The sequence below is a fragment of the Homo sapiens genome, chromosome 5 (genome assembly GCF_000001405.40).
Source record: "Homo sapiens chromosome 5, GRCh38.p14 Primary Assembly".
In the NCBI taxonomy this organism is placed as follows: domain Eukaryota; kingdom Metazoa; phylum Chordata; class Mammalia; order Primates; family Hominidae; genus Homo; species Homo sapiens.
The window spans coordinates 41,900,385-42,188,742 of record NC_000005.10 but is presented as its reverse complement, the minus strand read 5'-3'; the positions used below and the strand labels follow the sequence as shown (position 1 = coordinate 42,188,742).

The window sequence follows — 288,358 nt, the reverse complement described above, 5'->3', positions numbered from 1 at the left end:
CAAAAGTTCTCATATCAATTTGTAAATAAATACTAGAGCAGTCACAAGAACCAGGAAGGAAATTTCCATTTGTGCTGAAGTGGAACACCTATTGAACATTAAAGGCTATTTCGAAATCCACTTTTCTACCCCTTCTTATTAGCTTCCTTAGTCAATTTTGGGATGGGAAAATGGTTACTAAGCATCTATATTAGTTACTATATTATTTCCTATTGTTACCATAACAAACTACCACAAACTGGGTGATTTAAGGCAATACAAAGATGTTCTTTCACAGTTCAGGAGTCTAGAAGTCTAAAGTCAGGAGGATAGCAGGGTTGATTCCTTCTTGGGCATCCAGAGTGGGAATCTGCTCCATGCCTGTCTCCCAGCTTCTGGTTATTAACAGCCATCCTTAGCATTTCCCGGCATGGAAATGCATCACTACAATATCTGCCTCTGCCACCACATAACAATCTTTCTGTGTGTCTGAATCTCTGTGTCTGAATTTTTCTTACAAATACACAGGTCATAATGGATTTAGGGCCTGCCTGAATCCAGTGTAACCTCTTCTTAACTTGATGACATCTCAAAGATTCTGTTTCCAAATAAGGCCACATTCATAGATTCTGGGAAGACATGAATTTGTGGCTGTACTATTCAACCCACTATAGCAACTAAGTTTGTCAAATTGGAGTAAGAACCTGTCACCTTTATAATGGCTAAAGGTAAGTCTTTCCAAGGCTGTGAGGAGTTCTCTTTTCTGGACTGGAAAAATTTGAGCCTAGAAAAAGACTAACCTTCAGAAAAGTTGGGTATTATTGTAGATTGGGTCCCTTTCACCTGACTATTTACCAATAGATCAATTGATCAACCAAATGAGAGAGCTAGTAGTCCTATCTAGTCACAGTACTGAAAAAAGACATAAGGCTTATTGATCACATAGTTGATATTTTGGGGGAAATGACCTGGTTGGCGCACAGAATGCAAAAGATACTAAGTCACACAGCCTTCTTCCTGTTGTATTCACTATTGTGTCATGCAACCTTCCCTCTGAGGGGAGCTTTTTCCTTTTTAAATTTACTTTTTCCTTTTTAAATTTACTTTTTCAATGTCTTTCTACTACAACTAAGAAACCTGTTAGTCAAAATATGGATGTTAACTTCCAAATTTTCTTATATGGAGTGCATATATTTATAGAATATTTTGCTTGCAAGACTGAGCACTCATATTAGACATTTTAAGCAAACAAATGGATTTAATATTTTCCTTGAACTTCACTAAATGGGCACAAGGGAGCCAGCACTAATATGGAAACTGGAATAATAACATTGCATTTTTATTTCCACAGCCAACCTATGTTGTTATCTGGATTAAGCACATAACTTGTAAAATGTATTTTGTTTATTTGTATCATCTAACTCTATTATCCAGTAGCTGAAGAGCATCTAAAATTTACCATTTAGTGTGAAATTATCATCTGTCTTAATATACCCAAAAATACTAATTATGTGAAACAAAGAGTTATCCTAATGGTTGAATAGGGTATTGGATTAACTGAGTTTAATTAATATAAAAGCTGCATGAATGGTTGGTTTATAAGGAAATAGAATACAATAAGGTACAGAGTATACTACAGGCACAAAATGAGGCAAATAAATTCTTTCAGCTATGATTATAACTATCACTTAGTGCTCTTTTAATCATTCAGAAAGCTGATTACCTGTTTTAGTATCTTATGGTCAGCATTATGAACTTATTACTGTTAAATAATATTAGCAATGAACTACATATAGTACTTACTACATTATATGCAATAATGTAAGCATTTTATGTGTATTAACTCATTTGTTTCTTTCAATAATTCTATTAACATAGCTACAATTATTTCTATTTTGGAAATAAAAAATCTAAGGCACAGAGGTGCTAAATGACTTGCTGAAGTAATAGGCTGGCAAGTGGCAAAGACAGAATTTGAACCCAGGTAGGCTGGTTCTGAGGTCATGCTCCCACTGCCATACTACGTCACCATTTTAAGGTGTGGGGCAAGGGAGTTCTGCATATTGGAAATCACACCCTACAGAATTTGAACCATGTGCTCTATCTGTCCGTGAAGACCTCTTTCCTTGATTATATGTCCTTGGAAGCCTCTATCATATTGGCAAAGTCAGTATAAAAAAAAACAGCATCCTGGAAATTATCTAGGGAGTATTAAAATACTATAACTGGAATCGGTCTTTTATAATCTTAGTAAATCAGCATTTATGAAGCACATTCTCTGTCCTAGCAGAGATATGCGCACAGCACTCTCAGAAGAAATACACCTTGCCACGATGCCTCTGAACTGACCAAAATTTGGTTTAAATAATTGGTCTCCTTGGATGGCAAGCAATGTAAGCTAAGTGCAGTTCTCAGACTGCATTGTAGGACATTTTGTACATCAACTCATTTGTCTAAATATTTGTTTTGAAAAACCTGCTATCCCGTCGGGGAATCTGAAGACAGTGCAGGATATTACTCTTAGCTGGAGAGATGCTCATACTTATGGACCTCTCTTCAATTCAGTGGAGGTAGACAATCTAGTGCTTGGTTGATCTCAATGGCAGGAGCTTAACATTTCATAGAAGCCATGCCTTTAAAGTCTGAGGAAAGAATTACTGTAGGATAATGAAATGGGTCCTTTTCTGTAGCCACAATGATTTGATTATTATTAATTAGTGCTTACTGGGAATAGGTCAGTGCACTAAGCATCTTACATGCATCATTTCATTTATTCTTCACAGCTTCCCTAAGAGGCAAGGACTCTTAATTATCTTCATTTTACAAATGATAAAATGGAAGCTTAAAGTTTGCTCAAGGAATTGCCAACAGGAAGTGAAAAAGCCAGGACTAAATCCAGATCTATCAGAGTGCAAGGTTCGTATCCTTAACTACCGTGCTGCTCTACTGCCTTCTGGTTTTTTCAAGAGGCAGTATTAAAGTGTAATCATAACTTCCACCGACAAAATGAAACCCTCATGGTACAGTGTATAGAAAGATCGTACCATAGTGCTGTATTATAAGGAGCAAGGCCCTCCATATTCCAATGGCTGTCCTACCTTCCACCTGTAACATTTAAATCTGTGAACAGTGTTGATGGTGTTAATGAGTACAATTATAGTAATCCCATCAATCTAACAAATGTCTTGTCTCAAATGAAAGGTAAAACCTCAACATGGAATACATCTGGGCCTCCTAGACTGCCAGGAAGTCAGCAAGAATCAATGACTTTATTATCTAGGACACTTGGTAGCTATTGTTTCATTTGAAGGTAACCATCACCAAGCTGGAAGTAAAAGTAAGAAAGGGGAAAACATAAATGACAGGGTAGTTGGATATTTACTTAGAAAAAGAACCGTTGTGTTAGGTTTGAAGAACTTGAAGTTGTTAGTGAAATCATAATTTTTGAACTTATCTAAAATTTGTTGTTTCCTGAGAAATGCAAATATAATAAGGCATTTTAAAGAATATTAAGTTTTCATTAAATGTATAGTGTACACATTATACATATAACATTTGGAGTAAAAAGTGGTTTATGCAGAGATTATATTTATAAGGACACACATTGAAAGAAAATAGTTATTAAAAGTCTCAAGATGATCACATACCTTCACGAAGTACGTGGAGTTTCTGCACTCATATATTCATCTGTGCATTAACTCATCTGGTTATTCTTTTGACAAACATTAGCTATTAGGCAGTCCATTCATGCAGTACCAATACAAAATAGTAAACAATATTAAAATCTTTTTTAAATGTAAGATGGTTTGTGGATTTTAAGGTAAATAGATTTCAAGGTATTTCTTTTACTTAAAATTAAAAGAATTTAGGGTCTGGATCCCAAGTTTATTACTATGATAAAAATTATCTATGCAAACCTGAATAAATCAATTAACATCGTTAAGCCTCATTTCCTCATCCATAAAATGAAGATATTGGACAAAATAATTTCTAAGGTCTTTTTGGCTCCAAAATCCTGTAATTCTTTTATAGACATTCCATTTATTTGTATTAAAACAAAAGTGAATCTTAAACATTTTAAGAAGTCAAGTAGTCAGAAAATTTTTATGAGCAATAAATATGAATAGATATCTGAATTGAAAGATAAATATACTGAACATTTTGAGAGGAGAGGGAAAAATGGAGTTTCCAGTCTGGAGAAAGAACATGGGCAAAGGTTTTCCGGTGAAATTGTGTGGGGTGTGTTTAGGATAACTGAGGAGACTCTGACAGAAAGAAATCTTCATATTAAAGAATAATGAGAAATGATATTGGCTGGAGGATGATGCCTTAAGTTTGGAGATTGAGCTGTGGACAATGGAAAATAAGTAGAGATTTGTGGGCAGCTGAGTATGGCACTACCTGGATTTCATGTAAAAATACAAGGGCTGCTGATAAGTTGATTAATTTGAAGTGTTTGAAGGACTGTTCACAGTCTTTTGACCACAAAGAGAAAAAGAAAGAGGGAAGGAGAATTTCAATGAGAATAATATAGAGATATATGAAATAACCCTCCTACATATAGGTCAACAGACCTTATTTCCATATATAATTACATAGAAGCCAGTAGCATTGTGGCTAGGAATACACACATGCATACTTGAATTCCAGCTCCAACACTTTCTAGCAGATGCCTTTATAAAATGTATTTACACTCTCTGAATCACAATTTTCTCTTCTGTAAAGTGGTAACTATACTTTTGGAGTTATCATGAATATTAAATGAAATAATACTTGTAAAATATACAGCCGGTTCTTGACATGTAGCAAGTGCTCAATAAATGAAGTCTATCATAATAAATTTTATTAATATCATCACTCCTTAAGTAAATGTCAAACAAATGGGAGAAATAATCAGGGTATCCAAGAGCCAAACATGGGCAAGAAGGCAGTTGGGTTTGAGTAAGTTTTTTTTTTTTTTAATGATTGATCAGAGTTGTAAAAGATTTACTTGAAATGCATGTCATTTTATAGGTCTGGTTTGGTTTGGATTCAGACAGGTAAGTCTGGTTTGGATTCAGATAGATGATGTTAGGCACAGGAAAATTAAGGCTCAGGGATTGAATTGATCAACACATCACCTGAGAACAATGTCTTCTTTTAGACAAGCAAAATTTTGTACAATTCACCTCTCAGCATGTTGAGATAGTGTCACAATGTTAAGAAAGTGTCACAGCTGGAGACATCAAAATTAAACAACTGATGGCAGGACTTAATCCAATGAAGTATAGACCTAACCTAAAGGGAAAATTGTATTACAGTCAGCAGACATAGTATTTGTTTCAGCTCAGCCATCCAGAGTAGTGTGACATTTGCTTTCTTGGGCTTGAGTTTTTTAAAACGTTAGCTCTATAGGTCTTTTGAGTTCCAAAGATGCATGGGTTTCTGACATAGATAATTGTGATGTATCTTTCTAAAACTAAAATTGTCTGGAAGAATTGACCCATATTATATCAAAGCAAATCAAAGTTTTGACAGGGCTATTTAATTTACATATGAATAACTTGAAAAAGAAACAGCATGACCGTATGCAAAATATTACAGCAAAAACCAAAAAAAAGAAACAAAGAATGAAAGAAAATCAATTCTGCAAAAACAAAGGAAAGGAAAGTACAGCAAAGCAAAACAAGACAATTTAATCTCAGAGAAAGAAAAACCATCCCTATAGTTATTTTTCTAAAGAAAACTGATAGAAAATGTGAATTTAATAAAGTGTACATCAAAAATGAGATGATAAAACAACAAAATACAATAAAAAGGGAGAATAAAAAGCCAAGAAAACAAAGAGCAAAAATATGTCAGGACTGGTCTAAAAGCTCCCTCCATGGGCACTGGATGAGTTCCACAAGTGCTGGTTTCCGCTGTAACAGGGCAGCACTGAGTTACAATGCAAAGTTGTACAATCACTGTGCTCTGCCTCCTTCACATTCACGGATTCTCTCTCCATGCCACATGGCTGCTGCCAGGGGATGAGGGAGGGTTGATGTTGGCAATCCAAGACTTTCTTTCCTACTCTCTCTAGTGCCTCTTTCAGTGCTATGAAATTAAAAACAGGCACTGTGATCACTCACCTGATTTTTGGTTCTCGTGAAGTTGTTTTTTTTGTTGTTGTTGTTTTGTTTTTTTTGTGGATTGTTGTTAAATGTGGTGTTCCTGCAGGGAGGACGATCAGTGGAGGCTTCCATATGGTCATCTTACCTTGCGTCCTCTCCAAAATCTATATTCTGATAACAGTGAACATTTTAAGTGGCCTTTCCCCACAAAATAGAAATTATATGAAACATTTTTTCAGTGTATTATGCATCAAAAGTAGAAAATAACATAGAGACCAGAATGTTACTGAGGAAATTAACCACAAAAATGTTTTTAAATAACTTCTAAATCAAATAAAAAATAAAACAGAATTTATAGTATAACTAGAAAATATTGGCAAAAGAAAATAATAAATATCACACTCCTTGAGCTCAAAAGAAAATATTTAGTATTAGACATGTATATTACCAAAGAAAAAATAATATTCAATGATTTAAATATTAAACTCACGTGTATTAAGAAAAGCATAGGAGAGCAAATAATAAAAGAAAACATGGATTAAATTTAAAAAGAAAATAGTAAAATAAATAAACCCAAGGTATTATATTGCTTTAAAAGGAAAATAAAATGGCTTCTCTATTCCAGAAAAAAGAGAAAGTATACATTTACACAATTATAAATAAAAAGTGGAAATAACCAATAATATATTAAAAAATAAATGAATCAGAAAGAGTACTTTTAAAATACTATAAAAATACATATGAAAACCCCAATGTCCAAGAATAAATGACAAAAGGGATGGAAAATCTAAACTCATCGGTAGTAGGTATGAATGTATCATAAACTCAAAAGAGTTTACATGTCTTTTCTTTCTGCACAGTTGAATCTGGTAAAGCCTTTATTGTGAGAGATGTGTAAGAAAGTGAATGTTTATTGTTGCTGGGCCCCTTCCCTTTCCACTAGCATCTGGAACATTTATGTGATCCTCAAAAGTGGGAGGAGAAGTCTCCTAATTATGCCCCATTATAATTTTTCAAGCCCTGGTCTTTTAAAAAATCTGTTATTAATAGACTTTATTTTTAGAACAGTTTCAGGCTTACAAAAAAAATGAGTGGAAAATACAGATAGTTCCCATTTACTCCCAACCCTCCAATACTAACACTAGTTTTCTCTATTTTTAGCATCTTGCATTAGTGTGGTGCATTTCTTACAACTGATGAACCAATGTTAATATATTATTATTAAAGAATATAGTTTACATTAGGGTTCATTTTTTGTGTTTTATCATTTTATACATTTTGACAAATGCATAATGTCATGTATCCACCATTAAAATAGGATACAGAATATTTTCATTGCCTTAAAAATCCCCTGTACTCCACCTATTCACCCTGCCCCATCTCCTCCAACCCCTAGTCCCTGGTAACTACTAATTTTTTACTGTCTGTATAGTTTTGCTTTTTCCAGAATGTCATGTAATTGAAGTCAGATTGATTTCTTTACTTTGTAATATGCATTTTACTTTATTCCATTTTTTGTGTGTGTATGGCTTGATAGCTCATTTTATTTCAGCATTGAATAATATTTCATTGTTAGAATGTACCACACTATTCACTTACTTGTTGAAGGACGTCTTGATTTCTTTTAATTACTGGCAGTTATAAATAAAGCTTCTATAAACATTGGTGTGTAGGTTCTGTGAGGACATAAGTTTTCAGCTAATCTGGATAAATACCAAGAAGCACTATTGCTGGATCATATGGTAATAGTATTTTAGTTTTGTAAGAAACCACAAAACTGTCTTCCAAAGCAGTTGTATCATTTTGCATTCCTATTAGCAATCAATGAGAGTTCTTGTTGCTCCACATCCTCACCAGTATTTGGCGTTGTCAGTGTTTCGGAGTTTGACCATTCTAATAAGTGTGTAGTGGTATCTCATTGTCATTTTAATTTGCACTTCCCTAATGACACATGAGGTTGAGCATCTTTTCATATCATGTTTGACATCTTTATATTAGGTTGGTGCGAAAATAATTGAGGTTTTTGCCATTAAAAGTAATTGCAAAAACCACAATTATTTTTGCACCAACCTAGTATCTTCTTCATGACATATCTCTTCAGGCATTTTGCCTACTTTTAATTGGATAGTTTTTTTTTTTATTGTTGCATTGATGGCCTCTTGCTATCAGTAGTTTGCTGTTATGGTGTCACATATGGTGCATTGAACCTTTACCAAGACTGGGCTCCTGGAACAGAGAATTTTTTTTTTGCTTTTTCACAATCATATTTTAAAAAATATTTTATTTTACTTTAAGTTCTGGGACAAATGTGCAGAATATGCAGGTTTGTTAAATAGGTATGCATGTGCCATGGTGGTTTGCTGTACTATCAACCCATGATCTAGGTTTTAAGCCCCACATACATTAGGTATTTGTCCTAATGCTCTTCCTCCCCTTGACCCCCGCCCCCTACAGGCCACAGTGTGTGATGTTCCCCACCCTGTGTCCATGTGTTCTTATTGTTCAACTCCCACCTATGAGTGAGAAAATGCAGTGTTTGGTTTCTGTTCCTGTGTTAGTTTATTGAGGATGATGGTTTCTAGCTTCATCCATGTCCCTGCAAAAGACATGAACTCATTCTTTTTCATGACTGCATAGTATTCCATGGTGTATATATGCCACATTTTCTTTATCCAGACTGTCATTGATGGGCATTTGGGTTGATTCCAAGTCTTTGCTATTGTAAATAGTGACATAATTTTTTCCCTAGGAAGGTGCACCTGCAGCCACCCAGTTACCTCCATGCCCCTCTTTCCTCTCTACCCTCAAAGATCTCCTTGCATTTCAACCAAATCTTCCAAGTTTTCTGTGTGATGGTTCCTGGGATAATTATCCATTATTCACACTGCCTTCATTTTGCTGCTTTCAATGATTTTCCTTCTCTTTCAATTGTCTCTCAAAGATAATAATTATTCTCAAAGAGAATAATCTCTTCAACTGTTTGTCTTTTAAGAAAACAAAAGCCAGAAACAATTTTATCTTTGAAATCAGAAACCCAGGTAGAGGAATGCAACAGAAAGACTTCATTTTATAACTTTCTATACTAAGTAAATTTTTTTCCATGTGCACACAATCACTTTTAGCTTTCAAATAGGTTAAAAAACAAAACTGCCAGCCAGGCGCAGTGGCTCACACCTGTAATCCCAGCACTTTGGGAGGCCAAGGAGGGCAGATCACAAGGTCAGGAGATCGAGACCATCCTGGCTAACCCAGTGAGACCCCGTCTCTACTAAAAATGCAAAAAATTAACCGGGCATGTTGGTGGGAGCCTGTAGTCCCAGCTACTCAGGAGGCTGATCAGGAGAATGGCATGAACCCGAGAGGCGGAGCTTGCAGTGAGCAGAGATCATGCCACTGCACTCCAGCCTGGGGGACAGAGCGAGACTCCATCTCAAAAAAAAAAAAAAAAACAAAAACAAAAAAACAAAAAAAAAAACCAACAAAAAAACTGCCATAATGACAAGAGAAGAAACATGCATTACAAGAAACCAATAGCAGAAAACCTTATTCTTGTCAAATGTGACTTCTTATTTGCTTCTTACTTTGGTTGTCAGGTATTGTCAAAATGAGGACATCACAAAAAAAGAAAGTAAACAGCGAGAAAACCAAATCACATTAGCAAGATTTAGAAGAGGAAATAATAATTTAAAAATAGATTCCAGAAAAAGATTTATGTATTATACAGTGAGTCTCCTACTCAGCTTATCACCTGAGCCCTCAACCAACCAAACCGACTTCTCATAGCTGAAGCATGGGAAATCTTTTGATGCCCCACTGAGTATAGAAAAACATGGCAGAGGAAATCAAATAAAAGGTTTTACTAGTTCCTGCTTAGTCCTAACCAATTATTGACTAAAGAAACAATAACACAGTTTTATTCATATTGAACTAAATACTTGAATACTCTTGTATACTTCACAGAATATAATCTAAAAAAATTTTAACCTAACTATGAGCTCACACAGATATCCAATGTTGCAATGTGGTTTAGCTTTTCCTAGAATAAAGAGTGATATGGTTTGTCTCTGTGTCCCCACCCAAATCTTACCTTGAATTGTAATTCCCATAATCCCCACATGTTGTGGGAAGGAGCTGGTGAAAGGTAATTTAATCATGGAGGCAATTACCTTCATGTTGTTCTCCTGATAGCGAGTGAGTTCCAAGAGATCTGATGTTTTTATAAGGGGCTTTTCTCCCTTTTGCTTGGCACTTCCACTTCCTGCCACCATGAGAAGAAGGTTGTGTTTGCCTCTCCTTTCACCATGAATGTAAGTTTCTTCAGGCTTCCCCAGCCCTGCAGAACTGTGTCAATTAAACCTCTTTCCTTTATAAATTACTCAGTCTCAGGCAGTTCTTTATAGCAGTGTGAGTATGGACTAATACAGTAAATTGGTACCAGGTAGTGGAGTGCTGCTGTAAAGATACCCAAAAATGTGGAAGCAACTGTGAAACCGGGTAATAGGCAGAGGTTATAACAGTTTGGAGGGCTCAGAAGACAGGAAGACATGGGAAAGTTTGGAACTTCCTAGAGACTTGTTGAATCGTTTTAACTGAAATGCTAATAGTGATATGGGCAATGAAGTCCAGGCTGAGATGGTCTCTGAGGAAGACGAGGAACTTGTCGGGAACTGGAGCAAAGTTGACTCTTGCTGTGCTTTAGCAAGGTGACTGGTGGCATTTTGCCTGTGCCCTAGAGATCTGTGAAACTTTGAACTTGAGAGAGATGATTTGGGGTATGTGGCGGAAGAAATTTCTAAGCAGAAAACCATTCAAGAGGAAGCAAAGCATAAAAGTTTGGAAAATTTGCTGCCTGACAATGCAGTACAAAAGAAAATTTTATTTTTTGAGGAGAAATTCAAGCCAGCTGCAGAAATTTGCATAAATAGTGAGGAGCCAAATGTTAATTGCCAAGGCAATGGGTAAAATATCTCCAGGGCATGTCAGAGACCTCCATGGTAGCCCCTCCTATCACAGGGCCATAGGCCTAGGAGAGAAAAATGATTTCTTGGGCCAGGGCCAGGGCTCCCTTGTTGTGTACAGCCTAGGGACTTGGTGCCTTGCATCCCAACCACTGCTCCAGCTGTAGCTAAAAGGGGCCAAGTTACAGCTCAGCCCATGGCTTCAGAGGGTGCAAGCCCCAAGCCTTGGCAGCTTACCTGTGGTGTTCGGCCTCTGGGTGCACATAAGTCAATAATTGAGGTTGGGGAACATCTGCCTAGATTTCAGAGGATGTAGAGAAATGCCTGGATGTCCAGGCAGAAGTCTGCTGCAGGGACGGAGCTCTCATGGAGAACCTCTGCTAGGGCAGTGCAGAAGGGAAATACAGGGTTGGAGCCCCCACACAGAGTCCCCACTGGGGCACTGCCTAGTGGAGCTGTGAGAAGAGGGCCACACTCAACTCCAGCCTTTGAAAGCAGCTGGAAGGGGGCTGTACCCTGCAAAGCCACAGTGGCAGGGCTGCCCAAAGCCATGAGAGACCATCTCTTGCATCAGCATGACCTGAATGTGAATCCTTTCACATGGAGTCAAAGATTGTTTTGGAACTTTAATAATTGCCCTATTGGATTTCGGACTTGTATGGGGCCTGTAGCCTATTTGTTTTGGCCAATTTCTCCCATTTGTAATGGGTATATTTACTCAAGGCCTGTATGCCCCTTGTATCAAGGAAGTAACTAACTTGCTTTTGATTTTGCAGGCTCAGAGGTGGACAGGACTTGCCTTGTCTCAGATGAGACTTTAGACTGGGACTTTTGGGTTAATGCTGGAATGAATTAAAACTTTGGGGGGCTATTGGAAGGGCATGATTGTGTTTTGAAATATGGGGGCATGAGATTTGGGAGGGTCTAGGGGTGGAATTGTATGGTTTGGCTCTGTGTCCCCATTGAAATCTCACCTTGAATTATAGTTCCCATAGTCCCCACATATCACGTGAGGGACCTGATAGAAGGTAATTTAACCATGGAAGCAATTACCCTCATGCTCATTTGTGACAGGGAGTAAGTTCTCATGAGATCTGATGGTTTTTAAAGGGGCTTTTCCCTCTTTTGCTTGGCACTCCCCTTTTCTGCTGCCATGAGAAGGACATGTTTGCTTTTCTTTCTGCCATGAAGGTAAGTTTCCTGAGGCTTCCCCAGCCCTGTGAAACTGTGAGTCAATTAAACTCTTTCCTTTATAAATTACCCAGTCTCAGGCAGGATTTTTTTTTTTGATGGCGTCTCACTTTGTCACCCAGGCTGGAGTGCAGTGGTGCAATCTCAGCTCACTGCAACCTCTGCCTCCCGCCAAATTCAAGTGATTCTGCTGTGTCAGCCTCCCAAGTAGTTGGGATTACAGGCATGTGGCACCATGCCTGGCTAATTTTTTTTTGGATTTTCAGTACAGACAGGGTTTCATCATGTTGGCCAGGCTGGTCCCGAACTCCTGACCTCATGTGTTCTGCCTGCCTCAGCCTCCCAAAGTGCTGGGATTAGAGGTGTGAGCCACTGCACTGGCCTCAGGCAGTTCCTTATAGCAGCGTGAAAATGGACTAATACAGAGTCAGCATAGAAATGAAAATTTCTCTCACCTGGGGTCTGCAGCAGCTGCTGCTATGAATGGAATTGAGTGTCAAGTCCTTCTGGCTAGCTGCTTTTGCCTTTCCCAAATCATAAGCCAAAGAATGGGAAGAAGGCACAACACTAAACCACTGCTGAGAAAAGTGCCAAATTTCTCTCTTCTTTCCCCTTCTATCTCTCATTTTAAAAAACAAACAAACAGAAACAACCACATCAAATCTCAAAACCTGCCTATGGCTTGTATATATCTGTTAACACTTTTATCTTGGAAGAAGAAAAGAGGAAAGTTTAGAGCTCTACTATTTTTAGAAGTAGTGGAAGAAAACATTATGTCCCTTTTGGTAAGTTTCTTTCCGAATATTTTCTTGAAAGTAAGTCCAAATGAAGTGCATGTGTTTTGTTTTTAAGCAGACAATCTCTACCAAAATATTGCATGTAGTGGTAGAATTGATTTTCCCTCATCTTTAATTAAACAAATAACTATACATAATGTTCTGGGTAAGTTATGTCAGGGCCCTTATTATTTTCCAGATTAGGGAGAAAATCCTAATAAAGAAGCAATTTTAGTGATACAGTTTGGCCACTGGTATTATCTCTTTAAGATTCAACTCAGTTTCTCTGAAAGTATCACTATTCCCTGTATGCCCTCTGCTCTGAGACCCAAATCCAGCTGGATTTTGGTGCTGCTTTCATTTAAAAAACTTCCTAAAGTTCATGGGATGATTTGATAATGACTCTTTGCGTCAGAGCTCTGTGTTACAAAAAAAGGTGAAGTCTTACTCAATTCAACAGTTTTTATGCAAAGTCCTCACGGGGAAGAGACTGATGCCCTGCAATGCCTCAGGACTCTCCAGAATGTTTTCACCAGCAAAAAGGCCCTCAGCAGATGCAGCCTCTCGACCTTGAACTTTCTAGCCTCCAAAATGGTAAAGAAATAACTTTATTTTCTTTATAAATTATCCAGTCTCAAGTATTCAGTTACAGCAACAGAAAATGAGCTAAGAGAATTACTGACTATTTGAAGAGCATTTCACAGTTGATGAAGCTCTATACAGACATGATCTCATGCTCTTCTTGCATCCACTCTGTTACATACCATAAAGCTGAGGATTACAGAAGTTAAATAATTTGCCCAAGGTCCCAAAGCTTAGTATTTTTCCTCAGATCTCTTGATTCTCAATTCTAGCTCTTTCTTCTCCAATGTTGTCACATAATGAATATATTACATGTTTGCAAGATATTCTCCATCTATAAGAGTCACTGCCAGATATTACAGAGAAAGCAAATGTATCAGAAACATGGTTTCATTGGTTTTCATGAGGTTATGATCTAACAGAAAAAACAGGACACAGAAAAGATATCTAAGAGTTCAAGGTTATACTTAAATATCAAGCCAGTAGCATAAACAGAAAATTGTATAAATGTTGAGAAGAAGGAAAGTTAGCTGTGAAAAAAGGTGGTCATGAAATGATGATCTGATTATCAGAGAAAGAATCAGGGAAAAAAGGACAGTGACATGGCTGCCGTGTAGAGAAGAGGAGGGTGAATCAAGGAACCAAAGTAATATCAAACCAGCTTCAGTTCTTTTCTATGATCTGCATAGAGATTTTCTCATCTTATTTCTACTATAAGCTGTGTAATAAGTAAGTAATCACATAATGTTTTGTTTTTTGTTCTTGTGGCTTATCACCATGAATTAGTTATAGTGTACTTTTCACCTTCATTATCTGAGATGATGACTTTTCTCTATTCAATACTTTATTCAACCAGCTAACATTTCCTGTTAGCTCTGATGAGCCAAACACTGGCAATGATATGGCACTGAGTATGCAAAGAGTAACAATACACTGCTCACTACCTTGAGAAGTGCCTATGTTGCAGAGAGAGAGATTCATATATAAAATACTTACACTTATCTGCATAGTGATAAAGATAGAAACTCAGCAATGACATAAAGAAGGAGTACCTACCATGCATGATTGGAGATGTGGTATTAGGAGGGGCTGATTAAGGATACATTGAAATTATCAGGCAAAGAAGGGAGAAGGAGCCATTCTAAGCAGAGAGGGGCACATGGCCAAAGTTAAGAAAGAAAGGAATGGCTGATGAGCTGAGAATTACTAGCAATTTGGTATTTTTTGTGATTATGATGCAAGGCAAAGGAGATATGAAGTTAGGGAGGTAGAAATTAGCAGGTGAAAATAGGTCTTGTAAACCATTTTGAGGAACTTGATTGAGCTTTAATCTTACAGACAATGGGATAGCACCAACAAGTTTAAAGCAGAGGCATTGTATGTAATTAGTAATTAATGAATTAACTAATTAGTCAATTAATAAGTGAATTAACTAAATTTGTACACAACTAATTAATCCTGATAAGCCACAAGAACAAAAACCAAAAACTTAGTTAATTACTAATTACATACAATGTAACTAGTAACATCATTGCTGCAATATACTATACATTATCTAGTACACCCAAAATATTTTTTCAGATTTTATGGAAAAATCATTTTCATTTTTTAGAAATAAACAATATGAAACTGATGAAATTTATGTAAATTCCTTTGTCAATGCCTCAACTTATATCTTATTAGCAGAAAATTAATATTTAGGAGAGCCTGATTAAATGTACTCAGTATGACAGGTGATTCCTGTTTGCCCTGCACTAAGATTTAGAGCCTGTTCATGTCACATGAGGACTGTAACCCAGCACAGGTTTATATGGAATGTTGTTCAGCTGTTTATCTAAAAAAGGAAGGATGAATATATCTCAGCAGCAAGAACCAATTAAGGAGGATAAACTGTTTTTTAACTTATATGAAACACTCCTTTAAAGAAAAACTCCCATTCTGTAGGTTGCCTGTTCACTCTGATGGTGGTTTCTTTCGCTGTGCAGAAGCTCTTTAGTTTAATTAGATCCCATTTGTCAATTTTGGCTTTTGTTGCCATTGCTTTTAGTGTTTTAGACATGAATTCCTTGCCCATGCCTATGTCCTGAATGGTATTGCCTAGGTTTTCTTCTAGGGTTTTTATGGTTTTAGGTCTAACATGTAAGTCTTTAATCCAAAGGGCTAATATCCAGAATCTACAATGAACTCAAACAAATTTACAAGAAAAAAACAGAGAACCCCATCAAAAAGTGGGTGAAGGATATGAACAGACACTTCGCAAAAGAAGACATTTATGCAGCCAAAAAAACACATGAGAAAATGCTCATCATCACTGGCCATCAGAGAAATGCAAATCAAAACCACAATGAGATACCATCTCACACCAGTTAGAATGGTGGCCATTAAAAAGTCAAGAAACAACAGGTGCTGGAGAGGATGTGGAGAAATAGGAACACTTTTACACTGTTGGTGGGACTGTAAACTAGTTCAACCATTGTGGAAGTCGGTTTGGTGAGTCCTCAGGGATCTAGAACTAGCAATACCATTTGACCCAGCCATCCCATTACTGTGTATATACCCAAAGGATTATAAATCATGCTGCTATAAAGACACATGCACACGTATGTTTATAGCAGCACTATTCACAATAGCAAAGACTTGGAACCAACCCAAATGTCCAACAACGATAGACTGGATTAAGAAAATGTGGCACATATACACCATGGAATACTATGCAGCCATAAAAAATGATGAGTTCATGTCCTTTGTAGGGACATGGATGAAACTGGAAACCACCATCCTCAGCAAACTATCACAAGGACAAAAACCCAAACACCGCATGTTCTCACTCATAGGTGGAAATTGAACAATGAGAACACATGGACACAGGAAGGGGAACATCACACACCGGGGACTGTTGTGGGGTGGGGGGAGGGGGGAGGCATAGCATTAGGAGATATACCTAATGCTAAATGACGAGTTAATGGGTGCAGCACACCAACATGGCACATGTATACATATGTAACAAACCTGCACGTTGTGCACATGTACCCTAAAACTTAAATTATAATAATAATAAAATTAAAAAAGAAAAACTATGAAAGAAGACAAACACAAACATACAAAGTTTTTGCGTTTTTATTGCTTTATTATTAGTTATTTAAAAATTATTTATAAGTCAAAAACATATTTTCCTAAAAAACATGAATGGTCCAGTTACCTGGACTCAGGACTAGGAATTATGAACTTAGCGCTGTTCTTGAAGCCAATTTTTCACTAAGTGTTCTGAAAAGCAGTAGCCTGTCTATGACTCAGCTTCTGTTAAAATTGGATTTTGGAGTTGTCGTGTTTTCTTGAGTAAAAAAAATGGAAAGAGTCCCACATTTCCTAAATGCAATCATGAGAGATACCAGTAATCAAAGAATTTAGATTCTGAGGATAGGACTATATAGGTTATCTAAGTCAATATTCTCTTTTGACCATTGCATTTGAGGCCCAGAGCAATGATATTCCACGTACGAGTACACTAGGAATTTGCAGAAGACCTACAATAATCTAGTTGGTCTAGGTGGGGGGCAAGGATCACACAGATGAAAGGCAGCACCAAAAAGAGAAAAGGAAGCATTCTGAGTGAATGAAGTGAGTTCTTTATGTGATAGGAAAAATGGGATAGGGAAAAAATAATGATTATGTTAACAGTAGACTCTGCCTGCATGGTGATACTTCCCCACTTAAGTTGGCCCTCATGGTACCAGCAGGTAAGTCTAATTTGAAACCTCTATTTTTACAACCATCTGTTTTTTAGTTTTACTGGTAATAGCAACAGTGTGGTATGAATATTTTAATTCCCTGCTCTCTGTCCATTAGTCTTCAATAACTGGTCCTGGCTCATTTCCTCCTTGAGTCCAGGACTCACCTTTAGAATTTCTTACAGTCTAGCTCTTTGGGAAGCCATGGCCAATGGGTCAGACTTAGCCCACCAAATAAAATTTCTTTGCTGTCCCTGGATTAGAATTGGGCATATTTGTTCCAAAATTTCCCTGTTACACTGAAAAGATAGTGAGATATTTTTGTTTAATACATATATTTTCATTGAATACTCAATTTTCAGTTGAGACTACTTACTCAGGCAAGTATTTCCCCACTTAGCTGAGAGAAGGTGTCAAGATGCCTTCCTCTGTGCCTTAACTCTGGAAGCTCTTATCCCAGTAAGCTGACTTTCTTTGGTATTACTTTGCTCTCTACTGGTTACTTTCATCATCCCACTCACAGGGAGGAAGATATTAATACCAGCATATAAGAACCTCACTTTTTTAAAACCTCAGTTTGTAAAAAATGAGCAATAAAAGTCCTGCCCTTTCCCCTGGTTTTATACCAGGTGCCTTGGTAAATGTGGCTTGTGTGAGGTTTTGTTTTCTTTAGTTGGTTGCCAAAGTTAACCATGCTTTTCACTGTTTGCCCTGTATATTTGTGACCTTTTCCATGGGGTGCTATTATAAGTCTTCCACATAGGTTTGAATAAGATGAATTTGCCTTCTCCTCTGTCTGGCTGTTGAAGCTGTCTCCGCATGGCTACCATACCCCCTGTGGGGGTGCAGGTAGAGAAAAGGTGATTCATTCATTCAGCAAACAAGTATTTACTGAATGCCCACTATGGGCCAGTATCTATACTAGAAATCATAGATGCTGTGGTTTGTCAAACAGAAATAGTTCCTAGCTTCATAGAGAGACAAGCAATAAGCAAATAAACAAACAAAAATGACATATTTGCATAGTGTGACAAATGTTTTGTAGGACAAGAACACAGGGCTATGAGAGAATATATCTGGAGGATCCATTTGAATTGGGGTGATTTAGGGAGGCACCTATGAGGAGGTAGCCTTTAAATGGAGACCTGAGGATGTGAGCCATAAGGAGTAAGGAAGACAAGTGTCTCAGGCAGTGGGAAAAGCATGAGAGTAGGTCCTAAGGTGGTGTCTCTATGTGAACAACGATCCCAACTCCCCTGTGAGGACTATCTCTGACTCTCAAAAAGGCATATTAGCTTTGGCAGGCATATAAAAATTCCAGTCCAAGAAAGAAGACCACCTCTAGAGCAGGTCTTCCATAAGAAATATTTTCCATCTCACTTAGGGTAACAATATGCCCATTAATTAATTTATAAATGTCTCACAGCTATATGCATGGACCAGGAATGAGGCTTTATGGTCACAGTAAAAACTTACTTTTGGGACTGCCATCTGTAGACATCTGCACTGCAAAGGCCAAAGTCGAGGCTGGAATGTCCCCTTACATTTTGGTGTCCTTGCTGCTATAGATAAAATGATTTTTTATCACTTTGTTCTTTGGGAACTAACATGCTATATATTCTGAAGGGAGTATTGTCCTGATACAGAAAAAGCATGCAAACACTGGGTGTTTTAACTGTAGAACATAAGAGAGAATGGTGGCAATGTTTTGGTTTGGTCTGGTTTTCCCTCAACTTATTCTACTTTTTAGACCAGATCATCTGGGTATTGACAGTCATGTTTTCACACTTCTCTTGGGGCATTTTGATTGCAATTCCAGAGCTAGAAAAAAAAGTAACATTAAAAAAAATCCAGGCAGGCTCTTATAAATAGTTGAATTAGTCCTATATTCAAAAAACTTTTTTTTTCCTAAGTAACCACTACTTGAACTATAACTTGGATGACCAGATCTGTCTAGTTTGGAAGTTTTTAAAAAGAAACAAAAAAAAAATGACAAGGTTTTATCCTGTATTGAAATTAGTCACATAATATGAGGAATAGGAAGAATTTTTCCAAGTCTCCAAAGGACGAGGTAAAGCATAAAAAGGAGTTGATTGCCTATGTTTTTACCAAAAAGAAGTTGCTACTAATTGTTCTACATTTTTTCAAAAAAATATTACAGGTGGTTGTTTTCACTGTTTTCAAATAGACTTAAAAAGAAGCAGGGGAAGGGGACAATACAAATAATTTATTTTATTTTGTAGAAGAAAAACAAATGATAAAGAAGGAATATTTCCTTTGCAACTACCACTCCAGTTTTTACTTCATCCATTGCACTTGAAAATTAAATAAATATCTATTAAGCATTTAGAATAATGTCAGGTCCATGCTATGTGCTGCACAAGTATTTGTTAACTAAAAAGACAAGGAAAACATGAAGGTAAAAAAGAAAGTAAAGAAGGCAAAAGAAGATAAGCAATGCTAGAGAAACTGTGGAGAAAATTCTAAAATGCTCAGAATTTGAAAAATAAAATTCGTTCAGAATGTTTCAAGAACCTCTATGATCTTCTTAAATTCAAGTTGCATCAATAGGGACTCTTAGATGAGTCCTATAGAAAGCAAAGTGGAATTAAACTACAAATTTCTAACTTAAATATGTCGTGAGCCTGTTCTCCTAAAGCGTATTACATTCATTACAAAAAAGTGCCCAACACCTCTTGGTTTTGATTAATATGTTGTAATGGGTACTGGACTAGCCCATCTACATTATACACATGTAAAACTAGACAACAGGCTATACATGACTGAAGTCTTTGAAAGAATGGAAACTACCAAAGGGAATCTGACATTTGTCTCATCTCCCTGCCTAGGACTATCGGTACTGAAACCCAGCAAGCTGAAATCAGCAAAACAAGATGGTCTTGCTAACTTGAGGAAGCTGTAGCAGCTGGAAGCTCCAGAGAGGAGGGGGCTCAGAGTCTGCACATCAATGGGGGTAGGAGGAGTTCTGCATAAGTTTTTGACCAAGGATAGGGCTTCACGTGAGCAAGATGAATTGTGTGAGGCTTACCAAAGAGTGGAGAATGGAACAGAGATGCTAGTGATCCAGAAGTGCCAAGAACATTGAAGTGCTGGCCCAGCCAGACTAGAAAGACAGGTTCAACACCTTAGTAACACGTCAGGCATTCAACTGAGACACCAGAAAAACCATGGTAGAGTATTGTAAGGTTATTCCATGTCTGAACTGGAAAGTGTGAAGTGTAAAATGGCATAATATTCACTGTTAATAGACTTGAATAAGTTAAGAAATATATTATTAAACCTAGAGAAACCACTAAAAATAATAAAAATATGTATAAATAATAACAGCAAAAAACAAAATAATAAAAAACTGATAAAAGCAAAAGAAGACAGAAAAGGAACAAGAGAGAGAGACACAGATAGGACAAATTTAAAATAAATAGCTAGATGGTACATATAAACCAAATCATATCAATAATTATAGCAAATATTAGTGGCCTAAGCACTCCAATTCAAAGGCAGAGATTGTCAGGCTGGATGAAAAAGTAAAACCAAACTACATTCTGCCTAAAAGAGACACACTCAAAATTTAAAGACATGAATAGATTGAAAACATAAGGAAGTTGGGCAATTGTATTAATATCAGACAAACTAAACATCAAGACCAAAAGTTTTAAAAATGATAAAGGGTCATTTAATAATGTAAAATAAAATCATCAGGAAGATTCAACAATCTTAAATATGGATGCTCCAATCAACAAAGTTTTAATTTGCATTTCTCTGATGGCCAGTGATGATGAGCATTTTTTCATGTGTTTTTTGGCTGCATAAATGTCTTCTTTTGAGAAGTGTCTGTTCATGTCCTTCGCCCACTTTTTGATGGGGTTGTTTGTTTTTTTCTTGTAAATTTGTTTGAGTTCATTGTAGATTCTGGATATTAGCCTTTTGTCAGATGAGTAGGTTGCGAAAATTTTCTCCCATGTTGTAGGTTGCCTGTTCACTCTGATGGTAGTTTCTTTTGCTGTGCAGAAGCTCTTTAGTTTAATTAGATCCCATTTGTCAATTTTGGCTTTTGTTGCCATTGCTTTTGGTGTTTTGGACATGAAGTCCTTGCCCACGCCTATGTCCTGAATGGTAATGCCTAGGTTTTCTTCTAGGGTTTTTATGGTTTTAGGTCTAACGTTTAAATCTTTAATCCATCTTGAATTGATTTTTGTATAAGGTGTAAGGAAGGGATCCAGTTTCAGCTTTCTACATATGGCTAGCCAGTTTTCCCAGCACCATTTATTAAATAGGGAATCCTTTCCCCATTGCTTGTTTTTCTCAGGTTTGTCAAAGATCAGATAGTTGTAGATATGTGGCATTATTTCTGAGGGCTCTGTTCTGTTCCATTGATCTATATCTCTGTTTTGGTACCAGTACCATGCTGTTTTGGTTACTGTAGCCTTGTAGTATAGTTTGAAGTCAGGTAGTGTGATGCCTCCAGCTTTGTTCTTTTGGCTTAGGATTGACTTGGCGATGCGGGCTCTTTTTTGGTTCCATATGAACTTTAAAGTAGTTTTTTCCAATTCTGTGAAGAAAGTCATTGGTAGCTTGATGGGGATGGCATTGAATCTGTAAATTACCTTGGGCAGTATGGCCATTTTCACGATATTGATTCTTCCTACCCATGAGCATGGAATGTTCTTCCATTTGTTTGTGTCCTCTTTTATTTCCTTGAGCAGTGGTTTGTAGTTCTCCTTGAAGAGGTCCTTCACATCCCTTGTAAGTTGGATTCCTAGGTATTTTATTCTCTTTGAAGCAATTGTGAATGGGAGTTCACTCACAAATGCAAATCAAAACCACTATGAGATATCATCTCACACCAGTTAGAATGGCAATCATTAAAAAGTCAGGAAACAACAGGTGCTGGAGAGGATGTGGAGAAATAGGAACACTTTTACACTGTTGGTGGGACTGTAAACTAGTTCAACCATTGTGGAAGTCAGTGTGGCGATTCCTCAGGGATCTAGAACTAGAAATACCATTTGACCCAGCCATCCCATTACTGGGTATATACCCAAATGACTATAAATCATGCTGCTATAAAGACACATGCACACGTATGTTTATTGCGGCATTATTCACAATAGCACAGACTTGGAACCAACCCAAATGTCCAACAATGATAGACTGGATTAAGAAAATGTGGCACATATACACCATGGAATACTATGCAGCCATAAAAAATGATGAGTTCATGTCCTTTGTAGGGACATGGATGAAATTGGAAACCATCATTCTCAGTAAACTATCGCAAGAACAAAAAACCAAACACCGCATATTCTCACTCATAGGTGGGAATTGAACAATGAGATCACATGGACACAGGAAGGGGAATATCACACTCTGGGGACTGTGGTGGGGTCGGGGGAGGGGGGAGGGATAGCATTGGGAGATATACCTAATGCTAGATGACACGTTAGTGGGTGCAGCGCACCAGCATGGCACATGTATACATATGTAACTAACCTGCACAATGTGCACATGTACCCTAAAACTTAAAGTATAATAATAATAATAAAAAAAGAAAAAAAAAAAAAGAAAAGAAAAAAAAAAACAAAGTTTTAAAACTTATGAATAAAAAATTTATAGATCTTAAGAGAGAAATAGAAAAATCTACTGCCATAATTGGGAATTTTAATAAGCCCCTCTCAATAACAGATAAAATGACTAGACCAAAGACATGATTATGGATACAGTAGATCTGAATAACACTATGAGACAATTTCACTTAATTGATGTTTATAGAACATACACCTAACAGCTCCAGAACACAGTCTTTTAAAGTACGCATACAATGTTAACCAAGAAAGACAATATCTTGGATGAAAAACATATCTGAATAAATTTTAAAAGATTGATATTCTCTGACTACATCATAATTAAATAAGAAATAAAGTCTTATTAAATATATTTTCTTTAAATTCCCAAATATTTTCAAATAAAATGATATACATCTATGGGTCAAAGAAAAAATCATAAGGAATTATGATTTCTAACTGAATGATTATGAAAATACAATATGTCAAAATTTGTAGGATGCAGCTAAAGCTCCAGTACAATCTGGAGTCCATCAAGAGAAATCAGAAGCCACATCTACCTCTGCCTATAAGCTCGTTGACACTGATGACCTGCTGAGGAAGCTGAACAGGCTTCTTCATGAAGCTGCACAGGCATCTGACTCAAGAGTCAGAGAAACTGCCTAATCAAGAAAATAAGAGAGAAGATAAAATATAGGAAATTAGAAATGAAAAAAGCAACATGACAACTGATACCACAGAAATAAGAAAGATCAGCAGATACTATTCTGAACAATTACATGACAACAAACTGGAAAACATAGGAAATGGATAAATACCTGGAAACATACAACCTGCCAAGATTGAATCAGGAAGTGATAGAAAACTTGAATAAATTTATCACAAGTAGTAAGAATGAACTGGCAATTAAAAGTCTCCAACAAAGAAAAGCCCAGGACCAGATGGATTCACTAGTAAATTCTACCAAACTTACGGAGAAAAACTAATACTAGTCCTCCCCAAATTATTCCCAAAAGTTAAATAGGAGGGAATTCTCCTTAACTTATTTTATGAGGTCAGCATTACCCTGATTCCAAATCAGACAAGGATGCAAGGAAAAAAAAAAGAAACCTATGGGCTAATATCCCTAATGAACATAAATGCAAAAAATTCTCAACAAAATAGTAGTGAACCAAATCCAATAGCACATCAGAAGACTAATACACCACAATGTAGTAGGGTTTATCCCAGGGATGCAAAGATAGTTCAGCATGTACAAATCCAAAATGTCTCAACAACTAGGCATATAAGGAATATACCTCAACATAATAAAGGCTATATATGTTAAGCCCACAGTCAGCATTTAACTGAACAGGGAAAAGCTTAAAGCTGTTTCCCTAAGAATTGGAACAAGACAAGGATGCCTGATTCACCGCTCCTGTTCAACCTAGTACTGGAAGTCCTAGCCAGAGAAATCAGGCAAGAAAAATAAAAGGCATCCAAATTGCAAAAGAAGTCAAATTGTCCCTCTTTGTTGTTGATATGATCTTATATCTAGAAAAAACAAAAGACTCCACCAAAAAACTCTTATATCTAACATATAAATTTAGTAAACTCTTATAACTAATAAATAAATTTAGTAAAGTTGCAAGGTACAATATCAACATACAAAAATGAATGGTCTTTCAATGTGGAAATAATGAAGTAGCTGGGAAGGAAATTAAGAGGGAAATCTCATTTATAATCTAATTTATAATAGATAAATAAAATAAAATAGGTAGGAATAAATTTAACCAAGGAAGTGAAAGACCTATACAAGGAAAACTACAAAACACTGAAGAAAGAAATTGAATAGTACACAAATAATTGAAAAGACATCTTATGCTCATGAATCAGAAAAATTAGAATCATTAAAATGACTGTATTACCCAAAGCAATGTACATATTCCGTGCAATTGCTATCAAAATATCAATGTTATATTTTACAGAAATTTTTAAAAATCCTAAAATTTGTATGAAACAAAAAAGAACTCAACTATCTAAAGCAAAAAGAATAAAGCTGGGGGCATCACACTACCTGACTTCAAAATATATTGCAATGCTATAGTAACTGGATATCTACATGCAGAAGAAAGAAACTAGACCCCTACCTTTCACCACGTACAAAAGCAACTAAAGATAGATAAAGACTTAAGCAAAAAAACTCAAAACCGTTAAACTACTGGAAGAAAACATAGGGAAACACTTCAGTACATTGGTCTAGGCAAAAATATTATGATTAAGACCTCAAAAACACAGGCCACAAAAACAATTGTAGACAAATTGAACTGTATTAAACTAAAAAGCTTCTTCACAATGGAAACAGTTAATGGAATAGAGAGAAAACCTATTGTTGAATGGGAGAAAATACTTGCAAAGTATTCATCTGACAAGGGACTAGTAAAAAGAATATGCAAGAAACTCAACAGTAAAAACAAAACCTATTAAAAAGTGGACAAAGAACATGAATAGACATTTCTTAAAAGAAGAGATACAAATGGCCCACAGATATATGTAAAAATGATCAGCATAGCTAGTCATCATGAAAATGCAAATCAAAACCACAAAGAGATATTATCTTATTCCAGTTAGCATAACTATAATCAGAAAGATTTTAAAAAACATGCTGGTGATGATGCGATGAAAAGGGAACTCATACACTTTGGTGGGAATGTAAATTAGTACAGCCAGAATACAAAACAATACAGATTTTTCTTAAAAAAACTAAAAATAGAACTACTATATGGTCCAGCAGTCCCTCTACTGTTTACTTATCCAAAGGAAAATAGTATATCAAAGGGATACCTGCATCTTCATGATTTCTGCAGCACTATTGACAAAAGCAAAAATGTGGAATCAAGTGAGCGAAATGTTCATCAACAGATGAATGGATAAAGGAAATGGGATATATATATACACAATAGAATACTATGTTATCATTATAAAGAATAATATGGAGAATGAAATCATGTCATAGAAAAGAAAGAAATTATGTCACTTGCAGCAACTGAGAGGAGTGTGTCAGTAGGAGAGAGAGTGTTAAGAGACATTGGTTAACAGGTACAAACATAGAGTCGGATAGAAGAAATAAGTTTTAATGTTTGATAGCAGAGTAAGGTGACTTTAGTTAACAACAATGTGTTGTATATTTCAAAATAGGTGGAAGAGAGGACTTGAAATATTCTCAATACATAGATATGATAAATATTCAAGGTGAAGGGTATTTCAAATACCCTGACTTGATCATTATACATTTTATGCCTGTAATAAAATATCACAGGTAACCCATAAATAAGTATAATATTATGTACCAAGAAAAAATAGTGTACAAGACTTCCACATTAAATCTATAAAATATTACTGAATTATTGAATATCTATCTAGATAAATGAAATGATATATCTTATTGATAGACTAGATCCCTTAACACTGTTAAGATACACATTTCCCCAAATTGATTTATAGATTTCTATAATACCAATAAAAATTTAAGAGGCTTTTGAGGTAGAAACTGACATGCTCATCCTAAAATGTGTGTGAAAATGCAAAAGACCTTAAATAGTCAAAACAATGTTGAAAAAAAAGAAAAAAGTTGAAGAATTTATCCAACTGGATTTCAATAATTAACTATAAAGCTTAAAAGAACAGTATGGTATTGGACTATATTAAACTAAAAAGCTTCTGTTCAGAGTAGAAATATAATTCAATGGAATAGAATATAATTTAGAAATCGACAAACCCGCATATAATCATTTGGTTTTTGATGAAGGCACACACAATACAATAAATAGCACTAGAAAAACTGAATATGCATGTGGAAATAATAAATCTTTACTCTTGGCCAGGTGTGGTGTCTCATGCCTGTAATCCCAGCACTTTGGGAGGCCAAGATGGTTGGATCACCTGAGGTCAGGAGTTCGAGACCAGCCTGGCCAACATGGTGAAGCCCCATCTCTACTAAAAATAATAATTAAAAAATTAGCTGGGCATGGTGGTGGGTGCCTGTAGTCCGAGCTACTTGGGAGGCTGAGGCTGGAGAATTGCTTGAACTTGGGAGGCGGAGGTTGGAGTGAGCCGAGTTCATGCTATTGCACTCCAGCCTGGGCCACAACAGTGAAACTCCATCTCAAAAAAAAATATTAAAAAAATAAAAAAATCATTACTTTTTTCTCATGCCACACATAAAAGTAATTTGATAAATATCATATACCTAAAAATGAAAGCTAGAATTATGAAAATTCTGAAAAAAAGGTTCAGAGAAAATATTTCTAACCTTTGAGTAGAAAAATATTCTTAGGACACAAAAAAGCATGAACCTTTTTTAAAAAGCATTGATAAATTGGACTTATTTAAAATTAAAACCTTATCCTCTTCCAGACACCGTAAAAAAAAAAAAATGAAGAATGAAAAGGCAAGCCTTCAACTGAGGAAAAACATTTAAGTAACTCTCTTTCTCAACTCAATAATTAGACAAAAAACAATCTCAAAATGTGCAAAGGCATGAATAGACGTTTCACAAATTAAGATACTTGGATTGGTAATAAGCACATAAAAACGTACTCAGCATCATTAATAATCTGGGCCAGGTGTGCTGGCTTACTCCTGCAATCCCAGCACTTTGGGAGGCCGAGGCGAGTGGATCACGAGGTCAGGAGATTGAGGCCATCCTGGCCAACATGGTGAAACCCCGTCTCTACTAAAAATACAAAAAAATTTAGCTGGGCATGGTGGTGCATGCCTGTAGTCCCAGCTACTTGGGAGGCTGAGGCAGGAGAATCGCTTGAACCTGGGAGACAGAGGTTGCAGTGAGCCAAGATCAAGCCAGTGCACTCCAGCCTGGTGACAGAGTGAGACTCCGTCTCAAATAATAATCATCATCATCATCATCATCATCATCATCTAAGAAATGAAAATTAAAACCATAGTGAGATACCATTTCATGCCCATTAGAATACATAAAATTTAAAAGACTGAAAATATCAAATGTTTGTGAGGATGTGGAGTAATTAGAAATCAAAAGAAATAAAAATACATCCTTACAAAACAATTGGTACCTAAATGTTCATAGCAGCTTTATTCATAATAGCTAAAATTTGGAAACCACTCAAATGTTTATTAGTAGGAGAATGGAAAACAAAACATGACGTATCCATTCAACAACATTTTATTCAGCAATTTAAAGGAACAAACTAGTGATAAATGCAACAACATGGGTGATTCTCAAAAATTTTATTGTGTGAAAAAAATATACAAGAGTACACTCCCTGTTTTCCACCTATATTATATTCAAGAATGTGCAAAATCAATCTCTAGTGATAAAAATAATATCAGTGGTTACCAAAAGTGGGGGCAGGAAGGGTGAATTTATTGCAGAGGAGCATAAGGGAATTATCTGTAGTGATAGACATGTTCTGGAAAGACAGATAGATGATAGAAAGATAGATTAGATAGATAGATAGATAGATAGATAGATAGACAGACAGACAGACAGACAGATCTAGATATACATATTAGAGACAAGGTCTTGCTCTGTCACCCAGGCTGGAGCACAGTGGTGCCATCATAGCTCACTGCAGCCTCAAACTCTTGGGCTTAAGGAATCGTCTCTCCTCAGCCTCCTGAGTAGTTTGAATTACAGGTGCACACGACCACAACCAGCTATTTTTTTTAAGTGTCTGTACAGATGGGGTCTCACTATGTTGCCCAGACTGGTCTTGAACTCCTGGCCTCAAGCCATACCTCCCATCTCAGCCCCCAAAGTTCTGGGATTACAGGATGAGCCACTATGCCCAGCCCTGAGTCTATATATTTTTAAACGCTCATTGAACTGCACACATAAAATGTGCATTGTTGTGTAAATTGTACTTTGTTCATGTTATCTTAAAATGGTGACTTTGGGCCATTATTCATGCAAAATCTCCAGGCATTGTTCATTTACTTATTTATTCCCATAATTATTTCATATTTGTTATAAACAAGACAGATACAGGCTCTTTCCAAAGCTTTCAGTCCGGCAAAGACAACAATTGAAGTTCTCTGATCACAAATAGAAGTGATGAGTATTTAATAAGGAAATTCAGAGCACCTAACTCAGTCTAGAATCAGAAAATGATGCCCAGGTGAGGTGAAGTTTTAGCTGAGACTGAGAGAATGATTAAGATGTAGCTTAAGACAAACAAGGGCAAGTCAAATCCTGGATGTGAGAGAGTGTGGGATGTGATAAAGGAACATGAAGAGCACAGTACATGTGCAAATAGTGGCCATATAGGACCACGATGTAGATATAGGAGAGAATCATTAGAGATGCTAAGGCATTTTAGAGTTCATTCACTGAATGATTGGAAGTATTAAAAGATTTTAAAAGAGAAATGTGATCATACTTTATTTTAGAGACATCATTCTGGCTGCATTATGAATGGATGGTTTGGAGGAAGAATGTGGATAGCTAAACAAGAAGGAGAATAGAAAGAAACTACTCTTAAGACTATTGCAATATCCAGGTAAGACATGATGGTGGCTTCCATAAGGGATATAGCAAAGAACGATGAAGAGCAGGGAATGAATATGAGAGATTCTAAGAAAGTCAATTAATTGAGATTATACATCGGGATGAGAGAAGGAAGTGATGGTGCCCGGGTTCTGGCTTCAGCAAACTGAGTAAATGATAGTGCTGTTTCTTGAGCTAGGAACCTGGGAGGTGGAAAAGGTCATATGGCAAAAATGATGAGTTTGGTTTGGAGATTACAGAGTTTGAAGTATCATGTTTCTTTTTATTTTCCTTAGTGTTATCTCAGGACCAAGGAATTAATGGTAAGCTCTATCTATTTCACTTAACTGACTTCAAGCTATTCAAGCAATATGTTCAGTATTAAATGATTTATCAGATTATACCCCCAAATTAATTGACTCTGGTTAATTCAGTGTCTAATTAGGCCACATATTCCCACTGGGAAGAATTTTCTTTCTTCCCTTTTTTTCTGTTAAGACTGAACCTATAAAGCAAAGCACTGACTTCCCCATTGATTCCAATGGTCTTCACACAAATGCAAGAGCAGATGGCTTGTAAAAGTAAAATATAAAATTGTCATGTTCATTCTGTGCTCCCAAGGAGCTCTCTCAGGCTGGGAGAATGTGGCCAGGCATGGCAGAAACTAACAGTCTAGACAACTGTTTTTAGAACATGGAAAAAATAATGAGAGGTGATGAAACACAATCTCATTCTCACACATCACCAGTTCCTTAGGAAGGCCAGCAAAGAGCAACACTCAGCAGAAAGACAGTCTGCACTGCTCAGGAAACCTTCTGTTTCAATAACTGTTTACAGCTAGAGCAGAACAACGGGGCTGAGGCCTTACTATATTCACTGGGAAAACTACTGGGGCCTAGATCATGCCTTTCATTGTTGCAGTTCTTCAATCAATTGATTGGGTGCTTTAGCTTCCTTTTTACTTCAAAATCCCAGAATAACTCCATGGTGTCAGAGTTGGAAAACCTACCAGCAAAAGGGCCTTCTAACCCACCATGCACATTGTCAGATTCAGTTGGTACAGACACCAAGTCTTGCAAAATTGGAAGATATGTGATGTTGTGCCCCCAGTTTCCCTTGTCCCTGTTTTCCTAGCTACCTAGGGCTCTTATGCTGTCCCTTCCATAATGGAAGGAGAATTTGGTCAAACAGAAATGTTTCATTCACTCAATTTGTTTTCAGGCCCAGTTTATTTTAAAAGAGAAGTTTGGAGAAAAAAAATATTTATCTAAAATGAATTAGCCACTAACATACTATGAAGAAATTTCTATAGGAATAGAAAAGTGAGAAATATTAAAAAGCAAATGGACCTTCTCTTCACCCTCATAAAGGTTCTAAGCGGGATTTGGTGCTGGGACTCTTACAGTTTATGGCCAGCAGCTCATACAAGGTAGTGAATCAAAGGAGATAAGGTATCAACTTTATCATTAGTCAAGTTTGTTTGGGTAGCCTTGCAGAGTCTCTAACTGTGCAGAGACTTTTATTACCCTGCCCACCCTGAATCGTGAATGTAGAACCTGGAAATTTGCAACTTGAGGCATTTACTGCAAGGGAGAAGTAGGCCATATGAAAAGACAAGTAAAACATTATTTTACAAATAAAATTTTACAAGAGACTTCAGATGTTGGAAGAATTGACTTATCAAATAAAAAAATAAGATGTTTAAGTTATAAAACCACCAATTTCCCAAGGTTATAATAATATGTCGATGGTGAAGAAAATGGTATATAATCAAATAATTACTAAATCTGCAAAGTTGTTACGTATCAGTACTGCAAATGACAGGGATAGAGTTATTTGTGTTAGAAAATCAGCACCTTGAAAAACAGGAATCAAGGTTTCATCTATGGGGGACCTGTGCCAGACAGAATGACTCATTTTGATTTTTGTTCTTTCCAGGTGCAATGTGCTTTGTTTCTGACTGCAGACTATAATGTTTATTCCTATTGGGGGCAGAGCAAGATTTCAGTTTCTTTTCTCAGCAACAAGAAAATACTCTGTCTGAAATCAAGCAACTTCTGGGAAGACCAAGAGTGATGGAAACTAGAGTTACAAAGCAAAAACCCTACATCCTGAATGCCCAGCCCGGTCAATGAAATTTTTCTGTCTCATTTATCAGCTAACTTGGTCCTCTTCCCCTGGGAACAAAACTGAGAAGGGTTAAGAGATAATGTGGAAACAAACTCCCCAGCACTTGCCTAAGAGGGCAGCTGTGTACCCAGACCTTCTTTCCTCTATGTCATTGTACTAGAAAGAGAGAGTTCCATACTCTTTAATCTGAATAGTTGGCACTCACTTAAAAAAGAATGCAGCCTGATTCCTCTCTGCCCCTCTAGCTATTTCCAGAAAGTTGTTCATGGGATGAATTGGTAAGTAAAGAATTCAGACACTGGTTCTGATTAAGGGATCTTATAAATGATTTATAACCTTTGGGAACATCAAAGACAGCACTCATAAGCCAGGCAAGCTAAGGGGTGCTCAGGAGTAAAATGCACCTCCCCATCTCACAAATCCATTGTTTTGATGAAAGGATAAGAGGCAGTTGGCCTGGGAAGGTGAAAAGGCAGGAAAAGAGTGGGAAGTCAGCTCCTAGGATAATAACCACATCCACAGGCATTGTCTCCTTTCACATATTTACAGCTTTTCTTTCTTATCTTTCCACACCTCTATATTCAGTTATGTATGACCTACTAGCAATTTACAGCTGCTTTAAATGCATACATTTCAGGTAGGGTGTGTTGACTTATGCCTGTAATCCCAGCGCTTCGGGAGGCTGAGGTGGGTGGATCACTTGAGGTCAGGAGTTCAAGATCAGCCTGGCCAACATGGCAAAACCCCATCTCTACTAAAAATACAAAAATTAGCCAGTCTTGGTGGTGCACAGCTGTAATCCCAGCTACTCGGGGGGCTGAGGCAGGAGAATGGCTTGAACCCAGGAGGCAGAGGTTGCAGTGAGGTGAGATCACACCACTGTACTCCAGTCTGGGCAACAGAAAGAGACTCCATCTCAAACAAACAAACAAACAAATAAATAAATAAATGCATACATTGTATCAGAAATTATCTCCCATATTGATGAGTCTTCCATGGGCATCTAATTTAAATATTTTTTTCTGAAAAGCAAAAGGTGCTCTATTATGTTGCTGGTGAGAGTGCAAAATGGTATAGCCTCTAAAGAGATTAATGTAACAATAACTGTTAGAACCATATATGCAATCACCCTTTGACCTAGCAACCTCACTTCTAGGAATTCATCTTGAAGACATATCTCTCTATATGTAGGCAAAATGGAAGCTATTCAATGTTACATTGTTAGTAATAGCAAGTTACTGTCTATTTTTGTATCTTTCAAATACATGTCTATTTATGTGAAAGGATAAACTGTGGTTTATCCACAAAATGAATTTTTATGAAGTTGTAAAAAAGAATGAGTGACATGTCCATGAACTGTCATGGAGTGATTTCCAGAACGTATTTTTAACTGAAAAAAAAAAAAAATCAAAGTGCAGAAGGGTGTATATGCTATGCTACATGTGCATAAGAAAGAAGGAGGAATGAGAATAGATATCACAAATTTGCTTACTTTTGTGAAAACAAAAAACAAATACGAAAGTAGAAAGGACATATAGAAACTAATGAAAATGGTTATCCATTGGGTAGAAATGGGAATGGGTGAAAAGCTAAAATGTTTCACATATTATTTGTAATTTGAGTTATGCAAATGCTGTACATATTGAAACAATAAAACTGAATTATTAAAAATAAAACTAAGGTTAGAAAAGCAAACTCTAAAATTGAATATGAAGATAAAAAATGAATCTGACTTCATATTAAATTGAATATAAATTCATATTAAATTGAATATTAAATTGAATATTAAATTCATTAAATTGAATATTAAACTGAATATTAAATTCATTAAATTGAATATTCATATTAAATTGAATATTAAATATAGCTATGCAAGGAGAGGAATTAATTCACATACTTTTGAAAACATTTGTTTTATCTTAATAGGGTCCATTATAAAAGAAAAAAGAACTGTAAAGAAATATTAAGCTGTACATAACAGTTTATTGCAGGCTGTAATATTGTTTTAATTCTGAAACTGTTTGATTTATAGTATGTGAAATAAGTATATTACTAAGAGGAACCAAGGGTTTCACTGTGAGAGATAAAGAAATATAAATATAACATTTGAATAGCTAAAGAAGAAACCATGTAATATCAAATTTGAATTAAAAATATCAGTGTGAGTTCTTTTTAATGTCCTTTGTTGTTGTGCATTGAGTACAAAACTTCTGTAAATTAATCTTGCCAGAAATGTTTAACCTGAACCTAAGCATGAGAAACCAGTTAGACACATCCAACTTGTTGGATATTATACAAGACAAGTGGTCTGTTCACTTCTAAAAAAAAGTCAATATCATAAAAAGCAAAACTAAAAACCAAGGAGACTACTATAAATTAAAGGAAATTAAAGAAAAATATACAAAAATTTACTCAAATGCATCATAGAACTAAACATAAAACTTAAAATTATAAGACTTTTATAAAAATACAGGAGAAATTATTTGTAACCTTTGGCTAGGATTTCTTAGATATGACATTGAAAGCATAACCTTTAAAAGAAAATGTTTGTAAATTCTACTTTATTGAAATTAAAAATTTCTACTATTCAAAAGACAATATTACAAAAATGAAAATGAAAACACGAGCCATAGAAGGGAGGAAATATTTACAAAACACATATTTGATAAGACTTGTGTCTATAATAAGACGTCAATAATAAGAAAACAATTTTTTTTTTTTTTGGAAGAGGTCTCTCACTTTGTGGCCCAGGCTGGAGTGCACTGGCGTTATCATGGCTCACTGCTGTCTTGACCTCCTCGGCTCAAGCAATCCTCCCACTTCAGCCTCCCAAGTAGTTGGGACTACATCACCATGCCTGGCTAATTTTGTTGTTGTTGTCGTTGTTTTTGTAGAGATGGAGTTTTACCATATTGCCCAGGCTAGTCTTAAACTCCTGGACTCAAGTGATCTGCCTGCCTCGGCCTCCCAAAATGCTGGGATTACAGGCATGAGCAACCACACCTGGCCAACAGTATTTTTAAGTGAGGAAAAAATAGAAGATTCCTATTGTCAAACATTTGGAAATCACAGACATAATTCACCCATAATACAGTTAATTACTTTTAAATAAAAATGTAAAGGGCGAGTCTTCCAGATTTTCAATGAATACATATATTATTTATATTTTAATTTATATTATCTTACAATTTGCTTTCTATTTATTCAACAGTAATATACAATATTGAACATTTTTCTATATCCTTTGATATCTGCAAGCCTGATTTTCAGTAGCTGGAAATGGAAAGGCCAAATTTATTATCTAATTTTATACATTAGGACATGTGTATAATGTCCAATTTTATACTGTTATAAGTCACACTATGATGAACATTTTTGTACATAACTAACCATATTTCAGTTCATTTCTTTAGGTTATTATATATCCACAGATATGACATTCAATTCTATAAAAATTATGTACATTTTAATTTATTTTATTTTTGTACATGGGAAGCTCCTATCTTAACTCATTAAATTCAATAAATTTTGTATTTCTACAACAGAAAGCCAACAAAGGGAGTTGTTAGTACATATTTCCAGGAATGAAGTTGTCTGGATGCAGCTAATGCCTCCATAGAACTGACAGTGCTGAATTTACGAAATGGAAAGAGTTCTGGAAAAGCAAGAAAAAAAGTCTTGTTTGAAACCCCACGTCTACTGTAGGCACAGAAGGGAATGGAGGCATCTGAGCATTTTATTTTCCATCTCTACAGCACCTCAGAACACCTACATTTTATTTTTTTTCTTCTCAGAAATGTCTTAATAAGAGGACTGCAGTGTACTCAAGTTTCCCAATGACAGGGTAGGGATGCCAACCTTCTCTTTCATTGGCAGCTCATAGTATCCAAGTTTCTCAAAACCCTAAGCCATCTTATTTGTTCTTTGGAACTTTGTGGCCTACCACAGTGCAATTCTCATTCGGTGTTTAATAAAATATTTGTTAGCTCTTTTCTAATTGAGAAGGTTCTGTTCTTTTCGCCTCAAGAAATCACTTAGAATACAAATAGCAGTGCACAATAATTAGATTTCATTGAATGTAATTGATTTGAATGTTCATGAAACAGTGCCTCCAGTATGTTTTGTTTCACTTAAACTTTGATGACACTTGAGAAGTTGCCTTGCCTTACCTATCTGCCACCCCACCACTCCTCAGCATCCGATAGGCTGCTGTTCCTGTGCCATCACTGTTGTTTGTCTGAAAGCCTTTTAATTCGCTGTGGGTGAAGTTGAATAGGAGTGCTCAGATCTTCTAGCTCTACCACCTCACATGTTAGTAGTTAAGGGAACCATCTCCTTAGGTCAACAATAAAGAATAATTAAATTCAATTTTTTTCCCTTGATGAGAACCACTAAAATGTCCTTTTGCATCAGAGCCCTAGCACTACCCTTTTCTCCCATTTCTTCTCAAGCAATCTGAAAGCAATCTTTATTTATAGTAAGAAATGAAAGAGGAGAGTTTAACAAGCCAGAGTTGGGAAAGTTTGCTGAGGTCAATGCCACTGAAGCAATGTGCATTTGCTCTTTGAAACAAAAAATTTTAATTTGATATTGAAATATGTTCATAGAATTCTTTGGCCACATGTCTGATTTGATCGAGGTAGAGTAAATGGGTTTGTATTGTATTCTAACTAGTATCTTGATATATCAATGAAGCAAATTATGAGCCTGCCTCTCAGGCAGGTTGGACTCCAAATTTCCTTTGTATCTTTCTATACTATTCTCATCCACTGGCACAAGCATAACTCTCAAAAACTGTAGAGAATTGCTTACCCATGGCTACTGCCAACCTATGGAAAAATCCTCTGCGCTGTTTCAAAATATCCCAGCAACTTGCTGTCTGGAAACAATTAGAGGCTGGTGAGGAGGAGTATCTGCAGCCCTTCTTTTCAACACTCTCTCCCTTTATCTCTTTTGAGTTAGAGGCAGTACAGTCCATGAACACACGGAGGAAAAGAAGGTCCTTTGCAGAAAAACAATAGGCCCAAGGCCCACTTTGTGAGAGTTTGGGGTGAAAAAGAAACTTCTCTGTCTACCCAACATCATCCTTAACCTTTTACATGGAAAATTTGTAAAATGAGCACTGGGGACAATTATAATTGAGAAACATAAAAATGGTGTCCCAGGATGGCAAAGCTGAACAGAAGAACAGATAGAGCAAGGTCTGGAATGAAAAAACCAGCCTTGCTTTTCATGCCTGAGTTTCCACCTGGTGAAGGAAAATGGGTTGATTGCATCAACTATTTTTTTTAATTTTTAATTTTTGTAGGTACATATTAGGTGGGAATTCACTAAATGTTTATATCAGTGAGCTACCTCCTCTCTGTGTCACTGCCTTGTTTCTCAAATTATGATCATGCATCACCTGCATTAGCATTACCTGAGGATCCTAAAATAATTGCAGCGATCTAGGTGGAGGCCAGGGATCTACATAGTTAATTATCCTCAGATGATTTTGTTTTTACAATGTGTAAGGTCTAATGTAAGAGTGCCTGTGGTAGCAAAAAAAAAAAACCCTGAAGAGAGGTGTATTAGTCCATTCTCACACTGCTATAACAAACTACCTGAGACTGGGCAATTTATGAAGAAAATAGGTTTAATTCATCAAAAGCAATTGCAACAAAAGCAAAAATTGACAAATGAGATCGAATTAAACTAAAGAGCTTCTCCACAGCGAAAGAAACTATCATCAGAGTGAATAGACAACCTTCAGAATGGGAGAAAATTTTTGCAATCTATCCATCTGACAAAGGCCTAATATTCAGAATCTACAAGGAACTTAAACGGATTTACAAGAAAAAAACAAACAACCTTATCAAAAAGTGGGCAAAGGATATGAACAGATACTTCTCAAAAGAAGACATTTGTGTGGCCAACAAACTTATGAAAAAAAGCTCAACATCATTGATCATTAGAGAAATGCAAATCAAAACCACAATGTGATACCATCTCACACCAGTCAGAAAGGCGATTATTAAACAGTCATGAATCAATAGATGCTGGCGAGGCTGTGGAGAAATAGAAACACTTTTACACTGTTGGTGGGAGTGTAAATTAATTCAACCATTATGTAAGACAGTGTGGTGATTCCTCAAAGACCTAAAGACCTAATACCATTCCACCCAGCAATCTTATTACTGGGTATATACCCAAAGGAATGTAAATCATTCTATTATAAAGATACATGCATGTGTATATTTATTGCAGCTATATTCACAATAGCAAATACATGGAATCAACTCAAATGCCCATCAGTGATAGACTGGATAAAGAAAATGTGGTACATATACACCATGGAATACTATGCAGCCAAAAAAAATGAGATCATGTCTTTTTCAGGGACATGGATGAAGCCTGAAGCCATTATTCTCAGCAGACTAACACAGGAACAGAAAACCAAACATTGCATTTTCTCACTTATAAATGGGAGCTGAACAATGAGAACACATGGACACAGGGAGGGGAACAACACACACTGGGGGCTGTCAGGGGGGTAGAGGGAGGAAAAGCATCACAATAAATAGCTAATGCTTGTAGGGCTTAATACCTAGGTGATGGGTTGATAGGTGCAGGAAACCACCATGGCAAACATTTACCTATGCATCTTGCACATGTATCCCAGAACTTAAAATAAAATAAAATAAAATAAAATAATTTTAAAACAAAAATAGGTTTAATTGACTCAAATTGCACAGGCTTAATAAAAAGCATGACTGGGAGGACTCAGAAAACTTACAATCATGGTGGAAGATGAAGGGGAAGTAAGCATATCTTACTATGGTGGAGCAGAAGAGAGAGAATGAAGCAGAATTGCCACACACTTTCAAACAACCAGATCTCATGAGAACCCACTCATTATTATGAGAAGAGCAAGGGGGAAGTCCACCCCCACGATTCAATCACCTCCCACCAGGCCCCTCCTCCACATGTGGGGATTACAATTCAAGATGAGATTTGTGTGGGGACACACAGCCAAATCATATCATTCCCCCACTCCCCGGGCCCTCCCAAATCTCATGTCCTTTTCACATTTCCAAACCAATCATGACTCCACAGTAGTCTCCAAAAGTCTTAACTCATGCCAGCATTAACTCAAAAGTCCAAATCCAAAGTCTCATCTGAGACAAGGTAAGCTCCTTCCACCTATGAGCCTGTAAAAATCAAAAACAAGTTATTTACTTCCAAGATACAATGGGGGTAGAGGCATTGGGTAAATGCTCCTATTCAGAAAAGGAGAAATTTCCCAAAACAAAGGGAATAGAGGCCCCATACACATCTGAAACCCAGCAGGGCAATCATTAAATCTTAAAGCTCAAAAATAATCTCCTTTGACTCCATGTCTCACAAACATACTGATGAAAGGGGTGGTCTCCCAAGGCCTTGGGCAGCTCTTCCCCTGTGGCTCTGCTCGGCATAACCCCACCATCTGCTTTCACAGGCTGGTGTTGAGTGCTTGCAGCTTTTCCAGGTATAAGTTGCAAGCTTACAGTAGATCTACCATTCTGGTGTCTGGAGAACCAGGCCCTCTTCTCACTACTCAACTAGGGCAGTACCCCACTGGGCATCTGCGTGGGGACTCCAAACCCACATTTCCCCTCTGCACTGCCCTAGTAGAGGTTCACCATGAGGGCTCCGCCCCAGCAGCAGACTTCTGTCTGGACATCCAGGCATTTCCATACATCCTCTGAAGTCCAGGTGAAGACTCCCAAACTCTTGCCTTCTGCACACCCACAGGCCCAACACCACATGAAAGCTGCTGAGGTTTGGGGCTTTTACTTTCTGAAGCCATGGCCTGAGATGTATCTTGGGCCCTTTTAGCCACAGCTGGAAGTGGAGCAGCTGGGACACAGGGCACCATGTCCTGAGGCTGCACAGAGTAGCAGAGCCCTGGGCCTGGACCATGAAACCATTTTTCCCTCCTAGACCTCTGGGTCTGTGATGGGAGGGGCTGTTGTGAAGGTCTCTGATATGACCTGGAGACATTTTCCCCATGGTCTCAGCTATTAACACTCAGTTCCTGTTTACTTATGCAAATTTCTGCAGCTGGCTTGAATTTCTCCCCAGAAAATGGCTTGTTCTTTTCTATCACATGTTCAGGCTGCAAATTTTCCAAGCTTTTATGTTTTGCTTCCCTCTTAAACATAATTTCCAATTTCAGACCATCTCTTTGTGAATTCATAAGACTGTATGCTGTTAGGAGCAGCCAGGTCACATCTTAAATGCTTTGCTGCTTAGAAATTTCTTCCACCAGATATCCTAAATAATTTATCTCGAGTTCAAATTTCCACAGATCCTTATAGTAGGGGCACAATGACACCAGCCTCTTTACTAAAGCATAGCAAGGGTGATCTTTGCTTCAGTTCCTAATAAGTTCCTCATCTCTGTCTGAGACCACCTCAGCCTGGACTTCACTTTCCATATCACTATCAGCATTTTGGTCACAACCATTCAACAAGTCTCTAGGAAATTCCAAACTTTCCCTCATCTCCCTATCTTCTTCTGAGCACTCCAAACTGTTCCAACTTCTGCCCATTATACAGTTCCAAAGTTGCTTCCACATTTTCAGGTATCTTTATAGCAGTATTCCACTCTACTGGTACGAATTTTCTGTATTAGTCCATTCTTACACTGCTATAAAGAACTACCTGAGACTGGGTAATTTATGAAGCAAATAAGTTTAATTGACTCACAGTTCCACACTTAAGAAACATGACTAGGAGGCCTCAGAAAACTTACTATCATGGCAGAAGGTGATGGGGAAACAAGCACATCTTACCATGGCAGAGCAGGAAAGAGAGAGTGAAGTGGAAGCGTCACACACTTTCAAACAACCAGATCTCCTGAGAACTCACTCACTATCACGAGAATAGCAAGGGGGAAGTCAACCCCCATGATTCATTCACCTCCCACAAGACCCCTTCCCCGACATGTGGGATTACAATTTGAGATGGGATTTGGTGGGGGACCCAAAGCCAAACCATATGAGAAGGCATACATTCTAAATTTAGAAGAGCTTTTGGGTGGCCTATGATGGACTGAAGTTTCTGGAAAATCTTTGTTTGTATGTGTGCCTACATTCATTTTTCCAGTAACCTAGTTTAAATCTTTAATCAGATCCCTAAATGAATTCTTTTTTTTTTTTTTTTTTTTTTTTTTTTTGAGAAGAGTCTTGCTGTGTTACCCAGGCTGCAGTGCAGTGGCACAATCTTGGCTCACTACAAACTCCAAATCCTGGGATCAAGTGATTCTCCTGCGTCAGCCTCCCAAGCAGCTGGGACTACAGGCACCCTCCACAATGTCCAGCTAAATTTTTTTGTATTTTTACTGGAGACGGGGTTTCGCTATGTTGAGCAGGCTGGTCTTGAACTCCTGACCTCGTGATCCACCTGCTTCGGCCTCCCAAAGTCCTGGGATTACAGGCTTGAGCCACCATGTCTGGCTCCTAAATGAAATCTTGACTCCCCACAGAATGTTAAGAACCATTTGTTCTTGGAATGCTCAAGTTGATATCAGGAATAGAGGCAGCTTTCCTAAAATAAAATGTCTTGAAAAACCTCCTCACCTACTCTTATTCCATTTCTTCTCCCCTGCAGCAACCATCCAACCTCCGAACTAGACATGAAAAATGTCAAGACTCATGAAAATCTGAATTACTAAATCTATTTAGTTTGTAAGCAATCCAAATGATTCAGTGTATATATTAATGACTTTCCTTTTTGAGGTAAATGATTGCCTCAAACCAGAAAACAAAAGGTTAATTTTATCCTCTGCTCACATTACAAAAGCAAAATCAGTGTTGAGGCAGTCATTCTGCTTCTGCAAAAACCAAAGTGGTTTCTGAGAAATCTCTTGCCACTTTGAAGAGTGAACAATTATAACACTCATGATTAGAGAAATGAGATTAATTGGCTCAGAGTGTGATGTGAGAGTGTGTTCTTTAATGAAGATGGCTGCACAAAGTGGATGCACACAAACGCATATCCAGAATGGTTCAGAGGGCATGGGTTGTACTTCTCAAAAAAAGTGTGCTTAGAAAACTCTATGACTAGAATATCTTGGGAAATCTGTTAAAAATGCCAATTCCTTATACCCAACCAGTCCTTAAGAATCAGAATTGCTGGTGATGGTGTCAGAGATTCAGCAAGTTAGAACAAACACCCAGAAAATTAATTTCTGTGAAACATTCTGGAGTTTGCCAGTTTTGAGGACAACACTTCTTCTGAGGCATCATTATATAATGATTAAGGTTATGCAATAGAGAAGGCAATGCTATTGAGCCCAGAACCTAGCTTAAAGATAACTAACAATAGAAGACCTAGTCTTACCCATGGGGAATTTATAGTCATATTCAGATGTTTATTTCAGAAGGTTGAGAATTGAAGAATGACTCTGTAATCATAAAAATTCCATTTTGGACACAATTAGGAAACATATTACACCTTTACAAGTAGTGGATATTTTTAAACTTCATTATCCTACATTTGAGACATCGCAATTAATTTCTCATTCTTGCAAACGAAGAGCCCAACCTAGGTGTGAATGAATAAATCTCAAAATTATATGGCAGTTTAAATTCCATCTCTAAGGCTTTCTGATTGATGAGGGATATTCAGAAGTGAATCAGTTCATCCCCTGGTCTGTAGACAGGCTTTGGGAGGGGTGAAAACTCCATGAATTATGGTTTACTATTCTCAGAATGATGTGTCTGTGAAACCAGAGAATCCATTCTGAGTTGGTCAGTCTTAAGGGAAACAAAACATTTCTGTTTTTCATTCCTTTCCTTTTATTAGTCTCTGATATTGTCAGTGCCCAGAGCTCAGGTTCAGATGTTTCTCAGATGGTCAATGTTTTCACACCAAAGCATTTTTAAGGAAGTTGCGAATATATCCACACCCATAAATAACATAATTCACTTGTCATCAGATGATTCGTTGAGATTGTTTGCTATGACTTCTTGTCTATTTTCACTCCCTCCAAATGGCTATGCAAAGCAGAGACCTGCCTCCTGGAAATAAACTTGTTGTTTAACATTTGCTTCATTTAAAAAAAATAAAAAAGATTGTCAAAGCAAGGCAGTATATCCACCAGAACACGTAAACAGATTCAATAGCTATAAACTGATGTCAAAGAGTCACGTGCACCTGCCTGCAGCCACAAACTTCTGTGGCAACAGTTTCAGAGCAGTATGTGCTGAAAGACCTTTTACTAGTCTCTCCATCAAGTTAATGGGCTTATTTATTCTTCTCCCCAAAAGACTGAGGTATTAGAGTATAATACATGTGCTAACTCATCTCTGATAATATAGGCAGCAACCCCTAACTTGTCATTACTGTGGTAGGCAGAATAGTAGTCCCCAAAAGACACCCATCTCCTAATCTCAAGAACCTGTGAATATGTTATTTTACATATCAAAGAGTAAAGATAGCAGGTTTACTCCAATTAAGATTGCTAATCGGCTGACCTAAAGAAAGGATTATTCTGAATTAGCCAAGCAAGACCAATGTGATCAGAAAGGAACTTAAAAGAGGAAGATGGAGGCCAAAGAGTCAGTGTCAGTGATGTCATATGAAAAGAACTCAGCTTTCCATTGCTATGAGCCATGCAATATCATCAGTCTCTAGAGGCTGGAAAAAGCAAGGAAACAAATTCATCTTTAGTGCCTCCAGAATGCAACACCCTGCCAATACCTTGATTTTAACCAGTGTGACCTATTTAGACTTCTGATCTACAGAACTTTAAAATAACAAATTTGCATTGTATTAACCAATTATGTGGTAATGTGTTGTTACAGCAGCGATAGGAAACTAATACATTCATCTAGATATTTACATCTTTTTTGCCATTTCCCTTTCAGAAAAAATAATTATTTAATTAAAAAATTAACCTGAGTTTTTCTCAAATGGAGAGGAGCTTTCAGATTTTTTTCCTTGTTTCTTTTTAATTGCTCCTAATATCTAAAGATTGCTTTACATAACTCTCTTGGAGTAGATAGACAATGACAATAATGATGAGATAAAAAGAAAGAAATCTGGAGCATTTAAAGGGATTCAGCTTTTTGGCAGGGAGTAATGCTCAAATCTGGGCTTGTAACATTAGGTGCTCTGGATATCTGAGAGGAAAGCAGGATATAGAATAAAAAAGATGCCCAATCAGGAGAAAGTTCAGCTTCCAGCATTGGCTATGAAGAGAACCTGTTTTGACTGTGTTCATGGCATTCAAAATCTCTTAGCAATAGTTGAGTTTTGACGAAGTCTCCTGAGGCTTTATATAAAGGAAGATAGCATTTATAGATTTAACTTCTTATTCTGTTGCTTATTTCTACGTGAAGAACTAGCTGAGATTCTATTCTCTCCCTTGCCTACCAGCTTCACTGTGTTCAGAGGTGCTGGCTTAATAACTCTCCTTTTCTTACCACTTTCTCCTGCTGGCTATAAAAGTCACCATACTCTCCACCCTGAAATTGTCAATTCCTGTTGCTTTGAAAATGAAGGTTCTTTTAATTTCATTCATTCCACAAAAATATAACATTTTAAATTAATTAAGTGCTTTTTTTGCCTTTGTCAACTTTGAAAAATTGTCAAAGCAACCTTCTGTAGGACATAAAATCTTAGGACAGGTCCTGAAACAATTTAACCTAGATAAAAGCGTTAATGTTGGCCAGGCATGGTGGTTAAGCCTGTAATATAAACACTTTGGGAGGCCGAGGTGGGCCGATTGTCTGAGGTTCGGAGATCAAGATCAGCCTGGCCAACGTGGTGAAGCCCCATCTCTACTAAAAATACAAAAAAAAATTAGCCGGGCGTGGTGGTGGGTGCCTATAATCCCAGCTACTCAGGAGGCTGAGGCAGGAGAATCACTTGAACCCAGGAGGCGGAGGTTGCAGTGAGCCAAAATTGCGCCAGTGCACTCCAGCCTGGGCAGCAGAGCAAGACTCCGTCTCAAACAACAACAACAACATCAACAAACAACAACAGAGCTAATGTTTATGGAGTAACTAATAATATGTGTCATGTTCTTTACTAGGTACTTAAATATTATCCCATATAATATCTAAAATAATTCTATAAGTTATACATGTATACAATGTTTATTTTTCACATGAAGAAACATTGGCTCAGATAAGTCATATAATTTTCCCAATATCACCTGAACAGTAAGCAGCATAGCTGGAATTGAAAAACAGGTCTGTCTGATTATCTTTCCTTCTCTTTCCTCAGCAGTATATTGTTTTAGTGCTAAGCAAGTGATAAATATGATAGTGAAGCTGATACCTTCATTGTAGGGGCTGGTGCAACATATATTTTTTAAATATAATTTTTAAATAGACTTTTTTTTTACAGCCATTTTAGGCTTCCAGAAAAATGAGTGTAAAATACAGAGTTCCCATATGCCACTCTTCTGCCTCCGCCATCTTCCCATGGTTTTTTCTATTATTAGCATCTTGCATTAGTGTGCTACATTTTTTACGGTTGATGAGACAATGTGAATACTTTAATGTTAACTAATGTCCATAGTATCATGATTCACTCTGTCTTATGTAGTTCTTTGGGTTCTAGCAAATTAGTAATGTTCTACAAATCATTACAATATCATATACAATAGTTTAACTGCCCCAAGTGCCCTTTGTTCAATCTATTCATCCCTCCTTCCTTACCCCGAGGCCCTTAGCTAGCACCAATCATTCACTGCCTCTATTGTTTTGCCCTTTTCATAAGGTAATATTGCTGGAATAATGTTGTATGTAGCTTGCTCAGACTGGCTTTTTTCACTTAGCAGTATGCAGTTAAAGTTCCTATGTGTCTTTTCATGGCTTGATAGATCATTTCCTTTTCTCTGAATAATACTCCATTGTCTGGATGTACTACAGATTGTTTATGCATTCATTTATTGAAGGACATCTTGGTTGCACCTAATTTTTGGTATTGATGTATAAAGCTGCTATGAACATTTATGTGCAGGTTTTTGTGTAGGTATGTTTTCAATTCATTTGGATAAATGCCAAGGAGCATGATTGCTGGATTATATGGTAAGCCTAAGTTGAGCTTTTCAGAAACTGCCAAATTGTTTCTCAAGCAATTATACCATGTTGCCTTCCAACTAGCAGTACATAAGTGTTGTTGTGCTCTGCATTCCTCATCAGTATTTGATGTTGTCAATGTTTGGAATTTTAGCCATTCTAATTGATATTTAGTGGTATCTCATTGTCAATGTAATTTGCAATTCCCTAATGACATATGGAGTTGAGCATATTCTTCTTTGCTAGCTATATATCTTCTTTGATAAGGTGTCCATTCAGGTCTTTTATCCATTTTGTAATTAGATTATTTGCTTTACTATTGAGTTTTAAGAATCCCTGGCATATTTTGGATAATAGTCCTTTATCAAATATCTTCTGAAGGTATTTTCTTCCAATTTATTGTTTGTCTTTTCATTTTCATAACAGTATCCTCTCAGGGCGGTAGTCTTTAATTTTAATAAAATCCTACTTGTTAATTTGTTCATGGATTGGCTTTTAATATTAAATCTAAAAAGTTATCACCAAACCCAAGCCACCTAGATTTTCTCCTATGTTATCTTCTAGAAGTTTTATAGTTTTTACAATGTCCTTTGCAGCAGGGAATGAGAATACCTTTTTATACTGAGCAGATATTATTTGTTTACAAGGTGATTATTCTTCTTATATAACATTTTATGTACTGCAGAAGGCAATTGTTTCTACTTAGTGTTGGTCTCTTGGGTACCTTTAGGTATTTCTTTCCTCTTTCTCTTTCTGTATCCAGAAGGAATGAACTATGATTGTTTTGGATTAAAAACAATTAATTAGTCATCAAGTAGGTTGAGATACAGGTCAAGCCAAAAACAGAGAATTAAAAAGTGTGATGTGTCATTTGTACTCTCTTTTCTCCAATACTGAGATACCTTCTTCTCATATTCATTAGAGGCAGACCAAATGAATGTTATTCTCATTTTGGATACATACTTCCACACCACCCAAGCATTCAGACAAACTCTTAGGCTCTTTTTTTTTTTTTCAGACGGAGTCACGCTCTGTCGCCCAGGCTGAAGTGCAGTGGTGCGATCTCGGCTCACTACAAGCTCCGCCTCCTGGGTTCATGCCATTCTCCTGCCTCAGCCTCCCGAGTAGCTGGGACTACAGGCGCCCACCACCACGCCTGGCTAATTTTTTGTACTTTTTAGTAGAGACGGGGTTTCACCGTGTTAGCCAGGATGGTCTCGATCTCCTGATTTCGTGATCCACCCTCCTCTGCCTCCCAAAGTGCTGAGATTACAGGCGTGAGCCACCGTGCCATGCCTCTCTTAGGCTCTTGAACTCTTTTCTGCTTATTTAAGAAATTTCAAGTAGTAACATCAGAGACTTTGCTTAGAGTTTCAAAAAGCTAAGCAGGACCCCCTCTACTTTCACTCTCAGCATTTGAAGCCAGTCAAGACTCATAAAACATTTCTTTACAAAAATTAATATAATTTTCCAGAGCTCTCTGCTGGCATTTAGAACTAAGGCCCTGGTAGCAATAAAACATAACATTTTTCTTGCTTCTTCTTTTCACCTTGAGGTGAGGCACTGGTGGTTGAAAGTATGATTCAGAAATTTATGGCACACTTGGACAAATTTCCTAATACCTTCTACATTGCACACGTCTAACTGCTAACATATTCATAGCTCTTCATGTTGATGCAACTTAACCATGAAATTAAAACTTTGGCCGTTTGGCCCATGTTAGTTGGATGCTCCATAAATTAAATTATTTTTTTTATTTGCATAAATAGCCAAATAGATATTTATATTCATATAGATAGGATTGACTCATCAAGATATTTATAACCTATCTATATAATACATTATATTCACAGTGGCTTTTCACCATTTCAAAGGAGAATGTATAATTTTGACTTTAAAACACATAGCAATCAAAGTTCTGCATGTGAGCTTGCTGATTTTAGAACACCTCTACTATATCAGCAGCTTTGCATATAGTTTTATTAATTCCAAAAGGGCACTTCATATATGTTTGGATCCCTTTTCTTCTATAAGAAAAAAGTTCAGGTTATACACAGATTCCCTTCTAGCTAACTCATTCATTCCTCAAACGCTTCTTGAAGATTTATTTTGTTTCTGGTTGTTGTTGTTGTTGTTGTTGTTTGAGATGGAGTTTCGCTCTTGTTGTCCAGGCTGGAATGCAATGGCACAGTCTTGGCTCACCAAACCTCCACCTCCCAGGTTCCAGTGATCCTCCTGCCTCAGCCTCCCGAGTAACTGGGATTACAGGCATGCGTCACCACACCCAGCTAATTTTGTGTTTTTCGTAGAGACAGAATTTCTCCATGTTGGTCAGGCTGGTCTCGAACTCTTGACCTTAGGTGATCCGCCCACCTCAGCCTCCCAAAGTGCTGGGATTGATGAGAGAGCCCAGATAAGTGAGAATAGTTCCTTTCCCTACTTGTAAATAGAATTTATAGCTTATAGAGAAGATAACTTTTTAGTATGATGCCAAAGAAGACCTGTCTTCAATACATAAAGCATATGTAACTTAATTGCCAAGCATGGTCAATTTTATATGCAACTTGAAAAAATGTTTAATCCAACACATCTAATATGGTTTACAGTCTCTCCTAGTTTCAATAATAAGCCTTTCAAAAATAAATCGTAGCAGTTCTCTATTTACATGTCTGCATGATCAGCGATGGACTCTTTGGTCTGTTTTTTTTGTTTGTTTTTTGTTTTTTTTTTTGAGACGGAGTTGCTCTGTAGCTCAGGCTGTAGCGCAGTGGTGCGATATCGGCTCACTGCAAGCTCCGCCTCCTGGGTTCACGCCATTCTCCTGCCTCAGCCTCCCGAGTAGCTGGGACTACAGGCGCCTGCCGCTACGCCCGGCTAATTTTTTGTATTTTTAGCAGAGACAGGGTTTCACCGTGTTAGCCAGGATGGTCTCCATCTCCTGACCTTGTGATCCGCCCGCCTCAGCCTCCCAAAGTGCTGGGATTACAGGCGTGAGCCACTGTGCCCGGCTCTTGGGTCTTTCTTTGAAACTGGTGTTGTTATCAAAGGGCTGTGACCCGTGTGTCAACTGGGGTTTGAATTTGGTAGAAATGGTCTGGTGAAAGTTGTAACTTCTCTTAGTATAGAAAGAATCTTAGGCTCTAAGGAAAACGGGAGGAGATCATTAATATGTGGATGGGATGGAGACCAGTAAGTATATACCTCAATTGATTAGTTTCTAAACCCTTGTATGATTAATTAATAATGGCTTTTCTTCAAATTAACACAATAGTAAATTTACCCTAATCTACAATTCAAATAGCTAAAAATAAAAAGGACTCTACATCTTTTATGTGTTGATAATTTACAACACGCATGACAGCGCTGATAGGGAAGAGGAAGAGGTATTTCCTGCAGGCATAAATATAATCTAATGTAGGAAAAGAAGAAATAAAGTAAACAATTCCCTTGAAGAACACTGTGTTGTTGACATGAAAAGAACACAAATTAAAAAGAAAATTTGGAATATATCATCTCAGAACTTATTACATAGAATATTTCACATTGTTCATAACGGCAAGAGTATAATTAGGAAGTGCATCTGCTGTTTGCTTTATGAACTCTTTACTCACCTTTGACCAGTTGTACAAGCCAGTGCAGCTAATACTAAATACAAATGAAAAAGAGCATGAAATAATTTGAATAGAAGAGCCAGGAAAGTGTAGACAATTAGAAGAGCCAAGGAAAATTACTGACAATTGTATAAAAACAGGAACAAACATAAGTAAATGAAGCATCACTCAAGAGAGGAACCATGCAGACACCCAACACTCCTGTGCAGCTGGTCTGGTCTCTTTTCGAAATATGAGACAAGAAAATAACTTGGCAGCTATTCTTGCCTTCAAATGGGGAATACAACCCTGGCAATTTGTGGGGATGCTCAGTGTTGATTACTACTGGCTGGGCAATGTCAAATAAGCTAGAGCCTGCCTGAAAATTCCAGATACTAACATTGGTTTTCACATGTTTCCATATGGTTACATATATTACCGTATCAGAAGTTTACATATAGTTACATATGTTTTCATATGTGTCCTCTATATAAAATGCAAACATACATAATTTAATTTTATGTTAATCTTTGTGTAATTCATAATTTTAAGTTCTATGCTCAGCTACTGAATTATTTTATCTTAGGTACATGGCTATTTATTCCCAGTTTTTATTTTCATTTTTTGTTTAAAATATGAATCTAGTTTATAGATAGACTCCATTTGAGCTGAGTGCTTATTATTGGCACATCCTGTAATATACATAGAAGATGAAGTAAAATATAGGACTTCTGGGCCCTTACAGTGTTTTGGGAAACAGTATTGCAATGTAATGGACTCAGAGCTGAAGCTGTGGTCATGTTCCTTTTTCTCACAAGGAATATTTTCTTTTCCCTTCTCCCTAAAGTCTAAAATACAAAAAAGAGAGACCTATGGTTGGAATAAATAAAAAGGTGAGCACATTTTACTACGAAGGTTATCAAGTGGAAATAAAACAACATGATTATCACCTAGGTTCTATGTCCCAAACAAAATGTTTATATTGTGAAACTTTCAGAAATCTGCAGCACAACACTTAAGCTCCTGCATTATAAACACATTTAGGAAGTTGTTTCGAAAAGTAGCATATTCTCTAACAGGTGCATATTCTCTTTACCTTTTTTCTTCCCTGCTTCCTAAAAAGAACAGTGGCTTTGGTTAACTTTTTCTGGTTTTGATATGGGAAGGGGGCAAGGAAGTGCTGGGTAGAGAAGGGCAGTGTCCCTGGCAAGGGCTCCACCCTTGGGCCTGTGCCCAAGGACCTAAGTGAGAACAGGCACTCCTGTTTTTCACACCCCAAAAGTTGCCTTTTGGCCTGCCATGCCCCCCATCCTGTGCCCACCAAAACCCTGAGACCCTAGTGGGCACACACACACACAAGTGACTGGATGTGGAGAGGAGCACACCAGCAGAAGAACACACTGACAGATGCCAGTAGGCCATCAATGGTGGAACGATGCAGATGCTGACAGAAATTCGATCAGGGGTGGTCAGAGAAAAGTCCGGCATTCTGGACTCTTCCATACTGCTATACTGTCTTCCATACTGCTATACTAATTTACATTTTTTACCAACAGTGTATAAGAATTCCCCCTTCTCTGCACCTTCATCAGCAGCTGTTTTTTTTTTTTTTGTCCTTTTGATGATAATCACTCCATCTAAGGTAAGATAATATCTCATTGTGGTTTTAATTTGCATTTTTCTGATGATTGGGGATGTTGAGCATTTTTCATATACCTGTGAGCCATTTGCATGTCTTCTTTTGAGGAACGTCTATTTTGTGTCCTTTGACAAATTTTTAATGATTAAAAAATTTTGCTTTTTTACTGTTGAGTTGTTTGAGTTCTGTGTATATTCTGGGTATGCTTCCTTTGTTGAATAAATAGCTTGGAAATATTTTCTCCCATTCAACAGCTTGTCTCTGCTGTGTTGGTTGTTTCCTGTGCTGTGCAGAAGCTTGGTTTAATAGAGTCACATTTGTCTATTTTTGGTTTTGTTGCCTATGTTTTTGAATTCTTAGCCATAAAGTATTTGCATAGAACAATATCCTGAAGTGTTTCCCTATGTTTTTATCTAGAATAGATTGGGGGCTTACATTTAAGACTTTAATCCATCTTGAGTTGATTTTTGTATATGGTGAGAGATAAGAGTCTAGGTTCACTCATCTGCATGTGGATATCCAGTTTTACCAGCATCATTTATTGAAGATGTTGTTCTTTCCTAAATGTAAGTTCTTGGTGACTTTATCTAATGTCAGTTGGTGGTAAATATGTGGATTTATGTCTGGGTTCTCTGTTCTGTTCCATTGGTCTATGTGTCTGTTTTTATGCCAATTCCATGCTTCTTGGTTATAACAGCCTCGTAATATATTTTGAAGTCAGGTTGTGTAATGCCTCCAGTTTTGTTCTTTTTGCTCTGGATTGCTTTGGTTATTTGAGCTCTTTTTGATTCCATACAAACTTTAGGAGGTTTTTTTTTTCATTTCAGTGAAGAATGACATCAGTATTTTGATAGAGATTACATTAAATCTGTAGGTTGTTTTGAGTTGCGTGGTCATTTTAATAATTTTAATTCTGCTCCGTGAGCCCAGAATGTTATTCCACTTGTTTGTGTCCTCTTCAATTTCTTTCTTCAGTGTTTTGTAGTTTTCTTGTACAGCCCTTTTACGTCCTGGTTAAATTTATTCCTAGTTATTTTGGGGGTTTTTTTGTAGCTATTATAAATGGAACTGCTTTCTTGATTTTCTTTTCAGCTAGTTCATTTTTGGTGTATAGAAACACTACTTATTGTTGCATGTTGATTTTGTAGCCAGCAGCTTTACTGAATTTACTTATCAGCTCTAAGAGGCTTTTGGTGGACTCTTGGATTCTCTAAATATAAGATCTTATCATGCCGGGCGCGGTGGCTCACACCTGTAATCCCAGCACTTTGGAAGGCCGAGGCGGGTGGATCATAAGGTCAGGAGATTGAGACCATCCTGGCTAACACGGTGAAACCCCGTCTCTACTGAAAATACAAAAAATTAGCTGGGCATGGTGGCACATGCCTGTAGTTCCAGCTACTCGGTAGGCTGAGGCAGGAGAACGGCGTGAACCCGGGAGGCGGAGCTTGCAGTGAGCCTATATCGAGCCACTGCACTCCAGCCTGGGGGACAGAGCAAGACTCCCTCTCAAAAAAAAAAAAAAAAATCTTATCATCTGCAAAGAGAGATGATTTGACTTACTTAATTTAGATTCCTTTTACCTCTTTCTCTTACCTAATTACTCAGGCTAGAACTTCCAGTACTATGTTGAATAGACATGTTAAAAGTGGAATCCTTGTCTTGTTCCAGTTCTTAGAGAAAAGACTTTCAGTTTTTCTTCATTCAGTATAATGTTAGCTCTGTGTTGGTCATATTTGGCCTTTGCTATGTTGAGGTACATTTTTTCTATGCCTAGTTTGATGAGAGATTTATCATGAAGGAATGTTGAATTTTATCAAATGCTTTGTCTGTGTCTATTGAGATAATCATATGGTTTTATCCTTCATTCTGTTGATGTGATGTATCATGTTTATTGATTTTCACATTTTGAGTCATCCTTGCATCTCCAGGATATATACCACTTGGTCAGAGGGTATGTTTTTTGACATGCTGTTGGATTCAGTTTGCTAGTATTTTGTTGAGAATTTTGAGTCCATGATCATCAGGAATATCGACCCTAGTTTTCTTTGTTGTTGTTGCATTTTTTTGTCAGCTTTTGGTATCAGGGTAATGTTTGGCTCATAGAAGAAGTTAGGGAGAATTCCTTACTCTTCATTTTTTTAGGAATAGCTTGATGAGAATTGATGTTTATTCTTCTTTGAAAGTTTGATAGAATTTGGCACTAAAGTTATCAAGTCCTGGACTTTTGTTTGTTGGGAGACTTTATTCCTGACTGAATCCCGTTACTCATTACTAATCTGTGCAGGATTTCTGTTTAAGATTCAATCTAGGTAGGTTGTATGTGGCCAGGAATTTATTTATTTCCCCTGGGTTTTCCAGTTTGTTGGCATATAGTTGTTCATAATAATCTATAATGATCTCTTGAATTTCTGTAGTATTAGTTGTAATGTCACCTTTTTCGTTTCTGATTTTATTTGGGTTGCATTTTTTCGTGATTAATCTAGCCAGTGGTTTATCAGTTTTGCTTATCTTTTTAAAAATAGCAACTTTTTGTTTCACTGATCCTTTGTATTGTTTCCTTATATGCTATTTCATTCAGTTCTACTCGATTTGTATCTTTTCTTTTCTGCTGCTAATTTTGAGTTTGATTAGTTCTTGCTTTTCTAGTTCCTTGAGGTGTACCATTAGATTGCTTATTTGAAATCTTTCTACTTTTTAATGTAGGTGTTTATTGCTATAAACTTTCCTCTTAGCACTGTTTCTGCTGTGGTATTCCACAAATTTTGTTATATTGTGCTTTCATTTTCGTTTGTTTCAAGCAAATTTTTAAAATTTTCATCCTAACTTCTTCATTAACCCATTGGTCATTCAGGAGCATGTTTAATTTTAATGCTTTTGAATAGTTTCTATATTTCCCTTTGGTAATAATTTCTACTTTTATTCCATTGTGGTCTGAGAAAGTACTTGACCTGACTTCAACTGTTTTTCAAGAGAAACAATTCTTTTGATTCCCAGTGAATAATCAGGGCCCTTCAGATACTCACTTTAAGTCCGAACATGATTTTTGTTTAATTTGGTTGAGGTTATTGCCACACTCACTTGCATAAGTTTTTAGAGAACAACATTTTATAAGAAAAGAAGTATGGACAACTTTCTTCTAATCTTTCAAATTATTCATAATTCTTCAGTTATCACCAAAAATGGGTCTGGAATAAACATTTCAATTTATTTGCTTCTTTCTTTTTTAATAATTTCAACTTTTATTTTAAATTCAGGGGATACATGTGAAGATTTGTTACATGGGTACATTACATGACATTGAAGTTTGGGGTACAAATTATTCCATCACCCAAGCAGTGAGCATAGTACCCAATAGGTAGTTTTTCAGCCCTTGCTCCTCCCAATCTCCTCCCTCTAGTTAGTCCCCAGTGTCTAACCAAATACTGCTTATTCTCATTTATAAGTGGGAGCTAAACATTGGGAAATATAATTTAAATGTTTTACAAATTTGAAACTTGTTTTGTAGCTAAAATGTGGTGGTCTATCTTGCAGAATGTTTCACGTGCTGATGAGAAGAATGTATATTCTGTAGCTGTTGGATAAAGTGTTCTGTAGATGTCTGTTAATGTCCTCTGTTCTAAAGTCCAGTTTTAATCCAACGTTTCTTTGGTTTTCTGTCTAAATTATCTATCTAGTGCTGAGAGGGGGTGTTGAAGCCCTCAACTGTTATTGTATTACAGTTTAATCTCTCTCTCTTTAAATCTAGTAATATTTGCTTTGTGTATTTGGGTTCTCCAGTTGTAGGCGCATGTATATTTAGAATTGTTCTATCCTCTTGCTAAATAGATTATTTAGATTACTTTACCATTATATAACAACCCTCTTTGTCTCCTTTCACTGTTTGTTGACTTAGACTCTGTTGTACCTCACATAAATATAACAACTCCTGCTCACGTTTGGTTTCCATTTGCATGGAATATCTTTTTCTATTCCTTAACTTTCAATCTATATATGTCTTCACAGGTGAAGGGAGTTTCTCTCAAGCAGCATACAGGTGAATCATTTTTGAAAATCCATTTAGACATTCTATATTTTAATTGAAAAATTTAACTTATTTACATTCAAGGTTGTTTATATGTGAGGATTAGTTCCTGTCATATCGTTCATTGTTTTCTGAATTTTTTTTTAATATCCTTTGGGGTTTTTTTTCTCTCTCTCTCTTTTATTGTTATCATTGCAGTTTGGTGGTTTTCTATTTTAATAACATTTGAGTCCTTTCTCTTCCTCATTTGTGTGTTTGCTTTACCAATTAGTTTTATTCTTTTGTGTGTTTTCATGGTGGAAAATATTACCCTTTCACTTCCAGGTTTAGGGCTGCCTTAAGCATTTTTTATAGGGTTGGTCTAGTGGTAGTGATGAATTCCTTCAGTTTTTGCTTATCTGAGAAATATTTTATTTCTCTCAACTTATGTAGAATAACTTTGCTGGCTATAGAATTCTTGCCTTCCAGTTTGTTTGTTTGTTTGTTTGTTTGTTTGTTTTTTAGTACTTTGAATACATCTTCCCACTCTCTTCTGGTCTGTAAAGTTTCTGCTGAGAAATCTATTCTTATTCTGATAGGAGTTTTCTTATATGTAACTACATGTTCTCCTCATTCTGTTTTTAGAATTCTATGACTTTGATTTTTGATAGTTTGACTGTGATATGCCAAGAAGATCTTTTTGGGTTGTATCTATTTGGGGATCTCTGAGCTTCCTGTATTAAATGTGTAAATCTCACTTGACTTGGGAAGACTTCAGCTATTATTTTGTTAAATAAGTTTTCTATGTTGTTGGCCTTCTCTTCATTTACTAGAACACCCAAAATTCAAATATTTGATTGCTTTCTGGTGTCTTATATGTCATGTAGAATTTGTTCTTTTTTTTTCTTTTTTCTTTGTCTGCCTGGCTTGTTTCAAAAGACTTCTCTTCAAGTTATGAAATTCTTTCTTCTTCTTGATCTAGTCTATTGTAGAAGCCCTCAAATATATTTTTACTTTACATATTGAATTCTTCAGTTCCAGGATTTATGTTTGGTTCTTTTTCATTATATCCCATCATTTTGGTGAATTTCTCATTCATATCCTGAATTACCTTTCTAATTTCTTTGTATTGCTTATCTTTGTTGTCTTATATCTTACTGAACTTCACTATCATTATTTCAAAATTTTTGCAGCATTTTATAACTTTTTTTTCCAATTAGAATCTGTTATTGAAGAATTGTTGTGATGCTATGGAGCTGTCCTTGCTTTGTGTTTCTGGTGTCCTTACATTGGTATCTGTACATCTGGTGTAACAGTTGCCTCTTCCAATTTTTGGACTAACTTTTGTAGGGGAAGACTTTTTCCTGAAGATGTGTCTATGGCAATGATTCAGAAGGATACTTTCACTTTGATTCTGGGTGCATGCAATAGTGTAGGCTCCATATGATTTCTTCAGCTGTGAACAGCATCAGTGGTGCCTGATTTCCTCAGTGGCTTGACTATAGTTGTAAGTGGAGGCTGAGATGAGGCTTTGGCGTAGACAGGGATGCCTCATCAGCCAGTCCTGGGCCCTGGTGGTGACAGTAGTAGATGGGCTAAGTGTTCTTGTCCTTGGACCCCCAAGCAGTATATGTGGGCACCCATGATAGCAGGTCCAGGTGGGCTGATTCATGGTCCCCTACATGGCTTGCTCAGGTGCCAGTAGTGGCAGTGGTTGACCAGATGAGTGAGCAGCTCCTCAGAGCCCTGGCAGTACATGTGGTAGAGACAATGGGAATAGTGGTGGCAGGACAATCCTTGGGCTCCCAGGTAGCACTGCTTAATGTTAACAGTGGCCAAAATGGGCTAGGTGAGCCAGGCTTCAGGCACCTGGGTGGCATGTGCAGGGAGTTCCAGTGGTGCTGTTGGAGTCAGGCTGGATTGACACATCTTCAGGTCTTTCAGAGGAGTGCACAAATGCCAGAGGCAGTAGACTAAGCAGAGTGATTCCCAGTTTCACAAGCAGTGTGCTCAGGCCTGGGGAGGGGAGAGGTAGCGTCAGGCTTTGCATGCCTGGCGTCAGACCTCCCAGTGATCCACACAAGTGCAAGCTGTAGTAGGCGGGGCAGGGTGATCCCTGGTGATATTTGAGAAGAGCCGGTGCTATGGCTTGGATATTTGCCCCCAAAAGCACCTGCTGAAATTTCATCCCAATGTTGGAGGTGGGGCCTACTGGGAGGTGCTTGGGTCATAGGGTTGAACTCATGAAGGGCTTGTTGCCATTCTTGAGGGAGTGAGTAAATTCTTACGTTTAGTTCCTGCAAGAACTGGTTGTTGAAAGGAGTCTGGTGCTTCCTCCTCTCTTTTCTTTGTCCCTCTTATTTTGCCTGCTCCCCTGGAAGCAGTCTGAAGCTCTTACCAGATGCAGATGTCAGCACCATGCTTCTTGTTAAGCCTGTAGAACCATGAGCCAAATAAACTCCATTTCTTTAGAAATTACCCTGTCTCAGGCGTTCCTTTAGAGTACAGCCTGTCTTCAGGGCTTGCGCTAACACAGGGGAAAAGTGGCCCTACTGCTGGTGGAAGTAGGGTTGCTGTCAACTCTCCCAGGCAGGCAGGAAGTTCTCAGGCTCAGGGGATTAAGTGTTTCAGCCCTCAGTGACAGCATCAGTAGCAGCAGCCACAGTATGCAGGGAGAGCCTGAACTCAGGATGCATGCTAGAGCACTGAGGCCATGCTGATGGTGGAGGTGGGGTTGCTATAAGCAGTCTCAGGCAGGCAGCTCTCAGGCTCAGGAGAATGCATGCTTCTCTCCCTGTGGCAGCACTGACCACAATGCATTTTTAGTTTTTTGAAGAACCCTCATATTGTTTCCATAATGACTTTATCAATTTACATTCCTACCAATAGAACACAAGAATTCCAATTTTTCCATGTCCTTGTCAATACTTGTTATCTTTTGTTTTTAGATCATTGCCAGCCTAACACGTGTGAGGTGATATCTTATTGTGGTTGTGATTTACTTTTCTCTGATGATTAGTGATGTTGAACATCTTTTCATACACCTGACATCTCCTTCAAAGAAATGTCTATTTACTTGTTTTGACCAATTTAAAATCAGATTATTTATATTTTGCTATTGAGATATAGTAGTTCCTCATATATTTTGGATACTAACTCCTAACTCCTAATACAATATGTAGTTTTTTTTGTTTTTTGTTTTTTTTTTTTTTTTTTTAGATGGAGCCTCACACTGTCACCTGGGCTAGAGTGCAGTGGCGCAATCTCGGCTCACTGCAACCTTCGCCTCCCAGGTTCAAGTGATTCTCCTGCCTCAGCCTCCCAAGCAGCTGGGACTACAGGTGCCTGCCACCATGCCCAGCTAATGTTTTGTATTTGTAGTAGAGACAGGGTTTCACCATGTTGGCCAGGCTGGTCTCGAACTCCTGACCTCGTGATTCGCTCCCCTCAGCCTCCCAAAGTGCTGGAAATATTTTCTCCTATTCTGTAGATTGCCTTTTCACCTATTGACTGTTTCCTTTGTAATGCAGAGGCTTTATCGTTTCATGAGTCCCCTCTTGTCTATTTTTGCTATGGTTTTCTGCACTTTTGGTGCCATATCCAAGAAATCATTGTCAAGGCCAATGTCATAAAACTTTACCCCTATGTTTTCTTTCAAGAGTTTTACAATTTCAGGTTTTATGTTTACATCTTTAATCCATTTAGAGATTGGCTGTACAACTTTGCGCCTAAACTTAATTTAAAAAAGAATTACTAAATATGTGTATGTGTATATATTTTTATTTATAATATCTAATTTTTATATTGATTACAACTTGAAATACTTTAGATGTATTAGGTTACACAACATATTATTAAGAAAAATAATTGAGTTTTTACCGTGTTCTTCTAGTAGTTCCGCTGCCCTTTTTCACTGAAATTTTTCTTTGCCTTAGAGAAATGGCAGATTGGACCTTAAGAATTTGGGCTTAATATGTTTGCATTATATTTTTGTTTATTTGTGTTGAAGAGTGTGATGCTAGTTCAGGAACAATTTTCAGTCTCAGAGGAAGCATTGCTAACATCACAATGTTTCTCTTTTACAATAGTGAAATTCTTAAACACCAAATACTTTTTACTTCCCTTTAATAACCTATGGGTTTTGTTTTGTTTTTAGCTCAAAGAAAGATGTTTGTTTCATAAGGAGAATCTTCTCTAAAAAGCTAAGAAATACATTCAAGCTTCCTAAATTGTGACAAAATAGGAACACACCCAGAAATCAATTGCTTATCAAATTCATTAAATTAGCACTTTTTAAACAAATGTGGGTGGGTTAGACAAACCTTACTACCAGGAACTGTGTGTTCAGAAGACCACCACATTAACCTAACAGAAATACATGAACATATTCTCAAACATTATTCAAATGTTAAAGACAGCAATAGAAAATTCCATTTTGGCTTGGATTCAAGTTTGTTAATATGCCAGAAGTACCTTATCACTAACTAGCTTTAGCTATTAAGCTTTCTCATAATGTGAATTCAAAAGGATTTTAAAAAGATATAATGAAGTAATAGGGTAAAACCTTCCATGAAAGTGAGAAAATGAAATCATTTAGGATTTCTCTGACCCTAAAACTTAGCTGTGCTTGCAACTATTACCAGGTATCCTTTCTAGACTGGTAAACAGTAAGGGATAATCTGGATTTCAGAAGGATGCCACAGACTTTTCTAAACATTCACACACTAAATAAAAACTATATGGAAGATCTATTATGTTATAAAAGCTAATTTAAAGTCTTGAAATAATGTAACATTCAAACATGCTCCCTCTCTACACACACACACACACACACACACACACACACACACACACACACAGAGATTATTTTTCCTCATCCTCACATCTGACAAGTAAACTTGTCCACCAGGCTAAACACTCTTCCCCTCTTGATCAGTATCATTTCCAGTCTGAATCAAGCCTTCACCTGTTCTTCCTGAATGTGGTATTATCAAATATTTGGCTAAATGTGCTTCTGACCAAATTGATTCATGTTCTTACAGCAATATTTTCACCTAGTGTCCTTTCTTTCCCTCATCCCCCATTTGGTTTTTAAAATCCAACAGTGTCCCTTAATTATATGAAACTACTGTGACACTATTATAAAGTCTATCAGCCTGTGGCATTTGCTGTTTCAAAGCATTATTGGTTACAGAGGCAAATTGTTAGGAAAACTGGGCAGAAGGGAGATGGAGATGAACACTTTTAGCAAGTGAACATGGGCTGAAAATGTAAGTGCAAATAATCCCGATGTTCAGCCCATGAAACAGTGCTATTATCCATTTTCTATTTTGGAGCTCTAAGCTAAGATCACTCAATGATGCCTACAACATAGTCTTTAAATTTAGTTAAAGTTTGAGGTCTTTTTTAGAACAGAGGCTGTGAGGTGTACCTATGTATTCTGAGCACATATCAGTGGCCTCCATCTACTGTATATAGTCTAAGATACCATTGTTTAAAAATGTACTCTTATATACCACTAAGAAAGAAAAAACATACTACCAACTAAACAAATGATTTCATCCTAGTATAAGGGCTGCATGAGACTTAGATTTTTCATTCATTGCTCGTATCAAATGAAGTTGGCTAAATGATTTCTAAAACATCTTAACATCCAGATGACATAAACTGGAAGGTGCATCTTTATTTCAGAAATGCTAAAATCTGGAAAAGATGTACCTTTAGACTCTACAGAAAATGAGAGATTGTGTTTAACACCTCTCATATTTACTGCTTCTCCTAACAATGGTGATGATTATATTCAAAATCATCACCAAAACGATCACTCCAGTTACATTTTCCATTAGGTGGGTGGCTATTCAACTAATGTCCATCTATATAACTTGACTGTAAGCTCCATAAGAACAGTAACTATATCTGCTTTTCATATCATTTTCCTCAGCTTGTAGCTGAGTTAGAGTTCTGTAAATGTTAATTGCCTATTGATGGAAGTGATAAGGGAATGATAATGATGATGAGGTGTAAGAAGTTCCAGCCACATATATAAGAGCAGCCTGGGTAATTTTTAAATGAGACTGTAGCAGGTAGATCTTTTCCTTCGGTCAATTTGTGACATGTATTCTCTAGAATGCCAAGGTTATATCCAATAAAGCCACTGATAATCTGTAATGGTAAAAAAATTTTAAGTAAATTTGAGATAGAAAAATTCATAAACCAGATAAATGTATTAAATACTGTAAAGCTCTAGGTTAAATTTATATCAATGACTTATCAAGGTAAATCTTCTTTAAAATTTGCCCTCACTGGGGATGAAAGCATAAATGAAAAGTAAATAGAAACACGATTTTTAAGTGTGATAGCATCTAAAATAGATTTGAGAGTTTGAGTCATATCCATGAGATTTTTCTTTAAAACAACAATGGTAATTTATTTTATATGAACAACACTTTTACAGTGTATTAAAGGTAAAGTTTACCACTCATTTTGGAAAACACCAATCAATGGGTTCTGATTCAGCATCTATTAAAAGGTATGCTCCATGAGATTAGAGACTTGGTCTCATTGGTGGCCATATCCCCAGCACTTACAACTATATTTAACAAACAGTAAGTGTTCGATATGTATCTGTTGAGTAAGTGAATTAATAAGTTTTAATTATGCTGAAACTCCTTCTGCCATCCACACAGTGGTTAAAAAATTGTAATGGAGGAATCCTGGTGCCTATGATCTGGTGTAAGGAAGATTTAGGGAGCCTGAATTTGAATCTTGGTTCTTCCATTAGTTCATTCTCAGGCTAATCACACGACATCCTTGGGCCTCAGTTTCCTCATCTGCAAAGTAGAGGTGGTTCCAGGGTAATCTTTCTTGAATCTAATTAATAGATAAACCATGTGTTAGACATTATAGGCTGAGTTATAATGCAATAGTAAATTTATTTACAAACTTTAGAACATTAACACAAGATTTTGTTTCTCATTTATGTTTCATGTCCATCGGTGATTTCTATGGGTCTGAGCTCCATATAGTCACTTAAGGACCCAGGATGATGGAGGTTCCTTCACCTCATAGATAAAACTGTAACGTGTACATTCCTAATTATTGCAGCAGAAATAGAAAGATTGGAAATATGTGCATTTCATAGGCTAGAAATAGTCACATATCTCTGTCTAACTAAAGGGAGAAAAAAAATAAGGATAAGTGGTGGAATCTGTTGCTGTCCTAAATTTCACTATGAGGCTGGTGAGCTCATCCCTTGGCTGCTGTAGATGTTGGTTGTAAGAACTCATAGCTGTCCCCCTTTTTTCAGAATTGCCTGCAGCTAAATGGAAACGATTTGCCTGGCAGGTTTTCCCCATTGCCCAGGGACAACACACAATGACTGACTGACATTGGCATACAGAAGTCAGGCCCTTTGATTCAAAGTGAGACCAACTCTATGGTGAAAGTCATGCTCAAGTTCCCCGTGGAATCAAGCTGAAGGTAGACTCCAGCTGAGACTGGATCCCTGATTACCTTTCCCCACCTACCCTTGTCAGCTTTTCTCATTCCAGATTTTCCTGGAAGTACTCCATCAGTAAATCACTTGCACACAAATCTTTACCTCAGGCTCTGCTTCTAGGAAACTCAATCTGGAGAACCCAACCTAAAAGAGTGTGTCGTAATTGGTCCTAGGAATCTTACTTTAAGGATGCGCTTCTGGGGGTGTATTAGTCTGTTCTCACGCTGCTAATAAAGATATACCTGAGACTGGGTAATTATACAGGAAAGAGGTTTAACAGACTCACAGTTCCACATGGCTGGGGAGGCCTCACAATCATGGCAGAATGCAAGGAAGAGCAAGTCACATCTTACATGGATGACGGCAGGCAAAGAGACAGCTTGTGCAGGGAAACTCCTCCTCATGAAACCATCAGATCTCTTGAGACTTATTTACTATCAAGAGAACAGCACAGGAAAAACTCACCCCGTGATGCAATTACCTCCCACTGGGGTTCCCCACCACCCTCCCCCCAACCCTCCACCACAACGTGTGAGAATTGTAAGAGCTGTAATTCAAGATGAGATTTGGGTGGGGACACAGCCAAACCATATCAGGGGATAAGATCATTGACAGCTGTATAGTAATTAACACCCTAGCCTCAATGGCAGGTGGAGAATTGCCAGACCCTGGCATCTGCAGTGATCCAATCACTAAGGCTTCCACCTGTGGTGAATTGGAGTGGAATGCAGGTACAATAGCATTCACCTAAGGGTGTATCTGGCTTTTGAGATATACTGAGGAAATAGTAGCTATAAAGACTTTTGGAAACATTTCAATGCTGCTAAGTGCCGCTGATAGATTAAAGAGAGGAAATGGCCAGCTCAGATCTATTAATTAATTATTTATATAAAATAAAATGTGAGAATTGGAGGCCTCTTTGGCAGCATTTAAAGATAATTCCATCTCTTTCAGCCAAGGGAAGACAGAGCTAAACACTAGGCACAATACTTCTTATAAGAATGTCAGAATATCAAAGATGGCTGAATTCTCAGGCTATGCAAGTCTCCTATGCAGCATTCTGGGCTCTGATAAGGAAGAAGTTGAAACCTGAGGTAGGAATACCTGGATAGACGCACCAAAATCTTGAACCTTCAGATTTTTTGCAACCTCTAGGCTCGTAGAATGTGTGCACTAATTTTTGCTAGAAAATACAAGCCTTCATCTTGTTTGAAGACATTCCAGAGACTTTACCTGAGGTATGTGCCTAATAAGACAACGCTTGCCCTTCTCAACATCTGCTCCCACCTTTCCTAGTGACCACAAGACCCATAAGTAGGATGAAATTTCCACATTATGTGACAAGGCAGAGATTTAAAGGTACCTAAGATCATTTACTTGAATAGTTGTACTAGGAAAGGCAAATACTAAGATCTTTAGAAATCTGTTGAATACAGCATTTACTTTGACATTGAAACCAGAAGGCCCAAGGAACTACTATGGCCCCCACTGTAGTAAGAACATATGTTACTCTGTGATATGGTTTGGCTCTGTACCCAAATTTCATGTTGAATTGTAATTCCCAATATTGGGGGAGGGACTTTGTGGGAGGTGATTGGATGATGGAGGTGGATTTCCCCCTTGCTGTTCCCATGATAGTGAGTGAGTTCTCATGAGATATGGTTGTTTAAAAGTGTGTAGCACTTCCCTCTTGGTTCTCTCTCTCCTGCTCTGCCGTGGTAAGATGTGCTTGTTTCCCCTTTGCCTTCTGCCATGATTGTAATTTTTCTGAGGCCTCCCAGCCATGCTTTCCATATAGCCTGTGGAACTGTAACATCAATTCAACTTCTTTTCTTTATAAATTACCCAGTCTCAGGTAATTCTGTGATAATCAATAGAGCCCTTGTTCAGGTCCATTTCATATTTCTACCCAGCTGTTATTTTTCTGGTTTCTGAACATATAATCAGCATAAATACCCTTAACCATTGGCAGAATTCCCGTATTGGTGCCATAACCTATAGAGTAATCGCATTTATCATGGGTGACATAGTTTTGATGTGTATCCCTACCTAAATCTCATGTTGAAATGTAATTCCCAATGTTGGAGGGGGGCCTGGTGGGAGGTGATTTGATAATGGGGGCAGATTTCTCATGAATGGTTTAGCACTATCTCATTGGTGTTGTCCTCGTGATGGTGAGAGAGGTCTCATGAGATCTGGTTGTTTAAAAGTGAAGCAAAAAGGGTGGTGGGGAGGGGAAAAAGCTAATCATGGATCCAGTCTCAGCTGGTCTACCTTCACCTTCACTTTTAGCACCTCCCCCGGCTTTTTTTCCTGCTCTGGCCATGTGACATGCCTCGTCACTCTTTACCTTCCAACATAATTGCAAGTTTCCTGAGGCCTCCCTAGAAGCTGAGCAGATGCCAGCCTCATGCTTCCTGTACATCCTTCAGAACCTTGAGCCAATTAAAATTCATTTCTTTATAAATTACTCAGTCTCAGATATTTCTTTAAAACAATGCGAGAGTGAACTAATACAGTGGGAAAGGCCAACATGCAGGGGTGATGATCCCCATCATTTCCGTCACTTACTTCACCAGTGTAGTTCCTGCAAAAATTCTATAGATCAAAACGTAACAAAGGACTACTGGAGTTTAACCAACTGTAGCCCCAACTGCAGTTGCTATGCCAGTTGTGATATATTTACCAGACCGCATTAACACAAATTCTTATTATGTAGTATATGCCCGCTGATCTGAGAAAGCATTCTTTTCCATACCTACCAGAATAAAAGAAAAAAGGACCCCAAACAGATTTTATTTAGATCTGGTAGTACAGAAAAAAAGCCTGAGGTTGGTTCAAAGGTGGGTTGTCTTGGTATGTGGGTACAAGCTGAAAATGAACTGCTATTATGCCACATTCCACCCAGGGATGGCGCTGAAGACAGTGATGAGTGAAAAATCTTCCACTGGAAGGAACTCAAGCAGTGCATCTTGTCATTTACTTTGAGAAGACAAAGTATTTTACAGTAAGGGTAAAAATTGACTCATGAACATTATAAATAGTTTGTATGGTTGGTTAGAGACCTGAAAGTAAAAATATTAAGTTAGGGACAAGGACGTCTGAGAAAGAAGCATTGGGATGGAACTGTGAAAGTGAATACAATACATAATGATCTTTGTGTCATAAGTCATTGCTCACAAGAGGGAATTCATCATGGAAGAGAAACTAAATTATAAAGTTGACAAAATGACTTGGCCAGTAGATGGTAGCCAGCATCTGTTCTTGCCAACTCTGCTTGTGCAATGGGCTCTAGAACAGAGAAGCAATTCTAGTTGAGGTAAAAGCCATGTAAGGACCCAAACAGCATGGGTTCCCTCTCATGACAGCTGACCAACTGCTGTCACCATTGAATGTCCAATATGCTAGCAACAGATAGCAACAGTGAGAACACAGTATCATTCTTCAAAGAGACCCATAAGTCATTTGGTGGCAAGTTGATTACCCAGAACCTCTTCTTCATTGCAAGGAGCAATACTTCATCCAGACTGTCAATCAACTGCCAGTCCCTGACCACACTGCCCAACTATCACCACTCCAAGGGCTCAGAGTTTCTGATCTATGATTTCACACAAATAGCATTGCCATAAAGATAAAATTTATGGCAAAAGATGTTCAGTGGCAGCATATAGCCATGGGATCTATTTATTGATCCCACCATATATTAAATCACTCAGCAGCTTATGCCTTGATAGGGTAGTGGGAAGTCTTTAGTGCTTAATTGAAGCTCCATCTCAAAGAAGTCACTTTGCAAGGATGCAGTATATGCCTTATCCTTCAGGATGAAGTATTTACCCTAAACCAAAGACACTAAGTAGTGCTATCTACAGTAAGTAGAATGCAAGAAATCCAAAGGGTGAAAGTAAGAGTGGTTCCACTCATCATTCCTCCCAGACACCCACTCAGGAAATTTTTGTTTCCTTGCTCCTGCTTTCAGGCTCTGCTTGTCCTGGTTTTGTAAGAGTGGATTATTCTATCAGGAGACATGGAAAATCCCAATAAAGCTCTGGCTGATTCCTTATTACTTTGGGCTCCTCAAAACAGTAGGCCATCAGACAAAAAATAGTTTCTCAACTGGCACGGGGTCTCAATTGACCCTGCTCAGTAGGAAGAGGTAGAGCTACTGCCATCTAATGCAAGCAAGGTAATTCGCTGGACTATTCTTTGTAGTTCCATGACCAATTTTACTATAATGAGCAGCTCTAGTAACCATAAACTGGTAAAGGCATGATAACCAGAGCCTCAGATGCCATAAGGGAAACCAATTAGTCCAGCAGCGGTGCTAGCCAAGGGAGAGGGCAGTCGAGAACGGGAGGTAGAGGAGATAGATGATGACTATCTGAGAACCAGTCAATTGCTGCAGCAAGAGATGTAGTTTATCTAAATAATCTCCTTGTAAGTTTTCCCAGAAAATTTACCTTTCATAAACCTGGAAAATCTGTGCCTAGATGGAGTTAACAATTTGAGAGGCAAGTGGATCTGAGAATTGTAAGGTGGATACTACAAGAGGCCTTATTGTTGCTCTGCCCAGATTCACCATACTAAACGGGAACACCTATCCCCAGTTCCCATGCCTTAGCAGCTGTAAGAGGCTCACAGTCATTTCCCTTCTTTTAATGGGAACCTCTATAATCACCCCAGCCTACAACCCCTGCTGACATTGGGAAAACTATGGTGGAATTCATGTTCCATAGCTTCTGGTGGACCAGATTGGTTCCAGCTTGTCTCCAGCTGAGACCACATCCTTGCTTACCTCCCCCTTCCCCGCTCCATCATTCTCTTTTCACTCCCCCTCTCCTGAAATCACTCCCTCACTAAATCATTTGCACAAGAATCCAGTTTTATGTTTCTGTTTGTAGGAAAGCCCTTCTACAACAGGGAGCAAATGAATCGTTGGTAGACAAGCCTTTCTCAGCTACAGATGCCTTTAAAAGGAAAACATTTCTTCCAGACTCTTGCTGTTGACCAAAATCACTTGTATTTTAATATTAATGAAAGATACTCCATTTAAAATTGTTTGTAGATTCGTTATGTGATTAGCTCTAATAAAACTATAAAAGCAAAGCAAACTTATCAACTAAATTAACCAATGCCAAAATAAAATTTAAATTTATAACATTAATGTGATACATTTGTTTTATTTCTGGAGCTAGATGACTGATGTTGAATTCAAAAACAAAAAGATACAGCCCAAGGCTTGTTTCTGTATTTAGTCTGTTACTGTATTTTATCTTCAACTATACAAATTCAGAGCACACTGTTGGAATTGTTTAAGTGTTATATACAAAATGTCATTAACAACTTCAAGGCTTTTTTTGGCTAGTATAGGACTATCAGCTCTCATTCTTAACTAAAACTCAGCTAGCAAACAATTCTCTAATGGCAGTAATAGTAAGTTTTCACTTGATAATATTTTAAATCTTTCTCTGTTACTTGGTAATAAGCATTGTAGATTTATTGAAATATGTATTAAATGGTATCTAGCTGATATTTTACTGAACTCAGAAGTATTTTTCGTCAGAGGTATCTTCCATCTCCATACTTAACTGCTAATTAATTGTTGCAAGTTAATAACGTGCAAAACCAAATTCATGCAAGGTACCTGTTTGCATTGGAAATATGGGCTTAGTGTGGTATATCTGTTTTGTGTGCCTCATGAAGATTCAGTGCTCCTACTAATTTTATCAGTTTAATCTTCCATGCTACATTTATTAATGGCATGCACTGTGATATCATTTAAGATTTCTTGGCTGAGCATACTATCAAAAACAGAAATGCAAATATGACCACTGAAACTAGGGATCTTTATAGAAGGCCCTCTCATAGTCCCCAATATGCTTATATTACACTAGATGTGATCAACAAAATGAAAATAGTTTAAAATTTCTTTTGGAAAATTCATATACCCTATGATGTTTTACTAAACACACTAGCTCCCTCAGTTTATATACTATATTTGGGAGGAGTTGCACTAAAAGGATTCTGAAATTATTTCTATTGTAAAATTATATAAATTTTGTCAGTTTCAGAGATTGCCATAGTTGTGGTGGTTTATCTCAAAAATTTTTAAAAAATTGCTCAACAATTAACTTTTTCCCACTGGAATACACTGCCTTTGCTTAATCAGCAAATTAAAACAATTACTGGTTTTCCCTCATAGTTCAGCCCCTACTTTAGGAGGCTTATTATCCATTGGACTTTAAGGTTTTCTTTTATTTTTTAAGTAGTAAAATTTTATGAATGAAACCTACTCATGATTTAAAGTGATAAAATAACATTTCTTTATTTAAGAAAAAATATCTCTTTTGAGCTAAACATCAATGACACCAATTCATGTTAACTAACAATAAAAAAATAAAGAATAAATCCTCTCCATCTCAAGTGCCTCTTTGAATGGATGACTTGGATACAAATAAAGTGGCTGTTCCAACTTGAGGTTTGTGAAGGATGAATCTTAATCAAATGCCTTAAAGAAAACAGCAACAATTAATTGGCTCAAAGGATAGGATAGCTGCCAACTCACAGGCAATTTCTGTATCTCTGTGTTAATTGCCTTCTCTGAAACATGAAAGCAAATTCAGATAAAGAGAACATTGTGGAAATGAATTATTTTGGTGTTTTTACATAGTCTCATAGTAAACTTGTGCACAGCTGCAAGCCACTGGATTTGCAATCTCTTTAAAAGCTTTTGTTCATCAAATTATCTATGCCTCAAACCTATGTGTTTTAGGCATTGGCTGTATCTAACCTCTCATTTGCGATTTCAGGTGCACAAGTATTATTGAAATTATATCAACTTGCTTTAATCACAGGGAAGGATCACTGCGTAAAGGAATAGCGTAACATGTAAAATACCTAGGATAATGTCAGTTACATAACGGGCTACCTACTTAAAAACAAAAATTATATTTTCTATCTTAAAATAATTCATCCTAGGAGAATTAGGAACCAGTGTTGCCAAACACCATTCCACAACTGGAATAGAAGACTCCTTATTATTTCTCATGGGCAAGTATGTGATTAACCTATCCTCCCTTTGTCTCCAAAGCCAATGACTTAAGCCCTCACCAACTGTTGGGCATTCCAAATGTAAAACAAGGAAAGTGTAATTGCCATGCTGGGCTTTTATGAGGATAAAATAAACCTAACAAGTATATGGAAAAATTTTATAAGAAATAAAATTGTATTATCATTATTCATTAATATTATTTTACTTTGGGACAGAAATTATATGATTATCTTTAAGAAGAAATGGCTTTATGCACATGTCCTGTTCATAACTCATTAGAACATGGAGGATTTTCTGATTGATGGGAATTATGATATCTGCTTCAGTAATTGTGGAACTATAACAGGATTGTCACTCTGTAAGACTATTTTAAGTATCATCCAATCCAAAGGCAGGGGTTATATAATGACTTCTCAGTGTTCCTTAGAACTTACAGTTTGGTAATCTAGAAAATTTTTTCATTTTTTTAAATCACTGTATTTATCTACTTTCAATATATTGAACATGCAATTCATCAAGAGCCTGCTTTCCATGTATACATACGCCAATATATACTTTATCATTAATGAGTAAGGACATTTGATGATTGCCATCATGGATAAAGAGATATTTTCCCTATAAAATACAAGTGCAATGTTAGCAAATTACAACACTGATTTATTTTCAATCAATTACATCATGTATTTTCATCATGCTTTACATTATTTGTTTACATTTCTGATGTTCTCAGGAAATCAAGTTTTTTGAGATCTCAATACATACTTAATATGTATCCTCACTTGCAAAATAAAGAAGGCACTGACATTTTCTTCTCCTATTTATGCTCTATTACTTTTAAACTTATTGGGGACCATATATTAATTTTTCTAAGTCAAATAAATACTATTTATATTCTTCAGCATCTTTCCACCAGGTTTCGTTTTTCCACCAGGCTCCATTAGAGGACATTCTGTTACATAGTAAGAGATGTTTTCTTCTAACACAATTTTAAAGAAAGTCAGAAAAAGAAAAGCAAGACTTGCTCAGCTATGTGTTTTGTAGTTAGACAAAATTTGTGTTTCAAGTTACTAAGAGCAGTAGATATGATGGTGGCACAGATAATCTATTTTGTTTCTGTTCTTTTCACATCTTTGGCCTCTCTGAATATTTAGAATGTCTTTTCAAGATGTGAAAGAGGCATCTTTTTTTGCAAGGACTATGCCCCAGGGGCCACATCTTCAAGCTACATTTACCTGAAGAGTGTGGCACTCTTCCCGTTGCACTAAAGCCTCTCAGCTTTAAAATCTAATACATACTCCAGAAGCTAGAAATATAAATTTTTATATTCCTGTCCTATCCATAAGCTTCAAGTATCTATTTTTCTTAGAAATGGTTCCATGTCAATGACAGAAAAAAATAAATTTCAAGCTAATCCATTCAACCTCTAGGCTTATAAATCTCTATTTCATATTTCAAAGTTATGTGTCCTATTAATGTGACAGGAATTGGTGGGTTCTTAGTCTCACTGACTTCAAGAATGAAGCCACGGACCCTCGTGATGAGTGGTACAGTTCTTAAAGATGGCGTGTGTGGAGTTTGTTCCTTCTGATGTTTGGACGTGTCTGGAGTTTATTCCTTCTGGTGGGTTTGTGGTCTCGGGCTGACTTCAGGAGTGAAGCTGCAGACCTTTGCAGTGAGTGTTACAACTCTTCAAGGTGGCACGTCTGGAGTTGTTCATTCCTCCTGGTGGGTTCATGGTCTCGCTGGCTTCAGGAGTGAAGCTGCAGACCTTCGCAGTGAGTGTTACAGCTCATAAAGGTGGAACGGACCCAAAGAGTGAGCAGCAGCAAGAGTTATTGTGAAGAGTGAAAGAACAACGCTTCCACAGCATGGAAGGGGACCCCAGCGGGTTGCTGCTGCTGGCTTGGGTGGCTTACTTTTATTCCCTTATTTAGCCCCACCCTCATCCTGCTGATTGGTACATTTTACAGAGAGTTGATTGGTCCATTTTACAGAGTGCTGATTGGTTCGTTTTGACAGAGTGCTGATTGGAGTGTTTACAAACCTTTAGCTAGACACAGAGTGCTGATTGGTGCATTTACAATTCTTTAGCTAGACAGAAAAGTTCTCCAAGTCCCCACCTGACCCAGAAGCTCAGCCAGCTTCATGTCTCAGTCACCCCTCTAAACAGGACAACCCAACTGCTGTTGGGAATTTGGCCAATGACCACTTAACTACTTCCTGCTGGATAAGGGCAAAGAAGGGGCCCTGCAGTAGTAATGTCCTCCAGAGGGCAACTCTTTAAGCCAGTGGAAGGGCACGTGGGTTGGTCCAGGGGTCCTCGGTAGAAGTTGTTAGTTGAACTCATTTGGGGTTCCATTTGTAAGACCATCTGTAGCTTGATGGCCTTGATTCTAGAGGAAATGAATTTAACAAGAAGGTTAAAGATACAAGGCCCAAAGGTGAGTAACAGTAACATGGCTGCCACGGGACCTAGAAAGGGGAGAAGCCATGTTGCCCAACTCCAGAGGTTGGTATAAGAGTTTGAAAGGCGTTGTCTGATTTCAGAAGCCTTTTCCTGTAAATGCCGGGCAGCGTCTCATAGTATCCCTGACTGGTCAGTGTAAAAACAACACTCTTCCCCTAAGAAGGTGCAGAGTCCTCCTTTCTCAGCTGTGAGGAAGTCTAGGCCTAGGCGGTTTTGGATAGTTGCTGCTGCCAAAGAATCTATTTGGGATTGTAGAGTAAGGATAGATCTCATTATTTCTTGTAAACTGTCTGAGAGACAGATATCGGTTGAGATTCCATGTAAGAAGAATATGCCTTGGCGAGGTAGACAGAAATTTACCCTGACTTTTAAAGGAATAGGATACACTTTTTTCTTTACTGCTTCTCTTTCTCTCTTTCTTTGACTCCTTGTTTGTCTGTCTCTCTCTTTCTCTCTGACTTTCTCTCTGACTCCCCTTTTTTCTCTTCCTCTCTTTCCTTCTGACTTTCTGTCTCTCTGTCTCTTCCTCTGTCTCCTTCTCTTTGTCTCTGTTTCTTCCTCTCTCTCTCTTTCTCTGACTTTCTGTCTCTTTCTCTCTTTCCTTTCTGCTGATCTTTCCCTGCCTCTGCCAGCCACTTATGCTGCTGTTCTCCCCTCTCGCTCTCCTTTTGATGGCTTCAGCAGTGTAAGACTGCCACCTCCTTGGGTTTTTGCATTGCATGCAATAACTCCATGGTTTCCTTGTGATACTCAATGGGGGTTCCCCAGAGGTTAGGAACTCCCTTTCTTTCCATATTGCAGCATGGGCATGTAGGATTAGATAAGCATACTTGCTATCTGTATACACATTTATTCTTCTTCCATTTCCCAGTTCTAAGGCTCAGCTAAGTGCCACTAGTTCTGCTAACTGGGCACTGGTCCCTGGGGGAAGAAGCTTACTTTCAAGTATGGTTACATCACTAACTATGGCATAACCTGCCCTTTGTATCCCATGTTTCACAAATGAATTTCCATTGGTGAAAGGTCAGGATTAAGGTCAGGATTAGCTAAGGGGACTTCTAAGAGATCATCTTGGGCGGCATAAGTCTGGACTATAATTTATTGGCAGTCATGCTCGATTGGTTCCCCATCCTCTGGGAGAAAAGTGGCAGGGCTGAGGGCCACACATGTGTGTATTTGAAGCACCGGTCCCTCAAGGAGTAGCACCTGGTATCCAAGCAGGTGGTTGTCTGATAGCCATAAACTTCCTTTGGCAGCTAGTAAGCCATTTATAGAGTAGTCCAGACAGTGAGATCCTTTCCTTGTATTATTTTGATAGCCTCTGACACTAAGACGGCCACTGCTGCAACTACCCTTAAACAGTGAGGCCAGCCTTTTGCTACTACATCAATTTACTTACTTAGGTATGCCACTGATTGTGGGGTTGTCCCACGAGTCTGTGTAAGGACTCCAAGAGCTATCCCTGCTCTCTCTGTGATGTATACAGAGAAGTTTTGTCCTGTCGGAAGGCTTAAAGCTGGAGCTTGTACTAGGGCCTGCTTTAATGTTTTGAAGGCTGTTTCCGCCTCTGGTTCCCATTCTACTAGATGAGTATTTGCCCTCTGGGTTTCCTTGATTCAAATATAGAGGGGCCTGACTCTCTTGCTGTATCCAGGGATCCATAGTCGGCAAAAGCCGGTGATTCCAAGGATCCCCTGCAACTGTTTTAATATCTTAGGGTGAGGATAAGCCAGTATAGGCTGTATTCGTTCCTTGCTGAGGGCCCTGGTCCCTCTGGCTAATATTAGGCCTAGATATTTGACCTGCTATAGGCCAAGCTGGGCCTTCAACCTAGACACCTTGTACCCTTGATTAGCTAGAAAGTTCAAGAAATCTAGAGTAGCCTGCTGGCATGAGGCTTCTGAACTGGTAGCCAAAAGTAAATCATCCACATACTGAAGGACCAGAGTGCCTGGACTTGAGAAGTGGCCTAGATCCTGGGCCAGTGCCTGACCAAACAGGTGAGGGCTATCCCTAAACCCTTGGGGTAAGACCATCCATGTAAGTTGGGGCATGCGGTCTGTGGGATCCTCAAAGGCAAAGAGAAACTGGGAGTCAGAGTGCAGGGGAATACAGAAGAAGGCATCCTTGAGGTCCAGAACCATGAACCATTCTACTTTCTCTGGTATTTGACAGAGCAGGGTATAGGGGTTGGGTACAACTGGATTTAGAGGAATTACTGCCTCATTGATGAGTCTAAGATCTTGCACTAGTCTCCACTGACCGCTCAGTTTTTGTACTCCTAGAATTGGGGTGTTGCAGGGACTGCTGCATTTCCTTACTAAGCCTTGAGCTTTTAAATGTTTAAAGTATCCTGCAATCCTTTATGAGCTTTAGGCCTTAAGGGATATTGCCTTTGATAAGGAAAAGCGATAGTGTCTTTTAGCCAGATTTGGACTGGGCAGGCATTTTTTTGCCCTTCCAAATTGTCCTTCCAATTCCCAGACTTCAGGGTTGATTCCCTCTTCAAGTAGGGGACAACAAATGGGTAACTTGTTCCCCATATTCATGTAGATAATAGCTTCAGCTTTGGCCAATATATCCTTACCTAATAAGGGTGTGGGACTTTCAGGCATAACAAGAAAGGCATGTGAAAAGAGAAAAGTCTCCCAATTACAACTGAGGAGGTGGGAGAAATACCTGGTTACAGGCTGTCCCAGGATTCCTTGGATGGTAACGGATCTTGAGGACAGTAGTCCAGGACAGGAGATTAACACTGAGAAGGCCATGCCATTGTCCAGGAGGAAGTCAATTTCCTGGCCCTCAATGGTTAAGCAAACCCAGGACTCAGGGAGGGTGATGACATGAGCTGGCACTTGCCCCTTGAGGGAGTTGGGTCACAGGGAAGTATATTTCCTTAAGGCCTCCCATAGCCGCTCGAGGAAGGTAGAAGGATTTTCTTCCTTTGCCTGAGTTATGGTGGACATCATTGAATAATTCATGGGCTTTTCCCTAATTCTCATTAGTCCTTCTAGAATGCAAATCAACAGATGTTTACAACTACAGTCCCCATGATCTGAGTCAAGGTCCCAGTGGGGATCCATACTGGGGATGGCTTGCTGACTGGTAGGGAATTTGTCCCTTTCTTTGGCTGTCATTCTATCATTTACTTGACTAAGATGCCAGGTATCTCCAAACTCTTGGGCTGCAGCTAAAGCCACATTCTTTTCATTAAAGGCCATGGTTTGATCTAACAGTAGCATGACATCTCTCCAAGTGAGGTTGAAGGTTTGCCCTAGACCCTTTAGGACATCTATGTACCTATCAGGATCATCTGAAAATTTCCCCAGGTCTGCCTTGATCTGCTTTAAATCAGACAGGGAGAAAGGGATGTGTACCCAGATTGGGCCAAATTCCTCTCCCCCTACAGCTTGAAGGGGACATAACCGATAGCCCAGGTGTTTTTGTGGGCCTTTGGAGATTTCTTTGCTTACTTCCTTCTGGGCAGGGGAGATTAGAGGAGGCTTATCATTAATAGGAAGGGGAGCTATAGGGAGGCTAGGATATGGGGGTAAGCTGAGAGGTCCTCCTGTGGGATGTAAATTGCAAGCTTTGCATTATTTGTGTATTCTCCTTCAATGAAAAGAAAGCTTGGACATAAGGTATTTCATTCCATTTGCCTTCCCTCTTACAGAAAAGGTCAAGTGGCAGGATAGTATTGTAATTTATTCTTCCTCAGTTGGCCATTTTTCCCTGTCAGAGAGATAATATTGGGGCCAGGCCATAGTGCAGAAAAAAATGAGCTGTCTCTTTTTCAGGGTTTGTGGGTCAAATTGGTCCCAATGGCTTAGGATGCATTTCAAGGGTGAGCCTGTTGATGCCTGAGTGTTTCTCATCTGAAAGACAAAACTGCCTGTGGTTTTTTTTGTTTTGTTTCTCCCCCACCCAAGAACCTGCAATGGTTCCAGGACCCTGCTGATTGGAATAGTTGTGCTCACCGACACACCAGCAGAAACACTAGTTTTCCTCCCAGACCACAAGGAGGACCAAGGAAGGTCAGATTTAGTGGCCCTTACTGATGCATTCTCAAAAACCTGTACCCTTGCCTGTCCTCCTAGACCACAAAGAGGACCGAGAAAAATTGGATTTAGTGCCCCTTACCAACGCATTCTCGAAAACATGTTAGAGTCCTAAGCATTCTCCTGTTAGTATTGGGACCTTACCTGTGTCTTATAAAGATGTTATGCCCCAAAAAAGTGGAGGGCCATACCTTGAGGGAGGGAAGGGATCTCCAGGGTTGGAAGAGTGACACCTTTTGTCCTCACTTATATGAATAGGAAGGATACAATTTCTGAGGCTCCTCATATCCCAGCTTCAGGAATAGCTTTTGCTAGGCCTGCTAGTCTGAGGAGTTATCCTAAAATTCCAGATAGTCCCCACCATGATGGGGCTTTGGGCAAAAATTATTTATTTCTGATTGGTGAACCCATGTGCCAAAAGAAGGTAACAGAGACCTGAAGTTTATAATAGAAATCATTCTTATAGGAGAAACTAGAAAGGCACCAGAGACAGGGAGTGATCCTTAGAAGTGGGACTAGCCTCGGAGAAGAGAGGCTAGAGGAAGTTTGTCTGGCAGGCATCAGGACCCAGGAGGCAAGGGTCAGAGTAGGTAGAATAGATGCGTGAGTCTCACTTGGGCGACATGCCTTTGAGAGTTCTGCTCATGGCCGCAAGGTCGACCAACTTGTTGTTGGGAACCTGGAGCTGAATGGCTTTACTCTCTGTTGACCCTTGGCCCAGCCCAGAAGTACAGGAAAAGTGGAAGCTGGTTCCAGGCAAACCAATGCTCCCAACTCCGAAGAGTCAGGGGTTGTTAGAGAGCCCTTTCCCAGAAAGCCTGACACCCATGTCTTTATCCGGCTGCCATGCTAGTCACTTTTAACTGGCTAACAGGTGCCCGGTATTTAGCCCCCGAATTCTAAGGAAAAATAGGACAGAATAGCAAGTGAAAGGGGTCCCACGGTACTCACTGCTTGGTGATAGGCAATAGTCTTACCACTTGGCAATAGGTGACGGTCCCTTTGGGGTCATGAAAATGTGTCCAGAATTGGTGGGTTCTCGGCCTCACTGACTTCAAGAATGAAGCCATGGACCCTCGTGGTGAGTGGTACAGTTCTTAAAGATGGTGTGTCTGGAGTGTGTTCTTTCTGATGTTCGGACATGTCTGGAGTTTCTTCTTTCTGGTGGGTTCATGGTCTCCCTGACTTCAGGAGTGAAGCTTCAGACTTTCACAGTGAGTGTTTTACAGCTCTTAAAGGTGGCACATCCAGAGTTGTTCATTCCTCCCGGTGGGTTCATGGTCTCACTGGCTTCAGGAGTGAAGCTGCAGACCTTCACAGTGAGTGTTACGGCTCATAAAGGTAGTGCAGACCCAAGATTTATTGGGTGGTGCAGCAAGATTTATTGCAAAGAGCGAAAGAACAAAGCTTCCATAGCGTGGAAGGGGACATGAGTGGGTTGCTGCTGCTGGCTTGGGTGGCCTGCTTTTATTCCCTTATTTGGCCCCACCCACATCCTGCTCATTGGTCCATTTTACAGAGAGCTGATTGGCTCATTTTACAGAGTGCGGATTGGTCCATTTTACGGAGTGCTAATTGGTCCATTTTGACAGAGTGCTGATTGGTGCATTTACAAATCTTTAGCTAGACACAGAGTGCTGATTGGTGCATTTACAATCCTTTGGCTAGACAGAAAAGTTCTCCAAGTCCCCATCTGGCCCAGAAGCCCAGCTGGCTTCACATCTCATTAATATATGAAATTTGGAGAGTTCTCTATTTCTTATTAGTGAAATTATTCTTAAGAACGTAGATTGGCCATTATTGATTCAACAAATATTTGTTGAATATCTGGTCTGTGCAGGGCCTTTTACTAGGTGCTGGGCTTCCAGAAATCAGAGACCCTTCTGGAGTTTTGTAAGAGGTCGCAGTGAAGGACACAGGTAAGCACATAGACATTACAATACATTGTCATAAATGTTGTGATAGAGATGAGTAAAAGGGAGTTGTGAAGCACACAAAGAAGACACTTGAACAGAGAGGTAAAGAATCTTAAACAGGGTGTCTTGTAATCTGGATTCTTAGAGATGAGTAGCTGTTATGAAATAAGGCAGGCAGAGAGAGTTGCAAGCACAAAAGCACTGAAAGGGGGAAGAAGAGCTTACAAAATTACAGACAGCACCATGCGTCTTGAACATCATGCTCTAAATTTCAAATTGGAAGAAATGAAATGGTAGCAAATGGAGCATTATTTAATCAGAGCAGAGAAAGGTTCACCTGAAAATAATACTACAGCTTAAAAATAATGAATTAGAAATAGACTGCATCAGTTTTTTAGAATTTTTTTTAATCCACCAAGTTGGATACGATTTTGGGCTTTAAAAAGTAAAAGTAAAAATTTAATACTGGTGTCAGAAATAGTACACAAACTTAATCAAGCTTTTATTTTTTAAACAAAGAGGTTTATTTGGCTCATGGTTCTACAGGCTACATGCAAAGCACCCATGTCACGTTTCTGCCTAGGCACACAGACTTTCTGATATATCCTCTGAAATCTAGGTGGAAACTGCCACATTTTCACCATTCTTGCATTTTGCAAGCCTATAGACTTAACACCACTTAACATCACTAAGACTTACTACTTGAGCTCTCCAGTGTGGTGGCCCAAGCAATAGTTGGGGCCTTTTGAGCTGTGGCTGGAGCTGGATCAGCTAGGATGCAAGGAGCAGCATCCCAAGGTGGTACACAACATTCTGAGGTGGTACAGGGAAGTGACACCCTGGGCCTGTCCCCTGAAACCATTCTGTCTTCCTAGGCCTCTGTACCTATGATGGGAGGGGCTGCCTCAAAGATTTCTGAAAAGCTTTCAGGGCTTTTTTTAGTCCATTGTCTTGACTATTAGCACGTGGCTCTATTTTAGCCATGCCAATCTCTAGCAAAAGGTCTCAGCTGCATCCTTGGATTTTTCTCCTGAAATCCTCTTTCATTCTCTACCAGTCTGTGCATTTTCCAAATGTTTACACTCTGCTCCCCTCTTAATTAAAAATTCCACCTTTAGGTCATTTTTTTTTTTTTTTTTTTTTTGCTGCGGTATCTAATTGTAAGCTGTTAGAAGTAGCCATTGCACTTCTTGAAGACTTTGCTGCTTGGAAATTTCTTCCACCAGGTACTATAGGTTATTACTCTTAAGTTTGGCCTTCCACAAAGCCCTAGGGCATGGACACAATGGAGCTAAGTTCTTTGCTGCAGCATAACAAGGGTGACCTTTGCTCCAAGTCCCAGTCAGTTCATTTCTATTTTGTGGGGGTCTGTCCTGTAGAACCTGACCCAACGATGGATGAATAAAGTACACTGACACACAGATACTCTGCTTTGCCAGTCCAGTTGAGTTTCTGGGCCGCTTACAGACTCCACACAGAGTGCTGTAAACAGTTGTGACAGGGCCCTGACCAGCCAGTGAGACTTGCATTTATTCAGTAAAGATTAATTGACAAAGGCTTGAGCCAACACTGCTAGAGGGTAATTGACATTATAGACTTCCCGAGTAGAAAGCAATTAAGCACCCACTGTAGAACAAAGGTTAGTCTTAAGACCACATGTGTAAACAAGTTAGATAAATTCCCCACATTCCTTTGTTTCTACTCTAATTTATTTAACTAAAGGTAAGGGTATCAGGCTGCCTTCAGCCAGATGTATTACAGAAGTTATACAAACTCTCAGGCCTTCCAAGAGGGTTTGTGGCTATCATAACTAAAATTTTTCCCACCAGCCTGACTGAATGCCCACACTATCTGAGACCTCAGTATGACCATTATGGTCTATATTTCTATCAGCATTTTAGTCACAACCACTTAACTAATCTCTAAGAAGTTCCAAAGTTTCCCCATCATTTTATCTTCTTCTGAGCCCTCCAAACTCTTCCTGTTACCTAATTCCATAGTGCTTTAACATTTTTTTTTTACAAAATTCTTCTAAATTTGAAAATAAATTTATTGGTAAGTGGTTTGCATGGTAATTCTTTCACATGATTTTCAGCTTGGCTCCTTAAAGCTAATTAGCACATTTATTTCTAAATTATAAATAAAGCTATTCCTAAGAATTTGGCTTTAATCCTAACCCTTGCTTTAACCCTAATGTTTGTCAAACAGATAAGGATCTGTTTATTTAAGAGATATCAAATAAAAAGCCCTTTGGTAAACAACCATCTGTGTGCTCACTTACTTATTGGATGAGTCATTCATTAAACAAGTACTTAATGGATAGCAACATATAACAGACAGTTTTATAAGTCCTAAGGATACTGCTATGAATGAGTCAAAGTCCCAGTACTTTTCACCATTCTGACTAGCATATGGCAACCAAAAAATGGCCATGTTAGTAAATAAATAAATTAAACAAATTTCCATATTTATGCATATATATTTTATATTAAATTTAAGAAATAATGAATTAATATGTAAATAATTTAAATTCAGCAAGTGATAGAAAATGAAGTATATGGGATAGAGGAGGTTGGTTGCTTGAGCTATTTACAAAGGCCTCACTGAGGAGGTGAATTTTAATCTATAACTTAAAGAATGAGAGAGAATTACATAAGAAACTGGGAGAAAAAATAGCAAACTAGATTTCCTGAAAAAACTCCCAAGAAAAAATACCTAGGAATGCTGAATAAAATGTCAGAAGATTTCTTTTTATTTCTATAACTGAGTTTTTAAAAGTTAAGGAACTCTTCAGAGATTAAAAAAAAGAAGTTCTATACCTGAATCTATGCCTCGAGGACATATCTGATAAGAGGAACCTAGAGACTTGGTTTTGTTGGCTCGAGGAAAAAATTCCCATAAAGGTTGTACAGTTGGAAATGAGTTCTCAACCTAAAGCTGGACACATTGAAAGACCATACCTCAGTGGAAGATTAAAAAAAAAAAAAAAGCTTCCTTCTTAGGGAGATAAAAAGGTAACTTGTCTTTTTTGGTCCTTGTTTGGGCAGAGGAAAATATTTGTGATCATATATAAAATACTGCACATAGGTTACCAAGATGATGGAAGGTAACCTGCTCATATACCCCCATAAGAAAAAAAATTCTGTATACATCCACAGACAAAAGTCTCTCTATCAGGATTCAGATAGAAGTTTGTGAAATCCTACTGGAATCCAAGTCCTTGAAGGATCATTTTGAGAATGCAGACCAATACTTGAGTCACTAATCCTCCAAGCTTGCTCCCAGGCTGAAGCTCAGAAGCAGCCTAGTTCTCTAAGGGGAATGGCTAGAAGCCTGTTTGCCTTGAACCTGCAACCAAAACCATCTGCCAAAGAGTCCAGAAAGAATCACACACACTAGTGCCTTGGCAGAAAGGCTTCTCTGTCCATTGGTAGCAGTCACAGGAAAAAACTTGAAAGTTGCCTTGTGACTCAGCTCCAGTGTGCCCTCAGCTGAGCTCCCTGCTCATAGCTACCTGCACAAGCATCCAAAGGGAGTCTCACCTATATCTTGCAGCCCGGGAATCTGAGCCACCCTGATAGGCTCACCAATCTCCATCCCACAGCAGATTCCAAGAGGCACCAGTCCCAGCTCTGGCCTCCCCTGTTGCAATCAAGAATCTACCTATCCAGCTTTTGCAGGAACCTGCTGGGTGGTACCTAACAATCTGGGCCAATAAAACAGTTCCACCAACCTCATTTCCACAGCATATTCTGAGGGGTCTCAGTCTCAACCCCAACCCGTCTCATTGCAGTCAGGAATCTATCCGACCCATGCAGATACCTGCTGGGAGGTATGCCAGTATGAGCCACTGAGGCAGTCTTCTGGACTCAGGTATTTGTCCAGTGTTTGCTCACAGCCTTGGATCTTTCCCAGGTTCATCTGGCTGGAAAGCCATGTCAACCTCAGGTTTCCCATAAGACACATGGTAAGCGTGGACTTAGAGGGTCCTTCAGTGCTGAGATAGCTGCAGTGTTCATAGGTTCAGAGAACTCAACAGTCAGTCTGCTTAGGATCACTGGAAAGATGTCTGAAGAAGGATAGTCACAAACAAAGCCAGAATGTGAAGACTAAAATAAATATTTAATCCTTCAATACATAAACAATGTCACATGTCCAGAAGCATCAAGAACATTCAGGGAAATATGACTTCAAATGGACCAATAAAGTATGAGAGACTGAACCTAAAGTAATGGAGATATGTGATCTCTGAAAGAAAGAATTCTAAACAGCTGTTTTAAGAAAGTTCAACAAAGTTCAAGAAAATACAAATAACCAATTAAGAGATTTAGGAGAGAGATTGAAATAATTTCAAAACAACAGGCAGAAATCCATGAACTGAAGAAGACAATTAATAAAATAGAAAATGAAACAGAGAATCAGCAGCAAAATTTATCAGACAGAAAAAAGAATTAGTGAGCTCAAAGGCAGACTATTTGAAAATGCAGTCAGAGGAGAGAACAGAAAAATAACACAAAGGAGTAAACAAAGCTTACAAGATCTATGGGACAACATTAAAAGAACAAACATTTGTGTTATTGGAGTGAAATACAGAACTGAGAAAGACAATGTAGTAGAAAGTTTATTTAAAAAAAAATAACAGAAAACTTTTAAACCATACAGAAAGATGTAAGCATCCACATTCAGGAAGGTCAAAAGTTACAATCAGATGCAACCCAAATAAAAATTTCCCAAGATATTTTATAATCAAACTCTCAAAGATCAAAGACAAGGAGATAATCCTGAAAGTAGAAAAAGAAGCAAATAATATATAAAGGAAATCTGATACACCTAGCAGCAGACATCTCAGCAGAAATGTTATGGCCTGGGGGCAGTGGGAAAATATATTGAGTGCTAAAGTAAAAAATTACCAATAAAGAATACTATACTTAGAAAATGGAGGAGAAATTAAAACTCCCAGACAAACAAAATCTGAGGGAATTTATCTCTACCAGACCTGTTCTACAGGAAATGCTAAAGGCAGTTTTTTTAATTAAAAGGAAAGGACACTAAAATGAGGGTGACACTAATATTGTAATTGTGATGTGTTAACCACTTGTATCTTTCCTAAGAAAACTAAAAGGCAAAACGATTAAGAATAAAAATAACTCCAACAATTTATTAACAGATAGGCAATATAAAAAATCACATTGTAAGACCCAATTGCATGTTGTCTTCAAGGTACTCATCTCACGTGCAATGATTCTTACAGGTTAAAGGTAAAGGGATGGAAAAAGATCTATCAAACAAATGGAAAACAAAAAAGAGCAGGGGTTGCTATTCTCATTTCAGACAAAACAAAACTTAAACCAACAATGATCTAAAAGAACAAAGAATACCATTATTTGATAATGACATTACTTGATAAAGCATCCAATTCAAGAAGAATTAACTGTCCTAAATATTTTTGGCCAGGTGTGGTGGCTCATGCCTGTAATCCCAGCACTTTGGGAGGCCAAGGTGGGTGGATCATGAGGTCAGGAGTTCAAGACCAGCCTGGCCAACATGGTGAAACTCCACCTCTACTAAAAAAAAAAAAAAAAATTAGCCAGGCGTGGCGGCCCATGCCTGTAATTCCAGCTACTCAGGAGGCTGAGACAGGAGAATCGCTTGAACCTGGGAGGCGGAGGTTGTGGTGAGCCTAGATTGCACCATTGCACTCCAGCCTGAGCAACAGAATGAGACTTCGTCTCCAAAAAAAAAAAATAAATAATTATGCACCTAATACTGGATCACCCACACAATAATAGTGGGAGACTTCAACATCCCACTACGGTATCAGACAGATCATCTAATGAAGATATTTGGGACCTAAACTTGACATCTGACCAAATGGACCTAACATATATCTACAAAACATTCCACCCAACAACAATAGAATATACATTTTTCTCATCTCCACATGGCACGTACTCTAAAAGTGACCATATATGTGGTCATAAAGCAATTTTCAGAAAATACAAAAAAACTTAAAATTATACCAACCACATTCTCAAACCACAGTATAATAAAAATAAAAATCAATACAAAGAAACTCTCGCAAAACCATAAAATTACATGAAAATTAAACAACCTATTCCTGAATGACTTTTAGCTAAACAATGAAATTAAGGCAGAAATCAAGAATTTATTTGAAACTAATGGAAACAAATATGCAATATACCAGAATCCCTGGAACACAGAGAAGTGTTCAAAGGGAAGTTTGTAGTGCTAAATGGTCACATCAAGAAGTGAGAAACATCTCAAATTAACAACCAAACCTCACACCTAGAGAGATATGAAGAATAAGAGCAAACCAACTCCAATGCTAGCAGAAGAAAATAAATAACCAAAATCAAAGCTGAGCTGACTGAAATGAAGATGAGAAAAGAATCTACAAAAGATCAACCAAACTGAAAAGTGGTTCTCCAAAAGAATGATAGCTTACTAACTAGACTAACAAAGGAAAAAAAAGAAGATAAAAATAAACACAATCATAAATGACAAAGGGGTCATTACCATTAACCCTTCAGAAATACAAAAAACACTCAGATGAACGTAGACTATTAGGAACACTTCTAAGCACATAAACTAGAAAACCCAGAAGAAACAGATAAATTCCTGGAAATATACAACCGTTCAGTATTGAACCAGAAAGAAATTGAAATATGGAACACAATGTGGTCTGAAGTTGAATCAGCAATTTTGAAAACTTACCAACCAGAAAAATCCCTGGACCAAATGGATTCACAGCCAAATTGTACCAGACATATGAAGAAGAAAAAGAACCAAATCTAGTAAAACTGTTTCAAAAAATTGAAGGAGAGGAACTCCTCCATGAGTCATTCTACAAGGAAAGCATCATTCTGATACCAAAACCTGGCAGAGACACAACAAAGGAAGAACATGTCAAGCCAATATCCCTGATGACTATAGATGCAAAAGTACTCCACAAAATACTAGCAAACTGAATCCAGCAGCATATCAAAAAGATAATCCACCACAACCAAGTGGCTTTATTCCTGGGAAGCAAAGTTGGTTCAACATACATAAATCAACAAATATGACTCATCACTTAAACAAAACTAAAAACAAAAGCTACATGATCATCTCAATAGATGCAGAAAGTCCTTTCATAAAATTCAACATCCCTTCATGTCAAAAACCTTCAAAAAACTAGATATTGAAGGAACATTACTCAAAATAATAAGAGCCATATATGACAAACCCACAGCCAATATCAGATTGAATGAGCAAAAGCTGGAAGCATTCCCTTTGAGAACTGTAACAAGAGATGGATACCCACTCCCATTACTTCTATTCAACATAGTACTGAAAGTCCTAGCCAGAGCAATCTGGCAAGAAAAAGAACTTAAAGGGCATCCAAAGAGAAGCCAAGGAAGTCAAATTATCTCTGTTCTCAGATGATGTGATTCTGTACTTAGAAAATGCCATAGCCTCTGCCCAAAGGCTCCTAGAGCTGATAAGCAACCTCAGCACAGTTTCGGGCTACAAAATTAATGTATAAAAATTGTTAGTGTTTCCATACTAATAATATTCAGGCTGACAGTCAAATCAAGAACACAATCTCATTAACAATAGCAACAAATAAAATGAAATCTCTAAGAATACAACAAACCAAGGAGGTGGAAGATCTCTACACAGCGATCTTACAGATTGCTGCTGAGAGAAATCAGAGACAACACAAATGAAAAAATCTTCCATGCTCATGAATAGGAAGAATCAATAATGTTAAAATGGCCATACTGCCTGAAGTAATTTACAGATTCAATGTGATTCTGATTGTATTAGTCCGTCCTTATTGCCGATGAGTGGGTAATTTCTATAAGAAAGAGGTTTAATTGGCTCACAGTTCCACAGGGCTGTGGAGGCCTCAGGAAACCTACAATCATGGCAGAAGGAGTAGCAAACATCCTAATTTACATGATGGGAGGAAGGAGAAGAGTGACCTAGCAAAAGGGAAAACGCTTTTTAAAACCATCAGATCACATGAGAACTTACTCACTATCATGAGAACACCATGGGGGAAAGCACCCCCATGATTCAATTACCTCGCATGACACCTGGAGATTATGGGAACTACAATTCAGAATGAGATTTGGGTGGGGACATATCCAAACCATATCATTCCACTCCTGGCCCCTCCCAAACCTCTTGTCTTTACATTTCAAAACACAACCATGCCTTCCCAGCAGTTCCCCAAAGTCTTAGCTCATTGCAGCATTAACCCAAAGTCCAAAGTCTCATCTGAAACAAGGCAAGTCCCTTCAGCCTATGAGCCTTTAAAGCCAAAAGCAAGTTAGTTACTTCCTAGATACAATGGAGGTACAGGTGTTTGATAAATACACCCATTCCAAATGGGGGAAATTGGCCAAAATGAAGGGGCTACAGGCCCCATGCAAGTCCAAAATCTAAGGAGGCAGTAATTAAATCTTAAAGCTCAAAATAATCTCCTTTAATTCCATGTGTCACTTCCAGGTCACACTGAAGCAAGAGGTGGGCTCCATGGCCTTGGGCAGCTCTGCTCTTGTGGCTTTGTAGGGCACAGCCCACATCCTGGCTGCTTTCATGGACAGGCATTGAGTAGCTGCAGCTTTTTCAGGTGCATAGTAAAAGCTGTAGGTGGATCTACCATTCTTGGATCTGAAAGACAGTGGATCTCTTCTCACAGCTCTACTAGGCAGTGCCACAGTGGGGACTCTGTGTGGGGGCTTTGACCCCACATTTACTTTCTGCACTGCCCTGACAGAGATTCTCCATGAGAGCTCTGCCCCTGCAGCACACTTCTGCCTGGATATCCAGGCATTTGCACACATCCTCTGAAACTAGGTGGAGGTTACCCAACCTCAATTATTGACTTCTGTGCACCCACAGGCCCAACACCACATGTAAGCTGCCAAGGCTTTGGGCTTGTACCCTATGAAGCAATGGCCTGAGCTGTAATTTGGCTCCTTTTAGCCATGGCTGGAGCTGAAGCAGCTGGGACACAGGGCACCATGTCCTGGGGCTGCATAGGGCAGGGGTGCCCTGGGCCCAGACAATGAAACCATTTTTTCCCTCCTAGGGCTCTAAGCCTGTGATGGGAGGGACTGGCATGAAGGTCTCTGACATGCCCTGGTGACATTTTCCTCACTGTCTTGGTAATTAACATTTGGCTCCTTGTTACTTATAGAAATTTCTGCAGCCAGCTAGAATTTCTCCCCAGAAAGATGGGTTTTTCTTTTCTATTTCATAATCAGGCTGCAAATTTTCCAAACTTATGCTCTGCTTCTCCTTGAACACTTTGCTGCTTGCATATTTCTTCTGCCAGATACCCTAAATCATCTCTCTCATATTCAAAGATCCACAGATCTTTAGGGCAGGGGAAAAATGCCACCAATCTGTTTGCATAGCAAGAGTGACCTCTACTCCATTTCATAACAAGTTGCTCATCTCCATCTGAGACCACCTCAGCCTGGACTTTTGTCTGTATCACTATCAGCATTTTGGTCAAAGCCATTCAACAAGTCTCTAGGAGGTTCCAAACTTTCCCACATCTTCTTGTCTTCTAAGCCCTCCAAGTCTCTAGGAAATTCCAAACTTTCCCATATTTTCCTGCCTTCTGAGCCCTCCAAACTGTTCTAACCTCTGCCTGTTACACAGTTCCAAAATCGCTTTCACATTTTGGGGTATCTTTACAGCAGTGCCCCACTCTGTGCAGTACTAATTTACTGGGTTAGTCCATTCTCACACTGTTATAAAGAACTGCCTGAGACTGGGTAATTTATAAAGGAAACAGGTTTAATTGACTCACAGTTCTGCAGGGCTGGACAGGCCTCAGAAAGCTTAAAATCATGGGGGAAAGGAAAATAAACATGTACTTCTTTACATGGCAGCAGGAAGAATGAGAGTCAAACGAAGTGGGAAGCCCCTTATAAAACCATAAGGTCTTGTGAGAACTTACTCACTATCACGAGAATAGCACTGGGGAAACTGCCCCCATGATTCAATTACCTCCCACCAGGTCCCTCCCACCACATGTGGGGATTATGGGAACTACAGTTCAAGATGAGATTTGGGTGGGGACAGAGCCAAATCATATTACGTATCAAACTACCAATAGTTTTTTAAACCAAATTAGAAAAACTATTCTAAAATTCATTTGGAAACAAAAAAAAAAGGCTGAATAGCCAAAACAATTCTAAGAAGAAGGAACAAAGATGGAGGCATCACATTACCCACTACTACAAGGCTACAGTAACTACAACAGTATGGAACTGGTGAAAAAATAGACACATAGACCAGTGGTAAATATTAGAACTCAGAACTAAAGCCACATACCTACAACCATATGATCTTTGATAATGCTGACAAAAAGATTAAAGGACTCTATTTAAAAACTACTGGGATTACTGGCTAGCCATAAGCAGAAGATTGAAACTTGACCCCTTCCTTTCACTGTGTGCAAAAAAAAAAAAAAAAAAAAAAAAACTCAAGATGAATTAAAGACTTAAATGTAAAGTCTAAAACTATAAAAACCCTAGAAGAATGTTGGGGTGATCAGACCCAACACCAGGCCATGGGGGCTATGAAGTCCAGCGGAGTCAAAGGAATGAGAAAAGACAAGGTAAGAGTAAAAGTGGGACCAGGGGGCCAACACTAGTATGGAGGCTGTAAAGACCCCAAGCTCTGGAAGCCACACTATTTATTGGTGATCAAATAAAGAAGCAGGTGGTGAGGATGTGGGGGTTGAAAGAAAGCAGTGTATCAAGCGCATGATCTACAGCTGTGTCATTTCAGCATTTTCTTTGGAGCATAGGGAGCACGTTCTGCTACTTGAGATAATGGGAAACATGTTCTTCTAGTTTAAGATACAATCGTTTTATGAACCTGGGAGTGCTAGAAGCAAGGAGCCAGCAAGTCTATACACATTCCAGAGGCCATGAGGGGTTTTATGCCCTGAGCCCTGGATTCCATCCAAGCCACGAGGGATTTTATGCCCTGGGCTTAGATTGCGGTGTGGCAGGGCAACCTTCCACCCTTTGGCACAGAGCTTGATGTTCCAAAGGCCATGAGGGGTTTTAGACCCTGGACCCCGGACATGTTCCAAGACTCTTTTACATTATGTCAGACATGCAAGCCCTGCCTCAGCCTTTTTCCCAACACTCAGCTTTTCCCCGACAGAATAAACCTAGGAAATATTATTCTGGACATCGGCCCTGGCAAAAACTTTGTGATGAAGACTCCCAAAGCAATTACAATAAAAACAAAAACTGATAAGTGGTACCTAATTAAACTTAAGAGCTTCTGCAGAGCAAAGGAAACTATCAACAGAATAAACAGACAACCTACAAAATGTGAGAAAAAATTTCCAAACTATGCATCCACCAAAGGTCTAATATTGAGTACAAATAAGGAACTTAAACAAATCAACAAGCCCCAAACAAACAATCCTATTGAAAAGCTGAGCAAAGGATATGTACAGACAGCTCACTAAAAAAAAAAAAAAAAAAATGGGTCCAAGAAACATATGAAAAAAAATGCTCAATATCACGAATCATTTAGGTAAATGCTTCAAAACCACAATGAGATACCATCTTATGCCAGTCGGAGTGACTATTAGTAAAAAGTTTAAAAATAACAGATGTTGGCAAGGTTGCAGAAAATAGGGAACATTTATGGACTGCTATTGTGAATATAAATTAGTTCAGCCCCTGTGGAAAGAAATTTGGAGATTTCTTAAAGAACTTAAGAACAGAGCTACATTTTTACCCAGGAATCCCATAAGAAAATCACTTAACCAGAAAGGGAGACAGTAAGAAGTGGAAAAAATGAAAGACAACAGTTACAAAACAACTAAAAAAGAAGGTAACAAAATGGCAATAGTAAGTTCTTACCTATCAATAAAATCACTTAACCAGAAAGGGAGACAGTAAGAAATGGAAAAAACGAAAGAGAACAGTTACAAAACAACTAAAAAAGAAGGCAACAAAATGGCAATAGTAAGTTCTTACCTATCAATAATAATATGTATGTAAATAGACTAAATTCTTCAATTAAAAAAGATGCAGTGGATGAATGGATTAAGAAACAAGACCAAATTAAATGCTCCCTACAAGAAACTCACTTTGCCTATGAAGCTATAGATGGACTGAAACTGAATAGATGGAAAAAGATATTTCATGAAAATGGAAACCAAAAAAGAGTAAGGGTCACTTACTCATATCAGATAAAATACATGTTAAGTCAAAAATTTTAGCAGGAGATGAAGAAGGCCATTATATAATGACAAAGGGGTTCACTCATCGAGAAGATATTATAATATATACATCCAACACCAAAGCACCAAAATATATGAAGCAAATATTAATAGATCTAAGGAGAAAGACTGTGAGATAATAATAATAATAGAGGATATCAATACCTCACTTTCAGAAAATCAGCAAACACTGGAGTTAAAGTTAGTTAAACTAACCTAGACCAAATGGGCCTAACAAACTATTACAGAATATTCCCTCCAACAGCTGCAGAATACAAATTTGCTCATCAACACATAGAATGTTTTTCAGAATAGACCATATGTTAGGCCACAAAACAAATCTCAACAAATTTTTAAAAGTTGAAATTATATCCAGTATCTTTGGTGACTCCAACGGAAAAAAAAAAAAACTAGAAATCAATAAGAAGACAAATTTTGGAAACTACAAATACATGGAAATTGAACAATATGCTTCGGAATAACCAATGAGTCAATGAAGAAATTAAAAAGAAATTTTCAAAATTTCTTGAAACAAATTAAAATGAAAATACAACATACAAGAACCTACAGAATATAGCAAAAGCAGTAAAAAGAAGGAAGTTGGCTGGGCACAGTGGCTCACATCTGCAATCCCAGCACTTTGGGAAGCCAAGGCAGGTGGATCACTTGAGGCCACAAGTTCAAGACCAGCTTGGCCAACATGGGGAAATTCTGTTTCTACTAAAAATACAAAAAAAAAAAAAGAAAAAGATTAGCTGGTTTGGGTGGTGAAAGTCTGTAATCCTAGCTACCCTGGAGGCTAAGGCATGAGAATCGCTTGAGCCCAGGAGATGGAGGTTGCAGTGAGCTGAGATCCAGCCACTGCACTCCAGTCTGGGCAACAGAGTGAGACTCTGTCTCAAAAAAAAAGAAAAAAAAAGGAAAGTTTATAGCAATAAATACCTACTTTAAAAATAGAAAGACTTCAGATAAACAACCAAACAATGTATCTCAAGGAACTAGAGAAGGAAGAACAAACCAAACCCAAATTATTAGAAGAAAATAAATAATAAAGATCAGAGCAGAATAAATAAACTTGAGACTTAAAAAAAGTACCAAGATCAATAAAACAAACAGTTGATTCTTTAAAAATGTAAAAAATATTAGCAAACTTTTGGCTAAATTAACTAAGAAAAAAGAGAGAAAAACCAAATAAATAGAATAAAAGATGAAAAAAATACAACTCATACTACAGAAATACAAGGAATCATTAGCGACTACTGTGAACAATTATACAATAACTAGTTGGAATAACCAGAAAAAGCAAATAAATTCCTGAGTGCATACAACCTACTCAAGATTGAACCATGAAGAAATAGAAAACCTGAACAAACCAATAAGAAGTAATGAGATCAAAGCAGTAAAAAAAAGTCTCCCATCAAAGAAAAGCCCAGGACCTGATAAATTAGCTCCTGAAGTCTGCCAAACATTTAAAAAACAACTGATGCCAATCCTCTTCAACTAGTTCAAAAATTGAAAATGAAGGAATTTTCCCTAACTCATTCTATGCAGCCAGTATTACGCTGAGGCCAAAACTAGACAAGGACACAACAAAAAAAGAAAACTACAGCTTAATATCCCCAATGAACAGAGATGCAAAAATTTACAATAAAATACTAACAAATCAAATTTAACAACACATTAAATAGATGATTCACCATGATCAAGTGAGATTCATCCCAGTGATGGAAGGATGGTTCAATATATGTAAATCAATAAACGTGACACATCAAATCAACAGAATCAAAAACAAAAACAAGAGAATTATTTCAATAGATGCTGAAAAAGCATTTGAAAAAATTTAACATCCCTTCATGATAAAACTTTCAACAAACTGGGGATAGATATTTCAACATGATAAAGGCCATGTATGACAAACCCACAGTTAATATACTAAATGAGGAAAAATTAAAAGCCTTTCTGCTAAGACTGGAAGAAAACACAGATATCCACTTTTACCACTTTTTTTTCAACATAGTACTGAAAGTTCTAGGCAGAGGAATTAGACAAAAGAGAAATGAAAGGTGTCCAAATGGAAAAGAAAGATGGCAAATTATCATTGCTTGCAGGTGACATGGTCCTATATTTAGAAAAACTGAAAGACTTCACAAAAAAAACTCTTAGAACAGATAAACCAATTTATTTAAGTGGCAAGGTACAAAATAAACATGCAAAACTTACTACCCTTTATACACATTAACAGCAATCACTGAAAAAGGAATCAGGAAGGCAATCTTGTTTACCATAGCTACCCCCCAAAATACCTAGAAATAAATTTAACCAAGGTAGTAAAGAGTTCTACAAGGAAAACTATTAACACACTGATGTAAGAAATTTAAGGGAACACAAAAAATGAAAAAATATCTCCTGCTCAAGGATCAGAAAAAATATTATTGTTAAAATGTCTATACTACTCAAAGCAGTCTAAAGATTCAATGCAATTCCTATCAAAATGTCAATAACTTCACAGAAACAGAAAGACAATTCTAACTTTCGTATGGAACCACGAAAGAGCCCAAAGAGTCAAAGCATTCCTGAGCATAAAGAACAAAGCTGAAGGCAGCACACCACCTGATTTTAAAATACACTACAAAGCTATAGTAACCAAAAGAGTGTAGTATTGGCATAAAAACAGACACATAGACCAATGAGACCAGTGAACCCGTTCATTAATGGTTTTTCTATGCTGTTTCATATCTACAGCCAACTGATCTTCAACAAAGGCACTAAGAACATACATTGTGTAAAGGACAGTCTCTTCAATATATGGTGCTGGGAAAAATGGATATCCACATACAGAAGAATGAAACTAGATTCTCGTCATTCGATGTATATAAAAATCAATTTTAAATAGATTAAAGACTTAAATATAAGACCTGAAACTGTGAAACTAATACTTTAAAAAGTATTGGTGAAATGCTTCAGGACATTGGTCTGGGCAAAGGGTTTTAGGTAAGACCTCAAATGCATAAGCAACAAAAGCAAAAATAAATAAACGGGATTATATAAAAATAAAAATCTTCTGCACAGCAAGGAAACAAACTATGAAATGAAGATACAGCCTACGTAATTGTAGAAGATAGTTGAATTTCTCCATCTGACAAGGGATTAATAACCAGAATATATAACTCAAACAACTCAATAGCAAATATATAAATAATCTGATTTAAAATTAGGCAAAATATTTGAATAGACGTTTCTCCAAAGAAGACATATAAATGGCCAATAAGCATAGGGGAAAAAAAATGCTCAACACCACAAATCATCAGGGAAGAGAAAATCAAAACCACAATTAAACATCATCCTACCTTCACTGGAATGGCTGTTATCAAAAATACAAAAAATAATAAATGCTGGTAAGGATGCAGAGAATGGGGAATTCTCATACATTGTTGATGGGAATGTAATCTAGTACAGCCATTAAGAAAAATAGTTGTTGAGGTTCATCAAAAAACCACAGATATGATTCAACAATCCCACTGCTGGATATATAGCCAAAAGAAATGAAATCAGTATATGGAAGAGATATCTGCACACCCATGTTTATTGCAGCACTGTTCACAATACCAAAATATTGAATCAACCTAGGTTTCCATCAACAGATGAATAAAGAAAATGTGGTACATATACAATAATGGAATATTATTTGTAGCCATATCTGATATAAGGACATTTCAGACATTAACAAGTAAAAGAGAAGATGTGTATTTTAAGTTTTCAAAAATTTTGTCAACACCAATAGAAAGAAAGGGGAAGAAAAATCTCGGTAATACATTGAAATAACACCAAAGTTGACCATTGCTGACTGTATCAAACTGTGCTCCATTCCTCTGCATTTAAAATAGATAGGATTATTATTGGATAGAAATCTGGTATTTATTCATTTACTTTTCAAAATTTTTCAAATGTTTAGTATATGTCAGGAACTCTGCTAGGCACTTAGGCTATAATGAAACTATTTGTGCAATACATAACCCATCCATGGAAGTGATATATTTCATTTACTTGTGTATTTTTGCCTTGGGTCATCCTTAAAAGAACTAAAGGCTTTTAGTATGGATACAAAGCTCAGGAGGGCAGAAAAGAAAGCAAATACATAAAACAAAAACCCACAGAAAGAGTTATTAGGTGCTATGGTCTGAATGTTTGTATATCCCCCAAAATTTATATATTGAAATCCTACCCCTCCAGGTGATGTTATTAGGAGCCGAGGCTTTTTGAGAGGTGATTAAATGATGAGGGTGGACTTGTATGATTGAGACTGGTGGTCTTATAAAGACAGACTGCAGAGAGCTAACTAGTCTCTTTCATTGTGTGAGGACACAGCAAGAAGTCACCATCTATGAACCAGGAAACAGGCCTTCACTAGACAGCAAATCTGTTATCATCTTGATCTTGGACTTCCCAGCCTCTAGAACTGTGAGATATAAATTTCTCTTGTTTATGAGCCACCCAGTTTATGGTATTCTGTTATAGCAGCCAGAATGAACTAAGACATTAGGTTATTGGGGCAGGAGGTGCAGTGGTGTGGGGGTGGTGGCAAGAACTTCAGATTGTTGGAAACTTGAGGCAGTCCAGGTCAGAGCTGGGAGTTATAAGCTAATCAAGTGGTTTGAGAGATTCTACGGGAGTTTTTTTTAGGTCTGAAGCTCTAATTAATGATTGAGGGTTGCTGACCTAAAACAGGCAGAGCTTAAGGTATAAAGGTAACACTATAGAATTGCACAGATCCAATTAGACAGTAGACTTGCCTGACGCAGAGAAACAGGACTTGATGCTGAAAAAGCTTAAAGTAGTGCTTCAATATACTGATTCTGGAGAAAATGGCCAACACTTTTTGGGTAGATAGAATGTGTTAGCTCAGGGGCCGGTCAATGGTACAAGGGGAAGGCATACCCTAGTTTCCAATTCCAGGTAACAAAAAACTTAATTGCAGCAAATTCTATGAGGAACGTTTAGATGACAACAGTTGCAATCTAAAGACCTGAGCATATTCTAAGGTAGCGATTAGAGTAACAGACTACAGTTTCAATGTTTATTGTGAGAATGAACCTCCCACAGCAGTTAGAGGGTTTTATAATCTAGTCCAGTTGTATTTCAATTAATTCTCAGTCCTTTGGTAACTGCTTGTACCAGGTATCACGGTAAACACTGACTGGGGATTTATTTGTATATGCACAAGCTGAAATATTCACCTTTGCTATATTCTTTTGAAGAATATGACATTAAGAGAATGGACTTGGTATCAGCCAGATTCCATATTTGAGTCCCACAGCTTCTGGGTAGCCATCGGCATGTTATGTAACGAACTGATCCTTAGTTTCCTTATGTGTCAAATGAGGATAATAATGTCTGGTTCGTAGGGCTGTAGCAGAATTCAAACATGACAATGTAGTACATAGTGCCTTTGTAAGTGCTCAGTAATCGTTAGCTGCTATTATTATCCTTTAATAGTTCACAGATGAGAACACACAATTGTTGAGGACTCCACTGCATGAGAAACTTGTTTCACATTAGTTTATAGCTGATGGTAACTGAAGTTTCCTCCTGATACGTTTCTAAGAAATATTATTACAGCAGAACTTGAGTATGTCATGTTCAGGAACCCATCAGCACATCCCTAATTGGTAAAGTTTTCATCTCAGTTAGAGATTATAAATGTAAAAATCAAGGAAATACAAATGCGTGTTGTATAGAATAGTTAACATACCAAGATGCCTCCTAAAAACTCAGAAGTAAGGCACAAACATGAGTAGTGCAAAGCTTCAAGGTATAGAGACACTGAAGAAAGTCAAAAAGAAGCACAGAAAGTTCCAAGTGGAAGATACTTCAGGTCACTTAGATCCATTGTATGTACATCTTTGTCATTTAACAAGGGTTCAATAGTGGCGGACAAGGCTTCCAGTGAGGGTGTGCCACTGGGATCAAATTAGACTGAAAAATAAACAGCTGGGTGGTAATAAACCTGGGCTACAAATAAAAAGTCTGTTATTGAATGTGGTTAGCAATGAGTGGTTACCACGAACTCACAGACGGAGGGGACTCTCAGCAAGGACTGACAATTCTTATGTGAGAGGTCCAAAGTCTAAATTGGAACAAAATAGAACTTGACATAGTTCTGGTCAAAATAATGTAAATTTCTATGGATGTAAGAGATGAAGCCTTTTTCTGAAAGTCTCAAGTCTTCAGGGAGAGTCTCTCCAAGAAGGAGAATGTCACATCTAAGACAATGCTACCTAAGAACTTTTCTGAGGACAGAAATAACATTGATAATTTATAAAATAAATGTATTAGATCAGTTCAGCTTCAGCTGAAAACAGTAAATGAGGACCTCAGGGGGTAAGATGCTAAACAGTTCTAGATTTAGGTTCCTGAAAAATGTTTCTCTCTTACTCATTATCACAAATTTAAAAGATTGGTCCCAAAAAATTACCTTTTGAAGGCTGAAGTTGATCTGTATGGCAATTGTAAATGAACAGAAATTCATAACAAAAACCTAGAATAAATGCATAGCACTTTGTCTCTCAGAAATACAAGATTTCAACATGGTATACGCAGACCAGTATTAATAAAAGTAAAATATTTTACTATTAACCATATTCTTATCTATTTATCTATCTATCATCTATTGCTTAAAATGGAAACAGATTCATATAAGTTTATATTATTCTAATAATGCAGAAAAGCAATTAGAATTGGAAATAATCCCAGTGAAGTTGATCCTATCATATCAAGAAAAACCTTTCTCAAAAAAGAAATCACTCAACAAATGCAATTTTGGGCTTTTGGGAGCTCCTAGAAGAAGGAACAGAATTAAATTGACATGGAAAAAGGATCAAGTAAATACAGACCATGTAGATATTTCTAAATTTTCCTTCTTGGAAAAACTTTCACAGGCTCCCTTAGTCAACCAAAAGAATTAAAGGGATTAGTTTGGCTTTAAGAAATCCTGTCTGTTGTTCAAACATAGCCCATCAAAAGAATTGCCTTAAAACTACACTTCAGATACACTGAAAGAAAAGGTTTCTGAAACTTGAATTATGTCCCAATTGATTTGCTTTAAATAAAAGAAAGTGGTCCTTATTCTATAAATAGAAAACTGTTCTGCATTGTTATCTTGGTTTGCTCGAATAAGTCTAATCCATTATAACTTACTAGCAGGGTATGAGACTGGGGAAGAGGGGAAGATCTGAATATTTTTTATACTAATGCTGCTGCTGTTGAAGTCACAAACAGAATTTGTTTTGCATCCTTTCATACATTTGATAATAATCAGAATGGAGGTGTAAATATCCTGGAATCCTCCAGAATAATAAAGGTGTATCAAAGAGATGATGGCCCCTGAAAGAGACAAAATGCACAGGACAATTAAATAAATAAATTTGTTTAGGCTGTTGCAATAGTAAGAATGTTCCATAATGAGAAATATCTAAAAAGGTGGTGGTGATGGGTGGCAGGGATTTTATGAAGGCAGATAAACAAGGAAGTCATCAGTTAGTTAATGAGGGTCATGAAGAAGGATGGAGATGAGTCTGACCTCAGTCAACTGAGAAAGAATGGAGATAGGTTATATATCAGTCATTAAAAAGGGATGGAGATGGGTCCTATCTGAGTCACTGAGGAAGGGTTTACATGGGTCCTATCTTATACATGAGAAAGAAAAGTTATTGGTCCTATCTGAGTAAAGAAGGATGAAAACGGGTCCTCTGTGAGTCGTGATTAAGGTTGGAGATTCGTCCTATTGTTGGAGCTACTGAGGAAGAATGAAGATGGGTCCTCTCCAAGATATTGAGGAAGGACAAAGGTGGGTCTCAGGCTGGGTGAGATGGCTTATGCCTGTAATCCCAGCACTTTGGGAGGTCAAAGCAGGAGGATTTCTTGAGCCTAGGAGTTTGAGACCAGCCTGGGTAACATAGCGAGACCTCATCTCTACTAAAAATAAAAATTAAAAAATAGCCAGGTGTGGTGGCACACACCTGTAGTCCCAGCTACTTGAGAGGCTGAGGTGGGAGGATTTCTTGAGCCCATATTGGTTCTATATAAGCCCCTAAGGAAAAATAGGACCATGTCCTATCTGGGTCACTGAAGAAGACTGGAGTAGTGTCTTATATGTCACTGAGGAAGGATGGAAATAGGTCCAATCTGAGTCACTGAGGAAAGACAGAAGGGTCCCATCTGAGTCAATGAGGAAGAGTGAAATTGTTTCTATCTGAGTCACTGAGGAAGGATGGAAATGGATCTCATCTCAGTCATTCAGGTAGGGTGAAGATGATTCCTACCTGAGTCATTGAGGAAGAATAGATATGGGTCTTATCTGAGTTACTGAGGAAAAATGGAAATAGGTCTTATGTGAGCCATAGAGGAAAGGTAGAGATGGATCCTATCTGTTTTATTGAGAAAGAATGGAGATGAGTCCTACTGGAGTGACTGAGGAAGAATGGAGATAGGTTCCATCTGAGTCACTGAGGAAGGGTGAAGATTTGTGCCATATGAGTCTTTGAAATATAATAAAGATGGGTTATATCTGAGCCACTAAGGAAAAAATGAAGATAGATCGTATCTGAGTCATGAAAGAAATGTGAAGATAAGTTCTATCTGAGTCACTGAGAACGAGTGAAAATGGGTCCTATCTGAGTCTTCAAGAAAGGGTGGAGTTGGCTTCTATCTGTGACACTGCAAAAGAATAGAGATGGGTAATATCTTAGTCACTGAGAAATGATGAAGATAGGTCCCAATTGAATCACTGAGGAAGGATTGAGTCTGTTACTTCTGATTCATTGAAGAAGGATGGAGATAGGTTCTATCTTAGTCACTGAGGAACTGTGGAGATGGGCTCTCTCTATGTCATTGAGTAAGGGTGAAGATGAGTCCTATCGGGTCCTAGGGGAAGGGCGGAAATGAATACTATCTCAGTCATGGAGGAACAATAGAAATGGGTCCTATTTGAATCACTGAGGAAACATGGACATGGGTCCTAGCTTAGACGTTGAGGAAGGTTGGAAATGTGTCCTATCTGAGTCATTTAAAAAAGATGGAGTTGTGTTCCATCTGTCGCTGAGGAAGGATGGAAATAGGTCCCATCTGAGTGGTTGATAGTTTGTATCTTTAGTAGAGACAGGGTTTCACCGTGTTGGCCAGCCTGGTCTGAAACTCCTGACCAACCTTGATCCCCCCACCTCGGCCTCCCAAAGTGCTGGGATTACAGGCATGAGCCACCGCGCCTGGCCTTCAGTGACTTTTTATTACGGAAACTTTCAAACGTACACAAGGTCAATATGATAGCATAATTAACAGTCATGTACCACCACTCAACTTCAAGGATCGTCACTACTATACTCTTCACATTTCATCTATTTCCCTGGGGAGATTTGCTGAAGTATTTTAAAGCACAACCTAAGTATCATATTATTTAACTAATGCTTTAGAATGGATATTTAACAAAGATTTATTTTTAAACAAAGCCACAATGCCATTATTACAACCTAATAAAGTCAATAATAATTCTTTTTGTGTTATTTTTATTATTTTTTAGAGACGGAGTCTCACTCTGTTGCCCAGGCTGGAGTGCAGTCACATGATCTCGGCTAACTGCAACCTTCGCCTCCCAGGTTCAAGCAATTCTCCTGCCTCAGCCTCCTCAGGAGCTGGGACTACAGGTGCAGGCCACCACGCCCAGCTAATTTCTTTCGTATTTTTTAGTAGAGACGGGGTTTCACCGTGTTGCCCAGGCTTGTCTCGATCTCCTGAACTCAGGCAACTGCCCGCCTCGGCCTCCCAAAGTGCTATATGTATTATTTATAAAGTAAATTATTTAAATTGCTATTTTAAATCATTTACATACGATTTTTAAAAAAATCCTTCTGAAGCTGGAACTAGTATTATTTGTATTTCACACATAAGGAAACTAGGACATAAAAAGCTGAACTTGCCAAAGTGAAATAACTAATAACTACTCAATATGGGAAGTTAACATATGTTGATCGTTGCTAGGTCCAAACCTCTCAACTGCTAGACTCTGCTTTGTGTCCACACAGTACCAGGTGTGCTCTGCATTATTCATAGAAGGCATTATCTGAATGGTCATTTAATCACTATTCCTATCAGGCATAAGATTTTGTCTTCTATGTTCAAGGTGGGGCCTGTTTCATAGACAGAATAAAAACTCTTTCTTTAAATCTTCTTTCTATAAAATATGGAGTGTAATTTTGGAGGAGAAAGCATTCCTGGTATATTTATTTTCAGCTAAAAACGATAGAGTGGTTCTCAAGAAGTAGAAATGTTCTGCCAAGTTTAGAACCAGAAGACAGAACTTCAAGACCCCAATAGCCTCCAACATCATAGCTCCCTTTTCCACAAATCAGCTCATTTTGGAAATAATTTTGGTGCAACACCAACAGGGAGCAACATTATGCAGAAAGGAAAACCCTGGATGTTATACACAGATTTATTCAGGTAGTGCTGGGGTGTAGAACCATATTCAGTAAACATCTGCTATCATAGGATATATGTAGGTTGCTTATGGGCTTAAAATCAGAAGATAAAGAGGATTTTATTTATTATGTTTACGGTTATGTTAGGAGATTTAGAATACATTAATTTTGTTTCAATGGCAATGTAAGGAGGGATGCTTGGAAGAGTGATTGGGATGTTAACTAAATAACTTGCAATTATTGTTGCATTGCCTCGTTTTATTTTGTCCAACATTAGGATGTTAACTAAATAACATGCAATTGCCACTACATTGCCTCATTTTGTTTTGCCCACATTATTGAAGAGGTAATGTAGAATCCATATATGATAAGGTACCCATCAAAATTGGTTTTCAGTTAATAATCTGGGCAAAAATGAAGATGGAATGCAGAGATACCAATATGGAGGCATGATGGTATGTATGTGCACTGGGTTGAAAACCAGTGGACTTGGATTCCAGCCCTGCTACCACATTCATGTGTGACCCTCAGCAGACAACAGAGAGGCTGAAACATTGGGTTTTAACTTTTGTTTTAAATCAGAAATTGCTCAAATAAAATCTTATTCAAGTTGTGAGTATATTAAATACATTTTTAATTGATCAAATTTCCTGAAGCACAGGTAAACCTTTAAAACCCTCGCCTCACTTACTGGGCCTCTCTGTTTCTCACTACCCAAAGTGAAATCCTAAGAAACAATTCTGAAATTCTATGCCTCTGTCCATAGAGAAAAGTATGAAAATACATGAGACTAGATGATCTCTAAAGTACTTCCTTTAATTTGATGTAATAATGTCTAGGCAGAGAGAGATGCAAAAGCTAAACTTCAAGAGAGTTGATGCCCACATTCACTTCTAGTGTGCTGACTTGAGGTAAAAGTGGGCTTTTGTCTTCCAAGGTAATCATCAGCCCTTTACCCTGTTTCAATTTTTGATGTGAAAATCACTAGATAGTCATCATTTCCTATTGACAATTTATCCTTTTCAAATGTAGGCTCTCTTAGGTATACTCTGAAGCATTGTATCCAAAAATTACTTCCAACTTCCAGATACTGTTAGGCTCTAAAGCGATGTGCATCTTGATGAAGGTAAAGCAATACTTCTGACTGTGATAAGAGCACATTAGAGAGTCTCTAGGACAGATCTTTAGGGCAATGAAAAGGTTTCACCAGAAGACAAGAATAAGAAGGAAGGGGGAGAGGAAAGACAAATCACAAGTTCTTCATAGGGTGGCCAAGGTTTGGCCACACAAATCTTTTATCAACTTGATTTGTGTAGACCCTCAAAGAAGATCACTTTGTTGCAGAGAAATTTAAGATTCATAAGGCAAGAACATCAAACAAGCACCCTATGCTTTTTATGGGATTCACAAATTACATCTGAGTAAAAACGGGAACAAATATTCCTTTTAATTTATCGTTTGTTCACATCACTTCCCTCAGCATCAGCACTTTATTTTCTGAATAAATTTTTATTCCTTTTCTGTGCTTGTATATCAATTTAGATAATACTGACATGACTTTCCATTCTAGCAAGGTCATTACCAGTTCCTGGTTCTATTTGTTTTGCTTTTGTATTTTATCCATTTCCCACAGAAAGACTGTAACATCTATATCTTTCATTGGTTTTGGTAGCAAAATAAACCTTTGCTTTTTATGTAATTTTTTTAGTTGCTTAGATTCTGACCAACTTTATTTATTAAGATGAATAGAATGTGGTAGAAGAGTTTTGTGCTAATAGCTAAGAAAGCTAAATTTTATTTGTGCAAAATGATCCCGGGTAGAACTCAAAATTAAGATCATTATTATTTGTCCTAGATTTTAAAACACAGAACATTGGTAGTTAACTTACCAGGAAACAGAACAAATGACTGGTCAACATCACTCCGATTTTAGACATTTATGGGTTGGTACATCTTGTTTGTTGAACTGAGAGACCACTTAACACTAATGGCTGTTTTCAAGGTTGGATTGTTTTAAACCTTCAGTCACGGAAATGCTGGAAGTAAATTTGTATAGAATGGTGGGCTTTTAAAATGAACATGGTAAGAAAAGAGTTGCCCATTTGACCTAATACACAAGGAAACCATAATGCTGAGCCTACTCTGAAGATAACCTGGCTTACTGTGACTAGGACACAGGTTTAGAGCGTCTTTGCCATTATTTGACTAAACCTACATAAGCAATAGAATTGTGATGTGGATAAGCTTCAATAGTCTTACCATACTGGAATAGCTTGCTTAAGGATGAATTCAATAATAATTAGCATTCTGTTTATGACGTTAAAATAGTCAACTCACAGAATTATTTCTACCCATTGAGAGAGTGAAAATGGCAAGATTTTCAAATAAGAAACAAATTTACTTAAGTTGAGAGCATTTAGTATAATATTTAAAATACAGCTAAGGTATTCTTATATTCACAACAAAATTAAAATGCATAAGGAAGATTTAAAAGGAGTTAAGGTCTTGAGATGACTTCTAATACTAAAATATTTGGCAGGCTATTTTGTAATTAGCATTTGATAGTGTTATCAAGACATAATTCATATAACATAAAATTTATTCATTTAAAATATACAATTCAATGTATTGTATATATACACAAGGTTGTGCAAACATCAACACGATGTTATTTAGAACATTCCATCTCCCCCACGAAAGAAAACTCATACTCATTAGCAATCACTCCCCATTTTCCCCTTCCCTCAGTCCCTAGCAACCACTAATCCTCTTTCCATCTCCACAAATTCTGCCTATTCTGGATAATTCATGTAAATTAAATCACACAATATGTGGTGTTTTGTAACTGGCTTTCATTTAGCATGTTTTCAAGGTCCATCTATGCTGCAGCATGAAGCATTAATTCAATTCTCTTTATTGCTAAATAGTATTCCACTGTAAAGATCGAATACATTTTGTTTACCCATTCATTAGTTGATGGAAACTTGCATTATTTTTATGTTCTGGCTATCATGAATAATACCACTAAGAATAGCTGTAAAAGTTTGTAAATTTTTTTGTGTGGATATTTGTTTTCAAATCTCCTGGTTATATACCTAGGTGTATAATGACTGGGTAATAAGGTATCTCTATATTCCTAACATTTTGGGGAACTGGCAGTTTTCCAATGTGGCTGTGCCATTTTACATTCTCACTGCATTATAAGATAATTCCAGTTTCTCCACATTCTTACCAACACATATTATTATGTATCTTTCAAATTATAGGCATTCCAGTAGTTATGAAGTATTACCACAATGAATTTTTGTTTTGCATTTTCCTAATGACTAAGCATATTATCTTTTCATGTACTTATTAGCCATTTGTGTATCGTCTTAGAATGAGTGTCTATTCAAGTTCTTTGATCATTTGTCTAACTGAGCTGTTTTTCTTTTTGTTGTTGAATTTTAAGAGTTCTCTATATATTCTGGATACAAGGCCTTTATCAAATATATGATGCGTAATATTCTCTCCCATTCTATTTTTTTTATTTTCTTGAGAGTGTCCTTTGATGCACAAAGATTTTTAATTTTGATGCAGTCCAATTTACTAACTTTTCTTTTTTTGCTTGTGCTTCTCATGTCATAGCTAAGAATTCAATATCAAGACTTCTAATCCATGAACACAAACTATATGGAATGTTTTTCCATTTGTTTGTGTTATCTCTGATTTCTTTGAGCAGTGGTCTCTAGTTCCCCTTGAAGAGGTCCTTCACTTCCCTTGTTAGCTGTATTTCTAGGTATTTTATTATCTTTGTGGCAATTGTAAATGGGAGTTCATTCATGCTTTGGCCCTCTGCTTCCCTGTTATTGGAGTATGGGAATGTTAGCAATTTTTGCACGTTGATTTTTATTTATTATTATTATTATACTTTAAGTTATAGGGTACATGTGCACAATGTGCAGGTTAGTTACAAATGTATACATGTGACATGCTGGTGCGCTGCACCCACTAACTCGTCATCTAGCATTAGGCATATCTCCCAATGCTATCCCTCCCCCTTTCCCCCACCCCACAACAGTCCCCAGAGTGTGATATTCCCCTTCCTGTGTCCATGTGTTCCCATTGTTCAATTCCCACCTATGAGTGAGAATATGCAGTGTTTGGTTTTTTTGTTCTTGTGATAGTTGACTGAGAATGATGATTTCCAATTTCATCCATGTCCCTACAAAGGACATGAACTCATTATTTTTAATGGCTGCATAGTATTCCATGGTGTATATGTGCCACATTTTCTTAATCCAGTCTATCATTGTTGGACATTTGGGTTGGTTCCAAGTCTTTGCTATTGTGAATAATGCCACAATAAACATACGTGTGCATGTGTCTTTATAGCACCATGATTTATAGTCCTTTGGGTATATACCCAGTAATGGGATGGCTTGGTCAAATGGTATTTCTAGTTCTAGATCCCTGAGGAATCGCCACACTGACTTCCACAATGGTTGAACTAGTTTACAGTCCCACCAACAGTGTAAAAGTGTTCCTATTTCTCCAAATCCTCTCCAGCACCTGCTGTTTCCTGACTTTTTAATGCTTGCCATTCTAACTGGTGTGAAATGGTATCTCATTGTGGTTTTGATTTGCATTTCTCTGATGGCCAGTGATGGTGAGCATTTTTTCATGTGTTTTTTGGCTGCATAAATGTCTTCTTTTGGGAAGTGTCTGTTCATGTCCTTTGCCCACTTTTTGATGGGGTTGTTTATTTTTTTCTTGTAAATTTGTTGGAGTTCATTGTAGATTCTGGATATTAGCCCTTTGTCAGATGAGTAGGTTGCAAAAATTTTCGCCCATTTTGTAGGTTGCCTGTTCACTCTGATGGTAGTTTCTTTTGCTTTGCAGAAGCTCTTGAGTTTAATTAGATCCCATTTGTCAATTTTGGCTTTTGTTGCCATTGCTTTTGGTGTTTTGGACATGAAGTCCTTGCCCATGCCTATGTCCTGAATGGTGTTGCCTAGGTTTTCTTCTAGGGTTTTTATGGTTTTAGGTCTAACGTTTAAGTCTTTAATCCATCTTGAATTGATTTTTGTATAAGGTGTAAGGAAGGGATCCAGTTTCAGCTTTCTACATATGGCTAGCCAGTTTTCCCAGCACCATTTATTAAATAGGGAATCCTTTCCCCATTGCTTGTTTTTCTCAGGTTTGTCAAAGATCAGATAGTTGTAGACATGCGGCATTATTTCTGAGGGCTCTGTTCTGTTCTGTTGATCTATATATCTGTTTTGGTACCAGTACCATGCTGTTTTGGTTACTGTAGCCTTGTAGTATAGTTTGAAGTCAGGTAGTGTGATGCCTCCAGCTTTGTTCTTTTGGCTCAGGATTGACTTGGCGATGTGGACTCTTTTTTGGTTCCATATGAACTTTAAAGTAGTTTTTTCCAATTCTGTGAGGAAAGTCATTGGTAGCTTGATGGGGATGACATTGAATCTGTAAATTACCTTGGGCAGTATGGCCATTTTCACAATATTGATTCTTCCTACCCATGAGCATGGAATGTTCTTCCATTTGTTTGTATCCTCTTTTATTTCGTTGAGCAGTGTTTTATAGTTCTCCTTGAAGAGGTCCTTCACATCCCTTGTAAGTTGGATTCCTGGGTATTTTATTCTCTTTGAAGCAATTGTGAATGGGAGTTCACTCATGATTTGGTTCTCTGTTTGTCTGTTGTTGGTGTATAAGAATGCTTGTGATTTTTGTACATTGATTTTGTATCCTGAGACTTTGCTGAAGTTGCTTATCAGCTTAAGGAGATTTTGGGCTGAGACGATGGGGTTTTCTAGATATACAATCATGTCGTCTGCAAACAGGGACAATTTGACTTCCTCTTTTCCTAATTGAATACCCTTGATTTCCTTGTCCTGCCTAATTGCCCTGGCCAGAACTTCCAACACTATTTTGAATAGGAGTGGTGAGAGAGGGCATCCCTGTCTTGTGCCAGTTTTCAAAGGGAATGCTTCCAGTTTTTGCCCATTCAGTATGATATTGGCTGTGGGTTTGTCATAGATAGCTCTTATTATTTTGAGATACGTCCCATCAATACCTAATTTATTGAGAGTTTTTAGCATGAAGGGCTGTTGAATTTTGTCAAAGGCCTTTTCTGCATCTATTGAGATAATCATGTGGTCCTTGGTTCTGTTTATATGCTGGATTACATTTATTGATTTGTGTATATTGAACCAGCCTTGCATCCCAGGGATGAAGCCCACTTGATCATGGTGGATAAGCTTTTTGATGTGCTGCTGGATTCGGCTTGCCAGTATTTTATTGAGGATTTTTGCGTCAATGTTCATCAAGGATATTGGTCTAAAATTCTCTTTTTTGGTTGTGTCTCTGCCAGGCTTTGGTATCAGGATGATGCTGGCCTCATAAAATGAGTTAGGGAGGATTCCTTCTTTTTCTATTGATTGGAATAGTTTCAGAAGGAATGGTACCAGTTCCTCCTTGTACCTCTGGTAGAATTCGGCTGTGAATCCATCTGGTCCTGGACTCTTTTTCTTTGGTAAGCTATTGATTATTGCCACAATTTCTGCTCCTGTTATTGGTCTATTCAGAGATTCAACTTCTTCCTGGTTTAGTCCTGGGAGAGTGTATGTGTTGAGGAATTTATCCATTTCTTCTAGATTTTCTAGTTTATTTGTGTAGAGCTGTTTGTAGTATTCTCTGATGGTAGTTTGTATTTCTGTGGGATTGGTGGTGATATCCCCTTTATCATTTTTTATTACATCTATTTGATTCTTATCTCTTTTCTTCTTTATTAGTCTTGCTAGCAGTCTATCAATTTTGTTGATCCTTTCAAAAAACCAGCTCCTGGATTCGTTAATTTTTTGAAGGGTTTTTTGTGTCTCTATTTCCTTCAGTTCTGCTCTGATTTTAGTTATTTCTTGCCTTCTGCTAGCTTTTGAATGTGTTTGCTCTTGTTTTTCTAGTTCTTTTTATTGTGATGTTAGGGTGTCAATTTTAGATCTTTTCTGCTTTCTCTTGTGGGCATTTAGTGCTATAAATTTCCCTCTACACACTGCTTTGAATGTGTCCCAGAGTTTCTGGTAGGTTGTGTCTTTGTTCTCGTTGGTTTCAAAGAACATCTTTATTTCTGCCTTCATTTCGTTATGTACCCAGTAGTCATTCAGGAGCAGGTTGTTCAGTTTCCATGTAGTTGAGCGGTTTTGAGTGACATTCTTAATCCTGAGTTCTAGTTTGATTGCACTGTGGTCTGAGAGATAGTTTGTTATAATTTCTGTTCTTTTACATTTGCTGAGGAGAGCTTTACTTCCAAGTATGTGGTCAATTTTGGAATAGGTGTGGTGTGGTGCTGAAAAGAATGTATATTCTATTGATTTGGGGTGGAAAATTCTGTAGATGTCTATTAGGTCCAATTGGTGCAGAGCTGAGTTCAATTCCTGGGTATCCTTGTTGACTTTCTGTCTCGTTGATCTGTCTAATGTTGACAGTGGGGTGTTAAAGTCTCCCATTATTAATGTGTGGGAGTCTAAGTCTCTTTGTAGGTCACTCAGGACTTGCTTTATGAATGTGCGTGCTCCTGTATTGGGTGCATATATATTTAGGATAGTTAGCTCTTCTTGTTGAATTGATCCCTTTACCATTATGTAATGGCCTTCTTTGTCTCTTTTGATCTTTGTTGGTTTAAAGTCTCTTTTATCAGAGACTAGGATTGCAACCCCTGCCTTTTTTTGTTTTCCATTTGCTTGGTATATCTTCCTCCATCCTTTTATTTTGAGCCTATGTGTGTCTGTGCACGTGAGTTGGGTTTCCTGAATACAGCACACTGATGGGTCTTGAGTCTTTATCCAATTTGCCAGTCTGTGTCTTTTAATTGGAGCATTTTGTCCATTTACATTTAAAGTTAATATTGTTATGTGTGAATTTGATCCTGTCATTATGATGTTAGATGGTTATTTTGCTCGTTAGTTGATGCAGTTTCTTCCTAGTCTTGATGGTCTTTACATTTTGGCATGATTTTGCAGCGGCTGTTACTGGTTGTTCCTTTCCATGTTTAGTGCTTCCTTCAGGAGCTCTTTTAGGGCAGGCCTGGTGGTGACAAAATCTCTCAACATTTGCTTGTCTGTAAAGTGTTTTATTTCTCCTTCACTTATGAAGCTTAGTTTGGCTGGATATGAAATTCTGGGTTGAAAATTCTTTTCTTTAAGAATGTTGAATATTGGCCCCCACTCTCTTCTGGCTTATAGAGTTTCTGCCGAGAGATCCGCTGTTAGTCTGATGGGCTTCCCTTTGAGGGTAACCTGACCTTTCTCTCTGGCTGCCCTTAACATTTTTTCCTTCATTTCAACTTTGGTGAATCTGACAATTATGTGTCTTGGTGTTGCTCTTCTCAAGGAGTATCTTTGTGGCGTTCTCTGTATTTCCTGAATCTGAATGTTGGCCTGCCTTGCTAGATTGGGGAAGTTCTCCTGGATAATATCCTGCAGAGTGTTTTCCAACTTGGTTCCATTCTCCCCTTCACTTTCAGGTACACCAATCCGTCGTAGATTTGGTCTTTTCACATACTCCCATATTTCTTGGAGGCTTTGTTCGTTTCTTTTTATTCTTTTTTCTCTAAACTTCCCTTCTTGCTTCATTTCATTCATTTCATCTTCCATTGCTGATACCCTTTCTTCCAGTTGATTGCATCAGCTCCTGAGGCTTCTGCATTCTTCACGTAGTTCTTGAGCCTTGGTTTTCAGCTCCATCGGCTCCTTTAAGCACTTCTCTGTATTGGTTATTCTAGTTATACATTCTTCTAAACTTTTTTCAAAGTTTTCAACTTCTTTGCCTTTGGTTTGAATGTCCTCCCATAGCTCGGGGTAATTTGATTGTCTGAAGCCTTCTTCTCTCAGCTTGTCAAAGTCATTCTCCATCCAGCTTTGTTCCATTGCTGGTGAGGAACTGTGTTCCTTTGGAGGAGGAGAGGCGCTCTGCTTTTTAGAGTTTCCAGTTTTTCTGCTGTTTTTTCCCCATCTTTGTGGTTTTATCTACTTTTGGTCTTTGATGATGGTGATGTACAGATTGGTTTTTGTTGTGGATGTCCTTTCTGTCTGTTAGTTTTCCTTCTAACAGACAGGACCCTCAGCTGCAGGTCTGTTGGAGTACCCGGCCGTGTGAGATGTCAATCTGCCCCTGCTGGGGGTTGCCTCCCAGTTAGGCTGCTCGGGGGTCAGGGGTCAGGGACCCACTTGAGGAGGCAGTCTGCCTGTTCTCAGATCTCCAGCTGCCTGCTGGGAGAACCACTGCTCTCTTCAAATCTGTCAGACAGGGACATTTAAGACTGCAGAGGTTGCTGCTGTCTTTTTGTTTGTCTGTGCCCTGCCCCCAGAGGTGGAGCCTACAGAGGCAGGCAGGCCTCTTTGAGCTGTGGTGGGCTCCACCCAGTTTGAGCTTCCAGGCTGCTTTGTTTACCTAAGCAAGCCTGGGCAATGGCGGGCGCCCCTCCCCCAGCCTCGCTGCCGCCTTGCAGTTTGATCTCAGACTGCTGTGCTAGCAATCAGCGAGACTCCGTGGGCGTAGGACCCTCTGAGCCAGGTGCAGGATATAATCTCCTGGTGCGCCGTTTTTTTAAGCCTGTGGGAAAAGCGCAGTATTGGGGAGGGAGTGACCCAATTTTCCAGGTGCCATTTGTCACCACTTTCTTTGACTAGGAGAGGGAACTCCCTGACTCCTTGCACTTCCCGAGTGAGGCAATGCCTCGCCCTCTTTCAGCTCATGCACTGTGCGTGCACCCACTGACCTGCGCCCACTGTCTGGCACTCCCTAGTGAGATGAACCCGGTACCTCAGATGGAAATGCGGAAATCACCCGTCTTCTGCGTCGCTCACGCTGGGAGCTGTAGACCAGAGCTGTTCCTATTCCTCCATCTTCAGATCATTTTCCCACTTTGATTTTTTATCCTGAGACTTTACTGAAGTTGCTTATCAGCTTAAGTAGCTTTTGGGTTGGGATGATGGAATATTCTAGATATAATATTATGTCACTGAAACAAAGAGTTTGACTTCCTCTCTTCTTATCTGAAAACTATTTATTTGTTTCTCTTGCCTGATTGCCCTGGCCAGAACTTCCAATACTGTGTTGAATAGGAGTGGTGAGACAGGGTATCCTTCTCTTGTGCTGGTTTTCAAGGGGGAAGCTTCTAGCTTTTTCCCATTCAGTATAATATTGGCTGTGGGTTTGTCATATATGACTCTTATTATTTGAGGTATGTTCCTTTAATACCTAGTTTATTAAGAGTTTTTAACATGAAGGGATGTTGAATTTTATCAAAGGCCTTTTCTGCATCTATTGAGATAATCATGTGTTTTTGTCTTTAGTTCTGATTATGTGATGAATCATATTTATTGATTTGTGTATTTTGAAACAACCTTGCATCCTGGGGATGATACCTACTTGATGGTGATGCATAAGCAGTTTGATGTGCTGCTGGATTCAGTTTGCCAATATTTTACTGAAGATTTTTGCATTGATGCTTATCAAGGATATTGGCCTGAAGTTTTGTTTTTTTGTTGTATCTCTGCCAGGTTTTGGTATAGAATGAGGCCAGCATCATTCAATTTTCAATTTTTTGAAATAATTTCAGTAGAAATGATACCAGCTCTTCTTTGTAACTCTGGCAGAAATCAGCTTGTGAATCCATCTGGTCCTGGGCTTTTTTTTTTTTTTTTTTTTTTTTTTTTTGGTTGGTATTCTATTTATTACTGCCTCAATTTTAGAACTCATTATTGGTCTATTCAAGACTTCAGCTTCTCCTAGTTCAGTCTTGGGATGCTGTATGTGTCCAGGAATTTGTGTATTTCTTCTAGATTTTCTAGTTTATGTGCATAGAGGTAGTTTATAATATTCTCTGGTGGTGGTTTGTATTTCTATGGGCCCACAGGCTGAACTGACTGGGAAACCTGAACAGCCAAAGTGGTGGCCTGCCCCACCCCCAGGCACTTTTTCCCAGGGGGAAATTAGAGCTCTGTTCATGGAAAACTGGCTGGAATGGCTGAAGCCCTGGCTGGGAGGTCTTGTCCAGTGATGAGGAGTGAATCAGTGTCTCACTTAAAGAAGCAGTCTGGCCACGATATGGAAAAGCAACTGTGCTGTGTTGGGGGAGACCCTTCCTCATCTGGGCCATTTGGACTCTTCAAAGCCTGCACGCTGGAATGGCTGAATGGACCAAACCACAGAGATGATGGCCACACCTCCCCTTGGGAGCTCCTACCAGCCTTAGGCAAATTCCACCCTGTTGCCATTGGCTGGCTAGAATTTCAAGCCAGTGAGTGAGTCTTATCTTGTGAGGTGCTACGGAAGTGGGAACCACAGAATGATGTTGCTTGGCTCCCTGAATTCAGCCCCCTTCCTAGGGGTATGCACGGACCTCCTTCCTTGCCTGAGTTGCAGACACCATTGTTGGGGATCCTGGGGATGGAGTGTGTAAAGCTCCTGTGTCTCTGTGTGTGCCTGGTCAGCTGCTCTGCCGAGACTCCACACAGCTCTGTGTGTTAAGACCCAAGGCCCTGGTGGCACAGGATCATGAGGGGATCTCCTGATCCATGGGTTGCAAAGATTCGTGGAAGGAGTGTGGTTTCCCAGGTGGGGTTGCACAATCACTCACCATTTCCCTTGGCTGGGGGTGCCAGTTGCCTTGGCTCTGTGTTGCTCCTGGGTGTGCCACAGACCCACCCTGCTTTTCTTCCTTCTTCATAGGTCATGGGTCAAGTTGTTTGGCTAATCAGTCCCAATGCGAGAACCTCGATATTTCAGTTGAAGGTACTGTATTCTCTTGCCCATTTCTTTCCTCTTCATGAGTACCGTGGACTGCAGCTGCTTCTTATCGGCCATCTTGACCCCCCTCCTATTTCAATGTTTAACATTAGAAGTGTTTTGGGTCTTTATTTAGAAGTTTGGTGATGATTTTTTTTACCAAAAATATGATGTAAGAACTTAAATCTTGTGTACATCAATTGGCCTATGGTAAAATTGATTTTGTTATATGTCATTTCACTTAAACTTACAGCTTCCAAGAACTTATCAATTATGTTAATGAGGACTGACTGTACTTTTCCAAATCTATTGAGATCATCATGAAACATTTTTCTTTTATTAATATGATGGATCACACTAATTAATTTTCAGATTTTAAACCAACTTTGAATTCTGGGGATAAATCTCCTTTGTCATTGTGTAAATCATTTTTATATGTTGCTAGATTCAATTTGCTTATGTTTTGTTGCAGATTTTTGCTTCTATGTTTATAAGAATATCAGTCCATAATATTCTTTGTTGAACTTTGGCCTGAGGGTACTAATGGCCTTGTGGAATGAGTCAAACAGTGTTCTCTCTTCTTGTTTTTTAATAGTTTGTGAGTAATTGATATTAACTCTTCTGTAAATGTCTGATAGAATTCACTATTAAATCTCTCTGGTCCTGGGTTTTGTGTGTGTGTGTTGGGAAGAGAAAATTTGTTTAAAATTACTAACTAAATATCACGTTTTGTATTTCTTATTTTATCAGATTTCTATTCTTTTTGAGTCAGTTTAGTGTTTGTGTCTTTCTAGTAATGTCTCAATTTCATCTGGGTTATCAAATTTGCTGGCATATAATTGTTAACAGTATTTTCCTATAACACATTTTACATCATAAGTATTTTTTTCTAATTTTCTTGGTCTGTTATGCAAAAAGCTTATCAGTTTTGAAGTTTTCCCAAAACACTTTTAATTTTGTTATTTTTTTCTATTGTTTTTCTATTTTATATTTTTACTTATCTCTGCTCTAATTTTTATTATCTTCTTTCTGTTTATCTGCATTGGGTTTGGTTTGCTCTTCTTTTTCTAATTTCTTATGGTAAAAGATTGGCTTATTGATTTGAGATTTGCCCTCTTTTTTGATATAGACATTTCCAAATACAAATTTCTTTCTAAGCAGTGATTGTCTGCATCCCATAGGTTTTTATGGATTGTGTTTTTATTCTTCTGAAGGGACTTCCACTGTGATTTTTTCTTGACCCTTTAGTTGTTTAGAATGTCTTGTTTAATTCTCACATATTTATAGATTTTCTGAATTTTATTCTGTTATTTTTGTCTATTTTAATTGTTACCATGCTCTGAGAACAAATTTTGTATAATTTTAATCCTTTTATATTTGTTGAGGGTTCTTTTACAGCCTCGCATATGATCTATCCTGGAGAATGTGAGAAGAATGTCTACTTTGCTGCTGTTGGATGAAGTATTCTATAGATGTCTGTTAGGTCTAGTTGGTTTATAATGTTCGTGTCTTCTGTTTGCTTGTTGATTTATGCCTAGTTTTATTTTTAAGTAAAAGAAGATAATGAAGTCTTCAACTATTATTGTTGAATTGTATATGGATCACATTTTTCTATTTCCATATGTGTTTTAATTTTTTGTTTAAGACTGGGTATTTAGATAAAATTTAGCAACTCTGAATACAATGTCTCTCTTCAGTAAAGGGGAAGGATACTGTTGTTGATGGTTTGGTCATTTGTTTATTTGCTTAGTGACTGCGCTGAACTCTTGAACTCCTTCTGCAAAGTCTATTTTCTCTGTCATGTGGAGTCTCTGTTGTCCCTACTCAGATATTTTCCCCCTTGTTTTATCCTTTATCTTGGGTATCTAAGAGTTATTTCTAGGTTAAAGGTTGTGTTTAGGCCCCATTACCTAATTGTATTTTTACCCTTTTAACATTGGATATGTGTGTTCCTTTGAGGCTGCTATTGCAGTTGAGTTTACTTTGTTTGCCCAATGTCATCCAGGGACTATTAGTTTGGATGTCCCCTCTCTGATTGCTCCAGAGAGGAAACAGTCTCGGACATGCAAACAGTCTTCCAGACTCTCAGGGATGCAAGAAATTTTAATTTTAGGCCTGGCTTCTTAGGAGTTGTCCCTGCATTTGAGTATCTTATTGTTATTCAGTGTTTTGTCAGAGGTTGTGTTTAACCCCTTTTGTCAGTGAAGTTTTTCCCCTTTGTGGACGGATCTACATGTGGCTTTGGAAATGCTATCTTGGCTGCCCCACATCATGCTGTAATTTCTCCCCAGTGGGTGAAGCCCGGGACATAGTACATAGCCTCTCAAATCCCCAAGGTTAGCAGCTGTCATGGGCAATTATGTCCCCGACAAATTAATATTTGAGGTCCTAATCCCAAGTACCTCAGAATGTGACTATATTTGTAGATATGACCTTTAAAGAGGTAATTAAGTTTAAATGAGATCATTAGGGTTGGCCTTAATACAATATGACTGGTGCCTTTATAAGAACAGGAAATTAGTAAGCAGACAACACAGACAAAGGGATGATCCTTTGAAGACACAGCAAAAAGTTATCTATCTGAAACTCAACCCTAATAAGGAACTAATCCCACCAACACCTTGATCTTGGACTTTTAGCTTCCTAAACTGTGAGAAAATAGTTTTCGTTGTTTAAGCTGCCCAGTCTGTGTATTTTGTAATGGCAGACTAATATAGTAGTGATAGTAGGGGGCTGTATCTTTCTCTGATTCTATTAAACTTCTGGCTGCTGAGCCATTTTGCTCTTATCATGGTGCTGCTAACCTCCTCAACCTCCTCTTAACTGCTCTTCACCAACCTCTTTATTGCTTTTGACAACACTTTTAGGTATTAAGTTCTCTGAGCTCTGTTCCTAATAAAATCATTCTTCTCAGGCAGAGTTACGAAACTTCTTCATCTGTACTTACACCTGCCTTTCCTCTGGGCAGAACTCCTATGTACCAGAGCTGGGGGAAAGACCCACTATTCCCAAAGTGAGAGCCCTTCTCTACAAGAAGGTATTGGGGGTGGTGTCCCTAGTCTTCCTGGATTGACTGTCCTGGCATGGAACCCCTACCCCATGAGTAAATTGGGATAATTGGGACCCCAGTATTTTTGGCCTGTCATGCCTGGGGTAGAGCTTTCACCCTATAAATAGGGGCTGCGTTGGAGGGAGGTGGGATCTTTTTCATCATGCTGACTTGATATAGGGTTTCTGCAACACAGAGCTGCAGGGGTGAAAAACATTTGGAAGACTCCTCCTCCTAGGGTGAAACCATAATCCAAGACTAGGATCTGGGAGAGAAGAGCCCCCATCTTCTTGGCCACAGCTGGAGTACCTCATTGAAGTAGAGCTAACAAAGAGCTGGGGGAAGGTTATAAAGGAGTGGGTCATGGCTCAAGTTCCATAAAATCTTGCTATTCTTACCAAGGGTTAATAAGTTTTCTTGAATGAATATTTTTCCATTTGCTATATGTCCTTCGAATGACTTTCAGAGACTTTAAATAATCATATTTTGTAATTTTCACCAGTTAAATTGTTTTGCTGATTAGAGGGTCAGCCAACCGCCTTATTTTACCATTTCAGAAGCTCCATTCTGTGTAATTCACTTTTGTGCCTTAACTTAATTCACTTTTCTTTCTTTAACTGCTGAAGAGATAATTCATTATAAATTTGTTCCCAAATTATTATAGTGCAATGTGAAAAATGTTTTGTTTCTTACATATCTATGGGAGTTATAGACAACTATCAATTCTAATAAAATTCAGAGAAAAAATGGCTGTGGCTTTCTAGTTCAGAAAATTTGTTCAGAAAGGTTCTTATATGGGTTAATGCTTTGAAGTTGGAGGTCTTATGTTATTTATGGTCACTTTTTTCACAGCCATTCTCCTGTCAGTCATCTTTGAACAAGTGTTTTTGTAGAAGAAAGTGGATGGTCTCAAAGCAAACATAAGTTGTCACTTATCACCCTTAAATTTATTCATCTGTTTGTTTGGGGGTTTTGTTTTTTATTTTTTAAGGATTCTTTTCAAAATCTCTACCTCATAACTTACCCTTCCTACTTCATAGAGAAAACGGATCACATAAGAAAGGAATTCAGTGTATCTTTCGATACCAAACTTTCAGTTACCAGAATAGTCATCTGTCCTTTCTGCTCTCCATTGTTCCTTGCCTTACCTCTTCTTGTGTATGTACAATCTCCCCACTTGTAATGTGGATTTCAGTTCACTCCCAGGGATAGCTATCAATTAATTACCTCTCTCAATTATCTGCAACACTTCCCTGCCCCCCGTATTCTGGCTGTTTCCCATCAGTGTTTACATATGCTCAGAGCAGTAATTGTTAACATTTGGTTATACACCCAAATCACCACATGTTCAGCCATATCCAGGACAGTTTAAATAGAATATCTGAGATTGTTTAAAAAGCTCCTCAAGTGATTATAATATACATCTAGGGTCTAGAATAATTACTGAAGAATTACTCTTTACACACACACACACCCCCACACCACTATTATCAACAAAAGTGACAACAATAGCAAACAAACAAAAATTAGCCCAGATCTCTCTTAAACTACTGATGTATTCCTCTTTTGCCTTTCATAACCAAGGTGAATGCTATTGGCACCCTTGCCTGACCAATGTGCTCTTCCTCTAGATCTTGTGAGTTTTGTCTTATGCTAATTCATAGCATCCACCTACACAGGATAATTGCCCTTTTGCAAACAGGAACCATGTCATTTTCTTACTTCTTGAACATTTCTTATTCTACTGGAATCTTGATGCTACTGACTGACACTCTCAGTGTCATTTAGCACTTAGAGGAATGAATACATTCCAAAGTCACCAATTACCTCCTTGTTTTAATTTCCAGTATTTACCTTATTTTACCAGTGTGCACCATGTGACTCTCAACCTCTCCTCTGTTCTTTATTTGGATTCCCTGAAATCACACTCTTCTGGTTTTCCTCCTACTTATAACTATTTTCAATATTCTTTGAAAATACATGTTTGTTTCTTGACCATGCTTTACCTTTTGGTGTTCCACAGAGTTTTGTGATAATCACTAACTCCCTGGGCAAGCTCATCCATATTTATATCCAGGCATCAGTTACCAACTAAATGCTAGACTCATGAATTTATCTCTTTAATCCAGACTCCTTTCCTGAGTTCCAGACTCATATACATAACTTTATCTTGAACATCACCACATGGATGCCCTAGAGTTAACTCAAACTCAATCTGTTCACAGTTGGTATAACATCTTGCTTCTAAGCCTATTCTTCTCTTGTGTAATTCCCAACTCTCCCTTCTCATGTCAATAATTGTTATTGATGTAATTTCCCTAATAACTCTCCATTCAATCCACTTCTGTCTAGTTTTACATCTACTACCTTAGTTCAGGCTACCGACATTTCTAGCAGAAATGATTGCTATAGACTCTGAAAGGTTTATTCCGTCTCTGGTCTTGAAGTCATCTCTATCCCTGATTTATTTTCTCCACTAAGTAAGGGTAATCTTTCCAAAGTGAAAACCCAATTATATCACACTCCTCTTAAAAACTTTCATGATACCTAATGCCTTTAGAATAAGACCCACAGAAAGCATTCAAGAGCCTTTATGATCTTGCCTCAGGTAACCTATAAAAAATCATTGGACTCAATTTGCACTATAGACCAAAGGTGCCTAACAGACATTTACAAAATGTTTCATCCAACAGCTGCAGAATACACATTACTCTCCTCAGCACAGGAATCATTCTCAGGGATAGACCAAACGTTGAGCCACAATAAAAGGCTTAAAAATTTCAAGAAAATTGAAATCATATTAAGTATCCTTTCTGACCACATTGGAATAAAACTAGAAGCCAATAACACTTTTCAAATCAATTTAAACATTTCTTGAAATAAATGAAAACAAAAATGGAAATATAACATACCAAAACTTATGAGATATGGCAAAAGCCATGCTAAGAGGAACGTGTATAGCAATCAGCACCTACATCAAAAAAGTAGGAAAATGTAAAATAAACAACCTAATGATGTATCTGAAAGAATCAGAAAAACGAGAGCAAAGCAGACCCAAAATTAGTAGAAGAAAAGAAATAATAAAGATGAGAACAGAAATAAGTGGAACTGAAACAAAAAAATACAAAAAGTCAACAAAACAAAAATTTGCCTTCTTGGAGAGAAACAAAACCCACAATTATTTCATCAGACTAATGGGCTAAAAATAAGAGAAGATCCAAATAAACAAAACGATAAATCAAAAGGGAGACATTACAATTGATACCATCAAAATTCAAAGAGTCAGTAGACACTACTAAGAGCAATGATATGTCAATAAATTGGAAAACCTAGAAGAAATAAATAAACCCCTAGACACATCCAACTTACCAAGATCGAACTATGAAGAAATCCAAAACATGAATAGAGCAATAACAAGTAATAAGATTAAAGAAGTAATAAAAAAAAATTCTTCCAGCAAAGGAAAGCCCAGGACCCAATGGCTTCACTGATGAATTTTATCAAGCATTTAAAGAAGAACTAATAATACTCAAACATTTCCAAAAATAGAGGATCAGAGAATACTTCCAAACACAATTTATAAGGCTGGAATTACCCTGATACCAAAACTAGACAGAGACACATTCAGAAAAGAAAACTACAGACCAATATCCCTGCTAAACATTGATGCAAAAATCCTCAACAAAATACTGGCAAACTGAATTCAACAATCCATTAAAAAGATCATCCATCATGATCAAGTGAGATCTATCCTAGGGATGCAAGGATGATTTAACATATGCAAACCAACATGACACATCATATTAACAGAAGGAAGGACAAAAACTATATAATTATTTTGATTGCTGCTGAAAATTATTGGGTGTATTTCTGGGTTTGATAAAATTTAACATTCCTTCATGAGAAAATACTCAAAAAACGGAGTATAGAAGAAGCATACCTAAATACAATAACCATATACAACACAGCTAGTATCATACTGGGGGAAAACTGAAAGCCTTTCATCTAAAATCTGGAAGAAGACAAGGATGCCCACTTTCACTATTGTTATTCAACATAGTACTGGAAGTCCTAACAAGAGCAATCAGACAAAAGAAAGAAAGAAAGAAAAAAGAAAGAAGAAAGAAAGAAAGAAAGAAAGAAAGAAAGAAAGAAAGAAAGAAAGAAAGAAAAGAAAGAAAGCAAGCATAAAAATTGGAAAGGAAGAAGTCAAATTGTCCCTGTGTGGAAAAGGTATGATCTTATGTTTGGGAAAACCTAAAGACTCCTCCAAAACTTACTAAAATTGTTAAACAAATTCAGTAAATTTGCAGAACACAAAATCAACATACAAAAATCAGTAGGATTTCTATATGCCAACAATCACAATCTGAAAAAAGAAATCAAGAAAGTAGTCCCATTTACAACAGCAACAAATAAAATACCTAGAAATAAACTTAACAAAAGAAGTGAAAGACCTTTATAATGAAAACTGTTAAACATTGATGCAAGAAATTGAAGAGGACACAAAAAGTTGATAGATATTTTATATCCATGGATTGGAAGAATTAATATCATTAAATATCCATACTACCCAAAGAAATCTACAGATTCAGTGCAATTCTCATCAAAATACCAATGACATTCTTTATAGAAATAGAAATAGAAAAAAAATCTCTTAAAATTGATATGGACCCAGAAAAGACCCAGAATAGCCAAAGCCATCCTAATCAAAAAGAGCAAAACTGGAGGAATCACATTACCAGACTTCAAATTATACTGCAGAGCTATTATAACCCAAATAACAAAACAGCATGATGCTGTCATAAAAGCAGACACATAGACCAATGAAACAGAATAGAGAACCCAGAAATACATCCATACATCTACAGCAAACTCATTTTTGACAAAGGTGCAAAGAACATACACTGGGGAAAGGACAGTCTCTTCACTAAATGATGCTGAGGAAAATGGATATCCATAAGCAGAAGATTGAAACTATATCCCTATCTCTCTCTCACCATAGACAAAAATCAAATTAAAATGGATTAAATACTTAAGTCTGAGACCTGAAACTATGAAACTTCTAAAATAAAATATTGAGGAAGCTCTCCAGGAAACATGTCTGGGCAAATATTTCTTCAGTAATACCCCAAGACCACAGGCAACCAAAGCAAAAATGGACAAATGGGATCACATCAAGTTAGAAAGTCTCTGCACAGCAAAACAAGCAGTGAGCAAAGTGGAGAGACAACCCACAAAATGGGAGAAAATATTTGCAAGTCATCTAATAATGATATAAAAGGAGCTCAAAAACTCTATAGGAAAAAAATCTAATAATCTGATTAAAAATGGACAAAAGATCTGAATGGGCATTTCTGAAAAAAAAAGACATACAAATGGCAAACAGGTATATTAAAAGGTTCTCAACATCCTTGATCATCAGACACATGCAAGTCTAAACTACAATGAGATATCATCTCACACCTGTTAAAATAGCTTTTAGCCACAAGATAGGTAATACCAAATGCTGGTCATGATGTGGAGAAAAGGCAACCGTGTACACTGTTGCTGGGGATGTAAATTAGTACAGTCATAATAGAGTACAGTATGGAGTTTCCTTAAAAAAACTAAAAATTGAACTATCTTATGATCCAGTCCACTGCCAGCTGCACACCTCTAAGAAAGGAAATCAGTATATTGAAAAGATATCTGTACTCCCTTGTTTATTGTAGCACTATTCACAATAGCCAAAATTTGGAAGCAACGTTAAGTGTCCATCGACAGACAAACGGATAAAGAAAATGTATATATACCCAGTGGAGTACTATTTAGCCATAAAAAAGAATGAGATTTAATCATTTGCAACAACACGAATGGAATTGGAGGACATCATGTTGAGTGAAATAAGCCAGGCACATAAAGATAAATTTTACATGTTCTCATTTATTTGTGTGAGCTAAAAATTATAGCAATTGATTTCATGGAGATAGAGAGTAGAATGATGGTTACCAGAGTCTGAGAAGGGTAGTGAGTGGGGGATAGGGAAAAGTGAGATAGTTAATGGGTACAAAAATGTAATTAAATAGAAGGAATAACATTTAATATTTGATACTGTAACAGGGTGATTACAGTTAATAATAATTTTTTACATGTTAAAAAATCTAAAAGAATATAATTTATATGCTTCCAGCATAAAGAAATAAGTTTGTGATGTGATGGATATCACATTTATCCTGAGGTAATTATCATGTATTATATGCCTGTGTCAAAATATCTCATATATCCTATAAGTATATACACCAACTGTATACCCATAAACATTAAAAAAAAATTTTAATCTAATTATGCTAACCTTTATTCTCAGCATAAAGAATAAATTCTTTGCTATGAGCTACTGGGCCTTATTAATCAACTCTATTCCAAGCCAGCCTCTCAAGACGTATTCAATAATATACTCCTTAAGTAAGCATTCAAGACTAATTTTCTAGTTCCAATGGGTTTTTCCCCTAAAATCAGTATAAATTTAATGAGTCATAAGAAAAAACAAGGCTCAATGGCACTTATGGATCTTTCTAGATTAAGTGATTTTATGTCCCATTTTTCCAGGATAGTATTTGTTTACATCCATTTTATCATGACTTAAAAGAGGATAGTTTGTTTCGAATGTACCTTTTAAGTTCTTATTCCAACTTTGAAAACGGATTTTTTTATGAATTAAAAGAAATATTAAAATATAGATTATAAATATATTACTTGGTTCAAAAGTGGCTACAGAAAGAAACTACATAGGAAATATAGAGCTTGACATTATGAAAAAACAAAAGTGAGATAGAGATCTAAATTTTTTACCAAAGATTCGGAATATCTCAATTGTTTATATCAAAGAATGGGGGAAAATGTAGCTAATGAGAATGAAAGCTAGGATATTAAGCCCTGCCTCCTATTCGTTATGTTGCTACTGAAAATATATCCACCAAAAAAATCATATGATGATAAGAAGACAAAAGATGTTCTATAGCATTTGACACCTAATTAAAGTGCTTAGAAAGCTAAGAATATCAATTTAAATGCAGCAGCTGCATCATGCCTACTAGTAGAATACTGGAGCCAGTCCTATTAATATCGCTTATAAAAGAAGGAGCTTGCAGCCATCATTACTGTTTAACTTAGTATTACATGCTCAGAACTCAAAATAGTCAACTACAAAACTGTTGAAATTTATTTAAAAGTTTAGTGAAGTGTCTACTATCAAGATAAAAGTTTAAAAGTTGATCATTTCCTTCTTTCCCAATAATAACTAGTTATAATAAATGACAGGCAGGATAATATTTCCTTCACAATAGTAACAAAAATACAAATAATATAGGAATACATCTATCAAGACATATGTAGGACTTTATTAAAGAAAAGCTTTCTAACGGTTGTAAATTGTTTTAATACGTGGCAGGTATACTTCCTCATAGGAAGACTAAATATTATAATATATCAGACCTTCTCTAAATAAATTTCTAGCCTTTCCATAGTCCTATCAAGGCCTATAGGCCTTTACAAAATGATTCTAAAGATATTTGGAATAAAAATTCATAAGAATAGCTAAGCATAGTTTCAAGAAGAAGAGAAATATGTGAAGAGTTTCCTCAGTAAAAGCCAAAATATAAAATTATAGTGTTCTTTATCACTGTAGGATGACTACAGTTAATAATAAATTATATTGTTTCAAATAGCTATAAAGAGGATAGCAAATGTCCCCAGCACACAAAAAATGATAAATGTTTGAGATGATGGATATGCCAGCTACTCTGATCTGATCACTATATATTATATGTATTGCAACATCACTGTATACCCTATGAATATGCAAAATTATTATTTATCAATTTAAAATTAAATTGTTTTAAAAAATAAAATAATTGGAAGGTTATAACTTGGCACAAGAATTAATAGTCAAATAAATGGAGCAGAATATCCAATATCCAGCCCTGAAAACAGTCCAACAGTCATATGTATACACACACACACACACACACATACACACACACACACACACACACACACACACACACACAGAGTATTCCCCTTCCAAGACTCCCAGTAGATGCCTGAAACCATAGATTATCCAAACCCTATATGTACTATGTTTTTTCTTAAACATAGATACTTAGGATAAAGTTTAACTTAAATAAATTATCCACAGTAAGAGACTAACAACAATAACTAATAATAAAATAGGACAATATGGCAACATCAGTACTCTTGCATGTTGGCAGCATTAGTGAGTAAAATAAGGTTTATTTGAATACAAGCACTGTGATACCCTGACAACTGAGATGACTAAGTGACTAACCTGCAGGTGGTGTATACAGTATGGATACTGCTGGACAAATGAATGATTCAGGTCCTGAGTGGGATGGCACAATATTTTATCATGTTACTCAGACCAGCAAGCAGTTTAAATCTTATGAATAGTTTATTTCTGGAATTTCCCATTTAATATTTTTGGACCACAGTTGACCACAGGTAACTGAAATTGTGGAAAATGAAACAGTAGATAAGGAATGACTACTATATGTGTTGGTGTACATATACCTATGCACACAGAAGTTACTCTGGTTGGAAAGTGGAAAGTAGCAAAGTAACATATAGATTATTTAATATATAATGCTTAAAAATTGGCTACATGGTGAAAAATTATGCTAGATATTTACTCCACATGATAGATGAAAGTACATTCCAAATGGATTGAAGAGCTAAACAAAAATACCAAAATCATTAAAAAAAATTAGAAGACTGTATTGGTGACCTTTAACCTAATTTTTAAGATGATAGTAGTAATAATTATTGTATCCACAACTGTCATCTATTGAATGATTACCATGTGCCAAAGTATTATGCAAAGCAATTTACAGATATTATAATACCAAATTACATGTGGCAGCAGCAATTAGCATCTATAGGAAGGCCATGTGGGAAGGCCACAGAACCAACTAGATGTTAGTTGCAGTTTGAAATGAGAGCTGTATACCTCTAAATCGAGCCTCATCACCACTTAAGGCTTGTTTGTGTGTTTGTTTTTAACAAGATTAATAGAATTATTAGATGCAAAATGCCTACAGCACTGTCTGGTCCTGTATGAACATAAGCAATTATTCATTTAGCTATAGTAGCTAAGAATGCAAACTATTCACCATGTACTTGACAGTTTGTTCACTTCGCTTTTTCTTGAAAACACTGTACCTTAGTTTATCCCTCTATAAATAGGTATAATAATAGTACTTCTATCATATAATTATTGGAGTATTAAAAAGTTAATATATATATAGAGAGAGTGCTTAATCTGTGTCTGGCATGAAGTAAGTGCTCTGTCAATATGTGGTACTACTAACTGTTGGGCTTTGCTATCTTCCCTCATCAAAACAGTAGAAAAAGAAGGACCATAAATGGCCAACAAAGGGGTAATCATGGATTTAAAAGACTATAACCCAATATTGGAATACTGTTCTACCATTAAGAAGCATGGTTATAAAGATTATGTAGACATAAGACAATTCTCATGATAGAATGTTAAATGAAAAGCAGGATTCAAAAATCTCGGGAATATTTTCAATATCGTTATATGTACATTATTTGTATGGTTGTACATACAAACACATAGACATATATATGTATAGAAAACAAATAATTAAAGAAATATACTTCATGTAAGTGGAATCAAGTAGCATTTGTCTTCTGAAACTGACAATTTACTTAGCATAACGTCTTCCAGGTTCATCCTTGTGGTCACATATTGCAGGATTTCTTTCTTTTAAAGGCTAGATAACATTGCATTGTGTCTGTGTGTGTGAATATATATATATATATATTTTTAAATCTATTTATTGGATGGACATTTTTGTTGCTTTTACATTTTGGCTATTGTAAAGGGTGCCTCAATAAACATGTAAGTGCTAATATCTCTTTCAGATCATGATTTCATTTCTTTCAGATAAATACCCAGAAATGGTATCAGTGGATTATATGGTAGTCCTATTATTCGTTTTCTGATAAACTTCCATACTATTTCCCGTAGTGATTGCACCATAACTGTTGCCCATGAACAGTGTGCAAGGGTTCGAGTTTTTCCACAACCTCAACACTTGTTATCTTTTGACTTTTTGATAATAGCCTCCCTAATAGGTTTGAGATGATACCTCATTGTGGTTTTCATTTGCATTTCCCTGCTGATTAGTCACATTGGACATCTTTTTATATACCTATTGGCCATTTATGTTTTTTGTTGGAGAAATGTCTGTTCGAGTCCTCTGCCCTTTTTTAACCACTTATTTTGAAGAGAGAGCCTGTAAGTTGCCTTTTTATTCTGTTGATTGTTTCCCTTACTGTGCAGAAGCATTTTAGTATAACACAATCACATTTGTCTATTTTTGTTTTTGTTGCCTGTGCTTTTGGTGTCATATTCATGAAATCATTGCCAAAACCGTCAGGAAGCTTTTCCTATTTTCTTCTAAGAGTTTTAGTTTCAAGTCATGACATTTAAGTCTTTAATCCATTTTGGGTTTACTTTTGTGTGTGATGTGTATATAGCATACAGTATAAGAGCCCAATTTTATTATTTTGCACGTGTATATACAATTTTCCCAGCACAATTTCTTGAAAAGGCCATCTTCTCCCTGTTGTATATTCTTGGCACCCTTGTCAAAGACCAGTTGACCATAGGGGTGTGGATTTTATTCTGTTCCATTTGTCTATATGTGTCTCTTTATGCCAGCACCATACTGTTTTAATTACTGTAACTTTGCAAGATATATTGAAATCAGGAAGTATGATGCCTTCAGCTTTGTTCTTTTTCGAGATTGTTTTGGCTAATTGGGGTCTTGTGTGCTTTCATATGAAGTTTAAGATTTTTTTTATTTCTGTTTAAAAGTGCCATTGGTATTTTTTTTCTTTTTTTGAGATGGAGTCTCACTCTGTCACCCAGGCTGGAGTGCAATGGCGTGGTCTCAGCTCACTGCAACCTCCGCCTCCCAGGGTCAAGTGATTCTCCCGCCTCAGCCTCCTGAGTAGATGGTACTACAGGTGCATGCCACCATACCTGGCTAATTTTTGTTTTTTTAATACAGGTGGGGTTTCACTATGTTGGCCAGGCTGGTCTTGAACTCCTGACCTCATGATCCACCTGCCTTGGCCTCCTGAAATGCTAGGATTACAGGCGTGAGCCACTGCACCCAGCCTGCCATTGGTATTTTTATAGGGATTGCATAGAATCTTAGACAACTTGGGGTATTATGGAGATTTTGACAATAATGTTTTACAGTCCAGTACCACAGGGTGCCATTTTGTTTGTGTCTTCTCTAATCTCTCTTACCAATGTTTTAAATAATATCCTTTGAAAATTTGTTATGCCTTCAAGCACCTTTATAAATAGTCTCTAAAATTTCAAAAGTGAAAGTATTTACTTCCTAGTTTGCCACACCAAGACATTTGTATAACGTAAGTAGAAATTTTCTTTGTTATGATCAATATTTTGCCTGACATCAATATAAATAAAAAATTATATGAATGAAACTGTTGAGAGACAAAGAAGTAGCTTTTAAATGTGACAAATAGAGATTAATTTATTAAAATACTAAGGGCTTTTTGACAAGGAATTTCAATATTATTTATATTTTACTATGGTTATAAGTGACTTTTCTAGCTCACTTAAATAGTTATTTCCAGGGTCATTCACTTGAGAGGTATACATTTACAAAAGTCAAGGCACATTTCAAGTTGCCAAAATAAAATTGCTGATGCTGTTTAGCTTGATTCATGTCAAATCAGTGAATTATACCTTTTTTACTCCTCTGTTTTCAGTTTTACACCACCTCAGGAACAGATTCGCAAGCACTTTGCTGCCTCAACATGCCTTCTGTGGCTCAGTGACTTTGTTTTGCTCCAAATTACACAAGGCTTATTTCTGCCACAACTACCAGTGTTCAAATTTATTTGTCTTGCGTCTCCACATCTGAGATATCAACCAGAACATGTGGAAAAGCATGTCTGCATCATTATGGTATCAGTAAAGATGAAAGAATTAGTGGAAAGAATGTTGGACTTGGTTTCCGACAGCTGTGAAAGTGATCATGGGTTCTTCTATGGAAGCTTTCATTTTCTCATTATAAGATAAAAACAACAAAATGTGTTCTATCTTTCAGGGTTAGTTATGAGTATGCAATAATGAAGTATTTGTAAATGCATTTTGTAAGGCTAAGTATTTTTTACAAATATAAGATGTTATAACTTATTTATAATTTTTAAAGCTTTTATTTTAGGTTCGGGGTATATGTGCAGATTTATTACATGGGTACACTTGTGTCACGGGGGTTTGTTGTGCAGATTATTTAATCACCGCTGCTAAGCCTAGTACCTGATGGCTATTTTTCTGCTCCTCTCCTTCCTTCCACCCTCTACGCTCAAGTAGATCCCAGTGTCTGCTGTTCCCTTCTTTGTGTTCATGAGTTCTCATCATTTAGCTCCCACTTATAAGTGAGAACATGCAGTATTTGCTTTTCCATTCCTGCATTAGTTTGCTAAGGATAATGGCCTCCAACTCCACCTACGTTCCAACAAAAGATGTGAACTCATTCTTTTTTATGGGCTCAACAGCGAGCTCTCAGGAGCTTTACAGCCCCAGCAGCAGGGAAAATTGAAATGGAAGAGTTCCCTGATTCCCATTGCAGGATGTGCAACAGGGGTGTGACTCGCCTGCTTGGTCACCCCACAGCTCAAACCCCTAGGGGAAGCATGCAGATGGGCAGGTACAGAGGCCAGGGCGAATGCTTTTGGGCTGCAGCCCCATAGCAGAGTCTAGGGATGGGTGTCTGCAACTCCCACAGCTCAAGTGGGCATGTGTTACCAAGATCTTTCAGTTTTGCCATCTGCTGACGGCTTGTGTATTAATCAGCTCAATTGACCCTCTGCCTTATCGCGAGGGCAGAGGGCCAGTGTGACAGGCTTCTGTATCCCGATCTCTTGCCCAGTGTCCCAAAAGAATTGGAACACACAGGCTTGAAGGATGAGTGCAAGGTTTTGCTGAATGGTGGAGGTAGAGCTCTGCGAGATGGGTGGGAGCCAGAACGGGGGATGGAGTGGGAAGGTGGTCTCCCCCTGGAGTCGAATCGCCCAAAGGCCCCGACCACCCCTGGCCAAACTCCCCTCAATGTCCCAACATCCCTCCTTTTCTCTCTTTCTCTGCCAATTCGTTCTGCTGCCTCTGGTATGCTGGTCTACTGGTCTCGATGTTCAACTGCTTGTGTGTGTGCCTGATAAAGTCTCAGGTTTACATGGGCACTGGATGGGGGGTGTCGCAGGCCAGAGTGGTCTTGGAAAACGCAACATTCGGGTGTGAAAAGAGAAGTGTCTGTTCTCACTTAGGTCTGTGGGCACAGGCCCAAGGGTGGAGCCCTCTCCAGGGATTCGGCCCTTCTGTACCTAGCACTTCCCTGGCCTGCTCTCATATCAAAATGAGTGCCTGAGTTTAGAAAGAAAGCATGGTAGCACAATATAGCAACCCCTCGATTGCTCAACCAATTTTTCAAAGGCTTGTTAAATACTTCTAAATATAAATTATCTTATAAGTAGTCGATCTATAATCTGACTTTAAGTAGTTGATCTATAATCTGACTTTAATATATTAAAGTGAGGTTGTCTGAACTGTTGTGAGGGTTAAATAAAATAATACACATAAAGTTCCTGACATATGTGAAGTACTAATTAAGTTGCAAATATAATTATTTTGTTCACAAATGCAATTTTCTAGGCATGATTTCAACAAAACAAACCCAAACAGGTTTATACTATACTCTTCAGGTTATCTAACCACGTTTTTTGGTTGCTTAGCAATGAAGGACAAAAAAACAAAGCTACCAGTGTGACTAAATACGTAATTCATATGATTGGAATTTCAGACCTTAGAAGTTTTTCAATAGTAGACATTGTCCTAATTGTGAAAATGGTAATAAACATTCCAAATTTGACTTTGCACTCATATTGAAATATGTTCCTAGGTATAAAGGCTACACTATGCTTTCGCAGTATTAAGTTATTTGGAAGGTATTTTCATAAAATAAAATTTTTGCTTATTATTGGATAAATTTAGGCTTTAATTTTCCATTTTAAAACAATAAAATGTATCAGGATCATGTGTTGTTTTTATTTTAATTATCTTGAGTTAATGGGTAAAAAACAGAGGCAACCTTCATGTGTTAATAAATATTTGACAAATGTGAAAACAATGTTTTCAGAGTACTTCAAGGAGACATGAGTAGAACTGAGCAAAGGGGAATTGAGTGATGAGAGGGCACACAGTAGCATAAGCAAGCTCTACTCAGAAAGACTGACATTATGGTAATCAATCCATATATTCATTGAGAACAGATATACCACACTGATTCTAGCTCTGCAGGTACGAACTTGAAGCATTCAGTAGCAGCAAGTGTAGTAATGAGAATATGAAGAATATTTTGTTATAGATTGTTAAATTATTTTGACATTATAATATGGAGTACAGCATTGAATTGACTGGCTCATTGAAATGATGCTAGAGTCATTTTAAAATTGTGTAGTGTTTAAAAGAAAAAAATATCAACGGTGTTAGTGACTCAGATGATGGTCCATAATAATCAAATTTAAGGATTCAAGTTAACCACAAGTAAAATAGAAACTATCCAAGCATATTTTTATAACATTAAACTAAATTTTAGCAATTAATTAAAACATCATTTGTCATGCCAAATTAATTTGAATGTTGTTAATTTTGGAGTTTCCATTGGTATCAATTTACCAAAGTACTTTGTTAAAGACTTTTAGTAAAAATAACTTTAAATTTAACCAGAATATAGAATATTATTATTTATGGCTGGGCATGGTGGCTCACGCCTATAATCCCAGCACTTTGGGAGGCTGAGGCAGGCAGATCACGAGGTCAGGAGTTCGAGACCAGCCTGGCCAACATGGTGAAACTCCGTCTCTAATAAAAATACAAAAAATTAGCCGGGCATGGTGGCTACTAATCTCAGCTGCTCGGGAGGCTGAGGCAGGAGAATTGCTTGAACCCAGGAGGCGGAAGTTGCAGTGAGCAGAGATCGTGCCACTGCACTACAGCCTGGGCCACCGTGTGAGACTCTGTCTCAAAAAAAAAATTATTATTTATTATATCTTAAGGAACTCTCATTAGAACCCCCCAAGTTTGTTAGAAATTTTTGAAAACTTTTTATTAAAGTATGACATGTTAAATTTGCTTCAAATTTAAAGCAATATGTGAGCTATAACCATAATAGATATAAAAAATTAATATATATTTTAGCATTATTACAATAAAAATAATTTAAGTCAAAGCTAGGAGTTCTCATGGATGTTTTCTTTGAAAAATAGTCTATTATCTTACTCAATATAAGAAAATTTTTGGAAACTTAAATGTGTTATATTGCTAATATTAAAGCACATGTCAAACTTAATGCTTGTTTTCCTTAAAAAAAAATGTACAAAACTGCTCACAACCTCAAGATTTAGCTTAAAAACCAGAAACTCTGTGAAGCTTTTCCTGACATCTACACCACCACAGTTAAAAATAATGAGTTCATCACTTCCTGTGATTCCTACTCAAATTTTACATCTCACCCTCGGAATCTATCAGCATACACTGTTATGCTTTGATAACAAAGGACCACCAAATCCTAGCAGCTTAAAACGACAATGGTTTCTTTCTTTTCACATGAACGTCTGTCAACTGGTAGGTTTGCTATGTACCATCCATTTATTCCGCCCTCAGGCTAATGCAGCAGCGCCTTTCTAGAACATGCTTGTCACCCTGGCAGAGAGCAAGAGATCTCTGGATGGTCACCCACCATCAACTAAATGCTCCAGCTCAAAAATGACAGGTTAATTTCCGCTGTCAGTGGCCCCATCTAACCACAAGGTGGCAGACATGGACATGCTACCCTGTGCCCAGAAGGGGTTGAATTTGGCACAAACTCCCACACTGCAGGTAAACTCCTCTGGGAGGTAGGCCTTAAAGGAATCACCAGAATCTTGTCAAGGGGATTATCACATTGATTAATTTCTTAGTAAGAACACTTAACATGAGATATACTCTCTTAGCAAATATTTAAGTGTACATTATTGTTGACTATAGGTACAATGTTTCACAGTAAACGTCTTGAGCTTATTCATCTTGCATAACTAAAATTTTATGCCTGTCCTTTGTTCATTGCAGCACCATTATTCGCAATAATCAAGATGTGAAAACAACCTACATGTCCATCAACAGATGAATGAATAAAGAAAATGTGGTATATAAACGCAGTGAAATAATCTTCAGCCTTTAAAAACAAGGAAATTCTATAATACACAGCAGCATGAATGAACTTTGAGGACATTACGCTGTGTAAAGTAAGCCAGTCATAGAGACAAATACTGCATGATTCCTCTTATATTAAGTATCTAAAATAGTCAAACTCATAGAAGCAGGGAGTAGAATGGTTGTTGCTAGAGGCAAGGGGGGTGAGAAATAGGAGATCTTTTTTTTTATCAGAGACGAAATAAAAAAACAAAAACCTTCTTTTTAATTTCTCGTGTTAAATAGCCTGTATTTGCCTTAAATAGATGAAATAGCCTCTGCATACAGCCAATATGTAAAGTGAAAGAAGACAGACACAAGGATGACATTCTGCATGATAACATTTATGAAGTTCAGCAAGATGTAAACCTCATGGATGGTCATAGAACACAGAGAGGTGGGCAGCTCGGGCGCAGGGCTGACTGGGAAGAACACCTCGTGAGGAGCTAAGAAAGTCCTGTCTCTTGATCTTAGTGGTAGTTACATGGGTATATACATACATAAAAATTGATCAACCCCTTTAAGATTGGACCTTTAAACATGTTCTTCCTTAAAATAAAGGCATTTACAGCTACTTGAGAGGCTGACGCAGGAGAATAACTTGAATCTGGGAGGAGGAGGTTGCAGTGAGCTGAATTAGCGCCACTGCACTCCAGCCTGGGTGACAGCAAGACTCCGTCTCAAAAAAAAAAAGGGGGTTTCAAAATTTTCTCATGTGTAGAACTTGGACTGAGAAGAAATAAGAGATCCATGTGAATCCATCTCTTGTCTAACATATTGTTAAGGAAAAAAAAAAACACTGAATTGGTAGCTCAAAGAAGAAAACTCTTCAACAAGAATTAATATAAGAAAGTAAAAATTGGTGTACTTGGGATGTTTCCATAAATTCTATAAGCAATCTTTTTCTTAAGTGATTTCAAATCACTCTCATCTTCAATAGAAAGCTATATCCAGCCAATACATTTAATCAACTTTAAAGATACTCTAATGTAGTTGAAAAGAGATGCTTCCTGGAATAGGCTAATAGAAAAAGCCAGCTTGTCAGGAACCCTTGTCAATAGACATAAAGTTTTAAACAAAATTATTGATTCATATGCAGGACTAAAATGCACATGTTAAGGGGACATAAAGTTCTGTTATTTTATTAATAAGTGGGAAATATTCTTAATAATTCTTCCTTATTATGAAATCTTTATTCCATATACCACTGTTTATTGAGGTCCTTGAAAATCCAACCTTTCATCCTGCGTGGTCTTTGTAATTACTTAAGAAAATAAGAACCATATTTGGAGATTAAGTCCTTCTGGAGAAGAAGTAGCATATATTATATAATAATTTTAATAAAGAAATGTGCGTTACTTTAGAAATTAAATGTATTGCGCATATAAAAAATAGCCCAGTCATTTTTATGTGCCAAATAAAACTAGCTGGTTTCTTCAGATTATTTAGTAGTTTACAAACAATGATCCATCTTAATGGTTCTCAAATGTGTTCAAATGGCAGCGACATCATGAGACTCTTCAAAATATTATAATCTTTGTACAGCACTTTGAAATTTTTATATTTAATTCCTTAACACAAACCAGGAACTACTTTCTTAGCAAAAGAAACAAAAACAAACACTAAAATTATATTATATATGTAATAGATAGTCATAATCATTAGTACACACACCCTTTGAAAAGAAAAATGAATTATCAAATTAATATGTTGAATCATTTTCAAGTTTTTCTGTATTTACTCATTTGCTACTTTTAAGTTTTAACTCTGTTATTATATTATTTATGAAACAATGAGAAAATTCGTATCATTCAATTTTAGCCTCAGAACATTTTGTTTCAAATTACAGAATACCAGACTGCTCTTGCTTGGTTTCGTGGTCAATGATAAGAAATGGAAATCCTTTTCAGGTTTACTGTAACCAGTGAGGTTTTCTTAAGATTTTATTTTATTTCAGTTTTCTTACTGCAGTGAAGTTAAGGGAGTTTAGCATGTATTTACATATAAAGGCTATACTAAGAAATATCACAGGAGAATGGTCTCCAGTATTTTTCTTACTCCTATACTAGCACAAAGAATTTTGGCAAACTGTACCTCTGCACATTTTTAACTTACCAACTAAGATGTTTTATCATAAGCTTAAATAATTGCAAACAGTATAATTTCTGGTATGTTCAAATATTGACATGTAAATAAAACTGTTAAATCTTTCTTTTAAATATATCCAAAAAAGATATAAATATCATTGTCAGTTTTAATATTTGAATTAGCTCTTTTATAAGAGTCAAAAATTTTACAATGCTCCCTTTTCTGCTTGTACCTTGTATTTCTATTAACTTTGCCTGTAGAATTTTACCCAAATCAAATCTACTTTCATATTTGAAATTCTTTTGTTAATCTATCTTCTTTGGCACAAAAATCTACACACAGACATACACACACACACACATATTATATATATCAAAATATTTTTTTTAATTTTAGACTATAAGGCTGTGTTAAAATATTTCCTCTAGATTCAATTACCAGTTTAATTATTAGTAAAAAATTAGTTATATAACAAAATTATAAATACTGATAATTTTAAACATAGAAAAGTAAAATTTTATTTAAAAAACGTAAGTCTGTGGATGTGGCTGTTTTTTACAATTGGTTCATTATAGTTAAATATTAGCCATTTCTAGAATGAGCTAGAGTTGAACAGACATTTCATTTCTATTATTCATTTTTATAGACATAAGTGCTGAGAAATTATATAGATGGAAATGAAAGGAATTTTGTGTACCAATGTCACTCAATTATTTGAACTGCTTTCAAGTTACATGGTAAAAGTCACATACTAATTGTATTAGTTAACTATCACACTGATCTATCAACAAAAATTATTTTTAACAGTATCATTAAAAAAGAAGAATTAGAAGCCACTTGAGTTGCAAATGAAATAGTTACACACCATGACAGCAATATACATTTTCCAATTCTGTAAAGTATGCTCAGATGGACTTATCAAGACTATAAAATGACTCTTAATTGTACTTTTACTTTTTTACGTAGAAGCAAATTATTTGAATTGACACACTCAAAAAGAGTTGGAAAAAAAATTTTAAATGCTAATTTCAATACACTTTAGCCGATATAATTTTTGATCATACATTTTTATTTTATCATGTGTTTTAAATATATTTTTGCAAAAACATGGCACTATAGATTTAACTCTTTCAAATTATGGAAAATGTCTGTCATGTAGCCTAATTAGCAGTCACCATACTGCTTCCTTCTTTGACTGCTAAAAATTTCTATACTTTGGATTTTCTGTCAACCTGTATCCTCTTTGGTGAACAAATATAGCTATGGAGTATGGGAGAAAAACAAAAATTTGAGACAATATTATTGGCAAGACATTGTGCTAAGCTATTCCTTGTCTCTCAATTGATTGACCTTCTCCTAGCTCACTCTGTTGTAGTGTGATAGGTCTCTTCACTGTTCCTTACCAAGCAGGCACCTTCTACCCTATCAGGAAATAATCCCTCATTTCATAAAGACTTCTACTCAGTTATCACCTAATCAAATATAGCAACACACTGTTCACTGTCTTTTTTACTGTGCCTTGTTCGCATTGTGTTCACCTGATGTATATTTATTTCCTTATAGCTTGACTCTACTCTCACCAGCATTTAAGATCCATGAGAGCAAATATTTTGTTGTTTCCTATTGTATCCCCAAGATCCAAACCAGTGCAAAGAATAGGATCTCAATAGATATTTGATACATAAGTAAATGAATGAATGAGAGTCTTTCTGACCTCAATTAACAGTCATATATTACAGGGAAAAAAAGACGCAAACAAGCACAGGATTAATCATAACCTATTTTGCCAAGTATGAGCATTTTAAAAATTGCTAACTAATAATGACTGATTTTCTAAATCAAAGAAATCTTTAACACTAAAAACCATCAAGAATCTATTATATCAGAAACAAATGCATATATTTAGCTGTTCCAGAAATTCAATGTATTTTTCGTATTTTCTTTCATGCTAGTAAATATTTCAGCAAGGAAATCACTGCTCCAGATACATTGGCTGTCAACCCTTATCTGGGCCACACCACAATGCTAACTTATTCTCACTTATCCTTGAGAAACGATCTGAAAATCTGCCTCTGCTAAGACATCAGTAGCTAATAACTGAATAAAAGCATTAAAATATATTTGAATGCTAAAGAAGAAGTTGTGTGATTGATTCAAGATAAAACTGGAAAATGTCTAGGGACGCTAGAATTTTTCACCTAGAAGAAAAAGGGAGTGTATTCTATTGGTGGGATTTGGGGCTTTAGAAACCAAATGATGAGAAGAAAAGTATTTTTCAGAGCATCCTTCACATTACCTGCATAAACGGGTAAGCAGCCACAGAGAAACTAAAGGAAGTTGTGACATTTCACCGAGCATGGTACCTGAGATCTGGGGCAAGCCTGAAGCAGAATTCGCTGATCACTGCATCTTTCCCATCCTACCGCATTGATGGGGCCCACTTACGTGTAATATCATAAGAGATATCATTTTATGCTTTGCCTCCTTGCTGTTTCTTTTGTTTTTAGTCTTCTGCTATATGGTGCATATATTCATTGATATCTTTTACCTCTAGAAGTTTGGAAGGTACGTGTGCTGTTTTACTTGTAAGTCTTAAAATCAAGCCATTAGCCTCTAATTATCAATGTCAAGAACGAAACAGCAAGTGTTTGCTTTTTCAGTGCTGAGATAATTAGTATATCTGTGCCTTCCTCAACACCCATAACCTTTTTTTGATGTTGTTTTGTGTTTTAATTATGATCTGTTATGTTTAATTACGTTTCAATTATAATCTGAGATCATTTTAAGTATATTATCACTTTCAAAAATTGTGTTTTTTTAAACACACAATAGTTGTTCATACTTTCTTTGAATGATTTCAGTGCTCAACATCAGTGCTTTCCTATCATGACATAGATTATGAGTTTTTATTCTGAGGTAACTTTCATATAACTGACTATGCCTTCAAGTAATGCTTATTGTTAGGGACTCCAAGAAAAATGGTTCTTATCTTGCCATACTCATCTTCACTACTAACTCAAACTCCTCCAAATTAGAAGGTACTAAAGGCCAGGACTACTTTGTTTCCTACAGAGTCTGCAACACTTCATTACCTTCTTAGAAGATAATGGAATCTTTGATGACTGCATTTATCTGGTACCCTCTGTGCTATATCTACTAGAAATCCATTGATGTTGTATTCATAGTATGCCACTGCTACCACTCCCTACTATTCACTTATGATTTCAATCAGGATTGGGGAAAAGAACAGTTCTGAAAGAAAGACTTAATCACATCACTCCTTTGCTTCAGATAGCCCAGCTAATTCCTTATCTAGAGAATAGTATTCAAACTGCACAGAAGATCCTTCATTACCTGGTCCAGGCCACCTTGAATTTGCACCTGAGCAAGTGTCTTACTCACCTTGCCTTTGTCCTGGTCTTGTTCATATGCACAGATAAAAACAGAGCAAAACTTTTTGTTCTTAAATTGGTTTATTTAAGTTCCAAAATTTAAACCATCCCTTATTTTACTTATTTTATTTTTGGTATTTTATTTAGCATTAAAAATCTGAATGAAAATCAACTCAGAGCCAGCAAACACATCAATAGTGATCAAACATGGAAACATACAACATAAATAAACATAGGGCAATTATCTATGAAAGAGTTATCTTTGCATTTTGACAAATAACAAGGGAAATATCATCCTAGGCAAAGCCGTCTACAGTGCAAGCCAGAAAACACTTTGAAAAAACATTCCCAGTGCTTTTGGCTATGAATATTAGCTTCTCAATGTTCATAAACATGAAGAACTATTCAAATCAACCAAGGATATCATTCACTGACAGTCACTGGGAACCTCTCGGAAAGTGTTGGTCATTCATGACTGTTTGACTGTATTGACTGACAGGTCGAGTATTTTTTTAGTAGTAATATAAAGTGAAGAACATCTTTTTATAATTTATTTTACATTTTCCTCGAGAAATTGCTTATTGAAAAGTTCTATGAGTTCCTATAACATTTATACATAGAGTAACTGTTAAACCTAAGTTAAATTCCACAAGACATTACTGTGTTTTATGAGGTCAGCTTTCCTGATCTATGTTAAGCCTTCTTCCAAATTACACTCAACCAGCTAGGAACATTAGGTCACGAATTCTTCACAGCAAAGAGTAAATTTGCTTATTTTGACTGGGATCAAAGGACAGGCCTTCAGTATGTTGATATATTTGCTATAAATTTCTAAAACTATGTACAGGAATTGCTCCCACCTCCTTTAGTTTTATAATCATAAAAAGCTGTTTATCGAATAAATCTGTGGACTTCTTAAAGTTTGGGAATAAATCAAGAAAAACGGAGATACTTTTTTTGGATAATGGTAAATCTAGGTAATTTTCATTTTCTAGTTTATTCTAGTTATATCTTTAATCTAAGTTTTTTATACTTAGAGTAATAAAATAACTGGATTTGCATTTATGCACATCTCAGTCTTTTTAATTTAAAGTACATGTATTTATGAATTATTAGCCACTTTTTACCATTAGATGAAATCAAGTTACTACTAATTTTATGTGCACATTTCTATCAGGCATAAGAAAAGTTGTTAACCTTCATTTCTAGTTAATCTAACGCAGTCTTTTGATGACAGATGCCTTTTATCATCCCAGAGTCAGAGAATTCAAGAAAAATTAGGTGCCAGAGTCTGGTGCTGATCATAATTCCAAAAGACACAGTCTTGAATGCCACAATCCTGAATGTTGAAATACAGAAAGATAAACATCTCTAAAGATCAAAATCCCTAAAGTCTAAAATGACTAAAATCTAAAATTTCTAAAGTCTAAAATTCCAAAAATTGAAATTCCAAAAGATTAAAGTCCCAAATATTGAAATCCTGAAAACCAGATTCTGGGTAATGGATTAACGTGTTTTCGGTTATAGGCAGGATGGTTCATATTAGTTGCATCATGTTAGGTGGGAATATTTCCTTGCTGTTATCTTTATTTGGAAATTAAGTATGATTTGAGGAGGTACATATGAGTGCCAAGTTGAGAAGGATTGGACTTGTGGACTGATTAAGGAATACCTAAAAAGCTGGTACAGCATTATTTTGGGTGTATCTGTCAGGGTGTTTCTAGAGGAGATTAGTGTGTAAATTTGAGTTGAGGAGGTGGGGAAGATCTGCTTCCAGAGTACTGCTGTTACTAAAAGTGTTAGGAATTGGATTACTGCCTAGTGAAAATTTTTAATGGGCTTTTCAGGTAAAAAGCTCTCATTATAGTTTTCCTAGCATTAAACTAAAAGATTTTTTTTCTTTAATTTCTACATATGCTTAAAACATGTCTTCTCTTTGGTACATTTTTTTCCACTTTCCAACTTTTCTTTTAGGATCAAGGGGTACATATGCAGGCTTGTTAATTGGGTAAGTTGTGTGTCATGGGAGTTTGGTGTACAGATAATTTTGTCACCCAAGTAATCAGAATAATACTCAATAGGAAGGTTGTTAATCCTCCTCCAACCCTCCACCCTCAACCAGGCCCCTGTGTCTATTGTTCCCTTTTTGTGTCCATACATACTCAATGATTAGCTCTCACTTATAAATGAGAACATGTGATATTTGGTTTTCTGTTCCTGCATTAATTTGCTTGGGATTATGACCTCCAGTTCTATCCATATTGCTGCAAAGGCCATGATGTCATTTTTTAATAGCTGCATAGTATTCCAAGGTGTGTATGTATCACATTTCTCTCTCTATTTTTTTCTTGAGACAGGGTCTTACTCTGGCACACAGGCTGGAGTACAGAGGTACAATCACACCTCATGTCAGCCTTAACCTCTTGGGCTCAAGCCACTCTCCTGCCTCAGCGTCTACAGGTACACACCATCTTGCCTGGCTAATTTTTTTTTTCTCGAGACAGGGTTTCATCATGTTGCCCAGGCTGATCTCAAACTCCTGGGTTTAAGCAATAGGCCTGCCTTGGCCTCCCAAGATGTTGGGATTACAGCCATGAGCCACCATGCTTGGTCACCACATTTTCTTTCTCCAGTCCACTATTGATGAATATCTAGGTGGATTCCATGTCTTTGCTATTGTGGATAGTGCTGCAATGAACATACACATGCATGTGTCTTAAGGTAGAAAAATTTATATCCATTTTGGTATGTAACCAATCATAGAATTGCTGGGTCAAATGGTAGTTCTATTTTACATTCTTTGAGAAATCCCTAAACTGTTCTCTACACTGGCTGAATTAATTTACATTCCCACCAGCAGTGTATAAGCATTCTCTTTTCTCTGCAACCTCTCCAGCATCTATTATGTTTTGACTTTTTAATAATAGTCATTCTGACTGGTATCTTATCATTTTGATTTGCATTTCCCTAATGATTAGTGATATTGAGCATTTTTTCATGTTTGTTTGCTGTGTGTATGTCTTCTTTTGAGAAGTGTCTGTTTATGTCCTTTGCCCATTTTTCATTGTGTTATTTGTTTTCTGCCTGTCGATCTGTTTGAGTTCCTTATAGGTTCTGAATATTACACCTTTGTCAGGTGTATAGTTTGCAAATATTTTCTCCTACTCTGTAGGTTGCCTGGCCTCCCCAATTGCTGGAGCTACAGCCACCGTTGCCGGAGATCCAAGGTCCCTGGGTCTCTGCATGTATCTGAGCTATGGGTCTGCCCAGACCCCAGGCAGCTCTCTTGCCAGTCTGGAGGCCCTGGGTTGGGGGGTGTCAGTGGGGATCTCCTGAGCCCAGGGTTGCTAAGGTCTGTGGCAGAAATATGAGTCCACGGGGGCTCTCACTCACTCACTGTTTTCCAGGGTGGGGATCCTGCCCTGGCTCTGTGTCAATCCCATGTGGGTGGCTATCCTGTCTAGCTGTTCTCTGTTCTCCATAGGTCATTTTCTTCCTCAGTTAATCTCAGTGTGTCTACCTGGATGATCCAGTTGAAGAGATAGTGTTTATGCTCCACTTATTCTCTCCATGAGAGCAGCATGCACTAGCTGCTTCTATTTAGCCATCTTGGCACCCCCCACCTTTGGTACATGTTTTGAGACCAAGGTTATTATTATTTTTTTTGCCAGTGTTGCATAATTTCTATTGCCTCCTACAGGGGAGGAGATGACTTTCATTAGGTAGAGCAAACACTCTTTGAAACTTACCAACATTAACCAGTTTTGAAAATGGAGGGAGTAATTGTGCTCTTCTTCCATCCTTCAGTAAACCTCCCCTCAATTTCCTTCACTTTTTTTTTCAAATTCTCCCCAACCTTTCAATTTTTGAGCATCTCATAACAGACTTGGTCCTCTTCTTTCGGTATCCTCACTTCTCGGTGATTTCGCCCAGGCTTGAGCTTTGATCCTCCATCTCTCTGCTAATGCTCCCAAATACTTATCTCTAGTCCTGACCTTGCTCCCAAACTCCAGACTCATGCATCCAACTGCTGACTTGCCTTCTGCACTTGGACGTCCAATAGTATGCCAACTCAGCATGTCCAAACTAAACTCCTACCCCTCCCCCACAGAGCCTTTGCTCTGTCTCTTCCCTCTGCTGCAACACTCCCCCAGAAAACTGATTGGCTAAATTCATCTCCTACAATCTTTGCTCAAATATTACCATTTCAGTGAATCCTGCCTTGACTGCTCTATTTATACTGTAACCTGCTTCTCTCTCTAACCGTAGGCACCTAGACACCCTAATCCTCCTTACTGTTCCTGCTCTACCTTTTTTGCCCACAGCACTTTTATAACCTACTATTTGATTTCCCTATTTATTTTGTATCGCATCTCCCATCCCCACTCCCCAGGATATAAGTTTCTTAAGGGCACCATCTTTTTCTCTTTAGTTCATGGTATATCTCCAGCACCCAGTACACTGCCTGGCACATAGTAGTTACTGAATGTAGTTATTTATTGAATGAATGTATGCCAATAACAAACCCATTTCTAAACTCCCAGTAGATGTAAACTTGTGTATACAAGTATGAATGAAACTTTAGCATATGAAAAAAAAATCTATCTTATTGCCCTCCACACTGCACTGTTTTCTTTTCCTCCATGCATTAACTCCTTTTCTTGTTTAGTTACTTCTCCTCCCTTCTCCTTTCTTCTCTTCCCTTGTCAAGTGCCCGGTGGTCTTTTGCTGCACCTTGGCTTATACTCAGTGAACTGTTGCAAAGTGGAGTAACATAGAAGTGAAAGACCTATTTGAATCTCTTTTCCTTAAATTAATATCTCTGGACCTTTGTTCTCATTACTATGTGTGCAGAAAATTCAGGAAATATTCTCTGAATTTAACTGAGATCAGCAAAACTATATACCCGATTTGCCCAGACTTAACTGTATTGTTGAATGAATATGTAAAGGAGCTTTAAAATGAGGGTGCGTGTGTATTACAACATACGATGTTGTCATCTAGGAATGAAAGATTATGCATGTGATGTATAGCCACACAGGTTCTAAGACTCACAGAAAATGAAATCATTTGAATTTGACATTCTAGAATGCATGGCTTTTAAATGCTGGATTTTTTCAACTCAATCAGAATTTAACAGGCATAGATTCTGTGAGTTAGGGTACAGAGTTGACCAATTTTTTCAGATAAGAACATCATTATACAACATGCTAGATCTAAGGTAGCTATTAATATATTAAAACCACAATCCCGTTTCTTTTTCCCTTCTAGTATGTGAATGAGAATTTCTATAGTGCTGTCTCATATCCTCAACCTGGACTAGGAAGCTCACAAGTTCAACTGTCATTCTAGATCCACGTTGAGTTCAGGTGTTTTTTTTGCTGATGATATTTCTGAATGGCCAAAGCATTCCTGCTGTTTCATAAAATCTGAAGAACTGATTACTCCAGTACTTAGTGGCACTTTTACTAATAAGTATAATACCTGAGAGGTTTTTTGTTTTTCTTTACCAAATATATCTTTTGTGAATATTTTCTTCCAGTCTGTGCCTTGCTTTTTCATTGTCTTGACAGTGATTTTTACAAGCAGAAATTTTAAATTTTAATGATGTTCAATTTGTTGTTTTTTTCATTGATTATGCCTTTGGTATTGGGTCTAAGAAGTCATCACCAAACTCAGTTCATCTAGATTTTTTTTCCTGTGTTATATTCTAGGAGTTTTATAGTTGTTTGATTTACATTTATGTTTTTGATCCATTTGATTCATTATTGTGAAGAGTGTGAGTTCTTTGTCTAGTCTCATTTTTTTTGCATGTTGATATCAAGTTGTTCCAGCACCATTTGTTAAAAAGTCTCCTCTTTTCTCCATTGTGTTGTGTTTGTTTTCTTGTCAAAGATCATTTGACTATATTTATGTGAGTCTATTTCTGGACTCTCTATTCTATTACGTTGATGCATTTGTCTACTCTTTCACCAATACCACACTGTCTTAATTACAGTGGCTTTATAGTGAATCTTGACATCATGTAATGTCTGTCTATCTTTCTCTTCTCCTTTAATAATGTGTTAGCTATTCTGGAATGTATGCCTCTCCATTATAACCTTTATAATCAGTTCATTGATAGTCACTAGATACTTTGGGGGATTTTGACTAGTATTGCATTAAATTTATAGATCAAGTTGGCAAGAACTGACATTTTGACAATATTGAGTCTTATTATTCATGAACATAGAGTATCTATTTACTTAGTTCTTTGATTCTCTTATTAGAATTTTATAGTTTTCCTCATATAGATCTTATACATATTTATTAGAATTATATCTAAGTATTTTATTTTTGGAAGATACTAATGAAATTGTATTCTTTTTAATCTCAAATTCCACCTGTTCATTGTTGGTATAAAGAGAAGCAATTAACCTTTTATGATAGCCTTGCATCTTGCAACCTTGCTATAATGACTTATCAGTTCCAACATTTTTGTGTTGATTCTTTCCAATTTCCAAATAGACAATTATGCCATCTGCACACAGTTTTATTTCTTCCATCTCAATCTATATACATTTTCTTTTCTTGTCTTTCACAGCAGCTAGGACTTCCAATATAATATTGAAAAGCAGTAGGGAGAGGGACCATCCTTGCCTTGTTCCTGATCTTAGTGGAAAATCTAAGTTTCTTACTATTAAATATGATGTTAGCTGTGGGGTTATTTGGTAGATATTCTTTATAAAGTTGAGGAAGCTTCCCTCTATTCCTAATTTACTGAGAGTTTTATCATGCATGGATATTTGATTTTCTCAAAGGCTGTTTCTGCATCTGTTGATATAATCATGTGATTTTTCTTCTTGAGCTTGTTGATATGATGGATTATATTAATTGGTTTTCAAATGTTGAAACAGCCTTGGATACCTGGGATAAATCCCATTTGGTTTTGAAGCATATTTTTATATGTGGTTGAATTCTATTTACTCATATTTTGTTGAAGATGTTCATATATATGTTCCTAAGGATATTGGTCTGTAGTTTTCTTTTCTTGTAATGTCTTCATGAGGTTTTTGTATTTGGGCAGCTATGGTCTCATAGAATGAGTTGGAAAGTAGTCCTTCTACTTCTATCTCTGAAAGAGATTATGGAGATTTGATATAATTTCTTCCTTAAATGTTTGGTAAAATTCACTTGTGAACCCATCTGTGCCTGATGCTTTCTATTTTAGAAGGTTATTAATAATTGATTCAGTTTCTTTAAAAGACTTAAGTGTATCCAGATTAGTTTTCTCACCTGAGTTTTGGCATATTGTGCTCTTCAAGAAACTTGTCCATTCTATTTTATCTAGGTTATCGAATGTGTGAGCATAGAGTTGTCTATATTATTTTTTATTATCTACCTAATGTCTTCTGTTGTAATGATGTTCATTTCTTTCTTTATGTCCTTTATTTTTATTAGCCTTGGTTTTGACTTTGTTAATTTTTCTCTATTATTTTCCCATTTTCAATGTCACTGATTTCTGCTCTAATTCTATTTTTTCTTCTGCTTTCTTTGAATTTATTATTTGCTGTTTTTTAAGTTTACGAAGGTGGAAGCTTAGATGATTGATTTAGATCTTTCTTTTCTAATGTATGCATTGTGTCTAAATATTCCTCTAAGCATTGCTTTCACTGCATCCTCAAAACTTTGATAAATTCTGGTTTCATCTTTATTTAGCTCAAAATATTTTAAAATTTCTAAGATTTCTTCTTTGATTGATGTGCTATGTAGAAATGCGTTGTCTAATCTCCAAATGTTTGAGGATTTTCTAGCTATCTTTCTGTTATTGAATTTTAGTTTAATTCTATTGTGGTCTGAGACCAGACATTGTAAGATTTCTGTTCTTTTGAATATGTAAATGTGTGCTTTATGGCCCATAATGTGGTCTATCTTGGTGAATATGTCATGTGAGCTTCAGAAGAATGTGCATTCTGCTGTTGTTGGATGAAGCAGTCTTAGATGTTAATTATATTCAGTTGGTTGATTTGTGTTTTTGAATTCAACTATGTCCTTTCAGGTTTTCTGCTGGCTAGATCTATCCATTTCTGATAGAGAGAGTGTTGAAGTGCAATTATAATCGTGGATATTCCCCTTTGCAGTTCAGTTTTTGCCTCACATATTCTTATGCTATGTTAGGTACATACACATAAAGGATTGCTATATCTTCTTGAATAATTGATGGCCTTATCCTTACTCATGATGTTGTTCAGATATGCCATTTATGATATCTGGGCGAAAGTACTTCATGTGTGAAAATTGCTAAAAGTGTAAGAAATTAATGCCACATTTTGTATATAAAATTTTCTATTGACATTGGACAACAGTAAAGTTGTTGGTTGCCTACAATTTATTATTTGATAAACAATTGGACTATATTTTTGAATATTGATCTGAGAATAACTGCAAAATTTTTGTCATTACCATCCTGGTATCCCAACTCTCTCTTTCTCTTTGGCTTGTTTTTTCCTTTTTCGTAGGTTTTTCTTACCTAAGTCATCTGTTGCTTGAAGCAAAGAGAATATCTTTTCTGTTCTTCTCATTAGGAAATAGTAACTGAAAACTAAAAGTTTGATGGTTATAGTAGCTGGTTGCTATGAGCTTTGTGTGAGGCATATACTGAGCCTTTTATGTGTATTTTCTCATATAAATATAACAATTCTCTGGTATAGATGCAATTTTTACCCATCTTATTTGTTAGGAAACTATGACCCAGTTCCTTGAGCATGGCTACACTGCCAGTAAGTGACAAGGCTGTATGTTAATACTGTCAGTCTAACTAAAAACCTGTACCCTTCACTATGATTATCTGGTGTACTAAAATCATTTTATTAGAACTTGTGCATTGATTGCATCAATTATATTACTAACATCAATATTTAAAATTAATATGATAGTGTAGTGACTTGCAATATAAGAAACACATATTATACACAAAACTAAAACAAAAGTTTCACAAACCAATGTCAACCTTACTGTCTTAGGGTATACAATGAACTCTGATAGTTTCGATATTATTCTAGTCTAGTCCAATCTAGTGTTTTTTAAATATTATCCATTCACTAAATTGATTTTATAACCCACTGAGTTATAACCCATATTGGTGGAAACATTAAATAATATTTAGCTTTTACTTTTCTTCTATAAGGTATATCTAATGATTTATCAAATTAGATGCAAGAGCAAATTTTTTAATTTCTGATAATTTTATTTTTTAAAAGAAATTCATAAACCATTCAGACTGCGTCTAAAGAACAGAAACCTAGAATTCAGTTCTTCAGAGGGTCTGGTAAAGCAATTAACTGTTTTCTTAAACAGCAAGGATTAGAGGAAAACTATCTTTGTAACCATGATAAAGCTGAGCAGACAATAGTCTCTCCACACACATTATAATAAAAATAATTATGGAGCTTTAAAAAAGTTTTTCTTCTGTTTTTTATATTTTTTGTTTCTACATTTTATAAATCTAAGTATTGCATTATGGTCCCTAACAAAAAAATATAATTTATTAATATTGCTTTATTATTCAAAGGGCTTGATATACAAAAAGAAAATCAAATTAATAAGGAACAAAATGGATATTAACGTTTTAAAACAATATTTGATTTATCAACAAATATATTTTTAGCTATACAAAAGAAGTAATCAGTTTCTTTTACACATTTCTTTGAGGAAACCTAAGACTGGCATCTCCACACAAGAGTTTTTAATTATAATTTTGTAACTGTCATTGTCTTGCTAAATAAAATAAATCACTTAGGCGTAATTTTCTTAATTAAAATAAGCAGAAGAATCATTCCTCTCACAAATGAATATATTGCCATAGTTATAGTTGGAATGATTTGAAGGCATGCTATTTTTAAATTTTAAAATAGAAATTTTAAAATAGAAAATTTTTAAAGATTAGCAAGACCAATTCTCACCCCAAATTGGGGTCAGTCTTTGCTTACTTGGGTAGACTTGTATTCAGGGATCATGTCAAAAGCCCTACTGTCTTGTAGGGTTCCTACTCCTAGCCACAAGCACAGGTCCAGGAATATGTAATTGTTCTACCCTCAGTGAAATCTGAGAGTAATTGCAAACAGAAAAAGGCAAAAATGAATGAAAGGCCTGTAGAGGAATCAATCAATTTAAAGGAAAATTAGAGATGGATCTTCACATCTGTGAAATGCTTTTGTGTGTGTCTCATATATTACTCACACTCATTCCCAATGTCATGGAGGTATTCTGAACATACAGAAGCCACATGCTCAAAGTATGGTTAAAACATTCTTCTTCAAAGGTATGCTTTCAGGGAAAAACAAAAGCTTCTTAGTCCTGAAGACTTGATTTCTGAAAGGGCTGCCCAGGGTCCTCTAATTTGCATGTACTCTTTTCCACATTCAAGGAGTCAAGACAATTGTGAGACACGATAGATATTTAGCAAATCTCTCTGAGACACACCTCTGAGAAAGACACAAGAGGGCTTCTCATGAGTTTGTCTATTTCCTCCTCCAAGTTCAAAGATAGAAGCCAATTAAATTCAGTGATTAAAATCCAAAAGTTTGTATTAACAGCCTTGAGTCTCTGTGCCAGCAGTGTCCCAGGCAGAGGAACCAGGTGAGAATACTCCACCAAACTGACCTGAGTCCGGCTACGAATATGAGTGTTTATTAGAAGCAAATAAAAGTAGCTAAGGGAGTTCCAAACAACTCTCAAAAGTTGCTTTCCAATCTAAAACTCTAGATATTTCTAGATCAATGATCATAGTGTGTTGGGGATTGTATGTGTAAAGAAACTTTATATATCTTCAGTTGATTTTGGAAAAGCCTAAAAAATATTAAAACTGTAGAATTTATTTACGGTGATTTTTCTCTAATAAGCATTCTGTGCCATCGGTTGTAATTAATCTGACAACCTGTTTCTTATTTTCTGTCCTTTGGGAAGTGAGATTGCTTGTAAACCTCCATTGTTAAGGTATTGACTGACATAATTTTCTCTTTTGCTGAGAGGTAAGTTCCTCTTAAGATAAAAATTGAAGAAATAAAAAAAATCCTTTTGTGGGAAACTTGGAAACACAGAAGTCAGTTGAGTGACAGAGAAAACAAAGAAGTCAGAAGAATATTATTATTCATTTGTTGAACAAATACATATTAAGTGTTTATTACTTTCTCCAGGTTCTCTTCTAAACAGTGCGGACAGAACAGTAAACAAACGAAACCAAAATAGGTGCACTTATGAAGCTTATACCATAGTGGGGAAAGAAAATAAAAACACACACACATATTAAATTATTTGAAATATGAAAGGTATATGGGCTATGAAGAAAAACAAAGTGGCGAAAAGGGACAGAGAGGGTAGATGGGATACATCTTGCAAAAGGGAGGTGTATTAGTTTTCTGCTGCTAGGTATCAAATTATCACAAACTTAGTGGCTTAAAACAACACCCACTGTCCAGCCTCAGCTTCAATGTGTGCTGTGCTCAGGATCTTACAAAGCTGCAGTCAAGGAGTCAGCCAGAGCTGGTTTCATCTGAGGCTCAGTTTCCTCTTCCAAGCTCATGTAGTTGTTAGCAGAATGCATTTCCTCCCAACTGTGGAACTCAGGGCAGGATGCTTCTACACAGCCAGAAGAAAAGATTCTCTGTAGTTTACAGTCTCTGAACTCCGGAAAAATCTAGGCATTCTTTTAAATGAGTCACCTGATTAGATTAGCCCCACTAGTATAATCTCCATTTTTATTAATTTAAAGTCAAATTGATTTGGGCACTTAATTATATCTGAAAAATTCTTTTCACCTTTGCCGTATAAGGTAACATTATCACGGAAGTACTATCCCATCTCTTTTGCCATATTCTTTCAGTTAGATGCAAGTCACAGGTGTGCCCACACTCAATAGGAGGGTTTTACAAAAGGCTGTGATGTATTTGAGGCCAGCCCAGAGTACATCTGTCACCAGAGGTTATAGGAGTCTTCAGCAAAATAAGGAGAGAGAGCAAGTGGATATTTAAGGGAAGAACATTACTGACAGAGGAGAAAGAAGTGCATAGTTCCACAGGTAGGAACATGTCTGGGAAGTTTAACATCAAGCAAGGAGTCCAGTGTGATTGGAGCAGCAATGCACAAGGATAGTGGGGAGGTGGTCCAGAGTGGGAACAGGTTGCCCGATTTTACAGAGCTGTGAGGAACATTGTCAAGATATTCTACATATTACATTTTTAACATTTTCATGAAGTCTCACTCTTTCAGCAAATCTAGAGGACAAATAACAAGAAATGAAAGGTACTTATGTATTTTGTGACACTATCAGATGTCACAAAAAAGCACAAGTTGTGATTATTTGTTCTCACCTTAGAGAATTTGAGCTCAATTTTAACATAGCTGCATGTTACTTTTTTGCAAAGAACAAGGTCACTTTACTATACCGGGGCTCTCAAATTTGTCATTACAGTTAGAATAAAATGAAACTCTCTCTTGAATAAAGCCATGGGAATAATATGTAACTATGGATAATCATTTAATTCAAGGGAAGAGGCAAAGCACTGGGTTCTACATCTTATAGAAAATGAAAAGGAAGATGTATAGCTGAAGTAAACAAAGTAGAGGCAAAAATAAACCAGTTCCAGAAGACATCACGTTAAGTGAAATAATCCAGGTACAGAAAAACAAATATTGCATGTTCTCACTTATAATGTGGGAGCTTTAAAAAATGAATTCATGGAAGTAGAGAGTGCAATGATGATTGCCAGAGGCTGGGAAGGATAGTGGGGAGGAGAGCATAAAAATGGGTTAGTTAATGGGTGCAAAAATAACAATCAGAATGAATAAGACCTAGTACTTAGTAACACAACAGGGTGACTATAGTTAACAGTAATTTATTGTATGCTTTAAAATAACTAAAAGTGTAGAATTGGAATGTTTTTAATACAAAGAAATGATAAATGCTTCAGGTGATAGATACCACAATTACTCTGATTTGATCATTACACATTGTATGCTTGTATGACAACATCACATGTACACCATAAACATATACAACTATCATGTACCCATAATAATTAACATAAAAATTTTAAAAACAAAATAGAAAATAAAACCAGTTCCTGGAATGGCTGGTAGTAGAATATCATTCTCTGTCAAGTTCTCTGCTTCAACTGTCCTTTCCCCTTTATTGGAAACAATCGTTTAATGAAAACAAGATTAAGCAATGACTATAGTACAGATTGGCACTTGCAAATCTATCCATAACTGCTTTTCCACTTTAATATTTTTAATTAAAAGGTGTCGTCTTGCTTCGTGGTGAACAGAATATGAGTTATCCCTCACCAGATAAGGCACATGTCCCAAATCCCACCCATCTATTTTCTCCACTGGGAGAGGGGAATTGATGGCATGCTCTACCTGAGAATGTAAGGCAGCAAAATGCTCCTGGAAAGGTCACAACACTCTCTTTTAACGGGCACACCGTCAAGGAGATACCACCTCATTTCCTTACTGTTTGAATTCTGAAAGGGTTGCCCATGCTTCTGTCATAGGACCAACTGCTTTGTTTGCCTGCTGTGCAGTAACATACCAACACACCAAGACTGCAGGGTTTACAGCAGAAGAGGAGTTTAATGATGGCAGGGTACTGAGCAAGAAAATGAGAGGAGACCATCAAATAAATCTCCCCAAGGAGTTCTGGGCTGATATTTCTAAGGGGATTGTGGATTTTTAAGGGGATGGAAAATTGAGGTCATTGATTAGTTGGGGTTAGGAGGATGAAAGCATCGGGTCTTGAAAACTACATTCTTTGCTGAGTCAGCTTCCCCTGTGGCCCTTCAGACCAGTGGATGTCAGTAGTTCCACTGTTATGCAGGACATGAAAGAATGTCTCAAAGGGAAAACTTAACATTTTAAAATGTTCAGGTTGTTTTCTATAGAGCAGTTAAGAGGAATTATAATCTTCTAACAGAGTCTACGTGATTCTGAGGCAATAGGCAAACAACTATGAGGACGTGGGTCAGAGAACAAGCTGACCTAATGATTAATGCTGAATGCACTGCAAGCTTAATTTATTTTTGTTTTTCCCCTCCCTTCTTCCCTGATTAACTTTATAAAATTTGTAGGGATGGTTTCAGTTCCTCTAATTTGGCAGTGTAATATGCTTAGATTTTATGAAGCGCATTCCAATTTTAGGATTCTTTCTATCAGGGCTAAAAAGAAGGTGGGGGACGGGGAGTGCTTAGCTAGAAACATACCTGCTCATAACCTTGCCTCTCATCCTGCAAGTGAATACTCAAATAATCCCCTCAAATAATGTTGCCAAGGTAACTCCTACAAAATAAAGAGCTTTGTTTTTGCATACTTCTGTTGACACAAATACTATGAGCTTAAATAAACTGATTAGTGAACTCCAACTGTAGTGAGGATAAATAATATCTCCAATTCATAGAAGCCATGCAAAAATAAAGTCTTTAGGTTTTCCTTTTAAAAGAACAAATCTCTGAACCAAGTGCTGGAGAGCGCTCCCTTTTCTGTGAGGAAAGAGAAATTTGGGTGGAGCTTCTCAATACACCCAAGAAACAACTGATGACTGAGGAATGGGATTAGCCTTTCTTTAGTACCCTCCCCACCAAGTATTCCCTAGACATCTCAGACCATCATATTAAGATGATAAAGTTCTTTACTCAAGGATTAGTTAGCTTTCAAAATGCATATGGTATGTGAAGAAAAAAAAAGCTTGTAACTGTCTACCTGTGGTTGAAAGGAAGTCATTTACAAGTTTGTATCATATATTTTGCTCCTATCTCTGTCTCTTCTCTAACCCTTCCAATCCAGTCCAGCATCTCGCCACTTATCCTCTGGAAATTCCAACTTTCCCCATCAAAGGTGACTCTGCCCCCTCAGGCCCTTTGTGTATATTATAAACTTTAATTCCCCAAGATAAGGCTAGATGCAAACAACGCTACTCAAAGCCTTTTGGTAAATATTTGAATTTCACTAATGGCTGATTTTCTCTCTGTTTTAATTAAGAGGTAAATACATTTATCTAAGACAAGAGCTAACGACCCGTTTTATTTTAAAGGGCCATAGAGTAAACATTTTTGCCTTGCAGGTCATGTGGTCTATGTGCTGTTTTCCAATCAAACGTTTTATCAAAACAGGTAGCAGGAGGGTACTAGTTTGCTGATACCTATGTAAGCCATTTTTTTTCTTAGTAACAAGACTAATCTCATATTCTAATATGCTACTTCTTCTGTAGACATAACTTTACTTTTGTCCATTTTCCTCACATACCCATCCACTAAACATGCAAAAAAAAAAATGAAGAGAAGAATTTGATTATTTTACAGATTAGGCTCCCATCCCAAAGCCACCATTTAAATTTATGGTTTTTATCTTCCAAAATTCTAATTTCTACCCCAGTGGTTCTCAAAGTAATATCTGAAAAACACTAGGAGTATATGAGACTGTTTTAAGCAGTCTGCAATGTCAAAACTATTTTGATAATTATACTAGGACATTACTTGCCTTTTTCACTGTGTTGACATTTGCACTGATGGCACAAAATTAATAGTGGGTAGAACTGCTGTCACCTTACCACAAATCAAGGCAGGGTCAGTTTAAACTCAGTTTGTATTTTTTTAAAGGCAAGTTTCAGTTAAAAATGTCCTTAATGAGCCAATAAAAAATATTAATTTTATTAAATCTTAACCATTCAGTACTTCTCTCTTTAATAGCCTGTGTGAAAAAATGGAAAGTGCACATAAAGGACTTTCACTGCATACCAAAGTACAAAAATTGCCTCTGGGAAAAGCTCTTGCATGACAGTTTGAGCTGCAAGCTGAACAAGCCTCTTTTCTCATGGAACACGATTTTTATTTGTAGGAATGCTGGCAGACAAACCATGGTTCTTCAAACTTGAGTATCTGGCAGGCATTTTCTCAAAAATGAAATAAGCCTGTCATTTAAAGGAAAACATTGATAGTAATCCAATGCCAATGACAATATATGACCTTTAGAGAGAAAATTAGAATTATAGAAAGCTTGTACCTGCAACTATGAGATTAACAGTTTCACAATATTTAAAAATGCTTCTGATAAGATTGGTCATAATATTAACCAATGCTGGAAGCATTCCCTTTGAAAACTGCCACAAGACAAGGATGCCCTCTCTCACCACTCCTATACAACATACTATTGGAAGTTCTGGCTAGGGCAATCAGGCTAGAGAAAGAAATAAAGCGTATTCAAATAGGAAGAGAAAAAGTCAAATTGCCTCTGTTTGCAGTCAAATTCCCCTTCTACATTTAGAAAACCCCATCATCTCAACCCCAAAACTCTTTAAGCCGATAAGCAACTTCAGCAAAGTCTCAGGATACAAAATCAATGTGCAAAAATCACAAGCATTCCTATAAACCAACAACAGACAAGCAGAGACCCAAACCATGAATAAACTCCCAGTCACAATTGTTACAAAGAGAATAAAATACCTAGGAATACAGCTAAAAAGGGATGGGAAGGAGGAATAAGAGAGGACACAAACAAATGGAAAAACATACCATCTTTAGAATAAATATCAAGAAAATGGCCATTCTGCCCAAAGTAATTTATAGATTCCATGCTATTCCCATTAAACTACGATTGACATTCTTCACAGCATTAGAAAAAAACTATTTTAAATTTCACATGGAAAAAAAAGAGCCTGTATAGACAACACAATCCTAACCAAGAGGAACAAAGCTAAGAGGCATCGTGTTACCTGACTTCAAACTATACTACAAGGATATAGTAACCAAAACAGCATGGTGCTGGTACCAAAATAGATACATAGACCAATAGAACAGAACAGAGATGTCAGAAATAACACCATACATCTACAACCATCTGATTTTCGACAAACCTGACAAAAACAATCAATGGGGAAAGGATTCCCTATTTAATAAATGGTGCTGGGAAAACAATCTAGCCATATGCAGAAAACTGAAACAGGACCCCTTCCTTACACCTTATACAAAAATGAACTCAAGATGGATAAAAGACTTAAATGTAAAACCCAAAACCATAAAAACCCTAGAAGAAAACCTAAGTAATACCATTCAGGACACAGGCATGGACAAAGACTTCATGACGAAAATGTCAAAAGCAATTGCAACAAAAGCCAAAATTGAGAAATGGGACCTAATTAAACTAAAGAGCTTTTGCACAGCAAAAGAAGCTATCATCAGAGTGAACAGGCAGCCTACAGAATGGGAGAAAATTTTTGCAATCCACTCACCTGACAAAGGTCTAATATCCAGAATCTATAAGGAACTTAAACAAATTTACAAGTAAAAACAAACAAACCCATCACAAAGCAGGCAAAGGATATGAACAGACACTTCTCAAAAGAAGACATTTATGCAGCCAACAAACATGAAAAAAAAAGCTTAACATCACTGATCATTAGAGAAATGCAAATCAAAACCACAATGAGATACCATCTTATACCAGTCAGAATGGCAATTATTAAAAAGTCAAAAACAATAGATGCTGATGAGGCTGTGGATAACTAGGAATGCTTTTACACTATTGGTGGTAATGAATGTAAATTAATTCAACCATTGCTGAATACAGTGTGGTGATTCCTCAAGGATCTAGAACCAGAAACACCATTTTACTCAGCAATCCCATTACTAGGTATATACCCAAAGGAATATAAATCATTCTACTATAAAGACACATGCAGCAGTATTTACAATAGCAAAGACATGACCAACCCAAATGCCCATCAATGATAGACTGGATGAAGAAAATGTCATACATATACACCACGGAATGCTATGCAGCCATAAAAAGAATGAGATAATATCCTTTGCAGGCACATGGATGAAGCTGTAAGCCATCATCCTCAGCAAACTAACATAGGAACAGAAAACAAAACACTGCATGTTCTCAGTCATAAGTGAGGACATATGAACACAGGAAGGGGAACAACACAAACCAGAGCCAGTTGAGGGGTGGGAGGCGAGGGGAGAAAGAGCATTAGGACAAATAGCTAATGCATACGGGGCTTAAAACCTAGATGACAGGTTGATAGGTGCAGAAAACCACCATGACACACGTATATCTGTGTAACAAACCTACACGTTCTGCACTTGTATCCCAGAGCTTAAAGTAAAATTTTAAAAAAACATCACCACTGAGGGCTACAGTGTTCTGTGTGTCTAAGTGGACATGAAAAGCAGTCTAGGCCATAAAGACTGCAACTCTTAGGTGACTCCTAGTGTTGAACTGGGACAAGAGACAGTGGACTGGAGTTGTGGGAAGATGCAACCTGCTAGGATGCCAGCTGGGGAAGCTAAAGGAGTGCTGACATCACCCCTCCCCCAACCCCAGGCTGCACAGCTCACAACTTCAAAACAGACTTCTTCCTTCCACTTAAGTAGAGGAGAGGGAACAGTGGGGAGGAATTTGTTTTGAATTTTGGATACCAGCTCAGCCACAGCATGATATGGCAGCAGTCAAAGTCATCAGGCCCCATTCCAGGCATTTTTAGCACAACCTAGGCCAGAAGGGAACTGGCTGCCTTGAAGGGAAGGACCTAGGTCTGAGAGCATTCATCATTTGCTAATTGAAGAGCCCTTGGACACTGAATAACCAGCAGCGATACCCAGGCACTATGTTGAGGGCTTTGGGTGAGCCTCTGAGACCTGCTGTCTTCAGGTGAGACTCAGCACAGTGCCAGCTGTAGTGGCTATGGTGTAAAACTCCTGTTGCTTGAAACAATCAGAGGGAAAAGTAAAAGGGGACTTTTTCTTGCACCTTAGGTACTAGCACAGCCACGGGGGGGTAGAGCACCAAGTGGGCCCTTGGGATTCTTGATTCCAGGAATTGAACGTTGGATGGCATTTCTAGACCTGCCCTGGGCCAGAGGGGAGCCCACTGTCCTGAAGCGTGAGTCTCACATCAGGCAGCATTCACCATAAGCTGACTTAAGAGACCTTAGCCTTAAGGGAATGTTGGCAGTAGTCTGGCAGTAGTTCCCATTGTCTATAGTGGTGGGGGCTAAGAGGTAAGGCTTCTCTGCCTTGGGAAGTGGGAGGGAAGAGTGGGAAGGACTATGCCTTGTGAATTGAGTGCCAGCTCAGCTGCAGTGCAATAGAACACCAAGTAGACTTCTGAGGTTTTTATTCTAGTGCCTGACTCCCATATGGCATCTCTGGACCCACCCAAGACCTGGGGGAACTCCCTAGACTGCAGGGGAGGACATAGGCCTTCCTGGCTTTGTGATCTGCTTATTGTAGAGCCCCAGGGCCTTGAAAAACATAGGCAGTAGCCAGAGGGCCGTCACTGCAGGCCTTGGGTGAGAAATAGTGCTGTGCTGGCTTCAGGTCTGATCCAGCACAGACACAGTGGTAGTGGGCACAGGGGTGATTGTGTCACTCCACCCCCAGCTTTACATGACCCAGAACACACACACACACACACACACACACACACACACACACACACAGAAAAAAAGACAGAGAGAGTGAGAGAGAGACTACAGCTGTTTGGGAGAAAGTAAGGGAAGAGAACAAGAGTCTCTGCCTAGTAATCCAGAGAATTCTCCTGAATCTTTTCCAAGGTGGTACCTCTACAAGTCTGCAAGAACCACAGTGTTACTGAACTTACGATGCTTCCTAATGCAGATACAGGTTAAATCACAGCACTCAAGTCTTACCGAATATCTAGAATGCTCTCCCAATAAGGACATGTACAAATAAGCCCAGACGATGAAGACTACAATAAATATCTACCTCTTCAATGCCAGACACTGAAGAACATCTACTAGCATCAAGACCATCCAGGTAAACATGACCTCACCAATGAACTAAATAAGGCATTCACGACAAATCCTGGAGAAACACAGATATGTGACCTTTCTTTTTTTGTTTGTTTGTTTTTTTAATTTTATTATTATTATACTTTAAGTTTTAGGGTACATGTGCACAATGTGCAGGTTTGTTACATATGTATACATGTGCCATGTTGGTGTGCTGCACCCATTAACTCGTCATTTAGCATTAGGTATATCTCCTAATGCTATCCCTCCCCCCTCCCCCCACTCCACAACAGTCCCCGGTGTGTGATGTTCCCCTTCCTGTGTCCATGTGTTCTCATTGTTCAATTCCCACCTATGAGTGAGAACATGTGGTGTTTGGTTTTTTTGTCCTTGTGATAGTTTGCTGAGAATGATGGTTTCCAGTTTCGTCCATGTCCCTACAAAGGACATGAACTCATCACGTTTTATGGCTGCATAGTATTCCATGGTGTATATGTGCCACATTTTCTTAATCCAGTCTATTGTTGTTGGAAATTTAGGTTGGTTCCAAGTCTTTGCTATTGTGAATAGTGCCACTATAAACATACATGTGCATGTGTCTTTATAGCAGCATGATTTATAATCCTTTCGGTATCTACCCAGTAATGGGATGGCTGGGTCAAATGGTATTTCTAGTTCTAGATCCCTGAGGAATTGCCACACTGACTTCCACAATGGTTGAACTAGTTTACAGTCCCACCAACAGTGCAAAAGTGTTCCTATTTCTCCACATCCTCTCCAGCACCTGTTGTTTCCTGACTTTTTAATGATTGCCATTCTAACTGGTGTGAGATGGTATCTCATTGTGGTTTTGATTTGCATTTCTCTGATGGCCAGTGACAATGAGGATTTTTTTATGTATTTTTTGGCTGCATAAATGTCTTCTTTTGAGAAGTGTCTGTTCATATCCCTCACCCACTTTTTGATGGGGTTGTTTGTTTTTTTCTTGTAAATTTGTTGGAGTTCATTGTAGATTCTGGATATTAGCCCTTTGTCAGATGAGTAGGTTGCGAAAATTTTCTCCCATTTTGTAGGTTGCCTGTTCACTCTGATGGTAGTTTCTTTTGCTGTGCAGAAGCTCTTTAGTTTAATTAGTTCCCATTTGTCAATTTTGGCTTTTGTTGCCACTGCTTTTGGTGTTTTAGACATGAAGTCCTTGCCCATGCCTATGTCCTGAATGGTATTGCCTAGGTTTTCTTCTAGGGTTTTTATGGTTTTAGGTCTAACATTTAAGTCTTTAATCCATCTTGAATTAATTTTTGTGTAAGGTGTAAGGAAGGGATCCAGTTTCAGCTTTCTACATATGGCTAGCCAGTTTTCCCAGCACCATTTATTAAATAGGGAATCGTTTCCCCATTTCTTGTTTTTGTCAGGTTTGTCAAAGATCAGATGGTTGTAGACATGCAGCATTATTTCTGAGGGCTCTGTTCTGTTCCATTGGTCTATATCTCTGTTTTGGTACCAGTACCATGCTGTTTTGGTTACTGTAGCCTTGTAGTATAGTTTGAAGTCAGGTAGCATGATGCCTCCAGCTTTGTTCTTTTGGCTTAGGATTGACTTGGCGATGTGGGCTCTTTTTTGGTTCCATATGAACTTTAAAGTATTTTTTTCCAATTCTGTGAAGAAAGTCATTGGCAGCTTGATGGGGATGGCATTGAATCTATAAATTACCTTGGGCAATATGGCCATTTTCACGATATTGATTCTTCCCACCCATGAGCATGGAATGTTCTTCCATTTGTTTGTATCCTCTTTTGTTTCATTGAGCAGTGGTTTGTAGTTCTCCTTTCAGAGAATTAGAAATATCTGTGTTGAGGAAACTCCAAAAAATTCAAGATAACACAGAGAAGGAATTCAGAATTCTATTGGATAAATTTAACAAAGAGATTAAAATAATTTAAAAGAATCAAGCAGAAATTCTGGAGTGGAAAAAAATGCAATTGGCATACTGAAGAATGTATCAGAGTCATTTAATAGCAGAATGAATCAAACAGAAGAAAGAATTAGTGAGCTTGGAGTCAGGATATTTGAAAATACATGGTGAGAGGAGATAAAAGAAAAAATAAAAAAATAAATAAAAACAATAAAGCACACCTACAGAATCTATAAAATAGCCTCAAGATGGCAAATCTGAGTTATTGGCCCCAAGTACATGGTAGGAAAAGAGATAGGAGTAGGAAATGTATTTAAAGGGATAATAACAGAATCCCCCAAACCTAGGGAAAGATAGCAACATCCAATTACAAGAAGGTTATGAAACACCAAGCAGATTTAACTCAAAGAATACCACCTCAACGAATTTAATAATAAAATTTCCAAAGATCAAGGATAAAGGAAGGATCCTAAAGTAGCAAAAGAAAAGAAACAGATAATATACAATGGAGCTGCAATACGTCTGGCAGCAGATTTTTCAGTAAAAACATTACAGGCCAGGAGAGAGTGGCATGACGTATATAAAGTGCTGAATGAGAAAAAGTTTTATCCTAGAATAGTATATCCAGTGAAAATATTCTTCAAATGTGAAGGAGAAATAAAGACTTTCTGAGGCAAACATAAGCTGAGGGATTTCGTCAATACCAGACCTGTCCTACAGGAAAAGCCAAAGGGAGTACTTCAATAAGAAAGAAAAGGAATGTAATGAGCAAAAAGAAATATCTGAAGATATAAAACCCACTGGTAATAGTAAGCATGCAGAAAAACACAAACTGTTATAACACTAACTGTGATGTGTAAACTACTCATCCTCTGTATAAAGACTGAACATTGAACCAAATAAATAAATGACTACAACAACTTTTCAAGACATAGATAGTAAAGTACAATAAGATAAAAATTAAAACAAAAAAAGGTAAAAAGCGGGAGACAAAGTTAAGGCATAGAGTTGGTTTTTTTTTAGTTTTCTTTTTGTTTGTTTGTTTATGCAAACTATGTTAAGTTGTTATCAGGTTAAAATAATGGGTTATAAGATAGTATTTGCAACCTTCATGGTAACCTCAAGCCAAAAAAGATACATTGGATACACAAAAAATTAAAAGCAAGAATATAAATCATATCACCAGAGAAAAACATGCTCACTAAAGGAAGAAAGGAAATGAAAGAAAAAAGGAAGAGATGAGCACAGGACAACCAGAAAACACATAGCAAAATGGCAGGAGGAAGTCCTTACTTCTCAATAGTAACATTGAATATAAATGGACTAAACTCTCCAATAAGAGGTCATAGAGCAGCTGAATGGATGAAAAAAGAAAGACCGATTGATCTGTTGTCTGTAAGAAACACACTTCACCTATAAAAACACACAAAAACTGAAAATAAAGGGATGGAAAAAGATAATTCCATGCCAATGGAAACCAAAAAAGAGCAGAAGTTGCTATACTTCTTTCAGACAAAACAGATTTCAAGACAAAAACAATAAGAAGAAACAAAGAAGGTCAATATATAATGATAAAGACGTCAGTTCAGCAAAAGAATATAACAATTTTAAATATATATGCACACACACTTGAGCACCAACATGTATAAAGCAAATATTATTAGAGCTACTCCAATACAATAATAGCTGGAGACTTCAACACCCCATTTCAGCATTTCTTCCAGACAGATCTTCCAGACAGAACATCAAAAAAGAAATATTAGACTCAATGTGCTCTGTATACCAAATGGATCTAATAAGTATTTACAGAATATTTCACCCAGTGACTATAGAATACACATTCTTTTCTTTAGCACATGGGTCATTCTCAATGATAGACCATATGTTAGTTCACAAAGCAAGTCTTAAAACACTGAACATATTGAAATAATGCCAAGCATCTTCTCTGGCCACAATGGAATGTAACCAAACGTCAATAACAAGAGGAACTTTGGAAACTATACAAACACATGGAAATTAAAGAATAGGCTCCTGAATGACCAGTGGGTCAACGAATAAGTTAGAAAATGCTTTGAAACAAATGATAATGGAAACACAACATACCAAAACCTATGGGATACAGCAAAACCAGTACTATGGGGGAAGTTTGTAGCTTATCAGTGCCTACATCAAAAAACAGGAAAAACTTCAAATAAAGAACCTAATGATGCATGTTAAAGAACTAGAAAAGCAAGAGCAAATCAAACCCAAAATTGGTAGAAGAAAATAATAAAGAATAAAGAGCAGAGCAGAAATAAATGAAATTGAAATGAAAAAATACAAAAGATCAATGAAACAAAAAGCTGTTTTTCAAAAAAGTTAAACAAAATTGACAAACCCTTAGCCAGACTAAGAAGAAAAAAGAGAAGATCTAAATAAAATCAGAAACAAAATAGGAGACATTACAACTGATACTGAAGAAATTCAAAGGATCAGTAGAGACTACTATGAGCAACTGTATGCTCATAGTTAATTGGGAAATCTAGAAGAAATGGACAAATTCTTAGATACATACAACCTACCAATTGAACTAGGAAGAAATCCAAAACCTGAACAGAGCAATAACAAGTAATGAGATCAAAGCTGTAATAAAAAGTCTTCCAGTAAAGAAAAGCCCAGAACCTAATGGTTTCACTGTTGAATTCTACCAAACATTTTAAGAATAACTAATACCAATCCTACTCAATCTGTTCCAAAAAACATAGGAGGAGGGAGTGCTTTCAAACTCATTCTATGAGGCCAGCATTACCCCGATCCCAAAACCAGTCAAAGACACATCAGACAAAGAAAACTACAGGCCAATATCTCTGAGGAATATTGATGCAAAAGTCCTCAACAAAATGCTAGCAAGCTGAATTGAAAAATACATTAGAAAGATTTTTCATCATGACCAAGTGGAATTAATTCCTGAGATTCAAGAATGGTTCAACATATGCAAGTCAATCAGTGTAATATATCATATCAACGGAATGAAGGATAAAAACCATATGATTATTTCAAGTGATGGTGAAAAAGCATTTGATACAATTCAACATCCTTTTATAAAAAACTGGGTGTAGAAGGAATATACCTCATCATATTGAAGCCATATGTGACAAACCCTCAGCTAGTATCATGCTGAATGGGGAAAAACGGAAATCCTTTCATCTAAGATCCAGAGCACAACAAGAAGGCTCATTGTCACCACTGTTATTCAACATAGTACAGGAAGTCCTAGCTAGAGGAGTCAGAAAAGAGGAAGAAATAAAAAGCATCCAAATTGGCAAGGCAGAAGTCAAATTATCCTTCCTTGCAGATGATATAATCTTCTATTTGTAAAAACCTAAATACTACACAAACAAACCTAGAACTGGTAAATAAATTCAGGAAAGTTGCAGGATGCAAAATCAGCATACAAAAATCAGTATGCTGATTTCTATATATAAAAATCAGTGTGGCATTTCTATATGCCAACAGTGAAAAATGTGAAAATGAAATAAAAAAGTAATGTCATTTACAATAGCTACAAGTGAAGTTAATCACCTAGGAATTAACCAGAGAAGTGAAAGATCTCTATAAGGCAAACTATAAAACATTGATAAAAGAAATTGAAGAGGACACCAAAAAATGGAAAAATATTCCATGATTATGGATTAAAGAATCAATAATCTTAAAATGCCCATAAAACCCAAAGCAATCTACAGAATCAATGCAATTCCTATCAAAATACCAGTGACATTCTTCTCAGAAATAGACAAAACAATACTAAGATTTATATGGAACCACAAAAGACCCAGAATAGCCAAAGCTATCATAAGCAAAAAACAAAACTGAAGGAATCACATTACCTGACTTCAAATTATACTACAGAAGTATAGTAGCTAAAACAGTTTGATACTGGCATAAAAACAAACACAGAGGCCAATGGAATAGAAAAGAGAAGCCAGAAATAAACCTGCACACCTACAGTAACTCACTTTCAACCCAGATGCCAAGAACAAATACTGGGGAAAAGACAGTCTCTTCAATAAATAGTTCACAGAAAACTGGATGTCCATATTCAGAAGAATGTAACTAGACTCCTCTCTCTCTCCATTCACAAAAATCAAATCAAAATGAATTAAAGACTTAAATCTAAGACCTCACACTATGAAACTACTACAATAAAATGCTGGGGAAAATCTCCAGGACATTCGTCTGGGAAAAAAAATCTTGATTAATACCCCATGAGCACAGGCAACCAAAGCAAAAATGAATAAATGGGATCGCATCAAGTTAAAAAGCTTCTGCACAGCAAAGGAAACAATCAATAAAGTGAAGAGACAACCCAAACAATGGAAAAAGTATTTGCAAATTACCCATCCGACAAGGGATTAATAACCAGAATATATAATGAGCTCAGACAACTCTACAGGAAAAAAATCAAAATGGGCAAAAGATCTGAATAGGCATTTCTCAAAAGAAGACATATAAATGGCAAACAGGCATATGAAAAGGTGCTCAACATTATTGATCATCAGAGGAATGCAAATCAAAACTACAATGAGATATCATCTCACCCCAGTTAAAATGGCTTATATCCAAAAGACAGGTAATAATAAATGTTGGTAATGATGTGAAGAAAAGGGAACCCTATCCACTATTAGCAGGAATGTAAATTAGTACAACCACTATGGAGAACAGTTTGGAGGCTTCTAAAAAAACAAAACAAAAAATAGAGCTACCATATGATCCAGCAATCCCATTGCTGAGTATATACCCAAAAGAAAGAAAATCAATATATTGAAGAGATATCTGCACTCCCATATTTGTTGCGGCACTGTTCACAATAGCTAAGATTTGGAAGCAACATAAGTGTCCATCAGCAGATGGATGGATAAAGAAAATGTGGTACATATACACAATGGAGTACTATTCAGCCATAAAAAAGAATGAGATCCTGTCATTTGCAACAATATGGATGGAACTGGAGGTCATTATGTTAAGTGAAATAAGCCAGGAACAGAAAGACATCATTTGTTCTCACTCATTTGTGGGATCTAAAAATCAAAACAATTGAACTCATGGACATAGAGAGTAGAAGGATGGTTACCAGAGGCTAGGAACAGGAGTGAGTGGGTGGTGGAGAGGCAGAGATTGTTGGTGGGTCCAAAATATTTATAAAGAATGAATAAAATCTACTATTAGCACAACAGGGTGACTGTAGTCACTAACTTAATTGTACATTGTAAAATAACTAAAAGAATTAACGGGATTGTTTGTAACACAAAGGATAAATGCTTGAGGGGATGGATACCCCATTTTCCATGATGTAATTATTATACATTGCATGCCTGTATCAAAACATCTCATGTACCCCTATATAAACATATACCTCTATTAGGTACCCACAAAAATTAAAAAGAACATATAAAATTTTAAAAAAGAGTATGGCATTGTTTTCAGTTCATTCTGTTACACAGACAACAAATATTTTTCAAGTTCTTATAATGTGTTTATCATTATGATTACCTTTTAGAAAGATATAGGCAGTATAGTACATATTCTTTGTCTTGAATGAGCTTATAAATTAATTGGTGACACACACATATAAATTAAATAACAATAATTCAAGAAGTAGCTTGAGGCAATATTAGATTAAATTTTCATTTAGCAGTACAGAAAATAAATACAATGAGCTCAGAAGGCTGTGAAGGCTATTAGTGAAGGCTGATGAAGAAAGAATTTTACCTGGGACATAAAGGATAAATAGAATTTAGATAAATAGTTTTACAATAAATGTAAGGGACCAGTAAGGTCACAACCTAAGCCAAAGTTCAGAGCAAAGGGTGCATGTATATATACAGCCAACAGCCAGCAAACCTGATCAGAGGGGAAGGTTTTGGTGTGGAGAACAGCAATGTTGCCCACAGTTTTCTTTGTTGCAAGGTGCAGATAGTCGGCTCAAATGGGAACTGATAAATTCTTGTAACTTAAAACCTCAGTGCAGAACTTCCTTCAGAATTAAGAAAAACAGGACATCAGAGTAAGCTCAATGTAACTATTGTTGCAAATTGAATATTTTCTGGCTATTTAATACAAGCAGATGGGGGTTCATATTATTATTTCAGGGTGTGCTATGATTCTCCATCTCTCTGCTTTGCCCTTGTTTGTGATGTGACTTCAATTTGCAAATTGGTGTCTGCACATGATGGGGAAAATGGCCATGGATATTTCTGCTTTCATATCCACTTAGCTTAGAAACTGGATGGGAAAAAAATAACTTTCTCACAGCAACTGTATAACAATTTAGGAAAGAATGACTGGCTTATTATAGACCATGTACCCAAATAGAATACCTATTGTATTTAGAGAGGAACAAAGCTACTAGGATTGTCTCAGAGTTCATCGTTTGCCCAAACCCTGTGATGGTTGTGAGGAATCATCAGGTGCACAGGCATTGAAGGAGGTGCATTCCCCAAAGGTAACAGAGATGCTAAACAGGAAAAAATTAGCAGATTCCACAATAACAACAGATCTCAACCCTCTTGGTAGGTTTCTCCAAGCAATACGTTAGAGATGTATAATATATCTTCATACTATGTGCTATCTATGAACTATGAATCTCAATTCTATTATAACAATTTTTTAAATAATGTCTGGAATTTACAAAACATTCCCCAGGTTGCCCACGTATTCGGTCCTAGAAAGTGGGTTCACTTCTCTTTTCACCACAGTCCCAAATCATTATCGTAGTCAGACAATGGAGTGCATCAAGTGTTAGATAAGAACATTGTTCTTTATTATGTTTATATTTGATATTGGCATTGTTACCTAAACATCATTGTAGAAATTGACATTTGTATTTCATTTTTTTTAAACCCTGTATTTGTTCAAATTATCTATTCACAGAATAATCTGAGCCTTTCTTGCTTGCTTATGTTCTCATGGAGAAAACTAAGACAAGAGTATCCAGATAATCTGAGCTTCTCTTTTCTCCCTCATCTCCACACTCTCATACCCTGCACACGTCAGCTGTCATATATCTACAAACCAAAACAGTCTGGAGAGTGTCAAAAGACCATGTGATTTTATTTCCCAACTTCTCCACCCACTATACACTTCTACTGTGTGAGTAAACAAAAATATCCAACCTCACTTTGGAATACTGAAGCATGTAACTAATTATGTCTATAAGATAATGCCGTCTGTCAGAGACACCTTTAGGAGGTACTCATAAAGAATTACTAAAATCAGAACTTCAATGGTGAGCCTGAAAAAGAATTGTGGTAAAATAGCATCAGAGTAAAAGTGGTAAAGAATTAAGAAAAACAGGACATCAGAATAAACTCAGTGTAACTATTGTTGCAAATTGAATATTTTCTGGCTATTTAATACAAGCAGAATGATGTATAACAACTGTAGCTTTACTTTCATATAAATAAAGCTGAAAATTCACTATAGTTTTGCAGCCACTGGCTGGGCACTTACAATTCATTTAGGGTATTTGCTTTGCCCAATAATAAAATTGGCTTATTCAGTGCATATGAATTGGCATGTTCCTTCAGGGCTTTTCTCTTTTTCTCCAATGTCTGCATCTATTTGCTTAGAAATTCCAGTGGGTTTGTGGGGAAGCCACTTTAAGAAGGTAAAGGAAGGACATGTCAGAAGAGTGAATGGACACAGTCTGCTGCACACAGTGGACCTAGAGTCCCACACAACTCATTTAAGCCCTTCTTATGAATGAGATCATCTGAAGGCTAAACCAAATGTTCTCGTTCAGAATGACGTACCCAAAGTGTTTCCAAAATTAACCCAGACCATGAAAGAAACCAAATCTGAGTTTTTGTTAGCTTTTCTTAAAACTTAATCTAGTTTGTCCTTGCTCTCACCATCAACAGGAGTAATTAGATCAATGTAAGAAAAGTGTGAAGTAAATATACTAAAGCATATATTTTTCCTGCTATTTGATTCATGCTTTTATTCTTTCTCTGTTGCTGTTCTTCAACATTCTGTCTCTTTAAAAATATGTACCTGAATTAAAATGCACACTTTAAAAAATTACACAATACCAAATGAGAAGCGAAAGTCTCCTACCCAATCCCACAAACTCCAGTCCCTTTATAAAGGGAAAAATAACTTTTAACTAATTCTGCTCTTAATCTTCTGGTAATCATCACCTAAATTCTAAGTGATATGTTTAACCTATAGATTGGAAAAATGGCTGTTAGGTTGATGACTGTAAATTTTTTAATTGTAACCATGACTTCTTGACTGAACACCAGTCTCGTAGAGGCAGCCGCCAGCTTGTATGTTCAATGAGCATTGCAAACTTAACACCCCTAAAACAGAATTGTAGATTCCATACCATTCTCTGTCCCAAATTTAGTTCACCATGAGTCTCTCCAATTTCAATGACAATATGATCTAAAAGGGTGCTCAAATCAAGACCTAGGAGTCATCTCTGATTCTTCCATTTCCTTCTCCCTCTCTAGTCAATTAATCACCAAGCCACAGGAATGCTCTCTAACCAAAATATATCTTGAATCTTTCCCTTGTATCCATGTCCGTTCCACTTAATCCAAGCCACTACTGGTTGCTAACTGAACAACTGGAACAGTTAACTGATTTCCTTCCTTCAACTCTTATCCGATTTTAATCTATTTTCTATATAGCAGCCAGAGAAGTCTTTAAAATGTTATCAGATCCTAATCGTTTTCTGTTTAAAAACTCTTATACTCCACTTAGAATAAAAATCATAATGCCTAGTTGTGACCTACAGGACCCTGTGTGATCTGATTCTTGCCTTCCTCTCTTACCTCACTTCATGTCATGCTTCTATTTGCACCCTATACTCCAGTTGCATTAGGCTCCATTCCTGTCCTTTGAGCATGCCTGGAATGCTAATTTCCTAGTGTTTACCTGGATTCCTTCTCATCTTTAAGGTCTTAGTTTAAATATCACTTCCTAAAGGAGCAACCTGTGTCTAACCCATTCTAACTCCCTTTCCCTTTGCTTTTTCAAGTGGGTATTGGAAAGATAAAGGCTTCATTTCTCAGCCTCCTTATGGCTAGTGGAGGCCATACTGCCGGTTCTGGCCCATGAGACATAAGTTGAAGTTGGCTGTGGTTTCTTCTATTTCATTCTTCCTCCCCGGAATGCAAACAGAAAGCTGGATGTACAGCAATTCCTGATAAGCAGGGCAGAACAGAGAGAAAAGAGCCTCGTTCCTTGCTGGCGTTATTAATAACACCACACCGACTGTGAACTGAAAAATCAAACTTCTTATTTCATGAGACAAATAAAAATTGTTTAAACCACTATTTATTAAGTTTTCTGGTAATCACAGATAAACATAATCCTAAGTGATACAACACTCACAGCAGTTTCTATCATGTTACCCTCTTGATTCACTCTGTATTTATCTAGATCAGAAATTATTTTGTTTTCTAATTTTACTAGTTTGTTATGTTTATCCCAGTCAACAAATAATTGTTGAATAAATGTTAAATAAAGGAATATCAATAATTGTTACTTGATTGATATTAGATCACTTCATTTTACTCCTTAATAGGAAGGATGAAAGTTTAGATTACTATCCCGTAAATAATTTTGCTGTTATATTTAATTTCTTGTGGCTACCTTTTGACCTTAAATAGTATTTAAACTGAAATATTGGGGGCACTATTTCTTGATTCCATTATCTGAGATGAGAGAATCAACAATTGTGCATTCTCTTCCCACTATTTCCTAATCCCACAATTTTTATTTTGGCAGGATTTAGAATATTCATAATCTTTTCTGTATCTAAAATTAAGTCGTTCATGCTTTGCTTATGGATTGATTTACAAATTAAAAAATCAGCAATAATTTTGAAAATTATTATTTTATAGCTATTTTTCATTCTAAAACAGAGTTGCGTAAATCAAAATGTGGCAAACAAATTTTGTATATCTCTAACCTTGTCACTCAATTATTTAAAATAAGTGTAATATATACTTTTCAAAAACATGAAAGAATATAGAACACTAGGTAGAAAAAAATTACATATTATTTTAATAAGGTTTTAATTAATGGAAATGTAATCCAAATATGTAACTTTACATTTTCTTTTTTCTTTCTTTCTTGGTTTTTTTTTTTTTGAGACGGAGTCTTGCTCTGTCTCACCCAGGCTGGAGTGCCATGGTGTGATCTTGAATCATTGCACTGCAGCCTTTGCCTCTTGGGTTCAAGCAATTCTGCTGTCTCAACTTCCTGAGTAGCTAGGACTACAGGCGTGTGCCACCACACCCAACTAATTTTGTATTTTTAGTAGAGATGGGGTTTCACCATGTTGGCCAGGCTGGTCTCAAACTCTTGACCTCAGGTGATCCACCCGCCTCGGACTCCCAAAGTGCTGGGATTACAGGCGTGAGCCACTGCACCTGGCCTAATTTTACATTTTCTAGTAGACACATTTAAAAAGTAAAAGAAACAAGTAAAATTAATTTGAGCGTCTAACTTATTTAACTCATTATTATTTCATCATGTAATCTATATAAAAATTATTAATAAGTTATTTTACATTCCTCCTTTCATACCAAGTCAGCCAAATTCAGTATGTATTTTATATTTACAGCACATTTTAATTGCAAAGCCATATTTTTGTTGGAAATGCTTGATTATACTTAAATTTTATAAAATTTAGATTGCATATAAGTTGCCCCAAATATACTTAGGTTATTAAACTTAACTTCAAATGTACTGAAATTAAATTAAATTAAAAATTCAATTCTTCAGTTAAACTAATCTCATTTTAAGTGCTCTATAGCCACATATGGCTATAGTATTGGACAGTATAATTATAAATTAACCAGTGTTCCCTTCGCTCTGTTCACCACACTGAATGACAAGATGCTGACATTTGCTGCTAGGAGGCTGCTACCCATTAGTAGCCCTAGCAGCATTTCTCTCCCTAGTTGAGTTTTGCATTGACAAAGATGAAGTTACATTTATTACAAAATCTGCTTGATCTCTTTGTTATTGTCATTATAATTGTGCCACCGATCAACAGTACAAAATATTGATGAAAGATGAGAATAAAGAGAAAAACTTCTTTCTCTGTTAAACTCAATGCTTTTGGGGGAAAAAGGTAAATCACCAAAAGAAAAATTCTATTGACTTAGGGACAAACAAGATTATTGTAAATATTTGAGAAAGCATGTAAAAATATGAAATAATCTGTACTTTTGCTTGGTAAATTTCTTTAAGTACTTTCTACACTTTATAAAAAACAGAAACTTGAAACAATAAGCAATTTTTTGGCATCTATTGAGATAATCACATAATCTTCTTTCATTTAACTGTTAACCTAATTAATTGTGTCAAGAGTTTCACTTATGTTTTACTTTTATTTCTTCATGTTATTCCCTAAGTACAATGCTGAATTTAATTTGGAAATATTTTATCAGCATTTTTGCACTTGTTTGTAGTTTTATTTTTCTGTGCCATTCATGACTGGTTTTGACATTAGGATTATGCTAGGCTTTCAATAATCAATTTTTATGTTTGGTGTTCTCATTATTTTTCACTGCTAATCTGAAACATTTGCTCTGATTTTTTCTCAACCTAGAGTTTATCATGGGAGAAAAATATAATACATATAATATTACACATATATTTTAGTTTATTAGATATATATAATTTTATATATATAGTTTGTTAATTATAATAATAATGAAATTATTCATTATGTTCCTTTTTATCATTTTAATCAATCATTTCAGAGATAAATACCTTAGAGTCTCCCATTGAGGTTCTGGTTTTAACAATTTTTGCCATCAATTCTTAGATTCTAAATCTTTTTAAAACTACTATTTGAACCAGAAATCTAATTACTGAGTATATATCCAAAAGAAAACAAATCATCTACCAAAAAGACACATGCACTCACATGTTCACTGCAGCACTATTCACAATAGCAACATGATGGAATCAATATAGGTGCCCAGAGACGGTAGATTAGATAAAGAAAATGCGGTGCATAGCATGGAATACCATGCAGCAATAAAAAAAAAAAGGCAGGAAATCATGTTCTTTGCAGCAACATGGATGGCCCTGGAGGCCATTACCCTAAGTGAATTGATGCAGGAACAGAAAACGAAATTATCACATGTTCTCACTTATAAGTGGGAGTTAAACATCAGGTACTTATGGACATAAAGATGGCAACAATGACACTGGGGACTACTAGAGGGGGGCAGGAAAGAGGGGGACAAGGGTTGAAAAAGTGTTGGATATTATGCTTGATTCCTAAGTAACAGGATAATTCATGTCCCAAACCTTAGTATTATGCAATATACCCAAGTAACAAACCTGCACATGTACCTCCAAAGCTAAAATAAAGGTTGAAAAAGAGAAAAAAAAAGAAATTTTTTGAAAATAAAATAAAATAAAATAAACTACCTTAAAAAAGTCTTCCTGGAGAATTGTACCTTTCTTCAAGATACTGTTCATTTTCCATGTAATGATTTTTGGTTATATTTCTCTTCCGTTTGATATCAATATTTTCATGACTTTTTTCTTAGAATTTGCCAAATCTTTTTAAGTTTTTTCTTTCTTGCATTTGTTTTAGATTTGTCTCATAAACAGCTTTTATAGATACATTTTGTTGTTACTATTTATTTATTCTTAGTATGATGACAAGCTGTGTTCTTCTCAATCGATTGCCTCAGTTTTCCTCAGATACATATGTTATATCTATACTATATACGATATACTATAATAAAAGAAACATTTTCTTTTATTCTTGAAATTGCCTAGAATGTCTAGGAAAAGACTAATATCATCTAAAACACTGTCTAAATATTGCTAATTAATCGATATCCTGCTTTAACAGTTAGAATACTTTTGGCTACAAGTAATAGATTATCTGGCTAACACTACTGAAATATAAAGTCTTTTATTTCAACAAAAAAAGTTAGGTTAAAAAACAAAGTTTGCCCACTGGTGGATAAAATTGAAAACTAAGTATCATAATTGAGTAACCACAGCCAATCATATCTTTCTTTTATTATCTTTTTCAAATTCAACAGTAATTACAACAGACTATTAAAATAATCCAATTTTACAACCAGATCACTACATTCTTTGTTATAAAGCTTTTTAAAATTTCAAAAAAGGACCTATATTCAATTTTTCTCACTTAAAATATTATATATTAGTAACATTTTAACAAGTTGCTGAGAACATAGTTTTTATACCACTAATAAATAAAAAAATTGTTTATTTAAAATTATAAAAAAGAAATCTGTTTACAGGAGGTTGCAAGGTTGCTTTGTGGTTGAATTATGCCGAGAAGGACCCAGGCTTTTTTTGTTTTTCTAGTCTGCTATCCTTTGTGCTTTAGCTATGCCTCTTACCATGGTGGCAGAATGGTTATTGAAGTTCCAATCATCATGTCATCATATAATAACATCCTAAGGAAAAAAAAAAGGAGGGAGGGGGAATAAAGCTTTCCTTCTGCATCTTTCTCCTTTTACAAGAGAGAATAATCCTTTGCAGCATCCCCAACAGTTTTCTGTTTGTATCTCATTACTCAGAACAGAGCAACATGCCACCTCTGTCTGCAGGACAAGTAAAGAAAGTAACTTTTTCAGCCTCTATACCTGGAGATGAGCATGGAAAAGGGAATTGGGAATGGCTAATGATTGAAAATTAACAGTTTTCTAGCTCGCTACTCTATTTTTCTTTTAATCAATTAATATATGTATCTTTTCCATCTTTTCTTTGTGCTTCCCAATGTTAATGTCCGTTCTCCCTTCACAAGACTTAACATTTCTACCTAAATGCACTTTTAATGTTTTCCTACTGAGGACATCCCTGACTCCCTAAGCACATCCCAGCCATTCCCTTTTAGCTTGCTTGGCTTTATTTTGTGCCATTACTTTGAGGGAAAATCTCAGTCTCTATTTCTAGTATTAACCACAGATGACCACTACATTCCAAATGGTTTATTACATAGATATCTTGAATCACTTAGTTAAAAATAGTATCACTTGAGATCAGACTCTCTATTCTCATTTTCTTTCTAAAAACACACTTAAATCCTCATTTTTCTATGGATACTTTTTTTTTTTCAATCCTGGCAATATCAGATTAATCAAATTCCCTTTGACCATTCCCCCACCAGAGCAGAAAGAAAGAGTCAAGGGTTAAATCTTCTTCTCAGCCTCTGACTGTGGTAGAGTTGACATTTGGAGGGTGTCACATTAGCACATTTATTCTTACATAAAAGAGATTCTGATTGAAACTAAATTTGGATTTAGACATAGGTGGGTGTATCTGATGAACTGGTAATAGCACTAGCCTGAAGGCATGTGATCTGAGGATGGGGAAGAAGACAAAGTCCCCTCTATTACAAAATCACACTCAAAATGAACGATTATAACAGTCTGTATGTGCCAGGGGCCAACTCCTCCCTGAATTAACTTCCATGTAGAATACAACGTCTCCTAAAGGAAAAGTAATAGAAATGTGTCAGTTTGAAGCGCATGTGCGTGTGCACACACACACTCACACACACACAAAATCTCAACAGTATGCCCAATAATAATTAGGATCTTAGACCAACAAAACACTTTTTCAAAGAATAGTATTTATTGCTGAATTTGTGAAATTGTTTATAATTGTTGTGCATAGCAATAATTAAAGAAAGAGTTGCTTTTATTCTCATTTCTAAATTCTCTGCAAATAATGCCCCCTCTGCTTATTGCCTGTACTTGGAGCAGATCATACCTACTGCTTTACTCTTGGAATGCCACTGGGAAAAACAAATATTTTTGGTACACTCACCTTGTGCCAAGAATTGCCTCAGTGCTTTATTAATATAGATTATATTCTAATAATATTTTTGTATTTTTCATTATGATGAAAAACTTGGGCTGAGGGTAATGAAACAAAGCTTGTGAGGTAATTGTAAAAACAAATATAATTAAATTTAGATCCATCAGGTTCCAAAACCCATGCTTTCTGGTGGATGCCATCTAGCTTAGAGGAGGATGTAAAGAGACTTGGATTCCAGTCTCAAAGCTTATATCCCTGATCTCAAAAAGGGCAGGCTAGAGTGAATTGATACCTAAAGGACTTCTTAGCTAAACAATTGAGCTTTCTTGTATTGTGTGCTCTCTAAGGGCCAGGCATTGAGCTAAGTAATTTGCCTTATATTTTCTGTGTTAAAAAACCTAGTGAAGTAGGTGAGGAAACTAAGATAATAAGAGGGTAAGTAACATGCAGAAGAAACTCTAGTATTGGCAAATGGCAGGACTGGGATTTAAAGTCAAACCTGTCTGACTCATGAGGACACATATTTAACCTAAAATGCCTATATAGTTTGAAGCAATTGTTCTCAATTAGGGATGCATGTCAGAATATGCACAGTGAAAGAGCGGAGTTTTCCTAAAGCATATTCAATGTTATTAAATTAATGTCTACTCACATTTCCCACATATATTTGTTCTTATAGTATAAATTCCTGAAAACGGTTCTCATTGTTAATATTCACACAAAAGTAGATAATCAATCTAAATAAAATCAGAAGATGGGGGTAGCGGATGTTTAATTTTCTGCAGATTTTTAAAAATCACAATGAATAGACCAAAATTTTCTAGCCCTGAGTACGAAGAAGTGAGAGTACAGAAGCAAGGTAGGAGTGATATGGGGAAGACTCCTCATTGAATGTCTTTCCTCAGAGAGAAACCACACCTGCCTCAGCCAAGCAAGTCAAGCGTCTGTCTTTCTAAAATGTTGGCAGTCTTGATATTTCCGCCTTTCTTGCAATTGCATGTGGTTGTCCTATCATATGGTTATGCTACAGCAGTAAAAAGATAGCTCTATCTTCATGGAGCATATGATCTTTCAGGGAAGCTAAGAGACCATTCTCAGATCTTGTCTCCTCTCGGCAGCTGAGTGGGAAATCATTAATTAATACTCAATTCATGGAGAACGTACTTGCTGATGTACACTACTGGCCAGAAGCCACAGCAAGCTTTTCTCACCTCTGAGAAAAAGCTGGCAAAGAATGAGACACCAAAGTCTAACTTTGCCTACTTCAAGTGTTGCCAGGGTACAGCTGTGTTTGCTTCCAAATGAACACAAGCTCATAAAACCTATTTCTGCCCTGCAGCGCTTAAGCGTGTGCAGTTTATTAAGAATCTGTCCGGATTGGATGATTGGATTGGAGAAATAGAAGTGAGAATGGAGAGGGAGAAAGGGATGCAAGGGTCATAATGAAGGAAAACCAGAGTGTGTAGCGACTGACTAAACGTGGAATTCAAGGAAGAAACAAGGTTCAAAATAGAATCCAGGTTTTCTCCTGAGTGGTTTGGGAATGGTTATAACTTGATAAAAATATTAGCCAATAAGACCATTTGAGTGGTACTTTAATCTGACAAGGATGCCTACATGGAAATATGAAAAGAAATATGTTCAACTTTGCCAATTAGAGTGGAAGGTGGCATTTATCCTCTTTTTAATTTGAATGGCTATAGAAACCTTTCTTTCCTAACAATCTTTCTTTTTGAGATGGGGCCTCACTCTGTTGCCCAGGCTGGAGTGCAGTAGTGCAATTGTGGCTCACTGCAGCCTTGACCTCCCAGCCTCCCTAGTAGCTGGGACCACAGGTGCGCACCACCATGCCTGGCTAATTTTTTATTCTTTGTAGAAATAGAGTCTCCCCATGTTGCCCAGCCTGGTCTAAAACTCCTGGCCTCAAGTGATCCTCCTGCCTTGGCCTTTCAAAGTGTTGGAATTATGTGTGAGCCACTGTGCCCAGCCTTCCCCCACAGTCTTGAATCCCATGATAAACCACTCAGTACTAGGTGTGACTGTAGGTACTAATAGAGAACAAGTGGAAATTTTAGGCAATTCTTTATAGGATTGCTGTTCTTCTCTTCTGCTACCTAACGTTACTGAGTGCTGCTTTGTAACAGGCATCATTGTAAATCTTACAACAAACATCTAATACAGGAGCAATAATCATACCTGTTTTTCTTGGGAAAAAACTGAAGCCCAGAGCCAGAAGTTATATGCAGGCCATTTGGATCTAGAGACCTTGTTCTTAACCCTTGCACATACTGCCTTTGCCTTCACAGACAGCACTGACTTCTGGTGATGTTGTCAGGAACAAGCAGCCCAGCCACCGAAGACAGCTCTTGTTCCCTGCTGGAAGTTCAGTGGTGACATAAGGCTTGCTTGACCCCCAACTTAGCATTCTAGAAGCCAAACACAGTCCTAATTTGCTATCAAAAACTTTATAATGATTGTGGCTATTATTGCCAACAAAATCTAGGAGCTCCAATTTACGGGAGACAGTGCCCAGTAAAAGACCCCACTCTCCAGATTCAGTAGAACAGCACAGGTTTCTCAGAGTGTGTTTCTGCATCAGAAGGCCTGGGCACCCAATCACCCAATGTTACAGATCTTTAGTAACATAGATCTTTCAGTGTACACACACACAGACACACACACACACACATGCTCACATCTATAGGTTTGGAGATTTTCTCAAGGTACATCTACAGAACTAGGGTTTCTAGCCCTCTCTCAGGGCATTCTATAGAGGCCCTGGTGTTGTGCAGACCACCTGGTAAGCACGCCACCATGATGAATAATCCTTGAGGACGCTCATGTCTAATTACTGACAATTGCTCTTAGTTAGGGTTTCCTGAACCCATCAGAGTTCCTACTAATATTGAACCTCAAGGAAAATACAATCTAACGTCTCCATAACTTTTCTTCTGAAACCTACTCAATTCCTATATAAATGTTCTCACCTTGCTGACCTTCCCACCAACGTATTTGGAGCTTAGTTAATTAAGGAATTTGAAGACGGTATTTGTTTCCCAGAACAAAAAGGTATCTAATTGCTTCACATCCACATAAGAAAAAATAAAACCCACAAAAACAACAACAACAAAACACATTCAAGAAATCCTTCCCAAAACAAGGAATGTCCATCTATAAATGATAGAAGCCATTGGCAAATTTGGCATGGTTATTTGTACAATTAGAAAATATTTCTTAAACTTTCTCTTACTGCACACACTCTACATAGGAATGGAACTTCAACAAGGTATGAAATTATGCCACCACAGTTTATTAGGAAACCCTTCCTTAGAGTTATCCTAAACCTATGAATAATATAGTTTCTTATAATAATGAGAAACAATAGAGCCTCAGCTAGAGCCATCTAATAACAGTTCAATAAATATATATAAAATATCCGTAAGAGCCAGGCACATGCATGCAATGATGGGAGTATTGTCTTAGTCTGTTTGGTGTTGCTATAACAGAATACCTGAAGCTGGGTATTTTATAAAGAAAAGATATTTATTTGGCTCCCAATTCTGGTGGTTGGAAAGTCCCGGATGAGCAGCCACATCTGGTGAGGGCCTCACTGCTTTCTGGTAATGGGCATGTGCCAAGAGAAGAGACCAAACATGAGAAGGAACAGCCCACTCTCACAATAACCAATGCAGTCCCGAGAGAGCTAGAACTCACTCCCATGATATGGCATTAATCCATTCTTGAGGAAACTGTCTCCATTACCAAAACACCTCCCACTAGGCCCCGCCTCTCAACACTGCCACATTAGAGATCAAATTTCAACATGAATTTTTAATAGGGACAAATTGCATCCCAATCACAGCAAGTTTGCAGATGAAGACATTATTCTAGCCCATCAGGAAAAATGTATTCATACCCATCAGGATAGAACACATGGACACAGGAAAGGGAACATCACACACTGAGGCCTGTCACTGGGTTGGGGGCTAGGGGAGGGATGGCATTAGGAGAAATACCTAATGTAGATAACGGGTTGATGGGTGCAGCAAACCACCATGGCACGTATATACCTATGTAACAAACCTGCAGGTTCTGCACATGTATCCCAGAACTTAAAGTATAATTTAAAAAAAAAGAAAAAGAAAGAGCAGAAAATAACAAATCTTGAGCCAGGAAATGGGAAAATTAAAACTCATGGATTGCTGGTAGAAATGTATAATGATGCAGCCCCTATGAAAAACAGTATGGTAGTTCCTCAAAATATTAAACAGAATTATCATAAAGTGCAGCACTTTTACTTCAGGGTATATACCTAAGATAATTGAAAAGAACTCAAACAAATATTTCATAACCCCCTTGTTCATAGCACCATTATTTACAATAACCAAAAGGTAGAAGCAGTGCAAGTGTCCATCAGTGGAAGAATGGGTAAACAAATGTGATATATACCTAAAGTGAAATATTTTTCAGTCTTAGAAAAGAAGTAAATTCTTTTTTTTTTTTTTTGAGATGGAGGCTCACACTGTCACCCAGGCTGGAGTCCAGTGGTGCAATCTCAGCTCACTACAACCTCTGCTGCCCAGGTTCAAGTTATTCTCCTGCCTCAGCCTCCCAAGTAGCTAGGATTACAGGCACGTGCTACCATGCCCGGCTAAGTTTTTTTTTCTTTTGTAGCTTTAGTAGAGATGGGGTTTCACCATCTTGACCAGGCTGGTCTTGTACTCCTGACCTAGTGATCCACCCACCTTGGCCTCCCAAAGTGCTGGGATTACAGGCGTGAGCCACCGCACCTGCCCAGAAAAGAAGAAAATTCTGACATGCTACAGCATAGATGAACCTTGAGGACATTATGCTAAGTGAAATAAAAGATTCAAAAAAGAACAAATACTGTATGATTCTATTTACCTAATGTACCTAATCAAGGTACCTTATAATTATGCTAAGTGACATTATGCTAAGTGAAATAAAACAGTCACAAAATAACAAATACTGTATGATTCTACTTACCTAAGGTACCTAGAGTAATCAAATTTATAGAGACATGAAGTACAACAGTGGTTGCCAGATAATGAAAGGAGAGGGAATTGGGAGTTGTCATTTAATATGTATAGAGTTTTAGTTTGGGAAGATTTAAAAGTTGTGGAGATACATACATGGTGGTAATAATTGCATAACAACATATATGTTCTTAGTGCCACTAATCTGCACACTTAGAAATGGTTGAAATGATAAATTGATGTTATTTAATTTAAAATTTAAACTAAAAGGAACACTTAGTCTTCTATGGGAGAAAGACTTATGAACAAGCAATTATGTAACAGTCCAGTGACTGATGAGACAGAGATGTGCAGCATCATTGCTGCACCCCACATCCACAGACTGCCTGTGCTAAACATGTTCCACAAGTAGTCATTTTATTTAAAGTCAGAAAATTAAAAAATCATTTTGAAATAAGCTCCACTTAGCCCATTGTGATTCAGTCACTTGTACCCCTAAGCCCTAGCAGTTCAAAATCAGATAACAAAAGTAGAAAAGTTTTCCAAAGCCACAGTCTAAAAGAAGGATGGAAAATATTTAGAAGATTGAAGTCCCCTCTGCAACACACACACACACACACACACACACACACACACACACATACACACACACTCCAATTCCCAGAGTAGGTAAAGGTTTCACAGGGTAGGGGATGAAGAGAAGGGAAGCCAAAGGAACGCAAGAGTTAAAGTCTAGACACTGAAGAATTGGCCTGACTTTGTCAGACATGGATAGTTAAACAGATTAGGGAGAAACAGGGAGCAAATAAGAGCTAAGTCAGTGGCCAGATCAGGTGTTAGTGCTTAGAAATACTGCAGTCTTCATTAAATGATAACTGCACAGCACCTGCCCTGAAGCACTGCCTCTGTTGCCCTTCTCATTGACAGTAGATAGGAGATTACCTATTGAAAGTCTAGCGGGAATGAGGCCTATGTGCTTTAAAAACTTACTTAACCTCCATCCTATCTACCATACATAGAATAATCTCCCTTTCAATGGTCCAGAACACTTGTATCTCTCTAGAAAAGAGAAAATGGCAGACCTCTGGGCAATAGATGGTGATCTAGAAAGGAATGAAACCCCTTGCCTGGCCTAAGACACAATAGGTGGATCCAGCTCATGCTCTCCCATCAACCTGGGACAGTGTTGGAACAGAGATCAGCTTACTTTTACAGTCAATAAAACGTAATTAGAAATCTAAAGTGTCAAATACTAAAAATCCAAGAATCACACATTAAAAATTCAAGCAAAAATTTTATGGAGTTTAGAAAAACATGATAATATTAATGATTAAATAATTAAATCCATGTTAAGGCACTTCTGGACAGGAGGATTAAAAGAGATTCCCCCACACACAAAGAGGCAATATAACCAAGATCATGGGTGTGATTCCTATGACTCTTACTTAGTTAGACATGTCTGTAGGCACAAAGTCTTAGGGCACAGAGGAGCAGGGGTCACAGTTAGGACCATAGTCAGTTGGAAGAAATCAGTACAGAAATCCGGACAAGGATCCATGGTGCATATCAAAACAAATCCCCTGAAACATTTTCAAACAGCCTGCCCAAATTTACCCTTAGGAGCTCTGGTCACAGAATTTCCTTTTCTAGAATCAGGAGGAAAAACAGAAAGCAATCAGGCTGGTATGTCTAGCTCCCTAAAACTCAAAACAAGGGTCAGAGTCATGCAGCCTTGGTACCTCAATACTTTGCTCCTCATTAAAACAGGTTAGCTTAATGTAAGATAATGGAACACCCTTCACCTATTGATTTTGTTGCATCATTAACTGAAATTATCCCTGGGCAAATATGTGTCCAATGTATTTCCTATTATTGGCATGTTACCCAGTAGACTCAACTTTCTCTGGATTCCAACTCTCTTAGCAATAACTTAATGGTAACATCACAATGTCTCATTGATTTTTAATGAGAGTCATCTTCATGTGATTCTTCCTGAGTCCATTATTAATTCTTTTTCTTTTCTTGTGGCTGTTCTTTCCCTTCTCTGTACCTACTCCAAATTATTAACTGTCTCATGATCCCAAATGAAAACAAATGACTAGAAAAAAAGTTTTGCTTGAGTAGATCTTTTCCTATGCGAATACTAACTAGGGAGCAGCCCCTACTACCACCCAATTCTAGAAATAATTGGGATTAGTCTACTATATGTTGGCGCCACTCCACCAGTAGGATACTCTTACTGTTCAAGTACAAAAAGACATAATATTTTATAGTTTTGCAATAATGCTTGAATATATTTAAAAAACTATTGATGCCCAATGAGTTGGATCACCTAAGAATCAAACGTTTATTAGCTCTAGGTGAAAGTGAATGTTGCATTAGAACTATTGGAATTGTCCAACCTGTGAAAGCTACAGAGATTAAGCAAGGGACTGGGTACTCAGATTAATCAAGGAGTGTTTGCAATAGAAAAGTTTTCTCCCTCAGGAGTAACACTTATCTACGGATAATATGTAGTTAGTAGTTATTAAATACTGTGTCTAAGAAATAGAAAGAATATGTATTTCTGCCCCTGAGTAGTTTGCAAATTTACACGTCTTAGAAGATGGCTAATACTTTTTAAATTACTTTTAATACAAATTATTTGCAGATCTTTACATCTCAAAAGAGGTTAAGAATCTAAAGTCAATTCATAGGCAGTAAAAATATGATAAAAATGAAAATATCATAAATCATTCATAAAAAGTACAATATACATTGTTTCATACTATTTTTTTAGAGACAGGGCCTCACTCTGTGTCCAAATGTCCTTTTTTTATAAAGACATCAGTAACATCAGATTAGGGCCCACCTTAATGACCTCACTTTAACTTGATTACTTCTGTAAAGATCTGCAAGTAAATTTCCAAATAAGATCACATCCTGAGGTAGTAGTGAGGCTTAGGACTTCAACATAAGAATTTGGGTGAAGGGAGGCAGTTCAACACATAATAAGTATTGTATCCCTCCCAAAAATATATAGATATATATAATATTGATATATATCATGTTTATGTATATATGTCATGTATATATATGTATGTATGTGTGTGTATATACATATATATATATATATATATATATATATATCAGCATGAACCTTAGGAATGTAGGCAAAGCTCCATTTTGCAAATGTTTTATCTTAAAGCCTTGGCTATATTCTGCAAAGCATTTCTTTGTGTATCTTCAACAGAACCAAAGTGAAGGAGAATCACAATTAATTACTCTGAAACTGATGGTTTGCCTAAAATTTCTCTATTACTACCCAATTTGCCCCCAGCAATACTTTCCACAACCAGTGTCAAACAAAGGCTATTAAGACCCTTCTTCCTTTCTTCCTTCTCAACTTTCTTCAAACTTCATATTTACACATTACTTGATGAGTAACAGTTTAGACAAAAAATTGACTTTTTAAATGTAATTTTTCGCTGTACTTTTAAAGGAAATTTACTTATTGCTATATACTATTTCCCACTCCATGTTGCCAAGGTGTTTAGATCATAGTATGTTACATATATTATTTTATGTAAAGTAACTGCTGTTTGGTTTAACTATTTGTAGCCTAACATAATTCTTGCTTATAGGTAGGTACTTTGATATATTGTAGCAGCATTTTAGAAATTAATTAGGGGTCCTTGGCATGATATAAAACACATTACAGTTTTTCTCCTTTAAGATAATAGAAAATAAACTTTTGGTTAGCATTTCCATGAAGAACTTCTGGTTTTTAAAAATTATTTACTGATATTAAGAGGAAATGTCAGTATTTCTTGACTAGTGAGATGATAGAAATGTAGTAATTGAACTGTAATTTCGTGAAACTGATTTTATGAAAACTCAGGCAGTGCTTTCAGCTTAGGCTAAGCTAAGCTTTTGTATCTGTGCACCTCAAAAATATGTCAACATATGTCAATATATTTTTGAGGTGCATAAATACAAAAGAGCCAAACATTTGGGAACACTAGTTACATGATAGCACTCAATATGGAAAGAGGGGAAGAGAGGCAGGGCTTCATCAGTAAATGTTAGGTCACAGGGGGCCTTAGGATCCAGGCTAAGGGGTTGAAAAGTTACTGATAGGCAATAGCGGGTCACTGGTTTTTTTAAAGAGGAAATCTAAAAAGTTTGCTTGGGTGATAGAAGAGGAGGTCAAAAACAAATAGAACTTGACCACTGTGGCTTCTTTTAAATAGAAATGAGTTTAAAAGACTTGGTTAAAAATTCTCAGTTGCCCCCTACTGGTAAGGAAGGGGTGATACAGCACAGATTTGATCAACTTCTGTACAGCTGGAATAAAGCATGGAGGAAACCCTCTTCCTCAGAATGAAATAATGCCAAAAATATATTCAAGCAAAATAATCCCAACAGTTAAGAGCATTATTCTCTGAAAAGTAGCCAATATGCAATAAAAGTTCAGATGGAGGACTCAGAATGAGAAGAGAGATTTCTTCAGTGATTAGAGAATATCAGCTGAGTTAGGAACTTGTGGAGAAAGGAAAAATATAAATCTTCATTTTAAACACCTTCAGAAATCTGAAAATGGTTTGTAAATGTTTTTATAGTCTTTCACTTCAATTAGCTTTCAAGATAAGCCAAGTTGGAAGCACTGCATTAGAGTGCAGTTCAAAATCCCTCCTAAGAACTGTGCACGTATAGCCATCACAAAGTATACTTATGAAGCAAATAAAGTTTATAATTTGAACTTTGAACAAGGGAGAACAAGGTAAAACTCTGTTTCAATTTCTTAGAAAGAGCTTCACTGTTATATTACATCAGAAGATGAGTCCTCTCCAGCAACCCTCAGGTTCTCCGGCTGTATCTTCTCTTCTCTACTTTGCCTTCCTCTTCCAAGATGTTTTATTTAGAATAAAATAACATGGAACATGAATGGCTGAAAGTTTGGAGATGATGAGGTGAGAGAGAAGCATTATATTACCCACCCCCCTGCAGCAAGTTTTCATCAATTGTTTCAGGCAATTTGCTAACCAGTGTTGAAAATAACCAGCTATGTGTTCATTTAGATCAATCAATCAATGCCTCCGTCCCTCAGTTTCCACATCTATAAGATGAAGAGGATGAAAAACATGGTTTTAGTGTCCATTCCAACTGTAAATTCAAAAGCATCACTAAGAATTGTAGAGTCGAATGTAAGTTGACCCTAACTCACCACCCTACCTCACCACCGCCCATTCTACAGAAGAAGAATTTGAAGCGTAGAAACTTCTTGTGGTTTGTTTTTTTTATCCTTGTAGCAGAAATTGAACTGGAATCAAGACTGTGTGCTTATGGTTATTCCTACTCAATTCTAATTCATTTTTATCTGAAATAGAAAAGACAGCCTATATGTCAGAGAGGAAAGAGCTTTGAATCTGCACAAGTGACCAACTTTTCAAAACCAAATAATTTTTTTCCAGTCCTAATGATTTTTAAACTTACATGTATTATTCTATGGTCCTATGTATTTAAACATTTCTGCTATTTTTGTTCATTAATCGATTGAGTATTACATACATTATTTTAGGATTCTAGATCTCTTAAATAGACTTTTTTTACCTCTCGAATATACCCACCTTTGTACTTCTACTCTTCACCTTAAGAAAATTACCCACTTTCTCTCACACATATTATTTTGATCTTTTGTTTCTTAATTTAAAATCAACAAATTTAATGGTTGTGAAAGTTAAATTTGCCAAAGATATTACAATATAATTCTTAAGTTAAAAAAAGTTTCAATAGGTAAGACTGTTTCCAAATGCAGAAGTATGTGTATGGGACATTGGAGGAAGGAAATGGGTGATAAAATAACTTGGAATAAATGATTTTACAAGGAGGTGTCTACAGAAATACAGAAAACCTTGTGATAGTTTGCTCAGAATGATGGTTTTCAGCTTCATCCATGTCCCTACAAAGGACATGAACTCATCCTTTTTCATGGCTGCATAATATTCCACGGTGTATATGTGCCACATTTTCTTAATCCAGTCTATCATTGATGGACATTTGGGTTAGTTCCAAGTCTTTCCTCTTGTGAATATTGCCGCAATAAATATACGTGCACATGTGTCTTTATAACAGCATGATTTATAATTCTTTGGGTATATACCCAGTAATGGGATCGCTGGGTCACATGGTATTTCTAGTTCTAGATCCTTGAGGAATCACCACACTGTCTTCCACAATGGTTGAACTAGCAAGGACAGAAAACCAAACACAACATGTTCTCACTCATAGGTGGGAATTGAACAATGAGAACACTTGGACACAGGGTGGGGAACATCACACACTGGGGCCTGTTGTGGGGTGGGGGGAGGGGGAGGGATAGCATTAGGAGAAATACCTAATGTAAATGAAGAATTAATGGGTGCACCACACCAACATGGCACATGTATACATATGTAACATACCTGCACGTTGTGCACATGTACCCTAGAACTTAAAGTGTAATTTAAAAAATAAATAAATAAATAAATACAGAAAGCCAAATTACAGGCATCTGTGGTAATAAGCTAGCTAGATGGTACGATGTTCATCTATCATTTTTACCAAGCCAACATTCAATTCCTCTTCTGAAAACAGTACCACATTTTCATTTGAATAGCTCTTCCCTCCTTCATTCTTAAGTGTCTGTAGTTAAAAAATTCCATGGTAAGTCTTATGTGTCAGGTCTGGCCAATTACAACACTGCATCCTTCATCACACAAGAGGTGATCCCAAGATAAGCATGTAACTCAAGACAAAGTGAAGTGTTAAATCTCTATTTTTGCCTCAACTCCACAACTTATCTAATTCTATTATTGTCTGAGTTGCTTAAAGTTACTTAGTTCATTTTTTCTCCTTTGAAAAGACTTTGTGATTGTATAATCTATCTCGTTAAATCGTTCTGAGGGTAAAATGGGTAAATACATAACTTATGAAAATGTTTCTAAGCAGGTTACGTTACAAAAACATATCCAATTATAATATGTAAAACTGGAATCACAAAATACATGCCCAACATATATTGTGCCATTATAGAAATACAATCTAAATGTGCTTTATAAGCCAAAATGCAAAATATAAACAAAAGGTGATGGTGATAACATCTCAGCAAGTTTGCTTCTAAGCACCAGGGCATGAGTATACTGAAATTGAAGAAAAATTTATATTATCTGAGCCTATTCATTTATTTAGTTTTTCAAGGATTTGTTGAACACCACTATGTCTCACGCACTTATTGGAGTACACGTGAAGGCAACATTGAAGACATAGATAATATAGATAGATATAGATAATATAGATAGATATAGAGACAGATGGTATAGATAGATGACATAGATACAGAGCAGCAAAAAGGAAAAAACGTTATTTAACACAGACACATCTCTCTTATCACACATATGCAAAAGTAAACAGGATCTAAAAGGCTATAGCTACTTCTACCTTGCACAGAAAATTATATTAGGGAAAGAAATCCTTCAATAAAAATCTTAGTTGGGCAATCATAAAAGGAAATGTCTTAATTTCAAAGTTCCTATTGATGGTTTTTACTGGTATATGATTGAGTCTTCAAGAGATATCTCTTTGTTGATCAAAATATTTTAAAGAATTTGAAGATATAGCAAGGTTAGGTTAGGATCATCATAGTGAGAGCCACTCTTTAATGGTGCTCATTGTGCGGCAGGCACTTATTTAAGCCTTGCACTACTATAACTCTTTTTGTGTGCACAACGACCCTCTGGGAAAGAGGTACTATGATCATTCTTAATACTTTGAGTAACCATAGACATCGTCATTCCATAGCATTCTTGTTTTTAACCAGTACTTTGGGTGGCCTGTTTACAGATGACATGATCATTTATGTAGAAAACCCTAAAGACTAGACAAAAAAGGAACCTATTATGATGAATAAATAAATTCAGTAAAATTGCAGGATACAAAATCAACATACACATTTAGTCATGTTTCTAAACACAAACAACAAACTATTTTTTAAAAAATTAAGGTGGCTGGGCACAGTGGCTCACGCCTGTTATCAGCACTTTGGGAGACTGAAGCGAGCAGATCGCCCAAGGTCAGGAGGTCAAGTTCGAGAGCAGCCTGGCCAACATAGTGAAACTTCACCTCTACTAAAAATACAAAAAAAAAATTAGCCAGCCAAGGTGGCGCTGTAGTCCCAACTACTAGGGAGGCTGAGCAGGAGAATTGCTTGAACCCAGGAGGCAGAGTTTGTAGTGAGTTGATCTCATACCACTGCACTCCAGCCTAGGTGACAGAGTGAGACTCCGTCTCAAAAGTATATACATAGAAAATTTATAAAATAAAAAAGTAAGGTAACAATCCCATTCACAATAGCAACAAAAGCAATAAAATACTTAGGAATAAACTTAACCAAAGAGGTGAAAGACTTGTACTTTGAAAATTATAAAACACTGTGAAAGAAATAAGACAGACATAAATGAAAGACATTGGCCAGGCATGGTGGCCCTCACCTGTAATCCCAGCACTTTGGGAGGCCGAAAGGGGTGGATCACTTCAGGTCAAGAGTTCAAGACCAGCCTGGCCAACATGGCGAAACCCCGTCTCTACTAAAAGTACAACAAAATGAGCTGCGCATGGTGGCGTGTGCCTGTATCCCCAGCTAATCAGGAAGGTGAGAGAGGAGAATCACTTGAACCTGGGAGGTGGAGCTTGCAGTGAGCCGAGATCATACCACTGCACTCCACTCTGGGTGACAGAGCAAGACTCCGTCTCAATAAATGAATGAATGAATGAATGAATGAATGACAATGTTTTCATGGATTTGAAGAATTTATATTGTTAAAATTTTCATACTACCCAAATTGATCTAGAGAGCCAATGCAGTTCCTACCAAAAATTCCAATGACATTGTTTACAGAAACACAAAAATAATCCTAAAACCAATATGGAAACACAAAAGAGCCTTAATAACCAAAACAATTTTTAATAGGAATAGCAAAGCTGAAATCATCACACTTTCTGATTTCTAAATGTGTTGCAAACCTATGGTAACCAAAACAATATATGCTATGGCATAAAATCAGACATAAATCACTGAAACAGAACGGAGACCCCAGAAATAAGAACACACATTTACAGTCAATTGATTATTGACAAAGATGCCAAGAACACACAATGGGGGAAAGATGGTCTCTTCAGTAAATTGTTATGGGAAAACTCAATATCCACATGCAGAAGAATGAAACCAAATCTTTATGACACTATGTACAAAAATTAACATGAAATAGAGTAAATACTTAATGATAAAACAAGTAGAAGAACACATAAGGGAAAAGCTTTTTGTCATTTTTTGTCGTTGGTCTTGGCAATGATTTTTTGGATATGACACAAAAACACAAGCAACAAAAGGAAAACAGGAAAATTAGATTGCATCAAACTAAAAATCTTATGCAGAGCAAGGAAAACAATCAATAAAATGAAAGGCAACCTATGGAATGAGAGAAAATATTTGCAAACCATATATTCAACAAGGGATATTCAAAATATATAAAACAAATATTTCAATATCTCAAAAACAAGTAACACAATGAAAACTGAACTCAGGAACTGAAAAGATATTTTTCTTTTTTAAAATTTCAACTTTTATGTTAGATACAAGGGGTACATGTGCAGGTTTATATCCAAATGAAATGCAATCAGTATCTTAAAGAGATGTCTGTGCCTTATCCCTTCCCCATGTTCATTGGAGCATAATTAACAATAGCCAAGATATGGAATCAACATAGGTGCCCATCAACAAATAAATGGATAAAGCAAGTGTAAACTATTATTATTTAATGAAATGTTATTCAGCCTTAAAAAAGAAATAAATTCTGCCATTTGTGACAACATGTATGAACCTAGAGACATTTTGCTAAATGAAATAAGCCAGAAACAGAAAGATAAATGCTGCATGATATCACTTATATATATAATCTAAAATAGTCAAATTCTTAAAAGCAGAGAGTATAATGATGGTTGCTAGGGCCTGGGGAGATGAGGGAAATGGGGAAATGTTGGGTACTATGATGGTTAATAGTGAGTGCCAACTTGATTGGCTTGAAGGTTGCAAAGTATTGATCCTGGGTATGTCTGTGAGGGTGTTGCCAAAGGAGATTAACATTTGAGTCAGTGGGATGGGGAAGGCAGACACACTCTTAATCTGTGTGGGCAGCATCTAATCAGCTGCCAGTTAATATAAAGCAGGCAGAAAAATGTGAAAAGATGAGACTGGCTTAGCCTCCCAGCCTACATCTTTCTTCCATGCTGGATGCTTCCTGCCCTCTAACATTGAACTCTGAGTTCTTCAGTTTTGGAACTCAGACTGGCTCCCTTTGCTCCTCAAGCTTGCAGACAGCCTATTGTGGGACCTTGTGAGCATGTGGCCTAATATTTAGTAAACTACTATATATATATACATATATATATATATATACATATATATGTATATATATATGTATATATATATATATACACATATATATATGTATATATATATATGTGTATATATATATACACACACACACACACACACTCACATATATATTTTATATATATATTTATACATACATATATATAAATATATATATATCACCCATTAGTTCTGTCCCTCTAGAGAACCCTAACTAATACATATTTTGGTACCAGGAGTGGTTCTAGAGGAACAGAATACTAAGGATGGAGTTCTTTCCTTGGTTTTGGGGTTTCTGGAGTTGGCTGCTTAATATGATTAGACCCCAAAATGCTAAGGTCTCTACTTCTAATAGTATGGAGAACACTGAGAGTCCTTGGTATTAACTGTTTACAGAGTTATGCAAAATAAATGCATTTGACACTCTTGATTCACCACCTGTGAGAGGCAAGGAGTTTAGCAACTCTATATATAATACCTTTGACCATATGTGAACCATATGTGGTCCATATATGGACCATGTGTGAACCATATGTGGTCCATATATGGACCATATGTGAACCAAGGAACGTAATGAAGCTGGTTGGCTGCTCCTAAGTTCAGTGGAGAAAGTGATGAAAGAAAACTATGAACTCACGGATTCTAACTTCCGGCTTCAGAAGGAGATACCGAGCCTCAAATGTGCTAAGATTTACCTGAGTGAGAGTCTTATCTCCTGTAGAGAAAGAGCTGAAATAGTGGAAAAATAGACACAAGCTCTTATCATGTGAGTGGCTGACCTGCAACCAAAGGTGCATGCATAGTTTCACCAGGTGTCACTGAGTTTGTAAACTGTGATGAACATTTTTGGCAGAAGAAATAGCTTCCCCATCCCCAGTAGTGACAACATCCCCTCTCATATTAAGGGTATGGGATAATTGTGGAGGAACATATTGTTGGATCAGGCTGAATTTACTGATTTGGGCCCACTAAGTAGGGACTCTGCATTTAATGTTTCAGCTCATGGAGTTACAAAAGGTTCTAATAATTTATTTGCTGGGTTAACTAAAACATGGATTAAAATATGGCCCACTGTGAGCTAGCTGGAAATGCCTGATCTCCCTTGGTTTAATGTAGAGGAAGGGATCCTAAGGCTTAGGGAGATTGGATGGTGGAGTGGATTAGTGACTTTAGACCTACTCATCCCCGCTGGGAGGGTTCAGGAGATACACCCTTAACCAATGCCTTTTGAAATAGATTTGTGAGGGCAGCACCTGCATCTTTGAAGGCGCCTGTAATTGCTCTTCTCTGTATATCAGATCTAATGGTGGGAACCACAGTCACTCAACTACAAAATTTAAATATAATGGGGATAACTGGATCCTGAGATGTCAGGGACCAAGTGGTGGCACTCAATCGTCAAAGGAAAGGTAGACATAGCTATCATAATGGACACCAGAGGCAAAGTGGCAATCAGAATAGTCTGACTCATGTAGCGCTTTGGCATTAGCTAATTAATTACAGTGTTCCTAGAAGTGAAATTGATAGGGAGCCTGCTGCATCCCTACCTAAGTTGTATAAGCAGGAAATTTACAGGTCAAATGGATGAAAGACTAATTTGAATTATAAAAACAAAGAATCATGGCCCCTCAATTAATTTCTAGACTTGAGCCAGTTTATAGGCCTAGAACCCTTTGAATGAAGGGGAGGCTGGGTCCCCTTGAGGAAGAACCCCACTACACTACCAACAATTTATGTTGTTAATCTTTTTCCCATTCTTCCCCAAGTAGACCTCCCAGCCTTTTACCAGAGTAATTGCACACTGGGGAAAGGGAAATGATCCAACATTTTGGGGAGTACTGGACACTGGCTCTGAGCTGACATTCATTCCAGGAGACCCTAAAAGTCATTGTGGTCCTCCAGTTAAAGTAGGTGCTTATGGAGGTCAGGTAATTAATGAAGTTTTAGCTCAGGTCCAACTTACAATGGGTCCAGTGTGTCCCTGGACTCATCCTGTGGTTTTTACCCCAGTGCCAGAATGCATAATTGGCATAGACATACTTAGCAGTTGACAGAACCCCCACACTGGCTCCCTGACTGGTAGGGTGAGGGCTATTATGGTGGGAAAGGATGAATGGAAGCTATTACAGCTGCCTCTACCTAGAAAAATAGTAACTCAGAAACAATATCCCATCCCTGGAGGGATTGTGGAGATTAGTGCCACCATCAAGAACTTGAAAGGCACAGGGATAGTGATTCTCACCACATCTCATTCAATTCTCTCATTTGGCCTGTGCAGAAAAGAGATGGATCATGGAGAATGACAATGGATTATCATAAGCTTAATCAAGTGGTGACTCCAATTGCAGCTGCTGTACCTGATATGGTTTCATTGCTTGAGCTAATTAACACATCTCCTGGTAGCTGGTATGCAGCCATTAACTTGGCAAATGACTTTTTCTCCATTCCTGTCTGTAAGGCCCACCAGAAGCATTTTGCCTCCCACTGGCAAGGCCAGCAGTACACATTTACTGTCCTATCTCAGGTGTTTATCAACTCTCCAGCTTTGTGTCATAATCTTATTCAGAGAGAACTTGATCACTTTTCGTTTCCATAAGATGTCACACTGGTCCATTACATTGATGACGTTATGCTGATTGGATCCAGTGAGCAAGAAGTAGCAAACACACTGGACTTATTGCTGAGACATTTGTGTGCCAGAGGATGGGAAATAAATCTGACTAAAATTCAGGGGCCTTCTACCTCAGTAAAATATCTAGGGGTCCAGTGGTGTGGGGCCTGCTGAGGTATTCTTTCTAGTGAAGGATAAGTTGCTGCATGTGGCCTCCCCTACAACCAAGAGAAAACCAAGAAAGATGCACAATGCCTAGTGGGTCTATTTGGATTTTGGAGGCAACACATTCCTCATGTGGTGTGTGTTATTCTGTCGCATTTATCAAGTGACCCAAAAGGCTGCCAGTTTTGAGTGGGGTCCAAAACAGGAGAAGGCTCTGCAATAGGTCCAGGCTGCTGTTCAAGCTGCTCTGGCACTTGGGCCATCTGACCCAGCAGATCCAATGGTGCTTGAGGTCTCAGTGGCAAATAGAGATGCTGTTTGGAGCCTTTGCAGGACCCCATAGGTGAATCATAGTGGAGGCCTCTAGGATTTTGAAGCAAGGCCCTGCCATCTTTTGCAGATAACTACTCTCCTTTTGAGTGACAGCTCTTGGCCTGTTACTGGGCTTTGGTGGAAACTGAACGTTTGACTATGGATCATCAAGTCACCATGTGACCTGAACTGCCTGTCATGAACTGGGTGCTTTCTGACCCATCTAGCCATAAAGTGGGTCGTGCACAGCAGCATTCCATCATCAAATGGAAGTGGTATATATGTGATCAGGCTCGAGCAGGTCCTGAAGGCACAAGTAAGTTACATGAGGAAGTGGCTCAAATGCCCATGGTCTCCACTCCTGCCACCCTGCCTTCTCTCCCCCAGCCTGCACTGATGGCCTCATGGGGAGTTCCCTGTGATCAGCTGACAGGGGAAGAGAAGACTAGGGCCTGGTTCACAGACGGTTCTGCATGATATGCAGGCACCACCCAAAAGTGAACAGCTGCAGCACTACAGCCCCTTTCTAGGACATGCCTGAAGGACAGTAGTGAAGGGAAATCTTCCCAGTGGGCCGAGCTTCAAGCAGTGCAACTAGTTGTGCACTTTGCATAGAAAGAGAAATGGGCAAATGTGCGATTATATACTGATTCATGGGCTGTAGAGAATGGTTTGGCTGGATGGTGAGGGACTTGGAAGAAGCATGATTGGAAAATTGGTGACAAAGAAAGGGGAAGAGGTATGTGGATAGACCTCTCTGAGTGGTCAAAAACTGTGAAGATATTTGTATCTCATGTGAGTACTCATCAATGGGTGACCTCAGCAGAGGAGGATTTTAATAATCAAGTGGATGGGATGACTAGTTCTGTGGACACCACTCAGCCTCTTTCCCCAGACACCCCTGTCATCACCCAATGGGCCCATGAACAAAGTGGCCATGGTGACAGGGATAGAGGTTGCGCATGGGCTCAGCAACAAGGATTTCCACTCACCAAGGCTGACCTGGCTATGGCCACTGCTGAGTGCCCGATTTGCCAGCAGCAGAGAAGAACACTTAGTCCTTGATATTGCACCACTTCTCAGGGTGATCAGCCAACTACCTAGTGGCAGCTTGATTATATTGGACCTCTTCCATCATAGAAAGGGCAGAGGTTTATCCTCATTGGAATGAACACTTACTCCAGGGATGGGTTTGCCTATCCTGCATTCAATGCTTCTGCCAAGACTACCACCAATGGACTCACGGAATGCCTTATTCACTGTCACAGTATTCCACACAGCATTGCCTCTGACTAAGGCACTCACTTTACGGCTAAAGAAGTGTGGCAGTGGGCTTATGCTCATGGAATTCACTGGTCTTACCATGTTCCCCATCATCCTGAAGCAGCTAGACTAATAGAATGGTGAAATTCCCTTTTGAAGTTACAATTACAACGCCAACTAGGTGATAGTACTTTGCAGGGCTTGGGAAAAGTTCTCCAGGAGGCCATGTATGCTCTGAATCAGCACCCAGTATATGGTAGTGTTTCTTCCATGGCCAGGATTCATGGGCCCAGGAATCAAGGGTTGGAAGTGGAAGTGACAACACTCACCATCACCCCTAGTGATGGTGCAAAATTTTTGCTTCCTGTTCCCACGACATTACATTCTGACGGCCTAGAGGTCTTAGTTCCAGAGGGAGGAATGCTGCCACCAGGAAACACAACAATGATTCTGAACTGGAAATTAAGATTGCCACCTGGACATTTTGGGCTCCTCCCACCTTTAAGTCAATAGGATAAGAAGGGAGTTACAGTGTTGGCTGGGGTGATTGATCTGGACTATCAAGATGAAATCAGTCTACTACTCCACAACACAGGTAAGGGTGTTATAATGTCTCTTAGTATTACCATGCCCTATGATTAAGGTCAAAGGGAAACTACAACAGTCCAATCCGGCAGGGCTAGAAATGGCCCAGACCCTTCAGGAATGAAGGTTGGGGTCACTCCATCAGGAAAAAAACCACGACCTGCTGAGGTGCTTGCTGAAGGCAAAGGGAATACAGAATGGGTAGTAGAAGAAGGTAGTCATCAATACAAGCTACCACCATGTACCAACTGCAGAACACAAGGACTGTAATTGTCATGAGTATTTCCTCCTTCTTTTGTTAAAAACATGTTTATGCATGTATACACTTGTACTAAGGAAATATCTTCATTTTATTTCATTTTCTTCTTTATCATGTGACATAAGACTTTTTGAGTTCCTATTAGCATTTAAGTATTGTTAACTTTATGTAATAGCATTTTGTTTGGGGATTGGTGCATTTCTGGTTGTACGAAGGATAGTTGTATTATGTTAGGCATAATTATGACCTTATTATTGTCCTTACTTGAAGACTATGTATGATCTCAGGAGATGCGTATGGGTTCAAGTTGTCTAGGAGTGGACTTGTGATGGTTAATTCTGAGCGTCAACTTGATTGGATTGAAGGATACAAAATACTGATCCTGGGTATGTCTGTGAGGATGTTGCCAAAGGACATTAACATTTGCGTCAATGGGCTGGGGAAGTCAGACCCACCCTTAATCTGTGTGGGCACCATCTTATCAGCTGCCAGCCAATATAAAGCAGCCAGAGAAATGCAAAACACTAGACTGGCTTAGCCTCCTAGCCTACACCTTTCTCCCATGCTAGATGCTTCTTGCCCTTGAACATCAGACTCCAAGTTCCTCAGTTTTGGAACTCGAACTGACTCTCCTTGCTCCTCAGCTTGCACATGGCCTATTGTGGAACCTTGTGATCATGTGAATTAATACTTAATAAACGTCCCTTTATATGCATATACACATACATAAAACGATATATATATATATATATATATCCTATTAGTTCTGTCTCTCTTGAGAACCCTGACTAATATGGGTAAAAAGTTTCAGTTATATGGGATGAATAGTCCTGAAGATCTGATGTAAGCAAGTTAACTATAATTAACACTGAATTATATAGTTGAAATTTGCTAAGAAAGTTGATCATAAGTTTTCTTACCACAAAAAAAATTGTAACTACGTGAGATGATGCATATGCTTAATAGCTTGATTTCAGTAATCATTCCACAAAGTTTTTGTATATCAAAACACTATCTTCTACACTTTAAATACATGTAACTCTTATTTGTCAAATATATATCAATAAATCTGGGAAAAATTTTAAGTACTTCATGCAGAAATATAAAAAGGGAATAAAAAGTTGCAACACAGCTCTATAAGAAAATATTATCAAGCTTCATGAAGAAGAGTTTTGTATATTTTGTTCATTGCCTTATCCTTGTCACCTGATAAATAGCAGATGCTCAACAAATATTTGTTAAATGAATTTATGAAGGATAGAAGGTACTGTGGTCACGAAAACTAATGCTACTAAGTAATACTTCAGTCTATTAAAAAGGGTTTACAATATGTTTTTACATTTAAAAGCAAATTAAAAAATAGTGTGTTTATAATGTGATCACAATTTTCTCTTCTCAGTTTTATCATTCTCCACTTAAAAGAGCATGACTTACAGTTGAAGAATGCATTTATTTCTTAAAAATCAGCATACAAAACATTTAGAAGCTAATAGAATACTATAACTAGAAGTCTTCAAATCTGGCAGTAGAAAGAATAAGGCAGCATACTTGCTGAAAATATTTTAACTCAAAATTTGTTTTTATTCTAGAAATCACTTATTTGATGAAGGCTCTTCAAGATTTCCAATCAATTGCAAGCAAATTTTAAAAAAAGAAAAATTCCAAAACACTTTTACATAACAATTCAAATCTAAAAATATCTCCCCAATGAAATAACCGGCCATTGTAATTAATTTCTTCGTGTAAACTTTTTGATTGACTGTCTTATCAAGAAAATAGTTTTCTAGAGACCATTGCTGTCCCCAAGCAGTCTACCATTTGCCTTCCACAATAGAACTCAGAAATGTTAGCTCTGGGATTATAAGTTTGGATAAGGGACCCCACTCTTCTTCTTCTGTGCTTCTCCATTTTTCCTTTTAGCAATGGAAGGTAAGGGTAAAAAATTGTATGGGTCCATGAAGATTCCCAATAGAAAAAACATATTTTTATAAGCCACACCAGACCCTTGATTTTAGCACCAAAGTCCTCTGATCCACTAAATGTTTGTAAACCATCATGTTCATGTACCTCAAATAAACAAAGACTTTATACTTAATTTCATATGTAGGATTTGGATTGACTGCTTACACTATTATTAGTTTTAATAAACCAACTAGTAATGTGTACTATATTCCAATAGTATATAAAGAGCTAGAGAAAATCTAAATAAACCAGTGTGTTATTTATTATATAGGAGGACAGATGTTTCTTCCTAAGAGGAAATAGAAGATGAAGGTATATATATATATTTTTTTATGAGACCGATTTTTGCTCCTGTTGCTGAGGCTGGAGTGCAATGGCGCCATCTCGGCTCACCGCAACCTCTGCCTCCCGGGTTCAAGCGATTCTCCTGCCTCAGCCTCCCGAGTAGCTGGGATTACAGGCATGCCCCACCACGCCTGGCTAATTTTGTATTTTTAGTAGAGACGGGGTTTCTCCATGTTGGTCAGTCTGGTCTCGAAATCCCGACCTGGGGTGATCCGCCCTCCTCGGCCTCCCAAAGTGCTGGCATTACAGGCGTGAGCCACTGTGCCCGGCCGGAAGGTATATAAATACTTAAGACACAAAAAATTGAGGAAGATCAAGCATGTAAGTTCTTAAATACCTCTACAGATTAGGAGATAAAATCACCTTCTGTGAGTTAAAAGGCAGAGCTGGAGTTAGAGTTAAGGATTTTAGGAGAGAGCAAAAAATTTTACAATAGTGGAAATATACCAGAGTCCAACAGAAATTTACACCAGAATTATTGAGCAGCATTGAAGACCCATTTGAGTTTGATAGCAGGACTCTGAAGAGACAAATCAGCATGGCTTGGTTATTTCTCAACCAATGTTTAGGAGCCCAGAAAGGAAACCCAGGAATGTATGTGGGGTAAGTTAATCAGGCTTATGCTTTCACAAAAAGACCTCACAGGATTAAGCAGAGAAAAGAGCAGGAATTTCTGAGGACGATATCATCAGCCTAGTTTTAGGTTAGGAGTAGATTCAAGATTTAACAGAAGACAGCCAGGAAATTGGGAGAACATAATTGGATAATAAACTGCCACTTTGGTAGGAATAAGAAAGTTGGTGGACAGTAAATAGTTTGTGGTTGACATTACAAAGGTTATGGTTTAAAATTCTGAAGAAGAGTTTTAGTGATGCTAAGTCCCAGGGTATCATCATGGGAGGCTTATGTTGATAAAATGGTCAGCAGGTTAGTAGAGGCTGGGGATATGGATATAAGAGTGAGATGTAGAAAGGGACGTTAACGTGAATGTTGACTCACCCAGGATGGTAATGAGGCAGACCCTGACATTCTAAGCAACCCATCATATTTAATTCATCTAGACTTTGGCTTTTGTCCTTAAGATGTGGTAGAATAAAGTTCATGACAATGAAGATGAGAAAAGGCAATATAAATGTAGACTACAAAAGGGAAGGAGTTTTATTCAGTGGTGGGGGCAGAAAATGCATATTCTTTGGTAGTAAGGAGCAAGAACTTCTTCCATAAAAGGTCAAAGAAGTTGCCTGGCCTAATATTAAAATTAGTAAGTCCAAAGCCAAGAAAATAAATAGTGGCCATTAATACATTTTTTTATTTTTGCTTTACTTTTCCCCTCTGCTTCTCTTTCCATGGTCTAATAAAAATGCTATTAATGTTATTTCCCAACTTAGATAAAAAATAGAAAACTATCTACAATGCTGTCCAAAATGATAATAACTAAAATTTGTAATCTTAAGAGTTTTAGGGAATTGGTATTATTCCTGGAGCATTAGTCAGACATTGAGAAAGTTCCCTGGTTAACTCCTACTTTTTAGATCTTAGCTCAAACATTATTTTCTCAGAGAAGTCTTTTCTGAAATTCCCACTACCAATATATTTTCATAGCAGTCATCACTGTTGTTCTATTACATTGTTTGAACTTTGATGAATGTGTCTCCCCATCCACATGAATACACAATAGACTGTAAATTCCATAAAGCAATGACTATGAATACTTTATTCTATATAGGCTGAATGTCTGATAGATTGCCCACCACACTGAACTATTTTTTGAGTGAATTAATGAATTGCATGTGTCTAAATTTCCTTGGGATTCTAAACCAGGCAGTATTCCAAAATTTTAACATTCAGTTTTAGTGCATGGGATACATAGGATCTCAAAAATGCAATCATTGAATGAGTCAAAAGATCAAAAGAGATTCATTGAAATCGGAAACTTATCTGTGTGAGATGTAAATTATTTAGTAATATATTGAAATTATGAATGTAGCTTTATGATGATGGTATTATTGTACGAATTAAAGGAAGGACTCAAGATGCACCCCAGGTCTAAATCCTACTTCGTAAATAACTGTCAGAACCCACTAGGTCCCTCTAAAATCAATATGCATCCACCAGGCATATATTCGGTCCCTGCCGTATTTCCCCAGTCCTAGTTTTGGTGAAATTTATGCAAAATCTTAAACTGCTAAATAGACCCAGCAGTCATGTAGCCAATAATATGCTTCATAATTATAAGCATTTTATTAGTAATCTTTGGTCTGAATCTAAGGTGGAATGTTTGAACTAGGATGAATAAGGAGCAGATGATAGGGGAAGCAATGGGGAGCTATTTTGGGATGATACTTCTTGAATTAGCAAATCATTACAGGGTAGACATCTTTGACTTGAGCAATTCGACAAATATAATAAAGAAATAACAGTAAGCATATAGAGCACCTGACTACTGCTGATCTTTTAATTGGGTGCACACTCTGATCTTCAAACTGTTTAATTGGATCTGCAATAATATTCCAAGGCAAATATATTTTAATGTATACAAAGGGAGCTTTAAAGTAAATTACCTAAATTACAGTAATAACTTTGCAACTGAATGCTTTTTCTCATCTTTCTCTACAGTAACTTGCTAAGATCGTAACGGAATATATTTATTATTTTTATCATAAAATAATTTAGATTGCCAAGTTCTATGCTAAGTTCTGAATTAATAGTTATTTTGGCTTTAAAATGCTACTGTAAACTTAATTACATTAATTATATATATATGTTTACTTACACAGAAATTAGTCACCCCTTGACTGCTGACATTTGAATCTACTTTTTCATAAGCATTTCTTATTAAGTATATCAATGATAATATCTAATTAATTTACAAGCTACCCTGCTAAGGCAAACTGGAAATTCTTTAGGGTAAAAGGGATATATCAGGTTCACTGGTATTGTGTTCAATATTAACATCATTGTGGCCGTTTTTTTCTTAAATATTGAACTAATTCAACTGTGATCAGAAACCGTGCCCCAAATGACTTCAATTATTTAAAATTTGTTCGACTTACATTATAATCTAAATTTTGCTAAGCATTTATGCGCCTTAGAAGGAAAGTGAATTCTGTCATTTGTGGTTAAGTGCTTTCCACAGCTTTGTTAAGTCAGCTTGATAATTTTGTTTTCAGATCTTCTATATCTTTTTTGTTCTTTTGGATAAATATATTTTAAAATCAAAATTATTTCTGAGTTTTGGTGAAGCAGTGTAAGAAGCTTGAAAGTCATCACTCTGTCCTGAACACAGGTAAAAGCTGAATAAACCAAAATATCAACAACTCTTATTAGATCCTAAGAGAAGTGAGATCATAGAGCAAACTGCTACACCCCAACTGGAAAGACTGACAGGTGAATAAAGAGAATCACAGAGCTCATCAAACCAGAAACTCATGAGCCGCAACCTCCATGAAACCCAGTGCCAGGGTAGGAAAACCTAAACTGTAGTTGATGAATAATTGCTGGAGTCTCAATGCAGACAAGCATGAGAATTTAAAACATCCAGGGGGCCCAGTCATCAAGGCCCCAACACTTTTGTGAGTTCTACCTCCTGGAGCTCTACCATGTTCTCACAGTGAATATCACAGAAAAACATCCTCATACTTTGAGCAGGGGAAAGGAAAAATGAATCATTTTTAAGTATACCCTTCAAGAAAGATGAAGAGCATTCCCTTCTTCCTAAAAAGATCTGCCCTCAGTAGAAACTATTTAACCAGAGCCTAACCTGCTATTTCCCACAATCTAACTGACCTAGGGAAAGGAAAATACCCAACTCCAGCCCACTTTAGCTATCCTGTGCCACACAAAGTGGTTGGGGAATGAGAAGGACATGTGAAGTTCACAATCCAGAGATACTGGCTCACTAAAGACTAAGACCTAAACATAGGTCTATACAACATTTTCTCTCCCCCCCACATGTTACCACCATATTACTAAAAGCCGTGTGTTACAGTTCATTTTACCTATTACATCTTTTCTGACTGTCAAGAAAAAATTACAAGACATACTAGAAGCAAAAAACACAAGTTGAAGAGCCAGAGTAAGCATCAAAGCCAGAATCAGATATGGCAGGGCCATTGGCATTATCAAACCAGGAATTTAAAACCACTATGATTAATATGGTAAAGCTCTAGTGGATAAAGTGGACAGCATACAAGAACAGACAAGTAATGTATGGAGAGAGATGGAAATCCTAAGAAAGAACCAAAATGAAATGCTGAAGATTAAAAATACTGTAATAGAAATGAAGAATGCCTTTGATGAGCTTATTATCAGGTTGGTAAAAAAGTAATTGTGAATTTTGCCATTACTTTCAATTACAGGAAGATGGTAAAATGCACACAAGCAAATGTTTCATTAGTTAATTTGAAACTTGAATATTCTTAGCATATACCCTAGTTTTCAACACATTCATGCTGCAAAAAGGCATTGTAATGAGATGGCACGCAGGCTTGTGTAAATTTCAGGAAAATGTTAAGATCATTTCTCTACAGTAATATTCCTCACAAGGAGCTTATTACAATTACCCTTCTCTATGGTTTTTCATTTCTAAGGTATTTCAGTGCCTAAACTGAACTTAGAAATTTGAGAACACCCCAACTGAAAATAGATATATGTAGGCATGCAGGAACAGAGATTTGATCATATCCTTTGAAAAATTATTTAACTTCCCAGGTTAGGGGAGGTCAGTTCAACATTGGTGGTTAAAGAAATTTGTGAAGGGCCAGAAACTGAGAAGTCAAGTTCGGAAGAGAGATGGTTGCATTATATTACAATGAAATTAATATTTATTATTTCCATTTTACTTAAGATAAAGCTTTCTAAATGAACATAATGTTATAATCTCTAAGAAAACCAAGTCTAATTGCCTCTTGTTAAGATTGCAATCTTAAAGGTCTGATTTTTCTGTAAAAACACTGTTTATTCTTAGATAATAGCATATTCATAAACAAACTCCTGTGTGTTATTTGTTTCATCATTTTCTAGTTAGTCAGAATGTAGCATTTACTTGCATGAATCTGAACTCAGGCATTAAAGCTAAATGGATTTAAACTAGAGGACATTTTGTTCTCTATAAACAGCAGGATGACTGTAACATTTCCACATTAAGGCAACAACAATGAAAATAAAAACAAATCACAACAATTTATATAAATTCTAGAATTCTGTTGTTTTATCCACCTAAAACCTATCTTATTTTTTTGCATGAGAAAAGGAATAACAGAAGTTTTTCGAGGATTCACAAACCTTCTCCTTCTATTTAGAACATGTTTGCGTTTTTGTGGTGTTATGCATTCTGAGAGGTAATAATATCATAATTTGGGGTCTTTGTGCTATCTTGCCTCAGGTTAGCACTTGAGTGAAAGAACAAAGTTCAAAAGTTCACATAAACATCCCAAACAAATGATCTGGAGAAAGGGAACACTCCTTTGAAGTGCCCTCTGTGTTTAGTAGATAAATACAAACGGTAGCATCACATTTTGTTCTTTGTCCTAAACCTCATTGAAATTCAATTATGTTTCAGAATGGAAGAAAGTGAATAGTAGGCTAGATGTGTCCTTAAACCAATAAATTCTCTGAAAATAACTCAATCCTTCTTTGTTTTTATATCTTTTCTCCACCTGCTCCACCTGTGCCTCCAAGTGAAAGCAATTTTACAGTCAATAGTTGTTGTGGGGCTTGGATTTGTTTTTTTTCCTCTCTCTCTCTTAGTCAAAAAGATGGTAAATCTTTTTGGTAAATGGGGCCAAACAGTGGAGCCTAGAGGGAAGGAAAATAGAGAGTAGGACCAGAAAAAAATTTTAAGTGAAATGAGGGCTTTTATATCACAATGTAGGTGGAACCTGCCTTTAAATTATCTTTGAACTACCTCAAGCATGGGGACTGCTCTTATCTAGCCTTACGCAATACTTTCTAAATTTATTTTTTAAGTTACAGTTTCAATGATTATTACTACCACAAGTGAATTCTGAGTTTGAAGTGTATTTTATGAGTCAAATGTCTAACCTTTCACTCTAAGGGAAAAAAGACAAGAGTCGGGAATTTTAAATAGAAAATTTGAAATCAATGAGTATAAAATGGCTTATTTTCTCTATTTTTATTTTAACAGTTCGACTTTTCCTGTAGACTAAGGAACAGCTAATGGCTTATGTCATTCAACTGTCTTTTACAAAGTTAGCAAAAAGCTAACAGTTTTTTGAGGTTAAGAATAATAATAACATTAATAGTTACATTTTACTGAAAGCTTATGATGTTAAGCTCTTAAATGAGCTGGGTTAGTTTTCAGCTTATAAGGTAGATTCTAGTAATAACCATTTAGCCAAGAAAACCAAATCTCAAGGAAGTTAGGTAATTCTCCCAAGTTAGTAAGTGAAAAAGTCAAAATTATAACGCAGGCTGACTTTCTTAAAAGCACACTTCACCTCTCTCCTGCACAGACTCTAACACTAAGCCTATATTCTTCCTTTCTACTACCTCACCAAACCTGAAAATTTTCTTTTCATTCTTTAAACTTTATTTTAAATAGGAACCATCCCTTAGTAATTATAAAGATTCCAGGAAGTAAATTGGAAACTACTTTCTGACATTGCTGCTTTTCTATTACTAGCTTTGTTTACCTGTGCCTTGTAATCCTATTTCTTTCAATGTTGCACCTGAACAGAATATTTACCATCAGCAAATCCACAAATATTTACTCATATTGCCTGAAAATATTCATTTAGCAAATATAATGTTCTAGGCTCTGTTGAATAAGTTAATAAAGAGATGGTTTAGTATGAGAATATGAAGGGAATTATGCATTTGGCTAAACCATCCCCTTGAAGGCAATGGGAAGCATTTAGAATATTTAGTAGGATAATGGTATACTCTGATTTGACGATAGAAAAATCACAAGGCTGGATGTTTGGAGAAGAGCTTGGAAAAAAGTGTGTGAGACTGAATGCAGGGATATTTGTAAAGAGGATTTTGTTGTCCAATCTAGGCAAGAAATAATGAAGGTTGGATCTATCACAATATGAGAAATTGAGAAGTAGGGTAGATAGAAGTTCTCTATTGAAGAGAACCCAACTTGGAGAGAATCAGACTGAAGTTGTGTACTGACAGCAAGAAGGAAAAATACCTAATACACTTGAGAATAAAAAGTCCCTCCATACAGCTCAGGGTGTCAACAGAGACAGAAACACATCAACCCTGGAGTTTTCATGCATAGAAGGAAAGCTAGGCTGGGCAGGGTGGCTCACACCTGTAACCCCAGCACTTTGGGAGGCCGAGGTGGGCGAATCACTCGAGGTCAGGATTTCGAGACCAGCCTGGCCAAGATGGTAAAACCCCATCTCTGCCAAAAATACAAAAATTTGCGGGGCTTATCTTCATACACTCCTGGCCAAATGAGGAATGAGATCTGTTGCTCTGTAGAGCAGAGAAAACAAGGGAAGAAAAGTATGGAGCTAATTGTTTCTGACATAAAGGAAAATTTCCTGACACCTCCTCAGAAAGAAAGATGATCCAAAGCCCAAGAGTATAAGTGAGACGTCAGAGAGTGAGCCCTTATGTCCCTGTAATATAACACATGACCAACTACCACAAATAACTACAACCCTAGCTGAGCTACCCCTCTAACTCTTGCCACATTTAACATCACTTTTTGAGCTCTAGAGAGTTAATTTAAAGAAGTGGAGGTGAATTATTTAGTCTGCATAAAGTAAATTTGAAAGATTTTACTTTGCATCTAGCTAACATTATCAGATTGACTAAGTTCTCTTTTTTCATTTTCCAAGTAAAATACTTATAAAAACACAAAATATGAAATAATAGCAACACTAAAAACTAAAATTGACAGGAAGCTGATTGTTAGAAACTATTAAAAATGCCATGGATAAAATTTGCTAATTAAAATGAATAGTAACCTCATATTATCTAATGGGGGTTACTATATTTATTTACTATTTGATTTACTATTTTTTATATACTAGATAGTTTTATTCACTATCTCTGTCCTGATAGGCTGTATTATGAGAAGAACATATGAAATTATATTAGCAATGATGATAGGCAGAGGTATGATAAACAGAAGGGAAATAAAGTGTGGCCAAATAATGAGATTTACACCATGGGGACTCAAATGATAATATTTAAGTATTGAGTCTGACAATTAAAAACTAAAAAATATATAATTTAAATATAACACTAGTAAAATTTTAAAATAGGGCATTTACTATCACAAATACTGGAGAAACATATGACATATTTTTAAAAACTGAAAAGGAGAAGTATCAAATAATTATTAACAAAAGAATCAAAGAGAAATATAATGAACAGACATAGCAATTGCAATGGCTTAAATTCAACACAAAATCAGTTTGCCTAAAAAAATTAAACAAAATAGCACAGATAAGTTAAAAGAAAAGTGATGGGCCAAGACATTTAGGAAAAGACCAAGAAAAAATTCAGTTAAATAATTAAGTTATATAAGGAAAATCATTTTATGTTGAAAAACATTTCAATTCATAATAAAATGATGACTCTCACAAAACTTCTTTACTGAATAATGCTCTCACAATAGCAAATATGAAAATTAGAAAATGCTAAAGTTGACAGAAATGATAAAGTTGACAGAAAATGCTAAAGTTGACAGAAATAAAGTTGACAGTATTAGAAGTGCATAATAACCCCTCCTTCATATTTTAGCAAATTTGGTAGGCAAAAATTAGCATATAAAGGATATTAATTATACACTCACTTAATTTGTATCATATAGACAATACAGAGTATGTTATACAATATAGGTATCACTCCTTTAAAAATAAAATACAGGATTATAAATCATTTTACTATAAAGACACATGCACACGTATGTTTATTGTGGTACTATTCACAATAGCAAAGACTTGTAACCAACCCAAATGCCCATCAATGATAGACTGGAGAAAGAAAATTAGGCACATATACACCATGGAGTACTATGCAGCCATAAAAAAGGATGAGTTCACGTCCTTTGCAGGGAAATGGATGAAGCTGGAAACCATCATTCTCAGCAAACTAACACAAGAACAGAAAACCAAACACCACATGTTCTCACTTATAAATGGGAGTTGAACAATGAGAACAGATGGACACAGAGAGGGGAACATCACACACCAGGGCTTGTTGAGGGGGTGGGGGACTAGGGGAAGGATAGCATTAGGAGAATTACCTAATGTAGATAACGGGTTGATGGGTGCAGTAAAACACCATGGCACGTGTATACCTATGTAACAAAACAGTGCATACTGCACAGGTACTCCAGAATTTAAAGTATAATAATAATAATAAAATACATAATTGCAAAATCAATAAATTCGACTATATCAATTATCACAAAGAGAATTAGTAGGCAAATTAGACTATTTGGCATCAACAATACAGATAGATATGATTTTGTAAATAAATATTTATATAAATAATTTTTTTTCAATGTTAGCAACCCAATAGAAAAGTGAGCAAAGGACTGACTACCAACAGAAGTGATACAGATATATAACAAAAATATAAATAAATTTTAAGCTCATTATTCATCAAATATATGCAAATTAAAACAGCAATGAAATTAGAATGGCGATCATTAAAAAGTCAGGAAACAACAGGAGCTGGAAAGGATGTGGAGAAATAGGAACACTTTTACACTGTTGGTGGGACTGTAAACTAGTTCAACCATTGTGGAAGACAGTGTGGCGATTCCTCAGGGATCTAGAACTAGAAATACCATTTGACCCAGCCATCCCATTACTGGGTATATACCCAAAGGATTATAAATCATGCTGCTATAAAGACACATGAACACGTATGTTTATTGCAGCACTATTCCCAATAGCAAAGACTTGGAACCAACCCAAATGTCCAACAATGATAGACTGGATTAAGAAAATGTGGCATATATACACCATGGAATACTATGCAGCCATTAAAAATGATGAGCTCATGTCCTTTGTAGGGACATGGATGAAGCTGGAAACCATCATTCTCAGCAAATTATTGCAAGGACAAAAAACCAAACACCGCATGTTCTCACTCATAGGTGGGAATTGAACAATGAGAACACTTGGGCACAGGAAGGGGAACATCACACACCAGGGACTGTTGTGGGGTGAGGGGAGGGGGGAGGGATAGCATTAGGAGATATACCTAATGCTAAATGAGGAGTTAATGGGTGCAGCACACCAACATGGCACATGTATACATAAGTAACAAACCTGCATGTTGTGCACATGTACCCTAGAACTTGAAGTACAATAAAAATATGTATATTAAAAAAGCAAAAAAAAAAAACCAAAAACCAAAAAAAAGAAATTAGAGGACACCTAACAAATAAATTTTTTAATTATTAAACCAAGAGAGGATGTCATAGGCTGAGCAGTTTCATACACTGCTGGTAGAAAAGATTTCTGGCAAATAATTGAAAAACTATAGCCTTAACAATGTTCACATATTTTCTTTTTATTCAGTAGAGTATACGTTATAGAAATAATACAAAGTATGCAAAAGATTTCTCCATATAAATGTTCCTTGAAATATTAGCAATAAAAAGAAAAAAATCCAAACCCAAAAAATCCATAATCTTCTATTTTGGACTGTTGGAAGGTTTTTTTTTTTAATTTACCATTTAAAAAAAAATTTTAGAATGCATATACTGAACCCCTGAAGTTTTCAGGCAATACTTCATAATCAATCTTGTTAATATTTTGGTTGTGAAATATCTCACTCTAACTGGGATAAATTAACTAATAGCCTCAAATCAGTTCAGTTGAATCTTGCCACCAAATTAAATCATACCAGCTCAGGTGCCACCAAATGAGTTACAAAGATACTTTTCATAGCTATTTGGATTTTAAATTATATATACAGGATTGAGGAATTGTAATGATATAGTATTAAGTTATGAAGTATCCATATGATAGACTATGACTCAGCAGATAAAAATTACAGAATTGAAATATTTTACAGTACAGGGAAAGGCTCTTATATATATCTAGTGAGGATGTTAGTATTTGAAACTGTATAGAGAGTGTATTTCCAATTTTTAATAATATTTATGTGTATAGAAAAGGTCTAAATGACATACTATGAATGTTAGCAGTAGTTCTCTACAAATGTTAGGGTTACAGTTGATTGTTCAGTTTTATTTTTAAATCTTGTCTATATTTTCCAATTGTTTAATAATGAGCATATATTCTTTTTATCTCAGAAAAAAAATACTTGGGTTAAAAGAAACAAAAAAAAAATACACAGGTAGCTAAAGTGTAACCTAAAGTGGTTCTCATATATTTAAGATGCTATTGGATAAATCTAAGTAAATGCTCTTTAATTCACAAAGAAAGGGATGCATACATTTGGCAAAAAAAAACCCATAAAACGTAATTTATTGGCTATAAAGGTGATTAATAGCAATAACAGTTCACTTAGGAATGTTTTGGAATCACAATCCCTAAGAAAGTTTAAATAATTTACAACTCCTGCCTGTATGCTTTTATTTATCATAAGGATGTGTTTTATGTTCCAATTTCCTCCTTTAGAAGAATGTTGATAAATTGGTGATAGTGTGCTATATGGAGATTAAAGAAAACGGAGTAAGGAATGAGAAATTAATTAACTTCAAGATTCTTTCTATCCTTTTTTATTCATTTCATCCTGGAATATGGAGAAATGATAACACAAGAAAGTATTAACCTATACGTATGCTCACTAAAATTCATTATTCCAAATGTTATCCTGAATATATACTGGAGACTTTCTATGAACCTTCCTTGTCTCTTAGTATTTTAGTTCTCAGTCAAAAGTCTTGATGAATAGATTCTGTAATTTTTTTATTTAACACATACCCGCCAAAGCTTTTTACTTTAACATTACCATGAGTGGCTCAGTCTCTTCGTTCCCTAAAAAGACTGGAATTAAAATAACTCTTAAGACTCTTAAGACTATCCCTATATTAAGTTTGCACTAAGCCCCCAGGTTAGGACAGACTGACCTCCTCCTGGCTATTACAAACAAGTTTTAACTGCAAAATAGATTGATGCATCTCTTTGTTTTGTTTTGTCTTTAGATTGATTCATGTAGGCTTATCACAAATTGTTATAATTAAGCCTCTGGTGGTATTTTTGAAAGCAGAAAGAAAGTCTGTGAAGGGCATAGGATCATTTTAAATGTACCTGAAGTCTTTAGCAATAAGAGAGGATACACTTTAGCAGAAGGATGAAGCATGTTGTTATTGCAGACTTCTTGGATAATAGAAAGCCTCAGAATTTAAGGTTGTAGTTTCTAGAAATATAAATAGTAACCAAAAACCAAGGACACATCCTAGCCATGCCAGGGGACTTGCTGAGCTTAACAGTGGTATGCTGGCACCAACTTGCACTGGCTCAGGAAAGCCATTGTGTTCATCTCTTCCTACCTCCACATTGAGTGATGTCATGTTGGTAGTTTGAAACTGGCCATGTTGGGAGTGGTTAAACCACAGATATCATCAAACACTACAAAGTAAGGTTTGTTTGTCTTTTCCTGAGAGGTGATTGTTAAACATTTGCTAACACACAGTTAATGAGGGGGTATAGTTTTGAGAATTTTAATAACATAATCAGTGGTAGGTATGATTGTGCACTATAGCTGTACTACTTCAAGCAACATAATTAACACTGGGTAGAAATAAGTGATAAAGCCAGAGACATAAGAAATGTGGATAGCTTGTCACCTTTTAATAATGAGAAGCAATAAGACCTCTGGAGTACTGAAGAACACAATCCTGACTGAAGACTTTAATCCAACAACTTGAGAGAGTTCTATGACCTATGGTTGTCTGGATGGCAACAGTATTATGCAGATTCACACCAATTAACCAATCTTACCTTGAGAGTAGTGGGCCACAAACTAAGACATAGAGGCAAAATCCAGGCACTGCTTAAACCTTTTGAAATAAAGCTTTATTGCAAAACATTAATGCTCATTTATGCATTGCCTGTAAAAAGACTACACAGTCTACAAGGCTGAAAAAATTTACCATCTAGCGTTTTACAAAAAAAAACAAAAATTGCTGATGCCTGCTTAAGAGGATCAATACCTTTATCCCAATAGAATTAAGGCTCTCATGGAATGTGTCAAGAGGGCTTTGCCCTCAACACCAAGTTCCAAGAATAGAAGCATGATGTATGATGGAATGAAGATTAAAAGTAAACTCAGGAGTTTGGAATCTTGGTCAAAGTCCACAAATTTAAATCAAATAAAAATAAATGTAAAAGACTTGAGCTTAAGTTTTTTTAATGAATAAAAATATATGTTTATTTCATTTTGAAAGAAAAAATTTGGGAAAGTTAGGTGTCTACAGATTATATATGAGAAAAACTTGGCCACTAAATAAAGCCAACACCATCTAAAACAATATCAGTTGAAGTTTAGTAGGTTAAACAAAGTGTCATTCAAAAGTTATTTTCAGAATACTACTTAAGAAATACATACAAACTTAAATATTTAGAAAGAACCCTAAAAAAACCACTTACCAAAATGTTTAAAGTGGTTCTATCTGGGTTTAGAGATTATAAATTCTTTTCTGTTTTCTTCTTTCTATATTTTCTTCATTTCACACTTTTTTAAACAATGTGTTTGTTATTGTGTTTTTAGTACTTTTATAATTTTCTAAGTAATAGAGTTTGAATGTTTGTTCCCTCCAAACCTCATGTTGAAATATAATCTCCAACGTTGGAGGTGTGACCTGGTGCAAGATGTTTTTTTCACAGGGGTAGATCCCTCATAAATGGTTTTACGCCATCCCTTTTACAAAGTGGTGATGAGTGAGCTCTTGCTCTTATAGTTCAAAAGAGGTGTGGTTGTTTAAAAGAGCATGGCATCTCCCCATCTGTATCTTGCTTCCACTCTCACCATGTGACATGCTGGCTTCCCATCAACTTAGGCCATGATAGTAAGCTTCCTGAGGCCCTCACCAGAAGCCAAGCAGATGTTGGCACCATGTTTCTCATTCAGACTGCAGAACTGTGTGCTAATTAAGCCTGTTTTCTTTATAAATGACCCAGTTGTAACTATTCCCTTATAGAGACACAAGAATGGACTAATACAGAAACTTAGTGCCAGAAGTGGGGCATTGCTATAAAGATACCAGAAAATGTGGAAGCAGCTTTGGAGCTGAGCAATGGGCAGAGGTTGGAAGAGTTTGGAGGGCATTGAAGAAGAAAAGAAGATGAGGAAAAGTTTGGAATATTTTAGAGAATGATTAAATCATTGTAACCAAAATTCTGATAGAAATATGGACAGCGACCAGGCATGGTGGTTCATGCCTGTAATCCCAGCACTTTGGGAGGCTGAGGTAGGCAGATCACCTGAGGTCAGGAGTTTTTTGAGAAATATGGACAGTGAAGGCCAGGCTAAGGAGGTCTCAGATGGAAAAGAGAAATTTATTAGGAACTTGAGCAAAGGTCACACTTGTTATGCATTAGCAAAGATCTTGGTTGCCTTGTGTCCAGAGTCTAGGGATCTGTGGCAGTTTGAACTTAACAGTGATGACAGAGTAACTGGCAGAAGAAATTTTTAAGCAGCAAAATGTTCAAGAGTTAGTCTGGCTGCTTCTAACAGCCTGCAATCAGATATGGGAACAAATAAATGACTTAAAGTTGAACCTTATATTTAAAAGGGAAGCAGAGTGTAAAACTCTGGAAAATTTGCAAGCTAGCCATGTGGCAGAGAAAAAAAAGCATTTTCAGGAGAGGAATACAAGCAGGCTGTGGAGGAACCACTTGCTAGAGATATTAGTATGACTAAAAGGGAGCCAAGTGCTCATATCTAAGACCAATGGGAAAAAGACTTCAAAGGCATTGCAGAAGTCTTCAAGGCAGCCCCTCACATCACAGGTTTATAGGCCTAGGAGGAAAGAATGGTTTGGGGGGCCAGATCCAGGGCCCCATTGCCCTTCTCAGTCTCAGAACACTGCTCCCCACATCCCAGCAGCTCTAGCTCAACAGGACCCAGGTACAGCTTGAGCCACAGCTTTGAAGGTCACAAGCCACAAGATTTACTAGCTTCCATATAGTGTTAAGTGGCAGGCACACAGAATGCAGGCATGAAGGAGGCTTGACAGCTTTCTCCTAGATTTCACAGGATGCGAATCCTGTTAACAGGGCTGTATCCCTCACTGAGAATTTCTACTAGGGCCGTGTGAAGAGGAAATGTGGAGCTGGAGCCCCCACACAGACATGGCCTACTGGAGCTGTGGAAAGGAGGCCACTGCCCTTTAGACTCCAGAATGTTAGTCATGGGCAGCTTGCATCCTGAGCCTGGAAAACCTGCAGGTACACACCTCCAATTCATGACAGCATCCACAGGGGCTTCACCCTGCAAAGCCACAGAAGCAGAGCTGCCCAAGGCCTTGGGAACCCACACCTTGCACCAGTGTGCTCTGGATGCAGGACATGGGATCAAAGGAGATTATTTTGGAGCTTTAAGATTTAACGCCTGCCCTGCTGGGTTCCAGACTTGCATGGGGCCTATTACCCCTTTCTTTTTGGCCAATTTCTCCCTTTTGGAATGGAAATGTTTACCCAATGCCTATAATACCATCTTATCTTGGAAGAAAGTGATTTCTTTGATTTGTATTTGATTTTATAGGTTCATCAGTGGAAGGAACTTGGCCTTGAGTCTCAGATGAAACTTTGGATTTGAACTTTGGAACTTTTAAGTTAAGTCTGGAACAAGTTAAGACTTTGGGAAACTATTGCAAAGGCATGATTCTATTTTGAAATGTGAGCAGGTCATGAGATTTGGTGGGTCAGGGGATGAATGATATAGTTTGGACATTTTTCCCCTCCAAATCTCAAGTTGAAAAGTAATCCCCAAAGTTGGACGTGGGGCCTGGTGGGAGATGTTTGGATCATAGAAACAAATCCTTCATGAATGGCTTAGCACTGTCCCCTGGTGATGAGTGAGTTCTCATTCTGGTAGTTCATGTGAGATCTGGTTATTTCAAAGAGCATGGAACCTCTCCCCTCTCTCTTTCTTGCTCCCACTCTCACCATGTGACATGCTGTGTCTTTGTCTCCTTCCACCACGATTGTAAGCTTCTTGAGGCCTCACTAGAAGCCAAGCAGATGCTGGCACCATGCTTCTCATACAGCCTACAGAACCATGAGCCATTTAAATCTCCTTTCTTTATAAATTACCCAGATTCAGGTATTCTTTTATAACAATGCAAAAACAGCCTAACACACTAAGTTTAATTGTAGTGTCCAGATCAAAAAAGTTTATAAAATGTGAATGTAGGTAACACTACTAAACTATATACTTAACAATGGTTAAGATGTTAAATTTTATGTTATGAATATTTTGCCACAAGTTTTTAAAAGCTAATAATAATAAAAGTAGTTTAGTATAGTGAGGTACCAGCTTATTACTTACTATTGAATTGTTCTGTACAATTTTTAGCCCTTCAGAGCCTTATTTTCTCCTCTGTAAGATAAGATTAGTAATAGAACTATATACCATATATACTCTAATATAGTTAACCAGTCTCTCATTAATACACACAATATTCTTTCTATTGAGCAAACTTACTTTAGATCTCTTGCTTCAGTAGAACAAAGCAACAATGGAGTCTAATAAATTCTGGCTTCTACTGTAGATTAGAGAGATCTCATTCTAACAACATATGCTGGGCAAATTCTTAAATCAGAGAGCTGAGCTCATACATCAATTAATTAGTCTTAACTCTATAGAAAGACAATTCCAGCAGGAAGAGATGAGATGTAAGCACTTGCTTCCCTGGGGCAGACAAAGCCAGATGTCAGTAAGAATAATTCAGCTAGAATTGTTAATAAATTAATAGAAGCTAAGTGTGGGCTAGTGAGAGACCATAGAGTCCTAGGGATTGCAGATGAAAGTAAAGTTCTCACCTTTTCTCCATAGACCCCACTAGCACTCATGAAAAAGCCTGGCAAGAGTCCTAAGAATCAACTCTTATGGCACTGGCCTGAAGGTAGGAACTGCAGCTACTGCAGAATGGCACTGGGACCATAGCAGAAACACACTTCAAACTCAGCCTGCCTCCTAAATAGATTAACTCAATCCCTGACACTAAAGGCCTAACAGAAAAAAAGGATACACCCACTTCCAGAAATAAAAACCATTATTTCCTACGTAACATGACTAGTATTTAACAAAAAATGATGAGGAATACAAAAAGTAAGGAAAATAAAACACACATGCATACACACACTACCAAGCAAAAAAGCAATCACCAGAACCAGATTCAGATATGATGCAGATGTTGAAACTAAATGACAGGAAATTTAAAATAAATTTGATTAATATGTTTTAAAGTTCTAAGAGAGAAGGTGAACAACATGCAGGATCAGGCAGGTAATTTCAGCAGAAGGATGGAAAAAAAAAGAATGGATCAAATGGAAATGTTAGAAACAAATAGCACAATAACAGTGACAAAGCATGCCTTCAACTGAGTCATTAGTAGACTTACAAGAATCTAGCAAAAGAATTAGTAAACTTAAAAATAGATTGACAGATATTACTCAGACTGAAACACAAAGAGAAAAACATACCTGGGAAAAAAACATCCAAAAAAACCCAAACAAATAAACAAACAAAAAACAAGAAGAGAGCATCCAAGAGCTGTGGAACAATATCAAACCATCTAACATACATGTAATTGAAATTCTAGAAACAGAAATAGAGAAAAAGGCAACAGAAATACTTGAAGGAAAAAGGCCAAGAATTCTCCAAAATTGATGACAGACACCAAACCACAGTTTCAAGAAGCTCAGAGAACACCAGGAAAGATAATTACACAAACGTACACACCCCAGACCAAGGATACCATCTTAAAACTGCTGAAAGCAAAAGACAAAGAAGAAGTGTTGAGACAACAAAAGAAAAAGGAGGATACATACATACGGAGAAAGAAAGATAACAATTAGAGAGATGATGCAAGCCAGAAGACACTAGTCTAGCTTTACAGTGCTGAAAAACAAAAATTCTCAACCCAGAATTCTATCCCTAGTAATAATATCTTTCAAATAGAAAAATAAAGACTTTCTAAAATAAACAAAAACTAGGAGAATTCATTGCCAGCAGGTTTATATACTATATAAATGTTAAAGAAAATTTTTCAGGCAGAAGTTTAATGGGTCTAAAAGATAATCAGCTATTTAAAGCAAAAATATTAGCTTTAACCCATTATCAACCCATTATGTATTAATAGCTTATGTAAAAGTAAAAAGAATGACAATAGCAACAAAAGATTGAATGTGTAAAAAGTAATGGGATTGCTGGATCAAATGATAGTCCTGTTTTAAGTTCCTTGAGAAATTGCCAAACTGCAGATGCTGTCTCACCCAGGCTGGAGTGCAGCGGCATGAACACAACTCACTGCAGCCTCAACCTCATGGGTTCAAGCAATCTTCCCCACTCAGCCTCCTGAGTAGCTGGGACCTCAGACATGCACCATGAAATCTGGCTAGTTTTTTTTATTATTTTTTGTAGAAACAGGATCTCACCATGTTGCCCAGACTGGTCTCAAACCCCTGGGCTCAAGCAATCCTCTCGCCTCACCATTCCAAAGTATTGGGATTATAGGCATGAGCCTATTTTAATAATAGCCATTCTGATTGTTGTGAGATAATATCTCATTGTGGTTTTGATTTGCATTTCTGTAATGATTAGTAAGGAGGAACATTTTAAATATGCGCGTTGGGTGCTTGTATGTTGTCTTTTGAGAAGTGTCTGTTCATGTCCTTTGCCCATTTTTCAATGAGTTTGGTTTGGTTTTTGCTTATTGTTTAAGTTCCTAATAAATATGAGATATTAGATCTTTGTCAGATGTATACTTCAAAAATATTTTTTCCCACTTTGTAGGTTGTCTGTTTACTTTGCTGATAGTTTCTTTTGCTGTGCAGTAACTCTTTAGTTTAATTAAGTCCCACTTGTCAACTTTTGGTTTTGTTGATACTGCTTTTGGAGTCTTCATCATGAAATCTTTGCCAAGGCATATGACCAGAATGAGATTTCCTAGGTTTTCTTCTTGGGGTTTTTATAGTTTTGGGTCTTACATTTAAGTCTTTAATGCATTTTGAGTTGATTTTTGTATATGGTGAAAGAAAGGGGTCCAGTTTCATCTTCTATTTATGGCTAGCCAGTTATCCAGCACTATTTATTGAATAAGGAGTCCTTTTCCCATTGCTTGTTGTCAGTTTTGTTGAGGATCAGATGGTTGTATGTGTGTGGCTTTATTTCTGGGTTTTCTAGCTCGTTCCATTGGTTTTATGTGTCTATTTTCTTACCAGTACCATACTGTTTTGGTTACTGTAGTCTTGTAGTATAGTTTGAAGTTGGGTAATGTGATGCCTCTGGCTTTGTTCTTTCTGCTTAGGATTGCTTTGGCTATTCAGGCTTATTTTTTTGGTTCCATATGAATTTTAGAATAGGTTTTTCTTTAATTCTGTGAAAAATGTCATTGGTGGTTTGATAAGAATAACATTGAACTTGTACATTGCTTTGGACAGTATGGTCATTTTAACAATATTGATTTTCCATTTGTTTGTATTATCTCTTGTTTCTTTCAGCAGTGTTTCTTAATTTGCATTGTGGAAATCTTTCACCTCCCTTGTTAGCTATATTCCTAGGTACTTTATCTATTTTGTGGCTACTGTGAATAGCATTATGTTCTTGATTTGGCTCTCAGTTTGGACACTACTGGTGTATAGCAACGCTACTAATTTTTATACATTGATTTTTATACCCTGAAACATTACTGATGTTATTTGTCAGTTCTAAGAGCCTTTGGGCAGAGACTATGGGATGGGGTTTTTTAGGTATAGAATTATATATCTTCTGTAAAGGGAAATAATTTTACCTCCTCTCTTCCTATTTGGATGCCTTTCATTTCTTTCTCTTGACTGATTGCTCTGGCTAGGACTTTCATACTATGTTGAATAGAGGTGATGAGAGTGGGCATCCTTGTCTTGTATATGTTCTCAAGGGGAATGCTTCCAGATTTTGCCTGTTTAGTATGATGTTAGCTGTGGGTTTGTCATAAATGGCTCTTATCACTTTGGGGTATAGAACTGAGAAATTATGATCTAGGCTTTGAAAAGAGAGTAGAAAGAAGATGTGCATGTTTTTGAAAATACATATTTATAAAATGAAATAAGTAAGAGTGTAAAGAACCTAATCACAATTATTGACAGCCATCTGCACATAAATTCTTTGTAATTTATTTTAATCAATCTATTTCTTCCTTTAATAAACTAAACATAATGTAACAGAGAAGAAAATGATAGAACCAAAACTATAAAATGCTAGAATAGAGAAAGAAACATTTTACCTATTTTAAGATTCATACTAAAATGCACATAATCAGGAAAGAAGATGAGGACACTAGATGATTTATGACCCTATGGAGTGGTCTTTATAATAACAATCAAGGCAATCATTATTTCCAGGAAGATTATCTAGCATATGAAATGCTAGTCATGCATAGAATTATTATTAGGCCAAAAATATTTTTCTTTCATATCTTAATTCTTAGCAGGAAATACACTCCATTAAAAAGTAATCAGTTGACAAAAAGTAATCTGTTAAATTGGTTAACTTTTTATTATCTTGTTTGTACTTTTAAAAAGTATAGTTACAGAAGCAGCACATATGCACTATAGGAAATTTTTGAATTTAATTAAATCAATTTAATTACCATCAGTGTCCACCAATGCTCATCACCTTAATGTTTACCTTTCCAGGTCTTTATACACACACACACACATACACACACACACACACACACACACACACCTCTCTCTAGTTTTACATCAATATAAAATTTTATTGTACATACCATTCCTCAATCTGGTTTTGTTTTTTTAGTAACTTTCTCTTTCAGTACATTTTATCTCATCTACTGCTGAGACTATGTTCAAAATTCCCCCAGTTGACCCAAAAAATATTACATACAGTTTATTTGTCCATTCAAATATCAAATGTAGGATCCAATCTTGCATTTGGTTTTATATTTGTTAAATTTCTTATAATTGATTACAATCTCTTTTTCATAATACTAACTTTTTAAAAATCCCAAGCCAATTACATTCTGTAGAATATTCCTGAATTTGTCTGGTTGCTTTGCCATACTATTATTGAACTTGTTAGCCCATATCCTATATTTCCTGTCTATAGTCTATATTCTGTATTGTATATTATGTTAGAAGCTTAATAAATTTAAATTATTTTTGCCAATAACAATTAAAGTGATGGTGTATACTTCATGTAGCATCATACCCAATGTCACATAATATCTGGTTAACCATCATTGGTGGCACTATGACTGATAAATTCTTACACTAAGTTATTTTGTTTTTCCCATCCACTATACAGATAAGCTTTTTTCCTTGTGGTTAAAAACTAATCTATTAGGGTTTTTTTTTTTAACAATTAACCAATGACCAGTTTATCATCAATCATTTACTTAATGGTTTTGACACCAATTAATATTTCCTCTTAATCTAATAATATCATTTGGGCCTGTAAAATTACATTTTCTATAATTTCTTGCATATTTTATAACTGGTTTTCTTCTGTTATACAGAACTTTTTCTCAAATATTAGGAAAATTGGTTAACAGGTGAAGATATAATAAATGGAATTCTCATACACCCCTGATGGGAATATTTGTACCACCTCTTTGGAAAACAATCTGCCATTATCTAGCCAAGGTAAAGATATATACAATCTATGACCCAGCATTTCCATTTTAGGTTTAGCATTTTTCAATTTCAGGATACTCCACTTAAAATCAGATATCTACTGCTGTAAATTAGGCATCTATAAGTGCTAATTGAGAACCAAATTCTCAATATTTTAAATGAGAAAAATGATAATGTTTTATATATCAACTCAAAACTTCAACCAATTTTCTAAAACAGAACTAATTCACAGTAAAATGCCTATATATAACAACCAATCATGTTTGGATGTAAAAAGATTTAAATGTTCATTAAATGGTTGCTTTGTATACAGTAACCACAGTACTATGGCCTTTATTGATTCTCAGCTATACCTTTCACAGCATTTACACTTAATTCTATTTAAAATAGAACTCAAGATTTCACTCTTATCCCCACCTTTTTTTCACAACACACACACATTGTTTTGTTTAAAATGTAGTATTGAGCTTTGGGGGCATGACTGCACATTTTTGTGTGTGTGTAAGACATCAGCAAGTAATATATTGCAAAGACACCTACATTCTGAAGTTTGGATTTTAAAATCCAAGAGGTGCTTCACCAGGAAAATGTTAAGGTGTGCAACTCACCATTTATCCTAAATACATCCACACACATGCATTTGTAGCAGCATTGTTTACAGTAATCAAAAACTGTCAACATCCTCAATGTTCACTTATAGTAGCATGCATGAATTATGAAATATTCATATAATGGGAGAGTATATTAAAAAGAAAATGATATAGCCAAATATTATAGTATGGATTACCTCCAGAAACATGAACCAATACATTCCTGTTCATTTTAAATTATCTAGTCTGAGATGTTCTATCAGCACAAAATTGATTAAGACATAGGGATACCTCCAGGGTGGAGGGATAGAACTGTAATTGGGGAGAACGGCATGAATAGACTGGATATGTGTTTTGGAATGCTGCCAGTTTTACTTTTTGACTTAGGTTACACAAGTGTTTGTTTTATAAGCACTCATTAAACTACAATATATTTTCATGAACTCTTCTGGAAATGTATATGTTTCAGAGTAAGAAAAGGAAAAAGTGAGTGGAAAAGGTAAGCTTAGGTATTAATAAAGGAGATAGGATTACAGGATGCTGCTAAGGGGCACCAACCCTTGGCTGCTCTATCTGACCGTATGTCAACAAATGTGTGACAACTGTAGAGTATAAAAAGAAGGTTACCCAAAATAAGACAGGGACAAAACCATTTGCAAAAGAGCTTGCACTTAGAAAAACAATACATTTGTTGGATTGGAACTTTATAGATAAGAAAACCTTCAATATAAATAACACGCTTTAAAAATATCTAGAAGATAAAAACTGAAAATTTCCATGGGAACAGAATGGGCATTCATAAAATCATAAGATGTAAGAATACCATGAACTGAGGGTTTGTGCAACAAATCCTGCAATTTTCAAAACATGAGGATGTCAATGAAATTCAAAAGAAATCATTTTCAACAATTAAAAAAATTTACATAGAGGGTAATAACTTTGCAGTAATTTATTATTATTACGTATTCTTAAATTTCGGTATGTAACAGAAAAAAAAATCGAATACTTAGGTACCAAGTCAGAATATTTAAAAAAAGGTGTTTAATCATTTCATAACTAGTTGAAATTTAGTTTAAAATGAATGTTTTTCAGAACTTTAACCAGGCTGGGACACAAAGGCAAAAAAGTTGAAAAGCATTTGCCCAGCTACTTCTGATTCCCAACGTGTTGCCCCCTGCTGGGAGACTGTGTCACAGCTAATCCCATTAATACTACTTTTCTGCGGAACTTAATTTTTGTAAAAAATTCCACCTTCATTTCCATAAATGAAACGTACCTATCTTCCTTCAACAAAACTTTATTTAAAATCACTGTCAGCCGAGCGCGGGCACCGGCGCGGGCTATGGCTGCGACTTCCCTCATGTCAGCGTTGGTCGCCGGCTGATCCAGCCCGCTCAGAGCTGCCGCCTCTGTCCTCGCCCTTTCCACCTCGCGGCAGTTCCTTTGAACTCCCTCGGACGAGCTCTTACTGGTTCCGATAACTCTCACTGCTCTTATGAGCTAAGCTTTTGCACCAACTGAACAGCTGGCCAACCTAAAAATTGTTGCCTTTGCAGTCAGATACTCACTCTTGGTCTGTCAGCTTTGGATGAAGCAGTGGGGTTCTTGGGAAGAACCCATTGCCAACTAAATGAAGCTGTTGTCAGGAAACTGGCCCAGTGGATCAAGCAGGAAGTGCGGCAGGAGGTGGAGGAGCAGGTGGCCTCTGGCAACAAAGGGCCATGCCTGAGCGTGGCTCTGGTCAGCAAAACTCCTGCAAGTCTCTGCCATATCCTCAACAAAACCAGGGCAGCTGCAGATGTGGGAATCAACAGTGAGATAATTGTGAAACCAGCTTCAATTTCAGAGGAAGAATTGTTGAATTTAATCAATAAATTGAATAATGATGGTAATGTAGATGGCCTCCTTCTCCACCTGCCTCTTCCAGAGCACATTGATGAGAGAAAGATCTGCAATTCTGTTTTTCCAGATAAGGATGTTGATGGCTTTCATGTAATTAATGTAGGGTGAATGTATCTGGACCAGTATTCCGTATACCAGCTACTCCATGCAGTGTGTGGGAAATAATTAAGCAAACTGGCATTCCAACCCTAGGGAAGAATGTGGTTGTGGCTGGAAGGTCAAAAAATGTTGTAATGCCTATTGCAATGTCACTGCACACAGATGGGGTGCATGAACGTCACGGAGGTGATGCCACTGTTATAATATCTCATTGATATACCCCCAAAGAGCAGTTGAGGAAACATACAATTCTTGCAGATATTGTAATATCTGTTGCAGGTGTTCCAAATCTGATCACAGCAAATATGACCAAGGGAGAAGCAATAGCATTGATGTGGGAATAGATACAGTTCAAGATCCTGTAACTGCTAAACCTAAGTTGGTTGGAAATGTGGATTTTAAAGGAGTTAGGCAAAAAGCCAGTTATATCACTCCAGTTTCTGGAGGTGTTGGCCCTATGACAGTGGCAATGCTAATGAAGAATACCATAATTGCCACAAAAAAAAAGTGCTGAGGCTTGAAGAACGGAAAGTGCTGAAGTCTAAAGAGCTTGGAGTAGCCACTAACTAACTCTTGTGTCTTCTATATCACCAAAAGCACTTCAAGCCAGCTCAAGAAACAAAGCAAGCCGAGAGAAACGTGATTTTTTTTTATTTTTTCCACTGAAATGGTTTAAAATGATGCTTTGCATTTATTGAAAGCTTTCATGGGTGTGTGTGACATAGCTCTGCAGTACCTCACTAGGAAGCATTACAGTATCATGCAGGGTCAAGGGATCTACCCAAGAGCAGCCATTAACCTTGTGACTAACATGGGAGACATTGTCATATTGAGAATGAATGCTTAACTTTGTCAAGCCACCTCTGTTAAAAATTTGCCTTTTCTAGGATTGCACTTCTCTAGTGCTATTCCTATAAGCATCGATAATCATTTTAGGTACCAAACCTTTTGAGTTCAACTCATCAAACCAGAGGAAAAATTAGGGAAAAGAGGAAAAAGAAAAAAATGGTAGTAACTGAGTAGAAAGAAAAAAATAATCTATATACGTATCGATTGGTAACCAGGTCTGTCTAAGTAGAACTGAACCGGCTAGGAAAAAAATAAAAACTACATGTTAATCATTTTCCTAAGTTGTCTTTTTGAGGTTTAGTCAGTCATTGGGAAAGTGTTAAGGATTGTTCCTTGCTTTTAGTCCTCATTTTATGTATGTTACCCCTTAGTAAGATCTCCCCACTTTAGTTTTCTAGGATTTAAAGGTTTATTTTATAAATTATTCATGTGTATTGTCATACTTGGCTTTTGCTATACAGTTTAACTTCATTGTTAAAGTTTTGTGTTGTTAGGGAATATCTGTATAGTTTCTTTGGTGTATCTTTTTTTTAATTATAAGTAGGATTATTTTTATTTTTTATTATACTTTAAGTTTTAGGGTACGTGTGCACAACGTGCAGGTTAGTTACATATGTATATATGTGCCATGTTGGTGTGCTGCACCCAGTAACTCATCATTTAACATTAGGTATATCTCCAAATGCTATCCTCCCCCTTGCCCCCACCCCACAACAGGCCCTGGTGTGTGATGTTCCCCTTCCTGTGTCCATGTGTTCTCATTGTTCAATTCCCACCTATGAGCGAGAATATGCAGTGTTTGGTTTTTTGTCCTTGTGATAGTTTGCTGAGAGTGATGGTTTCCAGCTTCATCCATGTCCCTACAAAGGACACGAACTCATCATTTTTAATGGCTGCATAGTATTCCATGGTGTATGTCCCACATTTTCTTAATCCAGACTATCATGGTTGGACATTTGGGTTGGTTCCAAGTCTTTGCTATTGTGAATAGTGCCACAATAAACATACGTGTTCATGTGTCTTTATAGCAGCACGATTTATAATCCTTTGGGTGTATACCCAGTAATGGTATTTCTAATTCTAGATCCCTGAGGAATCGCCACACTGACTTCCACAATGGTTGAACTAGTTTACAGTCCCACCAACAGTGTAAAATTGCTCCTATTTCTCCACATCCTCTCCAGTATCTGTTGTTTACTGACTTTTTAATGATCGCCATTCTAACTGGTGTGAGATGGTATCTCATTGTGGTTTTGATTTGCATTTCTCTGATGTCCAGTGATGATGAGCATTTTTTCATGAAATAAAAGAGGATACAAACAAATGGAAGAACATTCCATGCTCATGGGTAGGAAGAATCAATATAGTTAAAGTGGCCATACTGCCCGAGGTAATTTATAGATTCAATGCCATCCCCATCAAGCTACCAATGACTTTCTTCACAGAATTGGAAAAAAATACTTTAAAGTTCATATGGAACCAAAAAAGAGCCCATATTGCCAAGTCAATCCTAAGCCAAAAGAACAAAGCTGGAGGCATCATGCTACCTGACTTCAAACTATACTGCAAGGCTACAGTAACAAAAACAGCATGGTACTGGTACCAAAACAGAGATATAGATCAATGGAACAGAACAGAGCCCTCAGAAATAATGCTGCATGTCTACAACCATCTGATCTTTGACAAACCTGAGAAAAACAAGAAATGGGGAAAGGATTCCCTATTTCATAAATGGTGCTGGGAAAACTGGCTAGCCATATGTAGAAAGCTGAAACTGGATCCCTTCCTTACACCTTATACAAAAATTAATTCAAGATGGATAAAAAACTTAAATGTTAGACCTAAAACCATAAAAACCCTAGAAGAAAACCTAGGCAATACCATTCAGGACATAGGCATGGGCAAGGACTTCATGTCTAAAACACCAAAAGCAATGGCAACAAAAGCCAAAATTGACAAATGGGATCTAGTTAAACTAAAGAGCTTCTGCACAGCAAAAGAAACTACCATCAGAGTGCACAGGCAACCTACAGAATGGGAGAAAATTTTTGCAATCTACTCATCTGACAAAGGGCTAATATCCAGAACCTACAATGAACTCCAACAAATTTACAAGAAAAAAACAAACAACCCCATCAACAAGTGGGCGAAGGATATGAACAGACACTTCTCAAAAGAAGACATTTATGCAGCCAAAAGACCCATGAAAAAATGCTCATCATCTTTGATGTATCTTAAAATCTATTTTTGAAAAAAAAAAAAAAACACTTGGCTTGAAAATCATTTTGTGGCTTGGATAAGTATGCAAGTTACTTTTCCACCAAAGAATTTTCAGCAGCTGCCTGCTTTTCTGTGATGTATCCTGTTGTCTTTTCCAAAATATTTTTAAGAGTTTGAGTTAATATTGATTTTAATCAGACTTTCTGATTAAAGGTTTTTTTTTATTAAAACACATCTGTCTGCTGTGGTATGAAAAAAAGAGAAATCACTCTAAGTTGTTAATAAGGTGAAGATGCCTATGATATACTTTCAAGTAAAGTAAAAAAAAATCAATCTCTTTTTGCATTTACAAAGAAAGCAATAAAATGGCAAACCATATATTATCAATTGGCATTGGATTATTCAGAGTACAAGAAAGACTAAAATCTGAAATATTTTAAAGTAATTTTAACAACAAATGTTCAAGGCTGGATACATGAGCAATGAAAATATATTTGAAAATTACATCTTTCTAGATATTTGCTTTTGTTTACTACTCATAATTAAACAGTCAACATCAGAGGAATTTCCTTATTTCAATGATGCTGCCATCACTCAAAATCAATTTTGAATTGCTTGTGTAATATTGCCTTCAAAAGGTACCTAGAAGAAGCATAAAAAATCATCCTGACTGCTCTGAGTGCAATGGTGTTTACAACTAACCGATCACAACCAGTTGCAGATTTATTTGTTCTTTTTCCACACTCACTGCTTCAGTTGACTAGCCTTTAAAAAAAAATTCTAATTATTTCATTACAGTTGACCTGTGAACCATGTAGGTTTAAACTGCACAGGTCCACATATACATGGATTTTATTCCATCTCTGCTACCCCAAGACATCAAGACCAACCCTTCCTCTTCCTGCTCCTCCTTAGCCTACTCAATATGAAGACAATGAAGATGAAGAATTTTATGATGATTCACTTCCACTTAATGGATAGTAAATATATTTTCCCTTTCTTGTGATTTTCTTGATAACATTTTATTTTCTCTAGTTTTTTAATTGTAAGAATACAAGACAAAATACGTATACAAAATATATGTTAATTGACTGTTTACATTATCAGTAAGACTTCTGGTCAAAGTAGGTTATTAGTAGCTAAGTTTTGGGAAAGATGTTTGACAATGTGGGGGATCAGCCCTAACCCTCACGTTGTTCAAGAGTCAACTGTACAAAAAACATAATTAATCACCACCATTATTTACAAACTTGGTTTTGAATGTCACTCTTATTTTAGAGCAGATGTAATTTTGGAATTAGTGAAAGATTTCCTACCACCGAAGGTATTTAAAAAAAAGATTAATACCTCCAATATATTCTAAAAGAATAATTTCAAAACATTTTTAATCAACATATATAGCATATATATTATGTGTAGTGTGTGTATATATAGTATATATATTATATATGTGTGTGTATATATGTTGAAAGAGAAAAATGATCATTTATATGTAAACTATCAGGTATTACCTTCTGCTTAGAATGTAAAAAGTCACAAGAAAATGTCATTCCCAACCTAACAACAGTAACCAGCCAGATAATATGTAAAGTCATGGTTTGAAAAAAATTTATCAGAGTGCTAAGAATGAGGGATAAAACCTAATGACTTAAAATCCAAAAAGTTACACACCTCTCTTTGGAGTGAAGAAATCTAACAGTTTCTGTCATTTTTGGTGAATCAGTGGAAAAGGGAGAAAGCTGTCAGATAAATGGGAAATGAGAAAACTGATGAACATTTAAGGAATTTTTATTGACCAAGTGTGGGATGGCATGATGATTTGGAGTCCCCAGAACAGAGAGTATGCCACTTGCCAACACTTTTCAGAGGCATTCACAGAGTACTCATGAGAAATATTGGGCCGGGGTAGGAATGCTAAGAGAAACTTTCAAGTGTTTGAACTTCACACCCAGTACAAGGTAGGAGGCACTTACCTTTGGTGGAAGAGGGTCAGGAATACTGGAAGAGACTTGCCGCACTGACACACAGTGTGCAGGACCTCATGAAATCTAAGGGCAAGGCATAAGAACGAAGATAAACCCTCTGGGCTTTACACTGAGTAAAAGACAGTGATGACCTGTGGCTAAGAGAAGAGCAGGAAAGCTAAGATAAACTCTCCTCTGAGATGCAAGTGTAGGGGGATTGCTGGAGTCTTCAGGCAACACAAAAACCTGAACAAAATTCTCTAGGCACTCAGGGCCCCCACTGATGCATTGGTTGATTTTGGTGGAAGCTAAGGCAGGATAGCTAATAAGAATCCCTCTGAGATGCAGACAAGCAGGGACTGAGAAAGACTGAAAGCAAAACAAAAAAATGGAAACAAATCCTTCAGATGCTCAGGTCCCAAATCTAGCTAAAACGAAGGCACAGATCCCATTCTCAAATTATTTGCAGCCTGTGGTAAAATAAGTCTAAAGAAACTTTCATATGCATATATCAAAACATAATCAAAATGGCAGAGTAGGAGGTACCAGCCTTCATTCACCTACAAATAAACAAATACAGACAGCTAGCCACAAACCAAAATATCCCAGAGAAGTCTGAAAGGCCCACTAAAGAGTCTGTGGCAACAGAGTGGAGCAAAAATATTGGGAATATGCACATAGAAAAGATTGCTGGTGAAATTAGCATACTTGAGATGCCAGGAGAGAGCAAGGAACAAAGAAGAAAGACAAAGGCTGTTGCTATCAGTTGCATGGCAGGAACCATTGAGTTTCCTAGCAGTCAGCTCCATAGGGGACACTGGCTACTTTTGCCACTAAGGCAACAAACAGCTGTTCTTGTCCAGGAACGCCAGAAAAGGAGATGTGTCTGCACACTTCTCCACCACCCAAGAAGCTGACACCTCTCCCAACCATACAAGTGCCCTGCCCATAAGCCATATTGAGCTAGTTAGCACTCTGGGACCCAGAGCCAAACTCTTTCTGCACATAGTTTCATTCCAGGTACTGACTTAGATACCATAGGGATCTTGTCTCTACCTTGACTTCAGAGCCACTTTAACTCTGCATAAGCCTGTGCTCCCATGCTTAACTCTATGGCTGCTGCACAAGCACCTGCACATCACATGCTGTTACTGACAGGGGAGCAGGGGTCCCTGAGCCCTAGACACCTGTGCCATTATCATTCTGGATTCCAGAACCATAGTCCCTCCAGGCATGCTCATGCTTTAGGCCTCAACTTAGTGACTACTCCATGAGCACCATGATCAGACACCAGTGCCACTGCCAACTTGAGTGGGACTGCAAAGTAGACCCAGTGTGAAGAGGAATCTCTTCAGCCACAACTTCCCCAGTGAGAGAAAAAAAGATTGGGAGGACCTTAGCAGCCATCACCATCAAACACTGCAATGACTTTCACTGCCACTGTGGATATCCACACCATTGGCCACTGAAGATGCCTGTAACCTTCATCAACATTGACCTCAGCAGACAGGGATGTTGAGGTGAATACACAGCTTTGACCCCATTGGTGACAAATCACTGCACCCCACGCAGAAACGGCCTCTGACCTCCCTATAGGGAGAGATCTTTCCACAGAAAAATTAGCACGTAAAGTAAGGAAGAGGAGAATACTCCACCAAATCTGCAGACATCAATAGAAGGCAAGAAGAAACAAAACAACCAAGGAGACATAACACCATCAAAAGAACACAATTTTTCAGTAACTACCCCAATGAAGATATATGAACTCCAAATGTAAATATTCAAACTTGCCTAATAAATAATTCAAAATTATTATTTTAAGGAAATTCCATAAACTTCAAGAAAATACAGAGAAATAATACAATAAAATAAAAAAAGACCAAAATAAAAAATTTATCAAAGAGATTAAAATTGTAAAACAAAAACAAACAGAAATTCTGGAGCTGAACATCACAATGAATGAAATGAAAAATGCAATAGAGAACATCAACACCAGAATAATTCACCATGATCAAACAATAAATGTGATATAATACATTAACAGAATAAAGGACAAAAACCATATAATCATCTCAATTAGTGCAGAAAAGGCACAAACAAAATTCAACATCCTTTCATCATAAAACTCCCAACAAATGAGATATATAGAAGAAATGTACCTCAACACAATAAAGACCATATATGAGAAGCCCACAGCTAATATCGTACTCAATGGTGAAAAGTTGAAAGTTTTTCCTCTAAGATCAGAAGTAAGACAAGAATGTTCATTATTGACACTTCTGTTCAATATAGTACTGGAATTTATAGACAGAGCAAGCTAGACAAAAGAAAAATAAAGGCATCCAAATCAGAAAGAAAAAAGTTAAATTATTTCTGTTCATAGATTACATTATATATAGAAAACCCTAAGGACTCTGCCAAAAAAAACTGTTAAAACTAATAAATTCAATAAAGTTGCAGAATACAAAATCAACATACAGAAATCAGTAGTATTTCTACACGTTAACAAAAAGCTGTAAATAAAAAAATCAAGAAAACAATTCCATTAATTATAGCCACCAAATAAATAAAATACTTAGGGATATATTCACCTAAGAAGGTGAAAGATCTGTACACAGAAAACTATAATACGCTAATGAAGAAAATTGAACAATGCACAAATAAATAAAAAGATATCCCATGTTAATGGATTGGAAGAATTAATGTTTTTAAAATGCCCATTCTACCCAAAGAGATCTACACATTCAAAAAAATCCCTATACAAATTCCAATGACATTTTTCATAGAAATAGAAAAAAAATCCTAAAATTTATATGAAACCACAAAAGACTGAATAGCCAAAGCAATATTGAGCAAAAAGAACAAAGCAGGAGGCATCACACTACCTTATTTCAAAATCTACTAGAGAATTATAGTAATTAAAACAGCCTGGTACTGGCATAAAAATAGACACCTTGACCAATGAAGCAGAATAGAGAGTCCAGGAATAAATCCACATATTTATTGTCAATTTTTGGCAAAGATGTCAAGAACTCACAATAGGGAAGAGTTTCTTCAATAAAGACTGAATTTTCACATGCAGAAAAATGAAAATAGACCATCGTCTCAAAGCACATGCAAAAATTGATCTAAAATGGATTAAAGACAAATATAATACCAAAAACTATAACACTACTGGAAAAAAATGGAGGGAAAGCTCCATGGCATTTATCTAGGCAAGGACTTTTTAAAATACGGCCCTAAAGCACAGGCAACAAGAAGATAAATAGAATTCTACCAAAGTGAAAAACTTTCGCAAAACAAAGAAAAAAAGTCAACAGAGTAAAGAGACAACATATGGGATGGGAGAAAATATCTGAACACCATAGATCTCATAAGGAGTTAATATCCAAAAGATATAAGAAACTCAAACAATTAAATAGTAAGAAAACAAATAACCTGACTTGAAACTGAGCAAAAAACTTGAACTGACATTTCTCAAAAGAAGATATACGGATGGCTAATGGGTGTATAAAAAATGCTCAACACCACTAATCAGAGAAATGCAAATAGAACTACAGTGAGAGATCATCTCACATCTGTTAGAATGGCTACTATCAAGAAGAAAGAAGATAACAAATGTAGGTGAGGATGCAGAGAAAAGAACTTTTGTATGTTGTTGGTTGGAATGTAAATTAGTACAGTCATTATGAAAACCAGTATGGCGTTTCCTTAAAAATATAAAAATAGAACTACCATATGATCCAGCAATCCTGCTACTGGATCTGTATCCAAAGGATATGAAATCAGTATGTCAAAGAGATATTTGCACTCCCTTATTTGTCGCAGCATTATTTACAACAGCCAAAATGTGAAATCATCCTAAGTCCATCAACAGATAAACGAATTTAAAAAAATTCTATGTGTATATACAATGGAATACTGTTCCATTCTTTGAAAAGAAGGAAATCTTGTTATTTGTGATAACATGGATGAACCTGGAGTACATTATATTAAGTGAAATAAGCCAAATGCAGAAAGACAAATACTGCATGATCTCACTTACATGTGGAATGTAAAAAAGCCAAATTTATAAAAACAGAGTTAAATGGTGGTTACCAGAAGAAGGGGGATGGTGAGATTGGGGAGATGTTGGTCATAGGTCACAAAATTTCGGTTAGACAAGAGGAATGAATTCAAGAGCTCTATTGTACTCATGTTTACTACAATTAATAACAACTTATTGTATACCTAAAAATTGCTGGCTGGCAGGGCTGCTCACGCCTATAATCCCAGCACTTTGGGAGGACAAGGTGGGCGATCACGAGGTCAGGAGATCGAGACCATCCTGGCTAACATGGTGAAACCCTGTCTCTACTAAAAGTACAAAAAATTAGCCAGGTGTGGTGGCGGGCGCCTATAGTCCCAGCTACTCAGGAGGCTGAGGCAGGAGAATGGCGTGAACCCGGGAGGCGGAGCTTGCAGTGAGCTGAGATTGCGCCACTGCACTCCAGCCTGGGTGACAGAGCGAGACTCCGTCTCAAAAAAAAAAAAAAAAAAAAATTTGTTAACAGACTAGATTTAAGAATTCTTAACATAAAAAATAAGTATGTGAGATAACGTATATGTTAAATAGCTTGATTTAGCCATTCTACAATGCATATATATATTAAAACATCTTATTGTGCCCCATAAGCATATATAATTTTACTCATCGATTTAAAAGTACATAAAATTTTAAAAAGAAACAAGCCCAGACCCAACTAAATTATGGACTAGATTAACTCATATCTCCACGTTAGTTGTCTGAAAAAGAAATAATGTGCCTTTTTCTGAGTGTAAATGTATTTGCTTCAGTGTATTGTTCTATTATATATAATATCAAATTTCCAATATAAAATATGAGGTATGGAAGAAAGAAGAAAATGTGATCCATTGTCAAGAGAGGAAAAAGTCAACAAATCTCAATCCAAAGATGGCCCAAGTGTTAAAATTATCAAAGAGGGACTTTAAAATATGATAAATATATTAAAGGATCTCGTGGAAAAAGTGTACACATAGGGAATTTTATCATAGAATTGAAACCTATGAAAAAGAACCAGATGAAGATCCTAGAAATGAAAGATGAAATAATAGATACATAATTATGTTGATGGATTCATTATGCTAAATATTCAGCATACTAATAATCAGAGCAAGGATTATTATAATTATTGTTATTAATATAGTTAATATAATTATAATATAATTATATAATTATAGAAATCGTATTATATAAGTATAATATAATCATAATTAAATAATTATAATTATTCAGCATGCTAATAATCAGAGGAAGGAATCAGTGAATTTGTAGAAAACATAAATTATTCAGACTAAAACACAAAGAGAAAAAACTGTAAAGGAAAAGAATAAGGACATCCAAACTGTTATAGATTATCAAATAAGTTATCATATGTGTAGTTGGAGTCCCAGAACAAGAAGATAGAATAGACCAGAATAAATATTGAAAGAAATAATGGATGGCAATTTTCCAAAACTGATGAAAGACATCAACCACAGATCTTAGAAGTTGAATGAAATCTAGTAATAGTAAATACAAAGAAAACCACACCTCACTCCATCATGGTGAGAGCCCTACAATATAGAAATCATTAGAAAATATTGAAATCAAAGAAAAAAAGGCCAGGCGCAGGGGCTTAAGCCTGTAATCCCAGCACTTTGGGAGGCTGAGGCAGGTGGATCACCTAAGGTCAGGAGTTCGAGACCAGCCTGGCCAACATGGTGAAACCCAGTCTCTACTAAAATACAAAAATTAGCCATTTGCAGTGGTGTGTGCCTGTAATCCCAGCTACTTGGGAGGCTGAGGCAGGAGAATCACTTGGACCAGAGAGGTGGAAGTTGCAATGGGCTGAGATCTCGCCACTGCACTCCAGCCTGGGTGACAGAGCAAAATACCATCTTTAAAAAAAAAAAAAAAAAGAAGAAGAAAAAAAAATTACATACAAGGAAAAATAATGACAGCTGACTTCTTATCAGAAAAAAAATTGTAAGAAACAGAACAATGAAATATCATCTTTAAATTGCTGGGGGAAAAACTGTTAGTCTGTAAATCTATATCCAACCAAAAAAAATCTATAAAAATGAAGTCAAAATAAAGGCATTTTGGAAGCAGATGAAAACTGAAAGAATTTACTTCATCTCCAGCAGACCTGCATTATAAGAAATATCAAACACTCACTAATGCTCTTTAATGTTTTCAGTCAATTTCTCTCTGTTTCATTTGGATATAAAATATATTTGCTGCATCTTCAAGTTCAACAATCATTTATTTCTACAACCTCTAATCTGTCATTAATCACATCCAGTGTGTTTTTCATTTCAAGTATTGTAATTTATATGTCCAGAAGCCCAATTTGGGCCTTTTTGCTGTCTTCTATGTTTCTATTTAATGTGTCCAATCCTTACTCCAGCTTCTTGAACATAGGGTGTATAGTTATAGTCCTTGTCTAATAATTATATCTTCTGTATTACATCTGGATTGGTTTTTATTATTGATAGGTTTTCTCCTGCTTATAGATTATAATCTTTCTTTGTATGACAGTGATTTTTAACTGAATGGATGACACTATGAATTTTATCTTGTTAGATCTTAATATTTTTGTAATCCTATAAATATTCTTAAACGTTGATCTGGGATGCTAAGTTAATTAGAAAAACTTTAATCCATTCTGGTCTTCCTTGTAGGTGTCACTAGGAAGAAGCAGAGCAGTATTGAGTCTAGAGTTGATTTTTCTACTACCGAGGCCAACCACTTCTGAGAACTTTCAACATGAATTATGAAATTTCCCATGCTGGTTGGTGCCGTGTGTAAGCCCCAGGTATTATTTCCTTTCATTCTTTCTGGTGGTTCTTTCTTCATCCTTGGGTAGTTTTCTCCTACTCATGCACTGATCAGCAGTCAGCTGAAAATGCAAGGGAGACTCTGAAGATCTCTGGAACTGGCTCACTCGCTAGGCAGCACTCTCTTTTGTAATACTCTGTCTACTCCGCCCTATGAACTTTAACTCCTGTGGCCTCGTCAGATCCCCAGTTTTATCTTCTCAACTTTAGAGTGACTGCCAGGCTTTGTCTGTGTTTTATCTCCTTTTGCTATGACCTAGAAACTCTAGGGTATTCATAGGTCTCATCACATGTTTCACATCTCTTAAGGAATCACTATCTTTTATTACTTGATGTTTGAAGTCTTGAAAATCGTTTCATAAATATTGTTCATTTTTTTGTTGTTTATGTGTAAGGTAAATCTGCTCCCTCCAAATTTACCCTTCATCTTCACTGGAAACAGAAATCTTTGTATCATTCTTTTTTAAATATACTAAATCTATGTAACCTGTACATAATGATTGAAATCCTGATGTTTCCCTTTAGGCCAGTTCCAATATCTTTCCAGATTCTATATGATATATTGAATTTAGAATATAATATAAATAAAAGGTACGAATTTTGTGAATAGGCAAAACTATAAGCAGAAGCTTAGAGATGTGTGAAAGTACATTGACTGTACACATGTACTTATCCATTTACCTACTTTCTTTAGCCCTTTGTAAAATTCTTCTCTGACACTACTTTCCTTTAGGACCAGACATTCCTGCATTCCCTGTGATCACCTTCTACTCTGGAGAGGGAGTGTCATAGAGCAACTAAAAACTCTTTTAGATGCCAAATATTTTGGAAATTTTTGAATTATAGTTTTTCTAAGTACCAAAGCCTTACCTGCTTTCTCTAGAATTCCTCTAGAAGTGAAGAAACAGACACACACATTATCTATCAGTTTCATATTTAGTGTCTATGTTTTATCTTTCAGCAGAAAATGTTAACAACTTAATTAACAACTGTAATTAATTTCTGACGTCTCCCTTTTTGATATACCCCCTTCACTTCAGCTAAACATATGCATCACAATCAATAATTATGAAGAGATTTAAATAAAAAGTAATATCCTGTTTCCTGAAAAGCACACTGAAAAAATATGTAACAAAAGGCAACACGAGTAATTTACAAACATTTCTGATTGCAAATTTGAAGCCAGACCACTAGCTGTTGTTCAAATAGCTGTAAGTTATTTTACTATAAATTCAGAATGGAGGGATTGGCCAGCTGTAGATGATGCATTATGATTATATGATTCAGTGCTACAGTCAGGGGTGCTGCTTTGAGGAGAGTGGTTATACAGGTCTGATGGCAAAGCAACTTAATTGAAAATTCATATTTCAAATTGCATAACAATGAAGTAGAAAAAGGAGAATTGCATAACATTCCTAATAGAATTGTTATTGTTTCTATCACTTACATTAAACAACAAATGTTAATAGTAGCATCTCATAAAGTTTTTACTCTTTAAAATATTTCAAGTTTGCCATTTACTTTCAAAGTAAAAATAATAATGTAAGTTTTAAATATTTCCTTAAATTTTTTTATTCAAATGAGAAGACTATTTGGGTAAATTTAGGCATTTCTTCCTCTGTAGTATTCGAAAAAAAAATTGTAGGAACTGAAAATTATTTGACTTTTATATTGAAGAACCTGATAGAATGTTACAACTCTGAAATTCTATGCTTTATTTTCTTTTTAGCCATATTCTGTAATTAACCTCAACACTTTGAAGGGCCAACTGGTCTGTCAGTAAATGTTTCAGATTAGAATTTAATAACCTTGAATCCAGAATGCTAGTTTACTTATTCAGAGATTTTAAACTTTTCTTCAGGTTTTCTTCGCAACCTACTCATCTGACAAAGGGCTAATATCCAGAATCTACAATGAACTCCAACAAATTTACAAGAAAAAAACAAACAACCCCATCAAAAAGTGGGCAAAGGATATGAACAGACACTTCTCAAAAGAAGACATTTATGCAGCCAAAAGACACATGAAAAAATGCTCATCATCACTGGCCATCAGAGAAATGCAAATCAAAACCACAATGAGATACCAGCTCACACCAGTTAGAATGGCAATCATTAAAAAGTCAGGAAACAACAGGTGCTGGAGAGGATGTGGAGAAATAGGAACACTTTTACACTGTTGGTGGGACTGTAAACTAGTTCAACCATTGTGGAAGTCAGTGTGGCGATTCCTCAGGGATCTAGAACTAGAAATACCATTTGACCCAGCCATCCCATTACTGGGTATACACCCAAAGGACTATAAATCATGCTGCTATAAAGACATGTGCACACATATGTTTATTGTGGCACTATTCACAATAGCAAAGACTTGGAACCAACCCAAATGTCCAACAATGATAGACTGGATTAAGAAAATGTGGCACATATACACCACGGAATACTATGCAGCCATAAAAAATGATGAGTTCATGTCCTTTGTAGGGACATGGATGAAATTGGAAATCAACATTCTCAGTAAACTATCGCAAGGACAAAAAACCAAACACCACATGTTCTCACTCATAGATGGGAACTGAACAATGAGAACACATGGACACAGGAAGGGGAATATCACACTCTGGGGACTGTTGTGGGGTGGGGGGACGGGGGAGGGATAGCATTAGGAGATATACCTAATGCTAAATGACGAGTTAATGGGTGCAGCACACCAGCATGGCACATGTATACATATGTAACTAACCTGCACATTGTGCACATGTACCCTAAAACTTAAAGTATAATAAGAAGAAAAAGAAAAAATAATCAATGAAAGCATTCACAAAAATGACATAAAAAAAGAAAAAAACTGATAGAATAGAGTTGAAAGAATGATTAATGAGAGGAAAAACTTTAGCAGAGAAAGGGAAACTAAAAATAACAAAATGAAAATTTTAGAACTCAAAAATACACCTAAAATTGTTTAAAATTGACAGGTATAATAGGAGACTAGACAAAGAAGAAAAGAATAGTAAACTCAAAAAGAGGCCAACAGAAAATACTTAAACTAAAACACAGATAAAATATTACATATTTTATGATTTCATTTACAGTAAATGTCCACAATGGGTAAGTCTATAGAGACAGAAACTATATTAGTGGTTGCCTCGGGCTAGGAGAGAGTGGACAGGACATGGGAAGATAGGGTATTTACAGCTAAAAGGCACAAAGTTCCTTTTTGAGGTGATGTAAATGTTCTCAAATTGACTGTGTTGATGGTTACCCATATGTAATAACTGAATAGTACTAACTACTGAATTGTAAATATATTAATCACTGGGTTATACTATTGTTAAAAAGGTAATAAGGGTATTACAAACAACTTCATGCCAATATATTATATAAATTAGTCAATTTTTATAAATGGACACATTATTTGAAAGGCACGAACAACAAATTCCTACTCAAGAGGAAATAGATCAATATATCTTCTGAATTCTCCTATCTTTATTAAATATACTAAATTTTCAGTTTAAAACCTTCCCACAGCTTTGCACTGTGGAGAGATCCATATGGAGTTGTTCTAGATTTGTGGCATAACTTAAAGGGAAATTTTCACAATGTTCAGAGCCCTTGATGTCCTGAAAATGAAGGAGGACAGAAAATGTCCTCAAATTTCTTGTAGTTTGAACCCACTCAGGTGGCACCATCCTTGACTTCCAAATGGAACAGTACCTCTACAAAAGAAAAAGTGATAGCATCTGCATCATAAATCTGAAGAGGACCTAGAGGCTTCTGCTGGCAGCTCGTGTCATTGCTGTGATTGGAAACCCTGCTGATGTCAGTGTCATATCCTCCAGGAATACTGACCACCAGGCTGTGCTGAAGTTTACTGCTGCCATTGGAGCTACTCCTGTTGATGATCATTTCCTCCTGGAAACTTCATTAACCAGATCCAGGCAGCCTTACAGGAGTTACATTGCTGGTGGTTACTGATTCCAGGGCTGACCACAAGCCTCTCATAGAGGCATGTTATGCTAACCTGTCTACCATTGCTCTAGGTCACACAGGTTTTCCTCCATGCTATGTGGACATTGCCACCCCATGCAACAGCAGCTCACTCAGTGGGCCTGATGTGGTGGATGGTGGCCAAGAAGTTATGCACGTGCTTGGCGCCATCTCCTGTGAACACCCATGGGAGATTATGACTTATCTCTACTTCTACAAACATCCTGAAAAGATTGAAAAGAAAGAGCAGGTTGCTGCTGAAAAAGCTGTGACCAAGGAGGAATTTCAGGGCGAACAGACTTCTTCAGCACCTGAGTTCACTGCTACTTAGTGTGAGGTTTCAGAATGGCCTGAAGGTGTGCAGGTTGCATGTGTGCTTTGTGCCTATTCAGCAGTTACCTACTGAACACTGGAGCACTCAGCCTGCCACCGAAGGCTGGTTTGCCCTCCCACTGCTCAGGCCACTGAATGGGTAGGAAGAACCGCTGAATAGTGTTAAAGCTGTTCTTCCACATGCATTTAAGCAAGATGGAAATAAGGTTGATGAAAAAAAATCATCAGTTTCTCCTTTTTTACAACATTTTTATTTTTATCATTATACTTTAAGTTCTGGGGTACACGTGCAGAACGTGCAGGTTTCTTACATAGGTATACACTTGCCATGGTGGTTTGCTGCACCCGTCAACCAGTCATCTACATTACGTATTTCTCCTAATGCTATCCCTCCCTTAGCCCCCTACCCCCCAACAGGCCCCGGTGTGTGATGTTCACCTCCCTGTGTCCATGTGTTCTCATTGCTCAACTCCCACTTACGAATGAGAACATGTGGTGTTTGGTTTTCTGTTCTTGTGTTAGTTTGCTGAGAATGATGGTTTCCAACTTCATCCATGCCCCTGCAAAGGACATGAACTCTTCCTTTTTTATGGCTGCAGAGTATTCCATGGTGTATATGTGGCACATTTTATTTATCCATTCTATCATTGATGGGCATTTGGGTGGTTCCAAGCATTTGCTATTGTGAACAGTGCTGCAATAAACATATGTGTGCATGTGTCTTTATAGTAGAATGATTTATAATCCTTTGAGTATATACTCAGTAATGGGATTGCTGGGTCAAATAGTATTTCTAGTTCTAGATCCTTGAGAAATCACCACACTGTCTTCCACAATGGTTGAACTAATTTACACTCCCACCAACAGTGTAAACGCATTCCTATTTCTCCACATCCTCTCTAGAATCTGTTGTTTCCTGACTCTGTAATGATTGCTGTTCTAACTGGCGTGAGATGGTATCTCACTGTGGTTTTGATTTGCATTTCTCTAATGACCAGTGATGATGAGCTTTTTTCCATGTTTGTTGGCTGCATAAATGTCTTCTTTTGAGAAGTGTCTGATCTTATCCTTTGCCCACTTTTTGATGGGGTTGTTTGTTTTTTTCTCATAAATTTGTCTAAGGTCTTTGTAGATTCTGGGTATTAGCCCTTGTCAGATGAATAGATTGCAAAATTTTTGTCCCATTCTGTAGGTGGCCTGTTCACTCTGATGATAGTTTCTTTTCCTGTGCAGAAGCTCTTTAGTTTAACTAGATCCCATTTGTCTATTTTGGCTTTTGTTGCCATTGCTTTTGGTGTTTTCGTCATGAAGTCTTTACCCATGCCTATGTCCTGAATGGTATTGCCTAGGTTTTCTTCTAGGGTTTTTATGGTTTTAGGTCTTACATTTAAGTTTTTAATCCATCTTGAGTTAATTTTTGTATAAGGTGTAAGGAAGGGATCCAGTTTCAGCTTTCTACATACAGCTAGCCAGTTTTCCCAACACCATTTATTAAATAGGGAATCCTTTCCCTATTGCTTGTTTTTGTCAGGTTTGTCAAAGATCAGATGGTTGTAGATATGTGGCATTATTTCTGAGGGCTCTGTTCTGTTCCATTGGTCTATATATCTGTTTTGGTACCAGTACCATGCTGTTTTGGTTACTGTAGCCTTGTAGTATAGTTTGAAGTCAGGTAGCATGATGCTTCCAGCTTTGTTCTTTTTGCTTGGGATTGTCTTAGCTATGTGAGCTCTTTTTTGATTCCATATGAACTTTAAAGTAGTTTTTTCCAAATCTGTGAAGAAAGTCGATGGTAGCTTGATTGGGATAGCATTGAATCTGTAAAATACCTTGGGCAGTATGGCCATTTTCACGATATTGATTCTTCCTATCCATGAGCATGGAATATTTTTCCATTTGTTTGTGTCCTCTCTTATTTCCTTGAGCCGTGGTTTGTAGTTCTCCTTGAAGAGGTCCTTCACATCCCTTGTAAGTTGGATTCCTAGGTATTTTATTCTCTTTGAAGCAATTGTGAATGGGAGTTCACTCATGATTTGGCTGTTTGTCTGTTATTGGTGTATAAGAATGCTTGTGATTTTTGCACATTGATTTTGTATCCTGAGACTTTGCTGAAGTTGCTTATCAGCTTAAGGAGATTTTGGGCTGAGACGATGAGGTTTTCTAACTCATACATACAATCATGTCATCTGCAAATAGAGACAATTTGACTTCCTCTTTTCTAATTGAATACCCTTTATTTCTTTCTCTTGCCTGATTGCCCTGGCCAGAACTTCCATTACTATGTTGAATAGGAGTGGTGAGAGAGGGCATCCTTGTCTTATGCCTGTTTTCAAAGGGAATGCTTCCAGTTTTTGCCCATTCAGTATGATATAGGCTGTGCGTTTGTCATAAATAGCTCTTATTATTTTGAGATATGTTCCATCAATACCTAGTTTATCGAGAGGTTTTAGCATGAAGAGTTGTTGAATTTTGTCAAAGGCTTTTTCTGCCTCTATTGAGATAATCATGTCGTTTTTGTCATTGGTTCTGTTTATGTGATGGATTACGTTTATTGATTTGCCTATGTTGAACCAGCCTTGCAACCCCAGGATGAAGCCGACCTGATAGTTGTGGATAAGCTTTTTGGAGGCATACAGAAACAGCGAGATTTTGTTACCAGCAGAACTGCACTAAAAGGAATATAAATGAAGCATTCTTTTCACTGAAGGGAAATTATAGCAGAAAAAAATTGTATCTACTTAGAAAATACAGAATGCTAAAAATGGCAAAAATATGAGTATATATGAAAGACTATCTTAATTTCTTTTAAAGATTATTGACTGATAAAAGCAAAATAATATATCATAGTGTTTATAATACATGAAGAATTAAACTGTATGACAACGGTATCACCAAAGGGAGGAGAGGGGAAATTCTACTGCTGTAACGTTCATTCGTTATATGTAAAGTAGTATAATATTAAAAGATAGACTATGATAAACAAAGAAAATATATTACATTCCCTGGATGCTGCACTGTTTAAGATAGTAGCCACTAGTGGCCAGGCGCGGTGGGTCACACCTGTAATCCCAGTACTTTGGGAGGCCGAGATGGGCAGATCACGAGGTCAGGAGCTCAAGACCATCCTGGCTAACAGGGTGAAACCCCGTCTCTACTAAAAATACAAAAAATTAGCCGGGCGTGGTGGCAGCCGCCTGTAGTCTCAGCTACTTGGGAGGCTGAGGCAGGAGAATGGTGTGAACCTGGGAGGCAGAGCTTGCAGTGAGCTGAGTTTGCGCCACTGCACTCCAGCCTGGGCGATGAGCGAGACTCCATCTCAAAAAAAAAAAAAAAAAGATTGTAGCCACTAGCCACATGTGGCTAACAATAAGGTCATTTAAAATTAAATAAAATGTAAAATTTAGTTCCTCAGTTGCACTAAGTACTTTTAAAATCTTAATAGCTAGAGACTAATCAGATCGGACATTGCAGCTACAGAACTTTTTTATTGCTGTAGAGAGTTCTATTGAATAACACCAACTTAATTGAGTAGCTTGCCTCTCTCTGCCCCATCACCGTCTTGGGTGAGTCAACACTTATGTTAGGGTCCCTTGTGATACCTGATCCCTACTTCTTGAGCCTCAAGGAAAGCACTGATCATATTGATGTCAGCCTCCCATGATTACACTGTAGAAACTATCATCACTCAAAACTCTCATCCTCCAATACCTTAAACTATAAGCTTTCTCACTTTGACCACAGCCTACATATGACTACCTCTCTCATTTTATCTTACAGAAGTGGCAGCTTAGTTACTATCCATGTTCTCCCAATTTCCTGCCTCCTCCCATTAATGCTTGAATGTACTTCTAGCCTATACTAGGCTGATGATATTTTCCCACTACTCCCCAGTCTTTCCCTTCTGGACAATCCTCTGGGCTCCTCTTGTGAAAGCTTAAGCCTGATTAACTTCCACAAAATACACTCTTGGCTTCCACTTCTGGAGTCCTGAATATTAGTTGAGAAATTTCTAAACCATGCTAACCTGCTCAGCTTCCTGCTATTCAAATTCAAATGGTTCTTCATTTCTACTTAACAATCTATTCATCTCCTTTGGATACTGGTATATTTCTCACAACAGCTGTTCTATGCCTCATTTTAATCCTTCCTCTGTCAGCCTAAACCCAATCCTGCCTTCTCATCTTTGACAGGTAGGTGATTTTATCTCTTAATTGATGAAGGTAGTTAAGAACATACATCATGATCTTTTTTCATTTCCTTTGTACCTCAAATATTCCAGGTACTTTCATTTGCCCCAGTCTCATTTGTTATTGTCTCTAAGGAGGAAATATCCCTGTCTTACACAATAAGATTTCAATTTTTTTCTAGGGCTCTTTGTGTTCTGTTGGAATATATTATGTATCACCTATTTATTCAATACAATAGTATTAGCTTAGGCAGTGAATCCAAGGTCTCCTGATGAAATCAGAATATAAATGGTCCTTTATTTGGAAACTTGTGAGCAATGATGTCTATTAACTTTTGATTCTGAGTATTTAGGGATTGAAATTATGGGTGCATTGTGGCTATACTTGAAATCTTGAAGAAGCCATATGCTTTTGTACCATTGCATTTCAATGTTTGACAGTAAATGAAGAAAGCAGAAGAGACAGTGTGGGGTCTTCTATTGAACCTTCTGATCAAAACAAATATTTTTGAATTTTAATGCTATGGATAGAAATTCTTGGTGGGGATGTTTGGGGGAAGGCTTGACTTCTTGTTTTTGTTTTTTTGGTAAAAGAAAGCTAGTCAAAAACTATGTGAAGTTATTTGTCATAATGGTAGTTGATCCAAGGGGAGTATTTTTAGATATCACTTGGCATGTAAAATTGTTTAAGCTTGCTTACTTGTTTCTAATTGACTAGGAGTCTTGAAAAGTCATGAAATAGATCGTTTCTGCAATGGAAAATTACTCAAGGCAAGTGCTTTTCAGCAAGCAGAGTGCCCTACTTTTTCTATTGACATATTTGAAGGATTTCTGCTGATGCATATTATTCGACCAGCTAAAAAAGTTTTAATATGTTGATTCTCAACAGGCAAATGCATTTTTCAATTGTGATTTATGCCCTTTTATCTGGAGAACACAATAACAGGTGAATAGACATGACAGTGGCCACATTATAAACACAATTCTATAATCTGCTTTTTACTTAAAAATATATTGCGGGATCTGGCCAGCAGCCTGCAATGCAACGGGGCTCTCTCTTTGTTCCCAGGCAGATCGGCAGGTCGGGAAATAATAGACACACACAAGACAGTGAAAGCTGGGTCCAGGGGTGTCACCACCTTTTGGTCCCATGGTGCCAACAATGCACTGGATATGCCAGCATTTATTATTAAGTTTAGTGAGGGCGTGGGTAGGTTAGTGAGGGATTTAAGGTCATTTGATTATGAGGTGAGATGGTCACATGGGGATGAAGTAATTCTGTAACATAACATCTGTATGCAGAAGTACAGTATACAGGGATAAGAATTTACAATATAGTGTGTGCATCAGTAATTTCTAACAGAGCCTTAAAACAGAAACACAGTCTTTCCATAACCTATGATTAGCAAGATATTAATCAGCAGTAACAGTTGCAGCAAAAGCTGGTTACAAACAATCCATAGGTTGTGAAGCTAGACAACCGGTTAGACCAGAAATTTTCAGAAGGGAGTATGCCTTAACCCTAAAGAGGCCTAGAAGAGCCATGGCAAGATGAGATATAGCCCTATCTTATCCATATGGACAGGCGTCCCCCACATATCCATTTATAGGCTCTCCATAAGGGTCGCATTCCATTCCCAGAGCTATGAACGTCGGCTTTTCTGGGATAGGAATCTTGGTGATGTGAAACCTCCCTGACTGCATGTCCATTCATAGGCTCTCTGCAGGGGGAAGCACATCGCGTGCTGTTGTCTCATTCTGGCAGTCCAACCTGGCATTGTCTTTACCCAACCCTGCATGCAATTTTGTATTTACAATAATCAGGAGCATTTCATCTTTATTCCATAGCAATAGTTTCAGGGGGTCTCCCTACAAAAATAGATTGTGAATATTTTATGTATTTAAGTAATTAAAAGCATTATTTTTAATGTCCACATTTAGCCATTTATTCATTATTCATTCTAAAAATATTTACCAAGCATCTACTATGTTCCAACCACTGTTCTTAATGATATATACTAAGCAAGGAACAAAATAGAATAAACAATCACTTTCATAAAGCTCACATAGTATTCCTTTACATAGTTGTATTGAAAGTTTCTTAGATTGGTCTCTTACACTTTTTTTAAAAAAATGTTGCTACCATAAATTAGAAATTGTGCTTCATTGACTATCTTTTTAGCTGTAGCTTTGTGCATGTTAATGACAGTTTCCTGAAGATAAGATCTTAGAAATAAAATTATTAGGCTAGAACATTTAATAGCTCTAAGGCTCTTGACACAACTTGTCAAATCCTTCCTAGAAAGCTTAGATCTCCCCCAGACTCTCATCACTTCTGCTATCATTTTAAATGTTTCAGATAGAAACTTTGCTAATTGGAGTTAAGACCCTTGCTTCTTTCGTTTCCTGTCCAGTGAAGTATCTACTTGGTTGTGGACTACATTTCATCAACTTATGTGCCATTGCAAAATACTGCATGAGTACAATCGTAACCTTAGCTAAAAGAGCAAGTTGCTGAAGAAGCAATTTGTGCTAATGGCTCTAAATTGCTGTTGTTTTGGTTATCCTGAAACTGCACAAGACCTGGCATATATATAGTGGGAACGCACTAAAAATTGAACTTTATTATTTTCACATTTCCTATGACTGCTAAATATGGAATATTTGGTAAAAGGAAAAGACTTCTAACATTTATGTAGTCTCATTTTTTATCTGACTTATTTAGGAATAATTTATGAGTAATGTTTGATATTGTAATTCATCATGATGGTAAAGAATCATAATTTCACAAACACTAAGTTTTCCTGTGTCACTAAAAATAACAAACAGGCTGAGAAAGTTTCTCTCTTCTATAGTGCTATCAGGCTAGAAATTTTAGGCCTTATCCTAGAGGTAATAGTGAACCATTGAACGTTTCTCAACAGAGGAACTACACATCTGTCATGATTTAGAAAAATTATTTTGACAATATGGAGAATTGTACTTTCTCTAGGTATAAGTAAAACAAATATTCTTTTAGTAAACGCTTATTTTAATTGCAGTTGTAGAACTGGATGCTTCAATATGTTAAATAAGAACTTCCATTTGATTTCTACAAAATGACAGCCTGAGATCGTTACAAAATAGCATTCGGTTACCATTTTAGTGCAAAATAGCATTGGGTTACCATTTTAGTGTGCTAGGGCTGCCATGATGAAACACCATAGACCGAGTGTCTTAAACAACAGAAATTTATTTTCTCACAATTCTGGACTCTAGAAGTTTAAGATGAAAGTGTCAACAGGTTTGGTTTCTCCTGAGGCTTTTCTCCTTGGCTTGCAGATGGCCACCTTCTCACTATGTCCTCATGTGGTCTTTTGTCTGTCTATAAACATCCCTTGTGTCTTTTCCTCTTCTATTGGATTAGGGCCACCTATATGACCTCATTTAACCTTAATTCTCTCTTTGAAGGCCCTGTCTCCAAATACAGTCACATTGTGAGGTGTACTGGGAGTTAGGACTGCAATATATGAATTTGGGGAAACAAAATTCAGTCCATTAACAGTTATTAATATGCACATGCAGTTCACAAACTATATAGAGGCACAATTTTCAAGTAATTTTCAATAGTGGCGATAGAGTTTATATGATTAAACAGTGACACTTTTTATATGACCATCTAAACATACCTATAAAATAGTTGTTTTATGTCAGGATAATCATTTCAGAGAGTGACATTGAAAAACCCATAAAAACTCTTAGAACGTTAGTACTGAAGTTGAGGCCTTCCCACAGAGAAGTACTTATGCAGATGCTTACATCAGTTTTTGATAAAGCAAAACTTATGTCCAAGGTAGGTATTATTGTTCTCATTTTGTACATGAGAAAACTGAGATTCAGAATTTAAGGGACTTACTTGTGGCCATGTCAATAAAAATTGGCAGAGTGGAAATTTGGGTTAGGTCATTCTCAACTCCAGAGGTTGCATGCATAACAATTTTGGTTTGTTCATCCCTGGATAATGCTAATATAGCACTGATGAGAATTTAGTGAACCACACTAGAGTCCAGGAAATTGATTTTTTAATTAAACATCAAAATAGCCTGTAGCTCTTTTTAACTTGGATAAGAGGATTTTCGGACTCCAAGTCTAATGTCTTCTTTGCTACCTATACCATGATATGGACTTGAATTATAATAGAATTCTTTTCTCTGGGTCTCAATTTCTTTACCTAAAAAATGAGGATAATACTAGTGGCTTTATAAGGTTTTTCTGAGATTTAAAGTTTATGTATACAAAGTATTATACACATTGCCTGACACAGCTGTCATAAAGGCTAGCATTTAGTCTTAGCTCCAACATTTGAAGATTTTGTAAATTTTACAGTATCCTCATAATTAGTAATTTTAAAAATCTCTTTTGTTACCCATAATTATATGGAGAAAAACATCTAAAATGCAAATGGCTCATGTACTTGTCAAAATCATCAAGGATCAAATATAATAAATTATATCTCATGCTGCAAATAGAGTGGGGAGAACCCCAAGACATGCAGCAAGTCCTATCCAAAGATAATTAGGACTAGGAAAAGACCATACAAAAATGAGTTAATATAAGAGAGATAAATTTCATAGTGTATAGAGGAGGAAAAAAAGATTTGATTGGGACTCTGGAAAATTAAACTAAAAACTAGAAAAATAAATGTATCTTGCTTTAACAAAAATCTAGATTATAAATACTGGAGTGTGCTATAAGAAAAAAAGAGCATAAGGTACTAGTTTAAATCTGGTGAGTGACCTAGAATTTGATACTACACTATTTCATTTTCTCCATTCATCAGATATAATATCTTAATTATAGAACTGAAATGCCATTTTAAAAAAAGATAGCTGATATAAAAGCATTGTTCTGCTTCCATTGGTACTTAATAAATTAAACCACTCTTCTATCATAACTTTGGATTATTATTAGAAATATTAATAATGCCTCACCATAGTAAAACTACAAATATCTAAGTAAACATTCTGACAAATGTGAAACCATATGTTCATAGGTCTTTCTCGAAGGTCTCCTAAACCCAATAGTCCATTAGGCAAAATTCTGCCCCCTCAACAAAAAGGTTAAAACAGTAATAGCACTGACCTAAAAGAGACTAAATACAATTATATGTATAATATATGTTACAAACTTTCTGTCCAAAACAGAAATACATTTAAATATGGAACTTATATAAACTATATATAGATATTTATGGCTTTTACTATAATCTTAAAATTGCTGAGTTCCAGTGAGATATTAGGGTGTTTCTTCTGCCGAGTATAAGCCATTTGTGGAAGGAAGTAATATGATACATACAAGTCTCTGGGAAGTTTTCACTCTGAGTATGGAATAGAATTTGGCTTTAGTATCTTATGAGCTTGCGAAGTTATCTGAAAATAGTAAGAACTATCAGGAAAAGTTATTTTTCACTAAAGCAGTATTAAATATGATATAAGCTTGCTTTCTACTGTTTCATAATAAAAGACAGATTGTATGGCCATAATATTAAATGCAATTCCAGTACATTTTTCAGTCTTTAAGCAGTGTATTTATTAAGAATAGATAAAAATTTCTTTTCTGATAACCACTTATGAACCCTTGAAAAGACTGAATAGAAAGTTTAGCAAATTTGCTATTTCTCACTAAGGCAATCTTTATACCCAAAAGAATAGAAACTCAGGGAATGAGAGGCACAAACTTGTTTTTTCCAGAATTTAATATTTTTAAAAAGACAGAAAATATAAAAATTACCAAAAAAATGTTTAAAGGTTCATTTTGGGGCTAAATACTAGGACTGAAACTCTTTTCTTGTAATTGATTTATGGTAAAGAGTAAAAATAATATAAAAAACACAGCAGTTATAGCTGTCCAAATGAAAGCCTATCTGCAAAAAGGCAGGACAAGGTGGGCTGACTGAGCAAATATTCACATCACGACCTTAGTAATAAATTTCAAATGGTTTCAGTTCCCAAGATCTGAAAAGAGAATCATCTTGCACGCTTAGATTCCACTTCTTCAAGAATCCACTCAATGCCATTCAAAAAACCAGTCAGAGTTTCAGCCTCTGTATCCTGGACCTCGGAATACATAAGAGAGAATGTTGTTAGTAAGAAACTAAGTCCAAAATCTTATGAGTAGGAGGGACATTTTTCTAGACACTAAAAAGATAACAGAACTTTTAAAAATCCCAATAAACTTTGGATAAGTTGCTCAAGTTTTGTTTTGTAGAGCACTTAGATAAAAATATGATCATCTCTCTTGTAACTATTACCAATATAAAGTTTATTTGCCTTGGAATTCAGCTTTGGAAATGGAAAGAACTACCATTTCCATGACTTGCTTCCATGTATGAGGGGAAAAAATTCCTCCAAAGGATCCACTTTGAAAACTAAAACATTTTTTAGTGACCCAGTTAGTCATATGTGTGACATCCTGTTGCAAAAATGTGTCTTGAAGACTGCCACTCCTCCTAATGGTAAAGCTAAAATTGCCACCATTCAGAAGGGGAAACTTTATTAGTAGTTTTCAAACTTCATTCCAAAGAGTCTTTGGAGCTCCAGGGAAGAGATGGAAGGGGAACAAAGAAAATTCTCTTACTTTTTCCGCAAAAGGTTTCCAACTTTAATTTTTCTTTATCTGTTTTACTCAGGGGTTATCATGTCAGGTTTTGTTTGAAGAAAGAATGCCATAATTAAAATGTATTTTAGGGCTGGGCACGGTGGCTCATGCCTGTAATCCCAGCACTTTGGGAAGCCATGGCGGGTGGATCACTTGAAGCCAGGAATCCGGGACCAGCCTGGCCAACATGGTGAAACCCTGTCTCTACTAAAAATACAAAAATTAGCCAGGTGTGGTGGCACATGCCTGTAATCCCAGCTACTTGGGAGGCTGAGGCATGAGAATCACTTGAACCCAGGAGGCAGAGGTTGGAGTGAGCCAAAATTGCACCACTGCACTACAGCCTGGGTGAGAGCGAGACCCTGTCACAAAAAAATAAATAAAATATATTTTAGAAAGCAATAAACTATAAGATGGAACATATAACTTTGATGATCCATAAAGCATAATACATTGATATTATAAAAAACATAATAGTGGCATCTAAAAAAAAACAACCTGGCTGAGCATGATGGCTCACACCTGTAATCCCAGCACTTTGGGAGGCCGAGGCAGGCAGATGGTTTGAGCCTAGGAGTTCGAGATCAGCCTGGGCAACATGGAGAAACCCCATCTCTACAAAAAATACAAAAAATTATCTGGGTGTGCTGGCACACACCTGTAGTCCCAGGTACCTGGGAGGCTGAGGTGGAGGGATCACCTGAGCCCAAGAGGTTGAGGTTGCAGCAAGCTGTGATCGTGCCACTGCACTCCAGCCTGAGCAACAAAGTGAGACCCTGTCTCAACAAAAAAAAAAAAAAAAAAAAAAAAAAAAAATCCCCAATTGTTATCTCACTGTATGAGAGAAGAGGCAAGTAAGACACAATTGATCAGCTAACATTTATTATCACCAATCAAATAGCTTCCATAGATTAAGCTATTAAAATTGACTTTAGAATGCCATTTCATTAAAGAAGATGAATTTAAAAAATAAAATCAAATAGAAAATAGAGTGCAAAATAAAATTTTTGTCACTAGAGTATAAATGATCTTACCAGCCATGGGTGATTTAGAAGATTCAGATGCAGCTCATGAGCCAAATAAAAACAGGGCATTCTTTTTACATCCCCTTGAGAAATACAAGATAAAACCAACAATGGTCTTCCCGAAGACCCAAAGGCTGGATCTGTCATTGCCATAATATGAGAAAATTCATCTTGCCATTCATGTCCTAAGGAATGTAAGTCAAAACCCTTAATTTGCATTACTTTTAATAGTTTTGAAAATAATAAAATAAAAAACTAACAAAGCGAGGGAACAAAAATTTACCAGGATCCAAACATAAACTGAGGGAAAAAAATCACAGTACTCTTCAGATGTCTCCACAGTTTAAAAGCAAAAATGCTTGATACAGGTAGTTCCTTTCACAAATTCTGTAGATGTCACTACCCTTTCATTCAAAGGGCTTACTTTCAAAATGTAGGCATATAGTAGAGTTTAGCTTTTTTTATGAATACCAACAATCTCAACCTTCTATTGGAGTGTTTGGACCATCTGCATTTTGTGGTAGGCAGAATTTTAAGATAGCCTCAATGTTCCAAACCCTTGCATAATCCCTTCCCTCTTTAGTGTCTGAAGAACCTACAAATAAGATGGGGCATCACTCCCATGATTAGGCTTTAAGACACGGTTGACTTTAAGAAAGACAGGTAATCTTCATTGAGCCTGACTAATCAGGTGAGACCTTAAAAGCGGCTCTTCTTGTTGAAAGATTCAATGCAGGGAGATTCTCCATTGCTGGATTGGAAGATGGAGGGAGTCACATGGGAAGGAATATAGGTGACCTCTAGAAGCTGATAACAGCCCCCAGCTGACAGCTAGCAAGAAAACAGGAAGGTCAGTCCTACAACAATAAGGAACTGAATTCAGCTAATAACTTGAATGATCTCGGAAGCAAATTCTTTCCCAGAGCCTCCAGAAAAGGATGCAACCATATGATACACAAATTTCAGCCCAAGAGGCCCTATCCAGAGAACTCAGTACTACCATTTCCAGACTTCTGACATAGAGAACTGTGAGCTAAAAAAATAGTTGTTTTAAACTATTAAATTTGAGGTAATTTGTTAATAGAAATTGAAAATTAATAAACATTTAATGTACTTATCAACAAGGTGCATTTAAATGTATCCTATACGTCTTAGATTTTGACTTGTCCGTCTATTCTTTGTTCCTTCTTCTCTCTTTGCCTACCTTCTTTTGGACTGAGTTTTTTAATGGTTCCATTTTATATCCACTACTGGCTTAGTTACAACTTCATTATACATTTTTTAGTAGCTGTTGAAGTATATGTAATACACATTTTTAATTTGTAAGTCTACCTTTAAATATTATGCCATTTCACATATAGAAGAAACTTACAGTATAATATACTTAAATGTTCTCTCTTCCATGATGTGTTCTATATCACATATTTTTCTTTAAAATGTCATACATGTATAATACACTATTAGTTTTTTTTATTAAAATTAGAAAAAAACCTTTTATATATAGCTCCATTGTTTCCATCCCAGGAGTCTTCATCTTTTTCAGTAGATGCAAATTTCCATCTGTTATCATAGTCTTCTGCCTAAAGAGCTTCCTTTAAGATTTCTTATAGTGAAGATCTGTTAACAATCAATTTTCTCAGTGCTATGTTCAAATGTGTTTCTCAAAATTCATGTGTTGCACATTTAAACCCCAATGCAAGAGTGTTGCAGGAAGGGGTGTCTTTGGGAGTTGTTTAGGTCATAAGGGCTTTACTCTTATAAGTAGATTAATATTGCCATTAAAAACGGCTTGCAGCCCTGTCTTTCCCTCTTCTGTCATGTGAGAATGCAATGTTTGTCTCCCGCTTCCCTTTCTGCCTTCTGCCAAGTAAGAAATCAGCAAGAAAGGCACTCACCAGACACCAGATGCTGGTGCCTTAATCTTGGACTCCCTAGTGTCCAAAACTGTGAGAAATAAATTTCTGTTCTTTAAAAATTCATTTATTGATCTGTAATAAAATTAGACTAAGTAGTCTTGGGAGAATAGGGATTTAGGTGAAGCCAGAGGGAAAAAAATCACAGTACCATTCAGATGTCTCCATAATCTAAAAACAGAAATGGACTGATATACAGGTCTGGGGTATTCTGTTACAGTGGCACAAATGAACTAAGACATTGAACTTCTGTTTGTCTGAAAAAGTCTTAACATTGCCTTTATTTTCAAAAAAATATTTTTGCTAGATATAGGATGTTTTTTCCCCCTTGCAGTACTATAAAGATTTCTCTTTATTGGTTTCTATCCTGCAGCAATTCTGACAGGAAATTTGCCGTCACTATTATCTTGGCCTGTATGTATGTTTTCATTTTTTCTGGCTGCGTTAAAGATGTTCTCTTTATCTCTGATTTTTATCAGTTTGACTATGATGTGCCTAGATGTATTTTTCTTTGTATTTATGCTTGGCATTCTCTGAGCATCTTCAATCTGTGGTTTGTTGTCTTTCCATAATTTTGAGATAATTCTGGCCATTATCTGTTCAAAAATTCCTTTTCCCCTTTTCTCTCTCCCTTCATGTTTTGGGACTCCAATTACAGATAAGTTAGATCAGGGGTCAGCCTACTACATTCTGTGGGTCAATTTTTCTAAATAAATTTTTATTGGAAAACAGTCTGTCCATTCATTTACGTATTGTCTCTGCTGCTTTTGCACTGCAATAGCAGAGCTAAGTGATTGTAAAAAAAAAACAAAAAAACTGTATGGTTCATAAGCCTACAATATTTACTATTTGTCCCTTTAAGAAAGTTTCCTGACCCCTGAGTTAGATCACTGGATAGATTCCCCCAACTCTCACTCTGTTCCTTGCTCTTACTTTTTTTTCTCTTTGTGTTTTAATTTGGATAATTCTGAATGACTTAACTTCACTTTCAATGATTCTTTCCTTTGCTAATATGCCCACTGAAGGAACTATTCATCTGTTGTCATATTTTCATATCTAGCATGCTTGTTTTACTTTTTCAAAACAGCTTCCTTTTCTCTGCTGAAAAATCTATCTGTTCACACATATTGTCCACCTTTTCCACTAGGTCTCTCTCAATCTCTCATTTTTTTGTGGGTTGGGGACAGGGTCTCGCTCTGTCACCCAGGCTGGAGTACAGTGGTGTGATTTCAGCTCACGTAACCTCTGCCTCCCAGGCTCAAGCGATTCTCCTGCCTCAGCCTCCCAAGTAGTTGCGACTACAGGCACGTGCCACCATGCCTGGCTAATTTTTGGTATTCTTGGTAGAGGCAAAATTTTGCCATGTTGCCCAGGCTGGTGTCAAACTCCTGGGCTCAAGCAATCTGCCCGCCTTGGCCTCCCAGAGCCACTGTACCTGACCTAGATCTCTTAATCAGTTATTTTAATGTCCCTTTCTGAGAATACCAACATGCTGACCATCTCTGGTCCAGTTCAACTGACTGCCTTATCTCATGACAATGTATCATTTCATTTTGATTTTGTGAGTGTCTCATAATTTTTAGATTTAATGTTAGGTGTTTTATGTAGAAGAGCAATAAAGACTGAGGTAAAAAGGATTTACTCCTAAAAACAGGCATCATACTTCGGTCAGGGTATTAATGCAGTAGGCTGAATCAAACTAGTCTGTAGTTGAGCTGGATTTGGCTTTTATTGCTATAGTTAACTTTGTAACACACAGACTTTAAATTCTTCCAGCAGCATGCTGCTGCCTATCTTGTTCTCAGTAACAGCACTGGAGTACCAGAGTTTCTTTCTCAGAGTTTCTACTTGTTCTCAGCTTTCAGCCTATCTTGTTAACTGTGCCATGGGGGTTATGGGGAAGAGGCAAGGAGAGCCTCTCCACACCCTTCCCCCATCCCTGCAGTAGTCTGCTGTTGCTCCTTAATTGGTAGGGACATGGAGATTTCTCAGTTTTCTCATTCCAGCCTCAGGCCTTAGGTAGGCCCTGTGCACCAGAGCCTCAGTGCTGCAGGCTTTCTCAGTGTTCCAGCATGACTGCTGAATTCTGCCCTGTATTGGTAGAAAGGTCTCCACTGCAAATTTCCTGCCTCTCCTCCAGAGTCAGCAAACATTTAATTTGTATCAGTGCAAGATCCTTGGTACAAGTGGAATTCCTGCTCCTCCCCTAAGACAGCTTTTGTTTCTATCTCCCTTGAGACAGCAGCAGTCAACTTTTGTCTGTGGAAAACAACTTTGGCTTCATTGAGAAAAGGATATAGAAAGCAGGAGGATATACCTGTCTTCAAGCACCAGCTGGTCATCACATGCATGCCTGTACCACCAAGGAGGGCACTCATAGGTCTCCTGCCTTACCACTAACCTTTTACATGAGCACCTAGTAGAGGCCAGTGGGAAAAAGCTGATAAGTGAGTATAGTCTCTTTGTGTCTTGTAAATTTTTTTAATTTATTTTTTGTGTGCTTGTTTTATAGGAGCAGATTGGAAAACTAGATAAAAGTAGGGGCTATATCTGTTTTAGTTCCCAATTGTAACTGCAACATGCCTGTAGGAACTAAAACACTATTTGTTAAATGAACTTATCTTTTATTTTGCTTCTAAGTTTTCTTTTTATAGATAGCCCTGTAATAACAGAAAGTAATTGCAACTGCTTTCATGCCTAACAGATCACAGGGAAAATAAATTGAATAGAAATTCAAACCAGTGTATTAGAGAACTATAATATATATACAATATATTATGTATTTATATTCTACCTTGTTCACAAAGGATTTGGGAAAGATATTATAATACTAGCTCATGGCCCAATGATATTTTGATTTCACACAAAAATAGCATTCTGAATGGCAATTATTCAGAATATATGAATAGTGTTCTCAACTAATCTACTTAACACCCTACCATCACATCTCTTTACTATTTGGATAAAACAAAGATAAAATTTTTCATAGTTATTTGCATAGATTATTTGAATAAAGCCAGAAGCAGACAAAATGTCAGTATCAAAAAAATGCAGAAGCATAAAGCAAAAAAATATTGTATAGCTCTAGTACCAAACTTTGGAATGCATCAGAATTCCCTGGGTGCTTGGAAAAAACAGATGCCCAAATCTGATTCACACAACCCAAATCTAGGAATAAAATCCACCAGGGTAGGAATCAGCTTGTTAACATGTTTAACAAGCTTCCCAGGTGATCCTAATACACACAAAAGTGTGAGAACACACTATTAATAGTAAGGGTCAGAAAATCACATTGATAAAATAAGCCATCATATTCTTAAGAAGCCACAGTAAAGTCTAAAAAGGTATTTTCCATTTGCTTTGAAAAGAACAATGTGCTTAAAAATGTACATATGAGTACTTACTTTTATGAGCTTCAGCATTTGCAACATAGATGAACCCATCTACAACTTCACACACTTTTTGAATCTGTGGAATCACACTGTACCGGCTTCCTTGTTGATCATCACCTTCATTGTGTCGACTGAACATCTTGTTAACTGCACTTGTATGCTCTTCCCTTGCTCTATCTCTTTCCTTTCTAGAAAAAAAATTGTAAAGACAGAATATAAAAAGACACTAAACAGGCTCCACTCACCTGAAATGTTTTAGTTCTGATGTTTCAGTTAAGCCACCAAGTATGTAGCCTTACCTGGTAGTTGAATATAAGATTAGAATGTTGAATTTATGTTGGTTGTTCAACTGAAAATTGACTCCTGATCCAATACCTAAGAAAGAAAATCACAGTTACCAAAACAAATCATTAATAAAAATAGCAAAAGATCACACTGAAAATTACCCGGTGAAAGCAAAAAGAGTAAAGAAAAAATTCTATAACAACTTATACATAGAGTTGAAATAAAATGTATACGTTGAAGAAAAGATACCGTATGTAACTTTCATTCACATGACAATAAAAATACAGAGAAAGAAAAAAACTGCAAGGCTTATAACAGTCCTTATATCATCATCACTATCATCAACAACTTTATCATCTTATCAGTAGCAGCTGCATAATCACAGCTACTACTATTTATCCTCAAGACTAAGACTCATTTTCATATTTTTATGTTTCTCATTAGTCTAATAATCAATGTATACATTCAATTAAGTGTCTTTCTCCCCCTCTGAAAAGCTGTTTTTAAATTGATGGGGGGGGCAGGCACAGTGGCTCACATCTGTAATCCCAACAATTTGGGAGGCTGAGGTGGAAGAATCACTTGAGGCTAAGAGTTCAAGACCAACCTAGACAACATAGTGAGAACCTCATCTCTACAAAAAATACAAAACAATTATCCAGGCATGGTGGCCCATGCCTGTTTCCCAGGTACTTGGGAGGCTGAGGTAGGAGGATCACTTGAGCCAGGGAGTTCAAAGCTGCAGTGAGCCATGATCATGCCACTGTACTCCAGCCTGGGTAACAGAGACCTTGTCTCAAAAAATAATAATAAATTACTGAGGAGTTGCCAAGAGAACATTAGTAAATTGAGAAAATACTGAAGATACTGAAATTTAGAATTCGTCAGAGTTGGATTATAATTCTGAATTTCTCACTTATAGCCATGTATTTGTATCCCTCAGTTTGACACCAAAAAGAAGTTGAACTAATATATTCTTCTTAGGTTTACTGGGAAGATTAAACGAGATCATACATGTAAAACTCCTAGTAGGGTGACTAGTAAACCACAAGTGCTAAATATTAGCTTCTTACTGCTTTGTATCTGAATCATTAGCCACTGTTATTTGTCCTTCTTTCTTAACCTCTTCCCTCCTTGGACTGTGTTAACACTAAGTGGCTGGTTCTCCTTTTGCCTCCTCAAAAGACCCTTCTGGGCTTCCATGGCTCTACTTCATCCTGTTATATAAATGTTCTTCTAGATCTGTTCAGTTCTCTGTATCCCCATGACCACACTTTAGTTCACATTGTCATCATCACTCACCCGGGCCTCTGCAATCACTTCTAACCAGTCTCCTATATCTTCTTGCCTCCTATTATCCTTTCCTCTGACATCAGTTGGAAGAATTTTTTAATAATGGTATCTAATTGTCTTCTCTACAAAGCCATTGCCCTTCAGATGAAGAAATAAAACCATAATATCTGGTCCCTACTAACCTCATTAGAGACAACTCCAGCCTTTCATACTCTTAATTCCTGCATTATAACTAATTTATTTGTTTAAATAAGCTATGCCATACCATCTCATGTCATCATTCTAGGCAACACACACACAGGGCTCTTAAGTACTAAGACTGCAACCATGCCAGGCCATGTGATCCTAGTCCTCCAGCCACCAGGTCTGGTGCATGTTTCACAGAGACCACAGAATCAAACTTTACCATGTTTCTGATCTTTGTTTTCATCAGCTGCACTCCCAGAGATTACCCTCTCAACACGTCTAACTTCAGCCCAATATAGTCGCCATACTGTTCTGCCCTTCTTTGCCAATTATGTAACCCCATATTCTCTCGTCTTGCTGAGTGTGAGCCATAAATTGAAATTTTAAAACAATCACTTCAGCTGCTCTCTGGAAAATGGAATTGACATTTTATAACCATCAAACTTCCCCATTTCCTCAACCTCTTCTTGAGGTGTTCCTTTGACCTAATAGCCACACTTGAAATTGGCCTACCCCTAGGTGAGGCTTCTCCTGCAGTGAACTCTCAAGTAGCAAAGATGCTTATTTTCTCAAAACTCAAGGTAAAGAGGTGGGATTCATGTTCTCTTAACTCCCAATGCCATATCTAAACAATTACTCACCAACCCTCTGAAAAAAATCCTTCTACTTGAGAAACACATCATTCAGCTGTAGCACTCTTTCCTTCTTTGTCGTTATTACTTATGAATCTCCATTTAATAGTCACTTCCCCCAAACATAAACTGAACATTTCAGCACCTGTCTCCAATCTTCCTCTCCATCCTCAAAAACTTCCAAGTCCATGTGGACTCCGTATGACTCCCAAATCTCGATTTTCTAGCCCAGATCTTGCTCTTGAGAGCTGGATGCATACAGTAATCCATCAAGTCATTCACTCATTCACCAAATATACAGAGAGTGCCTGTTATGTGCCTGGCACCACAGATATAGCTAAAAATAAAGTGGACAAGACTCTTACCTTCATGGAGCTTCCATTCTAGCAGATTTGCTTATAGTAGGTATCTCTACTTGGATCTTCCATGGAGTTATCAAAGTCAACATATTCCAAAGAATAGCTGCCATTCTCCCTATACAGATCTTACTGTTACCTGCCCCTTCCAAATTTTTCTTAACTTCTCCAGTGATTTATTACCCTAGTGAATCCTCTATCATCCAACAAAAAACTCAAGTCAGAAACCTGGAGCCATCCTTATTACTGCTAATACATTTATTCTGTCAATTTTATATCCTTACTATTCATTCTCTTCTCTCATCTTCACTAACAGTGACTTAGAGTTCAGATCCTCTTCATATTTTAATCATAACATTACAGTGGCTTCTTAATGGGTCTCCATATCTTTAGCCCCTTCTAATCAATTCTTCACTCAAGAGCCTGAGTAATCTTTCTAACATGCAACCTTGATCATCTCAATCCTCTACTTAAAATCCTCCAGCAGCTCCCAAATGCTTAAGCATGGTACATATGTGTCTTTTCACATAGCTCCACTCTTTCTAGATACACAGTGATACTTCAAATGTGTCCTCTACATCCAGAGCTTTGTGCTTTTAGAAATGTAGTTCTCCGCCGGGCGCGGTGGCTCACGCCTGTAATCCCAGCACTTTGGGAGACCCAGGTGGGCGGATCACGAGGTCATGAGATCGAGACCATCCTGGCTAACACAGTGAAACCCCGTCTCTACTAAAAATACCAAAAAAATTAGCCAGGCGTAGTGGTGGGCGCCTGTAGTCCCAGCTACTCGGGAGAATGGTGTGAACCCGGGAGGCGGAGCTGGCAGTGAGCCGAGATCGCGCCACTGCACTCCAGCCTGGGCAACTGAGTGAGACTCCATCTCAAAAAAAAAAAAAAAGAAAGAAAGAAAGAAAGAAAAAAATGTAGTTCTCGCTGCCTGGAACACCTTTACTGTCTTTTTGTGATGGCCTACAACTATTCACCCTAGTGACTCATATGAGACATCATCAATATGGAGCCTTCTTTGACCGTTACCTTTCTACCCAGGAACTAAATACATCATATTCTAGTTATCTGTACACTTGTCTATGTCCTCACCTACACCTATCTTGAAGGCAAACAGAGACATTGTTCTAAATCTGCATCCCTATCATCTCACTTATAGGGGCTGGCTCTCAATAAATAAGTAAAGCAAAGGCTAAATTTTATTATTACTTACATTTACTATTTATCCTGCCTTGCCAAATATTTATGCATTTTTTTTAATAGAAAGAGGGGAAGGTGATGATTTAAATCTTTTGAATTCCAATACATATCAAAATACTCTCCACACAGATGCTCAATTTTTTCTGCTTTTTCAAACATGATAAATATGATATCCCACTGTACAAATGCAACATCTTGACAACAAATAATTTATTTTCACATAATCTTAAAGGCTGGATTGTACAAATTTGAGGAATTAAGAGGAAGCTTTCTTATAGTAAGTAAATTAATTCTGTCAGTTCAGTGGAACCTGGTAGGGCTCCCAACAACCAAAGTACTGTACTTCATTATAGCAAATAATTAATTTAAAATGAATTTCTTTCTTTTTAACAAGAATGTCAAGCTCAAAGTGTTTGAATTAACTGTAGATTAACATGAAAATTACCATCAATCTGCCTCTGAGGCAAACCAGCTGTTGGGCAAAGTTCCTCTGAAGACATCAAGCTCAACACCAAAGAGGTATTCAATTCTTCCAAACCTGGTCCAAACATAGCAAATCGTGGTTCATTCTGAATGATCAGGGAGTGTAAAAAAGAAGTGACAGCTCCATACATAGGACGGCTGGATTTTGAAGCTCTTCTTGTGTATGGACAGCACATTCTATAGCTGTAAAAAATTGTCACAATTAGAACATTAACACAGAAAACAGCCAGTTATTCATTCAAAAATATATAATTTATTGAGTACTTGCTAGACACAATGGATACAATGATTATATAGTCCCAATCCTCCAGGAGAACAATAGACAGACACCTTTATAATATGTATGTGGAGTGCTCTGACAGGGAAAAGCACAAGGTGCCATGGGGGTGGGAGTGGCCCAGAAGCTAAGGAACTCTTCCCCCATGAAGTGGTTACTTACTTTCTAATCTTTAATTTAGATTCTCTCATGGAACATTTGAATGGTGAAATTTTACTACATAAAGGTTCTCAACCCTAGGAGGTTTATCCCTGCCCCCCTGGAACATTTGGCAATGTCTGAACAACAAGTTTATTGTCACAACTGGGGAGGGGAGAAGAAGTTAGCAGAGGCCAAGGATGCTGCTAAACATTAATCCTACAATGCATAGGGCAGGCCCCAGAACAAAGAATTATTTGGCTCAAAATGTCAATAGTGCCAAGATTGAGAAACTCAGCACTAAAGATAAGCTACACACAGATAGTTAGCACAATATCCCTACAGGTAAAAAACAAACAAACCAAAAAAATTGCTAACACTACCAATATAACCAAATTTCAAATGTCTTGGGTACTTCTATTAATAGCCTCAAATATAACAGTTTAGTAAGAGTTAAATGAGGGAGGCTCAAATGATCCTTGCAGCAAACCTAGCAAACTAAGAATGATGTAAAACAATTCCGTTTCTTGCAATAGCTATAAATCTCTAAAGTACCAATTATGCATTTTATCAAAAATTAAAAGTTGCCCAAATCAAAATAAAACCTAAAGTCCTTCAAATAAGTCAAGCTGGTTAACAAAATCACTAACCTAACAAAATCCTTTTATTAGAAACCTTGTAACTCATGAAGGGGAAAAAACAAACACAAAACAACTTTGAAGCTGGATAGACCTGACCAAGCCTCACTACTTTTAGTTATATGAGCCACTTACAGTCTGAATTTCAGTTTCTTCATCTGTATTATTTGAGCAACAGAAATAACTCAGGGTTGGCCGGGCGCAGTGGCTCACGCCTGTAATCCCAGCACTTTGGGAGGCCAAGGTGGGTGGATCACGAGGTCAGGAGATCAAGACCATCCTGGGTAACACGGTGAAACCCCGTCTCTACTAAAAATACAAAAAATTAGCCAGGCGTGGTGGCGGGTGCCTCTAGTCCCAGCTACTCGGGAGGATAAGGCAGGAGAATGGCGTGAACCCAGGAGGCGGAGCTTGCAGTGAGCCGAGATCGCTCCACTGCACTCCAGCCTGGGCGACAGAGCAAGACTCCGTCTCAAAAAAAAAAAAAAGAAAAGAAAGAAATAACTCAGGGTTGTAAAAATGATAAGTACTTTATATGACCATAAATGGTAGTTACTATTATTACTATTCCCTGGGCAAAATCTAATTCCACAGCCTCATATACACTTGATGCAATGGTTAGCTATTGTACAGGTATTGCCTAGCAAGTGAGATACAGCAGCACTTGCTGAGATTATCTATAACAGACAACACACCTTTGAATCAAATAGTCTCACAACACTTGACATAATGGCATCTGTATTAGAATAAGGAAAGGCTCTGAATAACTCAAAATTTGAAAAAAAAATTCTGTATTTTGCTACTGAGTCAAGCACAACAATTTTTAAAGAATAAATATTTTGAAATTTTTAAAATAATGCGTTAAATTTGAGTTTCTCAGAAAAACAAGCTATATCCAGATATATAATGTCATTATATATCTTTGAGGTAGCATAATGGGGTTCCAGTCTGAATAGTCCCTTACAAGCTATATGACTTTAGGCAAATCACATAACCTCCATGAACCTTAATTCCACATCTGGGATACAAAGATAACACCTTCTTGTTGCATGAGGATTAAATGAGTAAAACATACATAAAGCATCCCTCGTAGAATCCAGTACACTGCAGTTGCTCAGTAACATTAATTATCTCACCTACGCAATATTAAAAAATGTCAGTGCTTTTCGGTGCTAATATAATCTTATTTCTCAGAGCCTTTAGAATGGTTTTCTTCTTCCCTGCCAAACAACAGGGGTCTCTGATCATCCTTTTTCTGAATACGGAAAAGTATTTACTTATTTAACAAAATGACAATTGTTCTAAAGATCATGAGACTTTTAAGAAGTCTTTTACTTCTTGCCATCTATACTACTTATAATTATTCAAATACTGGTTAGGCACCACAGGGAAATAATAAAATATTAAAGCTGAAAGGGTCCTATGAAGGAAGTCATTTAACTCCCAGTTTTGACGAGAACAATTAGACCCCAAATCCACGCAACAAATCAGTAGCAGGGTCAGGATTAACTTGGATATTGACTAGTAATACAGGAAAATTTAATAGCTTCTTTTTAATTCATAAAACTAGATACTTACACTGCCATGTAGTCAAAAAATGCACCATCAGTGACCTCAGATATAGGCTTTTTTAAGATTTCTAGATCTGGAAGAGACTTCCAGTCAACAGAAGACCAAGAAGGAAGATCCCTCAACAAAAAGTATCTCCACAGAATTGGATCTCTTACAGTTTCATTCCAATAATGATTTGTACTTCCCAACTGACACAGATCATGAGGTGAAAGAAAGGACAAAATATATAGCTGTACATCAATCTGAAACAGAAGAAAGCAGCAGGTAGGAAAAAGGAATGAAGAAAATAGTTTTTGGGTGATAAACCACATAATCAACAAATAAATAACAAAAGGTCAACTGACTAGTATTTTTAATAACTAAATCTACCATTAATAATTAAATCTATTATTTTCCTGCTATCAGCAAAGGATCATAACTGAACATTTTAGTTTCGTAGTTGTTAAACATTTAATTTCTGAAACACCTGAAACATTCCTGAAAAAGCAACCACTGTCTTGCTATTTTTCCAGCAAAATCACCAGTTCCTTTAATTTTTCCTCAGAGATATTTGGATATACCAGTTAGTTACATAAATTAGTTAAGGAAATAATTTGTCCTTCAAAATAAAACCCATATCAACCTTTATCTGATTTTATCATCAGACCAAATCAAAGAGTGTACATTTGTCTTTTTCTTTTTTGAGACACAGTCTCGCTCTGTCGCCCAGGCTGGAGTGCAGTGGCAAGATCTCGGCTCACTGCAAGCTCCGTCTCCCAGGTTCACGCCATGCTCCTGCCTCAGCCTCCCAAGTAGCTGGGACTACAGGCGCCTGCCACCAAGCCCGGCTAATTTTTTATATTTTTAGTAGAGACGGGGTTTCACCGTGTTAGCCAGGATGGTCTTGATCTCCTGACCTCGTGATCCGCCCACCTGGGTCTCCCAAAGTGCTGGGATTACAGGCGTGAGCCACCGCGCCCGGCCGTAAATTTGTCATCTTAGTTCCTCTACAGAATCTATTAAAATGTTATGAAAAACCTCTGCAAGGAGAAACTTGGAGGCATTCTAAACCTGCAGCTTTCACGTTGATATACACATTGGAGAGAGGTGTCAATAGTCCAAATGAGACAAAGAATTGTAATAATTTTCAATAATTTTTGTTCTCTTCATTTACCTATCTACCCCAAAGTTTAACAATAAGTTATGTGTGTCATTCTCGTGGCCTTGATGTAACTTGAGGCACTTGTAACTTAAGTCATTTATTTTCAACTGAGGGGCCGTTTTGTTTCTTCAAATACACAATAACAGCCACAGGCACAATGTCCTCTTGAGAGGGTAAAAACCTTGGCCCTCCAAGTGTTTTGGTACAGTGATCCGGAATCAAAGACGCTGGGAACAGGGACGCTGGAATGCTTTCCCAAGCTAATCAGCAAGTTGGGAACTGTCTCATTTCCGTAACCGGACATTCAGGGTGTCCTAGTCACATGTGCCTGTTTTGGCGGGTGGAAAACCTGAGGGCGATCGGGAGGGTCCCCAGGGGCCCCATGAAGGTGCTTCCCTGAGATGTTCGGGCCCCCTGCGGAGCACCAGGGTCCACGCCAAGACGCTTCTGATCAACTGTAGCTTCTCGGTGACTACACTGCCAGGAATGGCTGCATGGACGGAGCCAGACCCAGGCCGGGGCGCGAGAGTTCCCCAGGCCCCGGGGGGCTCCAGGGGAGGTCCCTCCGGCCCGGGCCGGCCCCACTGTCCTCCGCGGCCTGCGGCCGACGCTCACCGGCAGCCGCGTCAGGGTGCTGGCCGCCTCATCCACCTCCTCCCGTGAGGTCGTACGCGCCACCCTCTCCTTGCTCACTGACTGCCAGAAGGTCTTCCAGCCGCTGAGGATGGCCGCCTCCAGGCGGCCCCAGTCGCTGAAGGGCGGCGGCGGCGAGTTTGTTCCGCTGCGCGGCTCGCTTCCCGCCATGGCTTGCCCGCAGCGTGGGTGACGCGTCTTAGAGCCACGCTAGCGCGTCAGCCTCCTGCGCAGCTCCGCGCCAGCCGAGGGCGCCCTCGGGCGTTCCGCCTCCCGCTTCTCCCGCGAGTCCGCCTCCAGGGCAGGGTTAGGCCCAGGGGCAAGGGCGGGTACTGGGAGGAAGCCCACTGTGCGTGGCTGTGAGCCGAGTACGAAGCTCCTGTCAACAATTAACTTCCCCAGTAACTTGTGGCCTCAACCTCAGCCACGCCAACCGCAGAGCCCCTGTACAACCTCTGGCCCGCTGACTTCCTGGCTTCATTCAAGATGTTCTCTCCGGGATCATTTCCACTATGCCTGGTCCTAGGCGACTCCGCTTGTTCGATAGACCTCTGCCACTGTCTTGGGCTTAATAACCACTTGCTTCCTTTTCAGCACTACCATACTACGTATGGGGTGTTTTTTGTGTGTGTTATTTCCTCAATCACCAAGTTACCATTTATTTTCTTGAGTATCAGCAAAAACAGACTAGAGAGGCAGTCAGCGGGCCAATTACAAAGAACCTTTTGCCAAAATGAGAAGTCTGGACCCACTATGCAAAAATATAAGCACATTTAAAATTTGCAAGGGCGGCAAAAAACGGCTAGAAGAACCCAGATGTGGTGGTGTTGAAATCCCACTAGTGAGTTTTTTAATTCTCAAACCAGATGCCCATTCTACTTACTTTGGGCTTACTTTAAAAGTGCTTTAAGAGAACGTATTACAAGTTAATCTGTTACATAGAACTGGGTATGTATACATTCAAAAAGTAAATCTCTGAGGATCTAAATGTCAACAGAATCCAAGAAAGCCTGATAACTAAGGTTCTGCAAGGCTCTGTAACATACAAGTTTAAGTTTCATTACATTTTATTATTTGCATGTTGTTGGTAGGGGCCAATAACCAATAAAATTGCAGCCTCGTTTTTGGGAGGCAATCTGGACAAGGACCACGGATTAACCATATGGCATTTCTCATCACTTTCTAGGACACGATTTACTTTGAGAGCAAAAAACGAACTAGAGCAAGAAAAAAAATCAGTTCAAGTATAAAGTATTAAAATGATATCTGTTAAATGAATGAGAAAAACTTTATTACGGAAAATTTTGAACATTTATAAAAGGAGAGTGAATAATATGCTCCTGTGTGCCCAGTATCCAAGATTCCATTACCAACACCTGGTTAATCTTGTGCTGTTGCTATACTCACCTAATACTACACCCCCAATTCTGGATCCTTTTGAAACAAATCCCAGACCTATCATCTGTAAATATCTCAGTATCCGTCCCTAAAAAAAACAGATTTTAAGAAACAGACCACTGTACCTAAGCAATTTTAATTCATTAAAATCACCAAATACCGAGTCAGTGTTTAACTTCCCCATCTGCTTTGAAAATAATTTTTCACATTTGATTTGTTTGAATCATAGCCCAACAAGGGTCACACATTACGGATACTCTTAAAGCTTAAGTTTCATTGTATAGCTCCCCCTCCTTTATTTTCCCTTGATATTTGTTAAAGAAAGCAGGTTGGTCTTTCTGGACCACTCTGGACTTTCTTTTTTCTATATTCTTCTTCTTCTTTTTTTTTTTTTTTTGTTAGTAGAGATGGAGTTTCACCATGTTTTCCAGGCTGGTCTCGACCTCCCAGGCTCAAGTGATCCTCCTGCTGTGGCCTTCCAAAGTGCTAGGATTACAAGTGTGACCCACTGAACACGGCCTGCACACTATTAATGGCATCTCAATAGTGTCTTTAACACATTCGTAAATGGTATTATATACTGAGACTGAAAGCTACAAGTCATTCTCATTTTCTAATGTTCGGAGTGATCAGTGGTTTCACTGGGCTGATCCATTCAAATTTCCTGTAAGTTTTTCACCTCAAAGATAGAGCATTTATCAATGAATATTATTTGCTTACAAGTTATAAAATGTTAGTATTCTAGTTCTATAATTCCTTTTATTAGCTGAATTAAAGAAAAATTTTCCGTCAGTCATTTGATTGTCCTGCTCAAGCCAGAATTAGCTATATTTCCAGAAAACTCTGGCTCATTTTGACGGGAATGGTATTTGAACATGGTTTCCAGGCCTTTCTAGTGTCTTTTATATAGAGAAAACATAACTTCGTGTTATTTCCCATTCAAATTTAGGATTACAGATTGTTTTTACTCTTTGATTTTGTATGTATCTTTTCTCATACACTAAAAATCCTCATTTCTAATTATATTAACATAGTTATGATTAACAATTTAATTACTGAAGAGTTTAAGATTTCTTCACATTTCTTTTTGCCCTTGGATATATCCCATTAAGAATGGACATACAAATTACTATGCTTTAAAGATAACTGAAACATACCTGTGTATTCAAGCCATCAACTTGATATGCAATGCAGGTCGTCTGTTTCATTTTGCTTTGGACTTGTAGGGCTTTTCTTAACTTTGCTTAAATCTCGTTTTAGAATAACATATGTACCAAAGTCAAATGTTGAAAATTCAAGATATATTCTGAGAAATCTAGCTTCCATCCTGGTCCTTTCCATCTGGTTCCTCTCCTCCTGCCTCCACCATAAGTAACCATTTTTTAAAGTTTTGGTTATGGGTCCATTGTTTCTTTTTTTTAACTACACACACACACGCACTTTTATATTCCCTTTCTTAAATATGATACATACACACACACACACACACACATATATATATATACCTTCTCCATTTTGTTTTTACTTAATAAGACCACTCTGTAGCGTTAAACAGAAATATACCTCATGGATTTTTACAGGTACATACTACTCAATCATGTGGCTATACAAGGATTTAGAATAACCTATTTTTAAGTATAGTATTTAAATTTAAATAACCAGTATTTCATTGAATGCTTCTGACTTGTGAGTTAAGAATTAGACCAAAAGGTATCAGAAGCCAAGGCAATCAGGCTGATTAAAAAATCCAGTTTTAAATAGGATATGTATAACATATTTAGATGACTAGTACATCTCAATACAGTGGGTTTTATATATATTTTGAGGGAGGGCTGAAAATGTTTTGAAAATTAATTGGATGTTTTCTTCCAGTCATATCCACAAAAAACATTTGAGATGCCTATCCAAGTCCTGATTTCTTCTCTGAAGTCTGCTTCCCACCTAGAAAGACCGGCATGACTTGAACTAAGGAAAAGGCAGTGCTTTCCTGGCCAACAAGTTTGTCATTCAATTGTCTGGCTAATGAGTCAGCATGCTAAATGAGGTATGCCTATATACAGAACTAGACATTAAGGGAAACAGTCTAGAAATAGCTAATTCTCTTGTGCTCTTATATACTACACACTGAACTAAAGCACTCTGAATATTAACTTATTTATCTTCAATATCCTTGAGGTAGGTACTATTACTGCCTTAAAAATAAGATAAGGCAGCACAGGAAGATTAAATAACTTAAAGAGAGTCACACAGTTAGTATTATAAATGGCAGGGCTATGATTAAACTCAGGCCTTCTGGCTCCAGAGCTCAGAATCCTAACCACTATATTACCCCATCTTTAAAAGTTATTAGGACCAGAAGAAATAACATTCAGAAGTTAAAATAGTAAACTGAGATGATAAAAGTTTTAATTCTGATGCAACAGCCAAATATAAAACAAGCAACAAGTAGGGGTGTATGGTTTTATTTTTTTAAAAATGTATATGCTCAATAACAGTTTACTTGGAAATTTTCACTAGAAGAAATAACATGAAAGAACACCAGCATAAATACATAATACATACTTTAATTGTGGCTATATTAAATGTATCTTAATGTAATACCGCTGTAACATGGTATCATCTCATTGTTAAAAATTAAAAAAAAAAAAAGAACATAGGGAAGTGAAACTAAAAAACTATAGAATCCTGGATTCTGTGGCAGATGGAGTACCCTTATTTAAGCTAGAAAAGGAGCCCTGTAAGGTAGAAAGAGAAAAGAGGCAAGCAATCTGAAACCATCATGTTAACCAACTGTGAGTTTTTAAAAATGTGGTTAAAATGAATCTAAGAATGCCTTTTAACACAGCTCACACTTTAATGAACACCAGAGAATTCACAGCAAGACTGTAAAGCTAGGAATGTAAAGTTATTGTGGGGTTTTAGCCACGACCCTCACCTCACTCTACTATATGCAAAAGAAGAAAGAAAAGTCTTTAGTCATGATTTGCACCTTAATCAGCATCAATTATTCTCAGCAGCCCAAAACCCTATAAATGCAGCAGAGCACACAGGTCTTTAACTAAGTCTAAAAGCCTAGTTAACATCAAAAAAATTCATATTGGGAAAGAGCCATACACATTTAACGACTGTGAAAAGTCCTTTAACAGAGTTTTGGTAACCATGAGAGAATTCAAACCGAAGAGAAACCCCAAGTGTAAAAAATGCAACAAGGCCTTTAGGTATCACTCAACCATTAGCAAAATCCATAGGGGAGAGAAACCTTTTATGTGTAGCTGAAATGATAAAGTCTTAAGTAGTGACCCATTCCTTAATTCAATATCAGAACTTCTGTAAGAAAGAAACTTTATCAATGTGCGGAATACGCAAGGTATATAACCAAAGGAGAGAAATTTGAAGACACAAATGCTAAAGCAGTAGACAGTTCCCAACCACCCCTAAATATGATGGCATCCCACCCCTCTCCCTATCACACTAGCCCCTTACCCTCATTTATTCTTCTTCATGGTACTCATCACTTGACACTCTCTATACATTTATTACTTAAAATGCTTGTCTAACTTCCTCCACTAGAATATAAGCTCTGAAACAGGAGGGGGTTTTAAAAAGCTATATCCTCAGGGTCTAGGATAAAATCTGGCATATGGTAGGCATACAATAGTTGAGTGAATTTAGTGTAGTACTTTCCTTATGTGGGGTATTTGGTACCTTGAGGTTACTTCATTCTAAGTGAATGATTTAGCAGGCTTTAACATATATAAAAATGTGTTCATTATTCTATAATACACCAGAGTAAAAAGCATTTTAACTGCCATGGTCTACAAATTATTCTCCAACTGTGTGGGGGATGGAAAGTTGTATAAAAAGCACCCAGTACTACCCTCATAATTGTACCAACCAGTGAGACCAAGTGGTCTACCAGGGTCACGAAGGTAAAATGAAGTTTCCAACTTCTTAAGAGAAAGTTCTCTTTTCTCAGGTTCAGAATCTAAACACTTTACTCCTCTCAGGATGGCATATATCCCTATATGCCTTGTCAGCCACTGGTATAGAGGGCATAGCAGTTTGGAATCCAATAGCAACAACTTTTTGTGCAAAGTTTGGCATTTAGAATCATGCCTCATTAATTCAAAAACATTACTAAGGGCCTACCATGCATTAAGCACTATGTATACAGGTAAATTTTTAAAATATGGAGTTTACCAACAATAAAGAAAATAATTACAAAGCAGTGTGATCAGTGCGACAACATGGGAGGGGAAGAGTAAAGGACCAGAACAAAGGAGCATCTAATTTGACTGAAAAGGGCTTTAAAAAGCCTATGAAAACAGAATCACTGAAGCTGAGTCCTAAGAGGTAGGTAGGTATTCACTTGGTCACAAAGAAGGATGCAGAAGTAATGATGTGTGCAAGGCTACTGAGGTGGAAAACACACAAAGCGCATTTAGGGAAGAAGTGGAAGTACTTGCAATTGATCAGGATGCTCTAAAAAGAGGGATAGTCTGTGGTTCTAAAAACCGTATTAAAAATAATTTAAATCTTTATACTTAGAAAGCACAAAGGTATTTTCATAAGAAAACTTGCTAAAATGCTAAGTTAAATAAAAATCTTAGCTGTGTAATGATAAACAAGGGGGCTGGGGCAGGAACTGAGAAATTCCCTTTGCCACAGAGGCTCTATATCAGAATTTGTATGTTTACCAAAAGCAGCCTGGATTTTAACTGTTTGAGCAACACTGGACTAGAACATGATTACACAGGATGACTGCAGAGACATGGCTGGGAAGGTAGTCATTCTGTGTTGCCCTGATCTGCGGAAAATCCCAAAAAGAGAAAACTTACAAAGCAGAAAGGATTTTATATAACAGATGAGGACTTGACGTTTGGAAACACTGAGCTTAAAATTACTGTGGGATGTCTAATGAAGATATTTGATAGACAGTTAGAAACAAGGTTTAGAAAGCAAGAGATAAGTCAGGATACAAGTTACAGGTTTGAGACTCAGTCTGTTATTACAGGTGGTAAAAGAAGCCATAGTTATGAATGACATTGTATAAAATATGTAAAGTAAAAAAAAAAAAGAGAGAGAGAGAAAAAAATATAGTGAAGATCAATACCTAAAAGGTAGGCAGAAAGTGAGACAACACTTTGTGGGGAAATGAGAGAGACAGCGAAGATGAAACCAACATGTAGCACAGAGTCGCCTTTGATAGGAAGCAGGCAACCTCTTTTCCTCTAAAATGGGAAAATGAGTAAAGTTGGTAAATACAAGTTGACCTCTTCATAGTCTCAATTTTCTGTTCAATAGGAGAAAGAGCCATATGCTAGGGGAGGGGCAGAGGGCCTAAGGAAAGTAATGAAGTTTGGCTCAGCCACAGCGGGAAATGGGAGAGAGGCCACCCTAGTAACAAACATAAGGTTTACATTGAGGGCTTTTCTAAGGCTGAAGTGAGACACTTGTAGTGATTCTACTTTGAAGGACTACCCATCACAAAGAACTCAGCATCCCCGAAAAGGTAGATAATAAATAGGATTAATCTGAGGTTGAGGGCTTGCCAAAGGACTAGACTAAAAGACCAGGGAAAGAAGAATAACTGGTGAGATTAGTTCATATAGTATCCCATAAAGCTGAGGGTGGATAGGGAAGAAAGCCTGAAAGGGGCTGACAGTTTAGGAGGAAGGGGAGCAGTCAAGAAAAGGGGGTAAGAAGGAACTGAAGAATGTGGAATGAGCATAAAGGAGAGAAAAGTCAATAAAATAAGGAAGTGAAAAAACTGAAAAGAGGGCAGTTATCAGTTACTGAAATTTTACCAGAAAGAGAAACTCAAGGTGGTGACATTCAAAGTGCGGCCACGGGAGTAAGCTGCTGGAATGTAATAAAGTCACTGGGCAGAAGTCCAAGGTATCAGCAAGGTATCAGAAAGATCATCCAAAGATGACAACAGGAGTTGAGGTAGACAGAAAGACCATGAGCAAGATATCAAGTTAGGCTCTCTGGCCTTTAACACTCACCCCTATTATTAAAGGCAAAAAACATTAAAATTTCAGTATGTTATGAAAAGATGTGCTACAAAAACATATGAACTAATGGTAGACTAACCTAGCTTGGTTTTTATCTTCATTACTCACTTGAAAAGCCATGCATTGTCTTTTAAACAAAATAGAAAAATAATTTTTAAATTTTTATAAAATGCCTAAGGGAAGTAGAAATTTTAAATACAATTAGTAATACATGGCAAAATAATTAAACACAATGATTCCTTTGTGAGATCTTTCATTATTTACCTTATTGAAAATGGAATCTGAATATTAGTCATAATCTTTCATTTTGCCTACATTTATATCCATAGTATGTATTCAAAGCAGTGAAGTAACTTGACTTTAATTTCTGAAGCATGGCAAACTTCAAGGTAGTGAGATTTAAAAATAATCTAAAGATGATAAAAATGGTAAACTTGTGTTACATATACCACAATAAAAAAAAAAAGTAATAGAAAAAATCTTTGTAAAGCTAAATTGGGTTACTACTCATTATTAGTGACATAACATCTGTATTTTAAGGTGAGTTTGAACAACACTTTAGAAATTAAAGAATCATCCCTTCATAGGTTTACTAATATATAATGAAAAAGATGGTGATGTTGTTTTAGTAGGGTACCCAAGCTGGATATCTTTATGCAGTGTAATGTTCTCATATTCAGTATCAACAGGTCTTCTTTTTTGGAACTCTCTTTTCCATTTCATGGGTTTTGTTGTTTTTCTATTTGAAAAGGACTAGATGAACTTACTAGTTACAGCGATGATGAAAGAAGTTTAAAATTTGTTTTGCATTCGTTGTATTCCATTCTTGTTCTTTCAGGGGTCCTTCACACACAGATACATACTTTTTCAAGATTTTTTCTCCTACTTCTCGGAAATCCAAGGGTTCCTTGTATGTAGTGCAGCCCGCTCCAGACACACTAGTATCCACTTCATGATTTTCTGGTTGCTGATCAGCACAATACTTCGATCCCCAGTAACACATTTCTCCACTGTACATCATAGCCAGCAGATGAATGTCACTAAATATTCCTGGGAAAGTCATTTAGGTTGACAGATTAGAATTAAAAGCTTAAAAAGAAACCGTAGTTATTAACTAAACTCTAATTAAAGTTCCTTTTGTCATTAAGCATTTTCTATTCTCACTTTAACAGTAACACAAAAGCCAAATATGACTAACACAATCTTCATTTAATTAGCATTTTTTAATATCGATTTTACTGATAAAGGAGGCCCATTACAAAAAGAAAAACAGAGTACCAGAGAATTTTTTTAGAGAACCATTTAGGTGTTTTTGACCTTTTTGGGGTCCACTCTATAACTTCTTTGAGAATCTAATTTAAGGAATAGAACTTCTCCCAGAATATACACCCCAAATTCTGCAGTCAATTTCAGAGTACTTATAAACTCCCTGAATTACATCCATGGACACACCCTTTATTTTGGGGTATGCTCTAGGATAATTCATATAGCTAAAGTCAAGTATCCTAGACCTCTTATATTCTCTAAAAGTCTAAGAAATTATCATGCATAATCATGCCTGAGAGTCCATACAATTTTAAATTATTAAAGGTGTTATTTCCAAGATGCTTTGTATTACCAGAAAAAAAGAGAGTATGCTGCAGAATTTTCATCAAAAGTTGAACTCTTTCTTCTTATGGGTAGTTTTTCCAGTAGGCAATTATATAATTAAATATTTATGGTGCATAAAGTATATTAATTTGGCAGAAAGACAAATAAACCTAGAATAAAAAAGATCTGGGTATAAATTACTGGCTTTGTGTCTTTGGGCAAGTCACCAAAGCTCTTTGAATCTCAGGTTTTAAATCTGAAAAATAAGGAGTTTGCATCCCCTACTTAATTCCTGAATTTTCCTAAAGAACATAAAAGAAATAAAAATGTAACTTCTTAAAGCCATTGAAGAAAAAATAAATGATGGATTCTAATGTGCTTCTGTGATTAGAAAAGATTACTTCAAATAAATGAGCATCACAATGTCTGTTGTTCACCTAATATGATTCAACAAAAGTGACTATGATGGCACTGGATATGAAAAATTCAACTTTCAAAATAGTGGTAGTTTCTGTTTGAATCTATTGCAAGCTTTTTAAAGTATCAAAATTTGTTCCTACAGTTTTCACCTTCACTTCACCTCAATTTCTGCTTATAAAGAGTAGCAAGAGAAACAACAGGCTCAGCAGAATAGCTGAATGAATGGTGATATGGTTTGGCTCTGTGTCCCCATCCAAATCTCATCTTGAATTGTACCCTCATAATTCCCATGTGTTGTGGGAGGGACCCAGTGGGAGATAACTGAATCATGGAGGCGGTTTCCCCCATACTGTTCTTGTGGTAATGAATAAGTCTCAAGAGATCTAATAGTTTTATAAGGGGTTTCCGCTTTCACTTCTCTCTCCTTCTCTCTTGCCACCGCCATGTAAGAAGTGCCTTCTGCCTTCTGCCATGATTATGAGGCCTCCCAGCAACGAGGAACTGTGAGTCCATTAAACCTATTTTTTCTTCCCAGTCTTGGGTATGTCTTTATTGGCAGCATGAAAACGGACTAATACAAATGGCTATATGATAAATAGTGGTTCTCAAACTTTTGCCTTCAGAACTTATTCCTTCTTTCTAACTGTATGTTTGTACCCATTAACCCAACCTCTCTTCATCACACTCCTCCCACTCATACAACCTTTTGTGATACCAGCTCTGATTTGTAGGGGTGGGAGGCTCCTCAGTGGTATTAAGGGCATAAACAAAGGGTGTAAAAGTTGGACAGTTTTTTATTTACCTCCATGTGATTCCAGGTTTATTCTGACAATGCAATTTTTATAACCCTTTTATCTGATAAGGCCATGTCCAAAGATTAAAATTCTCTGGCCCCATTTCACAGAAGAATGAGACTCAGAGGTGAGATACAAGGGCTTACTGCATAAAATTTAATGATATACAGATAATGTCTAAACAACAATATGATTATCTTACCTTAGAAAAAGTAACAAAAACCATACACAGTTTTGAGTTTTATCTAAAATTAGGTAAATTATCACCAAGATCTAGCCACAGAAAATTTGATGTCTCATATAGAACTTTTCTCCCTAAATGCTAAGAATTACTCAGAATTGTATTTTATATGGACTAACAAAAAATAATTTGAGCCTCTCAAATTAGGACTTAGGAGTAATTCAGCCTATGAAAAGTAGGTTTCCTGGCTTCTAATCTAATCGTGTTCAGATAGATACATTTGGGCAAAGCAGCCTTTTTTTCTTTTTTCTCAGACAGGGTCTCACTCTGTTACCCAGGCTAGAGTGCAGCTGTGCGATCAGGGCTCACTGCAGCCTCAAACTCCTGGGCTCAACTGATTCTCCAACCTCAGCCTGCCATGTAGCTGGAACTACAGTCATGCACCACCACGCCTGGCTAATTTTTTTTTTTTTTTTTAGTTTTTGCAGAGATGATGTCTCACTATGTCTTGAACTCCTGGCGCCAGTTTTCTCAAGTGATCATCCTGCCTTGGCCTCCTAAAGGAGGCAAACTTATGTTTGTTTTGTTTTGTTTTGTTTTGTTTTGTTTTGTTTTGTTTTGTTTGAGACAGAGTCTGGCTCTATCCCCCAGGCTGGAATGCAGTGGTGAGATCTTGGTTCACTGCAACCTCCGCCTCCTAGGTTCAAGCGCAAACTTCTTTAGATGAGAACAAAAGGCCGACACCCTAAGAGGACTTAGGACAGTATGTAGCAAACTGCTATGGTGCCTATACTGTGTCTTTTTGCCTGGAAAATGCTACCCTATCTGACCCTTTTAATTCCCTTGTTGAAGAACCAACTGAAACTAGGAGCTAGTAAATTCAAAGTATGACAAAGAGACGCCACCAATATTACATGCTTCCTGAAGAAAAAACTCCAGGTTATGAGAATGTCTTACTTTATAACTGGAAATGGGAGAATTAGGAAAACAGGTGATTTGTGCCACTCCCTTTGGTTCTAAATGAGCTGTAGTGCCTACCCCCACCTTTTTCTTTTAAAGTGTCCCACATTAAGAATTCAATTTAATCAGTCCATGTGTATAAATAGAAATTTTTTAAAAGCCATTTTCAATGCCTCTGATTGGTTCCTAGTTATCTGAAATAACTAATAACTAGTATATACTTGCCATAATTACATCAAATATCCTATGTTTGTCAAAATGTCATGCCCACTGAGGGAGCTTTTTGTATTCACAATAAGTTGTTTTAGAATAAAATATTTGTCTAAATGAGCAGAAAGTAATAATTTTTGGCCATCAGGTCACTTAAATCACTATTTTTTTTCTATGAAATGCTTTCAAATAGAACAATCCAGGAGAGGCTAACAAAGAAACAGGAAGAATTAAAACATATTTAATATACTAGAATATTTCCAAAGAGGTACTCTAATTATTCTTCACATTTCATTTTTTTCCCATCAAAACTTCAGATGAAGTATAAAAAGGTTTACACATGTGATCTAATGTTACTTGCAGCTATATGACCTTGAACAATTCACTTGCATTTACCTGGATCTCAGTTCTTCCATTTATAAGGAGATGGTAAAAGTAAGTGGTTCTTCTCTCCTCACACACAAGTCTAAAACCCAGATGATGCTCTATATTCAGTTCCTAGAATTTTCAAGTACACAGACGCTTGTGGCAGAAATTTATAGTTGCCAACCAGTATTCATTCTCCCCAATACCCCCTTCTTAGTAAAGAATCTTAATTTTATTTGGGATGGCAATGTATCAGGTTAAGGACTATACTTCCCAGGTTTCCTTATAGCTAAGTAAAGTAATCTGATTAAATTCTGGCCAGTGAAATGGAGGTTGTAAGAAACTTCTGAGAATGATGGTCTAAAGGAACAGACTTGGCTGAAATTCCCTTTTGCCATTCCTGTAGCCTGAAACACAGGTGAGATTGAAGGAGCTCCAGGAACATCTTGGGATACTGAGAATAAAAGCAATGTCCTAAACAGAGATGCATGCTGCACAGTCTGGAAAGTATCATTTATATTATGTTCTATATAAAGTGCCTCCCCATGAAGAGGGGGTCTGGTTTTAAAGAAGAATGGAGGAAAAAGGTAAGAACATGATGAGATGGAGCCACTGTACCAGCTCTGGACCTTTACTGTGCGAAAGATCACTAAATGTCTACCTTGTTGAAAAGTTACTTCCATTCGGTTACAAGTAGCCAAATCTAGTACTGATAATATGCTGACAGAGGCTTGATATGTTTGGCTCTGTGTCCCCACCCAAATCTCATCTTGAATCATAATCCCCAGGTGTTGAGGGAGGAAGCTGGTGGGAGGTGACGGGATCATGTGGGTGGTTTCCCTCATTCTGTTCTCGTGATAGTGAGTGAATTCTCATGAGATCTGATGGTTTTATAAATGATAGTTTTTCTTGCACTCACACATGCTCTGTCTCACCTGCTGCCATTTAAGACATGCCTGCTTCCCCTTCCACCATGATTGTAAGTTTCCTGACACCTTCCCAGCCATGTGGAACTGAGAGTCAATTAAACCTCTCTTGTTTATAAATTACCCAGTCTCAGGTAGTATCTTTATAGCAGTGTGAAAACAGACTAATTACAGGGCTGTGTGAGGATGCAAAATGAGCAGAAGGAACACAATACATAACTTCCAAAATTACTAAACACAAGGGATTAGAAATATTTTTCTGTATTACATCAAAAGATTTTATCTTTGAATTTTATATAAACCCTTTATTACTTATTACTTTTTTGTCTATAATCTACCTTGACATTTATTTAAATCAGAGTGAAATCTAACAAACTTCCTAAAATCTTAAGAAGCTTTAAAACACTTAGAAAATTTAATGAGAGATCACATTACCTGCACTCAGTAATTTAGCTGTGTCTAGATCTTGGAAAGAAACTCCTTCATTTAACTGGATAGGACATCGATAATTTAGCATCTGTAGCAAGTAACTGATTCCATCAAGAAGGTACTAAATAAAAGTCAGAGCCAAAGAATTGAAAGTATTATATGCAGAGATATATAAACTTCAAATACTAATATTTTCCATTCTTTACTCAAGAGAAAATTGGTTAATATATAGGCATAGCTTACAGCTATTCTATTTCAATGGTATAAAGACCCACCATCCCAAGACTCTGCTAATATAAATATACCCCTTGAAATGCTCTAGTAGTAAAAAAGAGTACTAAAAAAAAAGAAGACATTAACCAGAAACACATTTCAGTAATATACTTGTTAAAGATGTTATCAGAGGAAGAAAAGAATAAAGATAATAAAGATGTGCTCAACAACAATGTATTAAAAACATGTATGTGGTTATAATTTAGAAATATTATGATCAAACTTTTATATCTGCAAGTGTGGCCTCGCATTTCAAGCCCACCTAAATTGTGTGTACATTTAACCCAAGTTAGAATCCTTAGTGATACAATACCAAGACTCATATTTTGGATTTAATGATTCAGTCATAATGGTCAAGTGAATCAGAGGGCCACAATTTTCTAGAAGCAGGGTCATGTGAGTTCCTTAGAAGTGATCTGCTGACAGGCTCACAGTCAAGTGTTTCTTTCAGGACAAAAATTTTTTAAAAGTTTAGAAATTAATATAGTTTATCTTATATTTAAAACAATACAAATCCTTAAAAAAAGAACTTCGCAGATTACAAAGTGCTTTCACATGTTATCTGATTTAGTCTTCACAACAAGCCCAATTTATTTATGATTACCCAGCTAGTAAATAAAAGACACAGAATACAAACTCAGACCCTTTGATCCACTACTCTTAGTAGTACAACAAAGACAGCTTTTTGAAACCTCTAAATGTCAACAATGAAAAATGTGTAAGGAATGTCTTCTTACCTTTTTAAGCAAACTGGATTTTCTTAAGAGCCACTCTCTTCTTTTGGTAAGAGAATGACAATACATATACAGCAGGGCTCCTCGTCTCCAAGAGAGACATTCCAGTAGCTCATCCCCAAGCAAATTGCAGTGCTGAAACACACAAAAAAAGACATAGCTAAAAAGGGAAACTGGATGTCTATAAAAGTTGAAGTTAAATTTCAAAAACTCATCGATTAAAAACATTCTCAAGTCACAAAATGTTCCCTTTGTTTAGCTGCTTACACAGGGAGGCCTTATTTTCAATCAATTATAAATATGCAATTCTATTAATACATGAAAATTAAAATAACTTCAATTTACTAGTAGTTTTACAAAATAATTTAAAAAATATTTTTACTAGCAAATTCCCCTAACAGGTTTGCAATATAAGCAGTCATCATCTCATTAAAAAGGTAACTTTTCACAAATACATTACTTGAAGTGAGATCATATCTATTTCTACTACCGCTGGAATAAAATAATGAAAATTTACACCCAAAAATAATTTTAATAAATCAAAATTTTTAAAGTGGCTTGTCATTGAAATTTGGAGATGTTTCCACAGCCTCCCCTGATAAATAAATAGAGAAAAAAAATATATCTAAGTAAACAGTCAGCAGGCAGTTAAAGATGAGAAATTATTTGCTTCAAAGAGTATCCAGGACTAGATATACAAATCATAGGATTATCCAAATAGAGATGACAGTACAAAGCCTGTGAACAGGTTATCAAGCAAAGACAGAATAGAGACTATCGGTGATGAAAGAGACATCCCTGGCTAGTACCTGTGTTTCTAGAATGGAAGGCAGAACAGTTGCTAGCAAGAGAAGACATTTCAGAGATGAAGAAGTGGAAAAGAAGCATGCAGGGTCTCAGAGGGAGGGGGTGATCAACATTAAGAAGGGGAGCAAATGTTCGAGAGAATAAGGACTGTAAGAACAGACGTGGTAATTAGATTAATAGTGACCTTCAAGAAAACAGCATCTGCAAAAGTAAAGGGGGTCGAAATGGGAATATCTATATTAAAAAAAATGATTAGGCACAGCTATTACAATTCTATTATGCAAATATTCTGAAATACATTTAGTAAAATATGATACTTTTGTTGCAACATTGGTCTGAAGTGTTAAGCTCTTTTATCTCCCTCTTCCAATCTTAATTTAAGAAACAAAGATACAATCAAGAAGAAAAAAATATAGACTCCAAAAAGCAGGACAGCAAGTACCAGCAATATTCCATCATAATTAACAGGAATGTAAAACTTACTTTTGGATGCATATTATTTTCCTTTACTAAAATTTCTGGTTCTGAAAGAAAACTAATCAGCTCTTTTACTTTCTGTGAAGAAGAGTCTTCAGGAAAATCTTCATCTACTAGCTTGTTCTCCTCAAAATATGTCATGTCCAAAATAGCCTAAAAAAAAAAAAAAAGAAAGATATCTATCAATGACTTAAAATTGAAAAAAAACAATTCTTACAGTCTAACCTTGCACACATAGGTGCTTTATTACACATTTAAATCTTCTAGCTCAGTATGTAAATTTGAGAAGTAGGCAAAATGTCTAGATGTAAATATAATTTGAGAAAGATTTTAAAGAAAACTTCATAGGTATTTCACTAAAGTGCTGAATTAATGATAATCTTTCTTTCCCTCAAAAAAGAAAATAGAGCTTTGTTTTAATTTACAGAATTTAATCATATATAATTATGAAAAAGGTAATTATTATATTCTACTACTTATATAACCCCTGAAAATTTTCTAAATGCCTGCTGTATCAAGTTAAGGTCACTACTTCCAGTTTTGAACCTTCAAAGGATTTGTGTTCCCAAATACAGAGCCAGCGTGAGGGGCGTATGTATCCTGCCACCCAATAGAGGAAGCATACCATCAACATATGCAACTCAAACACTAAGCCCCCAGTATTCCTAATTATTAGAGATGCTGTTAAAGCATATTAAAACTCCCCAATCCTTTTTCCTTTTTTAATCTATTGAACTAAGACTAAGGAAACTGGGTTCTAGGGTCAGTTCTACCACTAATCACTTAACTAACCAAAGACAAGTCAATTTTACCTTTTTTGAGCCTCAGTTTCTTAATTGGCTAAATGATAAATTGGACTAAAATACCTTTCAAAGTTCCTTGTTGGAGTAAAAAATTAATTAACATATGTAAGGTACTAGAAACGTTACCTAGCACCCAGTTAGTGCTTTACTTTCTGTGAACATGAGGAGTAAATGTTATCGTGCGAAAGGCCTAAGCCAGTAAGGAGAGATCATCATATATGATTTCATCATCATATGAAAGGTGATCTGTTGATTCAGAACCATCAATAGGGTTTAAGAGGATCTTAAAATTGAAATCTGTATCTCTAGGTCTTTTGCCTTATTCCAGTAAGTTAAAATGTCTGGAACACTCTCGTGAAAAAAATGAGATGACATAAAACACATACAGACAAGCACAGAGTCTTCTGAACAGAAAGAAAACCAAGCAAAATACCTGCCAAACTTAAAACAGTTCTCTGTGGTTTGTGAGTAGCTGTTAGGCTTACTCATCCATGGTGTTTGAAGGCAGAAGCTATCTTTAGAAATTTCCTAACAGGAAGAACAGCACCAAGCATTTAAATGCTATAAATGGGCACTTTGGAAGCCTAACTAAGTGTACTGTACTTTCTGTAACCACTTCAGTTTTATTATCCCTTAGCAATCCAAAAAGGGCACATGAAAACACTCTATCAACTACAAAGTGCTATATAGATGTTAGTTACCATAATAAAATTACATTTCTTGATGTTAGCATGCCTCAGCAGTGTTTCAGAAAACCAAGAAAAAAAGGTGTTGTCCACACAGCAGCCTGATTTGGAAAGGAAAGTTAAAAAAAAAAGTGGGTGAATAGAAAAATCACATAGATATGCATGACACTAGCAGGGAGAATAATATTGAGAATCCTAGGGAAGGTAAATTTCAGGGGAAAAAAAAAAAGTCAGGGCCCTTATATACTCCCCTGCTCCCTCTGAAACTTTCAAGAGATTGGACATTGCACACACTAGTGTCCTGTTCAATTATCTCTAAAGGAAAACAATTCCGTTATCTGTAAGATTTTCTTCCTGACTTTTCTTATTAACACATCTAATAAATCTTACTTCTTTTCATACTACCTCAAAGTTTTAAGTTTTTGTGTTTTATTCATAGTTTTTTGGACAAAATTAAACACTTGAAATATAGAATAAACTGATTTCATTTTACCTAAAGTTGGAGTCAATCATCTAAATAAACAACCTGCCCTCATAAAATGCCAGAGTCCACCACTCTTTCAGTACCTGTGTGTAAAGTTCTAGAAGATTTGATGGATTTGAACATTCTTTCTCTTCTCCACACAGGAGTTTCAATTTTTCTAATGCTGCAGAGGCCCGAATTAAAAAGTGATCTATAAGAAATAAAAACATGAGGATTACTTCACCTAGTTTCAGAGTGTTATTTAAACAAAAAACACATTATGTATGAAGATGAAATGACAAGATGAAATAATATTATGACATATGGAGAAACAGAATTATAGTAATAATATCTTATCTAAAACATGAAATATCTCATAATGCCTAATCCTAATTAAGTAAATTTATCATGAAAATTTTTCCTACAAAGCAAAATACTGAAAACTTTCTAGAGTCACTCTTGCCATTTCTTAAATGCAGTCTGTATTCTCATTATGCTTCTTTTATGATAATGCACTCAAAATAATTAAACAAATTTAAAACTTACTGGAATATACAAATAATATACATAAATATACAGAAAGGGCTTCCACTGAAAACTTAAGATTTCATAAATGTAGTTGCAAATGTTATTCAAAAGACCATGATTGACCAAATCAAATTCCTTACAAAATGCCAGCATTATGAGCAATTTTATAATTGTTTATATCTACTACAATTAAAATTACATAATACATCTGTGTATTTAATTCCTTTAAAAACTTAGAAACAAATTACCTCATTTCCTCAAAACCTGGAAGAAAAGGAACTAAATACTTCTAATAAGTCCTCTAATCACAATTCACCCTCCCTCCGCCTTCACCATCTCCTGATTTTTTTTCCCTTTCTCTAATGTCATAATCCCTTTGTTGCTTCTGTGATTTCACCTTTTCTTATGTGTCCACTTCAAGGTACTATCCACCCTTCTGCAGCACTTCATGAAGTCAAATTTAGATACACCCATAATCAAGACACTAAACTCTCTGAGTTTACCTCTCAGTGCTTCCCTTCTGAAACATAGTCTGATATTCTAAAATATATCCCTTTCTTCTTCATGGGCCAATGAACAGATAGTGTAGCATTTGGTGTAGGCCTACCTGATCCAGCCTCAGGAGTTACACAGATAAGGTGTTCATTGTTGGAGCAAAAGCACCATCAGGTTATGTCTGTTGGCAATCATGTGACTGCTGCCTTAAGTCTTCTCAGGTAAAGCCTGAGATTGCATTTTGACTGCTGTAAGATCCACTTTCACTTGAGTTGAAATCTACTTCTTAGCACTGTCCTTCCACCTCTCATTAGCCCAGAAGTGACATCCACACAATGTAGAAAAAGATTCTACTATAAACTGAAATTACATGGAATATGACATGCCTTAGGTGCTTCTTTAGAGAGTGTGTTGATATTTTGTTTAACTTGCAGGATTATTTTCAATGTAAAGATTTGCATTGAACTCACTAAACCATTGCTGAAAGAGTATGTCACATAAATTGATGACATAATTACTGTGGCAGGGGTGTGGTGGTGGCATAACTCACACTTTGGAAAAGCCCATAAAATGCAGTATTTTGACTAGAACTATTTAGTCAAAGTAATGACTGGCAAAGCAAAAGATGAAACTGATTCTTATATAATCTGTGGAAAAACTCCCTCATGACGTACTTCCATAGAGTAAACAGATTGTGCTTGTATGATGAGAAATAAATTAACAAAAATTGGCTAGAAATTTAAAGACGCATTCTTAGATGAAATAATGTCTGGCTGTATCTCATCTAATCTGAAGAAGACAATGGAAATCATCAAACCCTTATATCCTAGTATAAATATATACTCATTACATTAAAGAACAAAGTTTGAATGTATATTATTCTTGTTGCGTGGAAAAATAATGCCAAATTCAATTCAAGTACATGAAATCTTGTTTTAATTAAAGTTCATAAATCTTGTAATATTTTTAAGATTGAACTGATTTCCATGCTGATCAACGGCTCATAATGTGGACCACTAACATTGTCATTTTATTTTAGTAAATTTTCAGAAGTATAAAGCCTTCAAACAAGAATTCCATATATAGCACATGACTTTTATTTCCAGCTCTGATTCATTCCAGATTAAAGAACTCTTCCAAGGGAAATGAGAATGGCTTTTTAGTTCAGTGATAAGTGAATAAAAAACATTCTTTGGTCTCTTTGGACTGGTTCAAGTGAATCTGGAATTAGAGGTAACATAGATAACTTTCAAGTTAATAGCTCCTACTACCCAAGAATTATTCATGTGAATCCACAGACCAAAATATAAGTCGGCTTCAGGGTGGTCTGTAGGTCTTTAAAGAACACACTCCTGGCCTGGCACAGTGGCTCACGCCTGTAATCCCAGCACTTTGGGAAGCCAAAGCGGGTGGAATGCTTGAGCCCAGGAGTTCAGGACCAACCTGGATGACATGGTGAACCCCGTTTCTACAAAATATGCCAAAGTTAGCCGGGCGAGATGGTGTGCGCCTGTTGTCCCACTACTAGAGGGGCTCCAGCCTGAGCAACAGAATGATACTCTGCCTCTAAAAACAAAACAAAACAAAACACTCCTGATAAATGATAATCTGGCAAAAAATATTCACTGAAACTAAGGCATTTCATCATAGACCCTATTTAATAACAAATTCACCAACTATTCAATCGCTTAAGAAAATGTTCCACCACTGTTTTCCTATGAGTCCGATGATATGAGTCAGTCCACAGAATTTTAAAAACTATCTGTAGTAATTGCTCAAACTCAAAAAGGAATAATGTAGAACCTAAAGGCAGCTGAGACGTAATGAAAAGAATTGGACTTAAATTCAGAAGGTTGAGGCAATTCCCTAGCCCAGTTTTTCCTAACAGCTTAGACCTTTCCAAAACAAGTATGCCAATACTTAACAGAGCCCTTGTGAGAACTGGCATGATGTATGGGGCAGAATAGTCTACACACCAATGTAAAGCTCTTCTATAGAATGTTGTTTTGAATCCAAAACGTAAAACGCAAATTACAACGCAGCAATGAAAAAGTGGAACTGTTATACATGTCTTTTTATCTTTACAGGATGCAAACCACCATAACTAATTTGAGTGTTATCATTCATCTTAGCCATTTATTTAAACTTCTGTATTTTATTTAGATTCTGCCCTTCTTCCAATCGCTACCGAGACAGTTTACACCAGCACGGATCTAGACAGATTTTCCATGGGTTCTGAATAATGCGGTTTTCGAAGACAACGCCTTGGCATTGTGAGTTCTGGGAAGTGGGCAATCGATGGCGCAGAGGGGCTCAGAAGCGACAGACCTCGGGTAACCACCTGCGGCCTGGGACCCAAAGGAACACAGGCCTCAGCCTCTAGCCCTCACAGCCATCGAGCGCCAGTACCTTAGCGCCGTCTGCCCCGCCCGCCTCCCTCTCCTCCGCTCCCTCACCATCTTCACCGGCAGCTTCGCTAAGTTGCTGTATGTGGGCCTGAGCCAGATCCCCGAGCTCTTCCACTCGTCTCACCACACTAGAGACTGCGGCCGCCATGGCCACAATCGGCGGGTGCGCCCCGGTCACGTGACCGTGTTGGCCCGCAATCACCTGATCCCCCGGCACGGGCGGGGCCTAGGGCGGACCTCTCCTGGTTGGTGGGAGGAGACATCAGCTCCGGAAGAGGGCTGGCCCAGGCCGGCAAAGGTCTTTCCGGGTCATTTTTCCCTCCTGGACTTCCCTTCCCTCCCATAATCCTGAGCAGCAAGGAGACTAGGGGCGGGTGTGACGTTGAGACACGCCTCTCTCTAGCCCCCTCCTGTAAGCCAATAGGGAGCCAGCCGTGCCCCTCGGCTGACCCAATCGGAAGTCAGCTCTCTCCGCCTGCCTCTTGGAAGACAGCTTGGTGACGTCTGGCTGGCAGGATGCGGATTGTCGTCCGCACTCCCACTTCCCTGTCCGGCGCGGGAAGCACAGTCTGGAGGGCGGACGCGAGGGTCTGGAGAGAGGACTGTCAGTTTTGGCCTTGTAGTAAGGAGGTTGCTAAAATAAAGTGATTATAATCTCCTGGTCCTAAATGGAAACCCGACCGGCCCCCTGTGTAACACATCCAAGTCTCCAAGAGTTTGTTGTACATCTGGATGGGGAGCTCCAAACACTAGTGGAGTTGCCAGTCTACATGGTTGAATATTGCTTTTGTAAATCTGATTTTTAGCAGTCGAATTTATCTCTGACCTCCCTTGGAGTTCACATTTAAAGTACTTTAGACATCTTGCGTCCAGTGGTAGTAAATTCTGCGGCCACAAAACTATTTTCATTTTTCTTTCATCTCAAGACCTTCCCTTAAGGCGCTAATTGTGCATGAGGTTCATCCTCTCAATCGGGAGTTTCAAAGCACTCAGTCAGCAAGTCTAACTTCACTTTGCATTCTGTGAATGCTTTCTTGCCTCTGGTCAAACAAATCGTTAACTCTGTGTATTCATTTCTCAGTTTGACACACTATATCTTGAATAATCTCCATCCTATTGTTTCTCATGGAAGGTAGTTTTTTATATGTAATAGAAAAATACTAAAAATAGAGAAAAAGTGTATTGTGATTTATAAGTGATTGACCACAATGACTCTCTAACTGACCTTTGTAATACCAGTTTCTTCTGACAATTCACCCTAAATATAGAGGACAGGAATCATGTATTTTGTGTCCTTGGTGCCTCATACAGTGCCTGGCACATATGCACTCTTGTCAACAAGCAAGATGGCAAGGGGATATGATGTGGTCTGTGGGAGTAGACAATTATTCAATAGTGTGGGAATTGTAGGTGAGGAAAAAAAGAATCTAAGTATAAACAAGAAGTTGAGAGAAGGCTTTCTCAACAAGGGATGGAGAAGGTGGTAGTTGAAGAGGGGCAAGTGCTGGAAGGTAGGGTGGAGAATGATCGTATCTGTACACAAAGGGGGAAAAATAGGGAAATAGGGATAAATTCAAAATGAAAGTAGGGAGCCAGCAATGGATAGAGAAAAGAGCAGAAGGTTACACCTGATGCCTTCTGAATCTTCTACAAGATGTAGAACTAAATGAAGCCTTCAGAAGATTTTACTAAACTTTTCAAAAAATAATTTTCAAAAAATAATTAACCTTTGATTAGGAATTTTCAGTCTCCTAGAAAATGTGTAATTTACCATTCTTAAACTACTTAAAAGAATTACCTGGACATGTGGGCAACAGACAAAGGCACAGCTGAAATATTTTGACTGTGGATCTACAAATTATCTCTGCAGAAGTGTTTTACTCTCAGGTCCACTGTTCTTCTCAGGCTTTTATAAAAGACATCTTAGGATCTATGTAATCAGGTCATCCATTTTCTAGCCATGAGATTTGGGTCTGGGAGATCTTGCTCATGATTTCGAAGTGATCTTGGATCGCCATTTGAATCAAGGGTTCCTTTTTAAAATAAACATTTAGAGTCAAATATTCAAAAGGCCCTTTTATTACAACCACAGCTTTATCTGTTCCCTCTCCATAAATGTGGCTATTGAAAACATTTTAGGCCAGGTATAATGGCTCATGCCTGTAATCCCAGCACTTTGGGAGATGTAGGCAGGCAGATCACCTGAGGTCAGGGGTTCAAAACCAGCCTGGCCAACATAGTGAAACCCCTTCTCTACTAAAAATACAAAAAAATTAGCCAGGCATGGTGGCACATGACTGCAGTGACAGCTGCTCAGGAGGCTGAGGCAGGAGAATTGCTTGAACCCAGGAGGTGGCCATTTCAGTGAACCGAGATCGCACCACTGCACTCCTGTCTGGGTTACAGAGAGAGACTCTGTCCCAAAACATAAATAAATAAAAATAAAAAATAAAAACATTTTAGTGGAGTGTGTTTCCAATACTTCAAAGTCTTTTTCTTGTTTTCCTTTATGTTCTCTTTCCCTAGTTAATGTCGTGGTCAAATGTAGAAACTTCATGTTTGTTAATGCATTTTATTTAGTTCAAAGTTTAAGTGAACTGTAAAATATTGAAACATAATAAAATCACCCTTACCCCCATAACTTCTTCCTTGCCATCTTTGCTCAATCTCTCCAGACTCTGCTACATTTCTTCTGGCTCTATCAGGCTAAGCCAGTCTTGTCTGTTTGAACTACCAAGGAGCACTGAGTCCTGACGTTAAGACTCTTTCATATTTACCAGGCTCCTAATAAAGTATTTCTCTCTAGCTATGAGTGTGATTCTAATTTTTAGCCCTCTATGGTAAACACCAAGCTTTGTGACAAAAATGATACAAAAGGAGACACAACAAACAAATATCATGAATATATTTGCAAAAATCCTAACTAGAATATACTCAATTTAAAAGATGGGTAGGCCGGGCGCGGTGGCTCACGCCTGTAATCCCAGCACTTTGGGAGGCCGAGGCGGGCGGATCACGAGGTCAGGAGATCGAGACCATCCCGGCTAAAACGGTGAAACCCCGTCTCTACTAAAAATACAAAAAAATTAGCCGGGCGTAGTGGCGGGCGCCTGTAGTCCCAGCTACTTGGGAGGCTGAGGCAGGAGAATGGCGTGAACCCGGGAGGCGGAGCTTGCAGTGAGCCGAGATCCCGCCACTGCACTCCAGCCTGGGTGATAGAACGAGACTCCGTCTCAAAAAAAAAAAAAAAAAAAAAAAAAAAGATGGGTAATACCCAAAATCTTAAGCACTCAGTCTCATACACTGTTGTTAGGAATATACTTTTATACAAACTACTGAAGGATGAATTATGTATTAAAGCCTTTAAAAATAACTGATCCAGTTATTTATCCTAAGACAACAGCTGGAGAAGTGTGTAAAGCTCAATAAAACAAGGAGGTTCACCACAATTTTGTTCATAATTGTGAACATTTGGAAATAACACAGATATCTGTCAGAGGAGATTGATTCAATAAGTTTTGGTATATTTATGCAGCAGGATATGCTGTAGGCATTAAAAATTATGTTTTATCTCCATATCTATTGACAGATTAAGATTATCATAATTTCTTATTAAATAAAAATAAGTATAACAGTACACAGAGTAGAGCTTTAGTTTTGGTTTATATTTTTCTTTTTGTTTTTGTTGAGACAGAGTCTCACTCTGTCACCCAAGATGGAGTGCACTGGAGTGATCTTGGCTCTGCCTCCCAGGTCCAAGTGATCCCCCCACCTCAGCTCCTAAATTGTTGAGACTACAGGTGCATGCCACAATGCCTGGCTAAGTTTTGTGTTTTTTTGTAAATATGGGGTTTCGACATGTTGCCCAGGCTGGTCTCAAACTCCTGAGCTCAAGAGTTCCACCTGCCTCAGCCTACAAAAGTGTTGGGATTACAGGTGTGAGCCACGGTGCCAGACAAGCTTGTTTTAATCTGGGTTTATGAATCCAAAATTTGAGAGAATATTAATTATGAATAATAAACTCATACAATGGGTGCACATATAGATGACTTTTAATTTTTTAATTTTCTTTTATTTTTTACAAATGCTACACTAAGCATAAGTTAAAGTAGAACTTTTCTCCCTTCCCCC

General features: G+C 37.0%; 2 protein-coding genes, 1 long non-coding RNA gene and 3 pseudogenes across 11 annotated transcripts, besides 10 other annotated features; 4 read left to right on the top strand and 2 right to left on the bottom strand.

Moving 5' to 3' along the window:
- The first annotated feature begins 13,397 nt into the window (after window positions 1-13,397).
- Window positions 13,398-32,910, top strand: LINC02996 (long intergenic non-protein coding RNA 2996). Of its 2 annotated transcripts, none has more exons than NR_104636.1 (4): window positions 13,398-13,590; window positions 29,297-29,406; window positions 29,690-29,716; window positions 31,332-32,910. It is a non-coding gene; the product is annotated as a long intergenic non-protein coding RNA 2996 (long non-coding RNA). The 2 variants fall into 2 exon arrangements; NR_104635.1 differs by lacking the exon at window positions 29,690-29,716 and adding an exon at window positions 20,156-20,280.
- Window positions 73,214-73,383: an enhancer, noted in NCBI's record as "experimental_85089 CRE fragment used in MPRA reporter constructs". NCBI's record gives its function as "activates a minimal promoter by MPRAs in K562 erythroleukemia cells, with activity observed for the non-introgressed 5:42115547 variant allele {active_cell/tissue: K562}" and the evidence as "EXISTENCE:reporter gene assay evidence [ECO:0000049][PMID:34662402]".
- Window positions 97,571-98,770: an enhancer, noted in NCBI's record as "P300/CBP strongly-dependent group 1 enhancer chr5:42090075-42091274 (GRCh37/hg19 assembly coordinates)". NCBI's record gives its function as "activates an origin of replication core promoter dependent on BRD2, BRD4, P300/CBP, MED14 and CDK7 cofactors, with strong dependence on P300/CBP, by STARR-seq in HCT116 cells {active_cell/tissue: HCT116}" and the evidence as "EXISTENCE:reporter gene assay evidence [ECO:0000049][PMID:35650434]".
- Window positions 109,596-110,121: an enhancer, noted in NCBI's record as "H3K27ac-H3K4me1 hESC enhancer chr5:42078724-42079249 (GRCh37/hg19 assembly coordinates)". NCBI's record gives its function as "activates a minimal SCP1, AML or CMV promoter by ChIP-STARR-seq in naive and primed H9 embryonic stem cells {active_cell/tissue: H9 hESC(naive and primed)}" and the evidence as "EXISTENCE:reporter gene assay evidence [ECO:0000049][PMID:30033119]".
- On the bottom strand, window positions 148,339-263,462 carry FBXO4 (F-box protein 4). 5 transcript variants are annotated; one of them, NM_012176.3, is made up of 7 exons: window positions 263,245-263,462; window positions 261,495-261,730; window positions 258,826-259,046; window positions 254,722-254,797; window positions 254,435-254,610; window positions 249,127-249,302; window positions 247,000-247,551 (listed from the first exon to the last, which is right to left on the bottom strand). In NM_012176.3, exons 1-7 carry the CDS (start codon window positions 263,431-263,433, stop codon window positions 247,462-247,464), a joined length of 1,164 nt encoding a protein of 387 aa, NP_036308.1. In that variant the 5' UTR covers window positions 263,434-263,462; the 3' UTR covers window positions 247,000-247,461. The 5 variants fall into 5 exon arrangements, with proteins under 5 accessions (XP_011512328.1, NP_036308.1, XP_011512329.1 ...); XM_011514027.3 differs by lacking the exon at window positions 263,245-263,462 and adding an exon at window positions 262,642-262,946 and having other exon boundaries at window positions 260,052-261,730; XM_011514026.4 differs by lacking the exons at window positions 247,000-247,551; window positions 249,127-249,302 and adding an exon at window positions 148,339-148,827.
- Window positions 214,470-214,670: a silencer, noted in NCBI's record as "peak5238 fragment used in MPRA reporter construct". NCBI's record gives its function as "represses an SCP1 promoter by STARR-seq MPRAs in K562 erythroleukemia cells {active_cell/tissue: K562}" and the evidence as "EXISTENCE:reporter gene assay evidence [ECO:0000049][PMID:32103011]".
- Window positions 220,664-221,803, top strand: MTHFD2P6 (methylenetetrahydrofolate dehydrogenase (NADP+ dependent) 2, methenyltetrahydrofolate cyclohydrolase pseudogene 6; annotated as a pseudogene).
- RPSAP38 (ribosomal protein SA pseudogene 38) lies at window positions 236,657-237,503 on the top strand (annotated as a pseudogene).
- Window positions 259,302-259,596: a silencer, noted in NCBI's record as "tiled region #10845; K562 Repressive non-DNase unmatched - State 15:Elon". NCBI's record gives its function as "represses a minimal TATA promoter and a strong SV40 promoter by Sharpr-MPRA in K562 cells {active_cell/tissue: K562}" and the evidence as "EXISTENCE:reporter gene assay evidence [ECO:0000049][PMID:27701403]".
- Window positions 263,025-263,204: a silencer, noted in NCBI's record as "silent region_15986". NCBI's record gives its function as "represses an Ori minimal core promoter by ATAC-STARR-seq in GM12878 lymphoblastoid cells {active_cell/tissue: GM12878}" and the evidence as "EXISTENCE:reporter gene assay evidence [ECO:0000049][PMID:35858748]".
- Window positions 263,463-267,106: 3,644 nt separating the features above from the next.
- RIMOC1 (RAB7A interacting MON1-CCZ1 complex subunit 1) lies at window positions 267,107-284,399 on the bottom strand. 4 transcript variants are annotated; one of them, XM_011514032.3, is made up of 7 exons: window positions 284,276-284,399; window positions 283,263-283,385; window positions 280,901-281,007; window positions 278,851-278,997; window positions 277,564-277,695; window positions 276,560-276,674; window positions 267,107-271,727 (listed from the first exon to the last, which is right to left on the bottom strand). In XM_011514032.3, exons 4-7 carry the CDS (start codon window positions 278,983-278,985, stop codon window positions 271,444-271,446), a joined length of 666 nt encoding a protein of 221 aa, XP_011512334.1. In that variant the 5' UTR covers window positions 278,986-278,997; window positions 280,901-281,007; window positions 283,263-283,385; window positions 284,276-284,399; the 3' UTR covers window positions 267,107-271,443. The 4 variants fall into 4 exon arrangements, with proteins under 4 accessions (XP_011512334.1, NP_787117.3, XP_005248346.1 ...); NM_175921.6 differs by lacking the exon at window positions 283,263-283,385; XM_047417114.1 differs by lacking the exons at window positions 267,107-271,727; window positions 283,263-283,385 and adding an exon at window positions 272,298-272,437.
- On the top strand, window positions 267,516-268,020 carry LOC100419715 (zinc finger protein 626 pseudogene; annotated as a pseudogene).
- Window positions 270,237-270,396: an enhancer, noted in NCBI's record as "active region_22510". NCBI's record gives its function as "activates an Ori minimal core promoter by ATAC-STARR-seq in GM12878 lymphoblastoid cells {active_cell/tissue: GM12878}" and the evidence as "EXISTENCE:reporter gene assay evidence [ECO:0000049][PMID:35858748]".
- Window positions 284,169-284,715: an enhancer, noted in NCBI's record as "NANOG-H3K27ac-H3K4me1 hESC enhancer chr5:41904130-41904676 (GRCh37/hg19 assembly coordinates)". NCBI's record gives its function as "activates a minimal SCP1, AML or CMV promoter by ChIP-STARR-seq in naive H9 embryonic stem cells {active_cell/tissue: H9 hESC(naive)}" and the evidence as "EXISTENCE:reporter gene assay evidence [ECO:0000049][PMID:30033119]".
- Window positions 284,297-284,416: an enhancer, noted in NCBI's record as "active region_22509". NCBI's record gives its function as "activates an Ori minimal core promoter by ATAC-STARR-seq in GM12878 lymphoblastoid cells {active_cell/tissue: GM12878}" and the evidence as "EXISTENCE:reporter gene assay evidence [ECO:0000049][PMID:35858748]".
- Window positions 284,827-284,966: an enhancer, noted in NCBI's record as "active region_22508". NCBI's record gives its function as "activates an Ori minimal core promoter by ATAC-STARR-seq in GM12878 lymphoblastoid cells {active_cell/tissue: GM12878}" and the evidence as "EXISTENCE:reporter gene assay evidence [ECO:0000049][PMID:35858748]".

Excerpts from the sequence above, each read along its gene's own strand:
- FBXO4 (NM_012176.3), bottom strand. The coding sequence starts at position 263,433 with ATGGCGGGAAGCGAGCCGCGCAGCGGAACAAACTCGCCGCCGCCGCCC. Across the intron at positions 259,047-261,494 it reads TTTTTTGACTACATGGCAGT|CTATAGAATGTGCTGTCCAT; the intron begins GTAAGTATCTAG and ends AATTTTTTACAG. Across the intron at positions 254,611-254,721 it reads ATCTTATATTCAACTACCAG|AAAGGAAAGAGATAGAGCAA; the intron begins GTAAGGCTACAT and ends TTTTTTTTCTAG.
- RIMOC1 (NM_175921.6), bottom strand. The coding sequence starts at position 284,375 with ATGGCGGCCGCAGTCTCTAGTGTGGTGAGACGAGTGGAAGAGCTCGGG. Across the intron at positions 281,008-284,275 it reads CGAAGCTGCCGGTGAAGATG|ATCACTTTTTAATTCGGGCC; the intron begins GTGAGGGAGCGG and ends TATTTCTTATAG. Across the intron at positions 278,998-280,900 it reads TTCTAGAACTTTACACACAG|GCTATTTTGGACATGACATA; the intron begins GTACTGAAAGAG and ends TTTTTTTTTTAG.